The sequence below is a fragment of the Canis lupus genome, chromosome 5, assembly GCF_003254725.2.
Source record: "Canis lupus dingo isolate Sandy chromosome 5, ASM325472v2, whole genome shotgun sequence".
NCBI lineage: Eukaryota > Metazoa > Chordata > Mammalia > Carnivora > Canidae > Canis > Canis lupus.
In genome coordinates this window covers 24,924,106-25,212,463 of record NC_064247.1, presented here as the reverse complement: position 1 = coordinate 25,212,463, position 288,358 = coordinate 24,924,106, and the positions used below count along the sequence as shown (strand labels likewise).

Sequence of the window (288,358 nt, the reverse complement as noted above, 5' to 3'; positions counted from 1 at the left end):
TCCATTATAAATGGAGTTTTCTTCATTTTCTTAATACCTTTTTTAAAAAATTTTTATTTATTTATTCATGAGAGACAGAGAGAGAGAGAGAGAGAGAGAGACGTAGGCAGAGGGAGAAGCAGGCTCTCTGCAAGGAGCCTGATGCTGGAATCGATTCCAGGACCGCAGGATCATGCCCTGAGCCAAGGCAGGCACTCAACTGCTGAGCCACCCAAGCACCCCCATTTTCTTAATATCTTAATTGCTTTTCTTAATTTCATTTTGAATTATTCATTGCTAGAGTATAGAAATATGGTTGATTTTTCTATGCTGATATTGTACCCTGCAAACTTGCTGACTTATTAGTTTTCAGATATAAATTTACAACCACAGCTATAAATTTCCTTCTAAGCATTGATTTTCCTGCACTCCAATAATTTTGGGAAGTACTAACTCTCATAAAGGGCAATAAGATAGCCTTGTTTTCTCGAGTCCCACTTTTCTGTTGTTAAAATCTATTTTGCTGATATTAGTAGAGCCGCTTCTGCTATCTTTTGGGTATTGTTTGCATGGTATCTTTTCTTATCTTCTTATCTTCAACTTATTTGATCTTAATGTCCAAAGTGTGCATCTTATACAGAGAAGGCAGTTGGATTATATTTTTTATTCATTTCTGCCAACCTGTGACTTTTGATTGGAATGTTTCATTCACTTTCATCTAATATACTTGCTAATAAGACAAGATAAATTTCTGTCATTTTGCTATTTGTTTCCTGTACATCTGTGTCTTTTTTTCTCTTTTCTTCCATCTCTGTTTCACAGAGATTTTCCTAGTATGCCATCTCAATTCTCTTGTTTCTTTCATGATTATTTTGAATGATATTAGTGAGTAACCTGGAGTACTAAAATTAACATCTTGGCTTACAACCTTATGGTTAGATAAGCATAACTTAATGTCCATAGTACACAAAAGCTTTGCTGCAATACGGCTTTGATCCCATCTCCTTTGTGCTGTTATTGTCATACAAATTACATCTTTATACAGTATAAACCTATTGACAAAATATTACAATTATTGCTTTATGTAGTTCTTTTTCAGATAGGAGAAAAAAAGAATTACAAATACAAATGCATTTATACTTTCTTTTATACTTATCTACATAGTTATCTTACTAGTACTATTTTATCTTCTTGTTGATTCACAGTGCCATCTATTATCCTTTTGTTTCATTCTGGTGTACACTTTTTAGTATTCTTTGTAGAAGAGATCTGCTAGTGACAAATTCTTACAGCTTTTGTTTATCTGGAAAGGTCTTAATTTATACTTCATTTTTGAATCATAGTTTTGCTGGATACTGCAATCTTGGTTAATGGTCTTTTTCTATCAGCACTTTAAATACATCATTTCACTGCTTTCTGGTGTCCAAGGCTTCTGGTTTAGTTTAGTTTTTTTGTTTTGTTTTGTTTTTTTGTTTTTGTTTTTGTTTTTTGAGAGGTGGGGGGAGAGAGAGAGAACCAGTTGGAGGCGGAGCAGAAGGAGAGGGAGAAGCAGACTCCCCACTGAGCAGGGAGCTTGATGCGGAGCTTGATCTCAAGACTCCGAGATCATGACCGGAGCCCAAGGCAGATGCTTAACTGACCAAACCACCCAGGCACCCCTGGTGTCCATAGTTTCTGATGAGAAAAGTCAGCTGATAGTTACTGATAATCCCTGGTACATAATGAGTCACTTTTCTCTTATTGCTTGCTTTTAAGATTCTCTGTTGGAGATTTCAACAGCTGCACAGTTTTTAATTACCATTTCTTCAAATATTCTTTTCCATTTTCTCTCTCCTTTCTTTTGGGGGTTTCCATTAGCATATAGTGATGTCACACTCCCCCAGGGAGCCTGCTTCTCCTTCTGCCTACGTCTCTGTCTCTGTCTCTCTTTCTCTCTGTCTCTCTCATGAATGAATGAATGAATGAATGAATGAATAAATAAATAAATAAATAATCTTTTTAAAAAAAATTATCTTCAGGTTCTCTGCTTTATTCTTTTTTCCTGTTCAATATGCCATGGAGCCCCTCTAAGGAATTTAACATTTTATTTATTGTACTTATCAACTGCAGAATTTCTATTTGGTTCCTTTTGATAATTTCTCTCTCTTTATTGATATTCACTATGTGGTAAGACATTGTTCTCATTAGTTCCTTTAGTTCTTTAGACATGGTTTCCTTTGTTTTTTTTAGCTTCTTTTTTTAAGATTTATTTATTTATCCATGAGAGGTACAGAGAGAGGCAGAGACAGAAGAAATAGGCTTCATGCAAGGGGCCCAATGTGGGACTTGATCCCAGGATTCTGGGATCACGCCCTGAGCCAAAGGTAGACAGATGCTCAACCACTGAGCCACTCAGGCATCCCTCCTTTGGCTCTTTGAACATATTTAAAATAGCCTACTTAAAATCTTTGTGAGCGTGGAATATTACTCAGCTATCAAAAAGAATGAAATCTTGCCATTTGCAATGATATGGATGCAACTAGAGAGTATTATACTAAGTGAAATAAGTTAGTCAGAGAAAGACAAATACCATATGATTCCACAAGTGGAATTTAAGAAATAAAACTAATTAACAAAGGAGAAGGAAGGAAAAATAAAATAGATAATAACAGAGAGGCAAACCATAAGAGACTCTTGACAGTAGGGAACAGAGTGTTGCTGGAGGGGAGGGGGTTGAAGGGATAGGGTAATTGGGTGATGGGCATTAAGGAGGGCACTTGATGTGAGGAGCACTGGGTGTTGAATGCAACTGATAAATTCACTAAATTCTATCCCTGAAACTAATAATACACTGTATGTTAACTAAATTGAATTTAAATAAAATAAAAACTTTGTGTAGTAAGGATGTATTGTTTTCCTAGTGCTTAGTGGCTACGTTTTTTTTTTTTTTTTCTGTTTATGGGGTCATACTTTCTTATTTCTATACATGTCTCTTAATTTTCGTTAAAAACTAGATATTTTTAATAAATTTATTTTTTATTGCTGTTCAATTTGTCAGCATACAGAATAACACCCAGTGCTCATCCTGTCAAGTGCCCCCCTCAGTGCCAAACTAGATATTTTAAGTGATATTTAATTTTATAAAAGTCTAATCTTGCTTGCCCAAAGTTTGTTGTTGTTGTTGCTTGTTTAGTGGCTTTTCTGAATTAATACTGTAAAGTCTGTATTCTTTGTTATATGTGGCCATAAAGTCTCTGCTTGAGTAACTTAACAATCAGCTAAATATTGGACAGAGATTTCCTTAAATGCCTTGAATCAATAAGTGTCTCAGTCTTTGCTGAGAGGTTCTGTGCATGTTGGGTCATGCCTTCAGTGCTCTGGCAGGCAGTTTACAACTCTTCCTTAGCCTTCATGTCACATTTGCCCATTCCATGTGCCCATTGCACAATTTCAAGGGCCTAGAGAGTTAAGGGCCTTTTCAGGCCTTCCCTAGGCATGCACATATCCATGCACATGCATATGGCCTTCTATTTTTTTATTTTATTTTTTATCGGTGTTCAATTTGCCAACATATAGAATAACACCCAGTGCTCATCCCATCAAGTGCCTTCCTCAGTGCCCGTCACCCAGTCACCCCTACCCCCCGCCCACCTCCCTTTCTACCACCCCTTGTTCGTTTCCCAGAGTTAGGAGGAAAGATCTTAATGTGAGACAAGATTCCATCAAAATCCTAGAGGATAACACAGGCAACACCCTTTTGAACTTGGCCACAGTAACTTCTTGCAAGATACATCCATGAAGGCAAGAGAAACAAAAGCAAAAATGAACTATTGGGACTTCATCAAGATAAGAAGCTTCTGCACAGCAAAAGAAACAGTCAACAAAACTAAAAGACAACCTACAGAATGGGAGAAGATATTTGCAAATGATGAATCAGATAAAGGGCTAGTATCCAAGATCTATAAAGAACTTATTAAACTCAACAGCAAAGAAAACACAATCCAATCATGAAATGGGCAAAAGACATGAACAGAAATCTCACAGAGGAAGACATAGACGTGGCCAACAAACACATGAGAAAATGCTCCGCATCACTGGCCATCAGGGAAATACAAATTAAAGCCACAATGAGATACCACCTCACACCAGTGAGAATGAGGAAAATTAACAAGGCAGGAAACCACAAATGTTGGAGAGGATGTGGAGAAAGGGGAACCCTCCTGAACTGTTGGTGGGAATGTGAACTGGTGCAGCCACTCTGGAAAACTGTGTGGAGGTTCCTCAAAGAGTTAAAAATAGACCTGTCCCACGACCCAGCAATTGCACTGCTGGGGATTTACCCCAAAGATTCAGATGCAATGAAACGCCGGGACACCTGCACCCCGATGTTTCTAGCAGCAATGTCCACAATAGCCAAACTGTGGAAGGAGCCTCAGTGTCCATTAAAAGATGAATGGATAAAGAAGATGTGGTCTATGTATACAATGGAATATTCCTCAGCCATTAGAAATGACGAATACCCACCATTTGCTTCGACGTGGATGGAACTGGAGGGTATTATGCTGAGTGAAGTAAGTCAATCGGAGAAGGACAAACATATGGTCTCATTCACTTGGGGAATATAAAAATAGTGAAAGGGAATAAAGGGGAAAGGAGGAAAAAATGAGTGGGACATATGGCCTTCTAGATTCCAAGGATATGTTGGAGCTTTTCAAAACTCCACATAAACATCTCATTCCAACTTTTTCTTTTAAATGGAGTAGTCTGGGATCCCTGGGTGGCGCAGCGGTTTAGCGCCTGCCTTTAGCCCAGGGCGCGATCCTGGAGACCCGGGATCGAATCCCACATCAGGCTCCCGGTGCATGGAGCCTGCTTCTCCCTCTGCCTGTCTCTGCCTCTCTCTCTCTCTGTGTGACTATCATAAATAAATAAAAATTAAAAAAAGAAGAAAAAATAAAAAATAAATGTAGTAGTCTGCCTTTTTAAGTCCTAACTGCATACCACCTTGGCCAGTGTTAAATAATTGCTGCTGATTATTTTTGACAAATGCTCCAAGGATAGTACTATCAACATAGAGTTCTGAACTCAAATAAAGACAAGCCCTGGCCTGGGAATGGATATTTTTATTGAGCTATCAGACAGTCAAGTAATGTTAAATTTCTGGGTAGTGGGACTTTTAGAGAGCTCCAAACCCATATCACCCCCTTCAGTAGCCACTAGTTTGCTGGTTATTACAGCTACTGTAGTTGTCAGGGTGTCAGTTTTCAGTTACTGTAGATCTAAAAAGAGAGAGAGAGAGATGAGAGCAAATTAAGACATCACAAAGCTCAATGTTCTTACCATGATCCAGCTGACTTTCTTGAACAGATGCTCCTCAAATGTTGCAATCCTGTAATTTCCCGAGTTATGAACATTTTAATTTTGACAATTTTTGTCAGCGTTCTTGCTGCTTTCCTGGAAGGAGGAAGGGATTGTTAAAGGTTCATACTTCCCCATTTTAGAATTACTCCTCTATCTGACTTTTATATTGAGTTCTGCATTTTAAGTAGCTTTTCAAATATCTCTCTTTATTCTACACTCTAATTTCACATGTATTTAGTAAATGGCATTGCCTAAAACATATCCTATTATGAAAAAATAATTTCTCACTTATTAAGATGCTGTGGGCTTTCCATATCAATAACTTCACCATCACTTTTAATGGCTACATTCCACTTAATACATATTTCCTCATTTTCAAAAGGATCATATTTGATACATAATACATATATTTAAGTTATGAAGCATAACCACAAAATGCACACCCACAAACTTAACATTCAGCTTAAAAAATAAAACACTAAAAAACACTAAATAAGGCTGAATAAATTTGATGTATTCTTTGTTCACAAATAGAAAAGCTCAATATTCTAAAAAATGTAAATTCAATTTAAATTAACTGGCAGGATACTGTAGTATCAATATCTCAATATCGTTTGTTGAGAAACTTCAGAAATTGATTCTAAAATTAACATGAAAGAGCCAAAGCCCAAGAGTATTTAAAAAGAATAATACAGGAGACTTGTTCCCCTAGACATCAAGGTTTATTATAAAGCTATAATAATTAATGTATTTTATTGAATAAACCCAGAAAAGCACTAAGAAGAAAAAGATTAATAGAATAGGTAGTTTAAAATCAAGAATGTATTACTCAGCCATCAAAAATAATGAAATCTTGCCATTTGCAACAACATGGATGGAACTAGAGAGTATTATGCTAAGTGAAATAGGTCAGAGAAAGACAAATACCATATTATTTCACTCACCTGTGAAATTTCAGAAACAAAACAGATGAACATAGAGGAAGGGAAGGAAAAATAAAATTATAAAAACAGAGAGAGAGGCAAATCATAAGAGACTCTTCACCATAGCAAACAGAAAGTTGCTGGAGGGGAGGTTGGTGGGGGAATGGGGTAATTGGATAATGGGCATTAAAAAGAATACTTGATGTAAGGAGCACTGGGTGTCGTATGCAACTGATGAATCACTAAATTCTACCCCTGAAACTAATAATATACTATATGTTAACTGAATTGAATTTAAATTTAAAAAAAGAATATCTAAAAGAACATCATAAAGAAAGTGATAAACAACAAGGGATTTAGGTGGTAGTAAAATAAGAAAAAGAGGTCCACTTTTCAAGGGAATACTGACATTTCAAACTAATGCTTCTTCACTTGATTTCTTTATTCTCTAAAAAGTTTAACAGCTCGTAAAACTCTACTCTTATTTTTTTTTTAGTTCATTGATCACAGATCGGAAATACTGAAAGCTATAAAAGTGGAAGACTGTCTTCAAGGAAAAAAGAAGAGAATGAAAATTTCATAAACACCTATTATGTGCCAGGCACTTTACATTCTTGCTTAATCTTTCTTTTTCTATTTAGTCCTCATAATTCTTTGAATTTAGGCATTACTTCTTCCTTCATAAAATTAAAGTAATGATGTCTCTGAGGTTAAGTATTTTCTGGAAACAGCACTAAAAATAATGTTTAGTTTTTTTCCAAAGTGCATGTTCTTATCATGTTGCTTTGATACAAATTCCTTATCATTCATTATTCTTGGGAAGATAAAAAAATCCATATGAAGTATTTTTTAAAAACTGGATGATATTGATAGGATTTCATTTCTTTGGATCACTTTGTTGAGAATTTACATCTTTACAATACTGACTTATTTTCTATGAAAATGGTAAATCTTTCCACTTATTTAGGCAGACATAATGACTTCCAAGGAAGTTTATAATTTTTGTAACTTTCTCCATACATGTCTAGCACATATTTTTAATTATGTTGTCTGTTTATGTCTTGTACATAGAAATCCAATTTTTTATAGTGGTCTTATATCCAGTCTTGGCAGCAGATGCTTGGGTGCCCTGCACCACATTTTGTCATCCTGTTTCCAATTTTAGCACAACACTGGTGGGCAGTTTGATGTATATGCTGCCAGTATCCTACCTCAGACATACTTTGCTGACTCTCCACCAACATCCCATGTTGGAAGAGATAGTTCTAAGTCACCGTCTACATAGGCCTTCAGAAAGTCATCATGGGATTCAACTGCAGTTGCCATAGCAATATCTAACTCAATAATGCACAAATATTGGTTTTTCTTACTCCCTGTCCCATTCTTCCAGCCACTTCATTGCTACTTCCCTGAGGTCACCACCAAAAAATACCCATTCTAGCATTCTAGTCCTTTTCTCAGATTCCACTTTTGAATAAACACCTGTATTGTTTTTTAATAATTTCACTGTAGTTTTTTTTTAATTTTCTGTGTATTTAGTCATAGCACCTTTGTATATTGACAGATTTGTTAGTTCCAACTCTTAGGCGTTTTGTCCAATGTATTTTCTTTTTTTTTTTTTTTTTTATCAAATCACACTATTTACTGTCCAATATATTTTCTTATTCTAGCTTAGGCCCTCCAAAAAAGGGGACATGGGCATTTGTATCTTATTTCTAATTCTTAAATAAATGCTTCAAACAATTATTCATGAAGAAGGATGTTTGCATTCAACTTTTGTTAGATCGAGTCCCACATTGGGCTTCTTGCATGGGGCCTACTTCTCCCTCTGCCTGTGTCTCTGCCTCTTTCTCTCTCTGTTTCTCATGAATAAATACATAAAATCTTGAAAAAAAAAGAGAAAAATTTTGGTCATATTTCACTGGGAGTGTTTCTCATGAAAGGATGCTGATTTAAAAAAAAATAAGTCTGGGGATCCCTGGGTGGCACAGCGGTTTGGCACCTGCCTTTGGCCCAGGGCCCGATCCTGGAGACCCGGGATCAAGTCCCACATCGGGCTCCCGGTGCATGGAGCCTGCTTCTCCCTCTGCCTATGTCTCTGCCTCTCTCTCTCTCTCTCTCTGTGACTATCATAAATGAATTAAAAAAAAATTTAAAAAAATAAGTCTGCATTTTTTCAGATGGTTATATATTATCTCCCTACTTTCATCTGTTAATGAGATAAATGACATTTGTAGATTTTCTGGTATTAAACCAGTCTCAGATTTCTTTTTTTTTTTTAATTTATTTTTATTGGTGTTCAATTTACCAACATACAGAATAATCCCCAGTGCCCATCACCCATTCACTCCCACCCCCCGCCTTCCTCCCCTTCTACCACCCTAGTTCGTTTCCCAGAGTTAGCAGTCTTTACGTGCTGTCTCCCTTTCTGATATTTCCCACACATTTCTTCTCCCTTCCCTTATATTCCCTTTCACTATTATTTATATTCCCCAAATGAGTGAGAACATATAATGTTTGTCCTTCTCTGATTGACTTACTTCACTCAGCATAATACCCTCCAGTTCCATCCACGTTGAAGCAAATGGTGGGTATTTGTCATTTTTAATAGCTGAGTAATATTCCATTGTATACATAAACCACATCTTTTTTATCCACTCATCTTTCGTTGGACACCGAGGCTCCTTCCACAGCTTGGCTATTGTGGCCATTGCTGCTAGAAACATCGGGGTGCAGGTGTCCCGGTGTTTCATTGCATCTGTATCTTTGGGGTAAATCCCCAACAGTGCAATTGCTGGGTCGTAGGGCAGGTCTATTTTTAACTCTTTGAGGAACCTCCACACAGTTTTCCAGAGTGGCTGCACCAGTTCACATTCCCACCAACAGTGTAAGAGGTTTCCCTTTTCTCCGCATCCCCTCCAACATTTGTTGTTTCCTGCCTTGTTAATTTTCCCCATTCTCACTGGTGTGAGGTGGTATCTCATTGTGGTTTTGATTTGTATTTCCCTGATGGCAAGTGATGCAGCGCATTTTCTCATGTGCATGTTGGCCATGTCTATGTTGTCCTCTGTGAGATTTCTCTTCATGTCTTTTGCCCATTTCATGATTGGATTGTTTGTTTCCTTGGTGTGGACACTGAACTTTATGGTCAACCCATATTCGATAAAGGAGGAAAGACTATCCATTGGAAGAAAGTCTGTTCAATAAATGGTGCTGGGAAAATTGGACATCCACATGCAGAAGAATGAAACTAGACCACTCTCTTGCACCATACACAAAGATAAACTCAAAATGGATGAAAGATCTAAATGTGAGACAAGATTCCATCAAAATCCTGGAGAAGAATACAGGCAACACCCTTTTTGAACTCAGCCACAGTAACTTCTTGCAAGATGCATCCACGAAGGCAAAAGAAACAAAAGCAAAAATGAACTATTGGGACTTCATCAAGATAAGAAGCTTTTGCACAGCAAAGGATACAGTCAACAAAACTAAAAGACAACCTACAGAATGGGAGAAGATATTTGCAAATGACATATCAGATAAAGGGCTAGTTTCCAAGATCTATAAAGAACTTATTAAACTCAGATTTCTGTATTAGACCAAACATGTTATTATATATTATCATTTTATATAGTATTGGATTTGGGTTGCTAATAATTCTTTTACAATTTATATATTTATATTCACAAGGGGGATTTTAGATAATTTTCTTGCTCATGGTATCCTCACTTGGTTTTGCAATCAAGTTTCTATTTAGCTCCATAAAATGATTTGGGAACTATTCACTCTTTTTCTGGGTTCTGAAAGCATTCATTTAAGTTTAAAATGATCTTTAGGCAACTGGGTGGCTCAGTTGATGAAGTATCTGACTTTGGCTCAGGTCATGATCTCAGGATCCTAGAATTGAGCCTCATGTCACACTCCACACTCAAAGGAGAGTCTATTCTTGCTCTGCCTCTGCCTCTCCCCCTGCTTGTGCTCTCTCCATCTCTCTCAAATAGATAAATAAAAATTTTAAAATAAAATAAAACGATCTTTTCATTTAAAGTTTCACAGAAACTATATTTTCCTTGTATTTTCTTAATATTTTCCTAGTTATTTACTTAATGATTACTATGGACTGAATTATGCTCCCTGCAAATGCAAATGTTGAAGGCCTAACCACCAGTGTGCCTGTATTTGGAGTAAGAAAGTACTTAAGGTTAAATCATGTCTTAAGGGTAGAGTTCTGATCCTAAAGGATTAGTGTTCTTATAGGAGCTGCTAAATAGCAACTATTTTTTCTGCCCTGTGAAAGTACAGTGGGAAGGCAGCTGTCTGGAAGCCAAGAGGAATTCTTACCAGGAACAAATTGTCCAGCATCATGATCTTGGACTTCCCAACTTCCAGAACTTTAAGAAAATAAATTCCTGTTTTTTAAGCAGCTCAGAATATGGTATTTTGTTATAGAAGCCTCAGCCAACTAATACAATGGTTATAAAGTATTGAAGGCTTTCTATTTCTTTTTGTTTTAATTTTTTAGGATTTATCCAAATGTATTGGTATACATAACCTTTTCTTTTGTAAGTAATCAGATTGAAGCCCAAAGAAGTTAAGTGACCTATTTATTTAAAGGCATAAATTTAGTTAGTGGCTTGATTGAAAAATCAGGTTTTTTAATAATTGTATTGTTGGTTAATAATCCTTGAAAATATACCAGTTGCAAAGACAGGTTTATTTAAAACTTCTGATGCTCCAAAAACCATGGACTAGAAATTCTAACTTTTAATTAAGTATTATTTGAGATTGCATATTCATCTAGTATAACCTTTGGAGAAAACTTTAATCATCATACTGTGCATTAGCCAGCTCATTTCTTTCAAATATTATCAATGTCTAATCCCCAAAGAAGAGATAGCTATTATATTGGCATTAGCCAATTATCTTTCCATAACATATTTCAGAGCTATGGGTGGGTCTATCAAAAATCCTATTTTAGATAAGAGTGAGGCCATTGAATGACATAATCAATTTCCATGAGTATATTGTAACATGGCTGTGTGTCATGCCCTAGCTAAACAAGCAAAGCTGGGAAAATAGCCAAATCCATATGGTAATGATTTGTTGGCTAATAAAAGACGAAGTCCAGACATGGGAATCAAGGATTCATTTTGATTATAGAACAGGCCTGAGGGAAGAAAGCATCCATGAGAACATGGTGGGAGTATAGTTTCAGAAGAGTGGACAAAAATTACGTTAAAAAAAAGTTTCCTTGGCAAATCATTCTTGAAATGTTGTACCCACAAAGTTAGTTAGAAGACTGAAATCCCCAGTAAGTTAGATGGAGAGGGAGCCTCATTCCAACTGCAAACCCCTAGTTGGGCATCTGCATTCTGAGGCCCCAAAGAAAATACAAGAGTCTATAAAACCCGAGAATAAAGAGGTAAGATTAATAAACATGACAGCCACTATGGGTAGGTTATCAAGTCTTGGTCTGATGCTTTATGCGCATCATTGCATTAGATTTTCTCAACCATCTCACAGCTTACAAAAAATCATGCAGACATCCCAGCATTGGACAGAAAATGGACTTGGATTTTCCCAGCACCACTACAGAGTGAAGGTTCTTGACACATTGACATGCTACCTCCTTACTGAATCAGAAAACAGGCAGGAACATTTGTTCTTAAGGTAGCACTCATCTTGACTTCTGGAATGGAACCAAGGCAGGGCAAAGACAAAAGATTGGCATCATTTCATGATCTATTGTGTATGACAACCCATTGCAAAACTTAGTGGCTTAAAACAATAATAATTCATTGTTTCCTACAATTTTGCAGTCTAAGTAGGCTTTAGCTGGCATTTCTTCTGTTGGGGCTGGATTATCCAAGATAAATTCTTTTGTCTCTATGGTACCTTAGTTAGGGTAGATGGAACTCTTGGAACTGTTCCAATTATCTTAGCATCTCTCTCTCTCTCTCTCCCACTCCCACATAGTCTTTCCATTTATGGAGCCAGACATCTCTACTTAGTGCCTCAGGAATCCAAGATTGAACAGTCCAAGAGTATAGTATCCAGTGTGCAAATGATTTTAAAGCCTCTGCTTGTGTCACGTTTGCTCATGTCCCATTGGCCAAAGCCCAGAATTAATATCAGAGGAAACTACATAAAACATGAATATCAAAAGTTATGGTACACGTGCTGCAAATGTGATCGATGGTATTTCTTCTGCCTCAGGTAAAGCTGTAATAGGCAAAAAAGGACTGAGAGGAACCTAAAGTCAGTGCATCTACGGTAAGGGGAGCCTAGAAAGGGAGCAAGAGGACCTCAACTGCACTGCAAATTTCTAGAGTCCTCCTCCAACCTGGTCATATATTGTAGTAAGTATTATTCCAACCTCACAGTGTCTAACATAAGGAAAATGTGTTTTTATAATAAGCATATACTAGATGTAAAATGGCAATATGGAATCCAGAAGCAAATGATGTTCAGGAATCAAAAGGGCAGAAAATTGATCTCAAAGGAGTAGATCCAACCATGGAATTCTACTTCTTGTCTAATTTCAGGTCAAGAGGAAGTAGGAGTACTGGAGATGTGATCATGGCATAGCCTATGAGGACAAACAGTGTTAAAACACTCAGAACCCGAGTATTGGATGACAGTATGTCAGGAATTAGACAGGAGCCTTATTTTTTAAATGAAAAGCACCATCAGAGCTGTACTAGTCAAAATATGGCTTGATTCTGAATCCCTGAGCATTAATTTGAAGATGCTCAATTTTCCCAAATCACAGATATGGCTTCCCAGCCTCTATGGAGTGGACAATGTCCTTTCATATTAATGCATCCTGTCCTTTAAAAAACCACCAACAATCCATTACACATTGTTTTGATGAGGTTGTACCTGGCTACACAATGACAGCAACGGGCATGCAACCTTACCAATGATAACTAATTATCTTCCTAATGACAGACATTGATCCTAAGGTGTGAGCCCCTGTTCTAAGCAGGGCTAATCAGAGTCCTACTCCAGGGCTGACTCTCAGACATGGGAAATAGAACTTCCTGTTGGGATTGCTGGACTAGGAAAATGTAAATCTGAGTGTGATTGGGTTTTTCTGCCACATGGAGAGTCTTTCAATAGGATAAAATCAAGCAGGCACAAGCACACACAAAAAAGATGGAAAGCATGAGTGAGCAAGTGCGGGTGGCTTTCCCTGAGGTTAGACTTCCTACCTCTCTGCTGTTTAGCCTGTGAGTTATGCTATTACCTTTTCTACCATGTGAGTGACTGTATTCATCTGCTTGGGCTGCTATAACAAAATGTCATAGACCCAGGGGCTTTAAAACAACAGAAATTTATTTCCTACAGTTCTAGAGGCTGGAAAGTCTAAGATCAAAATGCTGGCCAATCTGGTTTCTATACGATCTCTCTTCCTAGCTTTGCAGCGGAGAGCTGGCTGCTTGCTGTGTCTTCACATGGTCTTTTCTCCACGAATGCAAAAAGAGGGTAAGCTCTGGCCTTCCCTCCTCTTCTTAAAAGGACACTTGTCCTATCAGATCAGAGCCCTACCCTTATGACTTAACTACTTTTGCAAATGCTCTATCTATATACAGTCCCATTGAGGTTTATGGCTTCAACATAGAAATTTCGGGGGCTCACAACATTCAGTCCATAGTAGTAATCAATCCACCTTTTTGCTTACAATGAATGCATTTCTGCCACTTAAAGCCAAAGAACCCTGAGTTTGCAGACAAAAGAGCTATTACAGGGGTAGAAAACTTGTCAGACCTTCTTCACTCACCCCATTTCTGAATTATCACATAATTGCAATGGGTATGTATTGGTGCATCTCCATTCCTAGCACCATTCTGTAACGACACCAGGTGATGTACTTCTTCATTTACCCAATGGCATTTTTTCAGCACTTTTTTGTGTCTCAAATGCTGAGAAATAGAAACTCAAAATAGACACAATTGCCTCCTTTACAGAACTCCCTTCCTCTCGTTTCTATCTTTCCAGGCACAACCACATAATACACTGCTGGAGGCATTTCAATTTTCAAATCCAGTTCTTTTCATTATTAAAAACTTGGCAAAACTAAATAATACTATAGACTGTCAAGGGAAAAAATGATTACTCATATAGCAACTAAAATAAATAGCCATAAATCACACCTGACAAATCCAAGCTCTGCCTGGGTAGGAAGTTTTCTTCTTCTGCATGGGCAGAACATCTGAAATAAGAGCAGCTTTTACAAAATCAGAACCACATATGCACTGATCCTTGCAATCATAAAAGACAAAGACCCTACTGATGGTGACTGTGCCCTTTTCCTGGGGTATATTAATCATCAGTGACACTAGGCAATTTCACACCTGGAAATCCCAAACTTTGTCACAGGATTGCTTATATCTATTAGTCAACAATATGAGGCTGAACTAAAAGGATGAGATTTAGGGATTTTTTTTTTCGCCTTTTAAAATATTGGATCTGAAAAGAAATTTTATTGTTTCAAGTTGTCTTTTTTTTAATAACAAAAGCTTCTTTATACTGAAATACAAAACAAAAGAAAAATCTCCTATGTATAGTTTTTGGGACACAGAAAAGGGAAAGGAACAGCATATGATAAAGCCAAAGAAAATTTCACCTGATGAGTAGAAAAAAGATGGTTTCTGCCATTTCTGGCAAAATATTTTTTTATTCTAGATTTTTCCTATAGATTGGGAAAAAAATTAAAATTGTCTCCTCAGAGGTAAGATGACGATCTATGTAGTAGTTTCCCCTTGCTTACCTCCAATTACCAGTAAATGTAGATATGTGATGTTATTCATTTGTCAAACTCATAGAACTTGAACCTTATAGAATGCAAATTTTTAGAAAATAATTTAGGAAGTCGGAGGATCCTAGAAAAGAATGCAGACTGTGACAAGAGACTCAATTGTGTAAGCAATATATAAATGAACCTCACTGAATGGGGAAGTAATGCTAACCTAAGTAACTTTGCAATTGAGTGGGTTCTAAAAGACTAAAGTCAAAGTAACTGCACACAAGAACTGTATTCTAATTGATGAACTTACTTTCCATGAGGCTATAGCTTAACAACTCTGATACTGTTATAATGTATACAGGAATTGAGTAAATGGAGGGTGGATGATGGGAGTCATTTTTTCCCACTGCTAGACTGGGAATCCTCAGGTAGCAGAGAAAGGAGTCTGGAGGAATGGATTACTGTTGGAGATCCCAGAATAAATTCATATTTATCTTAATATTTAATATTATTTAAATATTAATATTAATATTTAGATAGTCACATCTAAAAATATTTATAGACATGTACACACACATGTAGTATACACACATATATTTCCTAGTTAGGGCAGCTGAGAGAGCCTAAAAGAGTAATACCTCAGTAATAGTGAGCCCAATCAGTGCCTGCCTCTTGGTTCCTAATACTATTATCCAGTAAAAGGAACCAGGGCTCCTTGGAAAATGGCTGATTCCAGGACTAGATGATAACAGAAAATATACAAGATGAGACTGCAGTGCCAAGTGTAACGAAATTAAAGAACAACAACAAAAAAAAAACAAAACAAAACACTATTTATGGTGGTAAGTATGTCAAAAGGACACAACTGACAAGAGGTCCCAATAGCCAATGCTGGAACAATTTGAGCAATAAAATATAGTATCAGATTATAACCTGAAATAGAAAATAAATATCTATGTATCTATATTAATATAAAGAGTAAATAGGTTAATAAATTGGGGGTGGGGAAGGCAAATCTCTCATGCAGAAGAATTCTAAATAATTTATGTAGATACTCTGCTTTTAGGAAAATGGAGCATAAATCTCCACTCCTTAAGCGTGGGCTGTGTGGTGCTGTTTCCTTACAAAGAATATTCCATGGAAATGGGGGGAGGAGCAATAACTTTATATGTGAAGAAATTTGAGAAACACTACTTCAGGCGTGTGATGGGCAAGGTCAACGTTGGCAGTAGACATTAAAGTGATGGTATGTATCCTAGATGTGAAGTGATGAAAATGGCATTTTCTGTGATATTCTTCCCCAAAACCTTAATTCCATTCTAATCATGAGAAAAACATCAGACAAATCCCATTAGAGGTGCATCTACAAATACTTGACCAATACTTCTCAAAACTGTCAAGGTTATGAAAAATAAGAAAATGTATTAATTTCCCTACAAAAAAAAAAACTGGCCTGATATTTTTATGTTGTTGAAACATAATACTAGATCATTTGTTTATAGGGTAAATAGTCTATTTCACTTTCTATCTCTAGTAGAGTCAATTTTGTGAGGCTTTATATTTTTAGATTATCAATCTCAGTTTTCAGATTATTTTCATAAAATACTGTTATTGATTTTGTAATTTCACATATTCATGATTGTCTCTTGCTGTTATTTCTAATTTTGTGCTATTTCTAACCCTTTAACATTTTGCTTTATCTTTTCTTTTGTTAATTTTAAAAAATCTTTTATTTCAGGAAAGTTTTCTTGGATTACTATAATCACACATATACACTGTATTTTTTCCTGCTTTATTCCTTTGTCTGATTTTTCAGGGTTTTGATTCTAGCTTTGGATCATCTTTCCCTATCTTCTATATCTGTTACTTTCCCTCAAATACATTTAATCTCTTCCTTCATTTCTAATTTACTTAAAAATGTTCCCTTTCTTTTAACCTTATATTGCTCTTTAGACATTACGCACTATGCATATTTACCTTTGGTTCCTACTAATCTTCACTTTTTTTTAATTTTTAAGTTTTTATTGTTTCCTTTTGTATTCTTATATCCTTTTATAGTTTGTATTCTATTCTTTTGTAGTTTCTATTGATTTTTGTCTTTTTTTAGGAAGGCTCCATGCTGTGTGTAGCCCAACACGGGACTTGAACTCATGACCCTGAGATCAATACCTAAGCTGAAATCAAGAGCCTGACACCTAACCAAACTGAGCCACCCAGGTCCCCCAGTTTCCAGTGACTTCTTAATTTCTTTAAGCTTACTTTGAAACATTTAGTGAAGAATTTATTTTTATGAGCATTGTCTCTAAGAATTTTACTCTATTTTTCATTTTTGTCTGGTAATAACTTTATGGCTTTAAATAGTATTGAAGACACCACTCTTCTGGTCTCACACTTAAGAGTGATAAATTTTCTACACTCTTACTATGAGAGAGTGGGCCAGAATAACTTTCCTAGATCTTGGTTCCAGATCTTTCCATTGTATTGTCCCAAAAGTGTTGGAAAATGCATATGCAGTTGCATTTTCGAAGATCTGCTGGCTCTTTTCTCCTATTTCAATCTTTCTAAGCCATCTTTTGGTTTTGATCTTATTGTTCTGCTCAATTTGGATTCTACTTTCTTCAGGTTTCTCTCAGCAGGGGATCTTAGTATAAAGAGTGCTTTCATTAGTTATTGCAAGTGTTTGTAGTAAGAAGATGTCACTTTTTAAAAATAAAAGACTAGGTAATAAATATTATAGGCTTTCTGGGCCGCATGTGGTTTGTGACACATTATTCTTTATGGATCTGTGAAATTTCTTGCAATCCTTTAAAAATATAATAAATAAAATTCTTTATCTGCAAGCCATTCAAAATTAGGTTGTGAGATAGATTTTTTCTTTGGCTCACAATTTACCAAACCCTGGTTTGTGGAATTTGACTGAGCATATACTAATCCTACTTCTACCTTCTTGAACATACTCAACGAATGTGGCCTATAAAGCCCCACCAGCTTTTACATGCTGTTCTCAGCCTGGCCTTCTGCTCTTTCCACTGAGTAGTTATTAGTGTGTAGGTAGAGCTATCGCTCTGTCATTTAAATTTGCGTTTCCCAGATAATTAATGCTGTTGAAAATCTCTTTCTTTGTTCATTTTCCATTCATATATCTTCATAATGAAGTGTCTATTCAAGTATTTTGCCATTTTTGAAAAAAAATCAGCCTGTCTTCTTATTACTAGATGATTACAAGTATTCTTTCTGTATTCTGGACTTCTACAATTTTTTGATTTTTAAAGTTAGCTCTTTCTAAACCTCAAAGTATGAAATGCAGTATGCAGTGAAAAACCCAGTATTAATTGCCTAGCACTATTTCTTGAATAATTTCTCCATCTCCACTGGTTTGTGAGGCTTGTTTATCATAAGTTCTACTCATCTATTTGATATGAGGAACTGAATCTCAGCTAGTAATCAGTCTATTTTCATTCCTGTGTAGCCTATCAATCCTTTTTAGTTTATTATTATTTTAGATAATCTTATTTGTTTATTTTTCAAAATGATCTTTAGAAAATTTAGAAAGTTTAAAAAAATCCTATTGCATTAAACCCTTAGACTACTTTGGATTTTTGTGTGTGTCACTCAATAAAATTTTACATTTTTCATCATTTATATGACACATATTTTTCTTATATTATTCCATTTTGTTGCATCATTTTCACATATTGCCATACATTTTTTCTGGTATACAAAAATTAAGGGATTCCTTAATATTTATTTTACATGTAACTACCTTAATAACTTTTTTAGTTAGATTTTATTTATTCATTCATGAGAGACACAGAGACAGAGGCAGAGACACAGGCAGAGGGAGAAGCAGGCTCCATGCAGGAAGCCCGACATGGGACTCAATCCCAGGTCTCCAGGATCATGCCCTGGACTGAAGGTGGCGCTAAACCGCTGAGCCACCCAGGCCGCCCAACTAGAAATTTTTAAATTTTAGCACGTATCGAAACAATTAACATTTGTAGTTTGTTTCTCACTTACATAGAAATGCCCGTAATATTTAATGACTAAACTTATTACTGGCTTTAAGTTAGATATTATCTTTCCACAGAAATATATATACCAAATTTCTAAGAGTTTATTTTTAAAATCAGAAATGGTTATTAAGGGTACCTCGATGGCTCAGTGGGTTAAGCATCTGCCTTCAGCTCAAGTCATGATCTCAGGGTCCTGGATAGAGCCCCACATCTGGCTTCTTGCTCAGGGGGAAGTCTGTCTGCTTCTCTATCACCCTCTGCTGCTCCTTGTACTTGTGGGCTCACGCTCGCTCTCTTTCTCTTGCAAAAATAAATAAAATATTTTTAAAAGATGGTTATTAAATTGAATGAAAACTTTCTGACATAGAAAGCAACAGTCATCTTGCATTAAAGCCTTCAGAGATGTAATCCTTTGGAAAAAATTTCAATTTATTCCATAGCTATACCACTTCAGAGTCAATTTTAGTGTTTTATATTTTACCAGAAAATGATCAATTCCTTCAAGATCATGAAAAGTGTCACTATAAACTAATATAATTCTAATATTTTATCTTTCCTAGAGTTTCTCCCTAGTTTTGTTTATTTTTTATCTTCATTTTACATACTTATAAAAGTCTTTTGATCTCCTGATGAGATTTGCCAAGAAAAAGAATGATTGATGGATGGAATAGATGATGATGATAGATAGATAGATGATAGATAGATAGATAGATAGATAGATAATAGACATTCATCCTCCTTATTCATGGGTTCTGAATTTGCAAATGCATTTACTCACTAAAATTTTTTTATAACTCCCAAAACAATACTCACAGTGTCCTCATTGTCATACACAGACATGTGCTGAGCAGCAAAAAAATTGATTTGAAGGTATCAAGAAGCACATTCCCAGCTGAGGTCAAACAAAGAGATGCTGTGTCCTCTTGTTTCTGTTCTCAAGCTGAAAAAAGTGTCCTTTTTATGGTCTGTGTAGTGTCTTTTTTTTTTTTTTTTTGCATTTTTGCACTTTTTTGACAGTAATTTTGCTGCTTAAAACACCCCCATCTATAGTGATGAAATGCTGTCAAGTGTTCCATAAGGCTGTGGTGTGCCTTATGGAGAAAATATATTTGTTAGATAACCTTCATTCAGGCATGAGTTGTAATGTTGTTGGGTCTAGTTAATGTTAATGAAACATATAATAACTATTTTTTTTTAGAGAAGCACAAGCACATATTGTTTAAAGTTATGTACTTATTGGTTTATAAAATTATTGTGACCAAAGACTCCCAGGAATCTATCCCTGTATCTACTATAGGAACAATGATGCAGAATTTTGGCTAGGTCAGTGTTTACAGTGACTTTGTGTTCTATGACACAATTACTATAAGTAATGAAAATCAATAATACAAATATATACACATATACATACACATTTTTATAAGGGTTTTTGCATCTATATTCATAAAGGATACTGGTTCTGTAATTTGGTATCTTGTCAGATTATTGAAGCAATATTTTGTTGGTCCCATAAAATGAATTAGAAAACAATTCACTTATTTTCTTTTCTCTGAAAGATTTTTTTATTACTGATACTAGGGCAGCCTGGTTGGCTCAGCAGTTTAGTGCCGCCTTCAGCCCAGGGCGTGATCCTGGAGACGCGGGATCTAGTCCCATGTTGGGCTTCCTGCATGGAGCTTGCTTCTCCCTCTGCCTGTGTCTCTGCCTCTCTCTCTCTCTCTCTCTCTCTCTCTCTCTGTCTCTCATGAATAAATAAATAAAATCTTTAAAAAAAATTTATCTAATCTTTAGAGCAATTATCAAAGAAAACACAAGGAGTATAGATAAAAAGACCAATAAAAAGTTAAATAGAATACTAAAAGTATAAATTAACCTACTTATATTAGTAATTACATTAAGTGTAAATGAACTAGCACTCTATACAAAAGACAGACTTTGTCAGACTATTTTTAAAAAATCCAACTATATTCTGTTTACAAGAGGCATCATTTTAAATAAAAGGTAAGGTGAACATGAAAAAAAGGAAAAAATATATATCATGCAAATACTAATCTTAAGAAAGGTAATGTGGTTTTATTAATTTCAGACAAAATAGATTTCAAGACAAAAATATTGCCAGATATAAAGATGGATTCTTCATCATGGTAATATATTAAGTATTAATATCAGTATTTTACAAGATAATAAGAAAATCTCCAAATATTTGGAAATTTAACATACTCCTAAATAACCTATGAAAATTAGAAAATATCTATCCTCTAAACACAGGATAAATTCTACCATACATTTTTATTATTTCTATTTTAAGCAATCAATAATCTTTGATATTTAAATGGACTTTTTAATGCACATATTTCCTTCTAATTCTCTGCTTTCATCTGGGATTTCTTTCCAGCCTAAAGAATTTCTGTTTCTGTTTCTTGTGCTTTGCTTCTGATAGCAGCAACTATCCCAGTTTTTCTGTTTATCTGAAAATTTTTTAATTTTATTTTCATTTTTAAGGGACATATTTACATGATGTAGAATTTCTGGTGATACTATTTTCTCTCAGGATTTCAAAAATCACATTCTATTCTATCTTTTTTTTTTGTTTTTAGTTAGAAGTCAGTTGTCTTATCAAATACACTGTGTCCCTTTTCTCTGGCTGCTTTTGTAATTTATCTTTGGTTTTCAGCAGTTTATCTAGAACATGATGTCTGTGGCCTTCTTTGTATTTATCTTGCTCAGGATATTAATTTGGGGTGGATATCTCTTATTTTAGAAAACCCATATTTATTTATTCTACCACATTTTATCTCTTCTCTTCTTATGGGATTCCAAATATACATATATTAAATCATTTGCTACTGTGCCACAGGTCTCAGGTACTCTATTTTGTGTTTTATGCTTATTTTGTATATTGTATTTTTTAGTTTTAAAATTTTCACTTAGTTCTTTTTTGAATTTCCATTTCTCTACTAAAATGCCACATGTATTCAATTATATTTATGTATTATTTGTTCTAAATTGTATTTACATAAATAATGTCTGTATAATGGTAACTTTCAAGTCTTTGCAAATTTCAACATTGTGATCATCTCTGGATCTTCTTTTATTGACTGGTTTTTCGCTTGGTTATGGGCCACAGTTTCCTTCTTTTTGCATATCTACTGATTTTTTTTATTGTATGATGGACACTGTAAATAAAACACTATGGAGAGTCTAGATTGTATTCTCATCCTTAAATGAAGGCTATATTTTATCTGACAGACAACAAATTACTAGTGGATCACTTTGATCCTATAGATATTTAATTTTAGGGGTTTTTTTAGGGTTGGTTTATTTTAGTTTTGAACTTACCCTTAGATGTCTGCAACTAAGTTCAAGACTAGTGTCATACCTATTCCTAAAGCAGGACCTTCCTGAAGTCTCAAATGTGATCAGGGTGTACACTAAGATCTCTCTACTCTGGCTGTGTCAGAACACCAATATTTCCTCAGCACTGTATGACCTCTACTCTATCCTAGCACCTGTTCTCTGTTAGCCCTGAATAGTCTCGTCCTGCCTATGCACAAATAGGATTTGTCAAGAACTCAAGATAAATTCCTACCAAATTTCTGAATATTCTTTGTAGCTTCTTCCTCTATGGCACTCTGCCCTTTGAAATCAGCTGCTTTAGCAACCACAAACTCCAATCTTTGATTTTCCTGCCCAGGGAGGCTATCTTCTCTGCTCAGGCTCCACTTTCCTGTTACATTTTAGAAAATGCCCCCTGAATGAAAGCCTGAGTGAATGTAGATCTCACCTCCATTATCTCAAAGATAGCAGCCCCATGTAGTATACTGCTTAATGCCTGAAAATGTTTCGTATGTATTTTCTAGTTTATACCTGTTTGCTACAGGAATTAAATCTGATACCAAATAATCCATTGTAACTGGAACCAAAAATGCCTGGAAAAAGATCTCATATTTCAGATTAGTATTATAATATTGCTTATTCCTATAATTATTTTATACATTTTAAACATTTGGATTTTGTTATCTATTTAAAATAGTTTTATTCTAACCTCTATATTTATACTGTTTCAAAACTCAATGATTTTTCCACTTTGTTAAATTTTTGGTTTTGAATAACTCATCTCTTAATCAAAAGAATCATTCAATCAAAGAATGCCTTTGAGTAATTATTTTTCATGCAACTTACATAACTGGCATATTCTAAAGCTCTGACTGAATTAAAAATATATCTGTTGCCTTAATATATGATCACAAATGGCAGTTTTACTGGGAACTTCTTGTATATGTCACCTCATTTTTTCAATGGCATGTGGTATTTTAAAAATATGAAGTAAGCCTACTTCATGTTCTTTTGCAAAAAAAATGGATTTTATTTTTCACCTATGGTCACAGTTTGCTTGGTTTTTCACTACTCTTGAAATTTAAAATTTCTTTTATCATGCCTCATTATAAATGTAGATGTATTACCATTAATTTTACATATAAAACAGTTATCTCCTTAGAGATAACTGGAAATTCCATATATATTTTAGTGTGTATTAATGTTTGTGATCTATATATCTTGATCTTATTTTTAAACTCTCCATTGATCAACTTTTGCTATTGTTTTTGTTTTCTTTATATTTCCTTTTCTACTACAATCTGTGAAGCTTTGAAAGTTTTTCTTCATCTCAGTAAATTTTCTATAGTGTCAATTCTGATTCCTACAGATAATTTGTTTCTGATTATATATATTGAAATTACATGCATTCTTTTTCTCATAACTACTACCTTCCATTTCATGTTGTTCTTTATTTCACATCATTTTCCTTTTTAATTAGCTACTTATGCTTCTTAAAGTTCATAACTTCAAACCTTTTATTGAGAATCACTAGATTATCTATGGGGCACCTGAGTGGCTCAGTTGGTTAAGCATCCAACTCTTTTTTTTTTTTTTTAAGATTTTTTATTTACTTTTTTATGAGAGACACACAGAGAGAGAGGCAGAAACACAGGCAGAGGGAGAAGCAGGCTCCATGCAAGGAGCCTGACATGGGACTCAATCCCGGGACTCCAGGATCACACCCTGAGCTGAAGGCAGACGCTCAAGTGCTGAGCCACCCAGGCAACCCAAGCATCCAACTCTTGATTTCAGCTCGTGTCATGATCTCAGAGTTGTGAGATCAAACCCTGAGTTGGGTTCCATGTTGGCTGTGGAGCCTGCTTAAGATTCTCTCTTTCCCTCTCCCTCCACCTCTCCCCACCCCCTTCTCTCTCTCTAAAAACAAAGAGAAGAAAAGATTATTTAAATATCCTTCTGAGATCCCTGGGTAGCTCAGTGGTTTAGCGCCTTCCTTCAGCCCAGGGCCTGATCCTGGAGACCCAGGATAGAGTTCCACTTCAGACTCCCTACATGGAGCCTGCTTTTCCCTCTGCCTGTGTCTCTGCCTCTCTCTCTCTCTCTCTCTCTCCTTCTCTCTTTCTCTCTCTGTCTTTCATGAATAAATAAATAAAATCTTTAAAAAATAAATAAATATTCTTCTATTTCTTTTTTTAAGATTTTATTTATTTGAGAGAGAGAGAGAGAGAGAGAGAGAGAGCATGAACAAGGAGGGAAGGGGCAGAAGGAGAGGGAGAAGGAGAAACAGAATCCCCAACTGAGCAGGGAGTAAGACTCAGGGCTCCAACCCAGGACCATGAGATTATGACCTGAGCTGAAGGCTTAACCAACTGAGCCACCCAGGTGCCTTGATATTTTATTTCTTATTATAAATAATTTTAAGAAGGCTACCCTGCCTTTGAACCTTCAGGTTGACATTACTTCTTCTTTGGGGCTGTCAAATACATCACAAACCTAGTTATTTTGCTTTTTTGGCCTATTTTTTATATTCATGGCTGACTGAATTGGGATCTGTTCAAATCTAGTGTTGCCAACAAACATGGTAAATTGTATGTCTTCAAGTGTCTCTTCATTGGGCATTTGGCGCATTAGATGGTTTATTTCAAATCTAAAGTTAGCAACATAATAATCCCTAATCCAATTTATGGGGTGTGGCAAGCATTTATGCCTTGTGGCTCTGCTGAAATATTCTCCTTTGTTATTAGACTGTCCATGGTATGTAATTAAATACATATTCCAGGATGCAAGGATTAATGCACACCTTCCTCTTCCCTGGTGTGTCCTGGAAGCTTCAGTAGATGTAGGGTTAGAGAGGGAGGGGAAATATGGGTAAAGGACTTCCTGTGTAGTATGGGAGTAAAATGCTTGACTAGCATTCCCCTTTCCTACTGAGCTAGAAAGACACAGAAAATGAGACAAAACCTTCACATGCAAAGGGTCAGCATGCATAACCTCAGGAAGTATTTCTTACCTGAATCCAATCAGTTTTTCATTTCATAGGAACTCACCTCAAATGCTAACCTACACTACACTCTTACCACTCATTTCCCAGGCTGTTGAAAAATGTGTACGTCCTCAAAGTATTTTAAAGGAAAATCTGGAGAAGACAGCACCCCACTGTAGTGCCTCAGAATTTCCAGTGATCACTTGTCATAGAATTAGTATGTGTCTCAATATTTTTTCTTTTACTTCTTCCTCGTGACAGTCACTAAATACACACTTCCTACCTGCTTTGCATTTATGTTTAGGTATGCAATGAGAGGAATTAGAGAAGATTCATGAGATACACCCTTATTTGTGGAACTGATGTCCTGATTCTCAATGATGGAGGACCTCTGGAAATAATAAATGTTATAGCCTGTGCAGGAATCAGTCCCCTTGCACAGAATGCTTTACCATCTGCAGTCAGCAAATGAATGCACAAACACAGACTTTTTTAAAGTTAAAAATCAAATGTCTTTTAAGAAACATTCTGCCTTTTAAAAAAATCTTTCAAGGACTAACATTCATCTCCTCCAAGAAATGTCCCCTTCCAAACTCCTCATGGGCTTAGCTACCAGGTCACATTGTTTAATTTTAAGAAGAAAAACTGTGTAATGCACTTGGTAATAATATTTTACTATGCTGGATTGGAATACAATGAGACATTTTATCCTATTTTATTTTACAGAATTCTGAAATACGATCTTATTATTTTGTCAGTTAAGATAATTAAAATAAATGAATTGTATCCTTTGGAAAACTGTGGAAACACAGTTTTCCAGTTACTATTATTTTCCAGTTACAGTTACTATTATTATCCTCATCTGTCACATGGGGATAATAATAGTATCTGCCTCAAGTGTTTCTGTCAGGACTAAGTAGGACAACACGAAATGCACTTAAATATAATTTAATTAATTAATTAAATCATTGACAAGAAATGCTAGCTATAATCATTATCACAAAAATCACAAAATTATTTTTGTATAATTCAGCCAATTACAGGGAAAAAAGCAAAGCAGTGGATGTATGGGTTTTTTTAATTTAATAATCATAATTTCTTTTTAACACTGGGATTATGTTCTCTTCTTTCTCTAGTCCACAAAATGCCAAGCATGATATTCAACTCAGAACAAAACTGCTTCCTCCTTTAGAAGCAACACATGATGGCAACTTCATATCTGGCTCCTTAGACTATAAATTCTTAGAAAATAGAGATTTTACTTACTTTTCCATATAACTAACCCCAGGATCATGACGTATGAGCAATTCAGTGAGCCATTTCCTGAAGAGGACACTTAACCTATTCAGTCTCATGACTGGAAGAAACTCATCTATCCCCTGAGTATATCTTCAGCTTCTACTTGTGAGCAGTGGACTTTGCAATTTTTGTAGTTGGTGTGTCTACCATACCTGGCTAATTAAATATTCACTAATATTGATTGAACACTTTCTAGGAGTCAGACAATATAGTAATTGCCAAGGAGACAACCTATGTCATGCCCCTATGATAAGCAGAAAAGACTGCTTAAAAATATCGGGGCTCCTGGGTGTCTCATTGTCAATTAAGCATCTGCCTTCAGCTCAGATCATGATCTCAGATCCTGGGATGGAGCCTCAAGCAGGGGCTCTCCTTCTGCTACTCCTTCTCCCTCTGCCTCTTCCTTTATTTGTGTTCTCTCTCTCTCTCTCAAGTAAATAAGATCTTTAAAAAAAAACCTACAAAAATCACAATTCAGTGTAACAATTCTTTAGATACAATGAGTACAATTTGGACTCCCCAGCTGAGCTGAGGGGATGTGGCTAGCCTGAAGACTGTGATGGACTAGGATCTCCCACCAGCAGCCACCAATACACCACAGAGTGGCTGAAGTTTGGATGCTGGTGGCAGAACCCCTGGGTTTGGATCTCAGCCCTGCCAGTTATTAGCTGAGTGAGCTTTGGCAAATCATTTGGCCCCTTGGGTCTTTATCTGTAAGAATTCCAATAATTTCTAATTAAAGGAGTAGTGGTGACCAAATGGGTTAAATAGGGCTTTTAAACATGCCCTAGTATAAAGCAAGTCCTTAGTTCAGTATTAACTTTTATTATCATCATGAGTATTGGTTTTCTTTTCCCCAGCGTCCTTTCCTGAAGTTCCCTGTCAAGTTAAAGTCTTCCTTGTAGTGCTCATATCTCAGGCACATTCAGGGCCCCCCAGGGCTACGAGCATTCAGTAAAGGTTCTGATAGGAGCTCATGAGAATTCACCCAAGCCTGGTGTGAAACATGGGCCCCCCACTGAGCAACCTAACAGTAAAAAACAAAGGAGCTCATTTCCTCAAAATGCCTCTGGGTGATTAGAGGCAAAACATCTTGCTGATCAGAACAGTTTGGTGAAGGAGGAAGTAGAGTTTTTGTTTAAAAGGACATTAAAGCTGAAGTTCTATGTATGCCTATTTTGTTGCACAAAAAGAATCCATGTAACCCAGGAAGTACATGCAATCATTAATTTATTAAAAGTCATGATCAGTTGTAATCCTACCGCCCAGAACAAAAGCCCTATGGCCCTTTCTTCTGCACACGTGTTCTGCCATGTTCTAGCCATCTTATTAATTCCAAACACATCTCCACTCAAACATCTCCTAGTCTGTCATTTTAATGGCCAGAATTCAGGATGGCCTTTGTGCCATATTTTTTTGAAAGATTTTATTTATTTATTCATGAGAGACAGAGAGGCAGAGACACAGGCAGAGGCAGAAGCAGGCTCCATGCAGGGAGCCCGATGTGGGACTCGATCCCAGACCCCCAGGATCAGGCCCTGGGCTGAAGCTAGCACTAAACCTCTGAGCCACCCAGGCTGTCCCTTTGTGCCATATTTAACTAGTGGGCCTCTGACTCGCTCTGTAAATAAATAAAGTCTTAAAAATAAGTAAATATATGATGATAGATAGGTAGATAGATAGATAGATAGATAGATGATAGATAGATAGATAGATAGATAGATAGATAGATAGATAGATCGAGCCAGGACAGGCTCCACAGACCTAGCCATCTTTCATCCAGAAAACCTCATTTAAAGATCTCTGGATTTAAGTATTTTCTCCTTGTTCTTCTATCAATCTTTTAACACAGAGTTCCCAGGGTAGACAAAATGCTTATCCAGGTAGGCTCCTATCCAGGTAGACAAAATACCATTTCCTCTTGCTCCTTGAATAGCAGTTGCTTGGTTGGCAACCCCTGAGAAAGATACCCAGTCAGCATGGCAGAAACCTGGCATTACATCACAGCAGCCCCAAATTCTCACCTCTTACCTCTAAACAATTTGTACAAATAAACCATTTGCATAAAAATGAAGTCGTATCACTTTATTATCTATGTTAATGAATAAATCATATTTTATACTGATATATTTAAACTCATCTACTGCCTCATTTTTAATTTTTTACTTAATTATTATAATGATTTTGTCAGGTGAACACTACTATAATTTAAGTAGCCAATCCTCTACCATTGGAAATTTAAATCATTCAATTGTTTCGAATCTTTGACTTTTAAAAACAATGTTTCAGTGAAAATCCATGTTCATGTATCTCTGTGATTGTGCCCAATTATACCCAATGAATATTCCACTCACCATAGCAAATACACGCTTTATCCTGCCATGCTTCCCACCAAAGCTTGACTTGCCCTGGTCTGCATCCAGGCAGCTAGAAGCAGCTCATAACCACTTTGCTTTAGATGAAACCACATGCAAATGGCCGGAGCTGCTTGGAGTTCCAAATTGAATTAATTGGTCCCTCAGGTAACTAATCTTGAATTTCTGGAACCGAGAGAACTGTAGAGCTGAATTTAGTTATCAGAGTCAGGCCTGACGATATAAAGCACAATCAATGAGCAGAGAAGCAAAAACCTAATTGGCGCTAATGTAATACATCTCCTGAAGCTCCCACTGTCCAGGCTGCTGGCTTGGCAGGAGGGAGAGGTAACAATTACTGGACCTCAGAATCACACTGGGCCTGGTTTGGAGGTCTTAGGGGATATTTTAGAAAGTTCTTCAGGATGTGGCCGTAGCCACAAAGCAAAGGCATTATCCTTTCCAAACCTATAAGACCTCCCTAATAAGTGCAGATGGCTCAGGAGATCATTTTACATACTAAAATCTTCTTTGATTGGAACACCATGGAACCAGGGCTTCCCAAATGAAAGAAATGTTGCCAGAGATACTCTGTTTGAAATAGAAAACTCAAATTTAAAAGTAATAATAATGATAATCATTACCATTATCCTTTAAAATAATGATCTTTCAAAACTTATACAGGAGAAAAGAATTCAAACAGGGCTGCATGACTACCACATACATAGCAAAGTAGGGAATGCATGAGCAGAATAGGTACTTGAGTGTAATTTCTAAGGATTTGAGACACCACTGCATCCTCTACAACTCTTTGAATGACTCAAAATTTTAAAAATCTCACAAGTTCTGTCTGCTGTTCCTGCCTATGTATTATTACCTCTTCCCTTTGTTTTCATTCCTTTTTATTTAAGGAACTCTCTCTTTCTACCCTGACAGGAATGCCAATTATCCTGTCTCCTTAACCATAATTGAAGGCTATCTCTTCAATCATGACCCGGCTGTACAACCAAAGTACCTCCTGCTCCTGGAAATAATGATTGGTCCGGGGTGGACTCCTGACTCAAGCATAGCCAATGATGATCCTCTATTGAACACTGATAGAGAATGAGAGGGAATTTTTTTCAGAGGTCATAAACCTCTGGACCATGTAAAGTATAGCTGCTAGAGCACATCTTAGCTATTTCTTGGAAACAACCTCCCAAGAAACTTGTTCTCTTTTTTAATTAAGAAACTTGTTTTTGTTTTTGCTTTTGCTTTTGTTTTTGTTTTTTATTAAGAAACTTTGAGGTAAATTTATTGTCTTGCAACTATGGAAATTATCATCCCAAAATCCTAGGATCATTTGATTTCTGCAAGAGGTCATCAGCTTCTAAAGAAAAGATGAATGTGAAACTGGAGATTCTATTATAATTTACTTGTAAGTTGGATGTTAAGATGGAAATTTGGTCCTAGTTTAATTTATGCTTTCAGGATTCCTTATGTTAATGAATACATTTGATCTCATATTACATTTCTCCTTGGCACAGCATTGACCAAACTGAAAATAATCAAATGCCTCTTTCACTGTGTACTGATTCATTCATCAAAATTACTGCCTGACAACATTTTCCATCTTCCTCAAATTCATTTAACATACCTGTTTGATCACATCATTTTTATTTAAAAAGAAATTCCAAGTGTTGCTCTTGTACTGAAATATTTTCTCTAAACAATTGTGATAGGGAAAGAGGAAAGAAGAGTTCTAGCTTTATGGGTACAGAGTTTCACTGCAAGATAAAAAGTTATGGAGATCTGTTTCACAGTAATGCACTCAATACTGCTGGGCAGTCCCCTTAAAATGGTAAAGATGGTAAATTTTACGTTGTGTGTTTCTGTCACGATAAAAATTATAATTGCATAAGACACTAAAACGTGTTTTAATACTTTATAGTGTTGTGGGCTGCATTCATCTGAGAAAGAAAGATGCCTTGTTGGGAAAACTTACTGAAAAGTACTTGGGAGGGGAGCTGAACCCCCAAGACCCTAGTGTTGGATGGCACCAAATGTTTCCCAAAATGAAAAAAGTTATTTTGTGTTATAAAAGACCAAGGAGCTGGAGCTCCTAGAAGAAACCCAGGACAGAGAGACCAAAAAAACAAAATGGCCAGATGTTTTGAGGGTGTGATATGACCCTTCCCCATGACCATATGAAATGCTAGTGCTGGAAAATTCTTTGGAGAGGACTTCACAAAGATATTTCATTACATTTCATTACACACCTGGATCAGTGATACAGTTCAGAGGAGCACTTAGAGGAGCTGCTGAAAATCAAGGTTGAAAAAGTGCCAACTGGCATCTAGAGTAAAATGGTTTACAAGGCACTCTCCTATTCATAATCTGATTAGTCTCCACAGTAACTTATAAAAGTAGTATTAGCATTAGATCCATTTTACAGGCAATGAAACTAAGGCCCAGGGAAGGTAGGCAAGTTGTCCAAAGTCACGCAACCAGTAAGGGATGGGCAGTCCTCTGATTGAAGACCCCATCTTCTTCTCACATGCATTTCTGCAGCATCCTCCACCAACACTGTACAAGCCTACAAACATACTCTCTTCAAACCTGTACCCTGGGGTCCGCACAAATCATGCATTTATTCTTAAACTCCAATGTGCAAAATTTGGAGATGAACAGAGATTACCTGAGACTGGGTTCTTTTGGTGCAGGGACCATGATTCTATTCATCTATACATCCCCAATGCTGGGCTCTTTGTAGATAACAGGGAAGGATTTAGAATATGACACACTTAGCTGACAAGGCAGTGACAAGGTTTGAGAGAACTGACTCCAATTCTGAAAGACGTGCTGCGGTGAGTAAAATGCTATCAAATAGCATTACATGCTACACAGCAATCATTCATGAAAGGGAGTCAATCCATGTAGCAAACTTCATTGTTATCTTATTTTGAGAAATTGCCATAGCCACCCCAGCCTTCAGCAACTGCCACTCTGACCAGCCGCAGCCATCACCACTGAGGCAGGAACCTCCATCAGCAAGAGGATTGGGACTCACTCAAAGCTCAGGTGCTGGTTAGAATATTTTTTAGCAATAAAGTATTTTTAAGTTAAGGCATGTACATTGTGTTTTTTAGACATAATGTTATTGACACTCAACAGACTACAATATAATGTAAACATAACTTTTATATGGACTGGGAAACCAAAAGATTCATTTGACTCACTTTGTTGCAGCATCTGCTCTATTGTAGTGATGTGGAACTAAACCCCAAGTTTCTCCAGGGTATGTCTATACTGTACTTTCCTTTAAAGATACTGTATATCCCTAATCTTTCACAATTGTGACACTGAAAAAGAGGTGATTAATGTGAAGTATGATCCTCAGAATTAGATCACTAAAAATTGAGATGTCTCAGTCACCTTCCTTATTATTCCTTATTATTCCTATCTGCTTATGCTTCAAATCCTTGAAATGCATTGTCATTTGAAAAGAAAAAAATTCAAATATTCATTTTATTCTTTTTTATATACATAGCCATTCAAATGAAAAACTTTAAGAACTTGGGCTCCTTTGAAAACTTTGGCATTGGTAATTCATTGCCTTCAAACAATTCAAGGCACTTGGCTTCTGAAGTGTGTGGTGGTTGCCTTTGTATTCTCTTAGGTTATGAGAGAGGTACCTTTTGTTCTCCATTATGCCAATTGTCAGAAATAGTCACAAGAATCTAGACTAGGAAAAGTAGAAGAGGTGACACATGTGCCCTTGAGGCAGAATAATAGAATGAAAAGAATCAGGCTCTGGAGTCCACTTTATTATCCAATAAAGTTCACCTCACTCAGCCCAGTTTACCTTTCAGTAAAAAAACAATGGGTGGAACTGTGTCCTGAAACCCTCTAAGATTTGGAGGTGGTGCCTCAAAGGATGAAGGGGGTGACCTATGCCAGGGACAATACAGTTCCTCCACTCAGCTCAAACCAGAAGAACTTCACCTTGGCCTATTTTATTATTAAGTGGACTTATGGGGAAGATTTAATGTAACAACAACAACAACAAAAAAGATTCCATGGCTACAAAATATTTGAAAACCACTGACCGACCATCCTTTATAACTCAACATTCCTAGCCTCTGATCTCACACTGAAAATTACTCAGTTTTTGCACTGTACTGCTCCTAATTGTAAGGAGCATGCCTAGCATTGCAAGTTTATAACATCTGTGTGGGCTTTTCCATCAGGGGCATTTAATAGTGTCTGAAAGAAAAAGTTTTAAGCACTTTGCCAGATGCTTTCACATTCATGACTTCATTTAATTGACATATTTACTGACCTTCATCAATTTGCTGCCTCTCAGCTAGCTGTTAATATGTATTGCAAAAAGAATGTAAGGAGGCAATAGGGCATAGGTAATTCTATATAAATTTAAAGCAACGTCGTGTGAAGCTCTGGGCTAAGGAGATGTGTGCTTGCCGATGTCAACCCTACCCCTGATGAATGTAAATTTGGGCCACTTCTTTCACCTCCAGCCACAGGCTTTTCACCTGCAAGATAGAGAGAATGTCTACTTCACAGGATGACATTTTAGGGTGATAAAAATATTTAACATATTTTTGAGGCTTACAGTGTACCAAGTACTTTAAGTCTTTGACGCCAGTAATTGAATTTAATCCTCATGACAATCAAATGGGTAATTATTAGCTTCAAGTTGCAGAGAGAATAATAATAAAACACAGAGAAACTCGTCCAAGGCCACACAGCTGGTGAGCCAAGGACTCAGAGTGTGACCACAGGGCCCACTAACATAAGCCCTGCCCTGGGAGATATTGCAGGGGACAAGCCTCTACCACTGGCCTGGGGCTGAGGAGGCGCTCACTGATGGCGAAGTCTCTCTCTCTCTCTCTCTCTCTCTCTCTCTCTCTCTCAGAATGATTTCCCTCTCTTTGCTGTGTGGGTGGAGATGTTGGGTAATAAGTAACAACACAGTATACCAGAAGCCACAAATAAGGACTTAAGCTCACACACATACGATCCACAATATAACACAATTTATAAAGCAAAGGGGAAAAAAAAGTCCATCAGTGGGAGGTAGTCATTACAGAAGTAGATTTCTAGCTGGACCCTGCAGAAAAGTGGGTGTGAAGAAACGGAGGAGGCATGTAAGCATTTCAGAAAAAGGAGAGACACATAAGCAAAGGCTGGAGCTGTAGACACATGTGAGGATTGGGGGAAGGGAAGGAAGCAGAGACATGCATAATTGCTCTGTGGCGTCTTTATACACATATCCTCCTTTAGGCAAATTTAACATAAAAAGAAAGATCTGGATTTTCAGGGGGAAAAATTAGCAATTATCATTAAGCTTACAGAACTACTCTGCTTCTCAGAAGAATAAATTAAAGAGGTTATCTTGAAATAATGAGTTCCCCTCCAAGAATTTAGGTGTTTGATTTTCAGAAAACAAATTAACTTACATGCTATTTTTAAATATACGTTCGTTCCCAAAGCAGTGGGAGACATGCATGTTTCAAACCAAATATTTTATAGGATGCCAATATATAAGACACAAAATAAGTGAGCTGCTCTGGCTGAAGCCAAAATGTTAAAAACAAGGTCTTGCCTCCCATGTAACCCTGAGGAGCCTTGATCAGGAAGCAGGAGCCTTTCTAGAATGAGTAGCGCCTCACTAAGCCCAAGTGGTTGTGCCAATTTCCTCTGACCTCACACAATGTAATATCTGACCAGCCTCCCTGGCTAACGCTGGCTGGGTAATGTCTCCACAAACTGTACTAACAGATGGCAGAACGGTGGCCGATAGACTCTGCCAACCGAAGCCAGGTAAACTGAAGCCTGTGTGGCATGTTGCTTTGTTGAGCAGGAATTTTCTTGCCTATTTCTATTTCTGTATATGTGGGGGAAGGGGGGGAGGGAGATAGGTTACTGTCCTACATCATTTCTTACAAATTTCAAAAAAAAAAAAAAAAAGATACTCAGAGAAAGTTGGGACAATGCCAGATTTCTTCATGAATATGGGACAAAGCCAACTAGAGATTTTCTCCCTGTTCTTTTATTGGTAAACATGACTTTCTGTTGTTTTGAGAAGCGTGCCCCACTGAAGTTATTTTGTTGACTCTCGTTCTGTGTAGAACCCACACACTGTGTCAAAAGAACAGAAGATTAGCATTTTTGCAGTACATAACAAAATCAGATATCGGAGAAATTCCTGTCTGCCCAATCGCTAGATTATTAAAAACTGATAACAGAAGAGAAGCAATTTAAAAACTGATGACAGAAGAGAAGCTGCTTCCATAGGGTGCTAGAAATGGCTTCGCTAACTAATAACTAGAGCCTTCTAGTCCCACTGGGATGTTTGAACAACATGAAAAAAAAAAAAAGTGCTATCTTATCTGCCTCCAGAAGAAGGGGTTCTTAAATTATCTGCACACCATTTTTCAGGATGGTAGAAACTGGTGAGAAAAATCACCCTTCCCCATCCCCCACAGAATATTCCCATTTTGCTCTTCCATTACAAAGGGGCCACTACATTTTATAAACAAGAGATTATCCAAGGTGTGCAGACCATGATTCTAACACATAACCAGAAAAAGGAAGGAGACAATGTGGGGATGAAGGTAGAGGGAGAACGGAATAGAGAATTACTTAAACACTCACAAAAAGAGTTCTGTTAATGAATCCAGAGAATTTCTAAGACTGTGGGCTGTAACTGATCAAGAAACATGAGTAGAAAACTTCTTTTCCTCTTAGCCTAATGAAGAAAGGCAAGTTGGGATTTTCTCAACAGGAAGGTCAATGGGAAAGTGAAAAGCAAAGAAAATGCAAGAGGAAAAAGAAATGGCTGCCCTGAGCACAGACTTGCCCATCTTAGTATAACCTATGTTTTCCTGCCTTGCATTTCCAAGTGGGAACATGGGGTCCCCATTCTGGGCTTTGGGGCAGACAGTGCATCCTCAGACAGGCACTCCAATACACACCTCAGGTCTTGTCCTCTGAGCAATCCTCAAGGGTGAAAGAGGCACTGTTGGTATCAATTTCTAGTTACTCCAAAAATAACTGATTTTCCAAAGGGCCCACAAAAATGTTTAGGCCAGATCTAGAACCAGAACTCTTATGGATTCCCACCCTCTGCTCATCAACTGTCAAGAGTCTCTGGATCTTAGGTTCTTATGTACCAGGGATAAGTTTGGATCTCCAAACTCATCTGGTGAGCTGATGGCCTACAGAAGACACCGCTCCAGGACATGAAATTAAGGCAGAGGGTTGGGCAGGTCCACCAGGAAATTATCCTCCAAAAGCAAAATGTCGAGATTTCTAAGCTGCATTTCTTAAGGAAGACACTTAAAAAAAAATCCTAGCTTCCATCTTCACACTTTTTGCAAGACTGAATTACTTAGGATGAAATCATCTCAGAATATTTGAGACAATTTGTTGCAAAATCAAGCTCTATGTCATATGTACAGAACTCTGTGCATTAATCATTAAAAGAGTGTGTCTCTGGCTCTGACACAGGGACTCCTGGAAGGAGAGGGCAGGATGGCAGGGAGCCTGATGTCACTCAGGCCCACACAACCTCGGAACTTGCTGAGCAGGCCTGGATTGAGGTCCCAGCATGGGGAGTGCAATGTCAGAAAAGGGAGAGTGAGTCCTAGAGCTGACCCGCCAGGAGGGCTGGGAGCACAAAGCCCTCTTAGTTGAGCCAATGGGAGTCCCGGGAAGCTGCAGAAGCCCCAGGACAGGCCTGTGTTGGAAGAAGCTATGGTCTCATTCATTTGGGGAATATAAATTATAGTGAAAGGGAATAGAAGGGAAGGGAGAAGAAATGGGTAAGAAATATCAGAAAGGGAGACAGAACATGAAGACTCCTAACTCTGGGAAACGAACTAGGGGTGGCAGAAGGGGAGGAGGATGGGGAGTGGGGGTGAATGGGTGACGGGCACTGAGGGGGGCACTTGACGGGATGAGCACTGGGTGTTATTCTGTATGTTGGCAAATTGAACACCAATAAAAATAAATTTATTATTTTAAAAAAAGGAAAAAGCTGTGTGCAAAAGGAAGGAAGGAATCCCCGCTCTGCTCCCTCCACTCTGTGCACAGAGCTCCCCACGGCAGGCACTGGAGAGGCGCACCCCTGAGCCCTTCCTAACCACTTTGTCCGTCCTCCAGTGCCTTCCAAGCCTCCAAGCACTCTCTGCCCCCTGCGCTGCTGGAGTCTAGCCCTCGGGAGCTTCCCTGGGAGCCCACCTGCCCTGTCCACAGAGCCTGCTGGGCCCTCCCCAGCCCTGCCTTTGCCTGCCCAATGCCCTGGCCCGAAGCTCTGGCCAGTGGACAGCTGATCACGAGGGGGTGATGGACTTTAATATATGGGTCAGTTTCCTTTCGACCCCACTCAATGACACCTTGTCTTGCCAGAAGATTTCCACACTTTTCTGAGCAAATGTTTGAGCCACTGATAGATGAGGAGCTAGAGGAACAGGCTTGAAATCCAGCTCAGCTCCTCGGTTTCAAACCTTGAAGTCTTGGGAGGCCCTCAGGTGGGTTTAAGCCCATAGAAAAGGTCCCTGGGAACAGCTTCACTTAGCACTGCACAGCCACCCATCTTGGGCCTCAGTCTCCCCTCCTCTGCCCTCCCCTCCTCTCTGACTTGTCATCAGGCCTCGCCTCCATGGTGGGTGGTGATTTTGGTTTTGTTCTGCTTTTGCTTTTGTGTTTGCAAAAACAAAATGAACACCACCACTAAGACAGGAGCACGTTTACTAAACATGTTTGTCAGCAGAGTGTAGACAGGAGAGGACGGAAGAGGTACCCAAACCTCCTGAAGAGATCGGGACAGGACTTCTGGCCCTGCACAGGAGCAGCTCAGCCTTGGACCCCAATCACTGGCACTGGTGTTTGCCCGGCCCTCCGGCTGCAGCACATGGTAGGGAGCCCCCCACTTCTTCAGACTGTTACATAATGAGGAGCTCATTTGTCCTCGACCTAGTTGCCTCCATGCGAAAGATACAACATGGCTTTTGGAGAGTGAAAGGGGAAGAGGTGCTAGAAGGTGAAGCTCAGACTGACTTTTTCAGAATGTGAATGGTTTCTAAAATCATCTAAAAGGTCATAGTTAAGATCCTGAAATCACTAGCTATAAAATTTATATTCACACAGCACCAGGGAGTCAGGCTTCACAGAGGAGTTGCCCAGAAGGCGAAGAAATAAGCTTGCATTCACCTCCCGGGGCAGGTTGAGAAGGTAAGATGAGACCAAGGCCGGGGGCTGTGCTAGGTAATCACCTGCTCAACTGTTTTACACACATACTCCCAGTGGGTAGGTTCATCTCCTCTGAGATTTCAGGAGAGGAGATAAAAGAGTCCTGAGAATCAAGAGGCATAAACAGAGGGAAAAAAAGAAGGATCTGTACGTATAAGGAAATATGACAAATGTTATTTATTTTTACTTGTCTCCAGAGTGAGTGACCCAGTCTGAGAGGTGTGATTTTCCTTATCTGAAAATCCTGCTGCCAGATTTAACTTCCTCAAGAAAAGATCTGAGCCCGTCAGACATAAGGCAAGGAGGCTTCTGGGCTACACAATCCACGTCCTTCTGATTGCATTTAGAAAAATCCTGCCTCCCCAAATACTGTTACACTGCACATTTACTAGGGAGAGGAAAGAAAAGGATGGACGTTGGGGAGCAGAGACTTGACATGTGTTAGACACCTATCCCCAGCATTAATTCAAGAATCCTCTCTAGATATTTACAAAGCATCTCACCCTACTAGACTTCACCTGGAATTCCATTTCTAAAAAACTGAATTCTAAGAAAAATGCAATCCTGCAATGATCCAGAACATTTTTACTCGAGGTATATGGTCTGGTTCTTGGAGACCCAATGCTCCCCTTTAAAACAAACATTCCCTAAAGGCCCTTAACTCTCTAGACAAGAAACTGTCGTTAACAACAGCTGATGTTGAGAGGTTCACTCTGCCATCCTTGGACGGAGACCCAATTCCACAAAGAAAGACACTCAATACCACCCAAAAGCTGGGAGTTTTGCTTTAACTTCTAAATTGATCTCATCAGGTAGCCTTGAACAAGTATTAAAAATAGTGTTAATAGTGAATGAAAAATCTCAGGATGAGAAGAAGTGAAAGTTCATCCAGTAAAAACTGGGTTGGTGTGACACGAAACATTGAATTTTTCCAAATACAGGTCTTTCATCAAACATCTAGATAGTGGACATCCACGTAATATGCAGAAGACTGGATGATGTTGCATCTAGATTTTTTTTTCAAGTTTCACAGACCAGAGTGGGAATGTATGTCTGATGCTGGTCAGTACACATCTCATCCTGGAATAGAGATGCCTCCTACTGATGGAACAGATTGCTTTTGTGGGAAGAAGTCTGCATTTTCATTACATTTTCTGAACACCTAGTCCCCAACCCAATCTTATCCTCTTTTGAGTGACATTATATTTCCAGGATAGCATTCATGCATTCTTCAGAATTTGTTCAATACCCCTTACAAACCAGTCGCTCTTCTGTCACACAAACATTAAGGGCATAGCCTCAGCCTTCAAGAAGCTCACACTCACATTTAGGAGTCAGACACAAAAAATAATTATGACACAGAAAATTCATCAGTAATACAGTTATGCACTAAGCTCAGTATTAATAAGAGGAGCTTGGAGCAAAGGTTCTGGAGTCAGGTTCAAAACCCCTTCCCTCTATTTACTTTGTGATCATAGGCATCTCCTACTCTAATTTCCTTTAGCTGTAAAGTGGGAATAAGAACACAACCAGTAATTTTATCTACTTTGTAGTATTGTTGTGAGGACCCAAAGCTATCAATGGAATGAATTTTAGCAGTAAGTGCCTACTGTTGTTATTATTGCTGGAATGGATAGAGAGAAAAGGATTTTATTTTAATGTTTGGAGGGGTAGCAAAGGCTTTTCTAGAGGTTTTGCTCAATATATTAAGTATTGAAAGAGCTTCCAAAATAAAGTTACCTTCCTCCCAAATCCTTTGCCAGTTACCAAGTGTTCCAGGCAAAAACAGAAGTCCATTTAAAGTTGGTGGAATAATCTGATTAACCATTGATAAGAGAATAGTTAAATAAGTTAGAGACCTTTTATTCTTGTCCATCACCATGTCTCAGCATTGCCCCCAGGATCCAATAATTACTTGGTAAGTGAATGACTGGATGAATGAAATAGTATTTGTCCATCAAAATATGCATGCCCTTACTTCTTGATATAAAAACCCACTTAGCTATTAAGTGAGAAATGGTCACAAAAGAGTCCTTGTTTTTGCCTCTAAAAAGTTTATCTATTTATTTGAATATGCATAAGTTCTGAGAAAAATGCACACCAAAGTGGTAATAGCCTTTTAATAATCAGATTATGGTTGACCTTTGCTTTCTTCTTTATAATTTATTGAATTTTACTATATATTTTGACAATAAATAAGCAGAAAAAAAGGGAATGATATTTATTTGTTGGGACACTAATGAGCAGCCAAATGACCAAACGTAGAGAGAAAAATAATAGTAATAATGGGGAAAAATTTTTTACAAATAGGTCATTGGCCTAGTCCAGAAGTAGCTATTGCACAAATACACTTTTGAAAATCATACTGCAACTGTATATTTTCAACATTTCTGCCTTTTCTAGTTGATTATCTGTCTACCTGCCTGATTTGTCCACTTTGGTTACCATAAGAGCTGGTCTCATCACCATAATCACACCATAAGAATCTATTATTGCTAGTCCATAGTAACTGACCATTTCCAATGGATCATCCACTCAACTTTGGTTCCAAAACAATACTGGAGCACAATTTTTTTTCATCTCTTGAATTTACTTCTCTATTTCAGGGCTTCCTGGAAATGTACAGACCACCAGGAATACAAATGCATCCAGTGCTCATTCCCAGCACCAGCAATGTCCCAGGAAGAGCTGCCACCACATAAACTCCCAGGACTTCCTCCTGGTCAGAGCCAGTCCAAAGTGGAAATAAACCCCAAGGAAACAGAAAGCCACACATGAAGACTGGAACATGAGAATTTAGGAAAAGGCTTCCAGCCCATCTCTATTCCTATTACCCCACCACACTACACCCATTCACAGTGCATGACTTCATGCCATCTAAGAGCTGCAGCCATTCCCAGAGCCCTAGATGCATACTCCTCAGCCTAACACCAGCTTTCAAGGCTTCCCAGTCAAGGATCTCTTGCATGGCTGAGAGTCAAGAACAAATTACCTGAAATTAGTGATGACTTGTCTAAGTTCTGAGACTCTTGTTCAGGGAAAAATCATCTTCAACTTGAGGGGAGGGGTCATACTTAAGAATGGAGCGGTGCTTGTCAACTTTGGTGAGCAGCTATACTCGGGTATGTATTTGGGGAAGGATCTACTCGTGGTATTAACGAGTTTGAACCTGGGTCCAGTTTACAGAATTTTCATGTTGCCTTTTAAAAATAATTTTTGTTGCTTGTAGTGAATGTACTGTACATCAAGTAGGAAGGGTGGGTGGGGATGTGGAAGAAACAAAAGTCCTCACTATGGTGGGCAGGCAGCACTGGAGTGATCCTAATCTGTTTATAATTATGGCACACTGAATATTTTTGGGAGCTGGAGAAGAGGGTAGGAAAAGTTTACTCTTGTTAAATATAACTGTTTCCTCAACGGCTAGCAGTCCTTTGTTAGCTAAGTGCCCTCTTTCCAGTCAGCCCGAGCGCATACAGGTGCACTGGCCCCTGACTCAGTTTGGAGCGGAGGCTCTCATGCCACCTACCAGAAGTGTCAGCCCAGAAGACAGGCTGCCTTCTCATCCAGTGCCCCAAATCCTGTAGTTCAGAAAGCAGTACCCTTCCTCATTTGCTACCAGCCCTACCAGATAGCTGTAAACCCATTACGAATTGGGATCCCGAGAGTGTTTTGCTTATTAGAATATAGAAAAGCTCAGCCTCATCACAGACCTGCCGGGGCGCCATCTGGTAGACTTCACGCAAAGCTTTCTGGCACAAAACCCATTTTGTGGAAGTGACTACTCAGGTGTGTAGATGTTCATATCAATTAAGAAATTGCATAGCTCTGAATAGGAGAAAAATCAATATCTTCATGTTTAATTTACATGAATGAAAGAATTATGAATGGGTTGAGTCCAGGAGCTTTCCAGAGGCATGATGGTTAAAAATCCCCAGGGCCTGCTGTCTCTTGCCAGCCAATGAAAACTGAAGATAGGACCTGCAATTGAGGCTCTTCTGCTGGAAGCTGCACATCCAGTGTATAAGAGAAGTCCAGACTTAACTCTTTGGCCTATTGTCCTGCTGAGCACTATAGTGCAAGAGTGAAGTAGAACATTGAGGAAGATGTGTTTCCTTTGTAAAAAGCAGAATCTTAACGGAAATTTCCAGCGCATCGTGCCGCGCAAGGACAGCTTGACGGACCAACAAATGTTGCTCTCCGTGTGTCAGCAGAAGCAGTGCTTTGACAGTTCATGGCATATTTTGCAGAATTGTATTAAAGGAAGGATTTAGACTTGTTTCTATGGAAACCATAACCACTCTGTAAGCCTGTTAAACAAGACCGTCTGCAACATGGTATCTTATTCAGGACGATAGTCTTTGCAATACATCATTGATAAATTTTTCAATCTGGATTTCAACATCTGCTGAGAAAATGTGGAATCTGTGATGACTCTGTAAGAAAAAGATCACCCGCCACAGTGCAAACAAGCTCACTGCACTCAGGTTCCTGCGCTGGGAGCCAGCATGGCCTCCACTTCGAGGGGACATGGCCCAGAACCCAGGGACATTTTTACTTCGAACAGCTGATGAGACACCAGCATCTTCTTAACTAGCTTTTATTTGCATCTCTTTGAATGTTTCACTTTTCTTCACTGAAAAGAGATTAACTTAAAACTAAATTGGTTTAAGGACTAAGAAAAAGAAAACACTGTGTTGTCTCTTCTACCTACTAGCTGTGAATATTTATGCAGGTTGTGCTAGACTATGTCTTTTACTGCTCTGTCTCCAGCACCTATCACAATGCCCAGAATATAGACAAGAAAGCAGCCGTATTCATATGACAACAATATCAGCCACCACTTTATTGAGCAACGGCTTTGTTCCAAATACTGTGTTCCATGTTTTACATGAATCACCATATTTAATTTCTTACCACATCCCTACGAGTGGATATTTGGATCAGCCCCAAAGCACAGACAAGAAAACTGAAGTTTAGTAGGGGCTAGAAAACTTGGCTAGCATCACATAGCTAGTAAACTGGCCAGAAATTTAATTAAAAGTTTGGTGTAATTCCAAATCCTGTGATCCTGACATGGTGCTATTCTGCTATTTCTAAGTAAATAAATAATTAAGGATGTAACTCCTCGGAGCCTTTGTTTCATCTCTAAAAAACTAAGGATGATCATGATCTCTACCTCACAGGGGACTTGTAATGATTTCATGATTTCCTTTATAAGCCATAAAAAAAACTATACAAATTTTAGCACTGATATTAATTCTTATTGGCTCTGTGTTTGCAAACTAGATACCATCTGGATACAACAAAAGAACAGTGTTGAACATCTAATTTTTTGCATGTGGATAAATTGCTTTTAACAATAGTGTTTGAGGGATCCCTGGGTGGCGCAGCGGTTTAGCGCCTGCCTTTGGACCAGGGCGCGATCCTGGAGACCCGGGATCGAATCCCACGTCGGGCTCCCGGTGCATGGAGCCTGCTTCTCCCTCTGCCTATGTCTCTGCCTCTCTCTCTCTCTGTGTGACTATCATAAATAAATTTGAAAAAAAAAAAAAAAAAAAAAAAAAAAAAAAAAAACAATAGTGTTTGAGAGCATCACATAGACACTGAGTTGCAAAAAAAATAGGAGTATAAGTTGGTCATTACCCCTTATGACAAAGTAGTTTGCATGTATTTTTTTTTACCTTATCACTGTACCAAGTGCCTACAGATCTGAGGACTGGAAGAGAAAGTGTCCATAAGACTGGTAGCATCCTTTAGCCAGAGCTGGTTACCACTGCAAAGCAGGGGGAACCAAATTATCATGGTAGTGTTCGTTCAGGAGGAACGGGGTTGTGCTGATTATAAAAGCTCAGGACCCGCAGTGAAAAGTAACGAGCAGCACCCTGGCACCTAGCCAACATTTGTTGATTAATTGATGACATGGCTGACAATGACACATATCCTTGCACACCCAGGTGTTTGAGTACCGGAGACCGCCCTCTGTTTCTGGACACAGGTGGCGCTTCTAAGAGCTGTCACTCTGCAGACCACAATGCTGTGAGGGTGAACATCCAGATGCTGGGGGACCCAGAGAGCCAAAGGCCTCAACAATTCATTTTGATCCTACTGAGCTGCACAGGGCTGTAACCAGCAGAGATTTGGGAACAAAACTCAGGCTGGTGCAATAGGCTGCCAAAAAGATCCAGCTTCAAGTTCCAGCTCCACCCCTAATTAGTGTGGTCTTGGACATAGTATTTAACCTTTATGCATTTTGGTTACACATTTGGGTTCCCTACTTTGTAAAGTAGAGATAATAATACTATCCACATTGAAATAAAACAAGAAAGTGCCAGGGGTGGTAGGGAAAGAGAGTTCACTGAACACTTGTTGGTATTATTGAGTGAAGTGCCATATTTAAAATTCTTAAGTGAATATCTGATTTTTTTTAATTGGCTCTTTGCCTTTGTCAACTGGACAACCTGAGCCATGTTGACTACTATGTACATGAATTGATAAAATATTTTTAGATATTCTTCAAAAGGGTGTTCAAAACAAACAAAACAAAACAAAACAAAACAAAAAACCCAAAAGGGTGTTCAATGTCCCTGTGTCTTGCCTATCAAGCATTCTCCGTATTTCTAGGCACTGTGAAGATGATGATGTCTCCATTATCATCAGACTCAGTCTCTTGGAAATTCAGTGACACCCAGAACATAGTAGATGTTTAATGTTTATTATATTCAAGGAGGAAGGAAAAGTATCATTAAATTAGGTGTCTAGATTCACTGAGATAAATACATACATTGAAACTTAAAACCAAAATTTTAACAAAAGGTCATATCATTCACGAATGTCAAAGTAAATTGCTCTCAAGGGTGAAGAGGCCTCTCTTTTATTTTTTCCTTTCCTTCACTTTTTTTTTAGGCCTCTCTTGTTAATCCATGGACTAAGGGGCAATATTTCTTAGCTGTGTTTGGACAAGAGAGCTGAACATAGCTCCCAGGTCAGCAGGAATTACAAACGAGTGCAGAACTGAGTATTTTGCCATTAAAACCAGTAAATTCCAATTCATAACTGATTCTGTTTCCCTTGCCAATGATGAAGAAGCAATAGATTATATTTATCACACCTTAAAGTTCAAGTTCATGCCATTAGTACATAATCTTTGGAAAATTTATGCTGCAGAAATCATAGTCTCTTACATCATCCTCACATTATCAGATCACAAAATTTTAGTAAGGAAGGAATCTTAAGGCACAATTTGTATCTAGCATCCTTATTTATGGATGAAACATCTCAAGTCCAGAGAGCTTATGAAGCTTCCTGTGATCCCTCAGCCAGCCGATTTCTTAGAATCTAACAAGATGGTAAGAATGAAACTACCATGTTGTTGAGTGCTTATCATGGGCTAGGCAGTACTGCCTGGGACAGCTCTTTCTGCTGCAAGATTCTTAGAAATAAAGAAAGAAGCATAGATTTGGTAAAAGTTTTTGCCTCTGTGGATGGGGGGAAATTTTTTTTTTGTTATGGCAATAAAATATCAATTTTCTATTGTTGGTCCTTTGTCTTTTAGTCATGGATTCAAAGGCTGATATGTTAGAAATCACTTTCCTTTAAGTATTTGCATGCCCCTTAGCAAACAAGGAGTCCCATCTTGTCTAGCACCTGCTAATGTCAACGGGATCCTGTCTTAGAGGATTCTGCTGTTTCTGAAGTGGGGAAGGGCAACACCGAACATGACCACCCCGCCCTGTGAGAACACATAAATGACACAGGCTGGGAAATGAAAAGTCCTCCCTGTCGTTTCCTGTCCTCACATGGGTCCATCCTCCTGAATCATCTCCTAAAGATGTCAAAGGAAGGTGTGCCCAGGGAAAAAAATGCCTTCAAAACCTTTAAGATAAATGGGTCAAGCAAAGTGTATTCCAGACCATGTCTCCACTACCCTGTCCAGTTGGAGAAACTTCAGAAGATGTTAAATCAGTTCAGATGCTGCTAAAGCCTCATTACAATGTCTCGGGGAAGTGATGCTTTGGGGTGAGGCAGCTGGCACTTCTGCAGAGCAAACTTTCCCGAAAAGGGCAGTGCACAGTCCAGAGCGGGCCAGGCGACAGTAGACACCTGCAGCTGCCCCCGTGTTGACTCAGTCAGGGATCACAGGGCTACAGATGCCTTTGCCTCAGGAAGACTTTCCATCAGTTCAAATCTGTGTTAGCCTCTTGTCCATTTTCAAAAGGCCCAAACTGAAAGTTGCTTTTGCCTTTGCTCCAGCCACCTGATTTTATGACCTTCGGTCTCCTGTCCCTTCCAGCCCATCCTCTCCCTCTTATCAGGCTGGTCTACATACATCTTCCAAAGGAGCAGGGATGGCTCAGGCTCTTTCCACACCCTGAGCACAACATCTGCTCCCTCCGTCTAGAGGAGCAATAACACAGGTGAACTCCCACGGCCCACAGCTCTGTCCCTGCACCCTCACCCTCTCACGCCTGCCAGGCAGATAACATCACCCTCAGCTATCTAATACTCTCATCACCTCCGCATTCCTAAATAATGTACACATACCATTATCCCTTGAATTTTAAACTGTGTCTGCCGACTTGCTCTCACAGTATGAGAGAACTTTAGTCTTCTTACTATATCCTCAATACTTTTGAATCACAAATTTCAGTCACTATTTGCTGTATTAAAATTGTTGATGCTAAGCCAAGTAGCAAACTAGGATGACGGTTCTTTTCTTGGACAACTGTCCCCCACCCCTACCCCAGAGTTAACAATGATCTCACTTTAACATTAATTTTCTTCATTTCTTAATTTCCTTTCCACATCCTCTGAAATTTCCTCTAGCTCAAGCCTGTCAGGTCATCCATCAAGTCCATTTCTCTCCTGGATACATTCTTCCTGGAGCACCCCCATCCCCAATCCCACCTGCACAAGTGGTCCCAAGCCCTGTGTACACCTGGACTCCCCCCTGCCTCTCTCCTCTGTTGGATTCTGTTTCCAAGGGTCCATCTTCTTGCTCTTTCTCGAGTTAGCCTTCCACTGAATAGAATGCTTCTTCCAGGATCTTCTTGAAGTAGAGTTCTTGGCAGACGTAATTTTGAAACTGAAATATTTTTATTCCACTGTGGACTAGACCAATCATTTTGCTTGGTTAAGAATTCTGTGTTGAAAAATGATGATCCTTCACAATTTTAGAAACCGTTTCCTCTGTCTTCTAACATCCCGCATTGGTCTTGAGCTTTGCTGTTCTGATTCCCAGTCCTCGTATGCACTCTTTCCTTTCTTATCTCTGGAAGTTTCTGGAACTTCATTTTAACCCCTACATTGTAAAATTGCATGCTTCTGGGCCCTCTGTGTGACACCTTTTCATTTGTTATGTGTGGTACTCAACAGGCATATTCCATCGACAAATTCCTATGTTTCAGCTTTCAGGAAATTTTGATATGACTATGTGGGCCCCTTTCTTCCCTCTGGCTTGTCTTCTGGAACCCTTCATGTTGAATCCTTCAGCCTTGTTATCACCTCTTCTTTTACTCCTCTTTCTGGAAAGCTTCTCAGGTCTGACAGCCTCATCCCTGTTACTCTGTTTCTCCTTCCTGTGACTCATTCTCGTCCAATTGCTTCTCAAATTTCCTTAACTCTTCTGCCTTAGTGTTTATTCTTTGACTCTTTGAGAAGCCTCATTTTGTGGGGATCTATTCAAGTTTTACATTTTTTTTATTTTTAAGGATTCTTTCCTGTTTTCTGATTATCTCTTAGCTTCCCTAAACTTATTTATGAATAACTGGAGCCTACCATCTATTCTATGTATTCTTTGCTTTTTTTTTTTTTAACTATTATTTTGGACTTTGTCTTTCATGTTCTAGAGCTATCTAGGGAAATAGGCTGAAGCCTTACCTTTCTGTTTTTGGATTTAGTATAATCCCTCAATTTCAGGCCTGATGCCTCATCCCTGCCCACCTGGAATCCCCAGAGCTAGGCTAAGCAGGGGTAAAGACAGTCATTGTGCAGAGTAAGGAGCCTCATTCTCTATACAAACCTTCCAAGAGCCCCTCCTAACTCATCCCTCACCTTTAGCCTCACACATTTTTGACACCCGATGCATCCACTTATGAGGCTTTCTGGGGACCAGCTGAGCAGATGGGCTTACTCTCATTGGTGTCCTGCCTGCACCTGGGCTTGGCTTCCTCCCTGCCCCTGAGCTACTTATTATTCCTTCACCTGCCTCTCATCCTCATGTGCTGGTTTGGCATTACAATGCTTCTATCTCCTGTTATCCTTGATTTGTCTTAAATTTTGCATTGATTTTTGTTTTTTCCTAGGAGGAGAAAGTGTGGAAATATCTTTATTTCACTTGAAAACCATTATTCACCTCCTCCCAAGTCTTAAAGTCAGAGCATAAGTGACCACTGTGCTCCCTCCCCCAGGTGTTGCAGACTTTGTCTGGGCCATTTCACTGCAGTCTGGACAACTTCTAACTGGTTTCATCCATTTCTCTCAGCATGAGGGGCTTTTCTGGAACTACAGAAGCCTCCTATGTATACATGGAAGTCCAGAAGGAACAGGAAATCATCACCCCCAGAAGTATCTCCCCATGAATAACACTTGGGAGCTGATGAGGAAACACGCTGACTCCTTCCCCCTTGGTGAGAAAATCCTAACAAACATTCCACATCCTTTCTTCACAGTTTCTCCATGGGATGAAGCTCAAGTTGCTAACAACATGGATGGCTTCATCAGACCCACTTATGGGGACCACATCTAAGACATTTAGTGGCATAAGTCCCCCTAAGAAGAAGAGCCTCAGGAATGGATCACTCAGAGCCAGAGTACAACCGAAACTCACAGCTGGGTGTTTGCTGATGCCTACGATGCTGCAGAATTGTAATTGTGCAGACTGTCATCTGTGGCGAATAGGTGCAAGGGCCACAAGCTAGCCTGTGCCTTCTCTGCAGCATGTCACGTGTGTCTACGGTCATTCTGAGCAGGATGGAGTCTGCAGGCTGCTCTTAAATGCCACCGATCACCAAAGAAACATGACAGGCTCACGTCACCCCAGCTAGGGTTATAACAGGAAGCCAGAAATCCTTTAACAGGGAGGACAGGGGACATCACCATCTGCCCTGACTCGTGGCCCAAACCAAGGATCAGGACATACTCTGCGGGGAGGAGCCTCCTTGATCTCTGGGATCAGGTCTTCAAATTCTGACTTCCTCAGCTTCCCATGACTTCGAAAACACTGTTCTCCTTCATGTCCCCCCTCTCAGTTGTTCTCACTAGATGTATTTGTCTGCCCCAAGCCGCTCCATCATAGCTGGTTTTTTTTTTTTTTTTTACATCATTTAATCCTCTCTCCAGAAAAACCTGTGGGCTTTTTTTTCATATTTCAAGTAATTTCACTAAAAATTGCTCATCGCATGTACTAAAAATACTACCAATAGTTATATTTTTTTTTTATTTTTTTTAAGATTTTATTTATTTATTCATGAGAGACACAGAGAGAGAGGCAGAGAGAGAAGCAGGCTCCATGTAGGGAGCCCGACATGGGACTCGATCCCAGGGTCTTCAGGATCATGCCCTGGACTAAAGGCAGACGCTAAACTGCTGAGCCACCCAGGGATCCCCCAATAGTTATATTTAGAGTGGACTTCGTGTTTCAAGACATTAGATAGAAATTGCTTGGAATAGGAAACAGGTTTTACTGTGAGAAATTGTCCCGGGCTTACAGAATATTTGTCATCTTTAATCATTTTCCTGCTAGATGCCAGAGTGCCCCAATAATTATGACAACCAAATGCGCCTGTGGTGAACGGTGTCCTTTCCGTGAGAACGCCTGGTCTCTGCCAAACACGGTGACCCAGGAACGCAGCGTGGGCATCAGCTCAGGGCGCTTGTTCGGCGGCATCTAGAAGTCTGGGGCAGGCTCGGGAGCTCAGCGGGCCAGAAATCGACTCTGTCTACCAACCTAGCATCCTCTGTCCTCCCCTTTGTCTCCCCCACACCCACCTCTCACTCTCTAAAAAAAGGAAGCACGTAGCCTCCCTGCAGTCCTAGGACCGGGGCCTGGTATTCCTCAGCAGGAGCTGCACTACGGCTGCCCCGGGCCTGTGGCTGGTAGAGCCAGGAGGCAGCAAACAGTCCGGGTGCTCGGTGCTCGAGGCCACGCTGTGCTGCTCCATGCACCAGCTGTAAAGCCCACCCACCCCTAGACTTCTGGCTGTGCCAGATAATTCCATTATTGCTTAAGGTAAGTTGAGAAAGGCTTTCTCCAACTTTCAGTTAGTGTCCGAACTGATACCAGTGGAGAAGGAAGCCCAGTCCAGGTCTGGCTGTTCACAGTCTATTCAGCAAAACAAAATCACCGCCTTTCATCTTCAGAAGACACGTTGTCCGACACCTGTGGCCACAACTGAGCATTATATTCATCAGGGTTCTCCAGGGAGACATATATGTACAGAGAGAGAGAGAGAGAGGGAGAGATAGAGAGAGATTAACAGTTAGGGATAGACTCATGTAGTTACAGAAAGACCTCAAAGAGTTCTCTAACCCCTTGCCCCATGTGGCCCCTTCCACTGTGGTGACACACCAAGAAGACAGCCATGTATGAACCAGTTAGAATGTCCTCACCAGGCACCACATCTGCTGGTTCCTTGAGCTGGGACTTCCAGCCACCAGAACCATGAGGAAGAGATTTTTCTGATCTTTATAAATCACCTGGTCTATGGTATTCTTTTATATGGCCTGAATGGTCTAAACACACACAGACTAGGACGCCCAGGTGGCTCAGCAACCAGGAGCATCTGCCTTCAGCTCAGGACATGATCCCAGGGTCCTGGGATCGAATCCCACATCGGGCTCCCTGCCAGGAGCCTGCTCCTCCCTCTGTCTGTGTCTCTGCCTCTCTCCGTGTCTCTCATGAATAATAAATAAAATCTTTTTAAAAATAAAAATAAAAAAATAAAACACACACACACTAAGTGATCTGCCAGGTCATAAAACTGGAGTGGGTGAAGTTGGTATACATATGAACCCCGGCAATCTGTCTCTAGAGTTGGGCTGATGCCCTGGACCGCTTTGTTATCTCCCCCACTAATCTCCAGGAGGGCAGTAAATGGTCTATCTCAGCTACCAACCTTTTCCCATTACCTCACCCAAAGCCTGATACTTAGTCCAAAAAACATGGGTTATATCAATGAAAAGGCAAATAACAATGTCTCTCCTGCCCATCTGCAGCTGGCCTTTGTTATCTCCAGGACCCATGTAAAATACACGAGATACAGAGGGTCATGGCCTAATTTAAAATGAGATCGTCTGTTCCAGGCCCAGTTCAAAAGGAGACAAAAGAGAAAAAAATCTCACACACAAAATAAAGAACTTTAACTTGTTTTTGGGTAGACCTAGAGCCTAAATCTTCTGAGATCTTGTCGTAGGTACCATACAGGCTCCTGGATGAGAGGGACAGCTCTGAAACTCCACGATGACAGCCCTTGGGTAAGAGTATCTGCTGTAGACAGGGTCACTCCCAGGAAAGTAAAGGGGAGACTCAGTCACCAGGAATCCAATGCCATTTGTTTGCTAATCTGAATATAGAGCTGCTAGTCTCACTACAGTAACAAGATCTAAAACACTTCTTAAATGAACCTTTTCAGGATGCAGTTACACATTTTATAGCTCTGCTTTCTGTGTGTGTATTCATTTACTTTCTGAGGGAAAACTGCGGTGTTTTTATATTCAATGCTGTTCTACATACTAAGAAACCAGGATAGTACCCTGCCCTCTGGGAATAAAGTTCCAATTTGTCTCATTCTCGACTCATCTGAGATTTTATTGCTTTTGGTCAAGGATCACTGTGAGAATCACATCACTTATATAATCATTTTTTAAAACCTCAGCACATTGTGCCAGATGTGTAAATGTGGATACATATTTGATGAGTTCCTACATTATTTAGAGCAAAGAAGAAAAGCCTAAGCGTGATTTAGTAACAGCCTGTAAGACGTCCACCTTTGGTGCTAGAAGCAGGACCCAGGGGTTGGGTGCAATAGGATGATGGCCTCGGATCACTAAGTGGGGTCAGGGAGCATTTAAATCCATCAAATATCAACTCCTCTGCTTCCCTACCACTCTCAATGCCCCATCTCTCCCTACCCCGCACCTCCACTCACAAGCCTTTTTAATAGGTGAGGCACAAGAAACATCTCAGAATTTTTTGCCCTAGAGATCTCATATTTTGGCATTCTGTTTTATTGTCCAAACCATCAATATGGAAGTCTCCAAATGTTAAAAACATCCTTTTCGTACAAACAGAGAATGGGCATCAATGCTTGTACCAAACAATAACAACAGTGATTGAAAGAGAATTTGAAAAACTAAGATTTTTACTGGAAGTGGGAAAAAAAGGGATGCTGAAATTAACATGCTATGTTAACTACAAAGCTAGTCAATAGTCTTCAGCATAACACACCCAGAACCATCAGAGCTCTCTGTTCTACAGAGAGGGTGGGAAACCATCTAAAATTAACGTATCTTCATAAAGCACATCTTCTTTATCCATTCATCTTTCGATGGACGGTATACAATGGAATATTACTCAGCCATTAGAAATGACAAATACCCACCATTTGCTTCACCATGGATGGAACTGGAGGGTATTATGCTGAGTGAAGTAAGTCAATCGGAGAAGGACAAACATTATATGTTCTCATTCATTTGGGGAATATAAATAATAGTGAAAGGGAATAGAAGGGAAGGGAGAAGAAATGGGTAGGAAATATCAGAAAGGGAGACAGAACATGAAGACTCGTAACTCCGGGAAATGAGCTGGGGGTGGTGGAAGGGGAGGAGGGCGGGGGGTGGGGGTGAGTGGGTGACGGGCACTGAGGGGGGCACTTGACGGGATAAGCACTGGGTGTTATTCTGTATGTTGGCAAATTGAACACCAATAAAAAATAAATTTATTATTAAAAAAATTAAATTAACATATCTTCTAATATTTAGAGCTGATCAATGAATTATACAGTTTACTCTCCTAAAGGGTGGAAGGATACTTTAAGACCCTAGACAATACTCCTTGTACGATACTAAAACTTCACCTAATTGTCTTTATGCCTCAGTTCTATCAATACCTTCAGCCAAAGTCCACCAAGAACACATCTACAGTTGAACAAGTTGAATTTTGTTCTCATCGCAGCGAGGGAGAGTGCTCACCATGGAGAACTATGGGGTGTCTCAATAAGAGGCCACGAGAGGAACCCTTTACAGGAATTGGGTTTGGGTTGAGCATCTGGGGGAGGGAATCTAAGAAAGTCAGGGTTTGCCCTGAATTGGTTGCTGTCAGAAAGCAGGGCAATTCTGTAATCAGGGGTCTCATTACAACCTATCTACAGGAAGGGAAACTAGAATAAGGATAGATTTGTGACTGGTAAAGAAGCAGCAAACATTCATTTTGGGCAAGAAAGAATATATATATTTGCTATCTTGTAAGTGGCTCAGTGATGTTGTTTTTGTCAATGCTTTAAAAGAAATGGTCTTGTTTTGTCTCATTTTATCAGAGTAACCTGGGGTCTCATTTATCTATGAGGAAACTTGTCTGAAGTTGAGATTCTGTGAGATTGCTTATACCAACTAGGAGAGTAACATGACCTAGCTGCAAATGCCAGGCTGCCTTATGAATATCAGGTGCTCCTTTTTTTTTTTTCCTTTCTCATTTCCAACTTTTGGGTAATTTTTCTTAACACATAAATGCATGAATAAATGAATGACTAGCAGGAATAAATTAGACTTAGGAAAATAAAGTGACATGCATCACACTCAGGAATTACAAAGCTGGGCAGCCCTGGTGGCTTAGCGGTTTAGCACCGTCTTCAGCCCAGGGCCTGATCTTGGAGACCCAGGATCAAGTCCCACATCAGGCTCCCTGCATGGAGCCTGCACAGTTAGCCTGCTTCTCCCTCTGCCTGTGTTGTCTCTCTCTGTCTCTCTCTGTCTCTCTCTCTCTCTCTCTCAATCTGTGTGTGTCTCATGAATAAATAAATAAAATCTTTAAAAAAAAAAAAAAAAGGAATTACAAAGCTCCCATCGGTTCACAGGCTCACATCATCATCATTACCAAGAATAGTCAATTTCCCAAAGTCCCACCACCTCAAGGAATGCTCTCTGAGGCAGCAGCAAGGACAGTGCACAATGAAGATCAGGCTGCTAAAAATTGCTGAAAGCTCCAACCAATTGATACAGAGCCCTCTCACCTTCCAGATAGGGCATCCCTTTCTGAGTGAGCTGGAGGGGGCAAGACAACGTGGGTGGGTGAGACATTGTGTTTACAGGGGCTCAGCCCCAGGCAGCAACAGACATGCTCAGTGCCCAGAAAGTTCTCAATCCCTCTTCTCAACACTTTTCTCCTTTCAGCCACTCCCTTCCCCTAGACGGAGTTCCCGGCACCACCTTAGCTCCTCCCTGGTTGTGCTACATTCCATTTACACATGACTTTCTCCTGATGACTTCATTAAGGTGAGGAGGGCAATTGAGAACAGCTTATGCACAGCATAATTCTTGGCATCTTCTTTAAGACTTTTGTGACTTTTGGCTGGCTTCCAATCATGTGCTTGACTTATGGCACCCCTCCTATCATGTTTCTGTTACTCAACTATTGCATGTTGTTTTAAGAACTTACCCAACATCAGGGGCACCTGGGTGGTGCAGTTGTTGAGCGTCTTGACTCTTGGTTTCAGCTCAGGTCATGATCCTTCACGGTCATGGGATCTAGCCTGCATGGGGGGGGTGGGGGGCACACTCAGCAGGGAGTCTGCTTGAGACTCTCTCTTCCTTCCCTCTGTCCCTCTCCCCTGCTCTCTCACTTTTTATCTCTCTCTCTCTCAAATTAATAAATGATTTTTTTTTAAATAGAGCTTACCCAAGATCATGCAGATAATGCATAGCAGACTCAGGATTCAAACTCATCTCTGTTTGACCCACAACCCTACCTTTTTTCTACCTTATAGAAAATCTCACTTGATTTTTCAAAATGGCAATTTCAAACAAGAGTTTAATAGCAAAACTAAAGAAAATGTTTTCTTTACATGAACAGGTGGTTAGAAAGTGTGGAGCACTCTCTGGATGTGCACAGCTAACAGAAAATAAAAATGAAGCAAAGTATCAGATCATATGTTTGACTTCCACAAAAGTAAGTCCTTTGACTCATTCCTATCCTCTTAGATATGTCAAATTTAGAGCCTCTCCTATGTTGTGATCTAGTTAGGCCTCCTCTGTGGCCCTTAAACAGTAGCAGGTCAAATGAAAAGGAAGGTCCTTTGAGAGATGTTGGGGGACATCTTCCAAGTCTGCATTGGGTTTGAAAATACATAGCTCTCTTGGCCACTGAAACGCTCTCTCTTGGTGTTTTGAATACTGAGAGTATTTTTCCTTGAATTGAACACTCTCTTTCATATATTCCACTCTTTGTTAAAGATCTGGCTCTTCCTATCGCTTTAGCTGCTGTGGCCCCCACCATTCAGCCATGCAACCCTAGTGTTCCAGGAAAGAACTTGGAATCAGATAAACCATGAGGGTATTTCTGTGGGACCTAGCAAAAATCTTACTTCAAACGTGGGGAGGGAGATTGCATTTTTCAAAGACCATACACACACACACACACACACACACACACACACACACCATTCCAAATATTCTTCTTACATAGTGACACTGGCATCTCTTCATTGAGAAGTAGGGTCTATCCCTACCTCCCTTGCCACTCCCCTTGAATTTGGGCTGATCTTAACCAATCAAACATGGCAGAAGTGATGCTGCTTGGCTTCTAAAGCTAGGTCTTAAAAGGCAGTTGTGACTTGCATCTGCCCCTGTCTCTATCTGTTTCTCTCCTTCTGTCTCTGATGCTCTTGGGACCCAACCACCATGTTTTGAGGAACCACAAGCCACATGTAGGTGTTCCAGCTGACTCAACTTTCAGCTTTACGTAGGACCCCAGTCAACAGCCAGCATCTACTGTCAGACATATGAGTACCTGAGACTGCAGATGATTCTAGTCCCTACCCTTCAAATATTCCAGCTGAGTCCTCAGACACATGAAGCAGTGTCAACTCATCCCTATTGTACTTTGTACTTTATCTGAATTCCCTGACTCACAGAAACCATGAGGGGTAATGCATGATTGTTAAGTTATGAGTATGGGGTGATTTGTTATACAGCAATAGATAGGATAAATGGATTCTAGCCATCAAGTACTCTGAAAGAGGGATGGCAATCTTGAAATAGGACTTTAGATATAAATAATTCTTCCATTGCCTCTTTCCACTGCTTCTTCACACATGAGAATTTCCAGGGATTCTGATCATAGAGTTTTCTCTGGATTAATCATGAAGCATTGAGTATAAAGTTGAAAAATACCACCACTTTTGTTATAATCAGATGCTCAAGAGACACACAAACTCCTACATGATGAGTGTACAAGTATTGGCTTATACAATTATCATGCCATGTTCTTGATTCATCCGCTAAACAGTGGGAAATACTGCAAATGTAAACATTTCAATGTGAGAGGAACAAAAGACAAAGTTTTACTTAAGATTTAGTGAAGTAAATTGATTTCTTCTGTCCCTTAAAAATCCATTTTGGTATCACTGATCTATTTTTCTCCCCACAGGAACCCAGTAAGTGGTGAGGCAGCCTACCAAGCCTTGAGAGCATCCAAGTAATCCTCTGCCCTGAATTAGGCAAGTGTCAGACACTCTTCTAACAATGTCCCTTTAATACCACATGATCCCTGGGCAATTAATCTCATGTTCACGCTATATAAGGAAACAAGCATAGAAAAATAGAATGGGATGGGATCCCTGGGTGGCGCAGCGGTTTGGCGCCTGCCTTTGGCTCAGGGCACAATCCTGAAGACCTGGGATCAAATCCCACATCGGGCTCCCGGTGCATGGAGCCTGCTTCTCCCTCTGCCTGTGTCTCTGCCTCTCTCTCTCTCTCTCCCTGTGTGACTATCATAAATAAATAAAAATTAAAAAAAAAAGAAAAAGAAAAATAGAATGGTGGCTCTTCCTAAACAAATTTAACTCAAGTGAATTCAACTATGTAGACATTCAGTCGAGATATAAAACAAAATACTTACATTTAGTAGTTAGTGTATGGCTCCAGACATCTCATTCAATGAGCCTTTGTTTCACATGTCACACAGTATGTCAAAAAGAAAAGATTTGACTTTGAGGAGTATGTGGCCACCCAAAGACACTTGAGTTTATACTAACAGAACGTGAAGAACTTTCAGAGGTGACTGAGCATATGCTCGACTTGAGGACCTGACCCTCACCACCATCAGGCCCCAACTGGTGGTAACTTGTCCACGGTCATAAAATGAGGAGGTGGTGAACCTGAGGTTCAAACTCAGGTCCACCTGACTCAAAATCCCATGCATAATATATCTTTTCTTTACAAATCCACTATGTTCACTTATAGATTTGCATACCTGCCTGTTTGGGGACAATGCATCTGTGATTATCATCATCATCATCATCATCATCATCATGAGTACAGTAACAACAAAAAGCACTAGAGGACCACACAGAATAATGGTTGAAAGCAAGGCATCTAGACCCAAGCTGCCTGGGTTTCAGCCCCAGCTCTGCCATTTACCTACCCTATAAGTGTTCTGGTTATCTATTGTTGTATAATAAACCACCCTCAAACTTTGGGATTTAAAAAAAATAATAATTTATTATTAGCTTTTATGTTTCTGAAAGGGAGATCCCAGGAGCAAGTATTACCAAAAAATCTGAGTAGAATCTGTAAGGCTACTTATGAACTATCCCTGGAGTTCATGTGACCTCACTTGGGCCACATTTGTTGGTCAAAAGCAAATCACAGTGGCCAGGAGAGATTCAAGGCATCATGGGTCAAGCTACCATAACTTGGGCATTTATTTCAATTATTTGTGCCTCATTTTCTCCATCCATAAAGTGAAGGTGATAAGGGTGCCTACTTCACAGACGTGGTGTGACAATTAAATGAAATAATACATGTGACACATTTAGAAGAGCACTTGGCACATAACAGGTACTCATGAAAGCCACATTGCTGTTAGCATTCTCTGAGGACCACCATGCCGGATATTGGGACGTGATCATTTTACACCCACAGAGAGCTTTGATTGAATACTCTACTACTTTTAAAGAACATCACCATAGCCATGATCATTCTTGACAGAGAGCTTCACAAGGGCATTCTGCGGACTCTCTATCATGCTCCATGAGGCTCGTTCCAACCATGAACAAATGCAGAAATCCTTTCCCTTGTTGTCAACATAGACTCCTGAGGGTACTTCAAAGCCAGCCACATCTAACAGGGTCTCAGGCAGGAAGATGAAGGAGCACTCATTCTCTTTACAATTTTAAACATTGGCTCCAAGGGGATCCGTTTCATAGTAAACTGTCTGCCATCCACTCCAGGACCCAAGCTGAGAATTTGAAGAGGTCAGCTTCAAAGATGCACAGGAGGAAAGGGACTTTGTGGTTCCCAGGAACCTTGGCCCCAAATTTGAGAATTTTCTGGACAACTGGCCAGCTGAGATTCCTTTTGGAAAAAGAAAAAAAAGAAAATTATTATACTCAGCTGAATAGCTGCTTGGCTTCGAAGAAATCCCTGGTGCTGCTGGTCCACAGTCACATCCGCTGTGACAGCACAAAGATTTTTCCTGGACCTGTTGTATGGAGTTGCGGCATCAAAGCACAGAAAGAGCTGTTGGGGAGATCAGACCACAGGGCAGGACGTGAGCAGATCTGCCTAAGGCAGGCTCACCCATTCTCTTTCCAGGTTCCTTCAAGACATGCGCGAAGTGGCTGGACATCACCATCCAGCTCATGTAGCTCCCACGGCTCAAAACGATCTTCAGCAAAAGTCGCCTTTTTGGTGAGAGGCACAGACTAGCAGTGAGACAGCACAAGTTAGAGGCCTCAGGATGGACACTCTGCTCCAAACTTCTTCCTTTCCACTTGCCATCCTGCCTGAAATGCCACCCAACATGCTTGATTCATTTTAGTGACCATGTCCTCTCGAAAAGTGAAAGTTTCCTCAGTTGAGTTAATTCGTTACAGAATGCCATTAGAGCTCATTCCGATCTTTAAGAAAAAAGTGAGGCAAACAGAGGAGCAAAAGGAACAGGTATTTCTTGATAATAAGAACAAACTTCAGGGACACCTGGGTGGCTCAGTGGTTGAGCATCTGCCTTTGGCTCAAGTTGTGATTCCAGGGTCCTGGGCTCGAGTCCTACATTGGGCTCCCAGAGGGGACCCTGCTTCTCCCTCCACCTGTGTCTCTGCCTCTCTCTCTCTGTGTCTCTCATGAATAAATAAATAAAATCTTTAAAAAAAAATTGAACATACTGCAGGAAGGGCAAAAGCAAAGTGAGGCCTAAGACAAAACAAAGCAGAGGCCCAAAGGCTGAAGGATCACCTCCCTTCAATGTATCTGCTTTTGATCTTCAACCGTCTCTACAAGTGAAGCCCTGGATGCCAGTCATTACCGCCTTCTATCTTTTGATCTTCAAATATCAGAGAAGAAAGAGACTACTACCTTACTGATAGTTTTTTAAAAAATTAAGAAAACAAAAAAGTTCCTAGGGCCTCCCAGCCAGCATAGGTTAGGCTTCTTCCCTGAACCAATTGCTGTCACCAGGGATAGAGTCATCAGAAAATACAGACTCTCCTTTATTTCCTGTGACTGTGGGGATGGAAAAGTGAGTCACTAGAAGAAAGAAAGATTCTCAAAAGGAGAAAGAGATCCTGGACACACACATACACACAAATCACTAATATCCATAATAGGTATTTTCAGTCAAAACCACTCTACAGTATATCATTTCATCAAATCGATTTTAGGTGACACTAAGGAACTGAAAGAGAAGGAATGTTGAGGGCAGGGGATAGGAAGGGAAGGCATTTTGAATCAGAATTTACAACTATATTTATAATTAATCATCATTCATATGTCTCTCACATAAACACATTTGCAAATCTCTCGTTAAACCACGTGACAGGTTTTGTGGAGGATATGTCATCATGGCAGTCGTGATGTCTAAGAAGGCAAAAATTAGATGAAGATGAAGCAAGTGTCAGGATCAGGATGCTGACTGCCATGCCTCAGAGGAAATCACAGCATCCATTATGTAGCTGGATTTGCAAATCTAGTACTACCTGCTTCCACTTCCAGCCTGAGACCCGTGGGCCCCGCCGGTGGCTCTGAGGCTCAAATCCAAATGCCCAGAGCACAGTGCACCTGATGAGCGATGTAATGAAGCGTCTGTATTTTCCTCCTCAAGCTTCTGCAGAGAAGGGTCAGTGAGTGGATATAATTAGGGCTGAAAAGAGTCATATTTCACTGGCTACATTTTGCCTAAGATTTCAAGCTTCCTTTAAAACTTCGTCAAATTCTTAACTTCCCACGTGAGGTAAGACTATGTAAACCTCAAAGATTTCCTCTAGAAGGAAGAGCCAAAATCATTTTGTCTGCCTGGGGTTCACCTGTACGATGGCTGCCTCGACGTGGAGGCTCCAGGCTCCCCTCTTCCCTGCTGTGGGTGGGAACAGTAAGGCTCCTGTGGTCTGTCGGTCGCGGTGGCAGGTGCAGAGCCCTGTGTCCCCCACACACGACGCCCTCACTCAGCAGCAGGCGACGACACTCAGCAGCTTGGAGACTTCTCGACATATCTTCCAACTTTGTGAAAACCACAACGTCTGATTGGCCACTAGGTCACACAGCCAGACCAACATCTACCCTCTTAACTGGCTACCTCATCTCAAAGGAAAATTGGCCCCTTCCCCTATTTAAAGGTAACAGGGTGATCTGTGATCTAGACACTTCTGTTCCTCCCATTCCTCTCCCCACTCCATCCCCTCCTTCAAGCCTTTTCCCACCAGCATCCTCCTCTCTTCCTTCTTGGGTCTCTCCCTTCTTCAGGCTCCCTCCTCTGGCTTCCAAAACACACTGAGGTCTATGCTCAGCTCACCATCAAGGGCACCTGTGTCTCCTGTGCTGAGACAAGTGTCTGCGGCATAGTGGGGTCAATATTTGGGGGGAGAGAGAGAGGGAGGAGGAAGTGAGTAGCATGGAAGCTGTTGTGTTTTTAGGGTCCTCAGAACTCCACTTTAACACAAGCTGCATCTCACTCAGGACCCACAGGCACAAGAAAATACTGTCAGACATGGGATGGATGGGAGCCACACTCAAGAAGACACAGATGAAACCCAAGACATTGACGAGCTTCAGGCTGCAGAGATACTACTGAAATTCTGTGGAGAATAACCAAAAACCAAAACCTTGGTCATAACAAATATGACCATCATATAACCACACACTCTCCAGGGTGACACCAACCACGTGACGATTATGAGGCAAGTTTGGATGACAGTGCCAGATCCCTCAGCTACCACAGAGAGAGATTTTCCTACATTTTTGGATGAAATCTCAAAGCAAGAAATATATGATTATACTAGAAGGTCACCCTCCTGCCACTCTCCAAAAGATGAATGTAAATCGATAACTTTGTAAATTGAATTATATTTTCCCAATGGTTGGCAATTACCAAGAGGCTCGCTTTCACTTATGATTGATCTTCAAATGGCTATTTGTCCTTAGTGCCTTAACTGCTAGTTTGTCTTCCTCCAATCTCTCTTGCCAAGTGGCTAATGATCCATAAACGAGAATTTAGGGAAAGAAAAGAACTGCTTTTGTGCTGCCAAGAATTATCTTTTAATTCAAATTGCAAACCCTGTGCCTTCTTCTTTTCATATTAGAGTCTGATTTTTTTTAATGTAATAGGTTTTCTTAAAACTGATAAATACAACAGATATCTGGGGAAAGAATTCTTACATCATGATTCTAAATCCCATAAAAAGTGTTTCCTGTCTCTCCAAAGCCTCAGGATAAGGAAAAGCCAAATTCTGACTTAATCTTGGCATCCCCTCTGAACGAGCAGCCTGACCTACTTCTCTCATTTCACGTCACGAAGTGCTCTGCGCACCTGTAGGAAAAACAGAACAAAACACAAGACCAGAACCCATTTGCTGGATACCCAACATCAGATATGTGTAAACATGCAGATTTTAAAGGGAACCTTTTTTAAGAGTATGACTTTCACATAATGATGGGCTCTGATTTGCAAGAATATAACTTACTTTTTTTTTCATCATTGGACTTTGCTTCGTTTCCAAGATCCCACTTTTGCTAAGGGCAGAAAACCAAATCTTACAGTTCAACATCACTTCAATCGCTCCTGCTTTAGATTCAAAATGGCTCTTCCTCGGCTAAATTGTCATTCCCTAGAGTATACAGATTTTTTAAAAGGAGACTCTCCTGCTGAGGGAGGTCGTGATATGCGCAATCGTGCTGTTAAACGGGAAGTTCAGGAAGCCCTGCGAGGAGTGTAAAACAGAAGATCCCACCTGGTCTGAAGGGCTTGAGACAGCCACCCCGCAGTGATTGTCCCATTGAAGAAGAAACTGGAAGGTTAGGGAGGATTTGCAAGGCAAAGATGGGAAAGAAGAGCATTCCAGGGCAGAGCAGTAATGTTGGCATGTGGGAAGCAGAAAAGTTAACAGGGAGTGTGTGCGGGGTGTTAAATTCTGCACAGTAGGATTGTTAAGGAAAAGTGAGATTAGTGCAAGAGAAGGCCATATAGGTGGGCAAAGAAATACCTGATTCGGAGAATGTTCTGGTGTACAACTACTTGGGCTATTCAGGCTGGCTCTGTACTCAGGTCAACATGTTTGGGAGGCTAAGCAGTTCTTTGCTCTGGAAACAGTCCCCATCCATTCATTGGAGCTATGATCCCCTTGGCAGATAACAAGACTCTTCACCTCTTTCAGAGGCGCAGTGATGCGCCTCCAGAATGTCTCTTCCACATGTATCTGTACTTGTTGGTTTCTATGCTTTAAAAATCTGGAACAACCTCTAATTGAATTGCCTTTTGAAACCACCAAGGATTCTCATTCAGAGGCAGACAATGCAAGGTCAGGATGTGTGTCCTCCTGCATCAGATTGTTCCCGCAGAATTAAATAGTAGACATTGCTTGCATTTTGCTGGCATACCAATAAGCCAAAAAAAAAAAAAAAAGATTACTTTGTCTGCCTGCCTGAAAATTAATGCAGTGAGCCCCTGCCTATAACTAGCTTTGGACGCCTGTGAATTGGCTCTAATTGCATAAGGGGAATCTTCTGGACTGGTATACAGAAAACACCCTGGGGGAAGAAAACTTTCTCTAGGTCTCCAGTGATGTGGAACTGCTAGATGCCTGCCCTCTGTGACGAGGTGGGAAGCTCTCTCCTTCGTCCCGTGGAAGTGGGCCCTCCCCGGGGCAGGCAGAGTTGGAGTGCCTTGGCCAATGTTGTAAAAGTAACGTAGGCAGAGCTGCACAAAGAACTCTGGTTTCCCACTTTATGGTCAGTGCTCAACCACAAGGCCAATCACTGCTGGTTGCTCAGCATAGTGGGGTTATGAGTAACTCTTATCCATTACAATACTTTTCAGAATTTTTAAATAAGCAATTATTACTTTTATGAACCAAAAAAAAATGGTCACATTTAAAAATACTGACCCTATGACAACACAGACCTCTGCCGGCTGTTCCTACAGCTGGGGATGGTGGCGTGTATTCTATCTCCACCTTCCCTTGATAACAACAATTAGCTCCATTAAGATTCTGAAATAGCTATTACTGTTTTACAGATGATAAGACTCAAAGGGGACGGATGACTTGCCCGAGATCGGATGTCAGCAGCCGAGGAAAGAGTCAAATCCATGTGCTTCTGATTTCACAGTCTGAGCTTTCTCGGTGAAGCTGCACAACCAGACCTGGGTTTGCTGTGCTTCAAAATCAGAACCGAGCCAGCAGGTCTGAAGGCCCGCCCTATACTCCATGCGTGTTCTCTGAATGCTTTCAGCTGTAAAAACTCAAACTAGCTCAAACAATGAGGAGTTTTATTGACTCACAAAACAGGGAGACCAAAAAATAGGATGGACCTTAGACACTTTATTTGGGCCTCTGATTTGATTTCTGGTCTTTCTCTTGGTTTGGCCCAGACATCACATAGTCTCCTTATTCTGACTCCTTTCCCATCATAGATCAGCTGTCAGAGCAGCAGCGCACCATTCCCACCCATCCGGAGCCCACCCGCATGCCTCTCCTCACCCCTCCTTGGCCCAAATCAGGGCAGGCTGCCATCCCTTGAGGCAATTATTGGTTCTGGAGCCAAGTCCCCAAACCTTCTAACCGCAGCTCAGTGAGCAGGGTGCTGGGGAACCTTACCCCACAGACACGGAATATTTTCCTAATGGAATATTCTCCAGGAATATTAGTGCTCAGGAGAATATATACTTACAATATAATGTTAATTTCTTTAAAAAACAGCGTTAAAAAAAACTTTCTAAACAGTGTGCTCCCCATATTTACAGTGGGTTTTTTTTTATTGAAGTTCGATTTGCCAACATTTAACACCCAGTGCTCATCCCATCAAGTGAACAATGGGTTTTTAATGTGTGAGTGTTTGCATGTGTGCAGAAAAAAAGGGACGGGATGGGATATATCAAAATATTCAGAGTGCTCATCATTGGAGCAAAGGACAAAGAGATTTAGGAGACTTAAAAAGATACTTCTCTTTTTTTCCTAAGTTTTCTACAGTGAGAATGACTTGCCTGTGATGTAGAGGCCACCAGTTCCTCCAGCTTTCCAAAAGCCGCCACCATCAGGGCAGCTGGAGGAATATCCCTCCTCCACGGTGGGGGCAGTAATCACCAGGAACAACAGGATCCCCATTTTAACAAACTCCTCATCCAAGAGCTGGGGTGGTGGCAGGTAGCGGCTATCTTCAACAGAAGGCCTGGAACCAGGGGTTTAGAAGACCCTAACTCCAGTCCTGAGGTCTCCTTCCCACCAGAGCCCTGACTTTGGTGCAAACGGTTTTTATAAGGCAAATCCAGCCTTCTCTGAAGTTCTGCCCATTTTACAATTAGATCTTGAGCTGGGACTTGAGCCGCCTTGGCCTCAGCTGCAGGGGAATATCTAGAAGCTTATCCCAGAGATCGTTTGCTTTCATGTGGTACCTTAAATTGGCAATTAAATAATAAACCTGACTTTATTGTTTTCTCTCTTCAACAATAGTGGCTCGTAGCGACGAACAATCAGTTCCAGAAATGGTTCAATAAAATAGAAACGTGTATATAAAACTGTAATACATGACAAAGGAAGAGTTTCAAATAATGTAGAGGATTCTGAATTATGCAATCAACAGTGTTGGAACATCTATGAAGCAATGCAATAAAATGCAGTAAAAGCCCTACCACACACATCCAGATAAATTCCAGATGTAACTGAATGTAAAAAAAAAAAAAAAAAAGGCAAATTTTAACAGAACTAAGAAAAAAAGCATAGGTGAATATTTAAATAATCTTTATTAAAGAAGGCTTTCTAAGCATTTTGCGAAAGGAAAAAAAACAATATAAGGAAAATGTCATAATTTTGCCAACTATATCTTAATAAAGCTGAAAAAAGAGTAATAATTGTAACTAATTTTTAAGTCTTCCAATAGTTCTTTTTAATCTCCCAAAGTAAAATTAAAAAACAAAGTATAAATTGCAATATTTACAATACAAACATGCAAGTGTAATATATATGTGTATGTATAAAATATATACATCTTCATTCGAGCATAAATCCCTAGAAATCAATTCAAAAAAATAAACATATCAATATAAATATAGTAAATGGAGAAATCACAAGACACTTTTACGTAGATACAAAAACATGACAATGTCTACAACATCATGGTTTCAAATAAATTCAGATTTTAAAAATGTACTATCATCTACTTGTCCAACTGGAAAGAGGCTTTAAATAGTGATTTCCATTACTTACATGGAAATTTAAAGCAACCTAACTGCTTAACAATAGAATGTTTCCAAGATACATAGTCGTGCATTCCTAAAAATGGAATACCCTTGCATGCATTACAATTTTTTAGGATTCCAAGTAATAGGAAGTGTGTTCATGCTGTATCATGTGAACAACAGGTTTCAAAACCATATGGATTGTATCCGCCTATGTTTTAAAAAGAAATCATATGACTGTGAGCAGAGAGACTTAACGGATGTGTAGACAGTGTTTTCTACGAGTGGCGGAATAACTGGGCGACTTTAATTTTTTTCTTTTTGTTTATCTGTACCAGATAAATGTCCTACAATGAGCATGTAGTACTTTTGAAATAAGATGTATCATTACCATTTATTAGCTTTCAAGGGGATAGTTGCCCAGAGTCCCCTAATAAAATGTTTCTTGGGGTATCCAACCCCGTTTTGATAAAGCCTGGTGGAGGTGCAGGAGAAAGTGCGGTTTGGATAAATGAACCCATACCAGCTTTCAGGCATCTCCAGGTGTGGGGTGGGGAAGCTCTGTGAGGTCAGCCTTGAGTTCCTTCCATCTGCCCAATTCCCACTCTCTCTACACTGCAGGCCAGGCTTCCCCTTGGTTGAATAGTGGCCACTGAGCTCCCCTGAGCTGGCATCAGCATGACCCCCAGCCCCTACCTCTTCTGCAGAATCTCACCCCTCAACGTCACGCTGTACCCTCAGGTGCAAAGTGCTTCCCTGGGGGTGACAGGTTTATTGCATTGAAGGTGAAGGTTCTCTAAACTTCAATTAGGACCAGACAATTCTCCCAAAAAGCTTAATAATAGGTAGGCAATAATATGAGTCATTCCAACTCAATATTATGGAAGTTGCACTTGGGATTTCTTTCGTCTCTGAATGGCTAAGTATAACAAAGGCCCATAAAATAAATGACAGTAATCTGTAAAGCTTTATTTCTCTTTCACTAATAGAATTGGTCAGAATGTTCCCAACGGGGCTTGAGGCATATGTGTCATTCATGTTGCCTTTCTAGGATTAATGATGTTTATATTTGCCTCCAGAGTGATGATGTGACTACAGTCAAGACGGTTTTCAGACAGGCATCATATAGGGCCAGTTAAGGGGGAACTGCTTCTTGCAAGTGAAACCTCTTTCTGGCCCAGAGCCTTGCCATCCCTGAGGCATAGAGGTCCATAGAGGAAGCAAGCCACAAAGAATGCAGGCCACAATGGCAGAGCCCTGAGCCTGCTTCCTGAGCATAAGTCACCAAGAATTCACACAGACCTTTCCTGATGATGATGATGATGATGATGAGGAGGAGGAGGAGGAGGAGGAGGATGTGTGTGTTGAGCTTTCTACCAACAGACAAGCAAAATGGGTGGCCTGGCTCAATCTAGTCCGGCTTCTTGGTTTATAGCCTAATGACCAAGAATGGAATAATTGGATCATAAGAGAATTTGGTATAAGATTCTTATAGACAGTGTGAGAATGGAATACTTTATTATTATTATTACTCTTTCTCCTGTACTTATCTGCTCATTAGCCACACATTCACTTAAATGTTAAAGAGCAAGAACAAGGAAAACCATGTGTGGGAGCCAGTTCAGAACATGAACTTGGTTTATCAACACTTTTGACCAGCCGATACCTCCAAGACCCTCACAAGGCAGTTGTCAAACTTTATAATAGCTTTATATTTCTGTTTGTATATATTGTCTTACATTTTCTGAAAATTTTTTTTAAAAGAAAACTTGAGAGCTTAAATGACTTGCCTGGTCAGCAGAGGCCAGTCAGGAAGTCAAGCAGGGTTTTTGAGTCCACATTCAGGGACACGTGGCCAGGGAGATGCCATTAAGGACACCATCTCAGAAACCTGTCTGTGGAAGACAGCACAGCGTATGGCTTCAGAATCAAGGCTGATAACTTTTAAAGAGCACTGATTGTATATAAGGCATTGTGCTACGTGCTCTCAGGATTGCAAATACCAAGAGGAATATGTTCCATCTCTCAAGGAGGGAATTAACTGGCAGGAGAGAAATAAGTACAAATAATCCTAGCACAAAGTATAAGGTAGCATCACAACCAAAGTGCAAACAGAGTTTAAAAGATATATTCAAGGTGCCCTCTGAACCATGAGGAAGATTTGGACAGACACAGGGAAAGGGGAAAGTGTCCAGGTCCAACCAAAGGAGGCAAAGAGGCAAGAGTGGGAGTTCTGGGCATGATTGGGAGAGTCCAGTTGGACAGGAGGTCAGGGTGTTCTTCTCTAGTCTCTTGGAGCCAAAGCACAAATCCACCGGTAGCTTCCCTGTAGGAGACCCCGGGGTTGTAGGTGAGTACCCTGGACTTGCAGCTCAGTTCCAGTCCTGGCCAGCTAATGTCCTAGAGGCAAGTCCTGGTGACATTGGGCAAGGAGCCTCACCAGGCTGGGCTGGTTTTCCCACTGCTCTATGGGAACAACAGCATGGACCTCGGGGTGTTCCGGATCCCCGCATAGGCAATCCGCAAACACACACTTCGTGTGTTCCCCAGGCCGGCTCCACTCTGTGTGCTACAGGGAAAACAGTGAGCAGCTGAGGACACCCCTTGCCCCTCACCCCGAGCTCCATCTAGCAGGAGAGTCAGATAGGAAAAAAATGCCAGGCATGCATCCTTCACCCATCAGTTTAGAAGGCCTTCTCTGAACCCTCCTTCCTGCCTCTCTCTGATCTAAATTAGATCTGACCCCCCTTAGCTTCCCTCTATCTACTTTTTCCTTTAAGATACAGCCCTCATTTTAAAATGTAAGTTTACTTCACTGATAGCTAGATGCAAAGTGGGTAAAGAAAGTTCCAAGCAGACCATGATCCAGGGGCATGTGTGATGCCCATGAGGTGGGAAAATTCTGGACCTTTTGAGGAATTAAATGCTCAGTGTGGATGGAACATAAAGGGAGGGTGAAGGTTCAAGACACCGTCAGGAAAACAGGCATGGGGCAGATCATGCAGGATCCCCCGGGACATGATGAAGAACTTTGTGTGTATTTATTTTTAAGGATTTTATTTCTTTATTTTAGAGAGAGTGAGAGAGCAAGCACAAGTGCACAGGGGTGGGTGGGAGGGCCAGAGGGGGAAGGACAAGCAGACCCTGCTGAGCACAGAACCATGTGGGACTCGATCCCACCACCCTGAGATCACAACCTGAGCTGCAACTGAGAGTTGGTCACTTAACTGACTGAGCCACCCAGGTGCCCCAAGAACTTTTAATTCATTGTCATTGACATGGAATCCATTGATGGTTTCAAGCAAGTAAGAGCCTGTGATCAATGGGATTGAAGATTGCAGTTATCACATGTCCCCAGGAGCAAAGGCGGGACTGGCCCTCCCCAATCTCAGGCATTGGTTCAGCACCCAAGTTGGCAAATCCGAATGAGCTCCATGGACTTGGTTCAGCAATAAGAGGAAAGAAAAATGCCCTCTCTAGCCTGAAGAAGCACACAGCCCCGGCCACCCCAGGTAGCCACGCTGCCACAAGAGAAGCCCAAGGGCGATAAAAGCGGCCAACAGCAGAGGCCTCAGGGCAGGCATGAGCAGGGAGGTGGAGCGGCAGGCCTGCTCACTTTGAAAACTCCCACGGAAGTCCATCCCACCCATGGACTCACTGGATCCCCAAGTCAATAAATTCCACTATTGGTTAAAAGTAAACAAAAAGAACATTGGAGCCAAAGCAGCAGAGCTCTTTACCACACACGGAACTAGAGAGGTGGGAATCTAACAGGGTGACCAAGAAAAGGGATGAGGCATCAGGCAAAGGAGGGTCGTGGGCAGCCACACAACTTCTTGACATTTAACTGTGGAAGAGAAACTGGGATCAAAGACGTGGTTTCCTCCCATTCTTCATGAACCTTCAGGCTCATGTTTTGCCCCTAATATAATTCAATTCTTCTTCACATGCTGTTTTTTCCACCTTCTAACTGGCTTTCTTGTCTTCCACCCTGTATAGATTTTTTTCTGTATAACTTTTATTGGCAACTTTGGCTTACTGACTCAAAGCCCACATGGTGCTTGGATCAGCCTCTCTCTAGCATATTTCCGCTTCAGAGTCCACTCCTAACAGCTTGATTATCTCCCTATTTCCCCATCTGAGTTCCAGATAGTGGGCATCCAAGCAAACCAACCCCTTCCTCATTGAGCAGAGACTGACACACCAGACCCCCTTGCAGGTCTGTGGGGTGATAGCCCATGGGCTACACATACCCAGAGAGGGGGAGCCCTTGGCTGGTCCACCTGTCTTCCTGAGAGGCACAGGACAGACTTATCTATACACTCCAGGGCTGCCAGGAAAGAAAAGGCAAATAACTTGGAATTGCCACCTACGTGGCTTGGTTTTACCACTGTAAGCAAAAGTTTTTCATTTTTAATGGATGAGGATGCTATTGGTCTCTGATGTCCTTGAAAAGACTTTCTTTGAACCAAGAAATAACCATTTACTTCATTGGGAAACAAAATGAACCATGCAAATGGAAATTGTGAGTTACTCATTTGGAGACTAATTGGGGGAAAAAACAAAGTCTGCAATCGAATGTGCATCTGCTTAAAAGCAGAGTGGCTGTGATGGAGCCAAGTGCGTTTTTCTTCCTTCCTCTTATATTTCTCCCCATGCTTTTTAAGTAGATGAAATGTAACTATAAATCCGAGAGCATTTTCCCTGTTGCTACTCGGGCCTGATGGAACTCAAGCACCTAAGTTTCTGTAAGGAAATTTACGGGATCTTTGGGATCGACCCACCTCACATGCTTATCTGGGAGTCTGGCATCTGTGTTCCAATGTTGTTCTGGTCTGGATTTTTTCACAGATGACGTCTGGGCTTTTAAGGAAGGAATGTACTGTCATTCAAGCAACATCAAAAACCTTAGGTCCACACATCCTTCCATTTAAAAATACCATCTCCACTTTCCTGAGGCTCTTCTCTCTCCTTCTACCTCACTCAATGCCTGCTTTCCTCAGCAGCCACATCTATTGCCACAGCCGGACCCTGTCTGAGGGCTACATCCTCCTGCCCTGCCTCACTACCCCATCACCCTCCTAAACCACAGAGGGGTAGACAGGAGGGAGGTGGGACGCTTGGGGCCAGGCCTCCTCCCAGAGGGACATCGCATGCCAGCAGCTAACTCTTGCTATCCAACTTCACAAGACACCACCACAAAGGCCAACTTAATTTAGATGGAAAGCGGACCTCTCTGGTGATTGGCATACTCGTGCCTATTGCTCAGGGCACAATGCTCCCTCACCCCTTGCCCCCTCACTTGCAGCTGTCACGTTACCTGGGAAACTGACTTGACACCAGAAGATTTATGGTAAGGATACCACCCCAAACAAAGAAACCTGGCCAATGTTCTGGATGCCAGCCCGAGTCTGCTAGGTAGAGCAGCCTTAATGTGACTAGAAAGCTCACGTCTGCCACACATGGTGTCTCTGTGTCTCTGATAATGACAGACTGGCAATCACAAATTCTTCCCACTTGCTTTTTCAATGTTCTTTAATAGCCACCAAAGAGTTTTGTCATTACAACATACCCTCAAGATAGACATGTCACTATTTCCAAGATGACATCCTATCTTTCATTAGTTATATCCTAAATTGATGCCTTCTTTTTGGGGGTAGGAGGAGCCCCTGAGGTCCCTGGCTGGGAGCTAAGAGCTCCCAAATCTTAACACTCATCCAAATCATTTCCTTCCAAAAAGATTTCCACAGATGGGCAATCTCATTCATTTATGACACTTTATTAATTTTAGATTCAAATTATCATTTCCTTTACTTTGTCCTCAAATAGTTGGAATGGACATGACAGCAAATGTGCAGCTGAGTTCAAATGTTTTGATGCTAGGGGTGGGGGTGGGATGCAAAACCAGAAGAAACAAAGTCCTTGTCTCCATAAATATATACTCTGGAGGTATAGAACTGCCCAAATTTGAAGATAGCAACACAAATGGCATTTGGCACATTGAGAGAGTGACACAGAGATGGGCCACCCCAGGAGTTCAGGGCAGAGAACCCCAGGGCCACTATTTGGCCCTGTAGTGGTTTGAGTGGTTTCCCCCCAATGGATGTGTCCATGCCCTACCTTCTAGAACCTGTGAACGTGACCTTATCTGGATAAAAGGTCTTTGCAGAAGGAATTAAGGATCATGAGATGAGATCATCCTGGATGACCTGAGTCAGCCCTAAATCCAATGATCAGCATCCTTCTAAGACAAAAAAGTGAAAAGAGGAGAAAAATGTAGAGAGAGGACAAGACTGGAATGACATAGCCACAAGCCAAGGACCGCCTGGAGCCACCAGAAGCTGGAAAAGAAAAAGGAAAGTTTCTCCGCCTCGGACCTGTGGAGGAAGGACGGCCCTACCAACACCTTGATTCTGGACTTGGCCTCTAGAATGATGAAAGAACGTCTACTGTTTTATGCTGCCAAGCTTGCAGTTATTTGTTACAGCAGCCAACGACATTAATACAGTCCATTTGGTTAGAACACTCTTTGAGTACCCCGACTCAGATCTGAGCCTTAGTAAAACTTCCCCAGAGAAGCATTCTCGGATACCCTACGCCCACCCCACCCCAAAACTAAATTAGGTCCCCTTATTACCCTCTTCTAGCTGACTCCATGCACTTTTCCTTCCTGGCGCTCCTTAGAACATATTCTTACTCCTGGGACCCTCCTTAGAACATATTCTTACTCCTGGGACCCAAACGGTTTATTGAGATGCTAATTTCATGTTCGTTCCTGTCTAACCATTCCCCTACCCTGTTCCTCAAAAGAAATCAGGCGTTGTTCTGCGTTTCCTTAAAGCGGAAACCAGAACCACTGAGGAGATGATATGGAAACACCTAGAACAAAGGGAAAGCAGTGGCCAGAAGGGGAGCAGTTGCTCAAGTGGGGAGACAAGCGTGGCACACACTCCACTCCCTGCCAGGGTGCGGAGGCTTGAAACTTCTGAGGGGACACTGGCCTCGGGCGCCCACGGAGACCTCCGGCCCCCAACACAGAGCCCCTGTGTGACAGTGGTTAATGCGCAAGACCCGGTGCCACCAGGCGGCCACTTACTGGGATGCACCCTCCCAATGTCTGGGGCCGCAAGGAGCGGACGGGCCCTCAGGAGGTAGAGCCAGGAGGTAGGCAAGGGCTGCTGGGGCCTCGTGCCAACATCTTAGTGCAAGATGCTGTCAAAATGGAACTTTTCAAACGGCGTTCTCCGTCACAGCTGATATTACAGAGCTAAGAAGGAAGGATATTAAGTACCCCTAAGCTCCAAAGACAAGTGTGGATGCTTGTAAAACTCACTCGGGTGACCCCTAAAGTCCAGCCCACAAGCATCACCCCACACCCCAAGAGGGAGCCTTAACCCAACGAGAAGCTGTGAGGATTTCTTTAGAAGGGACATTGTCTGAGGGCTGTGGGCCTGACACCCCTTCCCGGGGAGCGGCGAGGGCTTCAGGGAACCGCCGATGGGGTGACACGTCTCTCCGGGGCTCTGGGGGGAGGAGAAGCTGCTGGTGACAGACCAGAGAACCAGCGCTGCTCCGGGAAGGGGCCGTGCTTCTAGAATCCAACAGCAGCCTCCCCGCCCAACATACAGACCTGCCGGAACATAGGTGGATTTTGGTCATTGTGGAAAAAAAAAAAAGAAAAGAAATCCAAGCCATGAGGACCATCTTGAGGGGCTGAGTGGCCCCCAAAAGGAGTGTGTGTGGGATGGATGGAGAAGCTGAGAGGGGGCGGTAGCCCCGGGAGAACCGGCGGAGAGCCTGGCCCGAGACCTGAGCAGGAGGGAGCGCTTTGGGGGAGCCCCTGCGGGCTTGCGGGGGGCGGGCTCGGCTCCCTCGGCCGAGATCCTCCCACCGCAGGGCCGAGTCCGTCGTAGACTGCCGCGCTTTTAAGGCTGATAATGCAATTATTCGCTCATACGTGGAAACGAGCTGATGGAGCTATGGGACTCGGCCACGCCTGCACCCCGGCAGAAAGGAACGCTGTGGAGGAAGAAAGCTGCTGTGCTCCTGGCCGGGCTCAGCTGGGCTCACACCAGGGCCTCTGCCGCCCAGAGGCTCCTGTTTGGGGCCGCGGCCAGAGCCACCCTCGCAAACACGGCGGGAGCGCCCGGCCAGGACAGTCCACGCGGCCAGGCCCGGGGACCCGAAGGCGCTCCCGGGCGTCCTGTGTGTCTTTCCTTCTCGGGACCAAGGCACTGGCTTCAGCCCACTCAAAACTCAGTAGGGTCTTCTTGTCACCGCCCCCTAAGAGAAGGTGACTGACTCACTCCAACGACGGGAGCAGAGGAGGCCCTGCACGCTGGCGACTAGACTTAAACTTGCATCAGTAAGTTGAGGCAGCCGGGGAACCCTTCTGGGAATTTCCCAGGGACCCGCAGTCCCCAGCCTGGCTCTTGAGGATCCTTTCTCAACGAGCACCCCGTGGAATTTCTGCTGTAATAGGTTCCCTGTTACCCCTAGGATGCCTTTAAGCAAGACAAGAGGATCCAGTTCTTAATCACAGGATGACAGATTAAGTAAGAAGAGGGAGCCAGGGCTGGGGGACCCAGGTCTTGGGGATCAAGTCATTTTCATATATTTTCTCTACTACAGGAAAGAGTTGAGATCCAAAGGGGCCAGGAGAGGAGAGGGAGAAGGGAAGGCTTCAAGTCACGCTGACTGTGAGACCCGTCCCCCGTTCTACTAACCAGACAGAAGCTCTCAAAAATTCACCTATTTTGAAACTGTCAATTCTGTCCTGTCCTCAGGCTCAAGGGGACATGCAGCTTCTACCTGCTATAACCCAGTCTCAGCCATGACCTCCCCCATGTCTTTGCTGAGCGTGCTGGGAGGGCCACACACAGCTCTGCCCTGCGTCTCTGGAATGTATAAGAACAAGGGTGTGTTGCATCATTACCACTTCCAGAGGTTCCTTAAATAAAATAGCTCCAAATGGGGGTGCCTGAGTGACTCATTCCACTGAGTGTCCAACTCTTGATTTCGGCTGGGTCACAACCTCAGAGTTATAAGATTAAGACCCATGTCAGGCTCCTTGCCAGAGCTTCTCTCTCCCTCTTCCTCTGCCCCCCCACCCCAAGTTACAGTAGAAAACATTCACATTAAAGATCAATGGCTAATGTGCACCTTCTTAATACTGTCCTCTGAAAAGCAGAGCTTGTCACCCATTAGCAATTGTTTTTAAGATCAGCTTGGGAAAAGAGTGGCTGCCCCCTAAAATCAGGGCAGTTTCCCATGAACATGGGACATCAGATGGCACAACTGGTTTATTGAAGGGTCTCAACTTTTGAACTTCAATTTTCCATATGACTCAAAGCTCTTCCCCTACACCGTTCCCTCCCCAGTCCTGATCCCAGCTCACCTTGTGGTTCTAACAGCCTGTGGAGGAGGGGGCATGCCCACCTCTTACTTACCTCCTTATATTCCCTCTTCCCAGGTAGGGAAGAGGAAGAGAGAGGAACCAACATCTTCCTTGGCTGAGCAAGTGCTCAGCTCTCTCCGTGGGCATCCAGGGCCGTTTTTCTCGGCTGTAGCCGGGTGGTCCATCCAGATCCATGCCCTGTTCAGTGAGGGATCCCATCACTAGCAGTGACTCCCAGCCCCAGCAGTCATCCAGGTGATGTGGCCATACCTTGAGCACCATAAAAGCATGTGGGATTCATCCTGCACATCTCCAGGCAGAGGAGCAGCTCTGGCCCATCTTTGTCTGGCAGCCCCCCGAGCAGGGTGATGACCTCCTCCATTCTTTTTCCCCCATGCTATAATAACACAGGCGAATTAGGGCCCACCAGGAGACGGGGACGGCAGGCAAGTAGGGGATAACATCGAGTCTCCCTTACTTCCAGTCTCCTCCCTTATCTTTGTAAGAGGTTCTACCAGGACCTTACTCCCTCCACTATAGGGACAGACGACACCTCCCATTGCATCTCTACACAGAAGATCTTGGGGCAAAAAAAACATAATTTTTTCAGACACACTGCATCACATTTTCCAAAGGCAGCCTCCCCCCTTACATATTTCTCTTTAAATCAAGTATGAAGACTCAGAGAGGGGAAGAGGTGTTGAAAGAACAGAAAGGCAATGTTAGACCAGTTCTCTGAATTTTTCCATAAGCTATATGGATAAATCACTGCTGCCCATTTTGGCAGTTTTCTGGACTTAGATTACTATATGTAGACAACAGACATGACATGAAATCCTGATGTAATAGTTTCCATTAAATATATTTTTCATATCTCATATATTTTTTTCAACAATTCCAGAAAGACTGCAAATGTTAAGAATACTATGATCTAAATACTCTTCTTTTTCTTGGCTAAGCAATCTGGTGGCAGAGGAGGAAGTGGTTGGCGAGGCCATAGTGTGTTGAACATAAAGCCCCATAAACATTGAAGTTACATACATACATACATACATTTTCAAACACACATTTGAATCTGCATTTCAAGTACATCACATACGTGCACTGGGAACAGTGGGGAATGCATGTATATATAATTATATATATTCTAGTATATATCCACTTGCATGGAGTCACAACTATTTCTTCTGGGTTACAAAAATTTAAGTGATTCAACAGGATTCTCATGGTGTATAATGCCCATTTTTCACTGGAAACCTCTCTATAACTGCATGCTCTTGTTTTATATGGGTGGTATTTTCACTTTCTGTTACTTAGTTACTTGCCTTTTTCTTCTCATTCATTTAGTCTACATTTATCAAATACCAAAATGTCTCTGGAAACAAAGACAGATAAAACCATCTCCTCCTTCAAAGAACCCCATTCCAGTGGGGAAAGCAGATACACAAACAGATCATTGAAATGTCCCAGTGCAGTAATGAAGACTTGCACAGGGCACAATACTTGGCACTAATACTTGGCACTATAAGCACTGATTGAAAGAATAATGAATAGGAAAGTGGCATCCACCCTAACTGAGGACATGGGGGCAGGAGGTGGGAGGTGATCACAAGGAATAGTCTGAGAAATAACATTTGTGCCAAGTCATAAGGGATTATAATCAAACTGCCTCTTCCTTAAAGCAATATGTCATGAACATTGAGCTATGTCTATTGACATCGATTTTAACATTTAAGTCATCATTTTTAACAGCAGCCTAGCACTCCATAAGAGAAATATACCATAATTTAACCACAGCTCATATATCTATATGGACACATTCCACTTTTGCAGTATTTAAATCAGTACTAAAAATTCCTTTCTACCTTTGCTCTATGTTAGTAACCAACTGGCTTTATTTATAAACTAATTATAGAAACTGGAGAATAAATATAACCAATGCTTTCGTCTTTTGATACTTTTTGGCTAGATAGAGCCTCCCAAAACTGAGTTTGTATAAAGAGCAACAAAAGCCATGAAGATGATACTCAAGTGCATTCATTTCTTCCCATGTTAAAAATCTGGGTTAGGGGGTGGGGTCCAGAGAGTGATGGGAAACAGAGTGAGCAAGAGACTCACTCTTTATTTAACTGACAAGTATTTTTTTAGCACTTATTATGTCAGGTACAGTGCTAGGCTCAGTGCCTAATGACCAAACTGGGACTTGAATATCATCTTTAGATTTGTTCATTAAAACAGCAGTATCCTTCTTTCACAGATGGCAAAATCTGCCACTGTTTCAAAGATGTAGCTTTCCTACATTTCCTTAGCAATGAATGGAAATCAGGATTCAAGCCACGCTACCTAATGAGATCTGTGAATATGTTTGGTCAATTAGTATTCCTTGTCTGGATGTGCAGCTTATGAAATTTTTAAGTATAGCTTTAACACAGTTAGGAAGTTAGGAAGAACTCTGAGGTGCTTTTACTCCATGAGCAGCCATCGGCCTGCTCATGGACTTGGGTTCTTGTTTCACAGCCATTTGAACTTAGGTTCTGTTTGCTCTGCCAGAGCCTTGGTCAGGCCAGAAGGTAGGCTGTGACCCTATAGATGGGCATACTTCTCACAAAACAGAGAATGCAAGAAGGGATCCTGGCTCAAGAAAATCTAGGCTCTCATTAAAAAAATCACAAATTCTCATGGACTCCACTTGGAGCTTTTTTTTTAAGATTTTATTTTATTTTATCTATCTATCTATCTATCTATCTATCTATCTATCTATCTATCTATGTATCTATCTATCTATCTATCTATCAGAGAGCGTGTGTATGTATGTGAGTGGAGGGAGAGGCAGAGAGAGAGAATCTCAAGCAGACTCTGTGCTGAGTGTGGAGCCCAACACACGATCCCACGACCCTGAGATCATGATCTAAATGAAAATCGAGAGTCTGACTTTGCTTAACCAACCAAGCCACCCAGATGCCCTGTCCCTACTTAGGGCTTTTTAATCTCCATACATTTCCTCCCAATATGCAAGGATGCAAAGGGATGAGGGAAGACAAGCTAGGCCTGAACTTCAGGATGCAGAAAGAGAGGAGAAAAGATTACTGTTGCTAAGTTCTTATTTCATAAAGCCGCTTAATAACTGAGTTAAAATAAACAAAGCACACAAATATCTACTTTATTTGCACCTATGCTTCCCACTGTGATCAGATGTAACTAGATAGTAAATCCAACAAACAGGCAAAAAAAAAAAAAAAAAAAAAGGAAAATGTTGAAGGGAAACTGTCATCTTTCTGTTGGTTCTTTCCAGATGTATCATACTCAGAATAGCTCTGCAGCCAACAAACCCTGAAGGCAGCTTTCTCTGGAGTCATCAGTACTGTTTGAGGGAGCATTAATTCAACTTAAAAATTGCAGTAAATTTGCTAAGGAACTTAGAATGAGATGAAATCAATCGGCAGTCATTTACTTGGCTGACTCTCTGCTGAAGAGTAAATATTAGCCAATAACCTTTATTAATCTATGGGATGTAACAATCATTACACAAAACTATTTTACTATAATTCTTATGAAATAAGTATAAGACAAGATTCTCATTCTTAAGAAGCTTAATATCTATTTCACACAATATCATTCTTTAACTTGCTACTTGTTAAAGGAGGAGGCAAATCTACTTAGGAATAGATATTTGGGTTTGAGTAATATGACAAAAAGTCCATGTAAATGCACTCTACTGGCTTAATCCTTTCTAAGGTGGATACTATCTTCCAGGTGACCTTGGACTCCAAGCATTGCAAAACTCTGCATGAAATTCTGATTCTAAAACTCTAGGTCCTTGGTGAGGAGGGCCAGGAGTTACTGACTCAAGTTCAGAGAGTCTGAGTTCAGAACAGAGCCTGGTTTCCTCATGTCTGCATGGGAGGGAGGCTTATCTTTTTACGTGAAAGCAAGGAATGTTACATAATCCTCGTCACTGCAGATGGCTGTTCTGATTCCAACAGCCTGTGCATCATTGCAAGGACAGTTGCTCTAATCCAAAGAAAACACTAAATAATATGCATATCTTCAATTGAGGGAGAAAGATTCTATCCAATGCATGTTGTCTAAACAACAAAGTATTTCAGGCGCTAAGTAATTGATCTGTAATATGGATGTAGGTGGAAATGCAATTTACTTTTTATCATCTTTGGTGGGGTCATGAATTAAAATCACAGTACGAGCACAAGGCCATAGCTAAGGAGGAAGACAGGAGTTGGCTGCCAGAACATTCATAGCCAGCCAAGAAAACGGGCCAAATGAGGCTCAAAATGAAGTTTTCCTGCACGCATTTCACAAGTTAGGGCAAACAGGGAAAATAATTCTTCCCTTTGCCTATCCCCGCATAACACTTTAGACTTTGGAGGAGATATACCAGAGTCTCTTTTAAACTAACTGATTATGGTCATGTCCACTGCAGGGGATGATCAATCCTGCAATCACTCAGGTGGCCAAGTAGAAGGAAATCTGAATTCAGAATCCAAAGACCAGGGATTTCATTTTGGCTCTGCCACTGACCAATGGTTGACCCTAGGCAAATCATTATGTCTCAGAGCTTCAGTTGACCATCTGTCATATAAAGATAAGACATAACCTGCCTATCTCATCCAGCTATTATAATCTTTTTTCTCTTTCCTTTCAAAGTCAAGCTTCTAGAAAAGTGGAATAGTCAGTCTTGATTTCTTCACCTCTCATTCACTCTCCACCCCAAAACTGACCCTCCACAAGAAGGCTGTCAAATCTACAATGCTTTGACCCCTTTGCTTACTCTCAAGTACATTTGGCAATACCAAATGCCACCATTCTAAAACTTGCATAGCAATCTGCTTTCATAGCAAAATATTCTTTCCATTGTCCCCTTGAGTTAGTGCTCTCCATGGCTTTGTCCTTGGGCTTTATTTTTTTTCCCAATTTCATTGAGATGTAATTAATGTGTAACATTGTATAAGTTTAATGTGTACAATGTAATAATTTTATATAAGTACGTATTGTAAAATGATCACCCCTAGTTAACATCTATTACCTCGCATATATACAAGCTTTTTTTCCTTGTGATGAGAACTGTTAAGATCTACTCTCTTAGCAACTCTCAAATATACATACAGTATTAACTAGAGTCATCATGTTATATATTACATGTTGAGAATTTATTTCACATCAATTTGGTTAAGCTTATCTGTCTATGGATTCAACTACTATGTGTGTAACACTCCATGTGTCATGTAAATCCAGGTGACTTATCTCACTTAAATTTATCTCATATATTTATATCTCATGTTTATATATTTATAGTTCATGCATATCTCATATCTCATGTAAATTGGTCTCATGTTATATTATGTAAATTGATCTCATGTAATCTAGGTCCTTTATCTCCACAATTACCACTCTCCTGATAGCTTTTGAAACCATCCTCCTGAATGTCCTAGAGCTCTCAGAATTCAGAAAATCTAAAAGTATTTGATTTATCTCCCTTGTCCTCTTTCAAATTGTCTCTCCTCCTGTGTTCCCTCCACCCCTCCAAAATCTGGTATCCATCTATGATCTGTTTTCAAAATCCTATTTCCAAAGTATTTCTCAAATATATCTATAACCTACTATTACCTTTTCTTTGGTGCAAGTCCTTTTCATCTCTCAAATAGACTGTATTACAAATGGCTATAAATTACTCTTTCTTCTCTTATGTCAGGTCCTTCTGAGGCCTCCTCCACATAGGTGGCCACGAGGTTTTTCTAAACAAATCTGATCATCTCTCTACCCTGCCTTAAAATCTGCAATGATTCCCATTTTCCACTTGAATTGTGAGTATAGAATAACTTGTGCATATAGAAAGAAAGTCCCATTCCATCCTGGCTCCTTACCTCACCAGTATCATTTCTTGGATCTCCATTCTTACCTTGGGTTACTGCCATTTTGAAATCTTGGCCACTTCCATTGGCTGTAGGACAGCTTGGTGAATTTGCTCTAGGCTGTTCCTTTCTGGAATGTTCTCTTGTGTTTTCTGCTTATTTAAATTTTGTTCATGCTTCAAGCTTAGTTCCCATATTTTCTTCCCTGTTGTATGGTCCCTGACTGTCCTCCTGTTCCCATCAACCTCAAGTAGCTTAACTTCCTTCACAAGACCCTGTGCACACCTCTGTTCTAAAATATGCCATCCCAAATTGCAGTGGACTTGTTATCTGAGCTTTTCTAAGGACAGGACTCACATCTTGCCTATCATTGTAATTAATAAAACCTTATCACAGCAAGGCTTTAGTAATTCCTGAATCTGGTCCCTCACCATTTGCTTCAAATTCTCTAGCAATTACCTGTTTCCCTGGTCTTGCTGGTTTTCCCACTATTACCTCTTACCTAGAGTCTCCTTCTCGGTTTAGCCTTCTTACATCAACAATCAAATTTGACAGTTGGCCAGGTCTGACAGAGGTTGGCCCAAGGTGGCAGGCTGTGAATTCCTCTACATAGCGCCATGCTCCAGGAGAGGTTAGTGCCATCTGCCCCAATTTCCTAGGCGGGCAGCTCAGCACCCTGAGCACCCACCTGTAGGTGTGGGAGACAAGAAAGAGGGAAAGGCTGGATTAATTGGAATGTCATTATCTCACTTTCGAACAGCAACATTGTAAGATGACTATGCATTAAGATCGCAGATACTCTGCCAACGAGCATCACTGCACTTTTGAGGGGACAGGAAACCACTGAGGGAACTGGAACAGCTGTAGTCAAAGAACAGCAAGGTAGGGATTAAGACAAAAATGAACAAAATCATCCTCATTCTGCATTCCTTTGTCTGTTGTGACACAATTGGACAGATGAAGATGTCTGAAGTCAGATCAAACTGCCATCTATTATTCAGCTTTGCTAGATTGCAGCTGAAAGGCACATGAAGGCAAGTATCTAATTAAAATGCCAGACTATTTATTGCCTATTCTTAGCTTCAAAAGACAGTGAACGCTGTTAGAGAGCTGTGGAAACTATTTTGCTTAACATGATAGTCAAAAAAAACCCGAAGATTCAGATACCTAACTGGGAAATGTGATGGGAAAAGTTATGAGAACACACTGCATGCTTCCAGTCAACTCAAGGTGCAAGAGTCTTATGCCAACTCTGCTGAAATGAAGGGTGTAAATTTAAAACTCCTAGCATTTGTCATTGTTAGGAAAACAAACATGAGAGATTTTCTAGAGAACTGAGCATATATCAAGTTTGTCCCAAATAAACCCACAGAGAATTCATTACAGGAACTGATTATAGCATTTACACCTAGAGTACAGTCTTTCTTCTAGATTATAGCTTCAAAGGCTGCTGGAAAATGTTGAAACACTGACCAGCACCCTGCATGATAGGAACAGGGTGGGTCTGATTATTTTCACTTCCAAATCAGAACATCCCAATACAAATTCCCTTCAGATTCTAGGAGAGTTGTTAACACAACTCACTTCTCTGTCGTCCAGGATTAAGAATTGTGCTTGTCCTTTCCGGTGCCGGGTGGGGTGGGGTGGGGGGTAGTGCCCACAACTCGGATGATAGGCAGCAACATACAATAATATCCAATAATGTGCAGAAAGAACACACAGTCTTTGAGGTCAGAAAGGTGAGAACTTGAGTGTGAGTCCTGCTCATGACCAACAGGACCACTGTTGCCAAGTGTGCAAGTGCATATACCTGTGCCAAGTCTGAGCTGCTCAGTTCTGAGGGTGATGCTTCCTAGGCTGTAGTGTGATGGGCCCCCCAGGGTGGGGCAGAGTGCCTGATTCGTGTGCCTCGACCCGCATCTTTTCCCCAGGTCTCACTTCCTCTTTCATCTGCAGAATAAGGGCATTGCACAGGAGCATGTGGGGTATCTACCTAATTTTTGAGTCACTGGGAAAATTAAGTGAAATACTGAATGAAAATGTTTAGCATGGGACATGACCTGTAGGAAGTGCTCAGTACATGTTAATGATTATGATGACAATCATGCCTAGATCTGAATAGGACTAGAGGGTCTCACACTTAGTTTTCTGAGCCAAAACACCATTGCAAGCTGCCAGCCACCTATTTATGTACGTAGAGCAGAGACATTTAAATATGTGGATATTCCTCTGTCATATGGTCATGTTAATAAATGTCACTAGCAATGATATTATCATCTAGGGTAAGAAACTACATGAGAGGTGAGGAGAGAGAGAATAGAAGTCTTTCTAGAGATCTAGAATGATCTCTAGATTGCTTACTTTGGAAGCCTAAGGTTAGATTGGTTTAATTCATACTTTCATAGGGTTTTTAGTTTCGACTATTTCTTTTGCATAATGTGTATGATTTCCTCTGTTACTGTGAGATGGATCTGGAGGGAACTCATTTAAAAACTCTGCAAGATTAAGAGCTTGACTGATTCTTCTAACAAAGACAGGTGGATGCAAAGGACTCAGCGTGAGACAAATTGGAGTCAGGAGTGACATGGCTCACTGTGCTGAGATTTCACCATGAAACTGAAAAGCTTTTCCTCTTTAACTTGAATTGAACCATGCAGGGAAATGGATTTGTCGGGTTCCACCTCTTTCTCCCCCTAAAAGCAGAATCATTAAATGAAAATACAAAATTGTACCCAGAGTTCTATGGCACGTAGAAGATTCTGTTAAAGAACTTAACATTTTATGATTCTTTACAATATAAAATGCGACTTTATTAAGAACAGAACCACCTCGCTATTGCCAGAATACTGGTGTTAACTTTTCAGGTACGCACTGTGAGGTGCCTACTTCCTGCTCCCCGCCTCATCTTTGCCCCCGTCCCCCACCCTATTTTGCTTCTATCATGACCCCAGCATAACAGAAAAGGCCTTAATTAAAGGACTCCCAGTTTCCAGAAGTGAACGGGACACATACCACACTCTTGCTATCTTTCACCAAATGCCAGAAATGCCACAATAATACACACATGCATGTTTCCACATGGCTGATGTCTACACACACGTTTTATGTACATGTATAACTAGGACATACGCAGCCATGTGGAGAGAGTCCAAGTTGAATTATACCTCACAGAAACTGAAGAATATCTCACAGACTAAAAGCAGAGACTCGATTTAGGAAAAAACCGTGTTCAGGATACATGTAGGATTCCTGTGAGAGTCCACCTGGGAGTCGGCCAAGATTTGGGAGAGCCCAAAGTCAGAGCCAGAGAGGGTATGAGCCGGTAGCCAAGGGCCAGGGCTCGCCACCAGGGAGCCCCACAGTGCAGTCTTCAAGTCTGCCATCTCTTTTGTCTCCTTGGACGCTTCTTGACCGAATACAACCCTCTGTCCTTGGTTTCCTGATGCTCCCCACATGCTGGCATTTGTCGCTCCTCCCCAGCAGAGGACACCTGCCTCTAAGGTCCCATTTCAGGCCCAGCTTGTCCAAGCTGCATGGTTATCTCTCCCACCAGTCAGAATCCTCACTTATCCATATTGCATCCATACTCACACGCTCTTCATTTTCCCTAAAAGTATGCCATCCCCCAATCTTGTTTTTTTCAGAAGAAATTTAATATTTGCTATTTGTAAATTCTCCTTTGGTATATGATCAATGTCTTCAGTGCTGTTATGTCTACAAATACACGATACTTACAACAATAACACCATTATATTGGAATATCATTCTCTAAGCACTTTATTGTGTGAGATGCATTTTATATATATATGTATGTATATATATATATATATATGTATATATATATGTGTGTGTGTGTCCATATATACTTGTGTGTGTTGACAAACACATGTGTATGTTAACCACCATGTGTGAGATAGGCATTATTACCTCCAGCTCACAGAGGAGGAAACTGAGGCTCAGAGAGATTTGTTGTCCCAAACTCTTACAGCTAATCAAAGCTTGTGTGTGTCAGCACTACACAAAACTGGTGGCTTGCACCCAATTTTTAGAATTTCTAGGATTTCACTTTGAAATTCTTTTTTTAGTATTTCATAGTACAATTTCTGTTGATATATTAAATAGGAGGAAGCATTAATGCAAATTATAACTGACACCATATAACATTTTTAAACAAACATTATTCATCTAAAAAAATATTCCTCTTGTTTTCTATACTCTTTCATGCAGTGGTTATCACTTAGTCCAACATATAAAGCTGACCAGATCCTACCGATGTGAGAGAGAGAACATCCTACCCCTTAACTCCACATGGAGTTTTCTCATTTGGTATCTACCTTCCTGGCATTTCTAGTTCTTGGATTCATTCTCTGGTTTCTTCTTATGATGATCCCAGTGGGTATCAAATTTTCACAGAGAATCAGCTGAACCCAAATCAAAGTTTACTGGGAATTGTATGATGGAGCTAGTAGGAGAGATTCCACTAGCATTCTTATCTTATAATTATCTTAATATTTAGAAAAATCTTTGAACATAATCTTCCATATCAATACCTCAAATAGTATCTGTAACCCTAGTGAAGTGATGGTCTATGTGGCCCTGGCTCTGGGCCACACTGAGGTTAACAAACCCCATCCTCTCTGAGGCTGACTTGCACATAAAGCTCAGCTCCTGATATCCATAAGAAATCTCACCCTTCTGATGCAGATACTGTTCATCCTTGAACTTTTTCTAATCATAATGCAAAGTCTGTTTCTTCAGTCTCTGACACCTTATTTTCCATTTTTGACAACCTACCAGTGCTTCTATATTCAGTCTATAGGGCCATCACTGTATCCCTGTGGGACCTAGTTCTGGCATGAGGATCTGGTCAGCTAAGGGTGAAATTATTCACATCTGGCTTTAGCTTCTTCTGAGGACCCACAGAGAAACTGAATAGCTGTGGATATTGGGATAAAATATAATTTTTCATTGTACGGTTTCTTACAGGATTCTTTAGACTTTCTAAATTTAGTGAATTCACATAGCACTGTATAAGTTTAGTTCTGCAACTGGCACATCCATTCCCAAGTAAAATATCATTGACAACACAGATTTCAGCATACCCACGAGGATGTGTCTGGTGCTATCCCCGTTGCTGTCACAGCTCCCCTCCTCTCTACCATTATCATAAAGTCTGTTAGCCATGGTAATAACATGCTCTCAAGCTGGGTATAAAAATGTGCTCTCAACTCAGGTGACAAAACAATGATGTTACTCTAAGTTTTGGCTGAGTGCTGACTCTCAATCCACCATGTTAGACACGCCTCTTAGGAGTAGACCCACTAAATACCTTTGTGGTTCATGCTCTGGGCAGTGTGACAAAGCACAGCTCATCAGAATGGTAACTGTGTTTTGATATTTGACATTCTTGAAAAGGGGATTGCATCTTCTGCTTTCATCTGTTGAAAGACATGAAGATGTTTTGATGCATAACCCCGTGAACACATCTTAAAATCCTTTCTTCTGGTCAGTTGTCTAATCACCCACATCCTCCAGAGCTCCTCACTCACCAACTCAGCCCCAAGGTGGGGAAAAGTTAAACGCATCCACCCCATCCTGAGCATGCCTCCCTCACCTCTGCCTCCTACTTCAGATTCACTGGACCCATCTTCTCTCTCTTCATTGAATGTCATCAAGATATAGGAGATAATTTGGCAGTTAAATACAATACTGTCTCTTAATTGTATGTCATCGAAATATAGGAGATAATTTGGCAAGTAAGATAATATTTTCCTGTGTGGGATGGGGGAGAGGAGAAAGTCTGTGAATACCCATATTAATAATTTTATCCCATTATTTATCTATTTATTGGTGGAAGATTAACATTTTAAGTTGACTTATTTCCTCCCTTTTCCCATTCTCCTAGTCTTTAATTTTTATTTCCAATATTTCAGATTTTAATTAGGTAAATAGTAATTTATATTATATAACATTCTGTATTTTCTAGTAGAAAAATACTTAATTAATGTCATAAGTTTCAAAACCAAAATTCAAAAATAGTTACTTAGACATAACCTCTAACTTTTACAATTTCATTGCTTTATAATATTTGCATAAGCCTTTCATTGTCTATTTTTTTTTAGGTAATCTCTATACCCAGCATGGGACTCAAACCCACAACCCCAAGATCAAGAGTCACATGCTCTACTGACTAAGCCAGGCTAAGCACCCCTTATTGTCTATTTTGTGTGTGTGTGCATTTGTTGCTCGACCTGAAAAAATTTTTGAGGTAGTTTGTTATGAAAGTATGGGAGTGAACTCTTTAAAGCCTTTCATGTATGAAAATGGTTTGTAAAAAAAAAAGAAAAAGAAAAAGAAAATGGTTTGTGAAGCCTCTGAAATTATTGAATCAATAATTTCTTCTCAATAATCTGTAGCTGTTGTTTCAGTTTTCTAACCTTTAATATTGCAGAGAATATTATGCCTACACAATTCCTCCTTGTTGGTAAAAGGCTTCCTTGGCCTGGATGATTTCAGACATTTTTAGTTAAAATTTGAAATTCAAAAATATCAACTATGGGCTAATATTTATTAACTCTACCTCATATTTGGTGAGATCTTTTGATCTGATGATCTATCTTCATTCCAGAGAATTCGTCTCACTATTTAAGTTATCCTTTTTTACCTGCCGTGTCCCTTCTTCTGGAATTTCTAATTTTTTATTTTTATTTTATTTATTTTTATTTATTTATGACAGTCACACACACACACAGAGAGAGAGAGAGAGAGAGAGAGAGGCAGAGACACAGGCAGAGGGAGAAGCAGGCTCCATGCACCGGGAGCCCGACGTGGGATTCGATCCCGGGTCTCCAGGATCGCGCCCTGGGCCAAAGGCAGGTGCCAAACCGCTGCGCCACCCAGGGATCCCATGGAATTTCTAAATTATAACTACATATCTCTTTCTTCTCATAGTTTCTATCGATATTTATCTGAAGTTCTGGGAGGATTTCTGAAACCTGTCCAAATTTTCTGGGCTCTTAATCCTCTGAAACATTCAGAATGATGCTTGCACTGAAAAGGAGGTAATGGTATTTGTGGGAGATCCTGTTAGTTAACTTAACATGGTATCTATTCCAAGCCCCTTCACCCTTGCCCAGCTCCACCAGAAAGAGGCTTTCTCAATCTCCCTTATTGCTAGTGGTGGTGGTGGCCCTGTGACACCATCCTGGTGAATGAGATGCAAGCAGAGATCTTGGGAGGGTATGGGGTGGCTCTAGAAAACCTTAGTATTCTTGATGAAAGGACATATGTGACTAATGCCAACTCTTCCCACTTCTTCCTACTTTCAACAAAGACCTAATGTCTGGAAAGGAAAAACAAAAACACATTTTGTGACCAGGATGGAAGGCTAAAAGAATAGTAGAGAGATTGGCCATAATAATTTAGAGTCAGCTAACCAACACAGGTGGTTAGCTTGCCTCAGATTTCTTGTTATATGAAACAATTACAAGTTTTTATTTCACAAGTCACTGTTAGGTGTTCTTCCACTTGCAGATGAACACATTCTATTTCAGTATTTCTCTCTTAACAACAACAAAAAAATACAAAATGCCTTAAGAAATCTGATAACCTCTGCTTTTCACTTTGGGTTACTTGGCTGATGGGTTCACTTTATCAGTAATAACACAGATTTCACTGGAATTTCCCACAGAAAGGTCATGCAGGACTTCTGTTCCTGCTAAGTCTCACCAGGTTACATCTAAGGATATCTCTCAGATACTCACAGTCCAGTTTATCACTTCTACTACTCCAACCCACGCTGATGTCTGCAACCTATGAAGCCATCAAAGGTGCCTCATCATTACTACAGTTGTGGATACCTCCCATAAGAATGCTCATATACATTTCAAGGAAGTATCTTCTGATGTTCTCAGATCTGCCAACTCTGAAGGCATCAGAGCACCACTTTGCTCTACACAGAAATGGAAAGAATACCAGTCATAACTACAGGAGTTATTGAGCACTCACTGTGTCATAGCCTAAATGATTTATGCAGAGTCTCTCATTTCCTTCCCCCAAGAATCCCATTAGCATGTTACCATTATTTTACCAATAAGTTAAGTAACTTGCCCAAGATCACAAAATGAGTGATGGAATTGGAAGTCAAATTTAAACTTGACTCTCCCCCATCTAGCCTGCTTGCTCTACTGTACTGTTGCCTGGGGACCCAAGAAGAATGGACTGTTCAACAGGGAGTTTCGGCAGAGGCTCCACCATAAAATAGATATAAAATTCCAAAGCAATGTGTCACAACAAGGTATCGACTAGAAGAGAGTCAGAGAAGATTTGTGAAAATATTTAGAGACAGAAACAAGCATATTGTGAGAAGCACTCATTCCCCAGAAAGGAAGAGCAAAAGTGCAACTCTATTTCTTCACCCCTAGCCTACAGAAAGGACTTTCAGCAGGATTACTTGGAAGACTTGACAGTTATTTTCCAAAGCTGATACCTGCCTGAAACAAACATAATGGGGTTTCATCCATTTCAATGTGACCAGCTGGGTACTCCAATGGAGGGAGCAAAGTAAAGGCAGATGTGTTGGAACTGCCCTGTCCTCCTCACTTTTATGAGTCAACAAATTCATAAATGTTTTCCATGGACCAAATGTGGGTCCCGGTAGGGGAAAGAGCCAGGCAGAAGCCCGCCAGAAAACCTGGGCTCAGAGGCAAGTGACCACAGAGGAAGAGAGGTCATTACACACCTTATAGTCAGTACAGCCCAGCAGGGAAATCTCCAAAGTGCCATCAATGCAGTGATAGGATAGTCAACTTTCTACGTCTGCTGTACTCAGACAGCCTAAAATCGCCTTAAGACCTATTCACTGAAACTCCTTAGCCTCCATTCCCCTTTCCCACTGCAAATTCCAACTCCAACAGGAGTCAGTAGGAAGAGTAGCTAGTGAAGGAGGGGACAAGATCAAGGAGAAGTCAACCATTCCCTCTTTTAGAGAGGGTAGGGGCCCACCCACTACAGGCCCTAACTTGCAGGGAACAGGAAGCCTGTGCTATGCAATAAAGTGTTTTCTAATATATTGGATTGAAAATTTTAAACTATGGAATCAAGGCAATTAAGAGTTACCAGCTTGTAATATTAGTTACCTAACACTAATCAGGAGAGCTATGAGCCAGCCTAAGTTTCATCCAGGGCTATAGGAAAAACTTCCTCCACTGTAAAAAATTTAAAGAACTAAGGGAAACAAAATAAACTGCATTCAGCTGTGTTGTCAATATACAGATACACAGATACTCGCGGCTACATCTTCTTAAGAAACCTACAAAAAAACAGATCTTTAGCTTTTACCTAGAACCTTATTTTTCCATGGAACTTAAACAAAAGCTATAGGAACCAAGTAAGAAAACAGACACCTTACGGTTCTTTCCAACTTCACCTGTATCTCAGGCCCCACTAATTCTCCCTCTCCCTACCTTCAGGCAGGTTAATATAATGCAGATTGATGTCTCCTGGGCCTTCATCCCACCCAGCAAACACACACAGTCATGTTCTAATCACAGTGATGTCTCAGGATAATATCCCTGCTACACTAGCAAACAATGAACCCAGTTGTTCACATCAGGGGCAGTACCACCCCCTAGGGGAAATTCTGGAAATCTAGGAGGATGACAGTTCTCTTTTATGTTATAGGAGGTCATTCTATCAATTTTTGAAATTTTATATTAGGTGGGTTATATAACCTATAGATTTCATCCAGATAGTAAAGATGGCATTAAAAAATACATATTATGAAAATGAGAATTTGATCTGATATGATTGGTAACAACCAGACTCATTCTACTTTATATTATTTATCCAATCTAATTTTTTCTGACCTGTATATTCATTTTGTATATGAACATGCAAATTTTTATTTTGAAACTTTTTACACATATAAAGGAGTTGCAAGAATAATACAATAAATACCTGTTTGCTGTTCCCCTAGATTCACCAGTTTTAACATTTTGCCTCGTTTGCTCTCTCTATATATATACATATTTTCCCCTCAACCATTTGAGAGCTGCTTGCAGACTCTGACACTTTATTCCTAAAAACTTCAGCCTGTATCTCCAAAGAACGAAAGCATTCACCTACATAATGCAAAGTAATGGTTACACTCAGGAAATTTAATATTAATAAAGAACTAGCATCTACGATACAGCTCCTGTGCAAACTTTGCCAATTATTCCAGTCAAATTGTGCCAACTGCTCCTTTGGTGCTGTTTTTCTATTTTCTTTTTCTCCTTCCGGTATCATGCAGGAAACACACATTTTTGCACGTAGTTGGCTTATTTCTTGGATTCCCTGTAAGCTAATCAGCCCACCATTCCTTTGCACCTGTCACTGGCATTTTAAGAATGCTGACCACATGTTTTACAGTATGTCTCAAATTTTGGACTGTTTCCTGATGAGGAGATTCAAGTCAAACTTTTGTTTTGTTTTGTTTTGTTTTTTGTTTTTGCTAGGGGAAAAGGGAGCTATTTTATCCCATCATGGTGGAAATGAGCATTTGGTTAAGGAAATACCTGCCAGAATTTTCCAGTAAAATAGTTCTGGTTTGTATACTAGGGGAATTTTAAAAATTGTAGCTTCTGGAAAAACTCTCCTGGAGAAAGAAACCAAATGCTCAGCACAAAAAGGCAGGCAATCCCATTCCTCACTACTTTTTCCTTGCTGTTATGAAGATTCCAGAAGTTCAGTCCTTAAGATGTTGCTAAAAAGTGACTTTCACGATATTCCATACAATTGTGTTCAATTATCATGCATTTAAAAGGTAAAATGTTCAAAAAGGAAGGTTTTTAAGTATATATGGTAGATAAAAAGTAAATAAGCACTTTCAATTATTTCATGCTTTCTTGGACGCTGACTAAATGAACTCTATTTACCACAAACTGCATTTTTAAACACTTTGTTTGGTTTATTTTTTAGAGACAGAGTGCAAGTGAGAGTGGAGAGGGGCAGAGGGATCTTGAGCAGGCTACTCACTCAGTGTGAAGCCCAATGCAGGGCTCAATCTCATGATGCTAAGATCATGTCCTGAGCTATCCAAGAGTTGGACACCTAACCGGCTAAGCCACCCAAGGCATCCCAAATACTTTGTATTTCTGTATGTCTAGCTCCTTTTGAGCCCAGGCACACTTAAGTCCAACTGCCAGATAAGTAAGTAGCTGGATGAGCAGAAAGTCATCATCGCCATGTAAAATCTATTCAAAGAATATGCCTTACCAGAGACAGAACTTTGAATTCAAAGAATAATTCATAAGATTAAATTATAGTAAATCCCTTGGAAAAAAATAGTTTTTGTCTTTTAATAGAATACCATATGCTACTGTAGGCATCCAATTCCTTGATCACTGATTTTCTGATTTGGTTCTCATTTAGAGTATTTCAAAATGAATCTTAACAGACCATAATAGCTTGAAATATTTAAGTAAGGTCTAAAAATGAGCAGTCTACTTCCTACTTACTAGAAAAGTAGGGTCCTTTGAGTATTACAAACACCTTGTGTCATTGTACAGAAATTCTAAAAAACTATGCCTGCTAATAATACATCTCAACAATGCCTTATTCCTCATTCCCTTGAGTTACATTTAAAAAGAGAGAGATAATTTGTTAAATTCAAATAAGCATGGGAAATTTTATTGATTTGAAAAACTGCTTTTCTTCAGTGAAAGCCAAGTTGTACATTAAGGAAGACGCATAGATAGAACAGTTTAAACTCCCACCTTTACCCAAATAAGACGTTATGTTCAGCCAAACTCTGGTCACCAATGCAATTTGGTATTGTATCAAGATATCACTGTACAGTGTCAGATCTGCCGTAGGGAAGCCAAATAGGGGAACATTTGGAAAGGGAGAACCTTTATTTCCAACCTTGTCTATGTTACCAGGCACTTGCCTGTGCACTGGATATATGTAAACTGGTTTAATTTCAACAGCTTTCTGATATTTTTCCTGCCCTACCTCCACTTTCATGAAACTCTAATCACCTTAAAGTCAAGTTCTATCTTCTTTGTGCTCCATTCCAAAAGCCCTGCACAATGCCTATCTCATAGTAAGTAAGTACAACAACATGAGTGAGGCCACACAATTGCTAACATCTAACTGCACTACTCCAAACTCATGCTCTTTATGACATTTCTAAATAGAATTTCCTATAGTGGAAAACCCTCAATAAATTGAAGTGGGTTGCATGTTCTCTACTGGCATTACTTTCATTTTAAAACCAAAAATATGTGTAACTATATTCAATTATTGACTTGTATAATGCATCCAGTGGGCAGTCTGACATTGAGCTGAAGACAGGGTAGTAACTATAATGAAATATAATCGTTGTGTAAATGATGATCAACACCTTAACATTTAGTACATAGAAAGAAGATAACTAATAGGTAGGATGGCATGTTTTACTGTTTATCATTAAAATGTTTCTTAATAGAGACTAACAATTTGAAAGGTAAGATTGATGAAAAGCATTAACTATGCAATAAATTCTATGACTGTGTATTTCACAGAGATCTATTGTAGATGGTCATTCTGGAGCCTAGAGATACCATAAATCATCAAGAAATAAATGTCCTTTTTACTAGTAGAGACTGTGATAGTTGAAAATTACTGCTGGAAGAAGATTCCAAAGTTTCATCAATTTTTATCAAGATGTTCAAGGGACCAAGAGTTTCTAGGTATGTTAACTCAGGGAAGGAATGACATTTTCTGTCCAAAGGTTGACTCTCTACCATTGTGGTGAGGGCACTAGCTCATGGATTCTTTTTTTTTTTATTATTTAAATTCAACTTGCTAACACAATAGCATAAAACTCAGTGCTCATCACATCACATGCCCTCCTTAACGCTCGTCACCTAGTTACCACATCCCCCTACCCACCTCCCTTTCAGCAACTGTTTGTTTCCCAGAATTAGGAGTCTCTCATGGTTTGTCTTCCTCTCTGATTTCTCCCCAATCAGTTTCCCTCCTTTCCCTTTTGGTCCCTTGCACTATTTCTTATATTCCACATATGAGGGAAACCATATGATAATTGTCTTTCTCTGATTGACCTATTTCACTCAGCATAATACCCTCCAGTTCCATACATGTTGATGTAAATGTTAGGTATTCATTCTCTCTGATGGCTGAGTAATATTCCACTGTATATACATAGACCTTCTTTATCCATTTATTTGTCAATGGACATCATGGCTCCTTCCAGTTTGGCTATTGTGGACATCACTGCTATGTAGTTCATGGATTCTTTCTCAATCACTGTAAGTTGATCCATTTCAATGATACAAGAATACAAATGATAAATGGAAGGAAGAGTACTAGTGACTCTATTTAACTGAATTACTACTCTTTATGAATATCACAGGACCATTGAAGCCTGCTCCAATTTATATCTACCTGACAGAGAAAACGTTGCATGTATCAAAGAAGACACACAGATAAGTATCTCTGAAAGAGTCCTGTAACTCTTCCCCTTTTTGGTATGGCAGTAGTACTGTTCATTCGTTCATCTCTACATTGATATGTCTGTGAAATGTGCAACCAAAACTGTAACACTTATTCCAGACCTTATTTTACTGTAACAAGATGACTGGGAGCTCTTCTAAATGACCTCCCTGAATTTTACACACTCCTTCCCAAATTAATTTCTTAAAACACCACTTCAAGTAGGTTACCATCTTTCTTAACATCTGCACTAATGCCACAATACTGTTGGAGAAAGCTGCAACTACTTAGACTTAACAAGATTTCCAAAATATGTCCCGTATCTTTCAGGGGATTCCCATCTCCTTAGCGTTCCCCCAAATGACTTTTGTAGACACAGTTGGTTTACTTGCTAACCTCCAAACATGTCTTGTATATTTTCCATTTGCACTTTGCTCTCACTATTTTACCCAACCAGAACATCATATCCTAGCAACTTTCACTAAATATTATCCATGGACTCAGTAAAATCCACACTCATCTAAAATTGTCCCATTTTGAACTATCTCCCATTTCTTTTGACATGATATGCAAATTCTTTAGTTATTCTAAAATACAATTTTAAATTTTAACATTAAGCTTTTCATAATTTAACATCTTAAAGCTTTAATATTCTTAAAGACAAAAAGCCCATTTTACTCTTTTTTACATTTCCACTCTGCCCAAGTATGTTGTTTATAGTACTCAGTAAATATTTTCTAATTTGACTCTATTCTTATTTAATAAACTGTGAGAAAAGGAAGGAGGCCAGATTGCAAAGCACAAACCATGACCTTTCTTAGCATCAGATTTCACAGTAAATTCGTCAAATTTGGTGGTTGTCTTTTTAAATACAGATTGATAGTTTTTCTTGTTGGTGTATTTAGATTTAAAACGACCATTTTACCATAGATTTTTTTAATTGAATCACACATTCTATGTTTGCTTTATCTTTTTTTGTCTGTCTTTGGTATTCCGTATCACCGTCTATTAGCTGTGTAGTGATACACCCGTCTTAAGCTATTCTTACAGTGGTTACCTTAGTAATTACAACTCACATCCTTGATTTTTCAAAGGCCAATGTTAATGGGTACGATTGCCTTTATCAATGCAAAGACTCTGAACACTTAAACTCTATTTACCTCCTATAACAGGTTAGTATTTTCCAGAAATGGATGAACAATATTTTCATTCTGCATGCTCTTCTAGTATCTTGCCACTCCTCCAGCAAAAGATGAAGTCTAGTTCTCTTGCACTTGCAACTGGTTAGATCTTTGGGATTGCCTCAACAAATAAAATGCTGCAGATGTAATGTGGCTTGGTTTCTGGAATCAGTAACTAACCCCAGAGGCAAAGTGATACCAAATGTTGGACTTCTCTGAATACTCATCTCTCCTAGACTCTACTACCTTGTGAGCTCTTTTATGCCTTCAAGCAGGTGGATATGGTTTGGTTTGAAAAAAAAAAAAAAAAAACTCTTCTAGATAGTTTAGGTTTCCTATGTGAAAGCTGACTCAGATTTCCTAATCTGCCACTACCATAAGCAGAATGCTTTGGTCAGAGATGCCTGGGTGGCTCAGTCAGTTAAGCTTCCAACTTTTAGTTTCAGTTCAGGTCATAATCTCAGGGTTGTGAGATGAAGCTCTAAGTAGGGCTCTGTGCTCAGTGCAGAGTCTACCTGAGATTCTCTCTCTCTCTCATAAATAAACAAAATCTTAAAAAAAAAGAAACAAACAAACCTTTGGTCAAATCATTAACACTGGAGCCTAACTTTATAGACAATGTATACCACTCAGAGAAAATTCTGTTGGATATTAACTTTCATCCTCTCCCCTATTAAGATTATGTGGTTTTATTTGCACTCATAGCAAATAACAATTTAGGCTCCTTGCATATTTCTCAGTTAATACTACATTAAATTTATGCATTTTATAATGTTTGCTGACAGATTACTGACTTACCTGAGTATACTCTATAGAATATATTACTAGCCAGGCCACTGGCTTTTTTTGGCAAATTAGAAGAAACATCAAATTTCTCAACCTGTACCTATGATGGATATTAGTTGCCTGGAACTAACATCAAGCCAAAATTCTTCAAATAATATTCTGGAAATCATGGGGTTGAAGTCAAAATCATTACAACTTCCTGCATGTGATGATGGCAAAGAATATCAATGTGATGTCAATGTAAATAAAGCAAAAGGTGAATGAAGCCCCTCAAGGTCCATTCATATTGTACCAAATGGTAAAAATTCATTTAAAATGATAATTAATATTCATTGTATGTGTGTGTGTGTGTGTGTGTATGTAGACACACACACTTCACTCACTCATTCATCCATCCATTAATGGACACTTAGGTTGTTTTCATATCTTAGCTATTGTAAATGATGCTGCAATGAACACAGGCATATATATGTCTTTTTGAATTCATGTTTTCACCATTTTCTTTGGGTAGATACCCAGAAGTAGAACAGGTGGATTGCCTGGTAGCTCTATTTTTAGTTTTTTAAGGAACTTCTATATTGTTTTTCACAGTGCAACAATTTACATTCCCACCAACAGTACATAAGTATTCCCTTTTCTCCACATCTTCATCAATACTTTTCTATATATACAGTAGCCAGTCTGACAGGAGTAAGGTGATACTTCATTGTCATGTACCTGCATTTCCCTGTTTATTAGTGATGTTAAGCATTTTTCATGTGTTTGTTGGTCATCTGTACCTTTTTTTTTTTTTAAGAAAAATGTCTACTCAGCTCCTCTGCCTGTTTTAATCTGATTACTTTTTTTTTTTTTTTTGAGTTGTAGGAGTTCTTTATAGATTTTGGATAATAGCCCCTTATTAGATATATAATTTGCAAATACCTCCTCCCATTCAACAGCCTTTTCATTTTGTTGATGGCTCCCTCAAAGTGTAGAAGCTCTTTGGTTTGATGTTGTACCATTTATTTTCACTTTTGTTTCCCTTGCCTTTAGAATCAGATCAAAAATTTTTTTTCTGCTAAAACCAATGTTAAGGAGCTTATAAGCCTATGTTTTCTTCTAAGAGTTTTATGGTTTCAGGTCTTATATTCAAGGTTTTAGCCCATTTTGAGTGGATTTCTGTATATATTTTAAGATAGTGGTCCAGTTCCATTCTTCTGCATATAAATGTTTTCTTTTCCCAGAACCACTTATTGAAGAGACTGTCCTTGCCCCTTATATATTCTTGCTTGCTTTCTCATAAATTAATTCACTATATATGCATGGGTTTATTTCTGGGCTCACTATTCTGTATCATGCTTCTGTTTATATACCAATACCAAATTGTTTTGATTACTATGGTTTTGTAAGATAGCCTTAAAATCAGGGAACATGATACCTCTGGCTTTGTTTTTCTTTATCAAGATAGTTTTCTATGTGGGGTCTTTTGTGATTCCATACAAATCTTAAAGGTATGTCTTTAAGAGGATAGTTAAAATGTTCTATTAAAAATGCCATTGGAATTTTGATAGGAATTATATTGAATCTGTAGATTGCTTTGGATTATATGGACATTTTAACAGTATTAATTCTTCCAGTTCATGAGTATGGACGATCTTTCTATTCATTTGTGTCTTCTTCAACTTCTTTTATTGGTTTACCATGTACAGAGCTTTTACCTCCTTGGTTAAAGTTATTCCTAGGTATTCTTACTGGTTTTGATGCAGTTGTAAATGAGGTTTTTTTCTTGATTTATTTTTTATTTTATTTTTTTCTTGATTTATTTTTGATAGCTTGTTACTACTGTATAGAAACAGATTTCTGTATATTAATTTTGTATCCGGCAACTTTAATGAATTCATTTATTAGTTCTAACAATTTTTTTGGTGGAGTCTCTAGGGACTTTTATGGTATCATGTCATCTGAAAATAGGGGCACTTTTAATTCTCCCTTTTTAATTTGTATGCCATTTTTCTTGCCTAATTGCTGTGTGTCTAGTAGGACTTCCAATACTATGTTGAATAAAAGTGAGAACAGTAGATATCCTTGTCTTATTCCTGATCTTAGGAAAAGCTTCCAGCTGTGGTTTTATCTTATATGGCCTTTATTATGTTGAAGTATGTTCCCCATATAATCACTTTGTTGAGAGGTATTTTTTTTTAATCATAAATAGATGACCTGTAATTCTTTTTGTTTCTTTTTCTTTCTCTTTCCTTCTTTCCTTCCTGCTTTGCTTTATTATTTTTTTTTCTTGTCTTTACCTGGTTTTGGTATCAGAATAATATGGGCTGATAAAATGAGTTTGGATGCATTCCCTTCTCCCCAGTTTTTGGAAATTGTCTGAGAATAGGTATTAAACCTTTGAATGTTTGGTGAAATTCACCAGTGAAGCCATCTACTTATGATGTTTGTTGGGAGGTTTTGAATAAGATTCACTCTCCCTACTGGTAATTTATCTACTCAGATTTTCTATTTCATCATATTTAAGTCTTGAAAGATTGTACATTTCTACGAATTTATCTTCTAGGCTGTCTAATGTTGTTGTCTCTTATGATTCTTTGTATTTCTGTTGTTATCAGTTGTACCTTCTCATTTCTTTTTTTGAGCCTTTTTTTCTTGATGAGTCTAGCTAAATATTTGACAATTTTATCTTTTTGAAGAGCTAGCTCTTATTTTCATTCATCTTTTCTATTGTCTTTTTAGTGTCTATTTAATGTATATCCACTCAGATCTTTATTATTTCCTTCCTTCTACTAACTTTGGGATTTGTGTGTTGTACTTTTTCTAGTTCCTTAGTGGTAGAGTTAAATTGAGATTTCTCTTCCTCCTCGATGTAGGCCTTTATTGCTATAAACTTCCCTCTTAGAACCATTTTTGTATATTCCATTGATTTTTCATGTATCTTTTTTCATTTGTCTCTTTGTATTTTTTATTTCTCCCCTGATTTCTTCCAGGACTTAAAGAGTTTTCAGTAAATAGTTTAATCTCCTCCTCTATTTGTAGTTTTTCCAGTTTTCTTCTTGTAATTGATTCCCAGTTTGATATCATTGTGATCAGAAAAGATGCCTGATATAATTTCAGTCTTCTTGAATTTATTGAGCCTTTTTTTCTGACCTAATATGTGATCAATCCTGAAGAATGTTCTATGTACACTTGAGAAGAATGCATATTCTGCTGTGTTGGGATTAGTGTTCTGTATGTATCTAATAAGCCCACCTGGTCTACTGTAATAAGGCCAGTGTTTCCTTATTGATTTTCTATATGATCTATCCACTGATGTAAATGGGGTGTCAAAATTCCCTACTATTATTGTATCACTATCCATTTCTCCTCCCTCTCTTTTAATATTTGTTTCATATATTTTGGTGCTCCTGTGTTGAGTGCATATTTATTTATCAATGTTGTATCTTCTTGCTGGAATGACCCCTTTGTTATTATGTAGTTCCTCTTTGTCTTTTGTTACAACCTTTGTTTTAGAGTATGTTTAGTCTGATATGATTAAAGTTATCTAGCTTTCTTTCCATTTCCTTTTTTAAATAATAAATTTATTTTTTATTGGTGCTCAATTTGCCAACATACAGAATAACACCCAGTGCTCATCCCGTCAAGTGCCCCCCTCAGTGCCCGTCACCCATTCACCCCCACTCCCTGTCCTCCTCCCCTTCCACCACCCCTAGTTCGTTTCCCAGAGTTAGGAGTCTTCATATTCTGTCTCCCTTTCTGATATTTCCTACCCATTTCTTCTCCCTTCCAATTGCATGGAATTATCTTTTTCCATCCCTTCACTTTCAATCTGTGTGTGACCTTATTTCTGAAGTGAGTCTCTTGTAGGCAGTATACAGATCTTTCTTTTCTTTTTTTATTCGTTCAGCCACTCCCTACCTAGTGATTGGAGAATTTAGTCTATTTACATTTAAAGTGATTATATATACTTATACTATATACTTATTGCTATTTTGTTTATTTTCTTTTTCTGGCTGTTTCTGTAGTTTCTCTCTGTTCCTGTCTTCTCTATTTCCTTGTGGTTTGATGACTATTTTTAGCATTATGCTTAGATTCCTTACTTGCATTCTTTCATGTATTTACTGTAAGTTTTTGTTTTGTGGTTACCATACAACTCACATATATCATCCTATGTATATAATAGTCTAAGTTGATAGCAACCTGAATTTGAACACATTCCAAAATTACATTTTTACTTCCACCATTTGGTTTTTGATGTCACTCTTTACATTGTTTTTATTTCATGTATACCTTAATTACTGTAGTTTTAATTTTACTACTTTTGTCTTTTAATCATTTTAGTAGCTTTGTGATTAATCCACTACCTTTACAATATATTTACCTCTTCCATGGAGATTTTTACTTTTGTATGTTTTGTTAATTAATGCCATTTCTTTTCAGGCTTAAAAAAAATCCCTTAAATATTTCCTACAAAGCTGGCTTAGTAGTGATGAATTCCTTCAGCTTTTGCTTATCTAGAAAACTCTTTATGTCTCCTTCAAATTGGAATGATAAGCTTGGTAGGTTGAGAGGCAGGTCCATTCTTACATGGAAATTTTTTTTCCTTTCAGCACTTTGAAGAGGTCAGGCCACTCCCTTCTCACCTGCCATTTCTGAGAAATCTGCTGATACACTTACAAGCCTTCCCTTGTATGTAATAATCTGCTTTACTCCTGCTGCTTTTAAGATTTTATGTCTTTAACTTTTGATCTTTTAATTCTAATGGTCTTGGCATGACTTTCTTTGGGTTCTTATTTAGAACTCCTGGTTTCCTGGACCTACATGTCTGTTTCCTTCCCTGGGTTAGGGAAATTTTCAGCCATTAATTCTTCAAGTAAGTTTTCTGCCTCTTTCTCTTTCTTGTCTTCTGGGACCCCTACGTGAAAATGTAATTCTGCTTGATGTTATCCCAGAGGTCCCTTGAGTAATCTTTATTTTTTAAAATTTTTTCTTTCAGTTGCTATATGTGAGTGAGTTCCACTGCGGTATTTCCAGTTTGCTGATCCATCCGTTTCACCCAGTCTGCTGTGGAATGCCTCTAGTGTACTTCCTAGCTCAGTTATTGTATTCTTGAGCTCTGTGGCTTCTGTTGGGTACTTTATGATGTTTTTTTTTTTACCTCTCCACTGAAATTTCACTGTGTTCATCTCTTTTTCTGAGGCTGGTGAGCATCTTTATGACCATTACTTTGAATTCTTTACCAGGTGGATTACTTATTTCTGTATCATTGTGGTCTTTTTCTGTTGTTTTGTCTTGTTCTTTCATTTGAAATATATTTTGCTTCCCCATTTTGCTGGACTCTCTTGTGTTTCTGTGCATTAAATAAGACAGCTACCTCTCCCAGCCTTGAAAGCTCATCTTGTGTAGGTGATATTTCTCATTTCACCTTCCCCTAGTTCTTGGTTGTCTCTCAAACCTTTGTGATTGTCTAAACAGCTTAATTTATTCTTGACATGCCCCCATTGTTGACGGCGTGCCAATGCCTGTCAGTGATCCAAGGGGAAGACTCTCATTTACCATCTAGTTTCAGGCTGATTAGAAGCCAGACCCTCAGATACTAGCTTTTAAAGTATGAATATATGTACAGTCCTGTGGGTCTGTAATCAAAATCCCTGCTGGCCTCTAGACCAGAGATGTGAAGATGTCCTCTGAGTAATAGTTGCAAAAATTGGGGCTCCAGGTGAGTGCACATGGAGCTGTAAATCTGTTAAAGTCCATGGGAGGAGGAGAGTTCAGGATTTTCCAACACTATCATCTTGGATCCCCTCCATTTTACTATTACTAGTGTATAATTTCTGCATTAATAAATGACAAATAAGGGATGCCTGGGTGGCTCAGTGGTTGAGTGTCTGCCTTCAGCTCAGTTTGAGATCCTAGGGTCCTAGGATGGAGTCCCACAACAAGCTCCCAACCGGAAGCCTGGCTTCTCCCTCTGTCTGTGTCTCTGCCTCCCTCTGTGTCTCTCATGAATAAATACAATCTTCTAAAAAAAATAAATGACAAATGATATTCTGAGTTTTTTACTTTGGTACAATCTCTCTCAAGTTTAGGGATCATAGTACCCTTGCTTCATAAAGCTAGTTTAGAAGTTCTCCTACATGCTGAAATAGCTTAACAGGTATTAGGATCATTGGGTATTTAAAGGGATAGTAAAATCCCATGAGATTATCTGGGCCTTGTTCTTTTTATTCTGTTCATTCTCTTGATTCTTCAAAGTTTTTTTACTATATTTGTGCTAAACTTCAGCTTATCTTCTATCCATCATGTTCTCTTCAACCTTTTAAATCTTTTTTCATTAAAGAGCTTTCTTCTTTACATCTTATCTATTAAGTTATCTGTTATGAAGAGACTGTCTTTTTTCCAGTGGATAGTCTTTCCTCCTTTGTCGAATATTGGTTGACCATAAAGTTGAGGGTCCACTTCTGGATTCTCTATTTTGTTCCATTGATCTACGTGTCTGTTTTTGTGCCAGTACCACACTGTCTTGATGACCACAGCTTTGTAGTACAACCTGAAATCTGGCATTGTGATGCCCCCAGCTATGATTTTCTTTTTTAATATTCCCCTGGCTATTCGGGGTCTTTTCTGATTCCACACAAATCTTAAGATAATTTGTTCCAACTCTCTGAAGAAAGTCCATGGTATTTTGATAGGGATTGCATTAAATGTGTAAATTGCCCTGGGTATCATTGACATTTTCACAATATTAATTCTTCCAATCCATGAGCATGGAATATTTTTCCATCTCTTTGTGTCTTCCTCAATTTCTTTCAGAAGTGTTCTGTAGTTTTTAGGGTATAGATCCTTTACCTCTTTGGTTAGGTTTATTCCTAGGTATCTTATGCTTTTGGGTGCAATTGCAAATGGGATTGACTCTGGAAAAAAGACAGTATCTTCAATAAATGGTGCTGGGAAAATTAGACACTCACGTGCAGAAGAATGAAACTAGTTCATTCTCTTACACTATACACAAAGATAAACTCAAAATGGATGAAAGATCTAAATGTGAGACAAGATTCCATCAAAATCCTAGAGGAGAACACAGGCAATACCCTTTTTGAACTTGGCCACAGTAACTTCTTGCAAGATACATCCATGAAGGCAAGAGAAACAAAAGCAAAAATGAACTACTGGGACTTCATCAAGATAAGAAGCTTTTGCACAGCAAAAGAAACAGCCAACAAAACTAAAAGACAACCTACAGAATGGGAGAAGATATTTGCAAATGATGTACCAGATAAAGGACTAGTATCGAAGATCTATAAAGAACTTATGAAACTCAACAGGAAAGAAACAATCCAATCATGAAGTGGGCAAAAGATATGAACAGAAATCTCACAGAGGAAGACATAGACATGGCCAACAAGAACATGAGAAAATGCTCCGCATCCCTTGCCATCAGGGAAATACAAATCAAAACCACAATGAGATACCACCTCACACCAGTGAGAATGGGGAAAATTAACAAGGCAGGAAACAACAAATGTTGGAGAGGATGTGGAGAAAGGGGGAACCCTCTTGTTGGTGGGAATGTGAACTGGTGCAGCCACTCTGGAAAACTATGTGGAGGTTCCTCAAAGAGTTAAAATAGACCTGCTCTATGACCCAGCAATTGCACTGCTGGGGATTTACTCCAAAGATACAGATGCAGTGAAACGCTGGGACACCTGCACCCCGATGTTTATAGCAGCAATGTCCACAATAGCCAAACTGCGGAAGGAGCCTCGGCGTCCATCGAAAGATGAATGGATAAAGAAGCTGTGGTCTATGTATACAATGGAATATTACTCAGCCATTAGAAACGACAAATACCCACCATTTACTTCGACGTGGATGGAACTGGAGGTTATCATGCTGAGTGAAATAAGTCAATCGGAGAAGAACAAACATTATATGGTCTCATTCACTTGGGGAATATAAAAATAGTGAAAGGGAATAAAGGGAAAGGAGAGAAAATGAGTGGGAAATATCAGAAAGGGAGACAGAACATGAGAGACTCCTAACTCTGGGAAACGAACAAGGGGTGGTGGAAAGGGAGGTGGGACGGGGATGGGGGTGACTGGGTTATGGGCACTGAGAGGGGCACTTGATGGGATGAGCACTGGGTGTTATGCTATATGTTGGCAAAAAAAAAAAAAGTTATCTGTTTTTGTTTTCCTATGTTTGTCTTCATTTCTGAACTCTAAGCCTTCCTGGGTGTTGACAGCTCTCATTTAAAATATTTTTGTCTTCACTCACTTCTTTTCTGATAGTTTTACACTTCTAATATATGCTGGTTTTTTCTTCACACATTCTACCATTTTCTTAGTTTTTAAACCCATTTTGAACTCCTGAGTTACAGTGTTCATAAGTTTGGGGACTTGTCTGTCTGTGGACTCTCACTGGCTGTAGGAATATTAGTTGGCTCCTAATCTCTCTCATCTTATAAAAAACTTTGCATAGGATTTAAATGAGATAATATTCTGTCACTTACTGTTCTGGATGAAGAAAGTTTGCCTCTACTTTCAAAGGGAAGGAATAAGCCAGAGTAACTTTTTATTTTTTTAAACTCCACAGTCATCATCAGATGCCACTATATTCACCCACAATTGGGATTGTTTCCAATTTCTGCTACTCTTTTCAGACTAAGCTGTCATGCTTTGTGGTAAGCACTTTTTGGCAATGTGGGGGTTCTTTTGTGCCTTGGGTTCTTAAAAGCCCACTTGTTTTCCTTCCGCTTCCTTTTGTACAGATGCCGTTAATATGCAGGTACTACTAATGATGGTAGTTTGTCCCTAACTTATTATAATTGGGGCTACGGGAATATTCTGTTTTGAAGACGGTTTCTGTAGGTCTTTGGTTTTGCATTCTAGTTGCTTTGTGGCTATTTATAGCATTTAGTGAGGTTCAAAAACTGTATCACTGTCACTACCGTCATTCCCAAGCTATTTTTTTAAAGACTTATTTATGATAGACATAGAGAGAGAAAGAGAGAGAGAGAGAGAGAGAGAGAGGCAGAGACACAGGAGGAGGGAGAAGCAAGCTCCATGCCGGGAACCCAATGTAGGACTCAATCCCGGGACTCTGGGATCACGCCCTGGGCCAAAGGCAGGCGCTAAACCACTGAGCCACCCAGGGATCCCCTCCCAAGCTATTTTTGAACTGTCACTCATCTAACAAGAGTCCTGAGAAAAATGTGAGAGTAAAACATGGATAAAATGAATTAGTTGACTTAAGAAAACTGTCCTACTTACATCTGGCTTATTGACTGTATTATAATATCCAGGAAGAAATCTAACATTTCTTTGGAAGAACAAGTGCCTTTATCATAAATAGTAAAGTACGCTATGAATTGTCTGTTTAATCAAATTCAATCATGGGGATGTCATCTTGGTAATAACTAATTCATAGTCCTCCTTTTGCATTACCTTTTTAATTTCCAGCAAAAATGACCACAAAGAAAACACAAACAGGGGTTCTGATATGTTCTTCCTTGAAAAAGAAACAAAAATTAGCAAAGAAATCACTAATAATTCAAAAGGGTTTCACACAACAAAAACAAAAATTTCCGATTCTGGTGTTTGAAAAATGAGTAACATGTCTTTTTCACTATCTCTAAACTGTAACATGTTCCAGCAAAATCCTACCTGATCTAGAGCAGCAGCCTACTGGCTTATGTGCTATCCAGCCAACACTGAGGTGATGTCACTCTAATTTTTCATTTCTCCCTTTTACAATATGTGTTTAAAAGGTTTTCAAAAAGATACCTAATAGTTCCATTTGAAAAAAGTTCTCCCTTTTTACACCCATTTAAATGACTTTTCACATACTACTTCGTGTTCCCATTTTAAACCTAACACTACATTAATAGTGTTAATAATAGGTAAAAAATTGTTTTCACAGCTGTCGTTTTAATGACGGTATTTATTTTACTGAGTTCTTTAAGAAGTACTAAGTAGCTGTTACAACCGGCAACCCAATGGCCAAATTGGAATTATTAAAGTGACATCACACAAATAAACGAACTGGTGTCATATATGATCTCTATTATCTTACAAGTTACAACAATAATTCATGTTCAAAGCAGTGAATATAAACAAACACAGAACTAGAGTTTCACATACCTTCCCATTATATGGCCCATGCAGCCAAAGGACCACAGATAACAAGGACCCTGGGAATTAAATACTCAAGGCTGCACTTGAAAGCAATGGTTACTCCTCTCTTAATGTTATGAAATGCCATATACATAAAATTTAAGCTTAGCTTTAAATTTTTAAATGTATCTTTATTAACAGAGCTAATTTTAAGTAGATTTTTACCATCCAACCAATGCCACATCTTTTTTTTTTAATTTTTATTTATTTATGATAGTCATCACAGAGAGAGAGAGAGAGAGGCAGAGACACAGGCAGAGGGAGAAACAGGCTCCATGCACCAGGAGCCCGACGTTGGATTCAATCCTAGGTCTCCAGGATCGCGCCCTGGGCCAAAGGCAGGTGTTAAACCGCTGCGCCACCCAGGGATCCCCAATGCCACATGTCTTAAAGCCTTGTTTAGAAACTCCCAATTTTTAAGGTACCAATTTCTATATTAGCTCAGGAAACGTGAGTTGCTGCATGAAAAATATAAAATTTATGACTCTAGGGGATGCCTGGGTGGTTCAGTCGGTTAAACATCCAACCTTGATTTGGCTCAGGTCATGATCCCAGGGTTGTGGGATGGAGCCCCACGTCAGGCTCTGTACTCATCAGGGAGTCTGCTTAAGGATTCTGTCTCTCAAAAAAAAAAAAAAAAAAAAAAAGGATTCTGTCTCTCTCCTCCTCTGTGCCCCACCTCCCCCCACACATGTGCTCACTTTCTCTCTCAAATATTTTTTTAAAGTACATAAAATTTATTACTCTATCCTTTTAGATAGTTTATTCATTGCTCTTATAAAGTCCAAAATAGGTGTTACTAATGGGTTGGCAATATTCCTACAAGAGGTGCTGCAGGGGCCTAGGGTTGTTCCTGTTTAATGCTGAAAGCCCCAATCACAATACATAAATGATTTGTGAATATTTATGTACCAAATAACACTGTAACCGTCATTATGAAGCAGACCTCTAAGTATGAGCAAGATGAAAAGAAACATCCTGGCAACTCTGTTTACACACTATGGCAAAACAGAAGTAAATGGATGAAGTATAAATGAATTGGAACAAGGTGTGCAAAGTACAAAGAAACTAAATAAAATAATGTTCACACGAAAGAAAGAAATTTCTATAAATTGCTTCTTGAGAAACTTGACGAAAATCTGAATATCCAAAACTCAAAAACAAAATGATTAAAAAAAAACTGGAATTAAGGAGATCACTTAGCTATAAAAACAAGAACAAGCAGGGGGAAAAAAAAAACAAATAAAATCACTACAGAATCAATCAATAAATTAGATACAGCAGGAAACAGAAAAGGCAAGCCTGAAAAACTTTATGCCCGTTTACAGAGGGGACACCAAACATGAATTTGGATCAACTCAAAGGAACGCAGAACACTAAAAACAGCAAATACTGAAACAAATAGAAGAACTTTTCTCTCATTAAAAATACTTTAAAATAGAATTAGACATTTAAAGCAAAAGTGTTAGAAGGTATTCTGTGGATTATGACAGATACATTAGTAATATGTGCTATTATTGTCATTTGTTTTTACAGAGGCTATAAACCACACACTACTTGTTTAAACAGTAAAATATCTTTGATATGAGCATTGTTCTGGATAAAGTAAGTTACTGAGAAACAGCTTGATCTTTCTGCCTCTTGCATTTAAGATTCGTCAAGGCTAGAGCAGTGCTAAGGCTTAAGATATCCCTCTACATCACACACTACCATTTTGGGGACTCACACATCCTGGCCAGCTTTGAAACCTCCTGTTCTTGCAGGTGGGACATGTGACCACTAAGCCTCTCAGGTACATCAATCTCTCCACACATGCACGTGATGTCCTAACCTGTCCTGCTGTCCTGGGCGTCCCTAACTCATGGCTCTATTTCCCCAACACAGCATGTTCAGTAAGCTCTGCCTGGACTCCCACATCTGGTACCGTCAGATGAGATCTCTCTCAGAGCAACAAGACAGGGCAATTGCAGAGTTCATCTCTCTTCTTTCTGGTCTTTTTGGGATCATTATACTTTCGTTCCTGATAGCCATATCTTAAAAAAACCACCATTTTATGTATATTTTCTATTTTCTGGTTATCTAAGGCAGGCAAATAATATGGTTACTTTGTCTTGGCTGGAAGATCAGTCTTCAGCTATTCATGAAAAAGAAAGGCTGACTCTGCATTGAACCAAGAGTACACAGGACAGAGCGAAAGGCCCCATGGAATCAGCCCCAAGAAGCAAGACCACAGCCCTAATAAGCAACTGGCAACATATCCTTGACCTAATTTTAAAACTAGTGAAACGGTGACTACAAAGTGCCTCAAATTTTCCATCTTTTTCAATGAATGTGCCTACTGCAGTTATTGTATGCTTCTCTTACTATTGTATATGGGGTGTGTGTGTGTAAGTGGTGCAGATAATTTGTCTCTTAAATTCATGCATCTTCAGATTGAAGCACCTAAGGAACCTCATCTCTGAGTCTTAGGGAAGATAAGATCCTGAATCTCAAGCCTATGCCTATTGCCCTACTGAGATGAGACTTTCTTGGGAGGATTTGAATATATTTTTAATGTGAGAGAAGTGTAAATTTGCGGCCACAGGGTAGACTGTTGGTGGATTAAAGGTGGCCACTGGGATACCTGGATCGAGTCCTACATCAGGCTCCCCACAGGGAGCCTGCTTCTCCTTCTGCCTATGTCTCTGCCTCTCTCTGTGTGTCTCTCATGAATAAATAAATAAAATCTTAAAAAAAAAAAAAAAAAGGTGGTCACCAATTATCTGACACTACTCCCATCAAGAGATGGACTTAGGACCCATCTTTTGGAATGCAGACAGGCTCTGTGACAACTAAGACAAACAAAACACGGTTGTTGTAAAAACTGGAACAGGAGGAAAATCGGGAGTTCAGTTTGCATATCCTTCTTATCCTATTCAAGGCCAACTTGTAATATTAAAAATAGCTATAGAGAGGAGCTACTCTGGAGTATTCACTAGACTGATGTAGGTATTCAACATCTCATGACAAAGTGTCAAGGATCAGCTCCCAAATCCAGTATCTTTGAAAAAGAGTTGCAACAAAAATATCTTCCATATTTAAAAAATAGGCACTCTTACACCATGGTTATATTTTAATAAGTATATGGCTTCCTCTTGACACCAAGTGTGAAAAAAAAGGAAAAACTAAGTGCAGATTAAGTACAGAGCAACAGAATGTGCTCTGGACATTTAGAATATTCTTGTTACTTAAGATTTTGTAATAGTACAACCCCAAAACGATGATCTGGCTTAGGTTATAACTTTCAAAACTCAAACAACTGTAAATTGTGTTATTTGGAACAATTATGTTTAAATATATATGCTGCCAAAGTGAGCATGGAACAATTACTTGTAAAATTCCCCAAATTCAAAGACACTATTTAAAAATCCAGAAATAAAAACAAATCATGAACACATTATGCTTTATTTCTTTATTATTCTTGGAACATTCTTTTTCCTTTAATAAAAAGATATACATACTAATGGTAGAAAATTAAGAGCCCCTCTATAAAATGCTTTGAAAAGAAATTGCAATTATTACTGAAAATGCCAATTCAGTTTAAAATATTCAAGAGACGCCAGTCAATAATCTTCACAACCTTGAAGCAGACTCGCCTCCCTCTGAACCAATGATCCGCTATACCTCCCAGATAATCCGTCAGAAAAGTCTTTCCACATCTTACACTGAACAGTTCAGAACACCAAGATGTAGGCATGGAACAGGAATGTAAATAGGGTACCCCTATACCTGGTCTCACTTCCCAGTTACTACAATGAAGTCCACAGGACAAGGTAGGGCAGGAAACACGATCCACTGATGCTTGGTGTCAGATACCCAGAGCAGTACCTTCTCTCCCTCTGGCTTGAGGGTCAGCTGGTTAGTTAGATACAATGGAAATAAAACTGAAAGGAATCTGAAGAAGAAATTTTAAAAAATGAATGATATGACTCAACATTTTTTATTTTTGGTGAAGTCGAATGGTTTCCACCACTGAGCAAACTGCAGTGCTTTCTTCCTCTGATCCTCAAAGCTTTCTCGGATCCCTTTCCTCCAGAGTCTTGGCTCTATATCCAGCATCCCACCAATGATTTCCTTTTAAAGAATGAGAAAAAAAAAAAAAAACACAGACACATGTCTGAAACGGAATGAAACTATTTCTGTTTATTTTGCTACTAAATATAAAATTTAGTAGTTCTCTGTAAGGATGTTCAAATTTTACATAAATATTAGTTTGAAAAGTGTTATTTTCCAGCATGGAGGATCCTCAAAAAGTTAAAAATAGAACTACCTTACAATCTAGCAATTGTACTACTAGGTATTTACCCAATGGATAAAAAAATACATATTCAAAGGGGTACATGCACCCCCATATTTATAGCAGCATTATCAACAATGGCCAAATTATAGAAGCAACCCCAAGGGTCCATCAGCTTGAAGAATGGATAAAGAAGATGTGGACTATATATACAATGGAATATTACTCAGCCATAAAAAGTATGAAATCTTGCCATTTGCAATGACATGGATGGAACAAGAGAGTATAATGCTAAGCTAAATAAGTCAGCCAGATAAGACAAATATCATAAGATTTCAATGATATGTGGAATTTAAGAAACAAAATAAATGAACATAGGGAAAAAAAGAGAGGGAAACCAAGAAACAGACTCTGAACTACAGAGAACACACTGCTGTTCACTAGAGGGGAGGTGGGGGGGATGGGGGAAACAGGTGATGGGGATGAAGGAGTGCACCTGTTGTGATAAGCACTGGTGTTGTATGGAATTGATAAATTCTACACCGAAACTAATTTTGCTCCATATGTTAACTAGCTGGAATTTAAATAAAAACGTGGGGGAAAAAATCTTGTTTTCTATTAGTTATAACTATGCAAACCCTGTAATTCTAGGTGTGCTAGTTGTGTTTCCTGTCATGCAACTTGTTCATTTTGTTGCTTGTTTTAGTACCTCTCCCCATGAGGAGAGGATCCTTCTGAGTTGTTCTGGTGAAGGCTAAGGAGAAAAAATTAACCAACATGTAGCAATTATGAACTTTGTTATTGGACTGCAATCCAAGCAGAGGTTCCTGTTCTACTACTTGGTATATTTATACTCCTGTTTCTTCTATTATTAGCTGGAGATCTTTTTTTCAGGAAACAAATCATATTTTAATACTAAGACAAAGAATTAAAAGTTATAAATCACCTTCATTTAAAAGTCATATTCCAAAGCCCCGTAAGAAATGGATTTTGATTAGTCTGCTTATTATTCTACATTATTTCCCTCATGATTCTCTTCCTGTGCTGTTAGCTACAGAAATTAATGCAATTTATGCTTGTCAGTATCCACATACACAAGGATATGGCGGAGACGTGCAATGCTTAGAGGGTGACATAGGAAAACACCATGTCCGGCAGTCTATAGACTTGCCTGGCATGAAGCGATACAGTCACATATGCTTCCTGGACTGTATGGTGCTTCATTACAAACGAAGGGTCTGCATCGACCATGAATGAGAGGCATGTGCACCCTTGGTTCTGTCACTGTGACTGAGTTACATAACCTGTCTGGAGGTCAGGGTCTTCATCTGTGAAACAAAGAACATCTAACAAAACAGAGTGCTCACAACAAAACCTGGCTCACTGTCAGCTCACTCTGGGTGTCAACAGGCGTCACCCTGTTCAACACAAGGCGTGCTGACTCCACGGGAAAACAAGTATCAGCACTCTTGACAGGGTCAGTATATATTTGGTTGCAAAGTGACATTCCTGACTGTTATGAATATTCTGGGATACTTTTATTAATAGTTCCTAGCTTCTTTCTCTAAATATTGTGTGGAACCATACTAACCAACTTCACTCTATATTGTGCCCAGTTTTTATTTCTCTTTGAAAGACAAGTGTTAACCAAATTGCTAAACTCCAGAATTTTATTAAACTTGTGAGCATACCTTTCCAAAGTAATGAGGGAATTTGTGTTGATCTTCAATGACATGGGCAAACCCTCCTTGGAGGCCAAAATCCACAGAGAAGTAAGGTAAGCCTCTGGGTACCTAAATAAATGGATAAATCACACATGAACACAGCCTAGAATCACAGAGTTCTGCTGAATCCCTTCTCCTGCTCTATGACATGACAGTAATAAGCACCCCTTCAAGACAAAAGTATATAATAAATTTCCAATCTTACAAATACCTAGGCAATGACCTAACTTTCAAAGTAAAGCATTCATTTGGTAGCCTTTCAGCCAGACAACTCATATATATAACATCCAGCAATTATAATAAAAACCAGTATTTTCCTGTTTGTGGGGAAAACACGAAGAAGGTACTATTTTTTAAAAATATAACAGTAAAAAAAATTAATAATAACAGTAATTTTCCTGAGACTACACAGAGACTAAGGATATGGATTCACATATTTCCCTCACCAAGCAGAATAGGGAGAGGCCTACCCATATACATAGAGCTTTGTTTATAATCTGAGATTTTACTACTATCTATTTACTTATCAAAGATGAACTAAACCCAGTCAACCACAATTTTTATTAACGGGTGAGATGGGTATAGCAGTATTTAGTTTACCAACCTTATTTCAAAGTTTCTCCAGGATTACCTATTATCTATTCATCTCTCCTTTCTATATACACACACATAATCTCTCTCTCTCTTTCACACACACACACACACACACACACACACACACACGTAGTCTGAATTCTATCTTAACTGGAAAAGTCCATAGTTTCTGGCTTCATCAATTAAGTAGATCTTGTATCCTTGCTAGTTTTCCCTCTAAGCCCGAATTCTGTCACCACAAATTACTCAGATGGATCCTGATCCCCTCGTATAGTCAGCAGTTCCTCATTTTGGCACCGAATCACAGTTCTATGTAATTATATGTATTTTATATTGTGTCCTTGAGAAGGCATGACTTGGGAGGAGATAGTATGGTACGATGGAAAGAGTGGTCGTCATAAAATAATAAAAAGTAGTATAAATTAAGGCTTATTAAAAAGCTGTTCATGTTATAGGAAAAGCACAAGAAAAAAATCAGTTAACCAAATAGTACATAATATAAAATACAAGGTTTTGTGCCTTTGTATTTTTTTATATTTTTGCATTTTAAAAATACAATAAACATGTATGACCTAGACAACAGGCAAAAATGAAGTCAAGAGACAGATATGGCCTCTACCACAGCTCTGATTCTTACACCTGTGTAACCAAGTTATTTAACATCTCTTGAGTCTCATGAGGACGAGGAGGAGCCACGAGGTTCACTGTGGGGATGAAGGAGGAGACTGCACATCAAGTATTTAGCCCAGTGCTGGGCACAGAGCAGGTTCTTCCAATACTACTATCTTTTCTGTCTTCTAAACAATAGTGCTTTGTGCAAACATGGTGGTCAAAGGAAAAAGGATGGAAGGCTCCATGAGAATATTTCCACTATCTAAAGCAGATCATCACAAAAATATTTCTGCTGTTTTTTTTAAAGATTCATTTATTTATTCATGAGACACTCAGAGAGGCAGAGACATAAGCAGAGGGAGAAGGAGGCTTTTTGCACGAATCCTGATGCAGGACTCAATCCCAGGACCACTGAGCCACCTAGGTGATCCAATATTTCTGCTATCGGAAGCAGAACATCACATGCAAATCACGAATGTGGATGGTTAAAACAATGTTCCAGAACTACATCACCAGTGGACAGTGCTTCCAAGGAGAGAGAACATGAGGAAGCAATTTGGGATGACTGTGCCTATGCCCTCTGTTCCTATATTACTGTATTCTGCAGAATAATGGCCCTAAAATATGTCAACATTCTAATCCTACATTTGTCATGAATATATTACCTCATATGGCAGAGGGACTTCACAGATGGGATTAATTTATGGTTACTGAAATGAGGAGGAGGTGTCCTGGGTTACCCATGTGGGCCCAATGCAATCATAAGAGTTAGTGTTAGGGAAGACTGGGAGATCCTACATCACTCGATTTGAAGATGAAGGATGAGCCACAAGCCAGGGAATGCATGCAGCTTCTAGAAGCTGGAAAAAGGGAAGGGCACAGATTCTTCCCATGGCTTCCAGAAGGAATGCAGGCCTGCTAACCACCTGAGTTCATTCCAACAAAACCTATTTCACATTGGGTTAGTTGAAATTAAACTTAAAATCATAGTATTTTAAGTTTGGGAAGAGGGACACCTGAGTGGCTCAGCATGGAGCGTCTGCCTTCAGCTCAGGACATGATTCTAGAGTTCCAGGATTAAGTCCCATATCGGGCTCCCTGCATGGAGCCTGCTTCTCCCTCTGCTTGTGTCTCTGCCTCTCTCTCTCTCTCTCTCTCTCTCTCTGTGTCTCTCATGAATAAATAAATAAAATCTTTAAAAAAAAAAGTTCGGGAAGAATTCATATGAAATCTCAATAAAATTGCCTTGGGAAAAATGAACACTTCTCTTGACAAGTCAGTTAATAACATGCACTTGCTCTGCAGTGAACATAAAGGTCTATTTCCCTCGTGTATTTCTATGAACTTCACACAAACTTCACACAAGCAAAGAAATCAAGATTCAGAAAGGAAACAAACAGGCATAAAAAGAAAAGGTTATACTCATCACAGAAGAATATAAGTCAACAAAGAATCAGAATGAATTTCAGTATGTAAATCTCTCCTAGAAGCCAAGGATCTACTTGAAAAAAAAAATCACCCAATCATGAAGCAGGTAAAACATTTTATGAAACTACCAGGGGCACTGAGTTTTAAAAAATAAGTATAATGAGGTTCTTCCAGAATAAAAATAACATCAAAATAAGTCAAGATTGTTCACTTTGTGCTCAGAAACGCTTTTTATCATTTTTAAAAGGCAGTGGAAAGCTTGTTAACCTAAAAAGTGACCTCCTCTGGAATTATTCCTAATATTCAAGTTCTCTTCAGAAGTTCATCCATATGATTATTGAATTCTAAAGCTGAGAGGTCATCTGGCTCATTCCCTGTCTGCTGTGATTCTCAGATACTATGCAGTGACTTAGAAAAGGCAACTGTTGGCATCTTTGCAATACTTCAAAGTAGCATATTCAACTACCATTCCTACAAAGATATTTCTTATTTTCTATATTGGTTAAAATAGTAAAACCTCCTAGATATTTAACTCAAATACTGTGCATGTTTTACAAAACAAACATAGAATAGGTACAAGGTGGTTTACCAGTAAGAAAACTGCATATACAGGGTAGCAAATGGAGAATAATACATTCTTTTACAATGTCTATTATGAAATATTTTCAAACGCCATTAAAATCATGCTATAAAAGAATATTTAATGGCACTGAAGATCATGATATGAGAAGTGAAAAACTCAGCCACAACAGGTGTGCGTACATTAGATGCCTTTTTGTACAGGCTCACAGAAGACAGAAATAAAGAGGACATTTGGAGAGGGGTTTGGGTTTTGTTTTTAATTTTTAAATACATCTTTTGGCCCAATTCACCAGCAAGTAAAGAGAAGAAGACTGTAGACAATGTTTTATCTTTCAATTAAAACTACCATCAGTAATGCAATGGAATTTCAATCTTTTGACTAAGATACAATAAATGTAATGAGAAATCCTACCAGTCACTTGTATCAGGAGTTTGCCTTTCCAAAAGAAGAAACAGAAGAAAAATTATCTGATGCCATCTACTACAAGTGTCAACAAATTAAAAAAAAAATTATAAAAGTTTTAATTTAAATAAAATATTTTGGACTTTATAGATTACATAGTCTCTCTGTTGTAACTCTCAGCTCTGCCCTCATGGCATGAAAGCTTCCAAAAACAATACATAACAGACTGGTGTAGCTGTGTTACAATATGACACCAATTACATACACGGCAGCAGGATATAAGATTTAGCACAGGCTGGAGTGTCCAACCCCTGCACCTGGACTGAGCCCTCCAGAGTCCACGGTCTTTTCTGTTCTGTTCTACGGTGTGTAAGAGTGCCTGGTAAATAGCTGTCACTCAACAAGTAGTTGTATGATAAACAACTTTTTGAATAGAAGAACAAAAAGGAATCCATAGTTCTATTCTCTCTCTATTCTATTTAATTTGTATTTCTAGAAAAGAGGGAGGTCATTGCAGAAGTACTCAACTCATGTGCAGAATATCTAAGAGATGATCTGCAAATCAAGACTGGGCAGCATGGTTAGGAAAGTCCAACAAGGAACGATAAGGCCATCATCTAACTCAACCACTGTTTTAAAGGAACCTAAAAGGGAATCTTTGTATAAGGAAAAAAAAAAAAAAAAAAAGAGGTCCAAAATCAAATAGACTCTAGGAAAATGTTTCTCTCATTATAATTCAAGTAACAAGAAGGGCCCTCTCATTACCTGTCCCACAGAGGCTGAGAAGCCCATTACAGGAGCTCCTGTGGCAGAGTGGAATGCTATCATAGCCATTATAGGCACTGCAATGGCACAGGGCCCGAAGGTCAGGAATACACATTCAAATAAACATTTGAACAAAGGAACATTTGCTAGACCAAGGAGGATGAAAATAACTTCTTACTCAGAGAATTACTTCACCTTTGGACACTCAGCCAAATGGTCTCTTTCTCAAACAAGATGAAGATCCTAAATACCAGGGAGGAAAAAGAGATACTCACAGACTTTCTGATATCTTTTGAAGAGAGATCGATCAATTTCTTGTTCATAGACCATTCTTCATCAGATTCCATTATGGCTTTCTAAGAAATAGCCATTTATTAATGAAAAAATAGTTCATAAGCAAATACAAAGAGATAGTATAAAAATAAAGTAATACAGTGAATTAATCACAGGATATATTATACATGGTAATTCTTATTCTGAATGGATTAAGCTTTAATTTCTGTTATTTAAAACTGGACCTTCTTGATTTTTTTAAAGTCCTATCTTTAGCCAAGATAAGATTATTTCACTCATTCTTAATTTTTATACTAACTTTAGCCCAACTTTACATAATAAACACAATCCTTAGTAAGTCTAAGCAACTTAATATTGAACATAAGTTTGTAAACAAACATTCACAACTTCCTTATCTCATTCATAAAAATCTGCTCAAATAAACTTATTTAGTTTTACCGTCCTTTTCCAAATATTGAGAGTAATTTATAAGCTCTCTGGCAATCAAGCACTTGGACTATCTCTGGCCCTATAACAAAGAAGTAAAAATGCAGGAGGAATAAATACACAGAAATGGCATAAGACTTTCTAGGCTAAGCAACAGAACTAGTATTTATGGTAAAGAAATATTTAATAGAAAATCCAGGATCATGAGTATAAAATACTCTCATTTTTGTACAGTTATCATTATTAATGAAACAAATTTTAAACATACAATTAACAGTCTAATAAGCACAATTTAAAAACATCAGATATACTGCTGTTCCATATTTAAAGGGCCTGGATTGCTTGTGTTGACACTATACTGTAGCACATTTAATATAAAACTGAAGGGATCCCTGGGTGGCGCAGCAGTTTATCGCCTGCCTTTGGCCCGGGGCGCGATCCTGGAGACCCGGGATTGAATCCCACGTCGGGCTCCCGGTGCATGGAGCCTGCTTCTCCCTCTACCTATGTCTCTGCCTCTCTCTTTCTCTCTCTCTGTGTGTGACTATCATAAATAAATAAAAATTAAAAATAAAATAAAATGAAATAAAACTGAAGCCAAATCAAATAAATGCATCTTTAATGATCATGAAAAAGGTTTAATGTAGAAATGTGACACACTATCCTGTTGAGTGATGACATTTCTGTCGCCCACTGTGAGCAAACAGTGGCTGCCCCATCTTGCATCCCATTACCTCAAGGCTGACAGTCACAGTAATCAAAGATCCTCCTGAAGAAGTACCAACATACACACACAAAATTAAAGTATAATAACATCTTTCCCACCTGATTCTGTTTGACATGGAATCAGCATGGGTTGGGGGATTATCCGGCTCCTTCTTCTACTTCAACAGTATAATTCTTAAAAATCACATAGTCAATTGTTTTTAAAAATCTGTACAAAGAGGGGTGCCTGGGGGGCTCTGTCGGTTACGCATCTGACTCTTGACCTCAGCTCAGGTCTTGATCTCAGGGTCGTGAGTTCAAGCACCATACTGGGCTCCATGCTGGGTGTGAAACCTACTTTTAAAAAAAAGTCTTGGGGCACCTGGGTGGTTCAATCACTTCAGTGGCCAACTCTTGATTTTGGTTCAGGTCACAACCTCAGGGTCCTGGGATTAAGCCCCTCATTGGGCTCCCCTGCTCAGTGGGAAGTCGGCTTGAGGACTTGAGGACTTTCCTTCTGCCCTCTTTCTCTCTCAAGCATGCTCACACTCTTTCTCTCTCTCTCTAAAATAAATAAATAAATCTTTAAAAAAAATCTCTACAGAGGAAATAGATTTTCACCACCTCATTAACCTTAACAGGTCTTACAATCCTTCTTATTGGGATGTACAGTCCACATTGATAAACCTGACTATCCTATGTTGTCTAAATGTTGCACTGAAAAGTGTTCCTGTAATCACTTCACAAAACATGACCTCCTCTGATCACTGACATGTTACTGATTCATAGGTGGCTCTACATGGAAGCATTTACATTAATCTGTAAGTTAAACTGCACCCAGCTCAATATCAAGCCATGCTATTCAGTAAAAGCTGTCTGAATATTACAATGACACTTAACTGATTAAACACTCTAGTAATTATATGTCCAAAATGTATGTCAAGATTAGACACTGGTTTCTTCTTACAAACAGCATGATGAGGTATGAAATACTAAAAGAGCAGTAACTTATTTTAACAATTGTAATCTGTACTATTTGTATGTAACCATAGTAAGCTCTCGTGAATTTCAGTAAGTTTTTTTTAGAATTATGACTATAATTTTGACTTGAAAGTACTTCAAGGTAAAAACCTGATTTTTCATTTGAGAAATGAGAAATTAAAATAGAAATTTTAAATGACCATTTGACAGTTTATTCATACTTATAAATAAGCATGCTTTGTAAAGATCAAACTCCCAAATTTTCTTCTAAAGAAATGTGTAATACAGCGGAATTTTTTTGTGCTTTTACTTCATTTCTTTAGATAAAGTCTGACATAAGTATACATAGAGAAAAAAATACAAGAAAAAAGATAATCATATTCATAAAACAGCACCATAATGAAAAGATATGCATGCAAAGACTATCCTCAAATACCTTAAAATAGATGGGAGCCATGTCACCCACTTCCTTCGGGAGAGGGATGCACTCATAAACCATGTGACACTGCCTCTTCATGCCCATGTATGTTTCTAAAAAGATGCAGTCCAATCCTTTAACTTCAAACATCTTTACCAATGATTTTCTGAACATCTGAAGAAAGGAAAGTGGTTTGGTAAATAAAGCACTCAGAAAAAATATAAAATGTAAAAACAATAAAAGGTAAAGTAAATTCCTTTAAAATAAAAAAAATAAGTAGTAAACATTAAATTCTCTACTGTTACCTTATAGTTACTTTACTTTCTAAACCTACTACATTATTTCACATACTTAAGCAACATTTTTTTTAAACTGAAACTACTCTGCACTGTTTTATGTATATAGTGGAAATGGTTCCAAATAAACTAAAATAACAAAAGGAAGAGATAAAATCAAACTCAAGTAGTAAAATATGCAGAACTGACAGTAAAATCAGAGGAGAACAAAAACCTCCTGGAAGGCAGGCATGGAATTCCCTCACAGCTGCTTACCTATGCTCACAGCGTCCTTGTCCACTGGTTCCCTTCACTTGTAACCCTGCGTATTCAACTGGTCCCCTATTTTCACCTACAATCGTGTCCTAAACAAGTGTATGAAAGTCAAACACACTGAAGTTGAAAAGAGAGTGTTTTCTCTTCCCAAAGAACTCAACATAATTATGAAACCCCTACTTTTTATTATTTTCTACTTATTTATTTCACACTCCCAGGCCTGAGGGACAGTGGTTTGTGGAGGGTGTTTGGACAGAGCTCAGACATGCAGTCTAGGAAGACCACATGTATTCACAGGACAGCCCTTAGAGTAAAGGATGAAGCTAGGAAGGGGAGCAGGCTGGAGCCTGGCAGCCAGAAGCTGACTCCCCACCACCACCAAGGTGTCTAAGAATTCTAAATTCAAACCTGGCCTCGTAGAGTGTCATATAGTTATAAAGTACTAGTAGTATATTTGCCTAAATAGGAGGAAGAAACTTTTTTTATTTAGATTTGTCAGCTGATTTATAACTTTTTAAAATTTTAATTAAAATTTTAAATTATGATTGTAGATGAAGAAAATACAGAGATCTCATGTACATTTAATCCTGGTTCCCCAAACATCTTACAAAACCACAGTACAGCATCACAACCAGAATATTAACAAGGATACAGTTGAGATACATAGCAACTCCAACACTGTTAAGGATCCCTCTGCCCGCTTAAGCCACATTCACTCTCATCACATCAGCAACCATAAGTGTGTTCTCCATTTCTTTAATCCTAGCATTTCCAGAATGTTCTATCAACGGAATCACAATCTTTTGAGGTTGCTGTTCTTCACTCAGCATAACGTTGCTGTTCTTCACTCAGCATAACTCCCTGGAGATTCGGGGCACCTGGGTGGCTCAGTGGGTTAAACATCTGCCTTCAGCTCAGGTCATGATCTCAGGGTCCTGGGATCGAGCCCTACTTGGGCTCCCTGCTCAGCGGGGTGTCTGCTTCTCCCTCTCCCTCTGCTCCTCCCCCTTCTCTCTCTCTCTCTCTCTCAAATAAATAAATAAAATCTTTAAAAAAGAAAAAAAAAAAACCTGGAGATTCAATCTGGTTGTTGTTGAGACACTGCCTAGGGACACCACGGGAGGCACCTGTGCAGGCTCCCCAATCAGCCTCTATTGACATCCAATAGAGGGAGAGGCTACTTACTACTGCTATGTAGGGGATGGGAACTCTGAGATCCCACCAGATCTCTGATAATCACTTATTACTGATCACTCATCGCTTTTCTGTTTTGTATTCATTTTATAAAATAAGAGTAAGTAGGAAAAAAAAAGAAATCAAGTAATTGTAATCTGACATAAACTAGAGAGATATCTAATAAGCAATGGATACAGGATTTGCTTTTCATTTCTGGCCATGGCTATAAGGAATTTCAACACAGCCTCCCTACTTTAGATGCTCAATTTGTTGTTAAACTCAAAGTCTTGGCTAATAGCCTACAGGGGTGCAGATTATCCACCTACACTCTCATTATAAGGAGACTGTGAGGTAAATCATTAGAGATGACTAAAGATGATTGTTTCCCCTTTTAAAAATTTTCTGACTTTGGTACTATATAAAATCAAATTAATGGAGACAGTATGCACACAAATGAGGTTAAATTATGATTAAAAATAACAAAATATAAGCTATGGCATAGATATCTACATGGTAAAATTGATCATTCAAATCTTATAGTTGCCAAAGCCCTATTGTGATTTCTGCGGATAAAAACCCCTCCCCCCCAAAAAAAGCTGTTTTCATTAAATTGTTTCACTTTCCTCTTCTTGAGCAAACAAAGGAAACTAAATTTCCCAACCTCTCTAGGATTTAGGTGGGGACATATTTAATTCTGGGCAACAGAATGCATATCAAAAGGACAGTGTCACTTGTATGACAAGTGGCTTATGTGTCATTTGAAACTGTTAAGGGGTACTGTGCCCTTTTTGTATTCATTTTCTTTCATCCAAGGGGCTGAAAGAGAAGGATTCCACCACAGGAGAGCCTTTGCATGGAAGGAGCCTGGATACCTGATTTAATGACTAGAGGCAATCTGCCTTGGAGAACTGCCCAACCCACACTGGAATATGACATAAGAAATTAACTTCTGGAGCACCTGGAGGACCTAGTCTGTTGAGCATCTGCCTTTGGCTCAGGTCATGATCCCAGGGTCCTGGGATGGAGCCCCGCTTCGGGGCCTCATATCTCAGGTTTCTGCTGGGTGGGTGAAGAAGAATGCTCTTTCTCCTTCTGCCCCTCAATCCTGTGCTTGCTTTCTCTCTCTCCCAAATAAATAAATAAATCTTAAAAAAAAAAAAAAAAAGAAATTAACTCTTGCTGTTTTAGAGCACTGTGAGTCAGGCTTTGTCTGCAACAGCAGTGAAGAATAAAATGGGTGATCCACAAACAGTTAACTAACTGCCTTCTTCCCTCTACTTAATTGTATGTCACGACAGTTACCTTCATAGGCCTAGTAACAGATGCACAAAAAAATTAAAACACAAAACCAAATGGGAAAATATGACCATTTTTATAACATGTTTTTTTAGACTGTCTCTAGTTTGTTAACTGTTACTATGTTTCTGAATTGTTATTATGAATATTTTCAATTAATTGTAATTAATTTCATTACCTACTTCTGTGGTAAGATAATCTTATATGCTAGAAAAAGGAAAATCACTACTAGAGAGGAACTACATATTTGAAAACTAAGTTTTCTGAAGAAGGTAGAAGGTAGATAAAAAGTAGTAGCAGCAATAACAATGTAAATTCAGCTAATCTAAACATATCTCATAAACCTCCTTACTTCGTGTTTGCTCACAGCCCTTTCCTGGCTTAACTGTTTAGATGCTCGTTCTAGATACTCTCTGGACAATGGTGAAGAAGACAGACTCCAGATGTCATGAATCATAAATGAAAACTCAAAAACCTAAATTAGTAGTAATGCAAGAGTAGTTCAATATTATATATATAAACATCATACAAATAGTTTTGAGGAGGACACACACATACATTGAACAACCTCTCCTCTGTGTATAAAAGCCTTTAATTTAAAAATATGAGTTTAAGGACATAATTTGAGGTTATTCACTCCAATAAATCAGGATTTCCCTGAAGCTCGGTATAACACATACACTATATGTATTTAAATAATATTCATTCTTTAGGTTATACAACAACTAAACACTAAAGAAAGTTTTTAGTTCATTATTACAAGATACCAAAACTATTTAATGCTTCAGAGAGATATAGATACCTGGTGTTACGGGGATGCCATTCCCTATTTAGCTAACACATCTGGACTAAAATAACTTACAATATATTTAAGTAAATGATACTACAGAGTGTTGCAATTTTTCATTTGTATAAAGTCACATTATAACAATCCGGGTAAATATAAGAACAAAATTTTGAAATGAAAATTATTTTACTGGAAAGTATCAAACCTATTTAGGATTGATTATATAATATTAATACTATAATTTATTCAAGTTTTCCAAACAGAACATGTGTAAAGATAAAGTTATTCAAAGATAAATGTTATGAGACAGAATATAACATACATACTTAACTCTATACCCTCCATGGAGTGACCACTCAAAAATAATATTAAAGTAATTTTTAAAACAGTCCAAACCTATGAGAATAAAGAGAATGAGAGAAGACTTGTAATACATGACTTGAACACTAGAAAGATGATTCACGCCTGAGTGGTGTGGAGGAGGAGATTAGTGAAGGTGCAGCAAAAAGCAACCGGCGCAGACGAAACTCCTGGAAAAAAGCAATTAACACACCGAGACCCTCCTGGACTCTGGCAGAACACTCCAGGATCATTCTTTGGAGAAGGTAAATAATAAGGGAAAACCAGACACCACCAAGGCTGAAAACAGGGCTATTCCAGGAAATGGTATCCAAGGCTTCTGCCACCCCAGGCTTCTTCCTCAACTCTGCTGCCAGAACACTCGCAGGCTGTCTTAGAGGCACTTGGTGAGAGAGTGGTCTCTGAGAGTCTGATCACCACACAAGAAAGACCTGCCAGTACAACGCTGGAGGTTTCCCAGTGAGATGGCCCCCTCATAGCACTGGGCAGTGAAGCCCATGGCAGATAACGACCTCGCCCCCACACCACGAATCTGGATGCTTGCTTACAAAATGGACCTATGATGTCTGACTATAACATAAGCTCAAATATATCTGTCACACTGATAAGGGGACCTAAGTTTCACTATATATTTAATGAAACTAAAAATTTGGCTCTTACTCATTCAAAATCTGTGATATTCCCATATGCTCTGCCAAAACTTATCTTTACATTTTTCTATTAAGTAAGATCTAAAATTAAATTTAAATGTTACTAGAAGATGGAGATAAAAATCACTTAAAAGAAGTGTCTCCTTCATTTATAAACAGTATTCAAATAATGTTTTTTATATATACTCTAGAAGGGGTGAATAACCATAAGGATATTTAAAAGGTATGTCATTTGGAATTTTTTTAAAGATTCTTTATTTTTAAGTAATCTCTATACCCAAGTGGGGCTGAACTCGAAATCACAAGATCAAGAGTCACACATTCCACTGACTGAGCCAGCCACGTGCCCCAATTTGAATTTTTGAATATATCTGAAAAATAAGAACAAAAATCTCCAAAGCTACATTTCTTTAAATATGCTATAATTCAGATACTTTATTTGCTCACTATCTTATGCTAATTTATAACTTGTAGGAATCTCTTCTTTTACCATACAAAAAGAGCCATAATGCTATTATTTGTATAATAAAATAACTTGGCTTTTACTCCCTTGTTTAATTTTCCATAATGCATATGGCTCACAAAATCCACTAAACTATAATGTAACCTGTACAAGAATATACCATAACTTTGGGCAGAATTAATGATTTTATCTCTGCATTTCTCATAACACCTGGATTATCTTATATTCATGTACTCAATATCTACTGAACTGAATATATTTCTTCTTTATCTACCTCAATGTTTTCCATCAAGTAGCTTAATTTCTTGTAGAAATATAAAACACACAGACTAGATTCTTGTATTACTTAAAATCTTTTTGGCACTGTATTTTGCTCTAAGTTAAGCCAGTTTTACATGTATAAATTTTTAAAAGACATTCCAGAAAGTCTCAAAATAATTCCAAAAATCAAATTTGCATACTTTCCACTTTAAATTATTTACTGCACTGGCATCAACTGCTAGAAAAAATTTCTTTTTCACATCAAATATATTTGTCCACACTCTTGCCTGTGCTCAGCCACAAATGCATTAAAACAGTCTGCCCTTTACCTTTCACAGCATAAACTTAAAGATTATAAGAAGTTAGAGACTGTTTCATAATATGTAGTCAAAATATCTTCTCTTTCAGCATCTTTACCAGCATAATGCAAAGACTAAGTACACAGTCTCTTCTGAAATCTTACAATGTTCACATTTTCTAACTAGGGGGTCCCTGTAACCCCTATTCAAATGTCAAGTTTTAGAAAAGCAAGAGTTTTCTTTTATTTTATTTTTTAGTCATTATAAGGTCTTGAAATAATTGAGGAGCAGTTTCACCCATGTTGTGTTTTTCAGTTTCTTACAGAATCAGTCACAAAAAAAGAAAAAAGAAAAGAAGAAAAAAGAAAAAAAAAATCCTTGAATTCAAAAGCTGGGCCAGGTTATAAAGGGAAAAGTATAGAAATAAAGGCTAATAGAAAAATCATAGCATCACAGGCCAGTTCCATTGGAGGAAAATATGGTAACTGTTCCAAAGGAAACTCTTGACTTCCAAATTTATTCTTTATTATCTGAAAATATCTTTCCTTTCAGCTATAATCTATTATCTTACTGTGTTAGGAATGATTATCTCATGCTCCACAAAAGCATGGATTAAAAATCTTACATTGAAATTTTAAGTAAAAATAATTATTACATTGCCACAGTTTATCTAATACACAAAACTTTTGGTTCTATATCTGAAACTAATGTGTTATACATCAATTATATCTCAATAAAAACTTTTTTAAAAGCTTACAAAAGATAGAGTACAAAGGGAAATAAATAAAATAAAAACGTAGTGCGTGGTGAAAACATGATTACACAACTAGGGAAATGTGTAAATTCAGAAAGTAAAATCACTGGTCAAAGGTATAAAAAACCTACTGGAATTTACCAACAATAGTTTGTAAAGATTGCTCATGAGCATTACAAGGATGAGCATGATCACACTGACCTGAATTTCCTCCCAGACATCTTCATCCAACAAGGTAGATGCTCTATGGTGCTGCAAAGGGACTATCAGGCAGTGCCCCTCAGTAAGAGATTGGAAGTTGGGTAAACATAAATAAACCTAGAAGGGGAAACATTACAAAGTGAAATGTTATTGTATTTATTCTCAGTTGTGACAAATGAGCCATGGGAAACATGGCTCATATTTCATAAGGTATGCTTGTTTATAAGCAATATATTTTAATGTTTTTAAAGATAGCTGGTAGATTTTTAAACTTTTAAAAGCCATGAAGATAGATTTTAACACACTGGAAATTTATGGTGTATGTCTCAATTTTAACTGTTACATGTATATCAGAGATTGAGTTTACCCAAGGGCAAAATGAATGACACTTTATCCTTGGCCTGAGAAAGTTTTTGCTTATTGAAATAACACAACTTTTGGCAAGAATGAAAAAATACATGGCAATAATAGATAAGTCTAACTGGTGCCTATGAATCAGACATTCCTTCTCTCAGTGGCTGAACAGAGAGAATCAATCCAACTAAGAAAAGAAATGTATTCTGGATGGCTTTACTGCTCTGGTTAAGTTCTATATATTTAAATACATGTATTACCTAACAAAATTGGTGCTATTTTTTCACTATACACAAACTGTCTTTTAAAAAAAATCGGAAAAAAAAAATCAGGGTGCCTGGGTGGCTCAGTGGTTGAGCTTTTGCCTTTGGCTCAGGTCGTGATCCTGGAGTCCTGGGATCGAGTCCCGCATCAGGCTCCCCACAGGGAACCCTGCTTCTCCCTCTGCCTATGTCTCTGCCTCTCTCTCAGTGTCTCTTATGAATAAATAAATAAAATCTTTTAAAAAATGAAAACAAAAGTCAATCTGTATGTATATAGTGAGCAAACAGTGTTCATGAGGAACATAAATAATATTCTGCAAAGGGGCTTGATCTTATGAGTAGATACAGAAATTTACCTAAATTTACAGTAAAATCATAACCATATTCAAAATTAAAAACAATATCAGTACTGATTCATTAATTGCAACAAATTTCTAACTTGTAAATTTGCTTACTACTGTCAGATGTTAATAACAGAAGAAACTGGACATGGTATATATGGAACTCTGTACTGACTTCTTAATTTTTCTGTAAATCTAAAACTGTTTTAAGGAGCACCTGGGGGGCTCAGGTCATGATCCCGAGGTCCTGGGATCGAGCTCCATGTTGAGCTCCCTTCTCAGTGGAGAGTTTGCTTCTCCCTCTCCCCAACCACCCTCTCGTGCTCTCTCTCTCTCGCTCTCAAATGGAAGTTTTTTAAAAATAAAAAATAAAACTGTTTTTAAAAACAAAGCCTACTTGAAAAAAAAAAGTAAAGCACAGTGTTAAGGAGGTAGATAGATGACTTTTATTTTTTAAAAAGGAGGAAGAAGGCAAAAACAGCTGATGATCAGGAGTTATTTAACTCTGTGACTCTAATGAGTACTAATATAGTTCATTAGTGTATTTGCCTTGAAGATATTAATTTTAAATGTTAGAAATTCAAGCCAAGGGAGAATTACTGAATTGCTTTGAAATATTATATACTGTTTCAACTTAATGGCAAAGCAATTCCTTGGAAACTCAAAATCATGGATGATTAACTTAGGTTATAGCTAAGAGGAATAATTTATTTTTTATTCAGATTAATTAAATGACCTGTTAGATATTGTAGGACATGGAAGAAATTCCATCTAATCAATATTTCAATATTTCTACATTTTAAAATATTCAGAGACAAAAGGCTGAATGTCGATGGTAGTTTTTAGAGCAAAGATTACACATTAAAGCAGAGGTGGAGCAAGGAGAGACTCTGTTTTTTTTTTTTTTTTTTTATTCTAAACTGAAGTACAAAGACCATCCAGGAGGGAACAAACAGATCAACCAACTCTCAGGAAGTCACAGGCAAAGAGAAGCATTTAATGCTGTTAGAGAAGACTTGTCGGAGAGTGTAGAGATCATGGCAGAAGAGGACCAGCGAGGAGAATGGAACAGCACAGTATTCACTGGCCAGCCTTTTGCTTTCACAAGTGCACAAGCAATGCCCACTTCAGGATGCAGCCTACACAGCAGAAAGCTGGCAGGAGGTCATACACTGGCACTGTCTGCCCCACACGCCCACTCCCAGACACAGCCAGTCCCCAGCACCGGGGATGGGAATAACCCCAACTTTCTCCTCAAGCACAGCAGGAAACATTTAGTGTTACTTCATGTTCAATCTGTTCTTACACTTTTAAAAGATGGGGAATGGATGAAGATAAATGAAATATTTATAATGTTGTAACTACAAAAATGTATTACTGCTTATGTAAAGGTCTGCGAGGTAACTTAGACAATACAAGTTACTAGTTCTGGTGGTTTTTATTTTAATTGAATAAATTATAAATGGAATTTTCACATTTACCTTTTTGAGAAAGTTTGGAAGGAAAGAAAGACAAAGAAGGGTAAGGAAGTAAATTAAAGAAACCAAAATACAAAAGCGGTAGGTTGATAGTCTTTAACAATCTACACATACTAAAGACTAGAATCCAAATGGAAAAGCCCCTGCCAGCTGTTTGGCTCACAGGGGGTGTATCTCCTGTGCTCACAAGAAACAAATTAACAAACACACGTACATGCAATGCCCAAATTGCCAGCTCCTGATTGAGCCTTCATCCATTCACTTCTGCTCCCACTCCACTCCAGCTACCCTGGCCTTTCCATTCCAGAATGCCACCTCCTTCCCTCCTCGGGGTTCTTCTCTCACTGACACCCCTTCCCAAAACAGGAGTCACCATCTCAAAAAATCCAGTCACTTCATCCCATTTTCCTGCTTTATCTGCTTTAGGACAACACTTTCCTCAATCAGGACAATTGTTAGTGTTTCTTTTCTTCCCTATTTTACTACAACACAAGCTCTGCAAGCACATCTGAGTCTGCTTTTCCCCAGAACTATTAGGGTCTGGTATATTGGGAACACAGTAATTCCTCACTAGTAAGAATTAAGTCGTCAAATATTTACTGAAATGAGTGACTACAAACACATACTGTCTATATACAATGGGATATATGTTTGGTAAACAACAGGATTCATGCTTGGTGGACGATGATGACTAGTTACCTCTGCCCTCACAGAACTTACTGATGATAAGTAAGTCCCTTATTGAGAGGGACTCAATAAATGAGTAAAATACAGTAAAATTTTGCAAATTATGAGATAGTCTGTAAAGAAACAAATAGGTTCTATGAGAAAGTAAGGGAAGAAACAGAAACTACTTTAGACTGAGTATTTCTGAAGTGGTTTTATTACCAAGAATCAAGTGCCAACCATGGAAATAAGGTCATGCCACTGATACATGGCTGAGCCAGAACTGGAGTCCTGGTGGTCCAGCCCAGCCACAAAGTGCAGGGCCTTTGGCATCACCCAATGCTTCTTCTCTGACAGAAGAATCACACAAAATTTGAGCTTTGTGTCACCTAAATATTTACACTCGCTCTAGAGAAGATTCTAAGAATCATGGGAAGTTAGAAAAGAAAAATACTTAAAACACAGAATAAGGGAAGCACAGATTAGAATGCTGTAAGAGTCTGAAGAAAGAGGCAAATCTGCACAAAGCGTATCATTTCCTCAGGGCAATAAACGTTCTGTTTCATACCTTAACACCTATGGCAACGATAAGGTGCTTGGGAAACTGAGAGCTGTCAAAACAATACAGACATTTCTCCATTTGTGCAGCCAAACTCTGGTGCTCGGCAATTGCTTTCCTTCTCTGGTTCTCTTCCTCTTCACCAGAACGTTCTCTCTCAGCTGCTTTGGAGACAAACATGTCATCTAGAGTGTAATAGTCTCCATCTGTTTTTCCCATAAACTGAAAAACCAAAATAACAGGAGTGGGGAGAAGGCTGTGGTTAACATATTACTGTACTGTAGTGACTGAAGTCATATCTGTAAGCTCTATGGTAAAACTTTTAAACTAAAAAAAAAAAAAAAAGAAAAGAAAAGAAAAAAATAAAGAAAGAAAAACATGATTAAAAATTTAAGCTTGATTTTCAAGGTCAATCAAACCTCATCAACAACATCATCATCACAGCTAATGTTTGCTGAGTATCTACCATGTACAATTTTATGCGATTGTTTTATACTCCCATGAGAAAAAGACATGATCATTTCTATTTAATAGATAAAGAAATTGAATCACAGAGAAGTTAAGAACTACCTTCATTTTTAAATTAGCATATGCTCCATAGAGAATATAAATAAACATTTTTCAACTGTATCTCCAGGTGGCTTCTCCTTACCTCTCCAAACACAACTGTAGTCAGAGTCATTCTTTTAAAACAAAAATTTTATTTACTTATTTTATTTATGTCTTCAGAGAACTCCACATTGTGTAAAGGATCAAGTTCAGACTCTGTCTGCCTACTAAATCACATACACAGACAAGCATAGAGGTCAACAGTTTGGACTCTTTCGTCAGAATGACCGTGGGAGAGTTCTAGCTCCTGTGTGTATTAGCCTTGGGCAAGTTATGTACCTCTCTGTGCTCCCCACATGTTTTACCTCCTCCTTTCACAATGGTTGTAACAATACTATCTACCTGATAGGTTATCTTGCTTAATCCCCACAACACATGCCTGCACAGTAAGGAGTCACAAATGTGAGCCAACATGACCATTACAATCCTCCTCATAATGATTACATCCCCACTTAAACTTTATGCTCTGGTCATCATCCTGTTTTCAGTCCCCAAAAGTACTGCTACCTTCAGGCTTTGCACATCCTGCTCCTGACCAATTCTACCCTCAATTTTGCCATTCTACTCCCAGTTGTTTTCCAGTCTGAGGCTTACATGTAGTTGTCACCTCCGAAAAAAGGACTTTCCTGGATCTCCCAAGATCCTCTGGTACTGTTCACCAGGTTCATGAGGAGCACATTATATCATAACTGCTCATTACCTTGTGTTTTTCTTCCATTAGACTAAGTTCTAAGTACCAAAAGAGAAGTACCATCAAGAGGACCTAACGGTATTGAAATTTATGCACCTAATTATTGAGTTTCAAAGTATATGAAGCAAAGACTTGATAGAAATGCAGAAGGAATACACAAATCCACAATGGCAGTCAGAGATTTAAATACCCCTTCTCAATAACTGAAAGAACAAGGAGAAAATCATTAGGTTCAGAAGATCTGAATAAACTATCAACAAAGTTGACCTAACATTGACAGAAATTCTATCAAACATCAGCAGAATCCACATCTTCTTAGGAGCACAGAGAACATTTACTAAGGGATGATATTCTTGATCATAACGCAAGTCCTCATAAATTGTAAAGAATTCAGGTAATGTAAAGTATATAAAGACAATGGAACTAAATTAGAAATCACAAAAGAAACACATCTGGAAAACTGCCAAGTATTTGAAAATTACACAGCCCAGTTCCAAATAACCCATGTATCTATCAAATAAATAAATAAGAAAATCAGAAAGTATTTTGAAGTGCAATAAAATACAGGCAAATTTATGGGATGTTGCTAGAACAGTACTTAGAAGGACAATTACAGCACCAAACACTTATGTGAGAAAACAAGAGAGGCCCCAAAGCAATGATGTCAACATCCACCTTCAAGTAAAAAAAAAAAAAAAAAAAAAAAAGAATAAAATGTCATTACTGATAGAACCAGGTAAAAATCAGAAACCAGATAATAATTATTAGTAGTAATGTGTCTCTCTGAGCACATCAGTGTCTTTGTCTATAATTTATTTTTTTCTTCTATTTTTCTCCATATTAATCCTCATATATATGAATGTCTGCATTCTTTCATGTTTGTCTATTTATATGAACTGCCCAGATTTACAATTATTTTACCTTCAGACCTTTATCTCAACCATAACACATTACATTTTTAAAAATATCACAGTCACTAATTATTTTCATAAGAGTGACAAACCACGTGCTAGGTACTAACAGAAACCTTATGTAAATTACTCTCTCATCCAAACATCTCTACAACTTAGAAATTGTCATCCTCTAAATCTAACATGTAATTGTTAGATTTAAAAAATCATAGCTATTATGAGACAGAAGCAGGAATTCACCACAGGTATATATGACTGTAAAAATGAAGAGTATATGACATACAGTGAGCCTTTCTAAAAAATCCATCTTTAAAAGACAGAAAGGGGGATGCCTGGGTGGCTCAGTCGGTTAAGGGTCTGCCTTCAGCTCAGGTCATGATCTCAGGGTCCTGGGATTGAGCCCTGCATGGAGGCTCCCTGCTCAGCGGGAAACATGCTTCTCCCTCTCCCTCTGCCTGCCGCTCCCCCTGCTTGTGCTCTTTCTTTCTACCAAACAAGTAAAATCTTTTTTAAAAATAAATTAAAAAATAAAGGATAAAAAGGGTGTAATTTAAATATAGTCTACGAAGCAGCATAGAGAAATAGGGGAAAAAAACAAATAAACCTTAAATTTCATCTAGAATAAATACACCCAACTGAGTGAAGGTGCTTACCAGAGAACAGACATAAATACAGTGGGTATTTATCTTTTCTAAAGTATATCAGTAGGAGAATATGTACTTCCACATGTACCTGGTGCCTCAAATGACATATTGTTATAAAAACGCTGTTATTAAAAACCAGTTCATGAGTGATCAGGGATTATAATCAACTCAAGTCAAATCTTTTCTATATGGAAGACAGTACTTCTATTCTTTAAGTCTATGTTCCACAGATGTTGTCAAACTTCTCTGATTTATTCATAGTTTTGAATTAAATAGAGTACAGTCTTGCCTCTTAAATCTGCATAATTCTTCAAATACAAAATTGATTTTTCAACACAACTACAATTTCCCTCTCCTATACCCTCTAATTATTTGAATTTTTCCCATTATGTTCTATTTGGACTTTGATCCTAAGTGCTTTTAATTTATTAACCATGTACACATCTTCTGTGACCTTCAGGACAGCATCTTCCTATATTTGACAACATAAAATGTTTTCATGCATTGAATGTTAACAGAGTGGAGAAGTGAGTCTATGAAGGGGAAAAAGCAAAAACTTTCTGGCAGAAAGGAGATGAAGAAAGAAAAGAGAATGAAAATAAGACTCTTCATTATTTAGGTAGAATCCTAAAGAAAACTGATGGAATGGACAAGCTCAAGTTCATACACCATGAATTTTAAAATTCTGAGAATCTCTTTTTCAAACAAATCAGGAAAATGTGGTAAAATTACCACAATAAGAGACGTAAAAGGAGGAAGATCATCAAAAGTAATCTACAGATTCAACACAATGCCTATCAAAATCCCAATGTTTTCTGCAGAAATAGAAAAATCCATCATAAAATTCATATTGGATGGATCTCGAGGAACTAAAAACAGATAAAACAATCTTAAAAATGAGCAAAAGTTGAGGTCTCACACTTCCTGAATTTAAAACTTACTTCAAAGTGACAATAACCAAAACAGCATAACACATCATAAAGATGGACACTCAGCCTAGATATAAGCTCTCTCATAAATGGTCAAAATATTCTCAACAAGAATGCCAAGACCACTGAAAGGGGAAATGACAGTCTCTTAAACAAATGGTATTGGGAAAACGATAATTATATGGCAAAAAAAAAAAAAAAAAAGTTGAATCCTTAATTTATACCATATATAAAAATTAACTCAAAACAGGTCTCAGACTTAAACCTAAAAAGTAAAACTCTAAAACTCTTGGAAGAAATCATAGAGGACAGCTTCCTGACATTAAATTCAATAATGATTTATTGGTTATGGCAACAAAGCACAGGCAACAAAAATAAAATAGATAACCTGGACTTCATCAAACTCAAAGATTTTGGTGCACCAATGGATACTGTCAACAGAGTGAAAAGGCAGCCCACAGAATAGGAGGAAATCTTTGCAAATCATGTATCCAAAATATATAAAGAATTTCTACAATGCAATAACAAAAAACTAAAAACACAAAAACAAGCAACCTTATTTAAAACTAGACAAAAAATAATAATAATAAAAAATAAAACTAGACAAAGGTTCTGAGGCAGACATTTCTCCAAGGGTACAGAAATGTCTAGAAATGCCCAATTGGCACAGAGAAATACAAATCAAATCTACAATGAAATTACCACTTGAGGCTCAGGAGATGGTCAAAATGCAAGATTCAGATAATAATAAGTGTTGACAAGGATAGAGAAATCAGAACCTTCACACAATGTTGGTGGAAATGTGACATGGCACAGTTTCTTTGGAAAACAGTCTGGTAGTTCTCAAACAAATATAGACTAACAAATAACAATTAAACATATGGGTTACCATATGACCTGATAATTCCACTTCCGGATATACGCCCAAGAGAAATGAAAACATATGTCTAACAAAAAGCTTACATAAATCTTTATGATAGGCAATATTAATCATAACAGCCAAAGACAGACAATCCCAATGCCCACCAACTGACGAACAGATCAACAAAATGTGTGAAATCTCTACAACACAGTATTAGGAGGCTACAAAAAAGAAATGAAGCACAGTCGCCTGCTACAACAGGAGCTTGTAAAAACATCATGCTAAGTCAAAGACACCGATCACAAAAACTGACGATCCTATAAGTGAAATCCAGATCAGGGAAATCTGCAAAGAGAGAAAATACATCTGTGGGTCTCTTTAGGGTGGGGATCGAAGGGGCTGAAAGAGTTGGCGGGGAACAGCTAAAGGTTACATGGTTCCTTCCTGAGGTGATAAAAATGTTCTGAAATTGATGGTGGTAATGGTTACACATATCTGTAAGTATGCTAAAAGCCACTGAATTGTACACTTTAAATGGATGAATTGTATGCCATAATGAATTATATCTCAGTAAAAGCTAGTAAATAAAAAATTAACATTACCCAAAGAGACATAAGGCCTTTGCCCTCTGTCTCCTGAAGGAAATCCTGAAACCCTGGGAAAGTCCTGCCTGATAAGACTGGCTTTGTTTGCCTGGGGGCCCTGTGTCACACCAGATAGTCTATGCTAACAATGGTGCAGGCCTGGGGCCAGCCAGGATCAGCTCCACCTCAGGAGTAGCTGGAAATGAAAGTCATTCTCACATAAACCAAGTCTACATGACCAAAACCCACTAAAAACCCTGCACGTTCAGGCTCAGGCTCAGGCTCAGGTAAGCTTCCATAGTGGAGATCCTCTGTGCATATTTCACACGTCAGTGCTAGAAGAAGTTGGTGCTGTCCACCACTCACTAGGAGAAGACAAACAGAAGCCTGACGCTTGGAAGCTCCTACACTCAGCTCTAGGCGCCTCTTCCCTGGGCTGACTTCATACCTGCATTCCTTCACTGTAATCAACTTTAAGTGTGAGTATAACAGCTTTGGGCGAATTTTGTGACTTCTCATAGCAAAATACCAAACCAAAGGGTGGCCTTGGGGATCCCTGAACTTGAACTGGTGTCTGAAGCAAAGGTGCTCTTGGGGAGTCTAACATGGTGGATACATAATAGCCAAATGCAACATACAAATACAGTCAGGGAAGGCAAGGTGGTGGAAGAGTAGGGTCCCCAAGTCACCTGTCCCCACCAACTTACATAGATAACTTTCAAATCATCCTGAAAGCCCACGAATTTGGCCTGAGATTTAAAGAGAGAACAGCTGGAATGCTACAGATAGAAGAGTTTGCGTTTCTAACAAGGTAGGAAGATGGGAAAAAAAGGAAGGGAAGGAAGGGAAGGAAGGAAGGGAGAGCAAGAGAGCGAGAGAAAGAAAGAAAGAAAGAAAGAAAGAAAGAAAGAAAGAAAGAAAGAAAGAAAGAAAGAAAGAAAGAAAGAAAGAAAGAAAAGAAAAGAAAAGAAAAGAAAAGAAAAGAAAAGAAAAGAAAAGAAAAGAAAAGAAAGAAAGAAAGAAAGAAGAAAGAAAGAGAGAAAGATTCGATGGGGGAAGAAAAGAAGAAAAAAAGAAAAAGAAAGAAAGAAAGAAAGAAAGAAAGAAAGAAAGAAAGAAAGAAAGAAAGAAAGAAAAGAAAGAAAGGAAGGAAGGAAGGAAGGAAGGAAGGAAGGAAGGAAGGAAGAAGAAAGAAAGAAAGAAAGAAAGAAAGAAAGAAAGAAAGAAAGAAAGGAAAGAAAGAAAAAGAAGAAAGAAAGAAAGAAAGAAAGAAAGAAAGAAAGAAAGAAAGAAAGAAAGAAAGAAAGGAAGGAAGGAAGGAAGGAAGGAAGGGAAAGATTCGACGGAGGGGAAGGGCCCCTGCGAGGAGCCGGGCTAAGCCTGGGCGGCCAAAACCTCCAAGACGGAAAAGCCCAGCCCCAGAGAAGCGGGAACTTTAAAAATCCACACCACATTCTTCCAGGGCTGGAGACCTGGCCACCACCAGTGGGGTTCTTCCTCCTGGTGTCACCCTGCGCCTGGGAGGGTCAGGGATGCCAGGGAACAGGGGGCTCACAAGAAAAACAGCTCCCACTGAGCCCAGCGACTGGCAGGGGCGGGGCAGCTCCCCCAGGTGCACACACCTGAGAATCAGCACAGCAGCCCCTCCCCCAGAAGACTACCTGGAAAGACAGAGGAAAAGCAAGTTCTTGAACCAGCAGCGCTGAAAAGCTCCAGGGGAAGTCGAGGGATTTACAGTATATAGAACGAGAGGATTCCCTTCTTTGTTTTTTGTTTTTGTTTTTGTTTGTTTACCTAGTACAACTCGTTTTTAGACACTCTGCACTGAGCAAAATGACTAGAGGGAAGAACTCACCACAAAAGAAAGAATCAGAAACAGTACTCTCTTCCACAGAGTGACAGGATTCGGATTATAATTTGATGTCAGAAAGCAAATTCAGAAGCACAATTATAAAGCTACTAGTGGCTCTGGAAAAAAGCATAAAGGATTCAAGAGACTTCATGATTGCAGAATTAAGATCTAACCAGGCCAAAATGAATAATCAATTAAATGAGATGCAATCCAAACGAGAGGTCCAAACTTAATGAGGTAGAAGAAAGAGTGAGTGACATAGAAGACAAGTTGATGGCAAGGAAGGAAGCTGAGGAAAAAAGAGAAAAACAATTAAAAGATCACGAGGAAAAGTTAAGGGAAATAAATGACAACCTCCGAAGGAAAAATCTATGTTTAATTGAGGTTCCAGAGGGTGCTGAAAGGGACAGAGGACCAGAAAGCATACTTGAACAAATCATAGCTAAAAACGTTCTTAACTTGGGGAGGGAAACAGGCATTCAGATCCAGGAGATAGAGAAATTCCCCCCTAAAATCAATAAAAAATGTTCAACACCTCAACATTTAATACTGAAAATTGCAAATTCCAAAGATAAAGAGAAAATCCTTACACAGCAAGAGACAAGAGATCCCTAACTTATAAGGGGAGAACTGTTAGATTAACAGCCAACCTCTCCTCAGAGACCTGGAAGGCCAGAAAAGGCTGGCAGGATATATTCAGAGTCCTAAACGAGAAGAACATGCAGCCGAGAATACTCTATCCAGCGAGGCTCTCATTCAGAATAGAAGGAGAGATAAAGAGCTTCCAGGATAGGCAGAAACTGAAAGAATATGTGACCACCAAACCAGCTCTGCAAGAAATATTAAGGGGGACTCCGTAAAAGAAAGAGGAAGTTCAAAGAAATAATTCACAAAAACAGGGACTGAATAGGTATTATGAGGACACTAAAATTCCTATCTTTCAATAGTTACTCTGAACGTGAATGGGCTTAATGATCCTATCAAAAGACGCAGAGTTGTTGGACTGGATTAAAAAAGCAAGACACATCTATTTGCTGTCTACAAGAGACTTATTTTAGGCCTAAGGACACCTCCAGCCTGAAAATGAAAGGTCGGAGAACCATTTACCATTTAAATGGTCCTCAAAAGAAAGCTGAGGTAGCAATCCTTATATCAGGTAAAGTTTAGCCCAAAGACTGTAGTAAGAGATAAAGAGGGACACTATATCAGGCTTAAAGGATCTATCCAACAAGAGCACCTAACAATCATGAATATTTATGCCCCTAATGTGGGAGCTGCCAAGTATATCAATCAATTAATAACCAAAGTAAAGACATATTTAGATAATACATTTATACTGGAAGACTTCAACACAGCGCTTTCTGCAAATGACAGATCTTCTAAGCACAACATCTCCAAAGAAACAAGAGCTTTAAATGATACACTGGACCAGATGGATTTAACAGATATTTACAGAACTTTGCATCCAAACGCAACTGAATACACATTCTTCTCAAGTGCACATGGAACTTTCTCCAGAATAGACCACATGCTGGGTCACAAATCAGGTCTTAACCAATACCAAAACATTGAGATTGTCCCCTGTATAGTTTCAGACCATAATGCTTTGAAACTAGAACTGAATCACTGGAAGAAATTTGGAAGAAACTCAAATACGGGGAGGTTAAAGAGCATCCTGCTAAAAGATGAAAGGGTCAACCAATAAATTAGACAAGAATTAAAAAGATTCATGGAAACTAATGAGAATGAAGATACAACCATTCAAAGTCTTTGGTATATAGCAAAAGCAGTCCTCAGAGGGAATTACACTGCAATACAAGCATCCCTCAAAAAACTGGAAAAAAACTCAAATACACAAGCTAACCTTGCACCTTAAGGAACTGGAGAAAGAACAGCAAATAAAATCCACATCCAGCAGAAGAAGAGAGTTAATAAAGATTCGAGCAGAACTCAATGAAATAGAGACCAGAAGAACAGTAGAACAGATCAACAAAACCAGGAGTTGGTTCTTTGAAAGAATTAATAAGATAGATAAACCATTAGCCAGCCTTATTAAAAACAAAAGAGAAAAGACTCAAATTAATAAAATCATGAATGAGAAAGGAGAAATCACTACCAACATCTAGGAAATACAAACGATTTTAAAAATGTATTATGAGCAGCTATATGCCACTAAACTAGGCAATCTAGAAGAAATGGACGTATTTCTGGAAAACCACAAACTACCAAAACTGGAACAGGAAGAAATAGAAAACCTGAACAGGCCAATAACCAGGGAGGAAATTGAAGCAGTCATCAAAAGCCTCCCAAGACACAAAAGTCCAGGGACAGATGGCTTCCCAGGGGAATTCTATCAAACGTTTAATGAAGAAACCATACCTATTCTCCTAAAGCTGTTTTGAAAGACAGAAAGGGATGGAATACTTCCAAATTCATTCTATGAGGCCAGCATCACCTTAATTCCAAAACCAAAGACCCCACCAAAAAGGAGAATTATAGACCAATATCCCTGATGAACATGGATGCAAAAATTCTCAACAAGATACTGGCCAATAGGATCCAAAGTACATTAAGAAGATTATTCACCATGACCAAGTGGGATTTATCCCCGGGATGCAAGGTTGGTTCAACACTCATAAAACAATCAACCTGACAGATCATATCAACAAGAGAAAAACCAAGAACCATATGATCCTCTCATTAGATGCAGAGAAAGCATTTGACAAAATACAGCATCCATTCCTGATCAAAACTCTTCAGAGTGTAGGGATAGAGGGAACATTCCTCAGCATTTTAAAAGTCATCTATGAAAAGCCCACAGCAAATATCATTCTCAATGTGGAAACACTGGGAGCCTTTCCCCTAAGATCAGGACCATAACAGGGATGTCCACTCTCACCACTGCTATTCAACATGGTACTAGAAGTCCTCACCTCAGCAATCAGGCAACACAAAGAAATAAAAGGCATTCAAATTGGCAAAGAAGTCAAACTCTTCCTCTTTGCAGATAACATAATACTGTACATAGAAAACCCAAAGACTCCACCCCAAGATTGCTAGAACTCATACAGCAATTCTGCAATGTGGCAGGATACAAAAATCAATGTCCAGAAATCAGTGGTATTTCTATACACTAACAATGAGACTGGAAAAGAGACGTTAAGGAATCAATCCTATTTACAACTGCACCGAAAAGCATAAGACACCTAGGAATAAACCTAACCAAAGAGGTAAAGGATCTATACCCTCAAAACTACAGAACACTTCTGGAAGAATCTGAGGAAGACACAAAGAGATGGAAAAATATTCCATTCTCATAGATTGGAAGAAATGACATTGTGAAAATGTCAATGCTACCCAGGGCAATTTGCACATTTAATGCAATCCCTATCAAAATACCACGGACTTTCTTCAGAGAGTTAGAACAAATAATCTTAAGATTTGTATGGAATCAGAAAAGACCCCAAATAGCCAGGGGAATCTTAAAAAAAGAAAAAAAAAAAAACAGCTGGGGGCATCACAATGCCAGATTTCAGGTTGTACTACAAGGCTGTGATTATCAAGACAGTGTGGTACTGGCACAAAAACAGACACATAGATCAATGGAACAAAATAGAAAACCCAGAAATGGGCCCTCAACTCTATGGCGAACTAATATTCAATAAAGCAGGAAAGACTATCTACTGGAATAGGGCAGTCTCTTCAATAAATGGTGCTGGGAAAATTGGACAGTCACGTGCAGAAGAATGAAACTGGACCATTCTCTTACACCATACACAAAGATAAACTCAAAATGGATCAAAGATCTAAATGTGAGACAAGAATCCATCAAAATCCTAGAGGAGAACACAAGCAACACCCTTTTGAACTTGGCTACAGCAACTTCTTACAAGATATGTCTATGAAGGGAAACAAAAGTAAAAAAGAATTATTGGGACATAAGATAAAAAGCTTCTGCACAGCAAAAGAAACAGTCAACAAAACTTAAAGACAACCTACAGAATGGGAGAAGATATTTGCAAATGACATATCAAATAAAGGGCTACTACCCAAGATCTATAAAGAACTTATGAAACTCAATAGCAAAGAAACAAACTATCCAATCATGAAATGGGCAAAAGACATGTACAGAAATTTCACCAAAGAAGACATAGACATGGCCAACAAGCACATGAGAAAATGCTCTGCATCACTTGCCATCAGGAAAATACAAATCAAAACCACAATGAGATACCACCTCACACCAGCGAGAATGGGGAAAATTAACAAGGCAGGAAACAACAAATGTTGGAGAGGATGTGGAGAAAGGGGAACCTCCTACACTGTTGGTGGGAATGTAAACTGGTGCAGCCACTCTGGAAAACTGTGTGGAGGTTCCTTAAAGAGTTAAAAATAGACCTGCCCTATGACCCAGCAAATTGTACTTTGGGGATCTACCCCAAAGATACAGATGTAGCGAAATGTTTATAGCAGCAATGTCTGCAATATTCAAACTGTGGAAGGAGCCTCGGGATCCATTGACAGATGAATGGATAAAGAAGATGTGGTCTCTATATATAATGGAATATTCCTCAGCCATTAGAACCGACGAATACCCACCATTTGCTTCAACGTCGATGGAACTGGAGGGTATTATGCTGAGTGAAGTAAGTCAATCGGAGAAGGACAAACAGTATATGGTCTCATTCATTTGGGGAATATAAAAAATAGTGAAAGGGATCATAGGGGAAAGGAGAGAAAATGAGTGGGAAATATCAGAGAGGGTGACAGAATATGAGAGACACCCAACTCTGGGAAATGAACAAGGGGTGGTGGTGGAAAGGGAGGTTGGGGGGATGGGGTGACTGGGTGACAAGCATTGAGGGGGCCATTGACGGGATGAGCACTGGGTGTTATATGCTATATGTTGGCAAATTGAACTCCAATGAAAAATAAATACATACATACATACATACATACAAACACAGTCAGATCCTGGATCTCAAAAACAAACAAACAAAAAAAAACCAAAAGATCCCAAATACTATAAAAATTTAAATATAGGTTATACATTAACGTTTTTAAAGTAAAGAGATGGTTCTTCATGGTACGCAGGCACCACCCACAAGTGCACAGCCCCAGTCCTCGGGGTCCATACTGGAACAGCCCTGAGACAGTGGTGAAAAGGAAAGCCTCTCAGTAAGAAGAATACTCAGCAGGGCATCTAGTTGTTGGTTCTGCCTGGAAGGAGAGATAGCCAGAGCTACAGGTCCCAACTGATTCCTGAACTCTGGCTAACAGTTTGGGCAGGGATCTGTACAGAACACAGTCAGAGAATCAGCAACCAAGAGGTCTGGGGAAGAAATATGTGGATGGGTCTCTCCAAACTGATATAGAAGAAGAAGACATCTGAGGCTTTGGTGAAAACATTTATGTCACTAGCCCTCCTACCTTGCTCCAAATAAGGTTATGAACAGGGTAGCCAGGCAGGGAAGAAGTTATGTGTGGGCTCAGTATCATGACCCACTAGTTATCAAAGCTGATCTGGCTATCGCCACTGCTGAATATCCAATCTGCCAACAATAGAGATCACCACTGCACCCCTGATATGGCACGACTACTTACAAGGATGGGCCAGCTCTTTGGTTACAGGTTGGGTACACTGGAGGCTGCTTCCATCATGGATGGGGAAGCACCCTGTTCTTGCTAGAACAGACACTTGGGATATGGGGGGATTTGCTGTCCTTGCATGCAATACTTTGGCCAAAACTACCATGTCTGGACTTATATCATCCAGGTATCACACACATTCATTCCTGTGACCAAGGAAGTAATTTCACAGCAAATACAATGTGGCCATGAATCCAAGCCCACTGAATTCACAGGTCCAGGCCCACTGCCTTCGTCATGCAACAATGAGCACCAGGCAATGGTCCATCTCCATTTAATTCATCATGTTCCCCAGGATCCTGAGGTAGCTGGCTGATCAGAACTATAAACTGGCCTTTTCTAGACTTAATGAGAAATGCCAGCTGAGTGGCCTCAGGGGCTAGGGCAATGTCCTCCAGGTTGAACCATGTGCTCTAAATAAACACCCAAACTCTAACACTCTCTCTCCCCCCATTGCCAGGATTCACACATCTGGGAATCTAGGGGAAAACAGGAGTAACCCATCTCAGTATTACTGCGTTTGATACACTAGCAAAATTTATGCTTCCTGTCCCCATGACTTCAAGCCATACTGGTACACAGGCCTTAGTTCCAGAGGGACTAATATCTCTACCAAGGGACACAACAGAGACTCATTGCACTTGACACCTAGACTGCCACTCGGCTGCTCTGGCTCCTCATTCCATCCAATCATCCATCCTTTTTTGCCAAAAGGCAAAAAAGGTAGTTACTACAAGTGGTTGGAATGACGGATTCTGACTAAAGGCAGACTGGGTTGGCACTATGTAACAGAGGCAAGGGGGTGTGTGACTTGTAAGAGAGCTTTTAGGGCAAATCTTGGTACTCTCACAGCCCGGGAATGAAATCAATGATCAACTACAACTCGAATGAAGGCAGGGCCACTAACAAATGAAGGTTTGGGTCCACCCTGCCAGGCAAGGAACCACAACTGGCTGAATTGTACTGATGGATAAAAGGAATGTGGAGCATGTAGCGCAGCAGAGCAGCTGTAAAGGTGAGCTAAAAGCACACAACCAGCTTCAGAAATTAATACTGTAATCACTATAATACCTCTTCACTACTTTGATACATATATATGAATATACATTTAAATATTAACCAGAATTTTTTCTTCTCTTTCCCTCTCTCATCTCTTTACCATCTAACATAAATGTTAAGAGCAGCTTTGTATTCTGTTCTGGAGAAAGGATCATTATGTTTTTGGTTTTAAGTGGGATAACTGTGTCATGTTAGACAGAGACATGACTTCTTTGTTGTTTTCTTTCTTTTTTTTTTTCCAGATAAAACTACTTCTATTATAATAGACACCATATTGCAAGTGCATTTAAAATTAGCAATGCATAACACTTATTTCCTTGACATTTGTCTTCCAAAGAGTTCACAGTGTTTCAGTGTCAGTTGAAACAGGGGAAGAATCTCAGGGAAGAATCCTTCACATAATAATAGGACCATTGGTATTAATGTCTCTCGGTTCTTTCCAAATCCATAAAGATGCATTTTCCTGATGAGTGACTGAGCTGTGAAGAAAGAGATGAGAAACCCTCATCCCTCTGAATTACTTGTGTCAGAATATTTTAACCATAGTACTACGGATAGTAAATTATCCTTTTTTTTTTAATTTTTCTTATTGGTGTTCAATTTAACAACATACAGAATAATCCCCAGTGCCCGTCACCCATTCACTCCCACCCCCCGCCCTCCTCCCCTTCTACCACCCCTAGTTCGTTTCCCAGTTAGCAGTCTTTACGTTCTGTCTCCCTTTCTGATATTTCCCACACATTTCTTCTCCCTTCCCTTATATTCCCTTTCACTATTATTTATATTCCCCAAATGATGAGAACATATAATGTTTGTCCTTCTCCGACTGACTTACTTCACTCAGCATAATACCCTCCAGTTCCATCCACGTTGAAGCAAATGGTGGGTATTTGTCGTTTCTAATGGCTGAGTAATATTCCATTGTATACATAAACCACATCTTCTTTATCCATTCATCTTTCGATGGACACCGAGGCTCCTTCCACAGTTTGGCTATTGTAGCCATTGCTGCTATAAACATCGGGGTGCAGGTGTCCCTGCATTTCATTGCATCTGTATCTTTGGGGTAGATCCCCAACAGTGCAATTGCTGGGTCATAGGGCAGGTCTATTTTTAACTCTTTGAGGAACCTCCACACAGTTTTCCAGAGTGGCTGCACCAGTTCACATTCCCACCAACAGTGTAAGAGGGTTCCCTTTTCTCCGCATCCTCTCCAACGTTTGTTGTTTCCTGCCTTGTTAATTTTCCCCATTCTCACTGGTGTGAGGTGGTATCTCATTGTGGTTTTGATTTGTGTTTCCCTGATGGCAAGTGATGCAGAGCATTTTCTCATGTGCATGTTGGCCATGTCTATGTCTTCCTCTGTGAGATTTCTCTTCATGTCTTTTGCTCATTTCATGATTGGATTGTTTGTTTCTCTGCTGTTGAGCTTAATAAGTTCTTTATAGATCTTGTAAACTAGCCCTTTATCTGATACGTCATTTGCAAATATCTCCTCCCATTCTGTAGGTTGTCTTTGAGTTTTGTTGACTGTATCCTTTGCTGTGCAAAAGCTTCTTATCTTGATGAAGTACCAATAGTTCATTTTTGCTTTTGTTTCTTTTGCCTTCGTGGATGTATCTTGCAAGAAGTTACTGAGGCCGAGTTCAAAAAGGGTGTTGCCTGTGTTCTCCTCTAGGATTTTGATGGAATCTTGTCTTACATTTAGATCTTTCATCCATTTTGAGTTTATCTTTGTGTATGGTGAAAGAGAGTGGTCTAGTTTCATTCTTCTGCATGTGGATGTCCAATTTTCCCAGCACCATTTATTGAAGAGACTTTCTTCCAATGGATAGTCTTTCCTCCTTTATCGAATATTAGTTGACCATGAAGTTCAGGGTCCACTTCTGGGTTCTCTACTCTGTTCCATTGATCTATGTGTCTGTTTTTGTGCCAGTACCACACTGTCTTGATGACCACAGCTTTGTAATACAACCTGAAATCTGGCATTGTGATGCCCCCAGATATGGTTTTCTTTTTTAAGATTCCCCCGGCTATTCGGGGTCTTTTCTGATTCCACACAAATCTTAAAATCATTTGTTCTAACTTTCTGAAGAAAGTCCATGGCATTTTGATAGGGATTGCATTAAACGTGTATATTGCCCTGGGTAACAATGACATTTCACAATATTAATTCTGCCAATCCATGAGCATGGAATATTTTTCCATCTCTTTGTGTCTTCCTCAATTTCTTTCAGAAGTGTTCTATAGTTTTGAGGGTATAGATCCTTTACATCTTTGGTTAGGTTTATTCCTAGGTATCTTATGCTTTTGGGTGCAATTGTAAATGGGATTGACTCCTTAATTTCTCTTTCTTCAGTCTCATTGTTAGTGTATAGAAATGCCACTGATTTCTGGGCAGTGATTTTGTATCCTGCCATGTTACCGAATTGCTGTATGAGTACTAGCAATCTTGGGGTGGAGACTTTTGGGTTTTCTATGTAGAGTATCATGTCATCGGCGAAGAGGGAGAGTTTGACTTCTTCTTTGCCAATTTGAATGCCTTTAATGTCTTTTTGTTGTCTGACTGCTGAGGCTAGGACTTCCAGTACTATGTTGAATAGCAGTGGTGAGAGTGGACATCCCTGTCTTGTTCCTGATCTTAGGGGAAAGGCTCCCAGTGCTTCCCCATTGAGAATGATATTTGCTGTGGGCTTTTCGTAGATGGCTTTTAAGATGTTGAGGAATGTTCCCTCTATCCGTACACTCTGAAGAGTTTTGATCAGAAATGGATGCTGTATTTTGTCAAGTGCTTTATCTGCATCTAATGAGAGGATCATATGGTTCTTGGTTTTTCTCTTACTGATATGATGAATCACATTGATTGTTTTACGGGTGTTGAACCAGCCTTGTGTCCCAGGGATAAATCCTACTTGGTCATGGTGAATAATTTTCTTAATGTACTATTGGATCCTATTGGCCAGTATCTTGTTGAGAATTTTTGCATCCATGTTCATCAGGGATATTGGTCTATAATTCTCCTTTTTGGTGGGGTCTTTGTCTGGTTTTGGAATTAAGGTGATGCTGGCCTCATAGAACGAATTTGGAAGTACTCCATCTCTTTCTATCTTTCCAAACAGCTTTAGGAGAATAGGTATGATTTCTTCTTTAAACGTTTGATAAAAATTCTCCTGGGAAGCCATCTGGCCCTGGACTCTTGTGTCTTGGGAGGTTTTTGATGACTGCTTCAATTTCCTCCCTGGTTATTGGCCTGTTCAGGTTTTCTATTTCTTCCTGTTCCAGTTTTGGTAGTTTGTGGCTTTCCAGGAATGTGTCCATTTCTTCTAGATTGCCTAATTTATTGGCGTATAGCTGTTCATAATATGTTTTTAAAATCGTTTGTATTTCCTAGATGTTGGTAGTGATTTCTCCTTTCTCATTCATGATTTTATTAATTTGAGTCTTCTCTCTCTTCTTTTTAATAAGGCTGGCTAATGGTTTATCTATCTTTTTAATTCTTTCAAAGAACCAACTCCTGGTTCTGTTGATCTGTTCCACAGTTCTTCTGGTCTCAATTTCGTTGAGTTCTGCTCGAATCTTTATTAACTCTCTTCTTCTCCTGGGTGTAGGATCTATTTGCTGTTTTTTCTCTAGCTCCTTTATGTGTAAGGTTAGCTTTTGTATTTGAGTTCTTTCCAGTTTTTGGACATTAAATACATTTTTAGGAGATGCGCCCAAATAAAAAGACATGGACTATGGTTACCGTCAGTCTGACGACTGACATACGCTTACCAGAATTCTCTTTTCTGTGTGTTTCTGGTGGGCGTGGAAAACAGAAATGAAGGAGCCGCCATTTTTGAGCACACACGGTCCACATATCCATAGCTTGCTCACCTCCTACACAACACAGCAGCTAGGTCTGCAACTGCTCCACCATTCCCTCCACCTGCTTGGCATCTCCAAGCTCTGGGCCAGATGTGTGTTCAGCTCCTGGCCTAGTCTACAGGATATCCACTACTAAGGTCAACACGCAATAAGACAAACATGTGTGTCCTGTCCATCCTCGACAGGGCTCCAGTTTGTTCTCACTCCTTCTCTATACTTCCTTTTTCCTTCCCACGTGCTTGCCTTTGGACATAAACACACAAACACGGGAGTCTTCAAAAGATTGCTTACCTAGGTCCCATGCTGCGTAAGTTCAAATCCCTATAAGAAACCCGTGTCTGTGTGTCTTTAGTTAGTTCTCTTTCTCTGATTGAAAAGTGATTCATACAGATTTAACCTTTACAAATAACAGTAACAAGCTGCTTTTTTTTTAACAAGCTGCTTTTGTTCAGAGGCTCTGCTTGTACATTTTTTCAAGAATATTCCAAGATAATATTATTTTTTGACTATCTTTAACCACTGCAAAAACAGTGTAAAGCAGAATATGAAATTCAGATATTTCAAATGAAAATTGTATAATACCATGGTTGAAAATTAACGTAATAATATAATAAAACTACTCCTGCTCCAGCCCACTGTTTCAATGACCAAATCCAATAGTATTATTTTAGTATAGTTCAATCTGAACACAACCAAGCATCTTCCTTCTGTGGTCTTATCCCCTGGCTGCCATGTTATAGAAAAGTCATTCAATTTTGCAATTAGCTTCACTATAAACTCCTAAGCTAAACCAGCTCGTCAACACAATTTTAAAACCTCCCGTTTTTCCACTGTGGCAATTTCAGAAGATCACCATCAAGCCTTGGACATGCCATCAATTTTCCTCTTGCTCTCAGTAGTTGACCTCAAAAATCAGAGGAATTTGCCATTTTCTTATCACCCAACCTACATTCCCCCCACCAAGCAAATACCTGGCTCATTCTTCTTCCCTCCTTCTATACTGGGAGGGCACATGTGCTTCTGTATAAACTAGCCCTGCTGTCCACTGGACCTCAACCCTATTTCATATAGTTTAGATACAATGGGCTCTGCAGTCTGCTTAAATATGGCACTCTGTGACTTCTTCCTCTTCTCCCTCATCATTAGTCTTTTTCTTTCCCTTACCAACAACTCTTCCAAATCAGAATTTAAGTATGTGAGCATGTCAAAGCTTCTTCTATTTTAAACGTTCCTTTGGAACACCTATCACCTTCCATCAGAGTCAAAGCTAAACCTCTGGAATGAATTTTCAAGGGAAGAAAAGAGAGAAGTCAGGATTTTATTAGAAAATGATTGACAGTTGATAATAATGTGAGCGATGTCATATTATGACTGATGTTTAGAATACAATCATTATTATAAACTGGTAGAACAAGTTTTTCTGAACAGTTTAATTTCCAATTAGTTAAGAGTTTTCCATTTAAGCATAAAAACATTTCTTGTTGCAGTCATTTTGAAAGGAAATTTCCCAGAGAGTATTATAAACGTTCCTGCCTTTTAAAACATATTATACAGAACTTAATTTAATATTTTCCTGATAATACAGTACAATTACTAGGACAGTTAATATATATTTTACTTCAGGAATGACCTTCTGGAGGGCTGCTTGCTTCTATGCTAGCTACCTCAACCAATATATCCATGATTTTTTAGTTCTTACTCTCAACCATCTCATTCTTTCCATTCTATATTAAGCTAGCCATCAGTTCTCATTGCTATAAGCATTTCTTCTTATGGTAGTCTGTTTCCTCACTTCTAATTAGCTTTTATTATACTCCAGTTTAAAACTGGACAACCAAGTACATTAGAATTGTATATAATACAAAAGTGGGACTGTAGAGACACTTTCGCTAGGGGATCAATAAATGGTTGTTAAACTTAGAGTAAAAATTAAAAAGCTAGCCTACAATCTCTAAACATCTGATTACTATCAAGAGAAGAGACACAAAATGCCTTTTAAACCCATGACAAATCATAGAAAAAATGATTCATATGCTTGTCTCTTATTTTCTGGTATATGACATCCTAGCTAGAAGAAACTTTCTGAATTCTGTTACTTCTACTACCAATTATCATTTATACATTGCATTATTAGGAATCTAAAATAATCACAATATTTTGTTACAAGAAGAAAATAAGGAAACCAATACTATACATTTTCAAAATTAATTTAAAGTCATTTAAAACCAAAAGACTAACAAGGAATTATTTTTCAAAGTGAAATAAAGCTAATTGGCAAAGACAAAGGAGAACAAGTGATACATAAAGAAAGACAGCATAGGGGTGCTTGGCAGTCAGTTCAGCATCCAACTTCAGCTCAGGTCATGACCCCAGGGTCCTGGGATGCAGCCCTGCTTCAGGCTACACACTTAGTGGGGACCTCTGCTTGAGATTCTCTCTCCCTCTCTCTCTCCCCCTCTGCCCTTTCCCCAGCTCATGCTCTCTCTGTCCCTCAAATAAATTATTAAAAAAAAATAATAATTGAATGTGATGTTAGCCTTCACCTTATACATCCATCCTATGGGAAGTACCACATTACCTACCTCTTTCACAATCAAAAACCACATAGTTCATAAAGAACCAATATTATTATCACCAAGTTTATTGAAAAGAACACTCATCAAAACTTAACTTTATGAAATAACTAGAAGTATACGCACATTTCAGTTATTCATATAACTGTCTTGTACCTACACGACAAAGTCAACAATCTTTTGACGCACTGCCTCCTGAATGAATCATTGTCAGTTTCAGTTGAGAGAAAAATCTCAGATGAAATACATCCTACTTCAGCAACTCAGCTGACAAACTCTATTTCTGCTCTCCTATTAAATCATATACCACTGTGACACTAGAAAGCCAGCAGCTAAATAGGCAGAATGGATCAAAATTTATCTAACAAAGGCTCTTAAAAAAAAAAGAACAAGACTCGAAAAACCAATGGAATTCAATTAAACCATATTAAAATCTTATTAAGTAAAACAAAGCATTCACTCCCAGATGATTTAAGTCCTTATGTTGATTTCTGACTTGTTGTCTTTGTTTCTTAATTCTGAGAAGTAAAGCTAACTTATTGGAGATTGAAGTTTTTGTGGAACAAGAGTAAGTCACTCTTTTATAAGTGACGGTTTTCTTGGAGGAAGAAAATAAACATAATACAAGTTATCATGCCCTAAGGAAAGAGAAGAAATCACTTGTGCTGAATAACAGAATTAAGAAAACCTCATCTTAAACACTGAAAAGCAAAGTAGATATTTCTGATGTCATAAGAAGCCTGAGAGATGTGACCTATCATTAAACCAAAATCCAGGCAGTTTTTAATTCCACATTCTCTTACTATCTAATAAAAATAAACTCTAATGTTGGCTTTGACAAACAACTGGTAGCGTTTTTTCACTAAAATATTTCCATGTCTAAAATATCCGGGAACATTTTAATTAATCCTTGTCATCCTTTTGCTATATAGATAATATTAAACTCTTCAGAAGCACAGGAAATGTGCTTTGTTTCATTTTAGTCTGTAGAACCTCTTTAAGAAGACTATTCAACAGTGTTTGTTGTTTTTTTATAATATCTAAACTGCATAATATTAAGTTTACTTTTCCAGTGTTTCTACCTACAGCTCTATTAGGTCATGTATATTATGCCAGGAGGTATAAACATCCTGATCCTTCCCTAAAGCCTTTGCTAGAAAAGGAACAATGGTAGGAATTATAGGCAGAACTCCAGATTATTCTCCAATAGGGCACAGGCTTATGTGTCATTCTTAGGTATGTGATATTCAAATTAAGGCATGGAGGGAACCCTGGGTGGCGCAGCGGTTTGGCGCCTGCCTTTGGCCCAGGGCACGATCCTGGGGACCCGGGATCGAGTCCCACGTCGGGCTCCCGGTGCATGGAGCCTGCTTCTCCCTCTGCCTGTGTCTCCGCCTCTCTTTCTCTCTGTATGTGTGACTATCATAAATAAATAAAAATTAAAAAAAAATGAATTAAGGCATGAATTACAGACAAATGTTTATTTTTTTGGAAGATGCTATTAAAACTTTGCTAATTTTATTCAGCCAACTTAATATATTTTCATCATACTTTTAAGCACTTGAGCTTCCAAAAATACCACCTCTATTTTGAAATCTAAAACATATATTTAATTCTTGATCATGTGCACTACACTAGCCACACACAATTAGCCACAAGGTCCAAGAAACCTGTCCCAGCATTTGACTATCCTTGTGACCAAACCTCTTCTCTGATAAAACCTAAACAACTTCTCTGTGGCTCAGTGTTGGGCCCACTACAAAATTTTTTCAAATGTGGTCTCTAGCAGAGCAAAGTGGAAAAGGTTGATGATAAGGACAGCAATGATAAGAGATGAAAGATTGTGTTTGTTTTTAAAATAATATTGTTGCAAAATCAGAACAATAGGCACTAATGAAAACAACAGAAAATACATGAATTTTCTGTGCAATTTAGGATAATGGTGAAAAAGAGATTTTTGCACTTAATTTCAAGACTCAGGTATATGATCTAGACAACAAATATCTACTGAATGGTGTCATCGTGTACTAAAAATTATAATAGTTAAGATACAATGGCGAGCAAGAGCAAACCCAATCCCAACAACATGGAATAATACAGGAAAGACAGATACTAACTAAAGAAATGTTCAATAAAGAAGTCAAGTTAGAGTAGTGATGGCAATCTGAGATCCCAATAGAGGGGGTGACACAATCACAGGGGTGAAAAAGGAGATAATGAGAAAGGTAGATACATAAGAACAGGAGGGTAAAGGTGGCAAAGCAGAGCATAAGCAGCAGGTGCCAAGAGCAGGTGGCAGGAGAAAGCACAGCACACTGGAGAGACTGCGCTAAAGTCAGCAAAGGGTTGCGCAGCCTGGGTGGCTCAGCGGTTTAGTGCCGCCTTCAGCCCAGGGTGTGATCCTGGAGACCCAGGATCAAGTGCCACATCGGACTCCTTGCAGGGAGCCTGCTTCTCCCTCTCCCTCTGCCTGTGTGTGTGTCTCTGCCTCTCTCTCTCTCTCTCTCTCTGTGTGTCTTCCATGAATAAATAAATAAAATCTTAAAAAAATAAAATAAAATCAGCAAAGGCTGAAACGGAGGACACAAAGACAGAGAGAGCAGAACTCAAGATGAGGCAAGGCCTTGTTAGGCCCTTAAAGAATCTAACAGCAACCAAAAGCCATCTGAAATGTGTTCATGTAGAGGCCAAAGGATCAGACATACACTGGGGGAGAAAAAAGATTATCACTGTGGCTTCTGTGAGGTAGAATCAAGAAAGAAATGGAAGAAAATTAGAGGAATGCCAGCAATCCAGTTACAAGGCTATTGTCATAGACTGAGTAAGAAGTGATCATAGCAATGGGTCCTTAGAGAAGTAAGGTCCTTAGGACTCAGGGGAGAACAAGACTGGTAACATCTAATGTGGAAAATGTGGGAGGGAGTGGTATCACTCATGACTCCTTGCTTTCTCTGACCTAGGCGAGATAGTAGCATTATGAACTGATAAAGGAAGAAATATGAACTGGGCTCAGGAAAGGATATGTGATCATAAGGAAGCTACGGAGTATCTCTAGAGCATCAGTTTTTGTTTACTATATGGGTTTATAAATGCCATTGCAGGTCCTCACAAAATAGAGGTTACTGTTATTCCCTCCCTGATTCTCCCAGAGCAGGGTTTTCAACTGGGGGTGAGTTTCTCACTGGGGGGCATTTGGCAATGTCTGGAAACATTTTTGGTTGTCAAAACATGGTATGAGTGTGGATGCTACTGGCATCTACTGGGTAGAGGCCAGCAATGCTGCTAAGCATCCTACAATAGACCAACAGTCTTCCCACAACAGAGTTAGCCAACCCAAAATATCAACAGTGCCAAGGCTGAAAAACCCTGGTCCAGAGGGATCAGGATGACATTACTGCAGCAAGGGAAGTTTTGCTGGTTTCATTAATGGTAATCACTATTCACATGAATCAGAAGTAAAATGGAATTATTACCTAGATTCTGTTTAATCAAGCAAACAGTTTCCAAATTCAAGCCCAGAAACTGAAAATGTCAGTGAATTAATAAACTAAGTGTATAAAAATGTTAAATGTTTTCTAACCATGAAAACTAATTTGCTTTGCCACTTTAATATTTTAGAAAAGAAAAAAACCTAAACTCTAAAAAAAGGCATCTTATGAAAAATCAGACTCAGAAAAACTCCATGAAAACTAAAAACTAAAAGCTTTTTTTTTAGCATCTTTATGTAGAAACAATGGCTTGCAACAAATCTATTTAATTAGCATTGCATTAGGACACAGATTACCAACAAGAAAAATAGATTGCAGTCTCTTACAAAGGCATTTCAAGTTTTATGACAAATTTGTAATCAAAATTTTAATCAAAACTGTGAAACCACCCTTCAAACTCCAAGCCCTTGGATTCATTGGAAAAAGATGATTTAGCAGATGGAATATAAATTTCATACAATTTTAGACTATTTTTCTTTAGAAAGAAAAATGGATAAAGTACTGACACAGTATGCCCAACGACCAACAATTTAAACTTAAATTTAAAAGTTCTTATAAAATTTTATAAGAACCCATAGTTCTTATAAATCTCACCATGGTCAAGAAGTATGGCTTGACCACAAGATTTCACCTCATACCTACTGGGATGGCTGCTATTAAAAAACAATGAACAACAACACAGAAAATAAGAATTGGGGAGAATGTGGAGAAATTGGGGCCCTTGTGCACTGTTGCTAGGAATGTAAAATGGTGCAGCCACTGCGGACAACAGTTTGGTGGTTCCTCAGAAAGTCAAACACGGAATTAACATATGGTCCAGCAATTCCACATCCAGATATATACCCAGAAGAATCGAAAGCAGGGACTCAAAAGATACTTGTACATGTTCATAGCAGCATTACTCACAATAGCCAAAAGGTAGAAATAATCCAGATATGCACCAACAGATGAATAGACTTTTTTAGTTTATTTTTTAAGGATTTATTATTTATTTGAGAGAGAGCATGAGTGGGGGGAGGAGCAGGGGAAGAGGGAGAAGCTGACTCCCCACTAAGCAGGGAGCCAGACATGGGGCTCAATCCCAGGACCCTGAGATCATAACCTGGGCCGAAGATCAGAACCTGAGTAGTCTCCCAGGTGTCTGGGTTAGATTTCTTTTTTAAAGTGGTATATATAGAGCAGCCCCGGTGGCTCAGTGGTTTAGTGCCGCCTTCAGCCCAGGGCGTGATCCTGGAGACCCGGGATCGAGTCCCATGTCAGGCTCCCTCCATGGAGCCTGCTCCCCCGTCTACCTGTGTCTCTGCCTCTCCCTCTCTCTCTCTGTGTCACTCATGAATTTTAAAAAAAAACATAATTTAAATAAAGTGGTATATATATATAATGGAATTCTACTCCAGCCTTAACAAGCTACTACATGCACAGACCTTTAAACATCATGCTAAGTGAAGTAAGCCAGGCACTAAAGGAAGAAAAGTGTATGATTCCAGTTATATGAGGTACTCAGAAAAGGCACATTCATAGAGATAAAAATAAAACAGAGGTTACCAGGTGCTGATGGGAGATACAGGGGTGGGAAAAGGGGTTACTGTCTCACAGGTAGAACCTCTGCTTGGGATGACGGAGAAATCCTGTAAATGGATGGTAATGATGTGCGTGTAATACTGTGAATGTATCTGATGTCACTGAATTGTGCACCTGAAAATGGTTACAGTGTTAAATTTTTGTTATGTATATTTTACTATTAAAAAAAGAAATGGGACTTGAACTAAAGAAAGCTAAATAAATTACTTTCCTGCTGTTCCCACCCCTAAGTGATACTTAGAAAACAAAATGGACTAATTTTGTTAAGCAGTATAGACTAGATTCAAGCCTATATCTTTTAGAAAAATGTACAAACTATGTCAAAATTTATTCAGTTACATATCAAAGCTAAATATCACTTGTATCATTTCATGATGATCAAATTCCAAATTTTCTGCAAAGGATGTCACAGGAAAATATACATCATTTTGCACTTGTGGATTAGCCTTCTGCAAAGCTAATTTCACCCCTTATCAGTGAAAGTCTAAGAGGATGGGAATGGCTGCCCCGAGCACCAAAACCACCATAGGTCCTGCAGGAGGTGGCAATTTGGACTCCTTACCTTCTTCTGCTGATCATGCCCTGAATAAACATACGTCATCTAGTCTCTCGAGATTCATTATTACTGTTATAATTTACTGAATATTTTTAAAGGATTTTTAAGTTCAACGTTTATTCTGGAAATATATACTTTATATTGTAAAGACCACTTTCATCCAAAAATGTATCAAGGCCACAATGTCACAAATTCAGAAAAAAATTAAATTATCAATAGAAACACAAGCATCTTTTATTAGACAATAAAATCATTTTGCTTTCTTACAATATAAGAAAGAAAACCCTAATTTCTGTCAGGCTTTCTTTCCATTCTTAGTCTTCTCATGTACCTTCCATTTCCTCTCCTCCAGTCCATTTTTAATACACTATCAGAACAAAAAGGATAAAATTACTGCCCACGGTGCTAACAAAATTAATGAGGAAAGATGTACAGAGATCTCATGAAGATGTGCCTAAGTTTATGTTGCCAAGGAAACACTGACGTCTTAGATTTTAAATGGAAAAGTTTATATTTAAAGAATGTTGGAATCAATTGGATGTATTTTAAGAAAGAGCAAAGCACACACCACTTATTCACAAATGCCAATAAATGACACATGGAAACTGTACAAAGACAATTAAATTTAGGCAACACCAACCAACAATTATCCATTAACTGGAGTCCTTCGAAAGGCCATAATAATATTTCATGAAAAAAAGCTGGATTGGGAGCTGGACATTGGGGTTTCTGATGCTAGCAACTGCCACTCATTAGCTTGCGAACTCGGACAAGTCACTTAGCCTTGAAATGGCAATTTAGTGCCCTACATTCCTCTTCAGGAAAAAGTGAAAGCTTTAACAGGTTAGGAAATTCCCTTCCTCTAGTTCTATGATTTTGAAGGAAGAAACTTCCAAAAAGGAAGTTACTATGTACCTACATACTGTCTTTTAATACACAATAATAAATACACTACCATCCATACTTTAAAATACATACATACAAAATAAGAGATGCACATACCCTTTGTCAGGATTTGTGATTGTTCCTTTTTTAATTAGTTATGTAGTAAATATTCAGGAAAACTAAAAAATACAGAAAGCATTAAAAAAAAAAACTAACAACCATAAATGCCCTATCCAAACACAAAAATATAATCAAGTTTATATTTAGTTCTAGATACCTTCCTTAATCTGGTTATAAGAAAGAGATACTACTAAAGAGCTAATGGTAAAATACAAAAGAAAATGGGATGCCTGGGTGGTTTAGTCGTTACGTGCCTGCCCAGGGCATGATCCTGGAGTCCGGGGATCAAGTCCCACCCACATCAGGCTCCCTGCATGGAGCCTGCTTTTCCCTCTGCCTGTGTCTTTGCCTCTCTCTCTCTCTGTGTCTCTCATGAATAAGTAAATAAAATCTTTTAAAAAAATACAAAAGAAAGTGAATATAATCTGAATTTCAGAATTACAAAAACTGGATGGACGGTAAAAAAATAAATAAATATACAGTAGGGTAGGACTGAATGCTGACCAGAAGTAGTATCAAAATTGCTATCCAACCTGAAATACCTTCTGTCTTCCCAATTTAGGTTACAATACCCTGGTATTTCTTTCAAAAGACTTTCCACTGGTCTTTCACAGTAATTTACACATCTATAATTACCTAATTAAATTCTCATACTTACTTACTGAATGCTTCTTTTTCCTCACTAGCCTCTGAGCTCTCTAATGGCAGGGATCATGTCTTCCTAATGTGCAGTGTATTTCCAATAGAACACCTCACAATGAATGTGATCAATTAATATTTATAGATGAATAAACAAATAAAACAAGATCTTGACCTATACCAACCGTTCCTGAAGGGTTACTTCTCCCAGGGCCTTTTAAGATCTATTTTCAGGATAATTACTAAGTATGGGAAGTACCCAAATTCAAAGTCATTTGCCATGAAAAAATATATTTATCATTTAGATTTTCTAGACCAGTGACTGACAAGCCATGGCCAAATCACAAGCCAAATCAGGCCAGTCACTTGTTTTTGTAAATAAAGCTTTGTTGGACTAGAGCCACATCACCTACAGCTGTTTCCTGCACCATGACCGCAGAGCAGGTAGTTGCAACAGGAAGCTGAAAATATTTATTATCTGGTCCTTTACAGAAAAATATTGGCCAATCTCTATCCTGGATTAATGCCTTTCAATTAATAAAAGAAGACACACAGATAAGCTTTTGTGTCTCTTGATGAAAAGAAGGGTAGTTCTATTTTTAATTTTTTGAGGAACCTCCATACTTCTCCAGTGGCTGCACTAGTTTGCATTCCCATCCACAGTGTACCTGGGTTCCTTTTTCTCCACATCCTCACCAACATTCATTATCTCTTCTATTTTCTTTTTTTTCAACTTTTTACTTAAATTCCATTTAGTTAACATACAATATAATATTAGTTCCAGGTGTAGGATTTAGTGATTCATCATTTACATACAACATCTGGTGGTCATCACAACATGTATCTCTTCTCTTTTCAATAACAGCCATTCCAACAGGTATAAGATGGTATCTCGCTGTAGTTTTGATTTGCATTTCCCTGATGATGAGTGATGCTGAGCATCTTTTCATGTATTTTTCAGATATTCAAATGTCTTTAGAAAAATTTTGTCTATTCAAGTCCTCCATCCATTTTTAATTGGATTGTTTGGGTTTTGCCTATTGAGCTGTATGAACTCTTTTTAGATTTTGGATATTAACCCCTCATCAGAGAGATGGTTTACAAATATCATCTCCCATTCCGTCGGCTGCCTTTTCATTTTGTTTTTCCTATTGCTCTGCAGAAGCTTTTTAGTTTGATGCAGTTCCACTTGCTAATTTTTTGTTCTCACTTGTGCTGTTGGTTTGTCACATCTGAAAAAATCATTGCCAAGACCTATGTCAAGGAGCTTTTTTCTCCCTGTGTTTTCTTCCAGGAGTTTTATGGTTTGAGTCTTAACATTTATGCCCTTAATTCATTTCAAGTTAATTTTTGTGAAAAGAGCAAAAGTGATGTCCAATTTCATTCTTTTGCATGTGGACATCCAGTTTTCTTAGCACCATTTGTTGAAGAGATTATCCTTCCCCATTGAGTGTTCTGGCTTCCTTGTCAAATACAAATTGATCATACCAAGTGAGAGTTTATTTCTAGGTTCTCAATTCTGTTCCATTGGTCTGTGTCTCTTTTTAAATCGGCGCCATACTGTTTTAATTACTATAGCTTTGTAATATAGTTTGAACCGAGGAAGTTCAAACTTTAACTTTCTACTTTCTCAAAATTGCTTTGGTACTTGGGGTCTTCGGTGATATCACACAAATCTTACAACTGGTTTTACAAGTTCTATGGAAAATGGCAATAGGCTTTTGATAGCACACTAAATCTATAGATGGTTTTGGGCAGTTTGGAAATTTTAACATTAACTGTTCCAATCCACTCACCGGGGATACCTTTCTATTTCTGTCTTTAATTTCCTCCATCAATATCTTATAGTTTTCGCTGTACATATCTTTTACTTCCTTGGTTAAATTTATCCCTAAGTACATTGCTCTTCATGCTATTGTAAACAAAATTGTTTTATTTCTTTGTCAGGCAGTTCATTGTTAGTTTATACAAATGCAACTAACTTTTTGCATGCTGAGTTTGCATCCTGAAATTTTACTGAATTATTTGTTTACAGTTTTTTAGTGGAGTCTTTAGAATTTTTTAAATACATGTTCACATCATTAGTGGAGAAAACTTGAATTCTTCCTTTCCTATTTAGATGCCTTTTATTTCTTTTTTTTGACTAACTGTTCTCGCTAGGATTGCCACTACCATGTCAAATAGGAGTGCAGAGAGTAAGCATTCTTGCCTTATACCTGATCTTAGAAGGAACATTTCCAACTTCTCACTGATAAGTATGAGGTTGGCTGTGGATTTCATAACATAAAGATCATATCATAAATATATGATCTTTATTATGTTGAGGCATATGTTCCTTCTATAGCCAATTTCTTAAGAGTAAGAAGAGTAAGAGTAAGAGTAAGCATTCTTGCCTTATACCTGATCTTAGAAGGAACATTTCCAACTTCTCACTGATAAGTATGAGGTTGGCTGTGGGTTTCATAACATAAAGATCATATCATAAATATATGATCTTTATTATGTTGAGGCATATGTTCCTTCTATAGCCAATTTCTTAAGAGTTTTTATCATGAAAGAATGTTGAAATTTATAAAATGCTTTTTGTGATAGTTTGTTATTAATGTATAAAATGCAATTGATTTTGTATGTTGATTTTATATCCTAAAACTTCACTGAATTTGTTGATTAGCTTTAACACATTTTTGGTAGAATCTTTAGGGTTTTCCATGTTTAATGCCATGTGATCTGCAAATAGAGACAGTTTTACTTTTTCCGTTTCTTTCTGGTCCCTGGCTTCTCTGTGTTGAGAGGTTTTTGATTACTGAATCAATCTCTATACTTGTTATTGATCTGTTCAGATTTCCTATTTCTTCATGATTTGGACACAGTAGGTTGCTTATTTCTAGGAATTTATCCATTTCGTCTAGGTTGTCCAATTTTCTGGCATATAATTGTTCATAGCAGGCTTGGATTTATGATCTTTTGTATTTCTGTAGTATCAGCTGAAGTGTCTCCTCTTTCCTTTATAATTTTACTTGAGTTCCTTCTCTTTTTTTTTTTTTTTCCTTCTCTTTTTTCTTAAGTATAGCTAACAGTTTGTCAATTATGTTCATCTTTTCAAAAAATCCCAACTCCTAGTTTCCCTGATCTTTTGTATGTTTCCTATTCTCTATTTCATTTACTTCTGCTCTGATCTTTGTTATCTCCTTCCTTTCTTCTACTAGTTCCTTGAGGTGTAAAAGATAAGTTGTTCATTTCTGATCTTTATTTTTTCTAACTGTAGATGTTCAATACTATAAACTCCCTTCTCAGCACTGTTTATGCTACATCCCATAAGTTTTGGTATGTTCTGCTTAGACTATCACTTGTTTCAATATAGTTTTTTATTTCCCTTTTGACTTCTCTTTGATCCATTTGTTGTTCAGGAGTACATTGGTTCATTTTCACATATCTGTGAATTTTCTAGTTTTTATCTTGTTACTGATTTCTAGTTTCACATCACTGTGGTCTCAAAAGTTGGCATGATTTCCATATTTTTCAATTTGCTAAGGCTAAATTTTGTGATCTAACAACATATGCTCCATTCTGGAAAGTGTTCCATGTGTGCTTGAGAAGAAAATGTACTCTGTTGTTGTTGGATGAAATGTTCTGTATATGTCCATTAGGTCCATTTAGTTTAAAGTGTACTTCAAGTCCAGTAAGTTTCCTTACTGTTTTTTTTTTTTATCTGTTCACTGATGAAAGTGAGATACTGAATGGCATCCTCTAATATTAGCATACTGCTGCTATCACTCTCTTCAGATCTGTAATTTGCTTGATATATTTAGGTGCTTTAATGTTGGGTGCATGTATATTTACAATTATTATTTCCTCTTGATGAGGTGACTCCTTTATCATTACATAATGACCTTACTTGTCTCTAGTTATAATTTTTTACTTCAAGTGTATTTTGTGTGACCTAAGTATAGCTAACCCTGCTTCTTTGGGTTCCCATTTGCATGGAATATTTTTTCCCATACCTTCCTTTTGAATCTATCTATGATTGTCTACTGTGACTCTCTCACAGGAAGCATATAGTTGAGTCTGATTCTTTATCCATTCAGCCACTCTACACCTTCTTATAGGAGCATCTAACCCATTATATTTACAGTAACTGTTGATTGGTAAGAGCTTAGTATGATCATCCTGTGAATGGGTGTTGGCTCTTTGGCAGTTCCTTTTCCCTTTCCTCTGCTCTTGCTGTCTTCCTTTGTGAAAAGATCATTTTTCCACAGTGGTATACTTTGGTTCCCTTCATCACTTCCAGTACAGGCTTCATTTAGTTCATGGTTTCCCTAAGGCCTACTTGAAACACCTTACAGGAATAAGTCCATTTTAAACTGATAACAACTTCTATCTCAAAGAAAAACTCTACCTTTTTACTCCACAACCCCTGCAGTTGATGTTTTTGATGTCACACTTGACTTTTTATATTGTGTATCTACTGACAAATTAATACAGCTACAGCTGTTTTTAACACTTTGTCCTTCAACTTTTACACTAGAGTTGAGTGGTTAACACACCACCAAATGACAGTAGTGAAGTATTCTGAATCTGACTCTATTCTTACCTCTCCTAGTGTGTTGGACATTTTCCAATGTTTTCATGTCACTATTTAGCAGCCTTTCCTATAAGGCAGGACTAGTGGTGACAAACTCTCTCTGGTTTTATTTGCCTAGGAAACTTTTTATCTTGCCTCTCTTCTGAAGGACAGTTTTGCTGGGTAAAATATTCTTGGCTGGCAGTTTCCTTCTTTCAGCTCTTTTAATATATCATCCCATTCTCTCCTGACCTGAAAGGCCTCTCCTGAGAAATTCACCGCAAGGCTTAAAGGCATTCCCTTGTAGGAGATAACTTTTTTCTCTTGTTGCTTTTAAAACATTTTTTTTCTTCAATTTAGGTTTTGTGTCTTGGAAAAGATAATTTTGGAATGAAATTTTGGGATGATCTATTAGTTTCACAAACTCAGATGCCCAAATCTCTCCCCAGGTTTGGGAAATTCTCAGTGATTATTTCTTTTAATAAGCTTTCTATCCTTTTCTCTCTTCTCCTTGGGGACTCCATCGATGCACAGATTACTTTTGTTAATGGTGTTCCATAAGACCCATAGGTTTTCTTTATTCCTTTTCAATAAAGGAATTTTGCTTTTTGCTTCTTGCTTTTTGCTTCTCTGATTGGATGATTTCAAATGATTTCTCTTTGAGCTCATAGGTTCTTCTCTTTGGTCTAGTCTGCTGGTGAAGGTCTTTATTAAATTTTTTAATTCACTCATATTCTTCAGCTACAAATTACTGCTTGGCTTATTTTTGTGTTCTGTTTCTTTGTTGAACTTACTATTTTGTTCTTCTATGGTTTTCCTGATATCATTAAATTGCTTATTAGTGTTCTCAGAGTTCTCTGAGCATCTTTAAGGCAACTATTTTGAATTCTTCATCAGGTAATGCCTGTATCTTCTTTGAGGCTGGTTACTAGATATTTACTGTATTCCTTTGTTGACATCACATTGTTCTCATTACTTATGATCCCTATAACCTTGTGTAGATGTCTGTGCACTTAAAAAGCAGTCCTCTCTTCCAGACTTTATGGACATCAGTAAGGGAAAGTGTCCATCTGCACATAGGAGCATTCTGGAACATGCAGTGACCTCAGGTCTAGAAGTAGGGGGTGTCCAGTATGAGGGTATGTGATGGCAACAAGTCTGAGGGACTGTGATGACTCTACTCCCTGGGATCATGGCATCAACAACTGTGTGATCCTTGGCAGGTGCTGCAGGGGGTCCACAGAGGCTGCAGGGGCTGCTGGGGTCCTCAGCAGCAGATCATGGCCAGGGGCTAGAACTCAGAGCAGTAGTCACCAGAGCCAGCAGCCTACACTCAGATATGGGGGTCAGCTGCAGGTGCCTGTGTAGTGGCTGCAATCCTACATGTAGTGATGGGACCCAGAGAAGGCAGCAAGGGTTGGGGTTCACTACAGGGGCATGGTTTTTGGCAAGTACTGAAATCGCTGTTGGGTCCTGTTGTGGGTACATGGCAGCAGATGCCATTGATGGGGGTCAAGGAGGATGTGTGCAAGTGTACAGTTAGTGAGTCTAACTGCAGGGGAGCAGAGTGCCATAGGGCAGTGACAGAAGGCAGAGCCTGATCCAGGCCCAGAGGCAGCTATAGGGACCCAGGCCACTGTCACATTCTCCTATAGCTACACAGTCTCTTCTGAGGCCTGAGTATGGAAGTGGAGTCTAGTGACAGGTGTCAGGCTGGCAGTGTGCAAATGCACACCCAAAGGGATTAACCACAAACCTGCACAAGGTGGAAGGGGTCAGTCACAGGGGTCTAGGCTGGCATAGCTACAGAGGTCTGGGCCAGCTGTGAACTGGAAGGGGGCAGGGATCAGGAAGGGACTTAGACAGCCAAACCTGAATATTTGTGCAGGTTCTACCAGCTTTAACTGCACAAATATTCAGGTTTGGCTGTCTAAGTCCCTTCCTGATCCCTGCCCCCATTTCACCAAGCTAAGAGAAGCAATAAGCACGAGTTCATGTCTCTACCACCACATCTACAAATGTCCCGCCTCTCCTCCTGGCATGACAGTGGTGGCACACGGCCCTCTGTAAGGCCAGCTCCTCACTGACCACCCCACACTTGCTCATGAACCCACGATTATCACACTTTCCTCCTTATTGGACCAAGGAAACCACACTTAACAGAGTCACCAGAAACCTCTGCAGTGCCAAATTTAACGGTCACTGTCCATCTCCAAAGATCTTAGCCTCTCAGAAGCAACTGACAGTTATTCATAACCTCCTTCCTGTCTTCTCTCACTTCTGAAACTCCACACCCTCTGTCTTCCTTCTGCCTCATTGGCTGCACCTTCTCCATCTCATCTGCTGAATCCTTTCTATCCCTTCCCAGCAGTGCTGGAGAGCTCAGTCTTCAGACCCACACCATTAATGATTTCTCAGGTTCCATGGCTTTAAATACATTTTTTAAAGATTTTTAATTTATTCATTAGAGAGAGAGAGAGAGAGAGAGAGAGAAAGCACGAGCTGAGGGAGGGGCAGAGGGAGAGGGAGCAGACTCTACTGAGCAGGGAGTCCGATGTGGGGCTCGATCCCAAGACCCTGCATCATGACCTGAGCTAAAGGCAGATGCTTCACTGACTGAGCCACTCAGGTGCCCCTAATTATATTTAAATGTTAACAGCATCCAAGTCTATATGACAGAGCTCCATACATCTATCTACCAGAGCCCCATGGTGGTCACTCCACACTGTCATGTGAATGGTGGCATTTCACATTTCACATGTCCACAACAGCATTCTTAATCTCCTACCTCCAGTGAAATATGTCCCCCACAAGGTTTTCTATTTCAATAAACAGCATCAGCATTGCTCCAAATCCTAACACTTGTCAGCAGTTTACCACACTAATCCAAGGCTCTATCTGAATTAATGCAATACCCTCCTAGAGTGATCTCCCTATTTCCAATCCTGCCTTTCTACTTTACCTTCTCAAAAGAGCTGCCAGAAAAATCCTCTCAAAGATAAACCAACAGGTTCCAATCTGGAATTTAAAGAGCTGAGAAGTTGCCACTCTGTCCCAACAACAAGTACAAAGAAGAACAAAATGAAAAATCAACAACTCTTCTTTGATCTCCCAGGAAAGTGGCCACCTCAAAACCAGGGAGACAGGTGGGTACAGAGAATCACAAACTTACATGTGTGGAAAGCAATGGTCCTGTGGGAATCAGTGCCCGGGTAGGAAAACCCAAACTGTAACTGACTGGAGGCTCAGCATAGACAGAGTGGGGAAGTCTGAGAGTTAAATACTCCAGGGGACCCAGTCATTGGGAAAGCCCCCATTATTCTGTGAGTTGTACCTCTAGATGTTCCACCAGGTCCTCAAAGTAAAGATCAGAAGAAACTCTCCTACTTCCAGCAGCAGGAGAAGCATTTTGATAGACACCAGAGCATTCTCTTCTTCTTTCCAAGGCCAGCCCTCAGGAGGAGCTATTTCACTGCAGCTTCACCCACGGGGGTTCTATCACAGCCTAGCCCACCTGAGGCAAGGGACACGCCTAACCCCAGCCCCCTCTAGCCATTTCTTCCCCACCAGGCAGGAGAATATGACTAGGAGCACTGGTGAAGTACACAGGCCAGGAGCGTTGGCTCAGAGAGATAGAAAGCCTAGGAACCAGAAAGAACTTCTAGAGATCAACACTACAACAAACATGAAGAATGCTCCTAATGGGTTTATGAGCAGACTGGGCATGGCTGAGGAGAGAACAAAAGGAACTTCCACAATCAAAAAGCAGAGAGAACAAACACTGAAGAAAACACAACAGGATACACAAGAATTGTGCGACAACTACAAAACATAAGCCAGATCATGACACTGTCCTAATCAAAACCTTCAACATCACTTACAATCCATCACTCAGGCAAATACACAAGCTCTCACACTGGCCTGTTAAGACCTAAAAGATGTGACTCATGCTACGTCTCCCACCTCTTCTTCTACTCCTTTCCCTCTCCCGTTTTTCCCAGTCACAGGTGTCACCCTATTGTCTTCCTAGGCTCTACGAGTTCACCTCTGCTTCATATCCTTTGTGTCTGCTGCTTCTTCTGCATGAATATTCTTCCCCTCGATATTCACCTGGACCACGCCCTGACTGTTCACAGGCTGCAGAAACATCACCTCCACAGACAGACCTTCCTTTAACGCTCTACTGAGAACACCAGCCTATCTCCTTCTAGTTTACTGTACTTCCTGCAGCAACACTTTCCATTTTGTATAATATTTATGTAATATTTTAATTCAAGCATGTGTTCACTTTGTCTCCTCCACTAGAAATATAAGCTCCATGAGGAGAGGAACACTGACTTTATCAGCTCCCTGCTCTGAGCATCAAGAATGTATCTACCTCACACAAATTAGGTGTTCCATGAACAGTGAGGTAATAAATGATTATTACAATTTACAACAAGATTTTTTTAACCTGGTGTGTCAACCTGAATGGACTATGCTCAGATAACTAAAACTAAATAATTCAGAGTTCCACATAAAATGGTCTGTCCGTTTCTGAAAAGAAACTTTCATAAAAATACATCCTTCATTCTACATTGAATTCCCAGAACCTATGACACTTCTAGTCTTTCCTCTAAATAAATATAAGTAAAATGATCTTACAGGCTAAATTTAAACCCATACAACTCTTGGTGATGGGAAGAATAACCATTTCTATTTAAACCCAAGTTTGGGGATCCCTGGGTGGCGCAGCGGTTTAGCGCCTGCCTTTGGCCCAGGGCGCAATCCTGGAGACCCAGGATCGAATCCCACGTCGAGCTCCCAGTGCATTGAGCCTTCTTCTCCCTCTGCCTGTGTCTCTGCCTCTCTCTCTCTCTCTCTCTCTCTCTGTGTGTGTGTGACTATCATAAATAAATAAAAATAAATAAATAAACCCAAGTTTGTTTTACTCCTCCCAACACACACATACACACATAGACACCTTTGTTGTTTCTATTCTAGTTTTCATTAAGTGAAGTTTTTCACCAGGCAGTATATTCACAAAGTTTAAAAAAAAAAAAAAAAAGTCTAAAAAATGTATACTATAAAAGGTCTTCCTCCTGAACCTCAGATACCAAATTCAAACTCCCACCACTGAAAAGCAACCACTGCTAACCCAAAGCAGGCTTGAGCGAATTATTCCAAATATTTCAGCTTTGTGGGCTGAAAAGTCTCCGTCACAACCAATCAACTCGGCATTGTAGGGTGAAAAAAACCTCAGACAAGATGTAACAAATGTAGACACTGTGCTCTAGTAAAACCTGATCTGCAAATCTAGACAGCAAGCTGAGTGAAACCCCAGCAGAGCCAAACCCGTTACACAGCTGAGTTCAAATATGTCTCTTTCACAAAAAACGTTCAGGTAATGTTTGGAAAGGACTGCAACCAAGAATGCTATTTGAAACAAAAACTAATCCTGCTAACCGTAATGATGTACTAATACATATTTTCATACAAATATGCTATATAAATACAAAGTTTTAAATAGATTTAAGATTATTCCAAGATGCCTGCTCTGTAATCCATAATGTTACTTTAAGTATACTCTTTGTGGTATAATTATAAAGAACTGAAGGAACATTAAGATAAAACTCACCGGTCACCTAACTAGCAGCCTGTTGCTGATATTAAACTCTGGCCCAAAACCTTCCCTTAAATGGCACATCAAATACACAGTTAACACCGTCATGCTATACATAAAAAAACTAAACCAGAGTTTATATTTAAAAACAAAATAAATCCCAAGTATGTATTTCCCAATCAATTCCAAAATATCTGTTCCTGATAGGTCTTAGAAAGGATTTGGTTTAATAAAATAAAGTTCAGAAAGAACGAGCTCTCTGAAAAATAGATCATGCTAGATGGAGTAATCAGCTTCTAAAAATTAGAAGGTATCCTAGGAACATATCTTACCTTAGATGCCATTCTCATAAAAAGTTTATTTTGATTTTCTGCTGTTCCCATCTTTTCATTCTTGACTAAGTCATTTAGGCTGAGATTATCATCATCATGAAAGTATCTAACCCTTTCTTTTTCTTCATGGGTTGAAGCCTAAGAGAAAATGAACATTATTTAGTGAAAACATGGGTCTTTGAAGTATTTTTAGTTAACATCTGTAAATGTGACATTATATGTAAAAAGCCCACTCCAGATCACAGTCTCTCCCTTCAGCTTATCCTATTCTATGTGCTTCCTTAGGGAGGGATTTCCAATAGAATACTTCTGTCTCTGCCCCATTACTTTCCTCTTTCCCAGGGATGGAAGCACAACATTATCTGATTTCTGGGTTTTGGGGAAAAGGTAGAAATGCTCTATCCCTTCTTCTCTCCCATCTCTACCCTTCTCCCGGGTGCCTGTGTGGCTCTTCTTGTTGTAATAATCCTACCACCATGGAGGGAAATCTGTAGTCATTCAGAGATGAAGTAAGCAGATCAAAGACAGAGGTGAAATATGAGCAAACTCATGTCATACAGCTCTATCAAAAACAAAGCTAACATTCTGATTCTCATCTAAATCAATCCTGGGTTTTCCTATCAGTTGGTTCTATACCTACATGTGGAAAAGAAGAGTGCTATTTGTTTCCTCTCAAGTCAAGAGTGCTATTTGTTTCCTCTCACATTCCCTTATTCTCACATTTCCTTCTCCAAATAAAACCTGCTCTTCAGCCTCCGAGATCTTCGGAACCACATTCCCATACTTTTTCCCGACATTACTATTCCTGAAATCACTAGACTGAATCTTTTATTCTAGGACTCCAATCACTCTCAGGCTCCACGTCCTTAATTTCTGGCTCTCTTATCCTTTCACTATACTCAACAGGCAAACCTCAATCCCGAACGAAAGTGTCTGCCCTCTTGACCCTGATACCTGTACTGCTCGGTCAGAGGCCACTCAAAAAGCCTGACGTCATCTGGCAATGCACTGATGACTGCCTGGCGTGTTCTGTCCTTTCATTATTTCAAACTTCACTATTCTCCTGCTACATCTCTGCTTCAAACCCCTAGTTCCTCCCATTTCATTAGAAGAGGGATCTATCCCACTCTATTTGCTGAACAAATTACTATCCCCGGCAGTATAGGCACTCAAGAGGCAAATAATCAACACTGAAAAAAACAAATGAACCAATCTTTGGGCCCAACCAACACTGGTATGATATTTTAAATTTAAAACAAAAAAATCTAACTTAGGAACACAGAATACATTTTTTTACCATCTCAAGACCCTCAAGGGAGAACTAAAAACGGTAGAGCTGGAAGATGGAAAAGAAAATAAGGTTTATAAAAGATCACAGGAACTACATAATTAAGACATTATTATGTATTGATACCCCATCACCATGACTCAAATTAGCTAACACAAGAATTTTCCCTAAGAGCTATGATAAATATGTAAAAGAAGTTGGAAACAATGGCAAAAAAATGTGCACAAAAGTAAAACTGCCAGGGTGCCTGTATGACTCAGGCAGTTAAGCATATGATTTTTTATTTCAGCTCAGGTTATGACCTCAGGGTCATGAGGTTAAGCCCTGCATCAGACTCTGCTCTAAGCGTATAGCCTGCTTAAGTTCTCTCTCTCTCTCCCTATGCCTCTCTGCTCCCCAAAATTAAAATTGCCTTAAACATTCAACGTTCACAGTTACTGGAAAACCATAGTTCAATCAGATCGCATTTTGTAAAATACAAAGGGATATACCCCAAAATAAAAATAATAATATAATTTACTACCTTCTAATGTTTGTATTATAAACCTACATTACAGAAAATATTCTGAAGTAGTCTGATGCAAAGAAAGCCAAGGGGGAGAGAGGAATTCTGATTTAATAAACAAATAACTATGTTAAACATACCATTTGTCTCTTCCTTCTTCCTCCTTTAGGTTCCAGAGGTTTTCCTGGTGTATTCACAGGCCACACTCTTCCAGACTGATCTGTTCTGACCAGGATCACTTCTTGGTCTTCATTCTATGGAAAGATAACATTTAAACTTACTGTGAAGAGTACTGAATATTTATATTTAGTAATCAAAAAAAAGCATAAAAATGATCCTAGCTTTCCCATATAGATTATCCTCAGTCTCTTGGAATTTCATTACCCAATTTAACGTAAAATGATTGTGATCTTTTCAGAGAACAGCAGGGGAGGATTCAAAGTTCATTTTATTATTTTTTAAAAAAGAAGTAATCATAGAAGCAAACTTCAAACAACGTTTCCATCTAGACAATATTAAAAGATGACTAAGTACCAATATTCATACCGGTACTATATGGGAGTACCGTAATTTATGCCCATAATTTATGCAGCCAATCTCCTGTTTAATGCATGTTTCTTCAATTTAAAGATGCTACTGGGATCCCTGGGTGGCGCAGCGGTTTAGCGCCTGCCTTTGGCCCAGGGCGCGATCCTAGAGACCCGGGATCGAATCCCACGTCAGGCTCCCGGAGCATGGAGCCTGCTTCTCCCTCTGCCTGTGTCTCTGCCTCTCTCTCTCTCTCTCTGTGACTATTATAAATAAATAAAAATTTAAAAAAATAAATAAATAAAGATGCTACTAAAATCTGATTATAAGAAATAAAGAAATGAGGGGTGTCTAGGTAGCTCAGTGAGTTAAGTGTCCAACTCTTGATTTCAGCTCAGATCATGATCTCAGGGTCACGAGACTGAGTCCTGTGTCAGGCTTGAGATTCTCTCTCTGTCTCATCCCCTATCCCTGCTCAAGCACACATACTGCCTCTCTAGAAAGGAAAAGGAAAATGAAAGCAATGAAATGACACAACAAACCTGCTAAATTAGCTGCTATAATGATGCTCGACCCAACTTCTATTCTTTCCCTAAAATGCTTTCCACTTCTCTGACTCTTTAAAGTTATATCCCACTAATTCCAATCCAAACTATTGGCCAAATACATGGCTGGTATGGTACAGAAGATTAAATGAGGAAAATGTACATTATTGGAAAGGTTCTTTTTTTTTTAAGATTTTATTTATTTATTCATGAGACACACACACAAGGGGGGGTGGGCAGAGACACAGGCAGAGAGAGAGAAGCAGGCTCCATGCAAGGAGCCAGATGCGGGGCTCAATCCCAGGTCTCCTGGACCACGCCCTGGGCCAAAGGTGGCACTAAACTGCTGAGCCACCCGGGCTGCCCTATTGGAAAGGTTCTAACAAAGGATCACATAAGAAATATTACATAACTATTTTATTAAAAAGTAGTTTGAAACAAGACCAAGCCAGATTATTCATACTTCAATTTTTTCTCAAATCAGAATCAATTATTAAAAATCGATGTGAAGTCCATTTAATATTTAGTTCCCCTGTTAAGATGGAAGGAAAAAAATACATATTACTGATCTTATATTCACATATGATATTAAGTAGATAGTAAAGTTATTTTCACTACTTTTCTTCTTCAATTAACTAACATTAATTAATGATGTATCTATCATATTTTAAAGGGTATCTTTCGTCATTCTCTTACTGGGTAACTGAGATGGGCAACACATTATTTTTTATCTAAGTTTATCGAATTGCTAAAGTGGATCTCCCTAAGGACTTTCAAATTACTAATTCTAATACATACTTATCAATTATCATCTTTCTTGATTTGAAAGTATCTGATTCTGTTTATTACATTCTCAGCCTGAAACTCTTATTTCAGTTTTCTTTTTTTTTTTTTTTTTTTTTTTACTTATTTCAGTTTTCTAAATACTCTTTCCTAGTTCTGCCTTATCTCTGACTCATTCATTCATTAAATATTCCAAAAAGTACTAGTTACCAAAAGAATTTAGTCCCTGCCTACAAGAAGTGTGCAGCCTATTGAGAGAATTATTGTCTACATGAATTAATCAGCATAAAGAGAGTCAACTTCACTTTCTCCTCCATTTTGAGCTACACTCCAAATGTTGATGATTCCAGGGTTCCTTGGTTTCCATCCTTCTAGCCTGAACCTGTCACTAGTATTGGCAAAAAAAAAATCATTTTGCTCAACACAACTGTAATTGTGTCACTTTGCTGAAAAACTTGCAGGGACCCCATATCACCTAGGAGAAACCAGTACCATTCAAAGTGTAGCCCACAGACCAATGCCAGTCTTGAGAATTACCAGCCATGATATATTTATCAGTCCTTGATGAGTTAAGTACAAAAACTGAGTGTTTATAAACTTTTATCACAATCTCAAAGAGTAATCTTATGTTGGTTCAATCTAAATTAAAATCTGGACCTATATTTTAGACTATCTTTATTTCATTTTTCTATAATTTGTATTGTGCTTTACAAAACTATTAGTCCCTGATAGGCTGGAAAATCCAAAAGAACAAAAAACAAACAAAAAAAAAAAACAAAAAGCACTCTGCTCCTACAGCACAGTCTGCAAATCACTGTTCTAGATAGTGGGATAAAGGCCAAGCACCTGAACATACTATGTAAGCTCTTCAAATTCAAGTACTATGGCCTTCTTCAAATTCACTTTTTCTCTAGCTGTTCATAGTTTTTTTAAGTTTACTGTCCATTTCACTTCCTAAATAATTTTAGGCATGTCTGTATTGCTAGACCATAATCTTTTCAGTAGCTATTTGTCTACTTACAATTATCCATCTTTACCACTTTTACAGACCAAAGACCAAGCTACGCATTAGGTGGTCCCTATAGTATCTAGATGGAGCAAAAAACAATGGTGCCTGATAGAATTAACAAACAAGTGCCTTGGACAAATTAATTCTAGTCCTACTGCTTGCCCACTGCACTCCATATGCTCCTCTTCTCTGTGCTTTTCTACTCCCTGTCTCTTGGGTACGCCCAGGGACACCATGTGTTCCCACTCTGGGTACCCAAGACAGAAATATGAGCTATTTCCATATTTGGTGTTACATTAATACAGAATGTGGGGCTTACTTAAGAACCTACAACAGGATCAACAAACTGAGGCCCACTGGCCAAATCCAGCCTGCCACTGGTGCTACAAGCTAACAGTGGTTTTCACCCTATTAAATGGTTGAGAGAAATTCAAAAGAATAATATATTTCATTACGAATAAAAATTGTATGTAGTTCTCATGTTAGTGTCCATAATGTGTTACTGGAACAGAGCCCCGTTCACTCTTGTATATATGGTCTGTGGCTGCTTTCATTCTGCAAAGCTTAAAAGCCATGTAATGGAGTTGCCATGACACATACTGGAAAGCCCATAAAGCCTAACATATTTACTATTTGGTCTGTAGAAAATCTGCCAACCTTTGATCTATATTATTCGTCAGGTGATAAAACTAATTCAGAATCATTTAATGATTACTTTTATTACCTGAGAACAAGCAAGATAAAAACTTCCAACTGCCTGATTACATTACAAACAGATGCAAGTGGGTATCCTGGGTGGCTCGCAGTTTAGTGTCTGCCTGTGGCCCAGGGTGTGATCCTGGAGACCCAGGATCGAGTCCCGCGTTGGGCTCCCTGCATGGAGCCTGCTTCTCCCTCTGCCTGTGTCTCTGCCTCTCTCTCTCTCTCTCTCTCTCTCCCTCTCTCTGTGTCTCTCATGAATAAATAAATAAAATCTTTTTTTTAAAAAAAAGGGGGGTTAATCCCTGGGTGTCTCAGCGGTTTAGCGCCTGCCTTTGGCCCAGGGTCCTGGAGTGCTGGGATCAAGTCCTGCATCGGGCTCCCTGCATGGAGTCTGCTTCTCTCTCTGCCTATGTCTCTGCCTCTCTCTCTCTCTCTCTCTCTCTCTCTCTCATGAATAAATTTTTTAAAAATCTTTAAAAAAAATAAAAATAAAAAATAAAAAAAGATAAAAAACAGATGCAAGTTCTAACAGGGAGGGTAATAGAATGGGACCCGGTGCCCTTTCATTTTGTCAATATGGGCCAGATGTCCACTTATGGCCACTATGGCCACCACGAAAACCAGTATAACCTGACATGGTTAAAAAGCTAGACAACAGAAAAAAACATGAAACAACCAAGCTAGAAGAAACAGCCAGAAACTAAATGTGGCTGCCTCCAGCATGTGGAGAAGGTCCAAAAATGGCTCAAGACATTGCCTTTCTTTCATACAGGCCTTCCAGCAATATTTGGATGTAACACACTGATTAAAAAGAAAAGGAAAGGGACAAAGAATACATAACTTTACTTCAAAGCTGGTATTTAAAAATTCTAAATGTTTGTTTGAAAGCCGTTGGTGGCATCTCGTAAATAAAGGAAAACTCCCCTACTAGCTCAGATTTTCCCACCAGTTGGTGTTCTGCAAGTCCGTCATCACTGAAGGCCATAAAACATGTTTCTTTTAAAATTTCATTAATTAGGCAGTTATTAAAATTCACAGGAGTTGCATGACTTTTAAACAATCTCTCCTGTATCTCTATGTCCACAGAGAGCAGATTATTCGCTACTCACAAGTTCCCAGCCAATACAGTGAGTGGACTAAACACTGAGCTGCTTTCCATTCACCAAGACATGTATCCTGGCTCAAGGCTATTTGTTAATGTGTATATTTATTCACAGGGCTACAGATGCTCAAAGGAAGCACCTTTTGCTAAGCCTGTGATGGTACCAGATGGACTCCAAGCAGCCTTAGTTATGTCTCCCTTTCTAAATTCTTAATACTGTTTATTGGTGCCTCCCCTCCCCACTTGATCAGACTTCCTAGAGGCTTATTTATTTTATTAATTCTTTTCTTAGTTTTTTGAGCACTTCTACTTACTTTTGGTTTTCTATTTCAGCTATTTCATTTTCTACTCTTTGATATGTTTTCTCTTCTCTCTTCTGCACCGAGCACCTGGCCCATGCCACAGACCGCACAGCATGCAATTGTGAATCCCAGGGCCAGAATGCCCACGTGCCAACCCTGTCTCCTTACAGAACCCTGCACATGACTTAATTACCTCAATTTCCTAATTTATAAAAATAAACAAAATAACAAGGTATTTTCATGATCAAATTAATATATATAGGTTATTTCAAACAATGTTTAGGAATAAAGTGAGTAATAAATAAATATTAGCTTTTACTTTTTAGTTCTCTTTTACTTATCAAATCCTTTCTTTAATCTTACCTAGGATTTACCCCCTTTCATCTCTAAATTTCCTAGGATATTATTATGCTTCATATACATCTACAATTGTTTCATATATTTTTCAGAATATTGTTCTGAAAGTTCTGAAAACTTTCAGAAGAAAGTTCTTCAGTTCAAAGAAAGAACTGAAGTTCTTTAGTAGAACTGAAGCTACTAAACATACTTAAAGTCCTTTTGAGACTGTGCCAACATTTTAAATTCACTGGCAAGGAGTCTTTACTTACCAATTATTTTTTACTACCTTTCTGTAGGATAAAATGTTTTCTGGCATGCAAGTGTGCAAGCTTAAGTGGGAGGGGTTTTCTTCCCTTCTCTCCTGCCTCTCTGCCTCCTTACCCTTCAATAAATGGGAACTTTGACAGCATCTTCACCCAGTCCATGAGGATTCCCAGTTCTACAACAGTATCTCACCCTGTGACTCTAGGGTTATTTCACATTGTCCAGGTAATGGCTGCAAAGCTATGTCTGCCTTCTTCCATCTAAAACACCTGCCATCCTCATCATTTCCTAGGTGCTACAGCCCAAAGTACTCCAGGCCTTTTCCAGATTCCTTTCTCAGAAGTCCTCAAGCCAGGCTAAGGCTGGGAGAGGCTATGTGAGGAAATCTAGTTCCCATTAATGTCAAAGGAGCTGAGCTCTCAGCTGCTCTGCCGATTTTTGGAATTAGATCCCTGCAAGCTCCAGCTCCATATATTTGTTTTATATTTCTGTTCAATTCAGAGAAGTGTATCTTCACTTTCAAGCATGTTACATCTCCTTCAATTCTCTTTTTATATTGTGTCTGTGATTGTTATGTTCTCATACAGAGCGAAGGCCTCATAGCACTAATCCACCTCTAGTCAGAGCACTCTGAAATGCTGCTCCACAATTTTCCAAACAGGACCACGACCTTTCAGTTCCTCAAGCCACCCTGTCAATGCTGGAGTAAGTAAAAATTAATGCTAGACTACAGCTGGATTATTTGGAGACACATTAATTAATGATTTTAATTTTTTTAAGCAAAGATTTTCTAGCACCAGGATAACACCTGGCATGGGCATAATATGAAAGCCAATTCAATTCTTCAATGTCCTTTCATCATTGCTTTTTCGTAATCCTTACGTATGAAACTACCTGAAAAAACACGTAACTTTACATTATATTTTTAACTATGCTCCTTTCAGCATTTGCCAGGGTGCAGACGGATGAGAGAAGGAAAGAGATTGAGAAATTTTTAAATGTTAACTGACATTCTAAAATCTTTCCACACTTAAATAATAGAATTCTTTTGATACAATTTTTTTTTGTTATTTTGACGCTTATGAAACAGATAAATTTAAGGACATGTTATTTAATATGTCACAATAGCGGTAAAACCTGAAAACTGCCTTATATTTTTCCTATTTAAAAACAAAGTAAGGGACGCCTGGGTGGCTCAGCAGTTGAGTGTCTGCCTTCGCCTCAGAGGGTGATCCCAGGGCCCGGGATCAAGTCCCACATCAGGCTCCTTGCAAGGGGCCTGCTTCTCTCTCTGCCTATGAGTCTGCCTCTCTTTCTCTCTCTGTATTTCTCATGAATAAATAAATAAAATCTTTTTTTAAAAATTAAAAATAAAAACAAAGACAACTTTTCCAAATAGAGGTTAATATTTACATAATTTTATAAAGTTCTAAAACATATCTCATTTAATTTTAAAAACCTTATAACACATGTATTATTGAGCCACATTTTACTAGCGAGGATCTATTTCCTCTCCTTTAGTCATTCCATCACAACTTATTTCTATTACTCTATTTCTCTACAAAAAAATGAGTAAAAATGGTATTTTAGTAAACACCGACTTTCTAAAAGAAAAGGTAAATTGTCAATGCTCCTTTAACTGGTGATGTGTTTCAACTGCAAAAAATTTCTTTCACCTAAATGCAAGTTTGCACACATCTTGGAGAAGGCCTTGAGTGCCTGATTAAGGTCTCAACAACCAAGACCAATTTAACTGCTGATTTCACACATTTTATTATACTGTCTAGCATTGGGATGAAATCATGAGCAATCTGAAAAGACAGGTCCATAACTGGCATGAAATTAAATCAAAAACATTGCGGACCTTTCATTTTTTAAAAATATTGTTGCATTTCATTCCATTAGATCAATGAACTCTTAACCACTCAAAACCACTTCTATCACTATATAATCCAACAGCATGAATATGTCTAATACAGTGAACAAGATATGGATCCTGTTGTTAAGGAATTCATAAATTAAATGGCAAGGAGAGGAGGAGAAAGAGCAAGCAGGGAGTTTATGCAAATCTCCACTAGACTCTTAAGTAAGATAAAGTATAAATCAAGTAGTACCAGATCACACAGGATAGAGAAACAGATATGTTCTTGGGTGCAAGGGAACTGAGTTTTTCGAAACACAGGTCAAAGGGTAAAGGGCTAAGAAGTTAAGGAAACAAACCCAACAAAGCACAAAGATCCAGTGCTGCTAAAAGACTTCTAAGTAAAGGCATATTCATTTTTTAGAAAAATTTTAAATTTATATTACATTTTCAAGTTCTCAAAAATATTTCAAAGGCTCTTGTCTCTAGGTAACTAATTTGGCTAACGGAGCAAAGAAGGTCAAACATGAAACCTGAGGTTCTAACTGCCCAAATCCAGGTTCTTTTGACTCTATTACAACTGCATTTAGATTAAGCCTGGTGGCAATTTAAAGAACATTCTGATGAGCAAAGAAAGAGTGGCAAGACGATCAGTTGAGATGATACAACTATACTCTAAGCAAGAGACAATGGGATACTGAAGTAGGGCAGTGACGGCAGAAAGTAAAAAGATAAGGTGTGGGGATCCCTAGGTGGCTCAGCGGTTTGGCGCCTGCCTTTGGCCCAGGGCGAAGTCCTGGAGTCCCAGGATCGAGTCCCGCAACGGGCTCCCGGCATGGAGCCTGCTTCTCCTTCTTCCTGTGTCTCTGCCTCTCCCTTTCTCTCTATATATCTATCATGAATGAATGAATGAATGAATGAATAAATAAATAAATAAATAAATAAATAAATAAATAAATAAATCTTTTAAAAAAAGGTGAGGTATGTACAGGAGGGGGAAAGCAAGGTAAAAATAGTATTACTTTTTTTTTTTTTAAATAGTATTACTACACTTGAATGTACTGCAGGAAGAAGGAATTAAGGACCTCCACAGTTTTTAACTCAGTAAAACAGCAGGATGAGTATGCAATTAAAAGAAGGAAAATTATGACATGAATAGACATTTCTCCAAAGAAGACATACAAATGGCCAATAGACACATGAAAAAGTGTTCAGTATCACTCAGCATCAGGGAAATACAAATCAAAACCACAATGAGATACCACCTCACACCAGCCAGAATGGCTAAAATTAACAACTCAGGAAACAATAAATGTCAGTGAGGATACGGAAAAGGGGAACCTCTTACACTACTGGTGGGAATGCAAGCTGGTACAGCTACTCTGGAAAACAGTGTGGAGGTTCCTCAAAAAACTGAAAATAGAGCTACCCTATGACCCAGCAAATGTACTACTGGATATTTACCCAAAGGATACAAACATTGCGATCCAAGGGGCATCTACACCCCAAAGTTCATAGCAGCAATGCCCACAGTAGCCAAACTGTGGAAAGAGCCCAGATGAGGGGATCCCTGGGTGGTTCAGTGGTTTAGTGCCTGCTTTCGGCCCAGGGCGTAATCCTGGAGTCCCGGGATCAAGTCCCGCATCAGGCTTCCTGCATGAAGCCTGCTTCTCTCTCTGCCTGTGTCTCTGCCTCTTTCTCTGTCTCTCATGAATAAATAAATAAAATCTTAAAAAAAAAAAAAAGCCCAGATGAATAGATAAAGAAGATGTGTGTGTGTGTGTGTGTGTGTGTGTGTGCGCGCACGCACGTGCACGCAATGGAATACTACTCAGCTAGCAGAAAGAATGAAATCTTACCATTTGACATGGATAGATCTAGAGTGTATTATGCCAAGCAAAATAAGTCAATAAAGGAAAGACAAATATATGATTTCAAACTAAGGTATAATTTAAGAAACAAAACAGATGAACAATAGGGGAAGAGAAAGAAAAATAAAATAAGAAAACAGAGAAGGAGGCAAACCATAAGAGACAAACGGAGGGTTGCTGGGGGAGAGGAGATGGGGTAACTGGTGATGGGCATTAAGGAGGGAACGCAATGTAATGAGCACTGGGTGCTTGTGCAACTGATGAATCACTAAACTCTACCTCTGAGGCTAATAATATACTGTATGTTAATTAAATTGAATTTAAATTAAAAAATATTTAAAAAGAGAGAAGGAAAATTATGTATGTAAAGGCATGGTTTTATACATCCTGAAGTTATGATACACCCATAAAAGTAAGGCAGACAACGGAAAACACTAGCTTAGGGCTCAGCATAGAGTGCAGAGCTTAAGTTACAGATCATCCACAAAAAAAATGTTAACCGGAACCATGAAGCTAAAAGCTAGGGCCAGGATGAGAACAGAGATTTTTACTCTTTCCTCACTCATACCTCACTCTGCAGCCTCTCAGAATTACAAACCAAAAAAAAAAAAAAGAAAAACAAACCATCCTCAAATCACAGCATCTCCCTCTCAGCTCTGCCCCCTCACCCTTGCTCCTTGGCCTGAACCACCATGCCCTGCCGGTTTGCCAGGGGAGAACAACGAAGTGGCTAATAAGAAAGGTGTTTGTTTGTTTTAGAGAAATAGCAACTTAAGTGTATTTGCAAGTAATGAGAAGGAGGCTAACAGAAAGAAACTGAAGATTCCATACAAGAGAGGGTGGGAAAAGGTGGTGGAGGCCAGAAAGGGAATGAGATCAGAGCTCTGATAAAGAACGTGGCCGTCAAAGAGATGAAAACCTTTCCCACTGCCAGATGAGAGATGCAGAGAGGGGATCCCTGGGTGGCGCAGCGGTTTAGCGCCTGCCTTTGGCCCAGGGCGCGATCCTGGAGACCCGGGATCGAATCCCACATCGGGCTCCCGGTGCATGGAGCCTGCTTCTCCCTCTGCCTATGTCTCTGCCTCTCTCTCTCTCTCTCTCTCTCTCACTGTGTGCCTATCATAAATAAATAAAATAAAATTTAAAAAAATTAAAAAAAAGAGAGAGATGCAGAAAGATTCATCTTCTGGGGACAGGGTCAAAAGATAGACATTGAAAACGTTCAACCTTATAATCTCTGTTTTCCCAATCATTAGGCAGGAAGCAAAGAGACCGCTAAGAATAAAGCAGGGAATCTGGAGAGAATGGCAAAAGTTTTGAGTAGCTGCTAAGAGAAATGTGATTTTTTTTTTTTTTGTAGGCAAATTTGCAGGGAGAAATGGGTCATTCTAAATTTCTTCAGTCTCCTTTCCTAAAATAAATTTTAGAAATTATATTATTGGGACACTAAATATGCTGATATGATTATAATTTCATTTAATAATAAATAACTGTGCAGCATGGAAAAAAGTTGACAGAATAGAGAAAAGCAAAATAAAAAAAGACTATAATTATGTAAAATTATGCATGTGTTTGTACAGTTATAATGGACACTTGAGGGAAACATCAAAAATATTTTTTAAATGTAGATTTTTTTTTGTCTTCTTTGCATTGCTTTGTCAATCGTACAAAAATATTTAACATGTCATTAAGAAGGAAGGAAGGTAGGCAGGCAGGCAATAAAACTGGAGGGAAATACTTCAAAATATTTTATCAGTGTATAATCCCTGAGTGGTAGGATTTGGGGTGATTCATTTTCTCCTTTATTTTTCCACATTTCTATAAAGAATGCATATTATACTTGTAATTAGAAGTCACCTAAGAATAAAAAAATAAAGAAAAATATTCTTTAGTTTATTTTAAAGCCCATGTGCTATTATAATAGAAATTTTCTATTTAATTGTGTGAGCTTTTCAGGGCAAATAAATTTTTGTGTTTAGAACTTGCATAAGTGTCACATATGAAAAAGTAGTTTCAATATCTAGGTAAGATTTTATATTTCAAACATCAGTTCATCCATCTATGTCAAAGGAATTATTTTTAAATAATTTATGGACTTGAAATAATTTTATTTATTTTAAAAAGATTTTATTTATTCATTCATGAGAGACACAGAGAGCGAGGCAGAGACATAAGCGGAGAGAGAAGCAGACTCCACGCAGGGAGCCTGATGTGGGATTCGATCCTGGGATTCCAAGATCACGCCCTGGGCTGAAGGCAGGTGTTTAACCGCTGAGCCACCCAGGCATCCCGACTTTAAATAATTTTAAATTGCACACACATCCCTAACCTCATTTCTTGCCACCAAATTAAAACTTAGCTGAGACTCACATCATCCTGTACTTAATTTATTCAAAAAATGAAGATAAATGACTTCATAGAATTTTAATGAGAATTAAATAAATTTCTACAAATAAATGATTAAGACAAGTCCTGGCACATAGCATGCTCTCAAAAAATACCATCTATTACTATTAATAGTAGCAGCTATAATACTATACACATCAATTAATACCACTGTCCTGAAAAATAAAATTATGTCTTGAAACTTAATGAAATAAACTTAGAAACAGAAACTAAGTAAAAAATATTACTAAAGGAATTAGAAGCAAAGTGGTTTTCTTTACGGTAATAATTCTTTATTAAACATAACCTAGAATGCTCCAATGGCACAGATTTCTAAACCAAACTATATTTCATCACTTAATATTTAGACTTAATTTGGAAAATCACACATGGGTGATATACTGGGTATTTCTGGGTAGATAGGAACATAACAAATACCATAAACTTTTTCTATGATTCATTATGATATAATTTATAGTGTTTGTTTCCTTGTTTTGTTGTGTTTAGTCCCAATCACTAATTTTATTTTCTCTTTCTCATAAATCTTTATTAGCAACTGTCTACCACAGAACATGTCTGGTATGTGAATATTTACACACTACAAAACTGAAAACTGCATATTGTTTTCCTCAACTCTAAAGCTGGGGCGATCACAGCTGGGCCGAGGACACCAATCTTGTCCTATCAGCTCTTTGGCCTTTCCCTGGAGCCCCTGAATAAAATGATCACCTCCCCAAATAAGAAAACAGCATTAAAAAAAAAAAAAAAACTTTTATTTTTAGCTTTCCTAAAAACACATTAAATTTGACTTCTTATAACTAACTTGTTATGCATACTACAATACAACCAAAGTAATTTTTAAATACATAAAATTTACTTTGGGGTTGATTTGTTTCACTTAAAATTGCACCCTTAAATTGCAAATATACGATATAAATCCTCATTCTTCCATGACCTCCCCACAAAATCTGGAAAACAATGTATTAGAATCAAACCCTTCAAGAGAACATGGAAGTCTCCGGACTCACTACTGCCCAAATACAGTAGCATTTCATTTTTCCCTTAAATTTAATTATACAACAGAAAAAAAAAAAAAAAAGGAATGAAACACTGATGACAGTAGAATGATGAGCATTTGAGGAAACAGAGGTGAATCGGTGGAAGAATGAGGTGTTCCTGGGTCATTCCCTCTCCAAGAAAACCATCTAACTAGTTATGGCTTTAGTAACTACTGGAGGGCCCTGGCTCACAATTTGAGAGAGCCCACAAAAGAATTCTTCATACCAAAATTCAACATGATATATATATGATCACAACTATCCAAATTATTACAAGTTGCTCTAAATTATTACATTTGAGAGAATACTTTTCATGAAACAATAAAAAAAATTTTTTAAATAAAAAAATCCTACCTCAAATGGCCAACAAGTCATTCAAGCTGATGTTTCCTATTCCATGACTGATGTCTACGGGTCACCATTCACACTTAGCAGCCGTGCTAAAGATTATTTCTGTGGCTTAGAAAGAAGTCTTACAGAGAGTTGTCATAAAGAGAAAAGCTTTTCCCTTGGCAAAGTTACAAACATGATGATAAGATCCAAAATTAATGGCTACGGCCTCAAAACATTCTCTGGATGCCCAGATTGCACTGGGCCCTCTTCACTATCCCCACATGTCTATACTTTTCCTTTGAAGTACCATCAAAGCTGTAATTATATATTTGTATAACTGATCTTATTTATAAGTTTTCTTTCCACAGAGAATGCTTTCCAAAGGAAAATATGATGTCTGAGTTAAGATTTTAAGGATGAACAGGAGGTGATAAGGAAATAGAGGGAAGGAAGGATAATATGTCTAAGCAAAGGAAATGATTTGTGCAAAGGCAATGAGCCTGGAGGGAAAGTGAGGCAGAGGTCCAGATGATGATGGCAAAGAACTGACACTTATAAAGTAGATAAGAAAAGAAAACAGCAGATTTAAGAGATATTTAGCAGGTAATGCCAACACTATTTCATGAGGAATTTGATACAAGATGCAAGAGTGAACAGATCTAAGAGTCTATGTTACTATAAAATGTGTATTTACGTATCATCTATGAAATTGTTTGGCTTTAATTTAGCTTAAAATATTTACTCTTTAGAAATAGTCTACTTAGGGATGCCTGGATAGCTCAGTGGTTGAGCATCTGCCTTTGGCTCAGGTCGTGATCCTGGAGTACTAGGATCGAGTCTCGCATCGGGCTCCCCGCTGGGAACCCTGCTTCTCCCTCTGCCTGTGTCTCTGCCTCTCTCTGTGTGTCTCTCATGAATAAATAAATAAAATCTTTCAAAAAAAAAAAAAAAGAAAGAAAGAAAGAGTCTATTTAAAGAAATAAGTAATGCATAGAAAATACTTCTAATTGTAGACCACAGAAATCAGATAATTTAGGGAAGGGAATAAAAGAAGGAGAATTATATACAAAATAGGTACATCCCAGACCTGTTTTGCTTGGCCAGGAAAATGACTAAAGGAGGAGAAGATCTCTGTGGCAGGAAAGACTGAACTACCAAGTAAAGTATACCCATGGTGATGCAACTGGTGAACAGTGGAATAAATGCAAGGCTACAATGTTTATTTTAGATTTAAAATACTCAATTTAGAAAACTGAGAATACATGTGATTTCTACAAAGGAACTGAAAAGTATTTGCTGAATGAAGGTCAAACCTCACCACTTAAAAATGAAAGGCAAGGCATCAACACAACAGCCATTTCAATCTTGTAATTAAATTTTTTTCTCTTTTACTGTGTTTATGAGGATCAGTTGCAGAGACTGGAATGCCAAACACAGGAAAACAGTGTAGGTGTACCTATAGTATGGGAATCACAGCAATTGTGTTACAGTAAACTCACCATGTATTCAAGAATCCGAGTCAAAACACAGTGTGAAGGTCAAGTATGGTCAAACTACAATTGGAAATATTTTACATCACCACCAATCAAGTACCTGACTTTATATACAAAATGCCACAGATGAGTTTGTTTCAATTATTCATTAGTTAATGTTTCTCCGAGGCCCTCTAATTAATTCCATTAATTCCTCAGTTTCTTTCAGGAGAATGTCTATGAAACCTTCCGCAGAGCTGTCCAGGAACTGTAAAAATTTTTTTCTCTTTTTTTGCCAGCCACGCAAAAAGAATTTTACAGCCCTTGAACCATCACGCAATGACTACTTCATTATCCACCATGAATGGTAAACTGATTTGGGTGCACTATTGTAAAAAACAAAGTGTAGAGCTGAATTCCCTTAGATTAAATGTGTCGACAATGTGATTCCACTGAAGGATCATTAAGAGGGAGAAGTTACAAAATGCAGACGAGGATCTATTACATTAGAGGATTAGGATTCGACCTGTCCTGATAGAGAACTGGTCATCTTCCATAGCTTATCACTCAGTGTCCAAGCACTAGTGTGATGGATATACTATGCAGTAGTGTTACTATTTCAATAAGGTATTAAAGTGTACTTGTGGGAAGGCCAGACCAGAGGATTCTGAGGTTCACAGATCATTTTTAAGTAGAAAACTCTCAGTGATAAAATTAATTGAAGGCACTTGTATAACACATACTTCAAGTGTTTCTTGGGGTTGTCTACAATATGCCATGTGTTACTCCAGGCACAACATATGAACTGAGAGAAACAGCCCTTGTCCTAAATACTGAATACTTCACTCTCTAAAAAGGAAGGAAAATAAGCAAACTAATAATTACAAGTGCTGATGGCTGTTCACTAGAGCCAAAACAATATTCATAGATTGCTGAATCATGAGATTTACCTTGTTCATACAGCCTAGCATTTCTAACACAAACTATGCAATGAAAGCTCTCCTCTTCATTCAACTGTTCTATGAATGAGATTTTCTCCCAAAGCACAAAATTTTTATAAGAAACATCTCAGGATTTTCCTCTAATAAGTCAGGAAATTTCTGTGAAGTAGGAAACAACTCTGCATTCTATTCTCATTTCTCAACAAAAGTACTCTGAAAGGCAGTTGAGTCAAGGCCCTGGCCTTGGGAGAATAAATGACTTTACTGGCAGCAGAGAATTCTATCAGAGTTGTGTGTAGGTTTTGCATGTATGTCTGGTAAGGCTTGAACAAAATGTGCAAGTGTACAGTCTCTGCAGAGAAGATAAAGTTTTCTTTGTGGTCAAAAAATCCTTAGAATAAAAATCTTTCTATATGAAGCTTCAAGGCTATTCAGTTTCCTGAAGAGTTTACAAACAGAAAGTCAATTTTGTGTACTACTTTGAATACGACTTTGAATCCTGCTCCACTGGGTTATGTGGTTCACTGCTCAGAAGCTAGGAGGATCTAAAAATCACAGATATTAGTAATATTATAAACTTATTTGCTCAAGAGAGGAGATACAGTTACTTTAGGATATCCTTAAAACAACAGGAAAAAAAGTTATTTAAAAGAAGATCTGCTTTAGTTTTTTCAGTTGAATTGCTTTCAATTTCAAGAATCCCCTGAAGTCCAGTCACAGCTTTAGAACCCTTTTGTATAAAGTGACAAGTGTTGGGAAAGAAACAGGTATAGATTACAGGCTGACGACTAGAATACAAATATATATCACCTGAAAAGATAAATGCCACAGAGAATACTTTACGGGCCTTAAGTCTCAAAATAAGAATAGGTCACAATTTTTTGAGAGAATGAAAAAAAAGGCTTCAGAAGGAAGTAAAGACAAATTGAAAAGTGGACAAACTTCAAGAGGGTGATCTCTGGCACAGAAAATTAGTAGCACATGTAAATGTCAGAGTGACATATACGTTATATGAGGGCCTTGGAAGTGAGGCTGGAAAATGGGGCGCATCTATGGAAGGTCACATCATAGGAGGATCTGGGATTTAACAGAGTTAGCACAAAGAGACCACACAGAAGTGTTAAGAGTATAAAAGTTCTATGATCACAAGGACCTTAAAAACCTAAGTATGGCTGAAGTGCATAAGACCAACCATACAGTGCCCCTGGGTCCAACTTCCTCTGTAAGTCCCTACTTTGTAACTCTACTTGCAGTGTCTTACTTTCAACTCCTTAATCTGTGTAAGAAATGTTAAGTGAACCACTTTTTAATTTTTTTAATTCAATTAATTAATATATAATATATTATTGGTTTCAGGTCAGTAATTCATCAGTTGCATACAACACCCAAGTGCTCATCACATCATGTGACCTCCTTAATGCTCATCACCTAGGTACCCCATCCCTCCATCCCCCTCCTCTCCAGTAACTCTCAGTTTGTTTCCTAGAGTTAAGAGTCTCTTATGGTTTGTCTCCCTCTCTGATTTCATCTTATTTTTTCCTCTCTTCCCCTCTGATCTTTTGTTTCATTTCTTAAATTCCACAAGTGAGAGCATATGATAATTGTCTTTCTCTGACTGACTTATCTCAGTATAATACCCTCCAGTTCCATCCACATCATTGCAAATGGCAAGATTTCATTTTTGATGGGTGAGTAATATTCCACTTGTATACATTACCACATCTTCTTTATCTATTCATCTATCAATGGACACCTAAGTTAACCACTTTTTTAAAATAGGAGTTGGTACAACGTAGTAAAAACAGCCAATTTTACAAACATAGTCTCTACTATGATCTAAATCATCAATAATACTAGCTTGAAGAATACCCTATGGAACTTGACTTCATATATTCTCATCTCCTCACATACAGATATTAAATTATACATATTAATCTTTGAGAGCAATCCTTTAAAATTAGTTATAAATCTCATTATAATCCTCTCAACACTGTAATACACCCATTTCAGCCCTTCAACTTTTCCTATCTACATTTAACTCCTGCACTGATTTCATGTGATTATAATGGAGTTAAATACCATGTCAAATGTCAAGAGCTCTCCAATTCCAGTTCAGAATTCCCTAATTTCCAACATCAACCTGTCTCCCTTACATTTCTATTTGTTCCACATCTAAAAGACATCCAGGGGCACCTGGGTGGCTCAGTGGTTGAGCATCTGCCTTCGGCTCAGGGCATGATCCTGAGGTCCTGGGATTGAGTCCCGCATCAGGCTCCCTGCGGGGAGCTCCTTCTCCCTCTGCGAATGTCTCTGCCTCTCTGTGTGTGTCTCTTATGAGTGAATAAAATTTAAAAATATTTTTAAAATTTAAAAAATAATTTAAAAAAAAGACATCCAAATCCAACATATCTAAAAATAGAACTACTACTTTTTTCCCAAAAACATACTCCCCTCTTCTTTCTACACCTCCAAGAACAGCCACTCTATTCTTCCAGCTGCTCAGGCTTTAAAACTTTGAAGTCATTTTGCCTCCCCTCTGTATTTCATACACCCCTCTCATCTAAACCATTATAAAAATCCTCTCTACTCTCCTTTCAAACTATACACAGGAAACATTTATGCATATAAGAATCTAACCACTTCTAACCATCTCCTAGGCTACTATCTTGGTCAAAGCCATTACTATTCTTTGTGTGATTATTGCCAGAACCTTTCTACATTCCAGCTTCTACTCTCATGCTTCTTCAATTTACTCTTAACAAAGAAGCCAGGATAATCCTGTAAAATATATCTTCTCCTGGAAACCCTTTAATGCCACCTCATTCAGAATAAAAACACACTTCCTCATCCTGACTTTCAAGCTTCACATGATCAGGCCTCCCATGGCCTCTCTAACCTGGATCTTCTAACTTCCCTGTCTTCCAACCATTCCCCTCCAGCAACAATAGGCTCCCTGCTTTTCCAATCTTTGAGAACTCTCTGCTCCTCATGCCCCGATTGCTCTTCACCCAGATACAAGGATCCACTGTTTCACTTCAAATCTTGTCACTTTTTTTTTTTTTTGTCACTTTTTCAACCATAATAAGTTTGTGTACTCAAAGCCACAGGGCACTCAAGATCCCACTAGCCTTCCACTGGGTGTCTAACTTTCTAATATGCTACAGAATTTATTATGTTTAATGTGTGCTGTCTCTCCCGACCCAAATGAAACTCCATGCAGGCAGGCATTTTTATCCATCCTGCTCACTAATAGATGGATGCATGAATCCTGGAACAAAATATTTTGTTTTTTTATGAAACAGATACCAAATTGAAGTTTCTCATTCTTTAGGGGAAGAATTTAAGGACCAGAGTGTATTCTATGAAGTCAAAGTATCAGTAAATGGTAGAGTCCAAAATAAAATAGGGTCTCTCTGGCTTAAGCTTTTTTCCACTAGAACACACTGGTGGAACATGAGAGAATATATACAAAAATAAATTTTAAAAACAAGCAAATACATATAAATACACCAACACAGATATAGAGACATTTTACATTAAAATATTACCACTGCCAAGTAGTAGTATTATACAAGGTCATTATATACCTACAAACTTTCATCACTTACCTCTACCCCAGATTTTTTTGCTGATATCTGTGTTATAGTTTCTTTGAATTTATTTGCCTTTTCAAGTTGAGCTTTAAGTCGTTCTGCTAATTCCTTCAAAGTGAAAAAAAAAAAAAAACCAACAACAACAAAAAAAGAGAAAAACAAGAAAAATAGGTGTCATATATAGCTTAATTCCTCAGTGTAGAGTACTTCAAATTTAAACAACAGAAGGGAAAATAGCCTAGTGAACACTGAGGTAGCCAAAGCCTGAATTCAACCACCAACTCAGAGACTAGTAAATTGCTTTTTAATGAATTTATCTCAGTTACACACTTCTCAAATACCCATGGTATTTGTTTATGCTTTGAAGGTAAATAATTACAAGGACATATATTCTAGAGGAGAGACAGGGGCATGAAGAAAATATACAACCTCAAGAACGACTTTTTTCTAATTCTCTGGATACTATAAACATTCAATACTCAAAAATTCAGTTACTGTAACAAGAAAGCCTTAACAAGATTTAAATATTACCTTCTTTATTATTGAGAAATTTAAATTAGAACTCTAAATATATCTCATTTTTACTCTAGAAAGTCTATAAAAATTTATATAAAACAACTGACACACAAAGAAACAAATTAAACAAATAGAATTACATGACAAGCAAAGAATAGTATTCTCTACCACAATGGTTCATGACCAAAGGAACACTTCTTTTAACATAAATTAGCTTCCTAATTTGGTTAGGACCTCTCTTTCACTATTTTAAACTAATTCCTTTGTGCTCTCAAAACTCAAACTTATTTCCTGCTATTATTATTGTTGGTGGTAGTTTGGCCTCTCTTACCAATTTCTGGGGTGGGCTGAAGTTCAGTGTTTCCAAAGACCAGATTCAAAGAGAAAGAGCAAGATAAGCCTTGTATTAGACACACAAACTAACAAAAATAGAAGCATCTTGTTCGACCACCTTTTATTCTACTGAATAGTGTCACACTGATAGTACAACAAAAGGGAAACCACTTAAAGATCACTGATATTTGGGTCTGAGATGAATACATTCATATGACCATGAGGGAATCTACTGTCAAGACATGCAAAGCTGTCTGGCTTTCCTATCCCACCATGCATAATGTAACATGTACTAGTACATCAGAAATGTGACACTATAATACATAAGTAATCAATAAATATATATGGGTGTAGCTCTCACCAAATCATCCCCATTTTTTTTAAATTCTGAGGTAAATCAGTCTTAAATCATAACACTATTATGAAAACTAAATGAACTAACTTATACAAAAATCTAATGCTTATCAGGCATAAACATACTCCATTACAATTTGGACAAGTGAATTAACCATCTTTTTTAGAAGCTCATTTGTGAGATTCCTAAGTAAAGAAATCTAAGAAAGAAATTCACACTCTTAATAATATGTAACTAAAACAGGGAAAGAAGACAATGCCACCTTTATCTCCTTCAAATAAGCTATGCTAGAAGTCCAAAGTAGAAAGGAAATTTTAAAAACATTTTGTTCCCTATGATCTTAAATTTCAAAAATCTGACAAGACATTTTATTTAGAAGTAGACAGAACTGTTTTTAGAAATATTCAAGAATTTCTTTAAAGAATAAATAAACAGCAGTTATTTTCAAACTGTGCTACATCCACATTGCAAAGAAACTCCCAAAATTACTTGTAAGAGTTAAAGAGTTAATGTCTATTCTCCTAAGAACAACACAGAAGACTTACCATATTTCCCATCATCTCTGCCTTGATAATCCTGGCTCCCAATTTATTCTTCTCATCAATACTCAAGATGTGGCTGGAATCATCCTCAGGACCACCTCTGTTTGAACAACACAGATTAAAAGCATATGAGGGATCCCTGGGTGGCGCAGCGGTTTAGCGCCTGCCTTTGGCCCAGGGCGCGATCCTGGAGACCCGGGATCGAATCCCACGTCAGGCTCCCGGTGCATGGAGCCTGCCTCTCCCTCTGCCTGTGTCTCTGCCTCTCCTTCTGCCTGTGTCTCTGCCTCTCTCTCTCTCTGTGTGACTATCATAAATAAATAAATAAATTTAAAAAAAAAAAGCATATGAAATATAGGAACATTCAAGTAACAACATGAAGACCCAAATGTTATTTTCATTGACGTCAACAAAATTCTTTAGCAAAACAAACAAAAAAAACAAAATTTCAGTATTTCACCAAAAATCAACAGTTTAAAGTTCTCTGTTACAATGTCACAATGGCCTGTGGCAGTTATAATAATAACTGATCAAAGTTCCAGCAACAATGAGATAAATAATAATGTCACTATTCTTTACTAATATTTCCATAATCATTTTTAAAAAGGAAACAAGAGAAAATTAAAACACTAGAATCAGGGCATAATTCTACATGGCAGGGGTAATTCTTATTTGGTGTGATTAAATTACGGATAAGCTAAGAAACTATAACTAGGAAATGACTATTTAACTGCATTCAAAGGGCACCTGGGCGGCTCAGTCAGTTAAGAGTCTGCCTTTGGCTCAGGTCATGATCCCAGGGTCCTGGGATGGAGTATAGCATTGGCATCGGTGCATTGGTGGCATCAGGCTCCCTGCTCAGTGGGGAGCCTGCTTCTCCCTCTCCCGCTGCCCCTCCCCCTGCTTGTACTCTCTCACTCTCTAGCTTGCTCTCCAGCACACGCACTCTCTCTCCAATAAATAAATAATTTTAAAAATAATATTTAAATAAATAAATAAATAAATAAATAACCACATTCAAAGAATAAAAACAATGACCATGCGTCCTTTTTGCAAAATAAACCCTGAATAAGTCAAACAACATAAACTAATTTATAACTAAGATCATGTCCCAAACCTATACTCGGTGAAGACGAGAAATTTCCAGCTAGGGTTAGAGTCCTGGCATAAAAAAGTTGTCTCAGTTACTTCTTTATGAAAGATAATGGCAGGGAAGGGGAATGCCGGCCGCACCTGAAGGACTCCTTAGTGAATGAGACATAGCTAGAACTCCAAATCAGCCAGAGAAAGGAGAAAGAAAGCTGGAAAGCGAAAAAATTACAGCAAAGTGTGGAGCATTCCCCTTGAGTATTCAGCAAGAAACTACCTGTAGTCAGAGAAACCATCATTCCAAAGAGCAGAGGAACAGTATTCAGTATTTCAGGAATGGAAAACTCACAAATCAGAAAACACTGGGTAGAGTATTAGGGGCCATACTTCATTACTGGAAGTCTAAAGGAACAAATAGTTTCCAATTCATTTAACTATGTCACAAAGCTCAAGAATATTTACAAGAATTCAAAAATATTCAGCAATCAACAAGGTAAAATTCATAATATCTGGTATTCAATCAAAGATTACCAGACATGCAAAGACATATAAAAGTAAGACCCACAATTAGGAGAAAAAGCTATCAATCAAAATCAACCCCAAAATGACTCAGATGTAAGAAACTACAGATAAGAAAATTAAGTTATTATTTTAACGGTATTTATATGTTTAAAAAATTATAAACTAAGATATAAAATAGATCAGAATTGAGCTTCTATAGTTGAAAACTACAATGTCTGAGATAAAAAATATAGTAGATAGGGTTCATGAAAGATTAAACTGCAAAAAAATTTGTGAACTTGAAATCTTAAAACCCATGCAGCAAAATGAAACAAGAGAAGAAAAGAATTTTAAAAAATAAAAAGAGCTTCAGAGCTATGAGACAACCTTAAATACCCTTCTGTTCATGTCATTGGAGACCCTGAAAGAAACAAATGGGAGACAGAATATACAAAGGCCAATTTTCCAGATTTACTAAAAATTTAAAAACTTACAGAACCAAGAATCTCAGGAAATCCTAAGCCCAAAAAGAACTATAAAAAAACAAAAAAGCAAAACAAAACAAAAAAAAACAACCCCACATCAGGGCACATCATAATCAAATTGCTCAAAGCTAGTAATAAAGAGAACACTTTTAAAGCAGCCATAGTGGAGAGAAAAAGACACACTTAAGCAAACAGAAACAGGTAAATGTTACAGCAGATTTCTCATCAGAAACAATCCAAGCAAGAAGAGAACAGCAATACCTCTAAGATACTTTAAATCGTCAACCGAGAATTCTATATCAAGTGAAGGTATCTTTCAAATGTAACACAAAATGAAGCCCCTTTCAGAAACAAAGTTGAAAGAATGTTAAATAAAAGGCAGAAGAAAAATTATACCAGACTGAAATGTGGATCAATCCAAAGGAAAGAAGAGCAACAGAAATGATGATAAGAGTAAATGTATAATACTTTTTATTACACAAATTTCCTTAAAATAACTATTTAAACAAAATAATAAGTGAGAGGTTTATGACGAGGGTAAGTGAAATGTATGACAATGCTAACAGAAAGGACAAGAGGGGTAAGTGTAAATAAAAACTATTGTAAAAAAAAAAAAAAAAAAAGGGATCCCTGGGTGGCGCAGCGGTTTGGCGCCTGCCTTTGGCCCAGGGCGCGATCCTGGAGACCCGGGATCGAATCCCACATCGGGCTCCCGGTGCATGGAGCCTGCTTCTCCCTCTGCCTGTGTCTCTGCCTCTCTCTCTCTCTCTGTGACTATCATAAGTAAATAAATAAAAATTAAAAAAAAAAAACTATTGTAAAGTTCTTATACCATACCGCAATGGTATAACACCACCTAAAATTGGACAAGTTAAAGATGTATACTATCAAATATAAAGAAACGACAAAAATAACACCCAAAAAAATTATAAGAAATAGAATCATAAAAATATGCAATCTAAAATAAGTCAGATAAAGAGGAAAAAGAGAACAAAGAACAGATAGTATAAACAGAGAAGAAATATCAAAATTACAGATTTAAACCTTATTATATTACATTATATATAAATGATTTAACCATCTGAAATAAAAGGTAAAACTGTCAGGTAAAAGAGCAAAACTCAACAACAAGAAACATACTATAAAAACACAAATATGTTAAATATAAAAGGGTGGAAAAAGATATACTGTTGTAACACTAGTCAAAAGAAAGGTGAAGTGGCTTCTTTAAAATCAAACAAATTATATTACAGAGCAATAAATATTACCAGGAACAAAGAAAGCTTTTTCATTTCATATGAAAAAGTGAATCCATCAAGAGTACAGAAAAATCCCTAAATGTTTATGCACATAATGAGGGCTTCAAAATACATAAAACAAAAACTGATAAAATTGCAAAGAGAAACAGACTAATTTACAATTATAGTTGTCGATTTCAAGACTCCACTCTCAATATTTGATGGAATAAATAAATTCTTCAAGGATATGCAAGACTTGAATAACACTAACAACTAACATGACCTAGTGAACAATCAGAGAATATTCTACTCAACAACAGAATACATTCTTTCCTAGTACATAGGAACACTTAACCAAGACAGACCATATTCTGAGCTATACAAGTGTCCATAAACTTAAAGGGATTTAAGTCATACAAACTATGTTCTCTAAATCCCGTGATATTATTAACAAAGATCTCTGGAAAATCCTCAACTATTTGGAAACTAAATAGCATATCTGCAAATAACCCATGGTCAAGAACGAAATCAAAGAGAAATTTAAAAGTATTTCAAATCAAATAAAAATATAAACATAATATATCAGAATTTACAGGATGCTACCAAAGTATTACTTACGGAGAAACTTATAGCTAGCTCTAAATGCTTATTTCTAATATAAGAAAGATCTCAAATCAATAATCTCAGTTTACAAGTTAAGTAGAAAAAGAAGAGCAACTCAAACCCAAGTAAGCAGAATGCAAGAAATAATAAAAATCAGAGTGGGAATAAATTAAAAAACAGAAAAACAATAAAGAAATGCAATGAAACCAAATCTGTTTAGGACAATCAATGAAATTGGTAAACCTCTAGTTGAACTAATTAGGGGGGAAAAAGATAAAAATTACCAATAAAGAAATGAGAGATGCAAAATCACTAAACATTCTGAACACCTTACAAAAAGATATCTGGATGGAAATAAGCACATAAAGAGATGCTCAATATCACTTGCCATTAGGAAAATGCAAATTAAAACCATGAGATACTGCTACACATTTCCAAGAATAACAAAAATTGACCATTCTAAGTTTTTGCAAGGATGTAAAGGAACTGCAAGTCTTACACACTGCTAATGGGAATGTAAAATGATACAACTCGGTAAAACTATTTCACAGTTTCTTAAAATTTAAAGATTTAATTACCATATGATCTAGCCAGTCCTCTCCTAGGTATTCACTCAAGAGATAAAGCAGCATACATCCATACAAAGATTTATACATGAATGTTCAAAGAAGCTTTATGTATAATAGCTAAAAACTGGAAATGTTCAAAATGTGCACCAACAGGTGAATGGAAAAATTGTGTTCTCTCTACCAAAGCCAAACTACCCACCCACCAATAAAAAAGAATAAATTATTGTTATATGCAACGACATAGATGAAGCACAAAGTGAAAGCCAGACAAAAAAAGAGTACATAACATATGATTCCACTTATATAAAACTCTAGAAAATGTAAACTAGTTTATAATTAAAGAAAGCAGATGAGTGGAAGTTTAGGGGACTTGTAAAGGTGTGGGGAGAGGTGGAAAGAATTATAAAAGGGTACCAGAAGCTTTGGGGGGGGTTGAGGTTTCATAAGAATATACATTTTTTAAAACTCACCAAATTATACATTTTATATATATGCAGTTTATATATGTCAATTATACCTCAATATAAATATACCTCAAAAAAATTCTCAAAGGGGAGTGATAAAAAACTTTTAAGCTGAAAAACCTGTCATAATCTCACATATAAAGGATATATCTATGATATTCCTAATTTTTCTGAATTACTAAATATCATCATACTCTACTGAAAGTACTTGAGTTTTCAACATACATGCTGAGCCAGTAATACTAAACTATATATATAGACCTTTAAATCAAAACTTGACCTAACAACCAATTATTTTTAAGTAGCAAATTCCTTTTTGGGCAAAAAAATATATATATAAATCTTTCAATAGGTAGCATTTGAGTTTTTTAAAAAAATAAATAAAAATTTAAAAGATTTATTTTTAAAAAAACATTAATTAATATCTGCAAAAAAATTCTATAAGAACCATTTCATATTAGGGAAAGAAAAAAACCACATTCTGGTGCTCAAAGAAACCTAAAATATTACAAGTGAAGCACCAATAGAAAGGAACATGTTTTTGTTCCCCTCAAGTCCTTTCAATCTACTTTTTATTTTGTATTTTTGATACACTGATGTTTACTGAGCACTTCCCCATGCCAGATACTATGAAGTAACTTTACTCCCCCCCTCCTTTTTTTTTGAGACGTGACCTATTTTTTTCTTCCAAATTCTTATTTAAATTCTAGTTAGTTAACATATAGTGTAATACTGATTTCAGGAGTAGAATTTAGTGATGCATCACTTACATACAACACCCAGTGCTCATCACAAGTGCCCTCCTTCATGCCCATCAGCCATCTAGCCCAACTCCCCATCTACCTACCTCCATCCACCCTCAGTTTGTTCTCTATCCCCCAGGGTCTCTTATGGTTTGCCACTTTCTCTTTTTCGTATTACCTTCCCACACATTCATCTGTTTTGTTTCCTAAATTCCACATATGAGTGATATTATATGGTGTACATCTTTCTCTGACTCAATCTACGTTAAAAACCAATTAAGAACAACAGTAGGAGGTATTACTTGTATTGTTGAGGTACTACCTGTATTGTTAGTTGTATTTTTGTATGGAAAATATTTTTTAGTAACTTTTTCCAAATTAAATTCTGAAGTACACATAATTTTTATTGTATTATAAATGTAATTTATTTTAATTTCAGGCAACCCAATCATATTTCAATAAAAAGCTGGACTTCCTAACCAACACAACTTTCCTCAACTTGTTTTCTTTCTCATTCGATTAATTCCTCGAAATTCTCTGCTTTGAAAACTACTACTCCTGTTCTTTATGTAGGAATTATATAAATATTAAATTTTTACATGTATGTATAAGGCATAACAAATTTAACCATACTTCCTGCCCTTTTGAAAAAGTTATCAGTGGAATTATTCCCCCATGAAGTCAGCCTGCCCCTGGATCTACCTTTTAAACTGCCCAGCTTCCTAAGTGAAAAACTTCCTAATATTCCTTCCGATTTTTCTGCCTTTCCTTGATGCCAAATCTTTAAGTACTTGACCAAATTTTTCTTTCCAACAGTTATTCCTAATTCAACCATTTTTCATCTCAACTCCAGCCAACTGAGAAATAAAGAACATAGGAAAGGTAAAATGGATAAGGGGTTGGTTTCCTCACTATTTCTCCAAACTTTTCTTTGCTAATCCAATAGATGTTTTACTATAATCCCGACACATAACATGTGCACACAGGATTTCTCACTGAATTCAAATATTCAGGAAATAAGCTGTCTTGCATGCAAGCTCAGATTTATAGAATTATAGACCTATATTCAGAATTATAGAATAAACACCAGAGAAGTCTAGATGGCACAGTCAGTTAAGCATCTGACTCGTGGTTTCAACTCAAGTTGTGATCTCAGGGTTGTGAGATTGAGCACCATGCTGGGCTCCACGCTCAGCGTGGAGTCTACCTGAGATTCTCTCTCCCTCTTCCTCTGTCTCTCCTGCTCTCCTGCTCTCTCTCTCTCTCTCTCTCAAATAAATAAATTTTAGAAAAAGAAGGAGGAGAAGGAGGAAGAGGAAAAGAAGAAAAGTCAAAGGCCCAAAACCATTAATTCATCTCCTTTAGAGAAGAAAGATTTTAGGGATGTTAATAAACTACTATACCAAGTGTCAATATGTCAACAGATACATGCCTATGAATAGATAAGGATAAAAATAAAAGTATAAATACCTAAAAACAGACTACTAATAAAATTCTAAGAGTTCCTAATGCAAGCTTTGCATGAAGCTCTAGAAGCTGTTTCTTTAAACTGCCAATTATAACCTGGCTTGAAATGAGAAATCCTTCCTAGGATTATGAGAAAAGGAGTTCTGGAGTTAGACTGACATGAGTTCAAATCTAGACTCTGTCACTAACTTTATGAGATTGGGCAAGTGTCTTAACCTGAGGCTATAAAACCCAAACACTGATTAATACATACCCTTACATTATAGGATCAAATGTGATAATGTATAAAATTATAGTAATTGCAGTAATAGAATAAAATTCCAAACACAACACATAACCTGGTACTCAATAATGGTTAGTTCCTTTTGCCCCTAAGAGCCAATTACTAAATCAAAGAATTCTCCAACCAGTACTCCATTCACTATGTTCAAAATCCAATGGTGAAATCTTTTCAAGAAAAGAAAGAGGGCTGCTGGGCTGGCTCAGTAGGTGACTCTTGACCTCCGGGTCAGGAACTCAAGCCCCACGCTGGGTGTAAAGATTACTTACATAAATTAAAAAAACTTAAGACAAACGTACAGAAGAATGTCTAGGGATGGTGCACAGAGAAGTAACCAAACCCTTTCAGGGACAGCAGAATTAAAAGCTTCATCACTGAGCCGTGGAGGCCAACTCAAGTTCCTCCTCTCTTCTACATTCATTCACTCCTTCAGTTCATGACTTCTTATCTCTCAACTATAGCCTCCTAAGCAGTATTTCAGACTCAAATCTGTTCCATTTCCCAAGTTAACCTATGGAATACCTTGGAATCTTTCTAAAATACAACTCTGATTTCAAATCCTGGACATACCTGTTTCCTATCACAACAGAATATTGTCTGACTCATAAGCATAACTTTGTATGCCATTTACAGAGCACACAAGCCACACCTGCAACACCTGCCTATTCATCTTCCTCCCATTCAACTACATTCCATAAATTATTGAGAGGCCAATGTATGCTATGCACTCTCAGGATTCAGAGATGCGAAGACTCCAGATATGTCCTCTCCTCAGGGAGCTACTGCATCTAATACTCCAAAATACTAATCACAATATTCAACTAGACCATGCTGTTTCTTGTCTCCAAGTTATTTCCTGGATTCTATTCCCCTGATTATGTCTCAGAAGAAACATCCCTTCTTGTATGTAAGAACTGAAACTATAAGGATCTATACCTATACCTGTAACTTTAAGTCCATGGCATTTATGCTCCTATATTTGTTTACATGCTTATATATAACTGACTTTTTGATACTATGAGCTCCTTGAAGGGTATGACATCATACCCGTTTTTATACCACTAGACCTAGGAAATCAGTGTGTTCAGTAAGTATAAAATAAACAGTAGAAAGAATTTGTCAAAGCCATCTAATTTAAGCTTCAAGGGACATGTATGGCACAAAAATAACCTCCCCTTGTCACTGTATTCCTTGTCACAGTAGACACCTTTTTCAAATCTGAGTAAAAGCTTATTTCTCAAACTTCCAGTTTCCAAGGATTACTTTAAGAAAATATGATATGCACATGGACTGCTAATTTTAAGGTAACTCTGTTCTAAAAATTCACCTATATTTTTTGGTAAAGATAAAATAAGCTAATAGCAGTTAAATCATAAAAATGAGGGGACACTTCAATTTTATGAGCTGTGTATGAATCAAGCTGTTAATCACTTTTTTTCTTCAGAAGCTATTAAAATCACTGTGGTCCATATCCAGAGTAAAAAGAACACCAATATTATGGGGATCATATGTTGAAAAACACTGACCTAAGCCATCAAGAATTTCTATAATTTTCTCCTGTTGTTCACAATATACAGCCACACCTTCCTCTTCCTTAACACTTCCACCCCCGATTAATTCTTCTACTTGTAGGAGGACACTGGATTCTATGTTCATCCACAGTAACCTTGGGATTTTGCTCAATTATGGCATCTGTCATCTCTCTTCTAAAATCAATACTCTTAAAAAAAATAAAATACTCTTTTCCATTAATAATGTATTCAGGTATCTGTGCCATAAAAAAAAAAAAGGGAGGGAGAGAGAAAGGAGGCCATTCACTTAACCTGTGTCTCCCACATATACTTTCTATCTCTACCATCTCATGACCCACAATCATAATTTGGTCTATGATATTCCAAAGATGATATTCATGATTAAATTGCCAAAGACCTCTATTATTTCTATCCAAAGGCCTATCTTTGTCATTTTACTTGACTCTTCCCTTTTTTTAAGAACTTTACTCTTCCTGTCACTCTCAGTATATAAGCTAAAAGATTCCATCAAGGGGACAATGAAGGTATGAAGAACTCCAACAAAGTTCACAAGTTTCAAGAAGATAACTGGAATCCCAAGAGACCTTTAAAAGCAGCAACTTTCATTGTCATAAAATGTGTACTCCTACATCATTTGGTGGGGCGGAGATTTCCTAACAGGAATTCAATTGTTTATTAGTAGATAAGGATAAATTAGATAATATACAAGAATTCCAAACACCTGATTCTATTATCTTCAATATTAACACATACTTCAACATACTTCGTAGAAGAGCAATAGGTATCAAACAAAGACATTAAAATGAATCGTTGAGCACACAAAGAACACATTATTTCATCTTGTTAATACCACAGCAAAGATACCGCCTAGCCGCAAACAGCAAGAAAAGACTTCTCTTTACTTTCTCTAAGCATTTACAATGATGAGCAAATACTCTGAAAAAAATATTGCTGGGGTACCTGGGTGACTAATCAATTAAGCATCTGCCTTTGGCTCCCCCTGCTTATGCTCTCTTTGCCTCTGTCATATACATAAATAAAATCTTACAAAATAAAAAAAAACAAAAATAACAACCACATTGCCATAACATCTGCAATTACACTATAAAAAGAAAAAAGTGCAACTGTTTCTCATTTTCCAGGATTACTGCTAAATTTCAGAAGTCCTCTTCATAGTTTCTAAAAACTATGGGTTAGTTCCTGATGTCAACTTCATAAAATCCAAATTAAGGACATCACACTAATTTTTGTTCATACTGCATACTTCCTAGGTTTCAACATCCTGAAAATATATACCTAATATTTTTCCACAAAACAAAATTATATACAAACACATTTTATTTCTAAGAATAATAAGCTTAAAGATCTTGAGCACATTGACCACTTTGAGAGGATGTTTTGTGTCTACATAAGATAACTGTAGGCTCTAAAGAGGACAAAGGAAAAGAATGAGAAATCTGATCAGAGTAAGAATGAATGAAAGGAAGGATGAAAAAGGAAAAGTGAAACAAGAAGAAAATGCAACTCTACTAGCGATGAAAACACTATAAATTACATGAAAACTAAAGAGTCTCATGGAGAACTCAAAAAAGTTATCACGACACATGACTAATTAGCAAAGCTAAAATAAAAGTAAACAAACATTTTAAAAATATGTCAAACTTCAATACTTAAAGAAATGCAAATCAAGGAACAACTGTTTCTGAAGTAGGTATACAACAAAGATTGAAAAGTGCAATACTGTTGGCAAGGAAAAGTTTGGTTAGAGAGTAAACTTGGTTAATATAACAAAATACATAAATAAAATTCCACGCTTGGAGTTTTTCAGCTATATTTAATCAGTGTGCAAAGACACATATTACAAAACTATTCACTGCAACATTATTGTAAGAGCAACAAACTAGAAACAACCTAAAGTCCATCAACAGGAGACTGAGGAGGAATACTAGCTTCTATCTAAGTTTTAACAGAATATTAAAGGGCCTTTGAAAGCTACATACATACAAGCTGATGTGAAAAGGTCTTTTTTTTTTAAGATTTATTTATTTATGATAGACATAGAGAGAGAGAGAGAGGGGCAGAGACACAGGAGGAGGGAGAAAAGCAGGCTCCATGCCGGGAGCCCGATGTGGGACTCGATCCCGGGACTCCAGGATCGCGCCCTGGGCCAAAGGCAGGTGCCAAACCGCTGAGCCACCCAGGGATCCCCTGAAAAGGTCTTTAAGATACACTGATAGGGCAGAAAAAAACCAAGGTTCAGAACAGCATATGCATTGTGAAGCTTTGTAACTTAAATATATAATTGTTTTTTATATATAATTACACATGCTATCTCTTGTAAAAAGTCACAAATCCAGAAAATGGCTAGTGTTACATACAATTGCCAGATAAAAAATATGACACCCAATCAAATGTGAATTTCAGGTAAACAAAAAAATTTTTTAGTGTAAGTCTGTGCAAATTCTGCAAGGGACTTACTTTTGTTTATTTGCGAAACCTAGTAACCCTAGTGACACAACACTCTGCAAGTTACAACCTCGTATGTTTCTGTTTCCCCATCTGGAAAATTCAGGAGTCACAATATTTTCTCCTAGTTCTAAAATCAGTTCGATGATTTTTTTCCCATACTTCTAAGATTCATGGTTCTAAAGCTCCCCAGAATTCTAGCATTTTATAAAAAATTCAGCATATACCCAGAATAATGTTCAAACAAACTAAGAGTTTCTCACGATTCTTCACTGACTCAAGTCCCTGAAAATAGGCATTCTTCCACATCTTCCTTTGGTCTCTTACTTCACAAAACGTATACAGGCTCAGAACTCTTTTCATCTTTCACATATATGTAGATAATTTCTAGACTGCTCTTTCCTTCTCCGGTCAATCATGGAATTCATGGAAAGCTTCAAACCATCTGACATTAAAATAACCCAGCATCCAACTCTTTAACTCAAGCATTCACTCTTGACTTCAGCTCAGGTCATGACCTCACGGTTGTGGGATCAAGCCCTAGACTGCTTGAGATTCTCTCCCTCTGCCTCTCTCCCCACCTAAGTGTGCTAGCTCTCTCTCTAAAATAAAATATATAGTTTACATAAATATATATAACATATAAGCATATATACAGCTTCTAGTGAGTGCCTATATAAAATATTTTCAATTTTATAAATAAAATATATTTATTAAAACAAATCTTTAAACATATATATGTTTACATAAATATATACAGTATAACATTCTAACATGTATGTTATAAACATATAGATCTTCCAGTGAGTGCCTATATTACAGTAGTTCTATCAGAAACTTACAATTTAAATACAACCTACAAATAAGAATTAGAGAACCAGGTGAAATAGAGTGTAAGACTGTTTCACATGCAGCTGCAGTCACAGGCGTCAAGACCTGCAGACTGCCCAAAGGTTAAGGCAACCCTGATGATCAAAGGAAGTAAGTTTCAGCCCATCAGGAGGTGAGGACTAGAAACAGTCTACCTTTCAGAGTACCTAGAGTAAAGCCCAGGCAACTACATTATGTGTACAGCCTTAGACATTCTCTAGTCCCTGGCATGTATGTCCAGTCAATACAACTAGATCTTTCCTTTGGTTTCCTGGGAACAAAGCCCTACCTTGAACCAGAACCCATCTGACTGGAGCTCCCACGGCTCAGTCCAGGTTTTGCCAGCTTCCTCCCCACTGCAAGGTATACACTGTGATTTAAAATCCACAGCTTTAGATGGAACTGCTAACAAAAACAATTTACCAGACTCATGACCCCAAACCACAATGCTGACACCTACTACTGCCACCACCGAATTCAATTATTGCATAAAACCTCCTCCTTTAGTGTCCCATTCATTTGGTGGTATTTTTAAACATAATCTGCTTATCATTCTAGTATAAGCTAATCATTATCCTTTGGACATGTATTTTCCATTTATGGCTGGCTATCTCCAATAAGACCCAGCTCTATAGCTAAATCAGTTTCTCCTCAACTGGGATTTCCTAGTCTACTAACCCAGCCCTCTATATAACAGGTTCAAGATAACACCAGGAAATGCTACCTATTTTCCTAATTATTAGAGGTACAATCATTATAGTATCCATATTTTTCTTTTGAAATGCTAACATCTGGAGGGAGGGACAAGATGGCCAAAGAGTAGGGTCCCCAAGTCACCTGTCCCCACCAAATTACCTAGATAACCTTCAAATCATCCTGAAATTCTACGAATTCGGCCTAAGATTTAAAGAGAGAAAAGCTGGAATGCTACAGTGAGAAGTGTTCACACTTCTATCAAGATAGGAAGATGGGGAAAAAGAAATAAAGAAACAAAAGGCATCCAAGGGGGAGGGGCCCCGCAAGGAGCCGGGCTAAGGACGGGGTGAGTGCCCCCAGGACAGGAAAGCACCGTCCTGGAGAAGCAGGAGCTCCACCAATCTTCCCGGACAGAAAGGGGCTCGCAGGGAGTTAGAGCAAGACCCCAGGAGGGCGGGGATGCCCTCAGGCTCCCTGGGACACTAACAGACACCTGCACCCCAGGGAGAGTGCGCCGAGCTCCCTAAAGGGCTGAAGCGCGTGCATGGCTGGACCTGGGAGCAGCTCAGAGGGGCTCCGGCAGAGGAAGAGGCTCCATGCGTAGGGGGCTGCACGGCCCCAGAGGCAGCTCGGATGGGCAGGGGCGGCGGCTCTGCAGAGAGGGGGCTGCGCGGCTGGAGCGCGAATCCAACAGCGCAGGCCCAGGAGCACAGGGTGCCGGGGACACAGCCCAGGATCCGGCTTCCTCCCGGGACAGGCAGAGGCCAGGAGGGCCCAGGACAGCAAGGACACTCCTGCCCCGAGCTGAGCAGATCAGTGGCCCTGCACCAGGAGCATCCAAGCCCCTGCAGACACAGAGCTCTGAAGTTACTGTGGGAGCTGAATCCAGGGCTCCAGAGCTGGCCCCGCCACTGTGGTTGTTCCTCCAGGGGCCGCACAGGGTAAACCACCCCCACTGAGCCCTGCACCAGGCAGGGGGGAAAGCAGCTCCCCCAAGCGCTGACACCTGAATATCAACACAACAGGCCCCTCCCCCAGAAAACCAGCTAGAGGGACAAGTTCCAGGGGCAGTCAAGGGACTTAGAGTATACAGAATCAGAAGATACTGCCCCATGGTTTCTTTTTTTTTTTTCTTTTTTTTCTTTTTGATTTCTGTTTGATTCTCCCACCCTTTTTTTTCTTTCTCTTTTTCTTCTCTTTTTTTTTTCTTCCTTTATTCTTTTTCTCTTTTCTTTCCTTCTTTCTCTCCTCTTTTTCTCCTTTTCCCAATACAACTTGTTTTTGGCCACTGTGCACTGCGCAAAATGACTACAAGGAAAACCTCACCTCAAAAGAAAGAATCAGAAACAGTCCTCTCTCCCACAGAGTTACAAATTTTGGATTACAATTCAATGTCAGAAAGCCAATTCAGAAGCACTATTATACAGCTACTGGTGGGTCTAGAAAAAAGCATAAAGGACTCAGGAGACTTCATGACTGCAGAATTTAGATCTAATCAGGCAGAAATTAAGAATCAATTCAATGAGATGCAATCCAAACTAGAAGTCCTAATGACAAGGGTGAACGAGGTGGAAGAACGAGTGAGTGACATAGAACACAAGTTGAGGGCAAAGAGGGAAACTGAGAAAAAAAGAGACAAACAATTAAAAGACCATGAGGATAGATTAAGGGAAATAAATGACACCCTGAGGAAGAAAAACCTACGTTTCATTGGGGTTCCCGAGGGGGCCGAAAGGGACAGAGGGCCAGAATATGTATTTCAACAAATCATAGCTGAAAACATTCCTAATCTGGGAAGGGAAACAGGCATTCAGATCCAGGAAATAGAGAGATTCCCCCCTAAAATCAATAAAAACCGTTCAACACCTCGACACCTAATAGTTAAGCTTGCAAATTCCAAAGATAAAGAGAAGATTCTTAAAGCAGCAAGAGACAAGAGATCTCTGACTTTTGTGGGGAAGAGTATGAAGGTAACAGCAGACCTCTCCACAGAGACCTGGCAGGCCAGAAAGGGCTGGCAGGATATATACAGGGTCCTAAATGAGAAGAACATGCAACCAAGAATACTTTATCCAGCAAGGCTCTCATTCAGAATGGAAGGAGAGATAAAGAGCTTCCAAGACAGGCAGGAACTGAAAGAATATGTGACCTCCAAACCAGCTCTGCAAGAAATTTTAAGGGGGACTCTTAAAATCCCCCTTTAAGAAGAAGTCCACTGGAACAATCCACAAAAACAAGGACTGAAGATATCATGATGACACTAAACTCATATCTTTCAATAGTAACTCTGAACGTGAACGGGCTTAATGACCCCATCAAAAGGCACAGGGTTTCAGACTGGATAAAAAAGCAGGACCCATCTATTTGCTGTCTACAAGAGACTCATTTTAGACAGAAGGACACCTACAGGGATCCCTGGGTGGCGCAGCGGTTTAGTGCCTGCCTTCGGCCCAGGGCGCGATCCTGGAGACCCAGGATCGAATCCCACGTCAGGCCCCCGGTGCATGGAGCCTGCTTCTCCCTCTGCCTATGTCTCTGCCTCTCTCTCTCTCTGTGTGTGACTATCATAAATAAATAAAAATTACAAAAAAAAAGAAAAAGAAAGAAAGACACCTACAGCCTGAAAATAAAAGGTTGGAGAACCATTTACCATTCAAGTGGTCCTCAAAAGAAAGCAGGGGTAGCCATCCTTATATGAGATAAACTAAAATTTACCCCGAAGACTATAGTGAGAGATGAAAAGGGATACTAATCATACTTAAAGGATCTATCCAACAAGAAGACTTAACAATCCTCAATATATATGCCCTGAATGTGAGAGCTGCAAATGTATCAATTAATAACCAAAGTCAAGACATACTTAGATAATAATACACTTATACTTGGTGACTTCAATCTAGCGCTTTCTACACTCAATAGGTCTTCTAAACACAACATCTCCAAAGAAACGAGAGCTTTAAATGATACACTGGACCAGATGGATTTCACAGATATCTATAGAACTTTACATCCAAACTCAACTGAATACACATTCTTCTCAAGTGCACATGGAACTTTCTCCAGAATAGACCACATACTGGGTCACAAATCGGGTCTGAACCAATACCAAAAGATTGGGATCGTCCCCTGCATATTCTCAGACCATAATGCCTTGAAATTAGAACTAAATCACAACAAGAAGTTTGGAAGGACTTCAAACACGTGGAGGTTAAGGACCATCCTGCTAAAAGATGAAAAGGTCAACCAGGAAATTAAGGAAGAATTAAAAAGATTCATGGAAACTAATGAGAATGAAGATACAACCATCCAAAATCTTTGGGATGCAGCAAAAGCAGTCCTGAGGGGGAAATACATAACAATACAAGCATCCATCCAAAACCTGGAAAGAACTCAAATACAAAAGCTAACCTTACACCTAAAGGAGCTAGAGAAAAAACAGCAAATAGATCCTACACCCAGCAGAAGAAGAGAGTTAATAAAGATTCGAGCAGAACTCAACGAAATCGAGACCAGAAGAACTGTGGAACAGATCAACAGAACCAGGAGTTGGTTCTTTGAAAGAATTAATAAGATAGATAAACCATTAGCCAGCCTTATTAAAAAGAAGAGAAGACTCAAATTAATAAAATCATGAGTGAGAAAGGAGAGAGCACTACCAACACCAAGGAAATACAAACGATTTTAAAAACATATTATGAACAGCTATACCCCAATAAATTAGGCAATCTAGAAGAAATGGACGTATTTCTGGAAAGCCACAAACTACCAAAACTGGAACAGGAAGAAATAGAAAACCTGAGCAGGCCAATAACCAGGGAGGAAATTGAAGCAGTCATCAAAAACCTCCCAAGACACGAAAGTCCAGGGCCAGATGGCTTCCCAGGGGAATTCTATCAAACGTTTAAAGAAGAAACCATACCTATTCTACTAAAACTGTTTGGAAAGATAGAAAGAGATGGAGTACTTCCAAATTCGTTCTATGAGGCCAGCATCACCTTAATTCCAAAACCAGACAAAGACCCCACCAAAAAGGAGAATTATAGACCAATATCCCTGATAAACATGGATGCAAAAATTCTCAACAAGATACTAGCCAATAGGATCCAACGATACATTAAGAAGATTATTCACCATGATCAAGGGGTATTTATCCGTGGGATGCAAGGTTGGTTCAACACTCATAAAACAATCAAGGTGATAGATCACATCAACAAGAGAAAAACCAAGAACCATATGATCCTCTCATTAGATGCAGAGAAAGCATTTGACAAAATACAGTATCCATTCCTGATCAAAACTCTTCAGAGTATAAGGATAGAGGGAACATTCCTCAACATCTTAAAAGCCATCTATGAAAAGCCCACAGCAAATATCATTCTCAATGGGGAAGCACTGGGAGCCTTCCCCCTAAGATCAGGAACAAGACAGGGATGTCCACTCTCACCACTGCTATTCAACACAGTACTAGAAGTTCTAGCCTCAGCAATCAGGCAACAAAAAGACATTAAAGACATTCAAACTGGCAAAGAAGTCAAACTCTCCCTCTTCGCCGATGACATGATACTCTACATAGAAAACCCAAAAGCCTCCATCCCAAGATTGCTAGAACTCATACAGCAATTTGGCAGCATGGCAGGATACAAAATCAATGCCCAGAACTCAGTGGCATTTCTATACACTAACAATGAGACTGAAGAAAGAGAAATTAAGGAGTCAATCCCATTTACAATTGCACCCAAAAGCATAAGATACCTAGGAATAAACTTAACCAAAGAGGTAAAGGATCTATACCCTAAAAACTATAGAACACTTCTGAAAGAAATTGAGGAAGACACAAAGAGATGGAAAAATATTCCACGCTCATGGATTGGCAGAATTAATATTGTGAAAATGTCAATGTTACCCAGGGCAATTTACACGTTTAATGCAATCCCTATCAAAATACCATGGACTTTCTTCAAAGACTTAGAACAAATTCTTTTAAGATTTTTGTGGAATCAGAAAAGACCCCGAATAACCAGGGGATTTTTAAAAAAGAAAACCATAGCTGGGGCATCACAATGCCAGATTTCAGGTTGTATTACAAAGCTGTGGTCATCAAGACAGTGTGGTACTGGCACAAAAACAGACACATAGATCAATGGAACAGAACAGAGAATCCAGAAGTTAACCCTCAACTTTATGGTCAACTAATATTCGATAAAGGAGGAAAGACTATCCACTGGAAGAAAGACAGTCTCTTCAATAAATGGTGCTGGGAAAATTGGACATCCACATGCAGAAGAATGAAACTAGACCACTCTCTTGTACCATACACAAAGATAAACTCAAAATGGATGAAAGATCTAAATGTGAGACAAGATTCCATCAGAATCCTAGAGGAGAACACAGGCAACATCCTTTTCGAACTCGGCCACAGTAACTTCTTGCAAGATACATCCACGAAGGCAAAAGAAACAAAAGCAAAAATGAACTATTGGGACTTCATCAAGATAAGAAGCTTTTGCACAGCAAAGGATACAGTCAACAAAACTAAAAGACAACCCTACAGAATGGGAGAAGATATTTGCAAATGACGTATCAGATAAAGGGCTAGTTTCCAAGATCTATAAAGAACTTCTTAAACTCAACACCAAAGAAACAAACAATCCAATCATGAAATGGGCAAAAGACATGAATAGAAATCTCACAGAGGAAGACATAGACATGGCCAACAAGCACATGAGAAAATGCTCCCCATCACTGCCCATCAGGGAAATACAAATCAAAACCACAATGAGATACCACCTCACACCAGTGAGAATGGGGCAAATTAACAAGGCAGGAAACCACAAATGTTGGAGAGGATATGGAGAAAAGGGAACCCTCTTACACTGTTGGTGGGAATGTGAACTGGTGCAACCACTCTGGAAAACTGTGTGGAGGTTCCTCAAAGAGTTAAAAATAGATCTGCCCTACGACCCAGCAATTGCACTGTTGGGGATTTACCCCAAAGATACAGATGCAATGAAACGCCAGGACACCTGCACCCCGATGTTTCTAGCAGCAATGTCCACAATAGCCAAACTGCGGAAGGAGCCTCGGTGTCCATCAAAAGATGAATGGATAAAGGTGATGTGGTCTATGTATACAATGGAATATTCCTCAGCCATTAGAAATGACAAATACCCACCATTTGCTTCTACGTGGATAGAACTGGAGGGTATTATGCTGAGTGAAATGAGTCAATCGGAGAAGGACAAACATTATATGTTCTCATTCATTTGGGGAATATAAATAACAGTGAAAGGGAATAGAAGGGAAGGGAGAAGAAATGGGTAGGAAATATCAGAAAGGGAGACAGAACATAAAGACTCCTAACTCTGGGAAACGAACTAGGGGTGGTGGAAGGGGAGGAGGGCGGGGGGTGGGGGTAAATGGGTGACGGACACTGAGGGGGACACTTGATGGGATGAGCACTGGGTGTTATTCTGTATGTTGGCAAATTGAACACCAATTAAAAAAAAATAAATTTATTATTAAAAAAAATGAAATGCTAACATCTTTAAAACCTGTTAATGTCAAAAGTGGATTATTTCTTAACTGTAAAACAGTCACCATAATTCATGCTTCCTTCTGCAGAATCTTTCATATATTGTTTTCACTCCATACGTAGGCTTTGGCAGCATATTTTCCTTCAGTCTCCCAGACCTCCACTGGCCATGCAATATTTACATTATAACTACACTTAACAATGGAGTGATTTCCTTTGAAAGCAATATGGCAGCAGTAACACAGTCTACCAAAGTACCTCCTGTAGCATATCCAGTTAAAGGGATTTTCAACTCATTTCATTTTTTTAGATTGCAAAAAAGCAACAATTTTGATCTAATATAGCTACTGAATTCTTCTTCCATTTATTAAATAAAACTGTGGAATGCAATGCAACCCATAAAACAAAGCTACTGATTTTTTTAATGGGCATATCTTGTCTTCCACAATACTTAAGAAACTGATCATAACTCATATCTACTTAATAAGTGATACTCTGCAAATACATCTCATTTCTTTGAATCCTCTGCAATTTAATATTCACTCATCAGCTTAAAAAACAAATGACAAAATACCCGGCAAATGGAGACAGTGTGTCCTGTAGATGCTCTTTCTTCAGAGAGTCATCTCTTAGGCTCTCATCCCGTGATTCTTCTCTCGCATTGTCTGAAACGTTCCCATGGTCCACAGTGCCCCCAGTTTCTAATGATCTTTGATGTGAGCATTTCCTGTTTTCTTCTCTCACATCAGATTGGCTCCATGATGAAGAACTTTCTTCACTGTTTTCTGTGGGTTTTCGAAAACCATGATCAACCAGTGCTGAAGATGAACAGGAGGGTTTAAAATTTCTGCCCTTGCTATGAAATGACAGTTCTTCATCATCAGAGGGTCTTAAAAATTTGGGTTTCAAATTTCCAAAGGAAGAAAACTCTTGATTTTGCCTTTGACTGGACTGTCTTCTACAGGTTTCTAAAGACCCAGACCTATTATCTTTTTCATCACCACTAAACTTCTCTTTATTGGTACTGTTTGTAATATTTGTTGAATGGTATCTATCCCTTGAATTTTTATTATATTTTACCAAGTCTGATTTTCTACTTTCTTGACTACTTTGTGCTTTTTCTGCGTATGTTGGTTTCCTCCATCGTTCTCGTTTACAATCTTCTTTTGTGGATGCAGTTTTTTCAGCTTCTTCTAATTTTGACTGAAATATTTCCATTGACTACAAAGAAGAGAAATTAAACAAGATATCTACAATTAAAAAAAAAAGGTTCAATGACTTGTGCCCCCATATGCCACTGTGCTAAGATACACTGTCATATAAACACAATGAAGAAAAACCCAACAAAGAAGAAGAGACCCATACAATCATCCTACCTAATAAAGGCTTACATGTGCCCTCATCTAATTCATATGTAGAAGACCTAACCTCTGGTACTCAGAACACGACAGCATTTAGAGATAGGCACTTGAAAGTAAAAAGTTCAGTTGAGCCCCAAATCAATCTGACAGATATCCATAATAGAAGAAATGTATAAATATAAATAAAGACAGAATGGATGAGCATACAAAGAGAAAATACCATATGAGGGACGCAGTAAGAAGGCAGCCATTTACAAGCCATGAAGAGATGCCCCAGGAGAAACCAAACATTGTAATGCCTTGATCTTGGACTTCAATTCTCCTATACTGTGAGAAAATAGATCTGTTGTTTAGGCCTGTGGAACTTTGCTATGGCAGTCCCAGCAAACTAATATACTACCCTAAAATAAGTGCCAAAAAAAAATATGATTAATTCATCAAAAATTACCAAATAATGAAAAATATCTGGGAACTCAAAAGAACTTAGACCAAATGCCCAGCACTAAAACAAAATATAATGCAGAAAACAATGAAGACATCATTTCTAAAAAATTAATTCCTAAGGTCAGTGAGATTCAAGAGGCTGCTACATTACTAAAACATAACAGACTCTCATGAAAAACAAGAATTCAAGAACATGAGAAACTTATAAATGAAAAACTATGTGTCCAAAAACATGCAGATATGGTGAACAAAAGAACAGAGAGTATTTCATCCAGTACTAGTGAATTCAACACTAGCCTGAGAATCCTCTCTACCTAGGAAAAGATGGTAAACAAATACGTTATAAGGAAAAAAGACACAAGGACAATTAATTCTAGAAAATCTAATATGCATATATGAATACTACCAGAAGGAAAAAGCAAAGATAGAAGAAAGTATTAACAAGATAATAATAATACAAGAATATTTCTCCAGCTAACTTTCTACGTATGAAGGGATCCTCTGGTAGTCTTAGGAGAGGGGAGAAAATAAAGCATATAAAGATTCTTAAAGAATCATACAGGGCAGCCCCGGTGGCACAGCAGTTTAGCGTCGCCTGCAGCCCAGGGCGTGATCCTGGAGACCCTGGATGGAGTCCCACGTCAGGCTCTCTGTATGATGCCTGCTTCTCCCTCTGCCTGTGTCTCTCTGCCTGTGTCTCTGCCTCTCTCTCTCTCTGTCTCTATGAATAAATAAATTTAAAAATCTTCATTAAAAAAAAAAGAATCATACATAAAAATCAGTCAGTTGAGAATCTGACTCCTGATTTCATCTCAGATCATGATCTTAGGGTCCTGAGATCGAGCCCCATGTCAAACTCCACACTCAGCAAGCAGTCTGCTCTCAATTCTCTCTCCTACTCCCTCTACCCTTCCCCTACACTTTCTCCCTCTCTAAAAAAAAAAAAAAAAGTAAAACTGTTACCAACTCTTCATCTGTAATACTAAACACTACAAGTTACAGGATAATGGAATAAAGATCAAGTTATGTTGGGAAAAATGGACAGTAAGATACAAAAGAAAAAACCTGACCCGTTCTTACACCATATACAAAATAAATTAAAAATGGATTAAAGACTTAAATGTGAGATTTGACACCATAAAAATCCTAGAAGAGAACACAGGCAGTAACACTGGCTGCACAAACTTTTTTCTAGCTATATCTCCTGAGGCAAGTGAAACAAAAGCAAAAACAAACTATGGGGACTACACCAAAATAAAACGCTTCTGCAGAGCAAAGGAAACAATCAACAAAACTAAAAGCAGTCTATGGAATAGGTGAAGACATTTGCAAATGATGTATCTGATAAAGGGTTAGTATCTAAAGTATAAAAGAACTTATAAAACTCAACACCCAAAAAACAAATAGTTCAATTGAAAAATGGGCAGATGACCTAAATATACATTTTTTTAAAGATGACATACAGATGGTCAACAGACAAATGAAAAGATGCTCAACACCACTTATCAGGGAAATCAAAATTACAATGAGCTATTATCTCACACCCGTCAGAATGGCTAAAATTAATACAAGAAACAATAGGTGTTGGCAAGGATGTGGAGAAAGGAGAACCTCTTACAACCTCTTACACTGTTGGTGGGAACACAGTGGTGTAGCCACTGTGTTAAACAGTATGGAGGTTCCTCAAAATGTTAAAAATAGAGCTACCCTATGATCTAGCAATTGAACTACTAGATATTTACCCAACAGATACAAAAATGCTAAATCAAAGGGATATTACAGAAGCAGCCCTGTTGACTGATGAACAGATATACAGACACACACACACACACACACACACACACACACACACACACACAATGGAATATAAGCCATCAAAAAGAATGAGATCTTGCCATTTGCAAGGATATGAATGGACCTAGAATATTAAGCTAAGTGAAATAAAGCAGTCAGAGAAAGACAAATACCATAGGATTTCACTCATGTGTGAAATCTAAGAAACAAAACAAATGAACAAAGGAAGAGAGGGAGGTACAAACCAAGAAACTGACTCTGAACTACAGAGAACACATTGCTGGTCACCAGAGGGGAAATGGGGTGGTGGGGGGAATGAGGGAAACAGGTGATAGGGATAAAGGAGCACAGGTGTTGTGCTGAGCACCAGGTGTTGTATGGAAATGCTGAATGCCCAAATTGTGATTTGAAACTAATATTAACCTGTATGTTAACTAACTGGAAATTAAATAAAAACTTAAAGAATTTTTTTCAAATTATTTCAAGAAAATCTGAGAGCTGAGATGGGGGAATCAAAACATGTTAAAGTTATTATATTAGCCTAGGCAGAGATAATCTATAATATTTCATCTTTTTTAAGTATTTAAAAATACAGATTTAACATGTCTCTTAAATTGAATAACAACATGATTAGAACAGAAATGATGGAAGGGAGAAGAAATGTGTGGGAAATATCAGAAAGGGAGACAGAACATAAAGACTCCTAACTCTGGGAAATGAACTAGGGGTGGTGGAAGGGGAGGAGGGCGGGGGGTGGGGGTGAATGGGTGACGGGCACTGAGGGGAGCACCTGACAGGATGAACACTGGATGTTATTCTGTATGTTGGCAAATTGAACACCAATAAAAAATTTATTATAAAAAAAAAAGAACAGAAATGATGATGGGGAGGGGGTAGTTTCATAATAAAAGCATTGCATCAGAGGCAGCTCTCTGCCTTCTTATTGAGACATGTGTCTAAACTTAGTGGCTTCTTAGATTCAATAAAATACGGTAATGATACAAATGACAAAAACAGCAAGGACCACAATTCATCCAGTGCTCAATATATTACCTACTTTACACCGTTTAAATGGGTCCTAGGAGAGAACACCTAGGTTTGAATCTACTGACTGAATCTCACTTATTTTTCCTGCTTACTCATATTCTTGAAATCTTATTTTCTAAACCTGTTTTTTTCTAAATATTAAAATTACTAGCTATGAAAATCCAAAAATATCCACACATGGTTAATGGAGGAGCTGGTTTTAAAATATCATGTAAAATATCATGGTTCCATTGTTTAAAGAGTGTGTGTGTGTGTGTGTATATATATGTAAATATATTATTAATATATATAGTTAATATATAATTGTTAATATATAAAACATATGTAAATATATTGTTAAAATATATTTTTAAAAACCTGTCATATTGCAAAATCTCTGGAATAAGCAAAAACCCCTAAATATATTAAAATTTTAACAGTGGTTAGTTACCTCAAGAGGTATACCATGGAGGATTTCCTGCATTATTTAAATTTCCTCACAATGAAAAAGTTTATTTACATTAAACACATACACTTAAATTGTATTCACTTAAGTTTTATATTCATCATGTCAATAAAAATATGCTACCTAAGTTTACATAATTAAAAAAAGGTAGAAAATGCCTTTGGCAGTCAATAAGAGTTGAGATTTAATATTCATTTAATTCAAAAGAGCTTCATGGCACCAAACACTGACAAAGTTAAAGACACTTATTTCTCATATAACTATAAATATAACACATTAATATTAATTAGATAGTAATTATGATCTATTAAATATTAATCTCATTAATATCAGTACTCACCCCATATCTTTCAGCAACAATGTCTTCAAAATTTCTATTCTGTTTCTCAGCCTGTTCCTTCATTCTCTGGTAAGACTTTCTCAGCCAGCTTAATCCACCATCTTCCACTACTGAAACTAAATTCCAATACTTAATGTTAATTATACTTCTCATGTGGTTATAATAAAATCAATATTTATTACTTCTGTAATAATTTCTAAAGTATAAATTAGATATTTTTTCTTGGACATTAAGAACCATGAGGACACTTAAAATTCAACATGTTAAAAAAATAAAATTCAATATATTATTTTTTTTATTTTTAAAAAAAGGTTTATTTATTTGACAGAGAGAGAAAGCATGAACAGGAGGGGCAGAGAGAGGGAGAAAAAGAGAATCTCAAGCGGACTCCATGCTAAGCACAGAGCCTGACACGGGGTTCAATCTCAGGATGCCGAGATCATGACCTGAGCTGAAACCAGGAGTCAGAGACTTAATCTGTGCCATCCAGGTGCCCCTCAACATATTGTTTATATAGCTATATATGCAAGGTACAGATTTTAGGGACTGAGGAAGGCAAAAATAAATAAAACTATACTCAAAAACAACTGCAATCCAAGAGTATGAGGATGAGTACAAAAATAATAAGTATAATATGTAACAAAAATAAAGATAGAAGTAATTACAGAAAAATGAGAAAGGAGTTATTTCTAAATAGGTGGTCAGGGAAAATTTTACAGATCAGGCTTAAAATAATGAGTTGGATTTCTATAAACAAAGATAAGAGGAGGCAGGGCATTCCCATAAATAAAGAATAAGAGTATACAAACAGCAGGGAAAAAGCTACCTCAGATCCAGCACAAAAAACAAATAAGGAAATCACAGATGATAATACTGAAATGTATATAAAACAAATTATTCTATGCAGTCATTATTACCAACTATGAAAATCTGAATGCCTCCAAACTTTATTAAGCTGCTTGTATTTCCTTCTACATACATAACACTTTTGATGTGCATAAAGAAATCTAATCACTTAAGTCAAAACTCTGTTCCTGATTTTCCTTGTCTAAAAATATGATTGCTTTGTATCACCCCCAGTTCTATCATCAACAAAAATACACAGAGACTGTGAAAGACACATATAAGAATCTTTGCAGTGAAGTCTGCAGTAATCCCTGCCTTGAAAATAATCCAAATGTTCACTTTAAGAAAAATGGAAATACAGCATAAATGATGATATATTCCTAAAACAGACTAGTATACAGCATGAAAATCAATGACCACACCTATACACAACAACATGGATGAATGTGAAAACATGAACACAGGCAGTAGGCACCAAAAGGGCACACAATACGCACTCTATGATTCCAGGAAAACTGACCTTGGTGCCAGACACCACAACAGTGGCCACCTTTCCAACAAGAGCACAGTGCCTCAAACGCCACAGAAGGAGCCTCTGGGATGCTAACATGTTCTGTTTCTCAAAAATGTGTGCTGATGACATGATTTTGTGAACGTGATTAGTCTGTACTTTTCAGACTGTGTACTTTTCCGCATGAGTTGAATTTTAATAAGAAGTTTAAAGGGAAAAAAAAGATTTCCTCAATCTATTAACTGCAGTCTCACTCAAATCTCCAGTCTCTTTGTTAAGCAATCTCTTCTAAGACATTGGCCTTTCTTTTTCATTTTTTTTTAAATTTATTTATGATAGTCACAGAGAGAGAGAGAGAGAGAGAGGCAGAGACATAGGCAGAGGGAGAAGCAGGCTCCATGCACCGGGAGCCTGATGTGGGATTCGATCCCGGGTCTCCAGGATCGCGCCCTGGGCCAAAGGCAGGCGCCAAACCGCTGCGTCACCCAGGGATCCCACTGCGCCACCCAGGGATCCCTGGTCTTTCTTTATAGACCTAAAGTACTTAGTACTTCAAAACCTAGATCTCTACTTAACTCAATGATTCACTTTTCTCCCAAGTTTATTTTGCTCTTGCTCTCATTTTCTTATATAGTCTATGTAACAATGCAGTGAACAAAGTTAGTCTAAATCCTCAATTTACACAAAGAGAAACCTACTGTCATTAATACCTATGTTAACATCCCAGCTACACAAGTTCAAAGAGCTATCCATGAAACTGATAAAAATGCTGATGGGCATAGTGATTATTTCCTGAACAATCACCAATATATTAACATAGTTCAGAGGAAAAAAATCTCAGAGAAAAAGGAAGACTTTTATCCTTTTGTGTTGACATTTATCAGGGAAATCAAACAAGAATAAAAATTTTCAGTGAATTCAGCTATGAGCAAAATTTACAATCTTAGAAATATTTATAATAATGTCATTTCTAGTTAATTATATTTTCTATTTCAATAGTCTTATTCATCTTATAATTAGATACAATAATCCAATATTTTTAAAACAAAATATCATCAGACATTTTAAAAGCAAATGAAAAATAACAATTTGCAGTACCATCCATCATGAAATTCAATCTAACAAATATTTAGTAAACATTTACTACAAATATGAAAATGTTTAAACCTAGTAGGAAGTAAAAACATAAATAAAACATAGTCCCTATTCACTATGTTTAGGTAAAGATATATCAAATAATTATAATAAACTTACCAACATACAACATTTAACATACACCTATACCTAAAGCCAAAATGTAACAGACTAAAGGGATATGCTTCCCATCATAATTAAAGGCTATATTGGTAGACACAAAATACAGCTAAACAAATTCAGGCTACATTCCCCATTTTTCTCAGAAGATAGATAATTTAAAAAATAACAATAAGCTAAGTATCAGGAGACCTAAGTATCAGTCTTGCTGTTCCTACAAATTAGTTGTAAGATTTTAATCAAGTCACTGACTTCCTTGGACCTTTGTTTCAACTATAAGGCAGTTGATATAAGCCACTTGTGATGTTTCTTCCAAGTCAAAAGATTCAAAAAGGGAAAGCCAAAAAATAGAAAATATACATAGAAAGAACAGAAATACATCAGAATGGTCTGTAGGCAAGAATTTCTACTAACTACATAGTAGTAAATACAATCTGGTAGTAAAGAATCCAAAGTCACTAAAGCTAAACGAGCCATCAGATCTGGGTTCTAGGATCACTCATACGACTACGAGCAAATTAGCTAGCAGCCCTAAGCCTTAGTGCCTTTGAGATTCAGGACAATAACAGCTACAGTGCTATCTTCACATGGATGCTATGAAAATAAGCTTATATGTATATGTGCCATGTAAACTTTATACAAATATTCCCATTACCAGAATACTGGTAAAAGTAATTCTGTATGAATTCTGAGAACAGTTTCGTTACTTGTCCAATTAATCTTTTCTAAGGAAAAAAAAAAAACAAGATTAATTTTTGAAAATATGGTACCTCAATCATCACAAAAAACCTGTTGATAAAAGCTTCCCAAAACATTTCATCATAAGAACAAGTATTTGACATCATCTTCATTATTAAGCATTTACTGTATCCCAGATATTGAGCTGAAAAGACATTCTCAGCAAATGCTCACAATACCTACGTAGGACAGGTATGGTCACCGTTCTCTATCACATATGACGCTGGAAAGGCACTGCTGAGGGACGACAGTGCTATGCAAAGCTGCGAGGGGTGACTGGTGGTGGCACTAAGAAGGTTACTGGTGAAGTTCCCTTAGACAACTTCTATGGAAAGGGGCAGGCAGGTGGAGAACGGTGCTGGCCCCCCGACCCCACACGGAGTGGTGTACCCAGTTCCAATGCACCTGATGTCACACAGTGCCCCCCACTGTGCACCTGGTGGCGGTGGAGGGGGGTGTCCCCTGCAGCCCTGCTCTTCTCCAATCACAAATAATGTGGTTTAGGGAGCTCCCTTCCTAAGTGACACTGAAGGTTTGCTCAAAGGCAGCACTTACACTGTACTTCCTGTAGGATTCCCTCTGATTTCCATTTGTATTCTACCCAGGCTGCCCTGGCTGCCTTGAGAGGTTACTTCTGCCTTTCCAGTGATAAAATGGGTGCTAACTCTTAAAAAAAAACCCATAATAAACATATCTGAGATGGATATTCACAATTTCTCAGAAGTGGCAGTGCTGAAGGAAAAGATAACGTTGATGCATATTTGCTGAAATTCACTGATGAAGATTCTGAAGGTACCTCATGACCAGCCTACACCAAAAAACTGATCCAGAATCGACATCTAAGTAGGAGGGTCAGGCCCTACTGCTATCAAGAATAGGTGCTATCTGATCAATTCTCAAGCAAGATCAGCGTAAAGAATGGTTGGGAAATGTGCTTTATTATGATTACCTCTAGGCTGATTTTCCAAATGATTTGTGAAGTGGTTTCTAGACAATGTGAATTGTCCAGGTTTTACACTATTTATCTCAAGAACCTACATAGCTTGTCAATTTCATAAATACTTATTTCTGAAAACATCTTTTACTGTAACTTTAGGTTAAGAGGTAATATCCTGTGAATGCTCTCATATAAAGACGCATGACTTTGTGTTATGAAAATAGAGTGGTGTTTAATGCTGACTACTGTTACTCTTACATGGAGCGCGTGTTATGTGAAGACTGAGAAACCTTTTTCTCATGTAAAATACAAGTGCATACATATTCTGCAGGTAATATTCAATAAGATAACTGGATAATAATTTATCCTTCTCTTTTCATTTCTAAACCGAGCTTAACCAGGTAATAATGAAAGGAATGATAAAACACCAAATATTCACTAAAATGCTGTTGTTCCCTATTTTGCTTTACACAGCATTTTGGCTCAGGACTTTATCATATTATTCACTTAATAAAAGTATCGTACTAACTGCCAGAGATAAAATGTAAGCAAAAGGGACATCTGGATGGCTCAGCAGTTGAGCATCTGCCTTTGGCTCAGGGCATGATCCCAGAGTTCCAGGATCAAGTCCCACATCAGGCTCTCTGCATGGAGCCTGCTTCTTCCTCTACCTAGGTCTCTGCCTTCTCTCTGTTTCTCATGAATAAATTTTTTAAAATCTTAAAAAAAAAATAAGATAAGCAAAAACAGCCACTCTCTCCCCACATAGAACATATAATCTCAATAAAGATTGTCCAATAAGCACATCAATACATGTGAAATCACTACTGCAGTAAAGGTTCTGAAATCAAGGGACACAGAGCTACCGGCATACAGCAGCTCACGGCCTGGTGCAGGGGTCAGAAAAGGCCCCACCAAAGAAGCTGCAGCAGGGCAATAAAAGACAAGTAGGAGTTAACTAGGTAATGGAAGGGAAAGCTGTGCAAAGGCCTCATGAGGCCCATAAACAAAGGTCTGCTGGGGGCGCTCCAGCAGCCAGAGACCAGAGAACACCAAGGGCCTCCTGGCATCCTGAAGGCTGTTTTTATCCAGAAACCATGGGACACCCCTTAAGAACTGAAAGGAGGAGGCCTACGACAGGACTGGTCTTACTTTCTGAGGATCTCATTATGGTTGTGTTGTGGAGAATGGACTAGGAGGCAGCAAGCAGACCACTGAGTGGCTGGCAAGGGCAGGATCCAGAGATGATATGGCCCAGGCGTGGTGCACAGAATAGCAGACTAGGTTCAGATGGGGCTCGCAGACTTTTTCTATTCTTTCCATTCTACATTGTAAAAAGGATATTTCCCACTAAAAATATTTTAGGCAGAAAATTCTGATTTGCTTTATGCTTTTGAGTTGCAAAATTTGATTCCATAAGCAAGGGTGAAATCACTGGCAACAAACAGTACCAGAAAAACTCTTATTTTCTAGCACTAAAGAATGGGACCAATAAGTTAATACTATACTGAATCATCCTGGGGTTTTTATTGTGTGTGGGTTATGTCCTTACACAGCTATTTTCCTTAACCTCTGGATGTGCCAATTTGGCAGAATATTAAATACTTGAAGTTGACATCAAATTAAGCTGGCTAGTTTTAAATAGATTTTTTTTTCAAATACAAATTGCATACTTACTCAAAAAAAATTGACATAAATGTATGATAAAATAAAGGGTGAAAGTACACTACTACCCTTTCCATCTATGAAAGGCACAGAAGAGCATGCTGGGAAGTGAGCAGGCTCTAGAGCCAAACTATTTGTATTCAAATTGTGGCTTGAATACTCACTAGCCATGAACTTAAAAGAATTTACTTAAACTCTTCTTGTAAAATAGGAATTAAAAACTAGAGCTATAACTCTTAACTACAGAGAATACGCTGATGATCAACAGAGGGAAGGTGGGTGGGGAATGGGGGAAAGAGGTGATGGGGATGAAGGAGTGCACCTGTCATGATGACCACTGGGTGATGTATGGCTCCATAGCTCCTAACTATTAGGTGCCCGACCATGTCAGCCCTACCTCTGGTCTAAACAGAATGACTACACTGCCTGCATATGCAGCCAAACAATGCAAATCATTTAAAACTTAATTTCAGGAAGACAGGCAAGATGGCAGAAGAGTAGAGGTCCTCAACTCACCTAGTCCCACCAACTTACCTAGATAACTTACAAAACATCCTGATCACCTACGAATTTCACTTGAGACTTAAAGAGAGAATACTCGGAACACTACAGAGAGAAGGGTTTTCACCTCTAGCAAGAATCCTCTAGGGTGACATTTACTTAGGTCGTGGTTGATATACTTGACTCAGCCCACTCATGCAACCACTCTGCACTGAGCAAAATGACTAGAAGGAAGAACTCACCACAAAAGAATCAGAAACATTACTCTCTGCCACAGTTACAGATTATGGACTACAATTAGACGTCAGAAAGCCAATTCAGAAGCACAATTATAAAGCTACTGGTGGCTCTGGAAAAAAGCTTCAAAGATTCTAGAGACTTCATTACTGCAGAATTTAGATCTAAACAGGCCAAAATTAAAAATCAATTAAATGAGATGCAATCCAAACTACATGTCATAACAACTAGGGTTAATGGGGTAGAAGACTGAGTGACACAGAAGACAAGTTGATGGCAAGGAAGGAAACTGAGGGAAAAAAAGAGAAAAACAATTAAGAGACCATGAGGAAAGCTTAAGGAAAATAAATGATAGCCTAGGAAGGAAGAATCTATGTACAATTGGGGTTCCAGAAAATGCTGAGAGGGACAAAGGGCCAGAAAGCATATCTGAATAAATCATAGCTGAGAACTTCCTTAATTTGGGAAGGAAAATGGGCATTCAGATCCAGGAGATATTAAAGTCCCTCCTCCCTGCCACACAAAATCAATAAAAACCATTCAACACCTTGACATTTAATAGTGAAACTTGAAAATTCCAAAGATAAAGAGAATCCTTAAAGAAACAAGAGATGAGAGTTTGTTAACTTATATGGGGAGAAATATCAGATTAACAGCAGACCTCTCCACAGAGACCTGGCAGGCCAGAAAGGGCTGGCAGGATATATTCAGGGTAATAAATGAGAAAAACACACACCGAGAATACTTTATCCAGCAAGGCTCTCATTCAGAATAGAAGGAGAGATAAAGAGCTTCCAAGATAGGCAAAAACTGCAAGAGTATGTGACCACCAACCGAGCTCTACAAGAAATATTAAGGGGGATCTTGTAAAAGAAAGAGGAAGACCAAAGAAACAATCCACAAAATGGGGGCTGAATAGGTATTACAATGACACTAAATTTATATCTTTCTATAGTTACTCTGAACGTGAATGGGCTAAATGATCCCATCAAAAGACGGAGAGTTTTGGGACTGGATAAAAAAGCAAGACCCATCTATTTGCTGTCTAAAAGAGAATCATTTTAGGCCTAATAAGGAAACCTCCAGCCTGAAAATGAAAGGGTGGAGAACCATTTGCCATTCAAATGCTCCTCAAAAGAAAGCTGGAGTAGCAATCCTCATATCAGATATATTAAAGTTTATCCCAAAGTCTGTGGTAAAAAATGTAGAGGGACACTATATCATGCTTAAAGGGTCTATCCAACATGAGGACCTAGCAATCATGAATATTTAATTCAATATTTAATTCATTCAGCTCCCAATGTGGGAGCTGCCAAGTATATCAATTAATAACCAAAGTAAAAAGATACTTAGATAATAATACACTAATAATAGGAGACTTCAACATGGCACTTTCTGCAAATGACACATCTTCTAACCACAACATCACCAAAGAAATAAGGGTTTTAAATGATACACTGGATCAGATGTATTTCACAGATATATACAGAACTTTGCACCTGAACACAACTGAATACACATTCTTCTCAAGTGCACATGGAACTTTCTCCAGAATAGAGCACACACTGGGTCAAAAATGAGGTCTCAACCAATACCAAAAGACTGGGATTGTCCCCTGCATATTTTCAGACCACAATGCTTTGAAACTAGAACTCAATCACAAGAAATTTGGAAGAAACTCAAACACAAGGAGGTTAAAGATCATCCTGCTAAAAGATGAAAGGGTCAACCAAGAAATTAGAGAATTAAAAAGATTCATGGAAACTAATGAGAATGAAGATACAACAGTTCAAAATCTTTGGGATACAGCTAAAGCAGCCCTAAGAGGGAAATACACTGCAATACAAGCATCCCTCAAAAAACTGGAAAAAACTCAAATACACAAGCTAATAACCTCACACCTAAAGGAACTGGAAAAGAAAAGCAAATAAAACATACACCAAGCAGAAGAAGAGAGATAATAAAGATTCAAGCAGAACTCAATGAAACAGAGACCAGAAGAACTGTGTAACTGATCAACAAAAGCAGGAGTTGGTTCTTTGAAAGAATTAATAAGATAGATAAACCATTACCCAGCCTTATTAAAAAGAAGAGAAGACTCAAATTAATAAAATCATGAATGAAAGAGGAGAGATCACAACCAATACCAAGGAAATACAAACGATTTTAAAAACATATTATGAACAGCTATATGCCACTAAATTAGGCAATCTAGAAGAAATGGACACATTTCTGGACCACAAACTACCAAAACTGGAACAGGAAGAAATAGAAAACCTGAACAGGCCAATAACCAGGGAGGAAATTGAAGCAGTCATCAAAAACCAACCAAGACACAAAAGTACAGGGCCAGATGGTTTCCCAGGGGAATTCTATCGAATGTTTAAGGAAGAAACAATATCTATTCTACTAAAGCTGTTCCGAAGGATAGAAAGGGACAGAATACTTCCAAACTCATTCTATGAGGCCAGCATCACCTTAATTCCAAAAACCAGACAAAGACCCACCAAAAAGGAGAATTATAGACCAATATCCCTGATGAACATGGATGCAAAAATCCTCAACAAGATACTAGCCAATAGGATCCAACAGTACATTAAGAAGATTATTCACCATGACCACATGGGATTTATCCCCGGGATGCAAGGCTGGTTCAACACCCATAAAGCAATCAATGTGATAGATCATATCAACAAGAGAAAAAACAAGAACCATATGATCCTCTCAATAGATGCAGAGAAAGCACTTGACAAAATACAGCATCCATTCCTGATCAAAACTCTTCAGAGTGTAGGGATAGAGGGAACATACCTCAACATCTTAAAAGCCATCTACGAAAAGCCCACAGCAAATATCATTCTCAATGGGGAAAAACTGAGAGCCTTTCCCTAAGATCAGAACCACGAAAGAGATGTCCACTCTCACCACTGCTATTCAACATAGTACTAGAAGTCCTAGCCTCAGCATCAGACAACAAAAAGAAATAAAAGGCATTCAAATTGGCAAAGAAGTCAAACTCTCCCTTTTCACAGATGACATGATACTGTACATAGATAACCCAAAAGACTCCACCCAAGATTGCTAGAACTCATACAGCAATTTGGCAATGTGGCAGGATACAAAATCAATGCCCAGAAATCAGTGGCATTTCTTTACAGCAACAATGAAACTGAAGAAAGAGAAATTAAGGAATCAATCCCATTTACAATTGCACCCAAAAGCATAAGATACCTAGGAATAAACCTAACCAAAGAGGTAAAGGATCTATACCCTAAAAACTACAGAACACTTCTGAAGTATATTGAGGAAGACACAGAGAGATGGAAAAATAGTCCATGTTCATGGATTGGAAGAATTGATATTGTGAAAATGTCAATGCTACCCAGGGCAATTTACACATTTAATGCAATCCCTATCAAAATACCATGCACTTTCTTCAGAGAGTTGGAACAAATCACCTTAAGATTTGTATGGAATCAGAGAAGACCCTGAATAGCCAGGGGAATACTGAAAAAGAAAACCAGAGCCAAGGCCATCACAATGCCAGATTTCAGATTGTACTACAAAGCTGTGATCATCAAGACAGTGTGGTACTGGCACAAAAACAGACACATAGATCAAAGAAACAGAATAGAGAACCCAGAAATGGACCCTCAACTCTATGGTCAAGTAATATTCAATAAAGCAGGAAAGACTATCCACTGGAAAAGGACAGTCTCTTCAATATATGGTGCTGGGAAAATTGGACAGCTATGTGCAGAAGAATGAAACTGGACCATTCTCTTACACCATACAAAAAGATAAACTCAAAATGGATCAAAGATCTAAATGTGAGACAAGAATCCATCAAAATCCTAAAGGAGGGATCCCTGGGTGGCTCAGTGGTTTAGCACCTGCCTTTGGCCCAGGGCGTGATCCTGGAGTCCCGGGATCAAGTCCCATATCAGGCTCCCAGCATGGAACCTGCTTCTCCCTCTGCTTGTGTCTCTGCCCCTCTCTCTCTCTCTCCCTCTGTCTCTGTGTGTGTGTGTGGGTCTCTCATGAACAAATAAATAAAATCTTAAAAAAAAAAAAAAATCCTAAAGGAGAACACAGACAACACCCTTTTTTTTTTTTTTTTTTTACAACACCCTTTTTGAACTTGGCCACAGTAACCTCTTGCAAGATACAGCCATGAAGGCAAGGAAAAGAAGCAAAAATGAACTATTGGGACTTGAGATAAAAAGCTTCTGCACAGCAAAAGAAACAGTCAACAAAAGTAAAAGACAACCTACAGGATGGGAGAAGATATTTGCAAATGACATATCAGATAAAGGGCTAGTATCCAAGATCTATAAACAACTTATTAAACTCAACAGCAAAGAAACAAACTATCCAATCATGAAATGGGCAAAAGACATGAACAGAAATTTCACCAAAGAAGACATACACATGGCCAACAAGCACATGAGATAATGCTCTGCATCACTTGCCATCAGGGAATACAAATCAAAACCACAATGAGATACCACCTCACACCAGTGAGAATGGGGAAAATTAACCAGACAGGAAACCACAAATGTTGGAGAAGATGTGGAGAAAGGGGAACCCTCTTGCACTGTTGGTGGGAATGTGAACTGGTACAGCCACTCTGGAAAACTGTGTGGTGTGGATGTTCCTACAAGAGTTAAAAATAGAACTGCCCTACTACCCAGCAATTGCACTTCTGGGGATTTATCCCAAACATACAGATGCTGTGAAAGACTGAGACACCTGCACCCCTGTGTTTATAAAGCAATGTCCACAATAGTCAAACTGTGGAAGGAGCCTCGGTATCCATTGAAAGATGAATGGATAAAGATGATGTGGTCTATATATACAATGGAATATTACTCAGCCATCAGAAAGGACAAATACCCATCATTTGCTTTGACGTGGATGGAACTGGAGGGTGTATGATGCTGAGTGAAGTAAGTCAATCGGAGAAGGACAATCATTATATGGTTTCACTCATATGGGGAATATAAAAAAATAGTGAAAGGGATTATAGGGGAAAGGAGAGAAAATGAGTGGGAAGAATCAGAAATGGTTACAAAACATGAGAGACTCCTAACTCTGGGAAACAAACAAAGGGTAGTGGAAGGGGTGTGTGTGGGAGGATGGGGTGACTGGGTGACGGGCACTGAGGGGGGCACTTGACAGGACAAGCACTGGGTGTTATACAATATATTGGAAAATCGAACTCCAATTAACAAATATACATATAAAAAAGTAAAATAAAAAAAATAATAAAACTTAGTTTCAACTATGGGATCTGAACCTCTGACAAACAGAAGCTGTCATTTTTCTTCCTTAATAAGCATAACACGGGAAAGGGAGGTGATGATAGCCTGTTTACAAAGGGGAAAGAATAAAGGCTCTCTAAAAGCTTTATATTAGGTCATTCTTCTCTTCGTGTCTTAGAAATGCCGTTTCAGCCAGCTGAAAGATACTTTCTACAGTACAACTTTAAATCTTCCACATTCAAGAAGTTGAGAATATTGGCTGCAAATACCCAAAGATTCAGTTTGTCGACTCTAAGTGTTCTCTGATTGTCCTCTGACAACAGTGGTGGTAAAGACTTGTATCGAAAAATTAACTCAACACAGTAATGGTTCAGTGAGCTAACTTATTGCCCTCAACTTCTGCTTTTAAGTACTAAAAAAGGTATCTCTGAGAGATTCTTGTGTGACTACAGTTACTAAGATATTTTTACCCATCCTGAAAAGCAATAAAGAAAAAGCTACAATTATTAATAACTCTGGCAAACCCAGTAAAGAAAATTATAAACAAACCTTCAGGGTGGCTCTAGGAACATCTCCACATAAAATATAAAAAGAATTTTTATAAATGGCCAAAATAACAATAAATGTAAGAACAAAAAACGCAGGAAAATATTCTGATTAACCACTAAAAGAAAAAGATAACACCATAATTTACAATGCCATCATCTGTGCACTGGGTTAGCTGTGGTTAAATAAACTTTTCATGGACCTGTCAGTGCAACATGTAATTGGCATATAAATATTTTTCAAGTTATGGTAGCAAGTGTGATTATGTGACACTTAAATATTTTATCTCCATCTGTTGGAAAATAACAACACTATCCTAAAGTAAATAACAAATTTTATGAACGCTGGCAAAATAGAAGTCTCCAAAAATAAATCACATCTTTAATATTTATGCACTATTTTCACAAAATCTCAAACTTAATACTTTTAGACATTTTGTTATAAAATTTGTAACAAACCTAAGCATTATTATATCCTCACAGAATCATACTTTATATTAATCCATTCAAAACAGAAACTCAAATATGGAAACATTATCAAGTATAAAAATATACACAGTTAATCAATTTTCCCCCAAACATAAAAGTTAAAATAATCTTTCCAGGTACTAAATTTAAATAAGGCCTTAAAAAATAATAAAATAAAATAAAATAAATAAAATAAAATAAAATAAGGCCTTAAAAGACTGCACACATTTTATTTGCTTTGTCATCTGCTATCTAAACCTTCAGTAATAACCTATAGGTGCTCACAACAGGAAGCCATATGGATTCCACATCAGATAATCAGTAAACTCATAGTGTTATACAAATACAGAAACAAACACAGAGAATTCTGGACTTAATCAAAACTACAGAACCAAGCAGAAATACTTAATATTTAAGTAACCAAATATTACCAATCTACTAACTTTGGTCATTCTCTTAGGAATACCAAGTTATGAGACAAACCTGTGTGGCTACAACCAAAATCTAGAGATACCTTTGGAAACTGATGACACGTTACAGTCTTCTGATGGAAGACCTGTCCCACCATCTTTCCAGTATGGATTCAATTCTCTCTCCAGCAGTATGGACTAGAACGAAACATTTTCAGAGATCATAATTTAAAAATAACCTCACCATAAAATATGTAATAAATAATATACCTTGGACAAATATTAAGACACATTCTTCTGCAACTCACAAAAAATAACATGTCAATTAACATCATGCCTATTATGAATCAGAATCTAGCTGCAGAAGATAAAATAAATGGTCAATGTGCCTAACTCAGCCCTGGCAGCCTTATGAGACGGTGAGGAAAAGAGACAACACACAAGTCACTGACAAGTGCTCTGAGGACCGAAGTACAGAGTGAAAAGCCACACAGGGTTCAAACCCCTCTCACTGAAAGCTCAGACTTCTGAGAGGGGGTAATCCATGCAGCCTTAGACCAAAGAGGAGCAGGAATGAACCACATTCTCTCTTGTGAGGGAGGAAGGCACAGAGATGCTCCAGGGAGAAGGAATAACAGCATGTTCATAAAACCCCACAGGAAAAGGAAAACATGGCACTTCCAAGGAACTGAAAATTATCCAGATACTCTAAAACCTAGAAGTACGAGTGAGTACAGATAAGAGATCAGGTTGTAGAATAATCGGGGATGAAGGCCAACTGCTGTTGGGGTTTATGCTGGGGCAACAGTGACTCATGAAAGTAGTTGGCTCTGAACTACCCAGAGAGCTAAGTGGGTTAAGAGTGGAGACAAGAATGAGGAAAAACAAGATTAGAGGCAGGAATCCGGTCCGACAACTGTGGCTGTGACTGAGAAAGAGCTGATGGTAGCCTCATCACCGTTCAAGCACCTCCTGTGTTCCAAGCACTGTGCCAGGTACTGGGGCTCAAACAAATAAGCCAGGCAACCCTTGCCATCAGAACAGAGGCAGTCCAAGATGGGAGAGAGACAACTAAGCTAGTCCAGGTGAATGCTATGGAGGTAGAGCATGCTGCAGAGCCACAAACTAGGGGCATCTGACTTGACCTTAGGAAATCAGAAAACTATTCCAGCAACTAGATGGAGAAGAACAAAGAGAGCTAAATGTTATTTCTAGTACTATAAGCCAACCAGACTGCTGGAAACAAAAATGTGGATAAAATTGTTTTAAAAGCTTTTAAAATACATTTGTGAGGGATCCCTGAGTGGCTCAGCGGCTGGGTTCCGGCCTTTGGCTCAGATCGTGATCCCAGGATCTGGGATCAAGTCCCTCATCAGGCTCCCTGTGAGGGGCCTGCTTCTCCCTCTGTCTATGTCTCTGTCTGTGTCTCTCATGAATAAATAAATAAATCTTTAAAAAATAAAATAAAAGATATTCGTGAGCTGACAAAAGAATACAGAATCTTCAAAGAACAAAATTTAAGTTCAAGGTTAACATGGAAGGATAGGCAAAACCATTAGGATTTGATTTCTTAGTTTTTACCAAAAAAGATCCCGTCACCTCCCTGGTTAGACTACTACAAAACCTCCAAGGTTCTATAATCAAGGAATTTCTTCCAGTGGTCTTGTGCAGACACTCAAACAGATAACATCAGTTTCTCAACAGGACACAAAAGGTTGGAGTCACACACTGAGGAGGACACTTGACAACAGAGTAGACAAACTGTGAGATATTATGTGACAATATACAACAGTAAAAGGACTGGATATATAAATAACTACCACCAATCAGTAAGAAAAAGACAACTCTAAAAGAAAAATAAGCAAAATACATAAGCAGCTCATTCTATAAGAAATCTGAATGACAAAAAAAAGACATGAACAGTAATCAGTCAAAAGCATATAAAAACAATGAAATGCCTTTCTCACTCATGACAAGAATCTAAAAGTTTAACAATCACAGATACTAAGCGTGGTAAAGAAACCTACACTTTTGAGGCAGTCTGTGCTGATACAATCTCTTTGAAGTATTTGCAAACGAAGACAGGTGTGTATCTTCTAACTTAGTCATCCCACTTCTAGATGTGCATTAAGAAGTCCTCACTCACATGCAGGGGAAAAAACACACAAGAACCTTCGCTGAGCACTGTTTGTAAATAGTGCTATTGAAAAACAGCAAACAACGCCAATGTTTTGGGGTTAGAATGTTAGATTTCCACAAGAAATGGACAACTGCAGTATGGCATAATTAGATGATGACAGACTACATAGTGACTACAAGGAAGGAACCAGAAATAAAATATATCAATATAAATCAATTACTAAAACACTCTCAGGCCTTTTAGTCAAAATGGCTTCTACAGCTTCCAATCACTCATCACAACCACCCAGCTCAGCACAAACAGAAAAGATACACAAAATACACAACATACTTTCAGTTCAAAACAAGATAAACCCCTCTGTGGACCAGAAGAGCACAGAAATGTGAAGCAGTAAGTTGAACTGAAACCACAGGCCTTACTGGACTCTATGTGCATGCAAAAAATGATAGCCCCAGGGGATCCCTGGGTGGCTCCGCCGTTTAGTGCCTGCCTTTGGTCCAGGGCGCGATCCGGAAGTCCCGGGATCGAGTCCCACATCAGGCTCCCAGCATGGAGCCTCCTTCTCCCTCTGCCTGTGTCTCTGCCTCTCTCTCACTCTCTCTCTCTATGTCTATCATAAATAAATAAATAAATAAATAAATAAATAAATAAATAAATAAATAAATAAATCTTTTAAAAAAGAAAAAGTGATAGCCCTTGGTTCAATTTCTGTAAGATAAGGGCAGCCCTGGTGGCCCAAAGGTTTAGCGCCGCCTTCGGCCCAGGGTGTGATCCTGGAGACCCAGGATCGAGTCCCACATCGGGCTCCCTTCATGGAGCTTGCTTCTCCCTCTACCTGTGTCTCTGCCTCTCTCTCTCTCTGTATGTCTCTCATGAATAAATAAATAAAATCTTAAAAAAAAAAAAAAAAAGGCTAAAAAAATTTCTGTAAGATAAGAAATAGAGTGCCCACGTGAAATAGGATTGGAGCCAGTCTTGCCACAGGAAGCCAAGGATGGGGTGGGGACATCCCCCACTTGTAAAAGAAGGCTGGAAACTTGGCATGCATGTCTATAACCTTCTAGACTAAGTCTACAGAACCATGCTACAGTCCACAGACCACGGCACAGTGCAGGCAGAAGAGACCCAGAGGACACACACATAGCCTTCAGTATGTGTTTGCACACTTTTCTGTGATCTTCAACCAAAGACAGATAGGATATATGTTCTTGTATATGTCTGTATGTGTGTGCATCTAAAACAAAGATTTTAGGAAACAAAATGTGTCTTTATTACATGTAATACCTCCTGACATTTTATATTTTTAAGTGCTGATTGCAATAACTCAATTACATGACCTACATTTTTAAAAACACCATCCTAGAACACACAAAAAAAATGATATCCTGAAAAACAAATGAGACATAAAAATCAAGCTTCAGTGAAGGACCATCATTAGACTTCTTGCCAGTATCTTCATTTTATCCCCACTTCCATTACAAGAGTCAACATTTGATTTTAAGGCAAGGACCATTTAGTTCAGTTTAAAGAAGAAAAATTTCACGATACATATCAAGTCAGGCCTTAAAGGATAAATACGATGTAGCCTTAATGGAGAAAGAGGGAATTCACTGAGAAAGAACCAGATGAACAAAAATGAAGATATGGGAATTTGCAGAGAAATAAGGTAGTCTGGCTTAGGTACAAATTACCTAAGAGAAAGAGTCCAATCCAATGTGTTGGACTCTATTTGTGGCAGCTCTGGGGTGGAGGTAAAGGGGTCTTCAAAGGAGACTAAATATGGCACCTTTCTCTTTTGCCAGGCTCTGAACAAGTTCAGAAATACAACAAAACCTTAAGGAAACAAAAGACAAAAATTACTTTTATTGCTGATGAAGGCTAACCTGGAAGAGAATTTTTCTTTCAGTAAAAAGCAAGTGGGCCTGTTAACTGAACTGCACAATGAGGCAGGCTCTCCCAGGTGGAGCCAGCACAGAGCCAAGGCCACCTCCCTAAATCCCCACAGGGCCCCTGCAAGCAGTCAGCTCCATAAGTAGGAAATGCAGGGCAAAGCCAAGGATGCCCCGTTTATTCTGTCCAAATTTTCCAGAAGAAAATTTACTCCATATCCTCAAGGACAGAATGAAAAATGAGAGTGGCACAAAATACCACTGATGGAGCTTCTTCCACCAGAAAGGAAACATTAGCAATGTTCCCCTTCCCTGGAATCACCAAAGATTTCTGAGCAGAGTCACACCATGATCCCAGATGTACTTTGAAAAGATCACCCTGACACCAGTCATAGGATGCTGAGTGAGAAGTGAAGAGGTCATAGGCATTGCCCATGCAACAGCAAATCAGGGCCTGAAACCTACTAGTATCTAACCTCATATGACTCTTCATCCCAGGGACCACCCTCCCATTCATCGTACACATTAACTCTGCTCCAGTACAGATAGGACAACTGAGGCGCATATGAAGGCATAAGACCTACAACTAGGAAGAGGGGCTCTGGCAGAAATGGAAAAGATGACACACGTGCAAAAGACAAGAACTCCACAGGCAGGTGAGCCGATCAGCAGATGCTGGCTTGAAGGAACCAGGGAAGTTCATAGAAGAGTTTGTAAGAAAAGACTGTTAATTAGAAAGTCTGGAATTCAAAGCTAGAAAGGTGAGGGATAAAAAATTATTACAATTTCTTAGGAAAATGAAGATAGTTTTATGTAATGGTATTTCTAAGAATAACTGGTCACTACTTCAGTCTGTTAAAGACATCCAAGGGTCAACCAAGGCCTTATGATGTGATACAGAGAACAGGCCTGAACAGGATATAAACAAAACATAAGACCACAAGCCAGGGTTATCCTAACATGCCAAAACATTAATGCCCACCAAGAGCAGAGCACAATTCAGAAGCAAGTTTGTCATGGCATCAGGTAATACCAACTTCCAGACATCACACAGCTCCAGGATCCCCTGGCCACCCCTTCCCCGACTCCACATGTACTCTCCCTCCCCTCTCTGAACACAGTGACTCTGACTCCATCAGGTCTCAGAGACAGTAACACGTTCCAGAGCTTAGTCAGGATGCTCTGAATATCCCTGGCCTTCAGTGTGCCATATGAACAGCTGCCAATACGACATACCACACCTATGTTTTCAGAATAAAAATTAAGTGGAGGTGGAGGACACAGAAAATAATACTACTCACAGGACTCTTAAGACCGCTCTCACATTTTTCATGTCTCTCTCCCTCTATGGCACGTTCAAGGTCAACTCTTAAAGATGACCTTTTTGTTCACTAATTCTCTCTTCAGCTGTATTCAATTTGTTGTCTACTCATCTACTGAGTTTCTAATTCCAACTGCAATATCTTTTATTTCTACAAGTTCTTATTGGCTCTTTCTCAAACCTGCCTTCACAATAATCTTTTATTTCTTATTCACATTTTTTATACCTGTCACTATATAAAGCTTTTAAATATCCCAACAGATAAAGGTTTTATGATCTGATTCTATTGTTCCTTACTTCAGATTAACTCTCATTCATGGACTATCCTTGTGTTTTCATGTATTTTTTGATTCTAGATAAGAAGCTTTCTTCTGGGAAACCGAAACACCTAAAGTTACAGTGTGGTCCTCCAGAAAGCACTGGCGTTCACTCCTGCCAAGCACTTCAAAGCATTACCAACATTAAATACTTTAAAATACTTTAAATTAAATTCTCAGCTTGAAGATTTTCAGACCACACAAGTAGCACAGTTCAAGCCCAAAACCCTTATGAATCCAAGCTATGAACCAAACTCAATATTCACTCAACTACAAATGCCCTAGATTTATTAATCTAGTATAGCATTAGAGTGACTTCCCACAGGAGATTCATTTTATAAAAACTTATACCACATTCCATAGTTATTCCCACTAATGTTATTAAATACTGCAAAAGATAAAATAATATTTCACAAGTAAAACTGTATTTATATAAATGTCTCATTGCTTAAGGGTGATTGGAAGTTAAAGCATTTTAAATGCTCTTACCTGTTCCAGTGCTTGGGTTTTCTCTTGCTCTATTTTCCTCATAGTCTCCTTATCAGCTTTGAGTGATGATAAGGACACAGTTTTAACAGACATGAAATCAACAGTCATCCACTCATCTCTCTGTAAAAAAAAAAAAAAGCCATTTCAATCTAAATTGGTTAGAAGTAAACAACAAACACTTGGTAACAGCAGCAAGGATCCTGGAGGAACACAAGCCTGGATCAATCCTGCATTTCCACACCTGAAGCAAGCTTTTTAGTCTCTCTCCTATAAAATGGAATAAAATTCCTACCCTTCCAGGTTGTTTACAGGAATAAGCCAGAAAAACGATTTAAGGTGCACAGTCCCAGTGCCTGACACAGTACAGGCCTTCACGCAGCAGCACCTTCCACCTTCCTGCCCTCTGGCAAACATTCTCACTCAGGTAAATGAACCACAGCCCCACATCTGTCAACTCTTCAACTCTAAATATTGCTAACAGAAATTATGACACGACATGGCTATGGAAAACAACTGATGGCACTCTACCCACTGGAGAAAGCTCTGACACAAGGAGCAGTATGGAGCTTCCAGCACAGGAGGGAAAGCGCAGCTCTTCCAGCAACAGCCAGGAGGAGGAAACCCTCTGTGGGGCCAGAACAGATGTAAGCCCTCACTTTCTCACAAAGGAAAAACAGAAGTCTAAAGACTAAGCAAACAGCATCACTGCCAGAATTATTTGTAAAAGTATACTATTTTCAAAGTCTAATTTTTCTCCTGAAATAGTTTAACCATATGTCACTTCAACATTCATCCATTTTAGCTGTTCACACTTTTTTCTTTACCATCAGGTAACTTACCTGAATAACTTGGTTGTCTTCTCTTTCTGAATTTTCATCTTTCACTTTCCAGGCCTTTTCCCTGCCAGGAGTCTGCGATGGGACAGCCTCAACCCACTCATCTTCAGAGCTCTAAGAATATTTAGCAGTAAGTGAAACTCTCAAACTTGCATACTTGAATGTAAAAATTCATGGTGAACTCAGTTTCCTGGAGAAAATTCTCAGAGTAGAGGTTCCCTCTAAAAAGTGACATTGAGGGCAGCCCAGGTGGCACAGCGATTTAGCGCCACCTTCAGCCCAGTGCCTGATACTGGAGACCCAGGACTGAGTTCCACGTCTGGCTCCCTGCATGGAGCCTGCTTCTCCCTCTGCCTATGCCTCTGCCTCTCTCTATCTCTCATGAATAAATAAAAATATATATATATTTTTTAAAGTGACATTGAGGGAGGCCTGGGTGGCTCAGCGATTGAGTGTCTACCTTTTGCTCAGGGCATGATCCTGGAGTTCCGGGATCGAGTCCCACATCAGGCTTCCTGCATGGAGCCTGCTTCTCCCTCTGCCTATGTCTCTGCCTCTCGCTTTCTCTGTCTCTCATGAATAAATAAATAAAATTTTAAAAAAATAACGATAAATGAAAATAAAAAGTAACATTGAAAATCTGAACAAAGAACATACAAACCCACTCTTTGGGGATAAGCCCATGAAACACCACGACTGTCATCATGCCAAGGGAAGGAGAAAACAAAAGATTAGGACTGACAGCAGAGCACTCACTACAACACAGAGCTGCAGTTCTCACCGAGAGGAATACTGACATCTTTGTTTATTTGGAACAAGGGAAACAACATTCAAGTAAATGACTTTGCCTCTAAGTTTCCCCCTTTTTAAACTTCCCTGGGTCTAAAAACACAGAGATCTCAGTTAACAGCCAAGCTGGTTAAGTACTTGGTTACTGTGTTTAAATACCAGATTATTAAATCAGCTACAAAGTATTTGGCCAACAGCCCTGGTGTGCTCAGCATTTTGCCAGATTCTGGGTTCTGTTTCCCAGAAACACATCAATCACCTACTTCTATATTAAGTACTGTAATAAGTCTTTTCACATATGTTCTCAAGCTGACTCCTTCAAACAACCCTACATAAAATACTGTTTGGTTTTAGAGATAAGAAAAGCTTTCCAAAATTAGGTAACTTGCCCAAGTTACATGGTATCCAAGGAGGAGAACCAGAATAGCAATCTAGATTCCCCCAGCTCTAACATCTATCTGTACAATGTTAAGTGTAGGAAAGTTCCCTAGAAATAACCCAGTACACAACGCTGGCTAAGGTGTAAGCAGAGAAACATGGAGGCCAAGAGAAAGAGGATTTCCTGAATGAGAACAATATTCCTTCATTCCACAAAGTTCTTGATAATTACCTAACTAGAGAACAAAAATATGTCTGGTAAAAGGTATAATCCACATGGAATAAACATATTTGTGCTCTGGCATCTCAAGTGCCAGCTGTTTCTCAACAGAGAGCAGAATTTATTCATTCCTTCATTCATTTAGGTGTTGATTTGGATTTATAGAAATGTTAGAATTAGCTATTTACATATATAGTTATAATTTTTAAGATAATGACTATAAATAGATTTCTGGCCTACTCATATTTACATTATCAGATCAATTTAGAAAAGACTGCACTTGTCATGATAACCACAAAGTGACATATGGAAGTGTTGATCAGTGTACTGTACACCTGAAACTAAAAGAACACAATGTGCTAACTGGAATTTAAATAAAACCTTTAAAGAAAAATCAACTTAGAGACCCGTTTACTACCACTTGGTGTTACCACTAAAAAATTCACACATTCCTTGGAGGAGTGCCAAATTTACTATGATCAAGCTAAAAAAAGTTCATGTTACTGTTCCACAGGATTCTGTTAAAGGCCTTCTTTTTTTTTTTTTTTTTTTTTTTTTTTTTTTAAGATGTTATTTTTGAGCAATCTCTACATCCAACATGGGGCTTGAACTTAAAACCAGGGATCAAGAGTCACAAGCTCTCCTGACTGAGCCGGCCAGGCGCCCCATGAAGGCCTTCTAAAAGTACAGGTTTGCTCTGTCCTACGAGACGTTAACCCATCACCTGAAAGTCACTTATCAGGGCCATCAGCTGCTTCCCCAGAACAGCTGCACACATCCCCACCCCACATACACCCAACCACCACGAGCTTCACAACTTCAGGTGAACCCCCACATACACCCAACCATCATGACCTTCACAATTTCCGCTGAGCTAGACTTTCAGCCACAACTAGTATCCCTCTTACTGGTCCGTGGCCGGTTCTCTCTTCCACTCCCTTGGCTTACTCCCCTTTGAAGCACTTAGCAGTTTTACATTTACTTGTGTGATTCTCTGATTCATGTCTTGCTCTCCCATTAGGCAGTAAGTTCTATGAGGACAGTAATCACATCTGCTCTTGCCTACTTTGTATCCCCAAGGACCTAGCTTAGTATCTTGGCAGAGAGGTGAGGCTTATGATCTTAAACATCTCTCAAGTTTTCTACCAACTCCATTCCCCATACAGTTAAGAAATGGATCTCTCCTCCTCTATCAAGAAAAATGAAGCCACTTTAGCTTTCTACCCAATTTCTAACAAAATTATTTATGGCTGTGCCTATCCTTTCCTCCTGTTAACTCTTCCTCTTCAAGGCAGGTCCTCCATATATTTTGGCCCCAACCATTCCTGTTCCTCTAGGACCATGCACCATCAATGGTCTCCTTCTCTTGTAACTTCAACCAAAGCTCTCTACTGGCCTAGAAATATGTCTTCCCCATCCTTTGGGTGTGTGTGAATGAAGGGAGAAGGGGAATCTTAATTGTCCTTATGTCTCCCTCTAGTAGCAATTTATCTCCCAACTTCTACTCTAAGTTAAATTCTTAAAACAGCAGTCTATACCCTTTGCCTGCACATCCACTCACTCTCACCCAATCCTCAAAATCTACCATACAGCTAATGTCCCCATTAACCTACTGAGACTTCTTCAAAGGTCATCACTGCTTCCACTTTGCGCAATGCAGCAGAATGTTTCCATCTTTATCCCCCTGGGCCTCTGCTGAATACAATTCTGAATAACTCACTTTCTCGACCTCCATGACCTTTCTCAGTTCTGCTCCCATTCTTCATTTCTTCTCCATTTCCCTCATGCACTTTTCCTCCTTTGCTCAGCCCTTAAATAACAATTTAGTCTGGGGTTCCATTCTCTGTCCACTACATTTTTAAATCTCTAAACGTCCCCCTTTGGCCATTAAATCCACTCTCATGCCTTGAGTTACCACCAATTGTGCTGATATCTTTCAAATTTGTCTACCCAAAGTTTTAGTGATTTAACCAACTACCTACTATATTTAGATGCCATGCTGAACTCAATAAGAACAAAAAACTAACCCATCATCTTTTCCACAATACCTGTTCCTTCTCTTCTATTACTGAACTCAATTACATGGTAACACCAACGACTCACTTATCCAAGCTCACAATCTCAGGATCAACTGTCCCCTCCCATCTAAACCTATTTTAATTTCCAAAATATTTCTCAAAAGCATCATAAAGTGAACACCACATGCCTACCATGGGAGTCCACTTTCACCCCTGGCCACAGCTGACTGGTTCATAGGTAGGTATGAACCCAATTCATAGGCAGGATCTACCCAGTTCAGATCAAGCTGAAATACAGATCAGGAATTTGAAATCAAGCCTACCTGGACCTGCTCTAAAACTAAAGAGAAGTGGAAATGCACTGGCAGAAGCTATTTTTGTCATGAGGAATAAAATTCAACAAAAGTTGATCTGTTATCAAGGAAAAAAAAATGAACTCAGAGAAAAACAAACATGGAAGATGGCAGGATGACTCATAAAAGCATTCACAATAATTCCAGCCATTCCTGAAGCCCAGCTGTTCTTTTACAGCTATATGTCCTAGGAGACTTTTGTACTCTAATAATTGTCCCTTTTTTCTGAATAACCCAATTTAAGTTTAACCTCTGTTACCTGCAACCAAGAGCCCCAATTAATACATGCCTCTTCCTTTGAAGTATCCTAGATCACATCTTATCATCTCTCACATAGACAAATGGAATAACCAAATTAGTTTCCTGGACTCCAGTCTTTCCTGCTCCCCTTTCTTTTTCCAACATCCATCCTAATTATATCTGGAGTAATATAAAGAGTACATTTGACCTCTTTTAGGGCTCCCTGTCACAAAGCTCCTTTTCTTTCCTACCAAGAGAACCCTATTTTATTTGGAGACATACTGTGCCTCCCTTGCTGGAAAGTGAAGACTTATGATCAAGTGTTCAAATACATGGAAATAAAGGTATTATCTGGGACTTTCTGGAAGTCAAATTATGAAAGAGAGGGTATATATCCTCTTTCTTGGTATCAAGTCTAAGAGGTAATGCTATAAAGATGAGAGAGTAGCAAAACAGTAGAAGCCTTACTCCCAGAAGTTCACACTAGTCCAAGACTGTCTACCCAAATTCTCTTATAGGAGAGAAAAGTTAACTATCTTGTTAAATCAGTATTTAACAAGTATGTATTGTTCTGCCTTGGCATCATGAGATTACATATTGAAGTTATATATCTATTTATCTAACTACAAAATGAGTTCCCCAAAGGTCTGAAAAAAAAAAAAAAAACCTCTATTTTTATATTCCCTGTGTCTCTATCAGTGTCTGACAGAGTTGACATTCAATAAAGGTGCACTAAATTAACTAAATCCTCTTTTTCTACTCTTCCAATAGTGCTAGTCAGAAACTTTAATTAGCAGCCAGCATGCAAGCTTTAAATACCAGGCACTGAATGAAAGAAGCATCAGTGATACATTTAGTATTCTTATTACTCATTCACAGACCATTCTGTACCAATGGTCCATACCTGGACCATCTGTGCAACTTGCCTGCCTTCATTCCCTTTCTATTAATTTTGCTTCTCATTTTCACCTTATACAATCACTTCACTACCTTAGCAAAATCACTGTTCACCTCTCTCTGATATGCTATGACCTCAATTCTTCTGATTTTAGTTTCAATCTTCCACCTTACCTTGAAGAACTCATACACCATCAAGTTTAATGTACCTCCTGACTTAACAAAGCCTACACATTTGAGGTTTTTCCTCTTTCTTTCTTATTTGATTATAGTTGACACACAGTGTTATATTAGTTTCAGGTATACAACTTAGTGATTTGATCATACATTTTGCTGTGCTCACCACTATATGTAGTTACCATCTGTCCCATTACACGGATGTTATAATATCACGGACTGTATTCCTTATGCTCTTCTTCCCGTGACCTACTCATTCCGTAACTGGAGGCCTATACCTCCCTCTTCCATTCACCCATTGTATCCACCCCCGCCACATAGCCCTTCCCTCTGGCAACCATCAGTTTGTTCTCCATATACATATTTCTGTTTCTCCTTTTCATTTGTTCTTTTTTTTTAATTCCATTCATGAGTGGAATTGTATGGTATTTGTCTTTCTCACTCTGACTTATTTTACTCAGTATAATACCTTCTAGGTCCATCCATGTTGTGTCAAATGGCACAATCTCATTATTTTTGAAGCCTGTGTAATATTCCATAGTGTGTCTGCACACCACATTTTCCTTATCCGTTCATCTACTGATGGACACTTGGGCTGTTTCCATGTTTTGGCTATTGTTAATAATGCTGTGATAAACACAGCGGTGCATGTATCTTTTCAAGTTAGTATTTGCATTTTCCCTGGGTAAATACCCAATGTGGAATGCCTAGATTATCACTATGTAATGCCCTTGTCTCTTGTTATGGTCTATTTTAATGTCTATCCTGTCTATGTAAATACTGCTACTCCAGCTTTCTTTCCACTTCAATTTGCAAGGTGAATGTTCTTCATCCCTTCATGTTCAGTCTGTAAGTTTCTTTAGGTCCGAGGTGAGTTTCTTGTAGGCATCATAGAGATGGCTCCTGTTTTTTTATCCTCTCCACTTTTGATTACAGCATTTAAGCCACTTATATTTGGAGTAATTATTGATAAGTATGAACTTATTGCCATTTTTTAAATTTGTTTTCCGTTATGTTTACAGTTCTTTGTTCCTTTCTTCTCATGCTCTCTTTCTTTGTGATCAATGAATATACTGTTTTGTTTCACTTTCTTTCTCTTTATATTTTGGGTGTATCATAGGTTTTGGGTTTATGGTTACCATAAGGTTCATATATAACATCCTAAGTAAACAAAAGTCTATCTTAATTTGATGGTCTTTTTGTTCAAACATATTCTTAAAAAAAAAAAAAAAAAAAAATTTTTTTTCTTTTTCTGCTTTTCTCTTTTTACTCCCTTGTCCACATTTTATGTATATGTTGTCATGTTTTACATCTTTTTATTCATATTATTCCTATGTCCATGGCCATTTCTTTTCCCTCAACATTTCTTGGAAGGCTGGTTTAGTAAGGATAAGCTTCTCTTTCTTTTGTCTGGGAAATCTCTTTCCAATCTGAATGAAACCCTTGTCAGGTAAAATATTCTTGGTTGTAGGTTTTGGGTCTTTCCAGCATTTTGACTATATCACGCCACTCTCTTCTGGCCTGCAAAGTTTCTGCTGAAAAACCAGCTGATAGCCTCATAAGTTTTTTTCTCTTGTAAATGACTTTTTATTTCTCTCCAGCTGCTTTTTTTGACATTTTTGACATTGTTGTATGCCATGGTGTGGACCTCCATGGATTCATCTTGTTTGGAACTCTTGTGCTTCTTGGACTTGGATGTCTATTTCCCTCCCTAGGTTAAGGAAGTTTTCAGTTATTATTTCCTCAAATAAGTTTCCTACATCTTTTTTCTTCTTCTTCTGGGGCCTCTATAATGCAAATGCTTGTTCCCTTGATGATGTCCAATAGATCTCTTCATCTATCCTTTCTAAAATTATTTTCAGTTTGTGTGCATTTCATTACCCTATCTTCCAGATCACTAATACATTCTCCTGCATCCTTTAATACATTGTTGATTTCTTCTAATACACGTTTTACTTCAGTTATTGTAGTCTTCAACTCCTATTGATTCTTTTTAAGAATTTCTATCTCTTTACTGAAGGCCTGAGTTCTTCCATTCTTTTCTCCAACCTGGTGGGTATCTTTATGATCATTACTTTCAATTATTTAAAAGCCATATTGCGGGATCCCTGGGTGGCGCAGCGGTTTGGTGCCTGCCTTTGGCCCAGGGCGCAATCCTGGAGACCCGGGATCGAATCCCACGTCGGGCTCCCAGTGCATGGAGCCTGCTTCTCCCTCTGCCTGTGTCTCTGCCTCTCTCTCTCTCTCTGTGTGACTATAAAAAAAAAAAAAAAAAGCCATATTGCTTATCTCTGTTTCATTTCGTTCTTTTTCTGAGTTTTCTTTTTCTTGTTATTTCTTTTGGAGCATATTCCTCTGTCCACATTTTGCTTATGTTCATGCTTGTTTCTATAGGTTAGGCAAAACAGCTGCTTCTCCTTAAGCTGAAGGAGTCTTCTGTATGGTGTCCTCTATGAAGACCATGTGTGGTTGGTGACTTTTGCTGGCTGGCTGGATCTATGGCTGTGTATGTCAATTACTCTTTTAAAGTAATCCATCCTGTCTCCATCTCTCTTGCTATTCTCTTGCTGTTCTACCTTTGGTTGTTCAACAGCTGTTCAGCCAGCCCTCAGGTCTTCTTCAAGAGGAATTGTTCTACCAATAGGTATAATTTGGTATGTTCCATGCAGATGAGTTCAGAGTCTTCCTACATTGCCTTCTCAAACTGAAACTCTCAGTAATTTTTTTATTTTTTTTAAAGATTTATTTATTTATTTATGATAAACATAGAGAGAAAGAGAGGCAGAGATACAGGAGGAGGGAGAAGCAGGCTCCATGCCAGGAGCCTGATGCAGGACTCAATCCCGGGACTCCAGGATCACGTCCTGGACCAAAGGCAGGCGCCAAACCACTGAGCCACCCAGGGATCCCCCTCAATTTTTTTAAACCAAAATTAACAGAGTAAGTTTTATGACAGTAACAGAATTAAATTCAGAGTCAAAAACAAATTAAGAGGGATCCCTGGGTGGCACAGCGGTTTAGCGCCTGCCTTTGGCCTAGGGCATGATCCTGGAGACCCAGGATCGAATCCCACGTCGGGCTCCTAGTGCATGGAGCCTGCTCCTCCCTCTGCCTGTGTCTCTGCCTCTCTCTCTCTCTCTGTGTGTGACTATCATAAATAAATAAAAATTAAAAAAAAAATTAAGATAAACTGGTAAAATCCATATATATCTGGAAATTTTAAAAAGTATATAACCTACAGGTTAAAAAAAATCAATTAGAAAATATTTTGAAAACCATGACAGTGAAAATCTAATATGTCAAAATTAGAGACTCAACAATGCTAAGAAAAAGATTTATAAATTAAATACTCATTAGAAAAAAGGTAGATTTAGAATGAATATCTACCTTAGGGTGCTAGAAAGAGAAGAATAAATTAAACAAAAAAATAAGTATTAGGAAAGAAATAATAAAAGACAGTGGAAATCAATGAAACAGAAAATACACAAACAGAAAATCAATGAAAACTAAAGGCAATTCTTTGAAAAAATTAATAAAATTGATATACCTCAAACTATACTGACCTAGAAAACAAAGAAAAAATAGAAATTGCAAAAATCAGGAATGAAAGATGGGACACAACCACAGATTCTACAGACATTAAAAGGATAGTAAGGACATATCATAAACAACTTTATTACAAAAAATTCACCAATTAGATGAAAAAAAGAAAATTCCTTACAAACTTAACTTACCAAGACTAACTCAAGAATAAATAGAAAATATTTAATACATTTAAAAGAGATTCAATTTGTGATGAAAAACCACCCCATAAAAAAAAAACTCCAGGTCCAAAGAGTTTCATTGGTAAATTTTAGCAAACATTTAAGGAAAAAACTCACCAATTTTGCATAAACTCTTCTAGAAAACAGAAGAGAAAATAATTTTAACTCATATACAAGGCCAACAATAACCTTATACCAAAACCCAAATTTGTTGGCAAATACAACCAGAAAAATAAAAATTTTTTACATTTATTTATTTATATATAAAACACACCATATTTACTACACACCATAATAAACAACAATAAACACGTAATTCTCCATATTAACTGAATAAAGGAGAAAAATCAGATGATCATATTAATAAGCACAAAAAAAAAGCACTTAACAAAATTAAATGTCCATTCAAGATTCCAACTCTCAGAAAAAAACTAAAGGCAATTTCCTTACTCTGAAAAGGGCATACATGAAAAACCCACAGGTAATATCATGCTCAAAAATGAAAGATAAATGCTTTCCATCTAAGATAAGAAATAAAGTAAGGATACCTACTCTTACCACTTGTATTCAACACAATACTGAAGTCCTAACTAGTGAAATAAAACAACAACAACAACAACAAATGAAATCAAAGGGGGGAAGAGTGTCTTTATTTACACGACATAAAAAAAGTACTAAGAAATCAACCAAAAAAGGGCACCTGGGTGGCTCAGTCAGTTAAACGCCTGACTCTTGGTTTTGGTTCAGGTCATGATGATCTCAGGGTTGTGAGTCAAGCCCTGCATCAAGCTCCATGTGGGGTATGGAGTCTGCTTAAGATTCTCTCTCTCTCTTCTTATCCCTCTCCCTCCAGAAAGAACCAATGGAAAAAAGCTGTAAGCTTTTAGCAAGGTAAGAAGATACAAGGTAAATACAGGTTTCTCCACTATCCAAAAATAAAGCATTCCTATGAAACCTTGTACAAGCCAAAATGGCGTAAAATAAAGAAGCAATTACCATTTCATAAAAGTGAAAATCGTCTTCAGATTTCTTTTGGTTAGCAAAAACAGGTACTAACACTGAACTTTCATAAAAGCAAAGTGACATAAAACATACTTTCAGAGAGCAGGAAAAACCTGTATACAAAGACCACTGTAAATATATATACTAGTTGCAAATACATGGAAACTGCCATTTTAAAGATTTCACTTTCAGTAGTAACTCAAGAAAATAAAATAGAACAAAAGATACAGAAGACCTCTACACTAAAATTCGAGAACACTGAGAGAAATTAAAGAAAAGTTAAATAGATGGAGAGATATATCTACCACATGCATAATGGGTGGGAAGACTGGCAAACTTAAGATATTATATTAATTCTCCCAAAATTGATCTACTGATGCAAAACAATTCCAATCAAAGCATCAGTAGATACTTTTATTTAAAGTAATAGGCTAGGGGATCCCTGGTTGGCTCAGCGGTTTCACGCCTGCCTTTGGCCCAGGGCGCGATCCTGGAGTCCCGGGATCGAGTCCCACGTCAGGCTCCCTGCGTGGAGCCTGCTTCTCCCTCTGCCTGTCTCTCCCTCTCTATGTCTATCATGACTAAATAAATAAAATCTTTTTTAAAAAATAAAGTAATAGGCTAATTCTAAAATTTATTTTTAAAATACAAAGAACCCAGAGTAGCCAAAATAATTTTCAAAAAGAAAAAATCACAATTTACAGTACCTGATTCTAATGCTTAACCTTAAGCTAAGTAATTAAGATGGTGTGTTTATTGGCCAAGGAGAGATGTGTAGCTCTATGTGCAGAACAGAAAGTCTAGATATTAACTCAAAAATAATTGCTTATTTGATTTTCTACAAAGGAACCCAAGCAGTTCAACAGAGAAAGGTTATTAGCCTTTTCAACAAACGATACGGAAACAACTGGAAATCCATATGGAAAAAATAAACTTTGATAATTACTATATATCATAAACAAAAATTAACTCAAAATGGCTCACTGATAAACAAAAAATCCAGTTATAAAACTTCCCTACATCATTGGTCTTCAAGGAAATATCGCACAAGAGATATTACTATGCACACAGTAGGATGGCTCAAAAGTACAAAGATCGACAATACCAAGTAGTATCAAGGATATGGAATAACTAGAATTCTCATTCACAGCTGGTAGGATTATTAAATGGTCCAACCACGGGCAGCCCGGGGGGCTCAGCGGTTTAGCGCCGCCTTCAGCCCAGGGCCTGATCCTGGAGACCCTGGATCGAGTCCCACGTCGGACTCCCTGCATGGAGCCTGCTTCCTCCCTCTGCCTGTGTCTCTGCCCCTCTCTCTCTCTCTCCTCTTTGTGTATTCTCATGAATAAATAAATAAAATCTTTAAAAAAAAAAAATGGTCCAACCACTTTGGAAATTAGTGGCATTTTCCCAAGAGCAATAAAAATGTGTTCACAAAAAGACCTGTACACAAACATTCCTAGCTAGTGTTATTCATAATGGCCCCAAACTAAAATAATCCCAATGACTTTCAAAATGTAAACAGATAAGCAAACTGGTATATTTATACAATGAAATACAACAATAAAAAGGAAGGGATACATGCAACATGAATGAGTTGCAAAAGCATAATGTTGAGACAAAAAAGGTATTACATGAACCTATTTATATGAAATTCTAGAACAGGGAAAACTCATCTACGGTATGCTATGGCAGATCCATGGCTGCCCAATGCCAGGGTGCAAGAAAAGGGAGAGTAGGATTGACTCCAAAGGGCCATGAGGAACTTTTTGGGGAAAAGAAATGTTCTAATCTTAACTGACAGGGTTAAATAGATATACTCATCAAATAGTATACTTAAAATAGGAGCATTTCATTATACATAAATTATATCTCTATAAAGTTGATTTTAAAAGTTATAGAAAAAATAAGGAAACATTGAGAAAGTCAAGATATGCTTTCTAACCTCCCATGGACCTTCAGCACTACTCAGAAATTCATCTGCTGTTTTTGTATTACCTAAATGACACTGCTTCAAATCTACACTATCTCCTCCATCCTTCATCCTACTTGTGCTCCCAAATTATCTTCTCAGATGATTTTACCTGCTACTTCACAGAGGAAACAGAAACAAGCAGAAACACCATCAATAATCTGCTCCTCTTCCCCATACGCCTCCTCATTTTTCTGTATTTGTTCACATTTTAACAATGCACTCCTAGCTCAGGCGAGGAGGTGCTCCTACTCTCGATCAAAGTTTACTCCTTTCCTGAGTTCTTGCTAATCCAAATTTATTCTCCTCAGTATTATTTATCTCTCCTTCCCTGAAGACCCCACAATAACCCAGACTCCTCTAACTATCCGTCTTTCCTTCCCCTCACTGTCTGTACAAGCGTCTCTTTCATTCTTCATTCTACTTCAGTGGGTACAGACACTGAGCATTCCTTCCAACACTCTAAAATATAGTTACACAACTTAATACCTATGTAAAAATGTACACAACGTATGTTGCAACAAAAAGACATATATACACAGGTAATGACTAAACAATGAACAATTAAGGGCGTTGACTCCCCACACAGTCAAAAATTCACATATTAACTTTTAATTCCCCAGAAAAACATTACTAGTAGCCTACTGCTGACTGGAAGATTTACTGATAACATAAATAATAGATTAACACGTATTTTATATGCTATATGTATTATACACTGTATTCTTACAATAAAATAAGCTAGAGAAAAAATATTAAGAAAATCATTAGGAAGAGAAAATACATTATAGTATTATACTATATTTATCTAAAAAATCTGTTTATAATTGGATGCATGAAGTTTAAACCCATGTTGTTCAAAGGCCAACTGTATTTCTGGTAAAGAACAAAGAAAAATAACAAGACAATGTGTCTATAAGAAGGGAAAGCGAGTACCCTTAATCATATCACATAAATATTTACTCAACCTAAGAGATCTGTCCCCATGGGACAGAGATTCTTAACCTGTGATCTCTGTCTAAATTCCAGGGAGTTTCATAAATCCCACCAAAATAAACAACTTTGTATATAAATTTCTTTTTGGAAAAAGGATAACTTACTTTTTTCAGAGTCTCAATGGGATCAGCAACTCAATCCACAATTGTGAAAACAGTGCCTCTACCTTCTTTTTACTTTAATATTTTCTATCTCACTTTGTCCTGAATTATATTTAACAATTTTTTCCCAAATAACTCAAGTATTCCTACCATTACAAAAATATTGCTGGCTACTGACAAGACAGATGTATTTCTCACTATGAATAAATAAACTGCATTCTCCTATAAGATAAGCTTTCATGAGCCATTTATTTCAGGGTATACTGCCAAAAACTCAGTTTCTAGAACTATGAGAGGGCCAGACTAGAATCTGGTGATTCAACTGCACATACAACCCTCTAAAGATCATACCTAGGAGACCAATGATTCCTCAACATCGCTAGCTCATTGCTCTTTAACCACATTGTACTTCTTTCTCTTTAGATATATTTGAGAGAGAAGGAGGAAAAAAAAAGACAGAGAGAGGGATGGGGAAGGGCAGAGGGAGAGAGAGAGAATTTTGAGCAGGCCCCATGCCCCATGCGGAGCCCAACTTGGGGTTGGTCTCATGATCCTGAGATAATGATCTGAGCCAAAATCAAGAGCTGGCCCTTAACTGACTGAGTCAATTGATTAACAATTGATTGGTCAATTAATCAACTGATTAGTCAATTGATTAACAACCATTTGCATCGGTTCCAGGTCTCACCATTCAGGGCTACTCAGAGATTTCATCACTCAACATGCATAACTTGAATTCAATGGACTTTTGTTGGTTAGAAAATATGTTTTTTAGATTATTAATATTGTATCAACTTAATGTAAGTGGAAATTGAAAACTGATTCAAGTTTGAATAACACGTTAGCTTTCTAATTCCATAAAAATAGTTTATACAGTTTAATATCTGACATTTCCCCCATGCCATTTATAAAGAACAACTTTCCAGCAGTACATTTGAAGCACTTTTTAACAATGTGAAGCTACAAATATAAACCATGTTTAAAAGCTCATCATGTTAAATTTTTATGTACTATTTTGGAACTAGTTTTTAAATTTTAGATTATATGTCCACCTATCTTAAGTATACAGTTAATAATTAGCTTATTGATTGCCTTACAGTTTTCAATATTTTTTTCTTATGCAAACGTCATGCAGTAAAACACACCCTGACGTTTGGCCAAAAAAAACCCTGGGTGCCCCAACAATGGACCTCTTTCTTCCAGAAAAATCAGTGTGAATTTCCCTTCCTTTGTGAGTCCTCTCCCCCTGGAACTTGCCAGAGATTCAGCAAAAGAGCATGTCCTTCCTTTTGACCCCAGAGATAAATATATAAACATGTCCTATTTCAAAAACTTAAATGTTAATTTCTATTAAAAAAAATAAACAAGAATAACAGACCCTCAAATGTCTTAAGACTCTTATTTTTATAGTACTTCCTTCCACCTTTCCACCTACTTCTACCTGCTGGCCTTTACTCCTGTCTGGTTCCTTGGTGGTGGTGGTGCTCGTTCTTTTCAGTTTCCCTGGGCAATTTATCCATCTTAATGGCTTCACCAAGCAATGACTCCTAAATTGTATCTCCATCCTCCTACCTTTCGCTGTAACTTAAGATCCATATTTCCTGGACATCTGCCAGTAGATGTCTCCCAGGCATTTTCATACCCTCACTAATAATATTTTTTAACTTCTGACAGATTTTAAGTTCCTATACATTACTCCTTTAAATACAATTTTCTCAAGTAGCTGCTTTGGTTAGCATTAACACATACTTACTGATGAACTGTCTGTTGACTCATTGCTTTTTTCATACTTCTGTTTCTTACTCTTTTTTTTCTTCTCTTTCTTTACTTTTTTTGAGTGCTTGTCTTTTTTCTTCTTTTTCTTCACAGAGTGTTCCTATAAATAATCGTTTTAAAGAGATTAAGAAAGGAAATTAGTTTTACCTTACTTTGAAAACAAGTATTTTGAGGAAAAAGAAATCTGTATTCCAAAAACTACATTTTCATGAGATTAAGCAATAAATATGACAGAATAAAATCTTCTCAGAAACTTTTAACATGCTTCTATAATATATGCATTGCTAATAAATCAGACAGCTGAGATATCTTTTCAGAAAAATATGAGGGGAGTTTTAGTTTTTAGTCTTATTTACAGATTCATCTGACAGATATAATCAAGTAAAAACACTTATACTCAAACTGTGTGTGTGAGCATACACACATACATACATATACGTATATATTTCTACGGCCCCAAAAGAACTTATAGAAGATTATTAGGCCACATAAAATATAACAAGATAGTATAAATTAAAAGTATTAAAAGGGAAAAAAGAATTCAAGCAAAATAAATGACATTAAGCTTTAAAAGATGTAACTTTTTAGATCCATAAGCTGATATAAGTAGGCCAGAAATTTGCTAAGCTTTCTACCAGTCAACTGAAATAACAAAATCTGTCCAATGTTATAATGTCCAAAATATTAAAGTATATTTTTTCTGCCAGAGAGATAAATCTAGTCAGTAATGCCAACTATGGGATATTCATCCTGTAACTATCGAAAATAGTATATGAAATTCTTCTTGCAATATTAACTTAATTAAGTATAAAAAAAGACAGATCTGTTATATCAAGTGAACCTCTTAGTATTGACCTGTGAGAACTGTTCAATTCGTTCATTGACATCAGGTAGCATCCATGTATCCTCACCCCGAAGTCGTTTAAGTTCTCTACGCCTTTCTTCCTTTTCAAAATTGGCTTTAGCCTGAAACAACAAAAAAATAAAAATTCACAAGTGATCCAATTGTTTTTCACAAAAGTAAAATAAAACAATTTTCCACTTTCATATAAGGTCTCCTCAGTCATTGTCTATCCCTTGCCAGGAATTTGCTTTTACCAAAGTGTAGGAAAGATTAAAAACAATACAAAACTATCCTTCCACATTAACAATCTCTAGTGAATCAAGGACAGAATCTTTGGAACTAGAGTAGACCCTCCCCTCTCTCTAAGCTCCCTACCTTAAATAGGACTCAAATTTCTTTTTTCCTTCACCATCCTACTGCTACTGCCTGAGACCTACAACTGTCAGGAGACTGATCATGCCTTCCATCTGCAATGCCCACATGTTTCCACCCAAGCTCCCAAAATGCATCAGGAAGAATCATCTTTCTAAAAGCAAATGATCATATTGCTAATTTATATTCATCTTTCAACAACAGTCAAATAAAGTTCTTTCTAGAAGGCTGCTTCTGCCTTTTCATTCTCTCTCTAAAGTCTAAAGTTGGTTTTGGTCCTTCCCTAACTCTATGCATATCTGTACTATAAAAGTTAGCTTAGGGCAGCCCCGGTGGCAGAGCGGTTTAGCGCAGCCTGCAGCCCGAGGTGTGATCCTGGAGAACGGGGATCGAGTCCCATGTTGGGCTTCCTGCAAGGAGCCTGCTTCTCCCTCTGTCTGTGTCTCTGCCTCTCTCTCTCTCTCTCTCTGAATAAATAAATAAATAAATCTTAAATAAAAAAATAAAAGTTAGCTTACAGGGGCGCCTGGGTGGCTCAGTGGTTGAGCATCTGCTTTTGACTCAGGTCATGATCCCTGGGTCCTGGGATCCAGTCCCACACTGGGCTCCCTGCAGGGAACCTGCTTCTCCTTCTGCCTATGTCTCTGTCTCCCTCTGTGTCTCTCATGAATAATTAAATAAAATCTTAAAGAGTCAAAAAAAAAAAAAAAAAAAAACAACTTTGCTTACAAACCATACTCTCTCCAAAAATTGCTTAAAATACCAAAAAGGGGATCCCTGGGTGGCGCAGCGGTTTGGCGCCTGCCTTTGGCCCAGGGCGTGATCCTGGAGACCCGGGATCGAATCCCACGTCGGGCTCCCGGTGCATGGAGCCTGCTTCTCCCTCTGCCTGTGTCTCTGCCTCTCTCTCTCTCTCTCTGTGACGATCATAAATAATAAATAAAAATTTATAAAAACAAAATAAAATAAAATAAAATAAAATAAAATACCAAAAAGGATGAAGAATATTTATTATGCATATATGTTACATATCCTGAAATCAGATAACAATACCAACCTTTCACCTGTCCAAAACTAATTGCCCACCCTTGCCTCTAAAATCTGACCATAGTCATTATGCACACCTCACTAGGCCCCCTCCTCTACCAGCTCCTTTCTCATCCGCATTTATTTAAAACTCTAACATCTTAAAACAAACAAAAACAAAAACATTCACTTGTACCTAGGTTGCTCTCCAGCTACAACTTTCCCCCTCATTGCCACACTTCTACATCTTATCAAATACAGTTTACTTTCCCCAAAATAATACCAATAAAAGACAAGAGAGGGAAACGGCCGACCTATTCCAATGTGCCTCACGTATGTTTCTGAAAATGGCAATCTTTATTTCAGACACAAGAGGAGCGAGAACCGAGGCTGTCAAATGCGCTGGCAGAGTCATTAGTGGTGGCGTCCCTCAAAAGCGCGCAGCCACGGTGATCAAATAATGGAAATATCAAGAATGGATAAATTTAAAAGGAAACTCCAGAAAGAAACAGGTCTCCCTAAAAAGAGAATGAGCAGAAGAAGACTGTCAACGAATCTAGGAAGGCAGGAAATAGCCAAGACTTTTCGGGCATCCCAAAGGGAGACCCTCAGCCAGATAAGATGAGACACGGAGGTGGCGAAAAGAGGGGGTGAAGGAGCAGAGCCAGAGGCCTAGCTCCCAGGAACCGTCCACTCCGACGATTCTAAACGACTTCCAAAGCCCCAAAACGGAGATACCTGACGTAACACCTCAGCCCTGGCCATCTTGGTCTGTTCTCTACGTTCTTCGATAGTCCTCGCACTTTCAAATCTACCACCGGCAGCCGCCATGGTTGTTGTCGTAAAAACAAGGAAGCCGTCACAAAAATCTCAGTTTACGACTGTCGTAATTTAATAAACAAAAGGAGACTTCCGCCTGGAAGGCGGGTAGGAGGGGCACTGGTCCACCTAGAGAGCATGCGCGGAGGTGAGTGGCACTTAGGGCTCGGGTGATGACGCCAACCCCAAGTTTCAGGGGAAACTTTGCAGAGCAAGCGGAGGGGCTGCGCCTCCTTGGTCAGCCGGCCTCTCCCGCCACCGAAGTCGTGTCAGTGGACGCTTAGCTATTTGTTTTGCATGATAGCAACGGCATTCTCATCTGTTTCTTCGCAAAATCTAGGCGTTAGCAGCCGGTCGAACTGTTCAGACCCTACATCTGGAACTCTGCTAGCCGAGTGCCCTTCTGGGCAGAGGTCCCTGTGCTGGAGGGATGTCCCGGGGGCGGGGAAGTCCAGTGATCTGAAGTCCCGGGCTTTGCTGCAAGTCCAGAGAACTCTCAATAAAAAGTAGCCCTAGACCTACTACATACAGAAAGTTACGCGCTGTGAGCTTCGGGAAATCAACCCAGGACAGCCAACAGGGAGACCTTTTCTTGTAAAACTGTTGGGGATTTTTTTTTTTTTTTTAAGATCTTATTTATTCGTGAGAGACACACAGAGAGAGGCAGAGACATAGGAAGAGGGAGAAGCAGGCTCCCTGTGGGGAGCCTGATGAGGGACTCGATCCCAGGACCCCGGGATCGCGACCTGAGCTAAAGGCAGAAGCTCAACCAATGAGCCACCCAGGTGCTTAAAGGGGAAAAAAAAATATCTGGAGCATTCAGGCAGAAAGATGGATTCAATTCTTTTAATTTTTGTTGTTTCAGTTTTTTATTTTTTGTAAATCTAAATAAGTATGGCATCAATAATCAAACACCTGCAGATAAATCTCTAAAAGATCAGTTACTGAAGACAAAAATAAATGCTTTCTTCCATGACTTAATGTTTATGTAGTGTTTTTAAACCATTTTCATGTTAGCTGTTCATATAATCCATGAAATAAAAATTAAAATATCATTTGTAGGCATCTGCCTATGTCTGCCTCTGTCTCTCATGAATAAATCTTTTAAATAAATATCATTTGTAAACTGAACTAAAATAACAATAATAAAAATAGAATTTGTGTGTGTTGTGTAACAGAATGAATGAAGATGGATTAAGTTTTAGGAGAAAGGACACCAAATTGGCATCAGCCTTGTTAGGTCATCTTTCTCTTCTAATCCCACTCCTTTTCATTCCCTTCCTGTATAAGTCAGCCCTGGAGTCATCTAGCAGGTGTGAGCAAGGTGTGCCTGTGCCCAGGGGCAGCAGGGAGGAGTTCTCTGAGCATTGAGAAGGGTGCTCTTGTGGCAGAGGGACAGCTGGGACCAGGCGTCAGGGCCCCAGCAGGGTGGGAAGTGCATCCCTGCAGTAGGGCGCCTGAGTGGGAGAATCTAGCACAGAATGTTGGGGCTTCAGAGGGGTGAGGAGGACACCCATGCCAGGAGGGGAGCCATGACGGCAACAGATGCTGGTTACATCCTGGGTGATTGAACAAAGAAGCTAATATATTAGGTTTATCCCTGTTGGAGAACCAAGTTTCAAATATGGAAATGAAGCAAACATGAAGGAACGCTGTGGTTGACTTGGAATTGGAAGTATCTGTAACTACTCACGTCTTTAATACATATAGGTTGATACAGAAATAGACTTGTGTGTGTATCTAGATCTGTATCTTTATTTCTTTATAATATGTTCCACTAGCTCTGTTCATTAAGAGGTCCTGGAAATGGCAACACCCCAATGTTAATGACCATATCTAGTGCCCAGATCTTGGCTTTGACAATTTTAAGCTTTACCTGAGCCCTGTGCTCCTAAAGACAGTCGTTTTTAGGTGTTCAGGGGTAGGAATTCGCCTACCATTTTGTGTTCCAGGAAAAGGCTTACTATAAATAACCATCCTTCCCAAGTGATTTAGATAAGACTTGCTCATGACCTCCTGACTTACTTATCAAAGCCTCTAACTATGCATCTCCAACCCCTCAGAGGCCAACAAAATGTTCCCTTACTTTATTCTGCATGTATTTTATGCATTAGGTGGGTGCCTTGACACAGGCAAAGATAAACTGAAGGAAGAGCAGTGACCCATGAATCCCACCTGACTCCACTCTAAAATAGGCAGACACGTAGAGATGATGCACATGGATACACACATGGATAGAGATAGTAGAGGACTGAGATCTTCATTTTATTCTCATCTGGAAAATAAATGAGTTTATTTATGTATTTAAATTATTTACACTTTTTAATGACTTGCTTATTTAAAAGTATTGATTTATTATGTCTTTATCATTTTAATTTTGCTTTATTTTTTATTTGAATTCAATTAGCCAACCTATAGTACATCATTAGTTTCAGATGTAGTGTTCAGTAATTTATCAGTTGTGTGTAACACCCAGTGCTCATCACAACCACATGCCCTCTTTAATTGGGTGATGAGCATTAAGGAGGGCACATAATTTTATTTATTTTAAATTTTTCATTTATTTTTACCTTATTTATAAGGTATTTATGTTTTGTTTTTATTAAACTGTTTCCTTTAGGGATCCCTAGATGGCTCAACAGTTTGGCGCCTGCCTTTGGTCCAGGCATGATCCTGGAGTCCCGGGATCGAGTCCCACATCAGGCTCCATGCATGGAGCCTGCTTCTCCCTCTGCCTCTCTGTGTGTATGTCTATCATGAATAAATAAATAAAATCTTTTAAAAAAATAAACTGTTTCCTTTAAACAGTTGTAATAATAAAACACAGTCATACCTAATAAAAAGAAAGATGGCTCTGAAGCGTTACACTCGAAGGACCAGTGTGGTTTGTGGGTTTCCATGTACACTGAAGATCTTTAATAGCGTGCTGATATTTTTATTTTGCCTCAGTTATCCTATTTTATAGACTTTCTAAGCTTCCCCTGATTCATCAGAGAACACTGATGAAAATTACAGATTTGTGACTTTATGGCAATGAGATCCCAAAAGTGCTTTATTGATGCTCATTTATTCAACAAATATGTATCAAACACCCACTATATGAGAGGCACTATACCAAGATGAAAGCCATTGGTCCTGTCTTCAAAAGCTTACAGTCTAGCAGGGCAGGCAAGTAAGTAAACCATAAATTACACATTGATCTCCATCTCTCTCAAAGGAACCAGAATGTGCCTGTCTCGGGTCATTTGCACATGTTAGTCTTGCAGCCTGGAACACTCTTTCTAAATTATGTAAATATTTATATAGTTTCAACAAGACACACTCAGGTCTTAATTATACCCCTGTTCCCTTACTCCTTTATAGGTAATCATTTTTATTCGCCTTTGGTTAACCTTTGATTTTGTTCTAAAGCTATAAGCACAAGTGAAACATACCAGATAATCATATACCTTATGATGTGACACAATAGGAAGTACATTGCTAACAAGGCATTTTTTTACCAAAAAAACAAACCAACCAACCAATGTATTCAATCCAACTTCTAGATCTAATGAGTTGATTGAAAACACAGGAGCTAGAGAAATAAGTTAAGTGACGTTACATGGAAGTGATCAAACAAATCCAGAATATACTAGACGAGTAAGAGTAATACATCCTGGAGATCATAGAGCGAGATATACATCTCTTTCTGATTCCTTTTTACAGCTGCATAGTATCCTATTACAAGAATATATTCATTCATTTATGGCCTGTTTTCCCCCACCAAAAAGAAGTTCTATTAGAGCAGGGATTTTAGTCCACTTTCGCTTCAGTGCCTAATACAGTACCTACCACAAATACACATTTGTGAAATTTCAAGACCTGTGGTAGCTCTCATAGAGGCATCCCCAGGGTGATTAGGACTGCAAGTGGTGGGGTGGGAGTAAGGGATGCTCCCAAGTCAGTGTTGAGACTTCTAGAAAGGCTTCCTATAGGCACTAATCCTAAACTGAATCTTGAAACCCTTGTAAAAGCGGAATAAAGGGCATGAGGTGGAAGTGACTTCTGGGCAGAGAGCACAGTAACTAAATGTACAGAGGCACAAGAGAACATGACCCTGTCGGGGGTGGGGTGAGGAAAAAAGGTAGACAGACTGCCCCTACATGTAAGAAATTAGCTAGGAGTGAATTAGAATAATCCATTTTTCTAACGTAGCAACTTGGGAAGAATCCTGCTTTTTTTTAAGATTTTATTTATTCATTCATGAGAGACACAGAGAGATAGAGAGGCAGAGACACAGGCAGAGGGAGAAGCAGGCATCACACAGAGAGCCTGACGTGGGACTCAATCCAGGGTCTCCAGGATCATGCCCTGGGCTGCAGGCATCGCGAAACCGCTGCGCCACCGGGGCTGCCCAGAATCCTGCTTCTTTGAACGGCATGCTGACACTTGACTCTCCCCCTGGGCTTCTTCCTTGAAAATTCTACAGAGGTGAAGTTCTCTTGCTGCTCAAGCCTGGGTGCAAAAGGAGTTTCCATCACCTGAGGAGGGATGCCCCGGGTGTGAGGTTATCTCCTGCCTGGGGCACTCCTTTGTCTTCTTTACATCCCCAGTAGATAGTTCTCTGCACAGGAGGCCGGGTTTCAGCCTCCGCTTCTTCAGCTGGCCTACAGATGTGGATTAAGGAAGATTGGGGTAAACCAGTTCCTTCTCCTTTGTGCCTCTAGCTAACTCGGGGATAGCTGGGACAGCGCACCTCAGGTCTGATAATATCGAAGAGTTTGCCAGAAGCCGTGTGGTTTTCAGTTTTCTAGGCTGTGAATTCCATCTTTTAAACTGCAGAGTAGGTCACAACCCAAAACAACAAGGGCCTCTCGAAGTCTGTGTGATTTGATCCACTGGATGAGGGAGGCTGCAGGCTGCTTGGTGCTCTCAGGTCAGGGTATACAGCCAGGGCAGGGCCGAAGGGAGAGGCTGCAGCACCTGCCCACCCAGTCCCACAGGCAGCCAGGAGAGCCTGCTACAGAATATTCTCTGCCCACTCTGGTATGGCTTACACAGTGACCTGGAGTCTCTGTCGGTCATTTTACTATTGAGAAAGAAATGTCTCTTCTACTGAAAGATTCACAGGAAATGGGCATAATAGGAAGTAAGAGACTAGATTTTTAATACTCCTTTATTGCCACTCCTGTTCCCCTACCCTGTCAAGCCAGGCAGGGGAAGGCCACCTGACACTCTTTGGGGAAGATCAGAGCAGCCCACAGGCCCACACCACGTTCATGTCTGGGATCTGCTCTGCCCTAGGCCTGAGCCTTCCCGATCCCAACACTGCCTGGTTCCAGTCCTCACCGTACACAGCCGATGCTCAAGGGAACAGCTGTTGCAATCTGGTGTCTGAGCAGGTGGCAGGTGCAGGGCTCAGGAGCTGCATGGCTGCCACCCCTTGTCTCCCTCCTGCCTCCTGACCCCTGTGCCTGGGTCACAGAGCCTCCTCTCTGCACCCACCCCCACAGAGGGCCTGTACACTTATTTGTCATGAACATCTCAGATCAAACGTCCCTTCCTTAGGACAACTTCCCTGACCACACAGTCTAACCTCCTTATCCTGACACTATCCCGTCACACATCCTCTATTTTAGATTCATACTATCACTTACCTCTACATACAACTACCCTGGCTGGTTGGGTTTGGGAGTTGTTTGTTTTTGGTTTCGTCAGTGTGTTTGTTTCCTACTGTATCCCCAGCATCTAGTAAAATGCCTGTCACGTGGCAGCTCAACAAATTCAGTGAATGGATGGATTTAACTAATGAAATGTATTCATCTACTTAGGGTTTTATTTTATTTTTTTATTTTTATTTATGATAGTCACAGAGAGAGAGAGAGAGAGAGGCAGAGACATAGGCAGAGGGAGAAGCAGGCTCCATGCACCGGGAGCCCGACGTGAGATTCGATCCCGGGTCGCCAGGATCGCGCCCTGGGCCAAAGGCAGGCACTAAACCGCTGGGCCACCCAGGGATCCCCTACTTAGGGTTTTAAAACACTCTTTGCAAACCTCATTTATTTGGAATTTATACTAATTCTTGAAGGAAATCAAAAGTTATCGGTTCATACAGAATCTATCAAAAACATTTTTCTACACACTGGCTCACCTGCTCAATAAGAGAAGGTTTGAAAATGCTTAACCTGTCTATATGGGGTTGTTTCTGTGGAGGGATTAAGTTCCATCACCCATGGGTAAGGCAGGCACAGCCAAAATTATCCTCAAAAATCCTTCAGATTGCCCAGAAAATACAGACATCTCATCTAGAGAAGACGACAGTAACACACATGTGTTCATGTGTAATGTGTGCAGCATCCTAGAACTTCAGGTCTCGAAGGTTGAAACTTAGCCTATAAGTGGGATGACCATATGTCCAGTTTTTCTGGTGAAGTTATTAATAGCTTTCCACTCTTGGAAGTGTCCCAGTTTGGATGATATATCATATGGCCACTCTCCCATGAAGATCTTAATTCTTTTTCAACATAAGCCTGCCTATCTTCAGAGGAAGAAAAGGCCAAGAGTCATTTTCAACAATATGCTGAAGTCAATAACACAGATTTAAAACTCCCTGTTTTCCAGCCTCAACTGCAAAAATTTAATGGAACTGGCTCATGGTCAAACACTCAGATCCTGAAGCCAGTCTCTTGGGTTAAATACAAACCCCACCAGCTGATGTAATCTGCTTTATGCCTTGGTTCCTCACCTGTGAGATGGGAATAATGATAATATATATGTCACAGAACCTCGGTAAGAATTAAAGTTAAAATACCAAGACATAAAATCAGTTAAACCTGATAAGAGTGCATCCAAACCATCAGTGCTCAGCACTTGTCAACAATAATTATTTTAGACTTCATCACATCTTCGTCAGTTACATGCTGCCACACGGATGCTTTTGTTACCTCACACTATTTGGGTAGCATCCCCCAACCTGAATGATTGTGATCCCTCCAGACAGCTAAGATTCTCCACTGTCTTCCCTTGCCCCAAACCTCTTAGATGATGACCTTTGCCCTAGTCAGAGCAGAACTGGTTAAATTCCCTTGATCTTGTGCTTTACGGATGCAGTTTCTCTCCGTGGAGGGGACCATATCTTCTCCCCTTCTCCCAACTCCTGCTCCTATTCACCTATGCTCCCCACTCAATAGAGACACTGGTGTAAAGTGTGACTGGGGGTCAAGATACCCACCCCACCCATTTTAGTGGGCTCCAGACTTCCACTGTTTTGCCACACAAGGCTTTCATGGGTTCAGGATGTGGGTTAGCTGAGCCTACAGTCAGCGGATTTTTAGTCCTGTGAGCAACAAAGGCAGGGAATAACAAAATACTAATTTATATTTCCCATGAATAACGTTCATTGTGTTTTAAGTACCAATCAACTCTTAATTATCCATAGTAATTGGAGAGAGTAATGACATATTCCCACAGAGCACTGTCCTAAATAACAAATGCTTTGGATCATCATTATTCTCCCCAGCAGATGTACTTTGCTAGTTACCCTGTATTTGTAATTTTATTGAAATGAATCTGCTTCTCCTGAGTATGGAGCCTTATAATCATAGGAGAATACATCACACAAGAGCTTTGTCAGTGGCAGAGGCCAGTCAGTCTTGGCTTAGACATTTAGATTACATGCTTACTATAGAAAAATCCCATACATCTGTGAAGAGTCAGTCATGACCACTTTAGACATCACATGGCAAGAGAATATAGTAGAATTAGGACTGGAAGTAGGGTGTGACTTGAAGTGAGGCATTGACTATATGGATGGTTGTGCTAATGAAATACTCCTAGGAGAATCACACAGGAAGAAATAAAAGGAGAGAACACATTAATTCAGTGACATCCTGTTGCACTGTTGACATGTTTCGGCACTATGGTTGTTTACTTCATAGTGAAAGTAATTTTATAACAAAAGAGTTAGTTAATCAAGACTTTGAGAGAGGACAGGGAGAGACAAGAAAAAGAAAGAGAAGAGGAGGCAGAGTGGGAAAGTTCACATTTGCTGAATGCGTTACCCATGCCAAGAACTGTGCTAAGCAATTTAATGTGCGTTAGCTCCTGAAGTCCTTGCAACGACCCTGGGAGGAAGGCGTTTCACAGGTGAGCAATGCAGAGAGGAGCCATTCCACAAGAACCCAGGACAATATGATTTCAACATCAGCACAATTCCCTGCAAATTATTTTCTATGGCCTTCCACAGTAGTAAAGGCAGTGATGTTCAGTATAATTTTAACAAAGCAGCAGATAGTGGAGAACACATTTCTAGTTCCATCTCCATTGTAGCCCAGTCTTGATTATGTACAACAGCAGGTCAAAGCAGATTACATTTTATATAAATGCCCCTTCTCAAGCAGAGGTGAAACCTCTGAGGACAAACCACGTGATAGAAAGGGAACAGTCTCTGGGAGCCTAGAAAAGGAAATGGCTAAGAACAACCATCAGACATCGTCCAGGAGGAGAAGCAGAGGAGACTTTGACACCGCAGTTACCAGAGTGATGCGATGTTTGGAAATGTTTCAGCAATTCTTATCATGGCTGTGATATTATTCACACTGTGATTCCCAAGACGTCACGTGGCACACATCTAGTGGACATCAATTCCATGTCATTCTATGGATTACACAAGCATCTTTTGCGGATTATTTCTACCTCCTAAGAAATTTAATTTCAACAAGGGGGTGTCTGGAAATTCAAGTAAGAACATATAATGAATGTTTTTGCATTGAAGCCTAGTTTAGATGGGAACAAAGGGGACTTGATCAGTCTCTTATGACCTCAGGTACAGAGACTCAGGCCACTGGTCCTGATCAACTCTGGCTCCCTGGTCAAAACTGAGGTTTCTGGACCTGCAAGGCTGAGTCCCACACCTGGGTGGATGATAATCACCAGTCCACCCTCCACCTCAGGTAGGAGGCCCTGTCTGGGTGGCACCAACTACGCCCCCCCCTTGCTCTATAACTGCAACAACTTTTATCACTCCCCAGTTGATACTAGTTTATATTAATGGAGTGCCATTAGTGAACAGATGCTAGATATCTCACAAAGTGAACATGCTCATTCCCCAGTAAGTGTGATCTAAGGAGGCAGCTGTCTGAGGGACAGGACATCAGCAGTGCTAACATAGCCATATGCTAGCTAGGAGGCTCTACCATAGAATTTCCAGGGCCACCACTTCTCTGCAGCTTCTGCCTCCTTCCTCAAGCTCCAGCTTACTTTTCATCATGACCTGCTTAAAGGAAAGTTCAAAGATCTGCATTTTTCTCCTTTTGCCTAATTTCTTATGGAAATATTTTCCACAGCATCCCCCCCAAACCTGCATAACCCATTGTGTCACTCCAGAAAATAAATGGAGTACATTTAATAAGAATAACCATACCCATTAGAAGGGATTCTGCTCTAAAAACCCCATCCAATTTGCTAGGATTTGGCATATTTTCCCTTCAACCCACCTCTGTCCACACGAGGTGGTTACAGCGCAGATTGGGAGCTCAGGTTGTGACTGACATCCAAGTGCCTTCATGCACAAGTGTCACCCCAGAAGGCAGCATTCACTGAAGCAGGGCAGGTTGGGGTGGAGGGACGTAAGAGGTACAACATGGCCCAGTGTAGGGTAATGGCACCTTTTAAAGTATGTTCATCTGTAGATGGAATTAAACAGAATGATGCTAAGTGAAATAAGTCAATCAGAGAAAGGCAAATACCTTATGATTTCACTCATATGTAGAATTTAAGAAACAAAACAAATGAGCAGAGGAAAAGAGAGGAAGATACTAAGAAACAGACTCTGAACTACAGAGAACACACTGCTAGTCACCAGAGGAGATGTTGGGGGAGGGGGAGAAGGAGGGAAACAAGTGTTGGGGATAAAGGAGCGCACCTGTCCATGATGAGCACTGGGTGACATAGGGAAGTGTTGGATCACTACATTGTAACCTGAAACTAATATTATACTGTATGTTAACTAACTGGAATCTAAATAAAAACTTTAAAGCGTTTTGTTTCCCTGCAGGAAACTAGTCAATTTTTTATTTGTTTCAGCAATGTTATTTCAGCTTTTCTAACAGACTATAAATTCTGGTTGTTCAGACACTCCTCAGACTTGTCTTGCTGCTGGTTTTTTCATTAATAGGTTGAGTAAAACTTTGATGTACTAAAAAGCAATTTTGTTTGAGTATTTTCTATTGTATTTTGTATTATATAGTATTCTATCTGACTCCCTGGTAACTCCAATCTGTAAATATAATCACATTTAGAAGACCTGTTCTATGTGAGTGAAACTTCTGCTTATGAAGTGTTGTGCCTAAGATCGCGAATCCGAGAAACCGCCAAGGAGCCGACACCGATGCAATCACACGAGGGTTTATTACAAGCTGGAGCCTGGGACCAAGTATACCCGACGCAGCGGAGCAGGGACTTGGACCCCAAGACTAAAAGGCTTAGCAACTTTATAGGGCCAGTGGCCAATGGGATACGCAGAAAGTTGCACAGTCATGCTGGTCCACTGAGCCGGATTTCCGATTAGGGTGTGTCCTGGTCTTTGTTTAGGGCGGGGCAGTGCCCTAAGTAATAAGCAGGTCAGCACAAGGCAGGTGCAGCCCAAAATAGAGTCAGTCCTGCTCTGCTTGTCCAGGGGTAGGGGATTTTGTTCAATTTCCTGGGTCCCACAGAAGGAACAACCATAGGTCATAGACACACCTCAGCCTTTGGCAGCTGTTGGTCTCCTGCGGTTCACTGAATGACAGAAATTGCAAATGCTTGTCACCCCTGGTCCCCATCACCAAGAGTGACATGGTCATTGTTCTCCAATGCTGTGTGCTACAGAAGCAGGGAGAGGACTTTTCAATAGTTCTCTGGCACAATTTCTTAACCATTTCTTTCTTCTAGAACGCACTGTCCAGTATGGTAGCCAATAACTACATGCAGTTATTAAAATTAACTAACATGAAATGAAACTTAAAAATTCAGTTTCTCAGTGGGAGCAGTCACATTTCAAGTGCTAAGTAGCCACATGTGGCTGGCTGGTGGTGGCTACTATATTTGAGAGTGCAAATATAGAACATTTGCATCATCACAAAAAGTTCTGTTGGACAGTGCTGGTAGAGGAAATTTCAAGCTTAAGTGAAAATGTACAATAAAATAGGATGCCACAATCCTAGGAATATGTCTTTGGAAATCTGTCTTGAGGGTATTTTATTTTAAAATTTTTTATTTAAATTCAACTTAGTCGGGATCCCTGGGTGGCGCAGCGGTTTGGGGCCTGCCTTTGGCCCAGGGCGCGATCCTGGAGACCCGGGATCGAATCCCACATTGGGCTCCCGGTGCGTGGAGCCTGCTTCTCCCTCTGCCTGTGTCTCTGCCTCTCTCTCTCTCTCTCTCTCTGTGACTATCATTAAATAAATAAATAAATAAATAAATAAATAAATAAATAAATAAATTCAACTTAGTCAACATATACTGTATTATTAGTTTCAGGAGTAGAATTTAGTGATTCATCAGTTGCATACAACACCCAGTGCTCATCACATCATGTGCCCTCCTTAGTGCCTGTCACCCAGTTACCCCATCCCTCTACCCCCATCTCCCCTCAAGCAACCCTGCTTGTTTCCTAGAGTTAAGAGTCTCTCATGGGTTTGTCTGCCTCTCTGTTTTCATCTTACTTTTATTTTTCCAACCCTTCCCCTATAATCATCCGTTTTCCCAGCAACAGTAGGGCAATGAATTGTAGTCTTTGGAGTTATCTTCTCTACCTGTCTAGAGGTGAAAAGAAGGAACAGAGGGTGGTACCTCAAATTCCCAAGAGCCAGTGTCTCCTTCCTCTATTTGGACTTCGCTCAGGGACACCAACAAGGGCAATTCTCTTCTGCATTAAGATTCAGGAAAACTTTTCAAATCACTTTTTACCTCCATGTGATAAGTTGTTCACTGAACACCACAAAGACAAATGAATTCTTATAGGCTCTGAATATCCTGCCTCTTAAAGAAAAACTTAGTAAGTTTTTCTTACATTTCTTACTTTTTTTAAAGATTTCTTTATTTATTTGAGAGAGACAGCACGCACAAGTGCGGGGAGAGGCAGAGGGAGAAGCAGACTCCCCACAGTACAGAGCCTCTCGAGGTCCATCCCAGGACCTTGAGATCATGACCAAGAGTCAGAGTCTCAACCAGCTGAGTCATCCAGGTGCCCCAGTTTTTACATTTTTTAATAAATATATTTTAAAATCATCTATAATTTTCACCTTTAAAATCATCTATAATCTTCACATTTCTGAAGCATATGTTTAAGAAATATTTGAAACACTTAAAAGGCCTAAGAGATGAAATGTCCTTTAATCTGTTGGATGGAAGGCAGGGAGGAAGGGAATGGAAAAACTAAACTAGTAAACCATCAGTTTCTGAGTGCTAGAAGAATTTTCTTTTCTTTCTGAGTGAGGAGGTCACTGTTGTGCCCAAGATTGCGAATCCGAGAAACCACCAAGGAGCCAACACCGATGCAAACACATGAGGGTTTATTTACAATCTCAAGCTTGGGTCCAAGTGTACCCGACACAGCGGAGCAGGGACTTGGACCCCGAGACTAAGAGGCGTAGCAGCTTTATAGGGGCCAGTGGCCAATGGGATACGCAGAAAGTTGCACAGTCATCGGTCCACACGCAGGTGGCCGATTGAATTACACCTTACCCTATAGTATGCACTTGAGCTGGCCTATTACTTTGGTCAGAATTGGCGCGGTTTTGGCGGGCACAAAGCAGGGTTACATTGTTATGAGCCGATTTCCAATTAGGGTGTGCCCAGCGGCTTGACTAGGGTGGGGCAGCGCTTTAAACCATAAGCAGGTTATGTGTGGGTCACACAGGAGGTGGCAGGTGTAGCACAAAATGGAGTTAGTCCTGCTCTGCTTGTCCAGGGTAGGGGATTTTTGTTAAATTTTCTGGGTCCCACAGTCACAGGTCAATTATTAGAGTGAAAAGGTACCAAAATACCTCGACATTGGTGTCCACATGTTTTCTTTGACCTTCAATCTAGCTGTCAGGCACTAGGTGCTTTAAGGCTGCACATCTTCCTTCAAGAAGAAATTCATTTTTCCGACCTTGACTTTTGCCAAGAGAGGCTTCTATGTCTTTCTTTCACATCATTCACAGACGACTCTGCTGGCTGCTCATTAGTTTCCTTGCACCCCTTCTGCCTTCCCTCCTCCCACCCTCCGTGAGCTAGACACCACCACCAAATTAACCTTCCCGAATTGCTGCTTTAACTTAATCACTCCAAAAGCTACTAGGATGCTGCTCCTGTTATGTAAGCTCCACTTTCCTTATCTAGCACTTGAAGCCCTTTGTATTCCTACCACATCCTCTCTGTCCAGCCCCATCCACTGCCCTTGCCCCTATGCAGACATCACTGTTTATAACAGCACCTTTCACGGGGATCCCTGGGTGGCTCAGCGGTTTTAGGCCTGCCTTTGGCCCAGGGCGTGATCCTGGAGTCCTGGGATCGAGTCCCCACATCAGGCTCCTGGCATGGAGCCTGCTTCTCCTTCCTCCTGTCTCTCTCTCTCTCTCATAAATAAATAAATATATATAAATATATAAATATATATATATATATATATATATTTTTTTTTTTTTTTTTTTTTTAAATAGCACCTCTCAGCCCAGACTGCCTGTTAGAAGCCCTGACGGTGCCTAGGCCTGGTTCTCAGAGGTCCTTCTTTCACTGGCCTGCGGGGTGGCTCAGACCTCTGAATTTTTAAAAGTGGTTATGCTCTGCAGAGAAGCCAAACCAGACTCTGAACACGGAGGTACATACATTTCTGCTTTCACCTCTTTGTAATTAGCCCACTTACACCCGTGGGAATCTTCACTCATTTCCCAAAGTGCAGCTAGAGCACCACCTCTCCCATAAATCTCTTTCCTGGCTCCCCTAGCTCAGACTTTCTCTAAATTCTTACACCAATTTTTTCACTTACACAATCTCTTATGTGATAACTAATCAACTATAACTGATTTCGGGTTTGGCAGTTCATAAAGTTCTTCCACAGATCTCTCCCCCAATCTTTCTTATTTATAACAGAGGCTTTAACTACCCCCAATATATGGATGAAGAAACTCTGGCTCAGAGAGCCTGAGTTTTTCCCCCAAGCTCACACAGTTGGTACATTTGGAGCCTGGGTCTCCTGAGCCTAATGATTGGGTCAGAAATATTTCAAACAGGAACAGAATCAAATCCTCATTACCATCGCAGCACACAAATGTTACTCTAGGAGCCTGTCAAAACACACACGCTGAGTCCTAGTCTCAGATTCTGGCTCATCTACCTGCTCAGGTCCAGGAATTTGCACTTCCATCGGGCACCACCAGGGCATCCTTGCACAGGTGTTCAGGGGCCCCATTTTGAGAAAATTGCTGTAGGTGAATACACACCATATGGAGATGGTAGGAAAACCTCCAAAGGACCATATTACCCACGTAAAACAATAATTCAACAATAATTAAGAATTACTTGAAGGAAAAACCAGTTTTGGGGCCAGTAGAGATCACAGCCTTTTTGCCCAAGGGCATCTTCTCTGTAACTGTGCAAGCTGCTTCTTAAAACCACACCTATCAGTCTTCCAGACCAGCAGACAGTGGGTCGACCAGATGTCCACTTGGTGGCCAGTGCAAACCTCCTCCCTCTGAATTATGACAGGTGTGCTCGCTTTATGCTCCTCCTCTGGGAAGCACAGGTCACTTATAGCATTTCTCATTTCAGAAGGGCTTTGTAGAAACTCATTTGGCTCAGAGCTTTCGTGCCAAATTTCCCTCATGAGAGACTCTTCACTGACATTCTGTTCAGTTGATTAGGGTAGTGTTCTATGGCTTCTTGGAAAAAAAAAAAAAAGAAAAAAACTCACTCTGCCTAGATTAGAAACAGGACCGCCTGCCTCTGTGGGAAGAGTTTCCAGTATTTTAAGTGATACCATTTCACAACAACCTTGACATTCTGAAGAAGACATCTTTTCAGCATCAGCAAGAATAAAAACTGACATTTGGTCTTTTGGCATGAAACTTCTTCTAGAGGTCAAATATGTCAACAATATCCTGACTTCTGTCTGAGAACTTTGAGGAGTCCAGGATGACTCGGGTCCGTTCATTTCCCGAGGAGAATTTTTATAAAGGTTGTTCTCTAACTGGAGGCAATAAATTTTTTCATGCCTCAAGGGAATCTTCCCTTGATATAGCATTATAATGCTATAATCTAGCATTATATAGAGAAAGGACAGAACACTGTATTGGATGTCCTTGTGTCTAGTTTAAACTGAATTTTAAAATAAGACTCTCTAGTCTCTAGAGCACCACTTGGTTTTTGAGCTCAAAACACTTCTGTCTCTTGCCTTTCCCAATCCTCTGGTTTCTTAAGAAGGCGAGAAGTGTCTGGCCAGTTATAACAATAATACCAAGGATAAGCCTCCAGGGCACTGGCATATAATCCAGTGCCATGTCTTCCTCTCTGAAAAGAATTTTCCCCACTCTCAAAACAATATCCAGGCCTTTTAGCTCCTTGGAAAGGAAAGTAGGAAACTATTAAATTGGGGGTTTCAAGACAAAGGGGAGTTCGTTGTTAGTCAGGCACAAGGGAAATCCACCCCACACCTTTCTCCCCATACTCAGTGCCCCAGGAAGCTGCCCTGCATGGACTGCACCCTGGGCTCCTTTGCTTTCTGGTTTCCTCTTGGGTTCAGCCAGCAAGAGACACAGGCAGAAGACTGGACAGGGAGGAGAATGAGGTTTATTTATGCCCCTGACTCCCTACCTGTTTGGCTATAGATGAATTAGTATATGCTCTTCTATCAAAGGACACTGCTGCTGTCAGGCAGCTCTCCCTCTCCTGGTTCCAGAAACTATCACCTACCCTGGTCTTGTGACTTCAGGCCTAGAGAAAGTTATGGCTCCCAGCTGTTGCCAGCCATGGGTGCTCCTTCTCTCTGACAGCTTCCCCTAACCTGGCCCACACTTTCGTCATCAATCCCTACAATAAACTTTTCACTATTTAATTGTGTCACCTGCACTGTTGGCTAGCCCCTAATAAGGCAGATCTGATTGATACGGTTTATTTTATATTAGGTTTATTATAACCTAATACTATAACCTATAATATTATAAACCTACTATTATAAAACCAAGCCTCGATAAATTATTGAAAAGTAGAAACAGCCCAAATGTCATTCTCCAATCAGAAATGCAGTAAGAGGAGAATAAAGGAACTTTAAAAAATTTATTATAAAATCAGAAAAGTTTCCACTGTGCCTGGGAAATTTAAAGGTCTTTTACGTAATTAACTCTTTGACAATGGAAGTTGCCAGATTTCTTAAAATCAATCGTGATGGAAACATGACATTAAGAGTTTAAAGGACAATGGAAAACCTCTATCAATACAAAAGTAAAATGAAAATAAGTGAATTAAGAGTGTGTCTCACAAAGGAGAGCAGAAAGGAAGGAAATCAGTGAGTCAGAAAATAAAAAAATCAGAATTAAGGAGTAAATCCAATAGCTAATTCTTTTTTTTTAAGATTTTATTTATTTATTTATTCATGAGAGACAGAGAGAGAGGCAGAGACATAGACAGAGGGAGAAGCAGGCTTCCTGCATAGAGCCTGATGCAGAACTCAGTCCTAGGACCCCGGGATCACCACTTGAGCCAAAGGCAGACGCTCTACCACTGAGCCACCCAGGTGCCCCCAATAGCTAATTCTTTAAAGAGAAAGGTAGACATAGTACTGACTGACTCAACTGCTAATGGGGCAACGCACAGAAACACAAAGTAAGAAATGCTAAGAAAAAGTAACCACAGAAAAAGAAAATTAAAAGAATCATGAAAGAATATTTGGGGCAGCCCGGGTGGCTCAGCGGTTTAGCGCCTGCCTTCAGCCCAGGGCCTGATCCTGGAGCCCCAGGATCGAGTCCCACATCGGGCTCCCTGCATGGAGTCCGCTTCTCCCTCTGTCTATGTCTCTGCCTCTCTCTCTCTCTCTCTCTCTCTCTGTCTCTCATGAATAAATAAATTTTAAAAAATATTTTTTAAAAAAGATCACTTTGTTCAACCCTGTGTAAACAATTATGAGAACCTGGGTGAAAGCAATAATATTGTAGGCCACAGTATTTGACCTCAGATGGAAGCAGAAAATCTAATTATATTTCCATTGAAGAAATAGGGAATTTTTTAAAGAACTATCACTACCCAACAAAGCAAACAGAAGAAAGCAGAAAGACCCAGAGTGCCTCATGAAAGAACTGGACCAACCCTTCCAGGACATCACTCCAATGCTATGTGACCATCTCAGAGCTTGAGGAGGGAAGTGAGCAGATGAAGAAAAAAACTTCCATTTTAATTCTATGAAAAGAGTTTAACATTGACACTAAAACCCAACAAAGACTGCAAGAAAAACCACAAACAATTCTCGTTCATGAATAACAATGCCAAAATCCTGATCAAAATATTAGGCTATTAAAAAAAAAAACATACATGGGTGAGTGAGGTTCACCTGAAAAATTTTCTATGTTGACATTAAAATATTTATTAATATAATTTATCACATTATGGATATAAAGAAAAATAATTACATTCATGTCCTTGGGTCCTAAAATGGCACTTTAAAAACTTAACAACATCCTTGTTTAAACAGAAGTCAATAAAATAGGGATAGACTTGATATCACAATAAAATTTCATTTTCAGCCTTAAAGGAATTCATGAGAATCATTTCCACTCAGGTTAAGAATAAGACAAAGAAAATCACTATGTTATTATTTGACATTTACTGGAGATACTAATGCAAATAGACAAGAAAAAGAAATTAGAGTCATAAAAATTGTAAATGAGGAGTTAAAACTATCTTATCTGTGTATGATGTGACTGGGTATGTGGGAATAACAAAAGAACTCATTAGAAATTACAACTGGAAGGTATGAAATTAGTAGACAGAATTTAAACATTATACACAAACACAGAAATTGACTAGTTAAAATACATGCTATGTCCTTGGGTCAGAGGACTCAACATCATAAAAATACCAACTCTTCCTAAGTGAATACATAAATTTACTATAATCTAAATTAAAAAAACAACAAGTTTTTAAAATTAAGGTGATTGAAAAATTGCACACACATACACACACACACACACACAAATGCAGACAAGAAACTCTGGATAAGAGCAATTGGTGCAGAGGAAGAAGTGACCAGACTCATCAGATATAATAAATCTTCAACAATTAAAACTTTATAGAACTAGTACATGAGTTGACGAAGAAAATCATGAAACAAATTCTAGGGCAGCCCTGGTGGCGCAGCAGTTTGGCGCCGCCTGCAGCCTGGGGTATGATCCTGGAGACCCGGGATCGAGTTCCGCATCGGGCTCCCTGCAAGGAGCCTGCTTCTCCCTCTGCCTCTCATTCTCTCTCTCTCTGTCTCTATAAATAAATAAATAAAATTTTTAAAAAAAGAAAAACAAATTCGAAAGCACAGAAATACATCCAACTTACATACAGAAGATTAATACGTGGCAAAATGTGACATCTCAAACCAGTGAGACAAATATAGAACATTTTATAAATGGTATTGGGTCAACCAAGTAGCCATGTGGAAGAAATGAACACATTTGACCTTTATGGTACACTAGGCCATAAGATAAACTCCAAAAATAAAGCCAAGATTACCAAAATTTAAGTGTAGAGTGAGAATGGAAAACATGGGACAGTTCCTTAGTATCTTTAAGTTAAGAAACATCTTTCTAAGTTTGATTCAAAATCCAGAACCATGAAAGAAAAGACTGACACCAAAGCCCCATGTATGGCTACCTATACCATAAGCAAACTAATAAGACAAATAAAAAGCTGGAAAAAATATTTGCAACTCACCTCACAAAGGGATAATCCCTAAAAATCAACAGAGAAAAAACTTAGGTCAATAGAAAAATGGTCAAAAGACATGAACCTTACTCAACCTTACTCAGTAAGTTCAACCTTACTCATATGAGAAATGCAATTTAAATGATCTGAGCTATGATTTCCGTCTATCAGACTGGCAAAATCCAACATCTCAATAACAAATTCAGATGGGGAGTTATTCTCATATACTGCTGTTGGGATTATACATCAGTATAAATTATGTGATGGGTAATTGAAAATAGCAAACAAATTGACAAATGCACATTCTCTTTGAGCCAGGAATCCCACACTTTGGAGTTGTTCCTACAGATATATTATTGAAGAATATAAAAATATACAAGGGTATATACATGGTTTTATAATAGCTAAGAATATGTATTTAGTTACTACTGCTGGGTAACAACATAGAGGCTTAAAACAATACCCATTTTCAATCTCAGTTTCTGGGTGTCAGGAATCTGGACACAGCTTAGCTGGGTCCTCTGCCTCACTGTCTCTCACAAGGCTGTCACCAGGATGCAGACCCAGAATCTGCGGGCTCATTGGAAGCTGCACCTGGGGACAAATAGGCTTCCTAGCTCATTTAGTGGTTGTTGGCAGCATCTATTTCTCAAGGGTTGCTGGACTGTGTTCCTCACAGACCGATGGTCAAAGTTTGCCCTGAGTTCCTTGCCACAAGGCCTCTCCCACATGGCAGCTGCCGGCTGCCAGGAAACAGAGGAAGGAAGGAAGAAAACAGAGTCTGCTGCAGGACCGACATCACTTTCTATAGCCTAATCACAGAAGTGACAACCCATCACACTTGCCGTATTGTTTGTCAAAAGCAAGTCACAGGTCTATCGCACATGTGAAAGGAAGGGATTGTCTCAGGGCATGAATGCCAGAAGGCAGGCATCATGGGGAGCCGTTTGCTACCACAATCAGAAATGGGAAGATGTGGGGAACTGAGCATATAGATGACAGGGTGTTGGATAGGATTCAAAGATTTTAAAATAACAAAAAAGTTAGTGAAAAGGTACTTGGTGGCGCAGCAATGAAACACCTTTTAGTATTTCAAATTTTCTGAACCATGTGAATATATTACTTAAGATGTCAAATTTAAAATGCACTTACTTTTTTTGGTAGTCTGCTTTTATTCCCTATCAGCAAATCCAATTTCTTTAGAGCATTTACAGGATTTATAACTTATATAATGACTTGAATACTAACTTGTTTATTGTTAGTCCTTTTCAGGATACTTTAAAGTAAGCTTTAGGAAGGCAAGGGCAGATCTGTTTCATTCACAGTGCACTACTTAGGACCACCATGGTGCCTGGCATACAGCAAATATTCAATAATTATTTGTTATATATATATATAATATTTGTTATATAATAATTATTTGTTATATAATGTTATATAATTATTTGTTATATAACAAAACAATAAGAGATATAAACAATAAGAGTGCCAATGTATATAAGACAAGAATAAAATAGATTTGATTACACTGATCTTCATATCACAAGAAAATGGAATAAAGTTGAGAATGAAGTAAAAAAAGTAACAACGTATCCTCTTTTTTTTTTTTTTTCAATGTATCCTCTTTTAAAACCCAATGGCATAGGACTCCTGGGTGGCTCAGAGGTTGAGCACCTGCCTTTGGCTCAGGGTGTGATCCCAGTTTGGGGATCGAGTCCCACATCAGGCTCTGCTTCTCCCTCTGCCTGTGTCACTGCCTCTCTCTTTCTGTATCTCTCATGAATAAATAAAATCTTTAAAAATAAATAAATAAATAAATAAATAAATAAATAAATAAATAAAACCCAATGGCATGATATAGTTCCTAATCCTATTGCCAAACTTACTCTATTGCACTAGATTGTTTTTCCACACTTGTGAGCTTCTTGAGAGATAAACTTGATACAAATATAACAGATATCAAACTTATTAATATTTCCTTCTCAAAAATTTAGCTCAAATATCTTTAATTATGCATTTCTTTCAACAAAGAATTACTGATTCCCTTCTATGTTTTTATCTTTAGCGGGCTTATATCCTAAAATAAAGAAGGCAATTCATATGTTCAAATGAATATAATAAGGTACAAAGGGATAAGTAAGACCATCCCAGATAAAATGCTTTGGAAATCAGAAGAAAAAGAAATTACCTGGGGTGGAGCGGGGTTGCAAAAAGCTTTATGGAGATCACATTCAAATGCGGCCTTAAAATAATGGGATGATATGAGTATGTGAAAATAGCAGAAAATAACATCTTGGGAACAGGAAGAGAAAGATTCAGTAAACAATGCAGGGAAAGTATGAGGCATGCATGGGAAGGAGCATGTGGTTTGGAACAAATGGAACCCCAGGGTATGAGGTGGGGGCAGAGAGGATTGACAGGGCAGACCCAGCAGAGAACCATTGTAAAGACTCACATCTGACATTTGCAGGAGTTTGGATCTCATTATTGGGAATTAAAAGTCACTAATGGAGTTCAGTTAAAGAGAAACGTCTTCAGATTTTATAAAACCCATTTTGGCAGCAGAGTAGAAAATCAAGACAGGTGAGGCGTAGGGCAGGGGAGAAATCAGTGCATGGAATATTTAGGAGTTGGCATCAGTAGGACATGGCGCCCTAAAATGCATGCAGTGACTGAACACCACAAGGCACAATCAATCATGGCACTATATCTTGAGCTATTGGCAGCATGTGGCATGGAGTTCAGGGCAGAGAGTAGTTGAAAAGGGCTGGAGGAGAGGCCAGGAAAGGCATCTGAATGCCTAGTTATGAGGTGGTGCCTTCTGTGAGACCTTGAGGAGCTGCTGCTTGCTGCTAAGTCAGTCACAAGCTTGATGTCAAAGAACCAAGCTCTGTATTTAAGTGCAGCTCAGGAATCCAAAGCACAGCTTGCTCCTCATTATTAAAAGCACGAAGTCACTAAATATATATATATATTTTTTTACTAAATATTTTTAACTACTCAAGTAATACAGTATCCATCGAATAAAAAGTAAAATGAGTTGGAATGTATTCTGGTAACCCATCCAGCTGCACACCAGGTACCAGGGGACATGATAACTGGCCCAAGCAATTAAGCCGTATCTGAAAAAGCAGTTGCCATCCACCACCAACTGGGTGGGCTTCTGATCATCCCCCATTGCTCCTGGAGATCCGTCTGTTTTCTGCACCACAGAAAGGCCAGCTGAATGGGGATAGGGCAGCCATGGCCACCCTGGCCTCCTTCGAGTCCTTGATGGTGGTGCTCATCTCTGCAGCCCTCGGAAGCTTGGAACTGCTTCTGGTCTGTTTTCCTTATGGAGGTGGTACTAGTGGCTTCCAAGTGGCCTTTCCCAAAGTAACAGCCCTCACTCCACAGGTCCCAGGACCCACACAGGAACTCAGAAGCTGCTGGGTTGGGATATTCCAATTATTCATTCCAGAACCAGGGACATCACCACCAGATAGGCTTGGGGGGCGGGGGGCCACTGGGCCCCATGGGAAGCCAACCTGAGCTTAGACTCCAGTGATCACCAGACCTCCAGGAGCCCCTACCCTCACCATTGGGCCACAGCGCCATCCTGGATCCCAGAACTGGGGTCAGTTCAGAGCCAGTGTCCCCTAATCCCAACAGGGTCTGTTGACTTTGCCACCGGGTAAGGGGCTAATGTCCCTTTGAGGAAGGCTGAGAAGAACATTCACAGTACGAACTTTTGGCAGTGGACCAGCGTCCTTCCTCAAGCAGTCCTGGGGCTGGGAACTGGCTCACGTCTGGGAGTTGATTGAGGGGCCAAGACTCATTTCAGTGATTCAAGTTAGACTCAAACAATACCTTTCCTACTTACAACATTCAAGTAAAAATTTAGCAGGTTCTCATCTCATTGTCTTTTAGGGACACCATCCTCAGCCAGCCAGAGCTACGGGTCCCTTGGGGTCAGACTGTCCTTCAATGGTAACCAACCCCACCTAGCTTTGGTAGTGAGTACAGCCACCTCACCCCTGCCACCCCAGAATCCAATCATCCCCACTGCTTAGGGGATCCTAGTCTGTTGACAGCAGTTCTTGGGCTCTCAATGTATTTCAGAGAAGAGGGACCACAGAGCTCTTCAAGGATCTTAGGGCCTCCTCACAAATCTGCAATGTCCTTGGAGGTGCCCTGCTGCCAACACTGCCCCTGACGCCATCAGTGCTCTGCACAGCTCTGAAGTTGCTCTGGTTGCTAGTTGAAGCCAAGACAGTCCCTGTCACTCTGCCTGTCATCATAGACACTGCTATTAATCCCATGGCAATAACATTCCTGGCCAGAAGACACCGCTACACCATTTCTGCCCTACCAGAAAGGCTCCTGGTGCTAACACTGTGAACCTGCACCACGTAGATTCCTTTGTACCCTTTTCTGGAGAGGACCTAGAGCAGCTGTAAAACCCTCATTGTTTGCAGCCTAGCATCTGTGGTCATTCTGGTCAGTGCAGGCCAAATTCCCTTTGAGAGACCTCTTCCCCATTCTCAATCCCATGGTTTGTGCAAGACTAATGCCACCTGAATATACAAAAGAGGGTCCCGATTGCTTACACCTGTCAAGGGATCCCAATTCCTCTGGCTACAATGACAGGTATAGAGAACTGCACAAAACCCCAGCCCAAGCCAATCAGCCCTCTATGCTCCTGGCCATAGTGATAGTACACAGATCAGAGAGAATCCTGTACCACCATCCTCTACAGTCCAGTAGCCAGGGACCATCTGGCATGCAAGTTTTGTTTTTCCCTTGAACTGGCTAATGTTTCCACTGGTCTGTCTGAAAGCATGGGGGTTCCATTACTATTGGTTTAACTGCTCTATTTAACAAGGAGATGTGCCAGTCTAGCTTGTTTTGTATATTGTCCAAGAGGGAAAAAGGGAGTTTTCAGTAGGAAAAGAAACCACTATCCTGGTAAATACCTACTGTGCCTTTCCCATTCCTCTCCCAAGGTTCATAAAAAATTAAGGACTATACCACATACTTTCTTTGTTTTCACTTAAAGTCTTTCCCCACACAGGACTCAAATATGTATTCAAAAAGCTAGATCAAGGACTGACTCAAGTAATAATCATATAGACCTACTATCCCCTACATGCACCCACATCCCGGGGGCACCTCTACATCCTAATCTCTCAGTGCCTCCGGAGCTTAGACTTGGGGCTGTCTTTAAATCTCATGAACGGTGTGCCTAGGTAGCTCAATTAAGTGTCTGCCTTCAGCTCAGGTCATGATCTCAGGGTCCTGGGATCGAGTCCTATATCAGGCTCCCTGCTCAGTGGGGAGTCTGCTTCTCCCTCTGCTCATGCTCTGTCTCTCACACATGTTCTCTATCTCTCAAATAAATAAATGAAATCTTTAAAAAAAATCTCATGAGCATAAGCAAGGAAAGGTCACTGCTTAGAGTCTATAGCTTGTGCACTTTTTTTGGAAAAAAATATGGACCCTTCCCCAAGAAAGATGTACACATGTACCCATAGATTTGTATCCTGTTATGGGTCACTCATAGACACTCTGAAGCTTATTCACAGACCATAGATGAAGAATTCCTTCCTTAACTGTACAAACTTCTCTAGCTTTTTATGCTGATCCTTTAAAACAGCTTCTAAAGGCTTTCATTTCCTTAACTGCCCCATTTTCCTTGCTGGAAACTACAAAAGCCAGAATGGACATTCTTTAAAATTGCATTTGAGGCTTATTCACCATTTCTCATGAATCAATAACAAACTCCAACTGCTTTTGCAAGAGGGAAGACAATGATACTTTGCACTATAATAGAATATCTGTTTTTTTTTTTTCACACTTGCTTTTCAGGGCTTTTTTGGGACCTGTAAACAAAGGTCCAACAGAAGGCAAGGCAACAATAAAGCTCTTCACTCCCTCTTTTCATCACTATTTATTACCCCTTGCTTCCTGCCAAGGACATTTGAAGGTTATGCTCATGCACACCTGGCTCTTCTTGGGGAAGCATTTTCTCTCCAGTGATTTACTAAAAATAAAGTGCCATCAATCACCTGCCTTTCTGTTGCTTATCCTAATTTGGAATCTCTGGATGTATGTGTTTATCTCAGCCTAACGGCCCCTAAAGGAATTTATGATCACAATCCTTGCACTGATTTCTACTTCTGTTTCACTGCCTGGACATCTAGCTGCTCAGGAGTGTGGCCTGAGCTTAAAGTACCTGCTGGATTTATCTGCAGATGTATTACCAGGAGGACGAGCTTAAGACAGCACCATGATGGACCTGTGCCTGAAAGCAATGAAGGGAAGAACAGAGCAAAGCAAAACTGCATCTGAACTGAAGGATAAAGCCCACCAGGACAGATCCAGATAACCGTGGGGCAGCTCCACTCTCCCAAGTTTGGGGGCATTGCTGGCATCTCCTGCTCCCCTACACCCCACCTCAAACCCGTCACCAATGCTGATACTTCTACCTTCAGATTACATATCCTAAAGCTACCTCCACTGCCACCATGCTGTGGCAAGCCAGTCATCATCTCCCATCCTGATGATGGCCAGGGCCTTCCAGCTGGCATCCCTGCTTCCACCCTCATCATCTTCTCTGGTCTCCACACATTGCTTATCCACTCAGAACCACTCAAATAGCTCACCGTCTGATGGAAAAAACTGCAGACTTTCCAGCACATCCTGCGTGGTCTACCTCCTTTCCCAAACCACCTTCTGCCCTTACCTCCACCAGCTCTCACGCAGTCGGCTCCAGCCACACCAGCCTCTAGGCACTTTTGCTTTTGCGTTGGTCTCTTCCTCTGTCTGGAAGGCTCTTCCCCAGACAAGTACACACTTAGCTCCTCCTCTTCTCACAGACAACCATCCTGACCACCCTTTTATTTATTTATTTATTTATTTATTTATTTATTTATTTATTTATTTATTTTTATTTTTATTTTTTATTTTTTATTTTTTTTTCTGACCACCCTTTTAAAGACGAACCCAGGCTGGCTCAGTCTATGGAGCGTGGGGCTCTCGTTCTCAGGGTTGTGAGTTCGAGCCCCACGTTGGGTGCAGAGATTGCTTAAAAATAAATAAATAAAATCTTTCTTAAAAAACAAACAAACAGAACCCATGTGATCTCCCACCTTAAACCTCTTTTTCTGCTCTGCTCCTTTTCTCTGTGGAGGAAAAAAACATCCCTTTTTAACATAATATATGGGTTACTTACTTAGATTTATTGCTTATCGTCTGTCCCACCACACATATATCACTCCCTCCAACTAGACTGTAAGTCCCATGGGCATAGGATCTCTTTACGTTCCTAGATGCATTCACTATTTAAAATAGTACCTGGCACTAGTAAGCACACAACAAACATGCATTGAATTAATCAGGTAATTAATGCCTATGTCGAACTGATCCCTCCTCCCACCACAAACACACAGATTAGAAAAGGTAAAGGACAGATTTGCTCTCAGGGATGCAATTAGGCAGAAGATGGGGTAAGGAACATAACCATCTAGGATGTAATGAAGTGCTGGCAGTACTTTACATGTAATCTCACATAATCCACCCAACACCTTGAAAGGTGAGTATTATTAGCCTCTCTTTACAGATGCACATTTCCCCAGAGTCCTACAGCTGGTAAGTAGTGGAGTTCGGTTTCAAATCCATGTCTGACTTAAAAACGCTTTATTCTTTCTAGAACCACTAAACCAATTTGCCTCAGGTCGGAAGGACACCAGGGAAGAGTGTTCAGCAAGGCAGACCCTAAAAAGTAAAGCAGGCACAGAGTTCCACCATACTCTGCTCTTCACAACTAATTTTCAAAGATCTGGCTATAATTCCTAGAGTATATAAAATATGATTCGAGCCAGATCAGAGCTCCATTATTATTCTTATACATTTGTCCTATCTTATCCAGTGCTGATTTGAACAGAGTAGCTTCCATACTATAAATAAGGTTTTGAAGCCATATTCGGGGAGCTAATATTTCTAACCAAATAATCCCTACCCTCAGCCCCCAGATTTTCATTCAAATCTGACCAAACAGCAGAGGGAAGAATTATGAGTCACACTATAACACTCTATGCTAAAACTTCAGGTTCTTTCTCTCATTAACTGAAAAATGATAATTCTTCAACATGATAGGGTCATGACTGCAAAAGCTAATTGGAAATCAGTGCCTTCTCTCTTTCCATATGGGAATTCTTTTATGGCAAGATCAAGACTTCAACTAAAGAATGTTCTTTTAGGAGAAGGCCAGGAAGACTGTACCTTGAATACTCCTCTTCATCTTCAAGGGAAGACAAAATACAGAGTTGAAGCTGGGAATCAAGAAGAGGCCAGAAGTGGGAGCTAATACATTCTCTGCCCACTGTGAGTGGAAAACATTCAGGAGGCTGACTTAAGGCTCTTGGTAAGAACAATGGACACACTTAGTAAACTTCTGACTTAGCCACTGTGGCCATTCCAAAGCAGAAAAGCAATGAAAGGAATAATGCAAAGAAAGAACCTCTCTTTTTTTTAAGTGTCAAGGACTAAAGAGATATGCAAAGTAGCAAAAAGAATAAATAATACATTTAAAGAATTTTTATCCTTATAGGCTTTACTTGCTTTATCTGGAATCTCCAATTCTCAAACACAATCTTCAAACATATTTAGGAACTGGCTAAGATCATACCTCTTTCATACAGAAACTGTGTCTTATTTTCCTCAGTGGATGATAGAAACACTCCCTTATTACATTGGGTTCTCATTTGAAGTAATCCTACTGCAAACAGTTCTGGGGGGAAAAAAAGCATTATTAATAGAATAATAAACTTCTTTCCACCATCAGTCTTTAAAAAATGGGTTCATGAGAGTCTACCTTAACATGTTTTATTAATCAAATTTTCCAATTATAAAATTCGTGGAATTCTCTCCCTGGTCTGTTGAGAAGTTTATCAGTTTTATTGGTCTCCAAGACATGCTTTTGGTTTCACTGATAATTTCTATTGTTTTTTTCCTGTCATTGATTTCTGCTTTGATCTGTATCACTTCCTTTCCTCTGCAACCTGTGCATTTCATTTGTTCTTCTTTTTCTTGTTTAAGAAGAAAGTTGAGGTTCTTCTTTTGAGACCTTTCTTTTCTAACATAGGCATTTATTTAGTGCTATACATTTCCCTGTGAGCACTACTTCCGTAATGTGTTGGGAGTCCCCAAGCTGATTCCCAGGTTCAGCGATTCACTAGGACTCACAGGACTGAGCATATCATTGTATTCAGGGCTAAGATTTATTGTAGTAAAATATATCAGTCATCAAAGGGAAAGGCACATGGGGTGAAGTCCAGAGGAAACTGGGCAGAAGTTTCCAAGAGTCCTCTCCCAGTAAAGTCACATAGGACATGCCTAATTCCCCCAGCATAAAATGCTGCCAACCACGAAAGCTAGGGACTCAGTGCCCACATTTTTTACTGAGAGCTGATCACGTAGGCACTCTCTGCCGGACCTGTGCCCAAACTCTAGACTTCCAGAAGGAAGGTGCTAAGCATAAACCACCATATCTGTATAAACACTTCAGGCACAGGGAGCTGATCTTTTCAGGGCAGTGGGAATGTGCCACCACTGCCCGCCCCCCGCCCCCCACACACACACCAAAATCCAAATTCATGGATACCAGCCAAGGGCCAAACTTCTAAGTAGGTCTTTCTAAGGATAGCAATGTCAGGCTTGCTGTGTTTTTTTGTTTTCCTGCATACATTTTGTTATGTCATGATTTTCATTCAGTTCAAAATACTTTCTATTTTCCCTTTTGAATTCTTGCAAATCTATGGGTTATTTCCAGTGTGGCCAGAGAGTATATTTTGTAGGGCTTGGATACTTTTTAATTATCAAGTCTTGTTTTATGACCTTGAAGAAAAGTCTTTCTCAGTAAACATTCTTGTGTATTCTGCTGTCGTTGCTGGACTGTTCTATAAATGTCAATAAGCTTAAGTTGGTTGTGTTGTTCGAGTCTGTTCTACCCTTACTGATTTTCTAGGTACTTGTTCTGTAAATCACTGAAACTTCCACCTCTAATTACAGATTTGTCTATGTTTCCTGCCCTTACTTCTATCATTCTGTTTTGTGTGTTTTGAAGTTGTGATTAAGTGCATAAAAGAACAAAGTTGAGAATTTTTGCATCCATGTTCATCAGGGATATTGGTCTATAATTCTCCTTTTTGGTGGGGTCTTTGTCTGGTTTTGGAATTAAGGTGATGCTGGCCTCATAGAACGAATTTGGAAGTACTCCATCTCTATCTTTCCAAACAGCTTTAGTAGAATAGGTATGGTTTCTTCTTTAAACGTTTGATAGAATTCCTCTGGAAAGCCATCTGGTCCTGGACTTTTGTGTCTTGGGAGGTTTTTGATGACTGCTTCAATTTCCTCCCTGGTTATTGGCCTGTTCAGGTTTTCTATTTCTTCCTGTTCCAGTTTTGGTAATTTGTGGCTTTCCAGAAATGCGTCCATTTCTTCTAGATTGCCTAATTTATTGGCGTATAGCTGTTCATAATATGTTTTTAAAATCATTTGTATTTCCTTGGTGTTGGTAGTGATCTCTCCTTTCTCACTCATGATTTTATTAATTTGAGTCTTCTCTCTCTTCTTTTTAATAAGGCTGGCTAATGGTTTATCTATCTTATTAATTCTTTCAAATAACCAACTCCTGGTTTTGTTGATCTGTTCCACAGTTCTTCTGGTCTCGATTTCATTGAGTTCTGCTCGAATCTTGATTAACTCTCTTCTGCTGGGTGTAGGATCTATTTGCTGTTTTTTTCCCTAGCTCCTTTATGTGTAAGGTTAGCTTTTGTATTTGAGTTCTTTCCAGTTTTTGAATGGATGCTTGTATTGCGATGTATTTCCCCCTTAGGACTGCTTTTGCTGCATCCCAAAGATTTTGAACGGTTGTATCTTCATTCTCATTAGTTTCCATGAATCTTTTTAATTCTTCCTTAATTTCCTGGTTGACCCTTTCATCTTTTAGCAGGATGGTCCTTAACCTCCACGTGTTTGAAGTCCTTCCAAACTTCTTGTTGATTTAGTTCTAATTTCAAGGCATTATGGTCTGAGAATACGCAGGGGACGATCCCAATCTTTTGGTATCGGTGCCATCAGGGAAATACAAATCAAAACCACAATGAGATACCACCTCACACCAGTGAGAATGGGGAAAATTAACAAGACAGGAAACCAAAAATGTTGGAGAGGATGCGGAGAAAAGGGAACCCTCTTACACTGTTGGTGGGAATGTGAAATGGTGCAACCACTCTGGAAAACTGTGTGGAGGTTCCTCAAAGAGTTAAAAATAGACCTGCCCTATGACCCAGCAATTGCACTGCTGGGGATTTACCCCAAAGATACAGATGCAATGAAACACCGGGGCACCTGCACCCCGATGTTTCTAGCAGCAATGGCCACAATAGCCAAACTTTGGAAGGAGCCTCGGTGTCCAACAAAAGATGAATGGATAAAGAAGATGTGGTTTATGTATACAATGGAATATTACTCAGCCATTAGAAATGACAAATACCCACCATTTGCTTCAACGTGGATGGAACTGGAGGGTATTATGCTGAGTGAAATGAGTCAATCGGAGAAGGACAAACATTATATGTTCTCATTCATTTGGGGAATATAATAGTGAAAGGGAATGGAAGGGAAGGGAGAAGAAATGGGTAGGAAATATCAGAAAGGGAGACAGAACATAAAGACTCCTAACTCTGGGAAATGAGCTGGGGGTGGTGGAAGGGGAGAAGGGCGGGGGGTGGGGGTGAGTGGGTGATGGGCACTGAGGGGGGCACTTGAAGGGATGAGCACTGGGTGTTATTCTGTATGTTGGCAAATTGAACACCAATAAAAAATAAATTTATTATTATTATTTTTTTTATAAATTTTCAAATTCTTTTATTTATTTTATTTATTTTTTATTTATTTATGATAGTCACAGAGAGAGAGAGAGAGAGAGAGGCAGAGACACAGGCAGAGGGAGAAGCAGGCTCCATGCACCGGGAGCCCGACGTGGGATTCGATCCCGGGTCTCCAGGATCGGGCCCTGGGCCAAAGGCAGGCGCCAAACCGCTGCGCCACCCAGGGATCCCTAAATTTATTATTAAAAAAAAAAAAGAACAAAGTTGGAAACCTGATTCCAAAACTTATCATGAAGCTATGGCAGCCAAAACAGTGAAATATTAGTATAAAAACAGATACACAGATAAAAAAAAAAAACTATGCCGAAATATATCCATATCTGTATGTCCAATTGGTTTTCCAAAAAGGTGTCAAGCAATTCATTTGGAAAAAAATTAAATAGTCTTTTGAAATGATGTTGGAACTGGACACTGACATCCAAAAAAAGTAAGCCAATCCTTAACATGTATACAAAAATTAATTTGAAATGGATCATAGACTTAAATGTAAGGACTAAAGCCATGAAACTTCTAGATGACTATGTCAGAGAAAATCTTAAGTTATTTGAGTTGGGCAAAAATTTCTTAAACAGAACACAAAAAGGACAACCTTATAATATTAAAAAATAATAGATAAATTGGGTTTCATCAAAATTTAACATGCGCTCTCTTCCAAAGACATTGCTAAGAAAATAAAAGGTAAGCCACAGACTGGGAGAAAATATTTGTAAAATATGTGAATTATAAAGCACTTTTTATCTAGAACACACATAACTTATATAACTTACTCAAGAGAAGACAACTCAATTTTTAAAAATTGATAGATTTGAACCAACTTTCACCCATGAATATATACAAATAGCAAATAATGTAAAAATGCCCCACATCACTTGTGTTTCGGGAAATGCAAATTAAAAATATGGAAAGATACTATTACATACATACACAGTAGAAGAGCTAATTAAAACAACTGATAATACAGGTGTTGGCAAGGATGGGGAGTAACTGGAGCTCTCAAACATTGCTCATGGGCTATCAAACTGGGACAGCCACTCTGGAAGACAGTTTGCTAGCGTCTTATAAAGTTAAACATACGCTTACCATATGACTCAGTATTCATCTCTGAGGTGTTTACTCATGAGACATGAAAATATATGTAGATGCAAAAACACACTCCTAAATATTTTATTTATTTGAGAGAGAGAGGGAGAGAGAGAGCATGAACAGGGGGATGGGCAAAGGGAAAGGGAGAAGCAGATTCCCCACTGAGCAGGGAGCCCAATGCAAGACTCAATCCCAGGACCTGAGCTGAAGACAGACGCTTAACCAACTGAACCACCCAGGAGCCCCAAAAATGCATTCCTAAATGTTCATAGCAGCCTTAAAAAAATTATAAGTTCTGACCTGGAAATAGTCCAAATGTCTATCATCTGGTGAAATGATAAACAGATTGTGATAAATTTTTATGATAGAATACTACTTAGCAATAAAAGAAACAAACTATTGATATATGAAAGAACAAAGGTGAATCTCAAAAGTATTGCCTTGAATGGGAAAAAAAGAGACATAAAAGTCTACAAGTGTGATTCCAGAAATTCTAGAAAAGGCAAAAGTACAGCAGTAGAAAGCAGATCAATCTTGACTATAAGGAGAGAACTAATTGAAAAGGGGCAGAAGGAGCTTCATGGGGTGATGGAAATGTTCTCTATCTTGATGGTGTGAATGATTATATGACTATCCACTGCGATGAGTCAAAACTCATTAAACTATACACTTAAAATCAGTGAATGTTATATGTAAATTATACCTTATAGAAGCTGACATAAAGGGACATCTGCATGGCTCAGTGGTTGAGCATCTGCCTTTGGCTCAGGTTGTGATCCTGGGGTCCTGGGATTGAGTCCCATATCGAGCTCCCCGCAGGGAGCCTGCTTCTCTGCCTGTGTCTCTGCCTCTGTGTGTCTCTCATGAATAAATAAAATCTTTAAAAAAAAAAAAGAAGCTGACATAATATATTGAAAACATTTGGGTATTTAGAACTTTCTTTTATAAGTTGTTTTAAATTCTTTTTGAAAAGATTTATTTATTTAGTTATTTGGTTATTTGGTTATCAGAGAGGAGAGTGTAAACGAGGGAGGGATACAGGGAGGGAGAAGCAGATTCCATGCTGTGAGCAGAGAGTCCAACCCGGTGTTCAATCCCACAACCCTAAGATCATGACCTGACCCAAAACTAAGAGCCAGACACTTAACTGACTGAGCCAGCCAGGAGCCCCCAAATTGTTTTAATTTTGAAGTTTATATTACACATAAAGGTATACAAATCAAAAGATCTTATCACAAAAAAAAATTTAAAAGGTCTTATCACATACTCAATATGTTTGTGAATTAACACAAAGCAAGCACCCATGTAAAGGGTGCCCAGAGAAAGAACCCTATGAACACTCCAAAGGCCCATTTGTTCCTTCTTTTCAAAAGTTCACTCTTAAAAAAATTAAATTAAAAAGTTCACTATTATCCAGGCTTGTAAAAGTATACTATTGCTTGTTTTTAAACTCTCGCCTCAAGAAAACTGCATAGTAGAGTTAAACCTTATCCAAAAGGGGGTCTGACCTTTTCCTTAGGCTCCTGGGAGGAGATTTTATCTAAGCCCTTGCAATATCCTGCCTGCTAAGCATCTGTTTACCTGGGGGCCTCAGGCCAAGTGGTTTTCATCCTGACCTCCAGAGCAGCCGGAGGTTAAAGGTTAGCAGCATGGGTAGTTAACCATGTCCATGCAGATAGGCCTTCCATTAAAAATCTGAACAGTGAGCCTCAGGTGAGCCTCCCTGGTTGGCAACACTCCATGTGTATTTGTCATGTATTGTTTCTGGGAGAGGTCAGTTCCATCCAAATTTCACTGGGAGAGGATGACTGGGAGTTCCATGCATGTAACTCCCATGGTCAATGGTGCCACTTCACTTCTCTTGGCTGGCTGTAATCTGTATCCTTCTGCTGAAATAAACAATGATCATTAAGCAGTTTCCGTGAGTTCTGTGAGCCCTTCTAGCAAATTATCAAACCTGAGAGTGCTCTGGGGAGCCCCTGAACGTACAATTGGCAACAGAAGCAAAGGTGGTCTTAAGAGACACACCTGAACTCTGCAGGAATCATATAGTTATTACTCCATGAATGGCTTCTCTGATCCAGTATTAGGTTTCTGAGATCCATTC

General features: G+C 38.9%; 1 protein-coding gene and 2 long non-coding RNA genes across 5 annotated transcripts; 2 read left to right on the top strand and 1 right to left on the bottom strand.

Annotated features, from left to right (window-relative positions):
• Positions 1–74,096: 74,096 nt before the first annotated feature.
• Positions 74,097–75,090, top strand: LOC112671539 (uncharacterized). Its single transcript, XR_003143679.3, has 3 exons — positions 74,097–74,470; positions 74,605–74,660; positions 74,737–75,090. It is a non-coding gene; the product is annotated as an uncharacterized LOC112671539 (long non-coding RNA).
• Positions 75,091–88,315: 13,225 nt separating this feature from the next.
• On the top strand, positions 88,316–95,626 carry LOC118354783 (uncharacterized). The gene is made up of 3 exons (XR_004815881.2): positions 88,316–88,430; positions 93,915–94,082; positions 94,766–95,626. It is a non-coding gene; the product is annotated as an uncharacterized LOC118354783 (long non-coding RNA).
• A 14,779-nt stretch (positions 95,627–110,405) lies between these two features.
• On the bottom strand, positions 110,406–255,511 carry CWF19L2 (CWF19 like cell cycle control factor 2). Of its 3 annotated transcripts, XM_025465667.3 has the most exons (18): positions 254,252–255,511; positions 252,127–252,237; positions 251,249–251,371; positions 236,592–236,702; positions 235,753–235,872; positions 229,701–229,794; positions 216,221–216,336; positions 211,364–212,010; positions 191,258–191,354; positions 189,524–189,616; positions 170,561–170,674; positions 168,628–168,765; positions 130,646–130,858; positions 126,976–127,092; positions 120,196–120,351; positions 117,629–117,709; positions 112,937–113,038; positions 110,406–111,082 (listed from the first exon to the last, which is right to left on the bottom strand). In XM_025465667.3, exons 1-18 carry the CDS (start codon positions 254,342–254,344, stop codon positions 110,939–110,941), a joined length of 2,670 nt encoding a protein of 889 aa, XP_025321452.3. In that variant the 5' UTR covers positions 254,345–255,511; the 3' UTR covers positions 110,406–110,938. The 3 variants fall into 3 exon arrangements, with proteins under 3 accessions (XP_025321452.3, XP_048965978.1, XP_048965979.1); XM_049110021.1 differs by lacking the exon at positions 130,646–130,858; XM_049110022.1 differs by lacking the exons at positions 110,406–111,082; positions 112,937–113,038; positions 117,629–117,709 and adding an exon at positions 117,735–118,155.
• Between the last annotated feature and the right edge of the window lie 32,847 nt (positions 255,512–288,358).

Coding starts and splice junctions, on each gene's coding strand:
- CWF19L2 (XM_025465667.3), bottom strand. CDS start 254,344: ATGGCGGCTGCCGGTGGTAGATTTGAAAGTGCGAGGACTATCGAAGAA. Junction 216,337..229,700: donor CGTGTCATCAGTTTCCAAAG/GTATCTCTAGAT, acceptor ATTGGAATTTAG/TTTCAGTAGTGGAAGATGGT. Junction 117,710..120,195: donor TGGCTCCCATCTATTTTAAG/GTATTTGAGGAT, acceptor GCTATTTCTTAG/AAAGCCATAATGGAATCTGA.